Below are 244,485 nucleotides of genomic sequence, written 5' to 3' on the forward strand. Positions count from 1 at the left end.
TAAACTCTCCCTAAATGAGCAATGATATGGTGTTTTGTTGCATCAGGAAGTGTGTCATAGAAACTAACAGCTGGAGCTTGACTCTGTACTATTCTATCAGTTTTAGTGGCATTCCACTTCATTCCAACAGCATTACAAATGAGCCTTGCTCTAGGTGAAACTCAGTAGCACGCCAGTCATCCACAAGTTACTAACCTGATAATGTTAGCTGTATGGCATAGACATGAGGTTGAGAAATCAGGCCATAGAGATCTGACTTCAAATCGCAGCTCCATTATTTTCTAGGCATAAATCTTGGGATGCTTAGTTTCTCTAATCTTTCTTTGCCTCATCTGTCAATGAGGATAGTAAATAATCAGTCAAGGCATCTGACTGTTAATTATACTCATAAAAATTTGTATCGCTACAACTTTCCAAAAAGCTAGAAAGAAATAAGACAAATGTCTTTTAAACCATTAACATAGTTGGACACTAAAATTCATACATTCTGCTGAAAGATGATTGTGTATGTTGGGCCTTCAAAATGACTGTAAATCTTCTTTTCGTTGCCAGTCTATGGACAATACATGTCCCTTTTGAATGAACGTCACATAAGAAAGTAGAGACGTGTAATCAATTTGCAAATAAAATTCTTAAAAGGGCCCAAATTTCATGGGTTAAGTGTTTATGCTCCTCATCTTGTATAATAGATATCTTGCTTTAAGAAGGCTGTGGGATTTTGTGGAAAAAGTGTTCACAGGCTTAGGATACTGACAAACTTCACCACAAAACCACAGCACATGGGAAACCTGTACCAATGTTAATTCTGTTTTAGGACCTGTCAAATTGTCAATGACTCACCTCTCTGTCCCAGATCTTACCTTAATTCTGTTAATCCAAGTGAAGTTTCAGGACATCAAAAGATTGAGACAAGTCAGAGACCCCTCCTTCCCATCCAAGGCAAAACTAAGCAGCATTAAGATATTGCATACACTCTTTCGGGCCCTCTGCACAAAGTGGGTGTTTTAAAATGTAGGTTTTATTGTATTCTTCAGGGATGGTGAGGCCAATAGACCAGTAGATGGCTGCCATTGAAAAAGTAGTTTGTTACTCATAGTTCCCTGCAGGAGGGAGCATGCCACATCACTCAGGGTGGGCAAGCACCAAGAGGAGGGGTGTGCTACACTGCTCAGGGCCACATGGGGAAGCACCAAGAGGCAGGGGGAGCAGGAGGAAAATGTGGCAGGAGCCTTTGGTTTCTGCAGGAAGAAATGGTCAAGGTGGGGTAAGTAGGTTTTGGGTTGGTTAGTTTGAGTCATTTCTGAGATGTTCTGAGCTATCCACAGTGAAGGGACAGGAACTGGTAATGCATTTTGCTGTGCAGTGTGCCATAGAGCATTCTCAGTCTCTCCACATCTTCAGGAAAATATAGACCACTCATTAACGGGATTTTGTTGGGGATGCAGCTCAATGTTTGTTCTTTCTCTGAGGTGGGCACGGAATGGGGACAGAGGCTGCCCATGGGAGGCGAGACACGTTGAGTTCACATCTGTCTCATCCACAAGAACCGGCGGTGCCTTGGCAGTAAGATTGTTCTTATCTATCTCCAAACAGTGCTTGGCAGAAAGTGGGTACTCAAAATTAGTGTTTATTGCATGAAATTGTCTCTGCAGAATGTGCCATTTCTTTCCATCACTAGCATCCTAAGTCAAGGTTGTACCTGGATCATTCTGCTACTAGATGGAAAGTCTTCACTGTGAGTCACCCAGGTTCTTGGTGCATTGAACAAAGAATTGGATAAAATGCACAAACAAACCAACAAAAGAATGAAGCACTGAAAGAAGCAAGGAAAGCCCAGATTCATTGAAGCAAAAGTACACTCCACGGAGTGGGAGGAGGCTCTAGTAAGAGGCTTAAGAGCCATGATTACAATGTTCTTTAGGGCTTTTATTAAGCTAAAAAAAAAATTGGTAACACCCCTAAGTGCCCTTTAGAGGCCTCCAGTTGGCTACACCCTATGAAGGATTGGCCTGTGACCAATCAGAGGCTGAAGTGGAAGCTTCTGTCTCATTATCACAGGAGTAAGGATGGGGCCTGTATGCTGCCCAATTTTGCCTAGAACTGGCTGCACCTGCTATTCTTTTGCTTATGCCTTAATCCTTGGTTTCCTTAATTCCTTATTCTCCTGCCTCAATTGCATTATCTTTCCACAGCTCCCATGTTTTCAGATTCTCCCATTGCAAATGCATTCTGCATTCTTTCACCATTATCATTGATCTTCAACATCACTTTGATTATAGCTTTCATTGACTTATTGAACTTCAGCACTTCTATCTTTCCTTCCTCAGAAACCTTAAAGAACTCCCCCATTGATTAGAATCACATCTAATTTCTTCATCCTGAGATTTGAAATTTCACAGGGAGTTCTAAAGATGAAAAAGAACTCAGGTATGTAAAAAGCTCTTGCAAAACATTCAGAATAATACATGTGATCATTAATATTTTCAGTTTTCTCCCATCCAGATACATAGTTGTTGAGACCAGCTTGGTTGGGGAGACCCTAATCCAGTGGCGCTAGAGGAATTAAAGACATACACACAGAAATATAGAGGCGTAAAGTGGGAATCACGGGTCTCACAGCCTTCAGAGCTGAAAGCCCCAAACAGAGATTTACCCACATATTTATTAACAGCAAGCCAGTCATTAGCATTGTTTCTATAGATATTCGATTAACTAAAAGTATCCCTTATGGGAAACGAAGGGATGGGCTGAAATAAAGGGGTGAGTCTGGCTAGTTATCTGCAGCAGGAACATGCCTTTAAGGCACAGGTTGCTCATGCTATTGTTTGTGGTTTAAGAACGCCTTCAAGTGGTTTTCCGCCCTGGGCTGGCCAGGTGTTCCTTGCCCTCATTCCAGTAAACCCACAACCTTCCAGTGTGGGCGTTATGGCCATCATGAACATGTCACAGTGCTGCAGAGATTTTGTTTATGGCCAGTTTTGGGGCCAGTTTATGGCCAGAATTTGGGGGACCTGTTCCCAACACATAGTAATTGGGACTTGTCGACCCCCTTAAGCTTGAGTGTAGCCACTGGCTTGGCATTGGCCAAAGAAGTCGAAATGAGCATGTCACTGGGTGTAAGCTTCAGAAGCCATGTTGATTTGCCATGCTCCTTCTTTTCCACAGGTAAACTGACCCACAGCATTCCATCTGCCCAGGTCCTGGTGTGAGAACCCCACAGAGGAACACCCCCTTCCCCCGAGGCTGATCTGAGACAGGGCTAATCTGAGACAAGGCTGATCTGAAACAGGACTGATCTGAGATAGGCATATACAGCTGGCCCTTGAACTACACAGGTTTGAACCATCCAGGTCCACTTACATGTGGATTTTTTTCAATAAATATAATTTTCGGAGATTTGTGACAATTTGAAAAAATTTGCAGATGAAGCACGTATCCCAAAAATATAGAAAATTTAGAAAAAGTTAAGTATGTTGTGAATGTATAAAATACATGTGGATACTAGTCTATTTTATCATTTATTACCAGAAAATATACACAAACCTATAATAAAAATTTAAAATTTATCAAAACTTACACAAACACAGACCATACATGGTGCCATTCACAGTCAAGAGAAATGTAGATAAATGTAGGGATGCAGTATTGGATCATAACTGCATAAAATTAGCTGCAGCACATACTATATGTACTACTGTAATAATTTTGTAGCCACTGTTGGCTGCTATTACAGTGAGCTCAAATGTTGTGAGTATCCACTCTAAATGCCTTGTGATACTAATCAACTCCACATGAGCAGCTCATTTCTCCAGCAATTTGCTTATTGCAGTAAATAGTGATCGCGTGTGGTTCTCAAGTATTTTTCATGTTAAGTGCAATGCCCTAAATCTTGAATAACACCATGGGACCCCATACAAAGGCAGTGCCATTTAGTGATGCTAGAAGGCCTCCCAAGAAGCAAAGTCACAAGCTGACATACAAGAAAACGTCGAATTGCTAGATATAGACCATCAATTGAGGTCTGCAGTTGCAGTTGCTGCCATTTTAGATTGACTGTTCATCTTGTAAACTTACAGAATCAATAAATACAGTACAGTACTGTAAATGTATTTTCTCTTCCTTATGATTTTCTTATAACGTTTTCTTTTCTCTTGCTAACTTTATTTTAAGAATACAGTGTATAATACATATGACATACAAAACGTGTTAATTGACTGTTTAGGTTATTGGTAAAGCTTCTGGTCAACAGTGGGTTATTAAGTTTTGGAAAAGTCAAAAGTTTGACTGCCCTGGGGTTGGTTTGTTCCGCTAACCCCTGCATTATTCAAGGGTCAACTGTAGCAGGAACTGCTATTCCCATTGCATAATAGGAATTATTAATGCCCCATATTACAGAGGAGGGAAGGAGGGTGAGAGTGGCTAAATCACTTGCCCAGGTTCTCGCCTATTCAGAAGTAGAACCAGGATCTCCCAAGTTCCAGTGGGACATCTTGTCACCGATGAAGCCCCTTTCGCACCGTGCAAGAATATACCTAGGCAGAGTGAAAAGTACAAGAGTTTTGTTTTTAGACCTGGATCAAATTCCAGCTTTGCCATATCCCAAAGAGTCCTAGTTTTCCCGTCTTTAAAATGGCAACAACAACAAAATCTGTCTCACAAGTTTCTGGGAGGGGTGAAATGAACTAGGATAGAAAGCACTGGCAGGCATGCAACAGAGACTTGGTCAGGTAACCTTGGTTCTTTCCCACAGTCTGGCTCTCCTCTTTGTCCCCTGGATTGGCCACACCCACTCTCACCTCTGAGCCCTTGCTCATGCTGTTCTCTCTGGTTATAAATCCCTCCCTGTCTCCTCCTCTTATCTCACTCAAAACCCAGCTGAGATTTCAGCTCCTCCATGCAGCCTCCTCCCTTAGACCTGTTCTTCTTTCCCCACTTGGGACTCTGCCAGCACTTGACATTTAATCAGCCACAGTGGATTTAAGTGTTTCACTTGTGAGTGGCTTATCTCCCACATTACACTAGATATTCTTTGAGGGCACTGACCAGCCTCCTGCATCCCTCCCTCAGCTTGGCCCAGCCCCAGCTCTGTCTCTTCTTGGTGAGTGGCTCTGGGTACTTGCCCCTTCCCATCATTGTGCCTAATCCCTCTCTTGTACACATTGGGGACCACTGGAGGAGCTCTGGAGACTCCCTCTTGTGAACATTAGGTGAGTAAGTGAAACTGGGCTGAGTCTACAATAGGAAGTGACCAGTAGGAACTGGTTCTGTTTTCCAGTCACCTCTATGGACCAGACAATGCACCCAGTACATTGGAACTTCTCTAGGTGCCAGAAGGGCCCTAGGACACTGTGTGTTTATAGCTTAAGAATGTGAACTTTAAAGGGATACATAACTTAATTGGCAATAATTGGTTGAGAATGATTTCTTACTGATGATCACATATTTTTTATGCCATGCACTGTGCCAGGAATTCGGAGAGACACATAAGGCAGACATGGCTATCATAGGTGCAACTGGTTGGGGCTGACTTCGCAGGTGGTAAAAAAATTTACCAAGACAGTCACAAGTAAAGAAAGGCAGATTTATTAGAGAAAGTATGAAAATATGTTGCAAGGTTGCAACAGGCAGCAACAGCAGAGAAGGGGCTGTGTGTAAAGAGGCAGGGGCTGGAGGGAGCTAATTTCGGTGGGTTGTTTGTGATTTGCTATCTCTCAAATAACAATTGTTCATTTTTCTTCCCCACGTGAGGCCCTGCCCTACCTGGGGCCCCTTCCTAGTGACTGTTCACTTACCAGGACTCCAAAATGGTCCCCAGCTTGCTTCAGAGAGCTCACAGCCCAGATGACAAGTGAGACCATCAACCATCAGTCCACTACCACCCTCATATCATTGTTTTATATGTATGAGAACCACCATCATCATGGCAGTTACCTCCAATTCAGCACCTTTTACAGATCATCACCAGGTAATTCTACATGCACTACCTCATTTATTCCTCAAAACATCCTGAAGAAGGGGAATTATCTTTCACTGATATTCTCCAAGTGCCTGGAGCAGTGTGTGGCACATTACAGAGGGTAACTAAATTTTAATTGAATGACTTTGTTACAGGCAGTTAGACAGGCATAAGCCGGGCAGGAGAGGGCTCTCCCACCATCCACTAGGAATGTTGGGTGATGGTTTGGTAATGATCACATTCCCTCTCTAAAAGTTATAAACTGGCAGCCAACACCAGAGACAGATCATTTCCTGATGGTCCACACCTTTTGCACCAAAGTGTTAATTGCATGCAGGTGCCAGGGGGAGACCGAGCCAGAAGAATCGCTTGAACACAGAAGGTGGAGGTTGTGGTGAGCAGAGATCGCGCCACTGCCCTCCAGCCTGGGTGACAGAGTGAGACTCCGTCTCAAAAAAAAAAAAAAAAAAGAAAGAAAGAAAGAAAAGAGACAAAATGGCAGAGTCTGACCTTCGGACCTTCGGGGCACTCCGCTGGAAAAGCGATGATGGGCATGTGCACCACTTCCTAAACAAATTGCGCATGCTCACCTCCGGAGGGTAAGGAAGGCACGGTGGATGCGGGCAGCCCACCCCAAGGGAAGAATCATGGGAAAAGGGCCAGCCTATAAAATCCTAGGATCAAGGTTAAACATCGCACTTGACCTCGGTGCCCACTTGGGTCTCTTCCAAGTGTACATTCCTTTCCTTTCTTTCCTGTTCTAAAGCATTTAAATAAACTTTTACTCCTGCTCTGAAACTTGCCTTGGTCTCCTTTTCTGCCTTATGCCCCTCTGTCAAATTCTTTCTCCTGAAGAGGCAAGAATTGAGGTTGTTGCAGACCCGTACGGATTCACCACCTGGTACCCTCCAATGGATACCTTACGCTGGCAACATGTTCCCATTTCACAAATAAGGTTCATGGAGGTTTGCCCAAACTCATGGGAAATGTGAGGCTGGGACCCAAGGTGTGAGTGCATTTTGCTCCTTCAAGTTAGTGGTAACTTCGTTGGTAAAAGAAATTCCAATTCTTTGCTTTCCTCATTTACCCTCACTCCCTTCCCTAAGTTACTAAGTTCCTGGTTTTGCTTCCAGAAGCTTCTCACTCAGCTGCCATGCATTGACTTCCCTGTTGATCCAGCCTACTGTGGACCCAAATATTCCTGTTGCCAGATAGGAGGGATGAGTAGTGGAGACTCCAGTCCTCAGAGACCTTGATCAAGTAAAGCAAAAACCCCTTCCTCTGCTTTCTTTGCAAGTGGCTAAACCGTTAGTCACTCTGGGAAGAAAAGTAAACTGAAAACTTGAAAAAGTCTCAAGACAGAATCTAACTCCATCCCCTGCCCCAGATAAAAAGCGAGATAGCACAACTATAGCAACATTTTAAGCCAAATTAAATGAGCTAATAAAAATCAGTCCTATTCAAATGCCCAATTGATTTAAACATGAAGATTGTCAGTTTCCAGCATCACTGATTCTAATCCAACAACCCTCACCATAGAGATCTTAATTCAGCCTGCTGTGTTTGGAGGTTTTGCTTATTGGGTGTGTATCTGTAAGGTAAATCTTGATGATTTCATTACTACAGACAATTATCTGGCTGGAGATGTCATGTTCTAGACCTTCATCATCTTGTGCAAATTACTGAAGCTTTGCCAAAGACACTTTGCTTCTATCCGGGTTTATATCTCTGACCATCCACTCAACCATCACTTATCCATTCACTCAGCAAGTATGCCGTGGCTGTGTACCAGGCAACACTCTCAGCACAGCATATATGGAGCTCCCTGACTAGTAGAGGGATGTAGAGGATGGACAAGTGATCAGGCAATAAGAGCACAGAGAGAGCCTGGATCTGTGCTCTCTTGGCCCCTCCAGGTCTGGGCTTCATTAACAATCTTCCCTCTTCTGCAGCATCATCAGCTTCTCCCTCTCTACCTTCCCCTAATACCATAAAACTCATCCACTGGCCTGGCGGTCCCTTCTAGGTATCATCCCACTTTTCTCCTTCCTCATCCAGACTTCTAAACAGAGTAATCTACATCCTCAATGCCTACCTTACCTTCACTTCACACCTCAACCCCCAGTAATCCATCCACCAAGAGAGTCCCCCCAGCAATCCATCCAACAAGAGAGTCATAACTGCTCTTTCTAAAGTCACCTACAACCTCCTAAGTTCTGTGAACCCCCCAAATTTGACACAGGTCGCAGTTAATTTAGAAAGTTCCTTTTGGCAACTTTGAGGATGCATACCCATGTCACAGCCTCAGAAAGTCCTGATGACATGAACCCAAGGTGGTCAGGGCACAGCTTGGTTTTATACATTTTAGGGAGATTTGAGACATCAGTCAGTACATGTAAGAAATACATTGGTTCCATCCAGAAAGACAGGGACTACTCGAAGCAGGGAGGGGGCTTCCAGGTCACAGGTAGGTGACAGACAAATGGTTGCTTTCTTTTGGGTTTCTGATAAGCCTTTCCAAAGGAGGCCATCAGAATATGCATCTATCTCAGTGAGCAGAGGGATGAGTTTGAATAGAACGGGAGGCAGGTTTGACTGGAGCAGTTTCCAGCTTGAATTTTCCTTTTTAGCTTAGTGTTTTTGGGAGCCCAAGATATTTTCCTTTCACAGTCCTAAGCAGCAGATCCTCTTTTTCTCTTATTTACCACCATATTTAATGCTACTGATCACTCCAGCCTCTGCTCCCAGGAAGCTTCTTTCTTCTTGTCTTCTCAGATCTTTCATTCCCTGTCTATAGCTTTGTAGATTCTTCTTCCTTTCACTTCTCAGTGCTGGTGCTCCCCAAACAACCTGCCCACTTTTCTAGATGCTCTTTCTCCCTGGGACATCTCATTTACTCTCAGGGTTTTAACTAGAATTTACCACCTACTGGTGGCTTTATTTATTTATTTTTGAGACAGAGTTTCACTCTTGTCACCCAGGCTGGAGTGCAGTGGTGCAATCTTGGCTTACTGCAACCTCCACCTCCCAGGTTCAAGCGATTCTACTGCCTCAGCCTCCTGAGTAGCTGGGATTACAGGCATGCGCCATTTCTCCCAGCTCATGTTTGTATTTTTAGTAGAGACGGGGTTTCATCATGTTGGCCAGGCTAGTCTCAAACTCCTGACCTCAGGTGATCTGCCTGCCTCAGCCTCCTAAAGTGCTGGGATTACAGGAGTGATCCACTGTGCCTGGCCTACTGGTGGCTTTAATATCCAAATCTCCAGACAGAGAACACTCAATATTTGAACTCAAATTGAATGCCTGCTAGACATTTACACTTGGATGTCCTATAAACAACTTAAACTCAACTTGTCCCAAACAAAACTCATCAGTCACCATTCTTTAAACCTGTTTTTTTGCTACTTTGGTATTTTTATTTTAGTTTTTAAATTTTATTTTTATTTTTATTTATTTATCTTGAGACAAGCTCTGGCTCTGTTGCCCAGGCTCTGGAGTACAGTGACATGATCTTGACTGACTGCAACCTCTGCCTCCCAGGCTCAAGCCATCCTTCCACCTCAGCTTTGCAAGTAGCTGGGACTGCTGGCATGTGCCACCAACCCCGGCTAATTTGTGTGTGTGTGTGTGTGTGTGTGTGTATATATATATATAGTTTGTTTTGTTTTGTTTTTTTTCTTTGTAGAGACGCGGTTTCACCATGTTGCCCAGGCTGGTCTCAAACTTGTGAGCTGAAGAGATCTGCCTGTCTTGGCTTTCCAAAGTGCTGGAATTACAGGCGTAAGCCACCATGCTCGGCCCTGTATTTTTATTTTTAATCTCAGTTATTGGCACTAAAATTCAGTTGATCATCCAAATATGAAGCCTGGCTTTTGTCTTCACTATGACCTCTCAATTTTTCAAAAAAAATCAAAGTTTAATCTAATTTGTGTCCTTTCTGTTACTTCCTTTTCAGCTCCTTCTCATCTGTCACCTGGGTAAGTTCTATCTCCTTCCATCTCACACCCTTTTCAGCCTTACCATCTCCCACCTTGGCCCTTATTGCCCTGGTCCTGTTGGTCTCCCAGGCTCATCCCTCACGGCCCACAGCTCTGTCTACTGAATTGCTGCCAGGGAGATCTTTATTAAAATCCATATCTGACCATATTGCCTCCATACCTAAAACCCCTCAATGGAGCCTGGACACGGATGAGATAAAATATCAACTCCTTAACCACGTGTGCTGGGTATTCTCCACCTGCTTTTCTGGACTCACTCACCACCTTTCTCTTCCTTCTCCGACCTGGAAGGCCGACCTCCACCGACTGCCTCAGCTGAGCCTTCTTCCTTCTGGATGGGTCTGGCCATTGGGAGGCATGAGAAAGACGTCAGAATGCAGGAGAGAAAAATAGCTGGGATATTTACTCTCTTGCCTCCATTTCAACCGAGCTGCAGGTTTCTCTACCAGAAGCTCCAGCTCCAGTGGTGTGTGGTGGTGGTAGCAGGAGGGGGTTCCTAGTGTTAAAGCTACAGCCACTGTTCTTTCTTGAGTTCTGGTCTCCCTCTTTGCCTCTTTTAGTCTAGGGGAGGTGGTGGCTCCTGGACTTGTAGTTGCTAGCCCAGGTGTCTCATAACCCACTGTTGGTTTCCCTTAACTCTGCCCGCATCCTTGCTAACAGACCCCCCATTAACATTCCTCAGCCACTCTTATAAGTACCGCGCGCTAACCGATTGCGCCACTGGAGCCACCATTCCTCAGCCACTCTGTGTGTTGTGCCTGCTTCCTGCTAAGACTCTCATCTTTGTGCTCCCCCATTCTATCCTCAGGCATTGCAGCCCAGCAGCACCCCACTGCTTCTGCTTGGTTTCTCCACAGGAGCCTTGCTTTTCCTCACCTCCAAGCCTTTGCCCAGGCTAGCCCTCTGCCTACAGCACCCTTCCCATTCCTGCTTACATGGTCTAATGACCCTCTGAAGCGTCACCTCTTAGAAGGCTTCTGTCTGTCCCAGGCTAGGTGTAGGTCTCTGCCCACTTTCATTGCATTTGACACATTCCTGTTAAATCCTTCCCGTCTCTTATCCCTTAGGAGCACAAAATTTAATAATAGGTTGCCTGTGTTCAAACTCTAGTCCTGCCTCTGTTTTCCCCTCTGAAAAGGAAAAATCGCTACCTCAGAGGTTCATGGTAGTTCATAAATGAAACCATGTGTGCTGAGTACGTAACACAGTGCTGGACATATAGAAACACTTGGCAACTGTGAGCTTTCAGTCTCTGAAACACAATGGTTTTTTAATCTTTATTTATTTAGCTTAGATTTCTCTTAGAAATCATCCCAGCTAACTCATTCATGTTTTTCAGCCAGTACCTATGAGTGAGTACATCCATTGCTTCCAGTCTTTGGTACTGTAAATAATAAAAAAAAAAAAAAAGAAGAAAAGCAATGTCATCATGAACATCTTTACACACACATCTTTGTGATGTGCAAATATATGTAGCATAAATCTCTGGAAATGACTGTGATTTTATTTTTAAAATTTAATTAATTAACTAATAATTAATTTAAATTATTTCTTTATTTTTTGAGACAGGTTCTTGTGCTGCCACCCAGGCTGGAGTGCAGTGGCAGCACAGTCATAACTTACTGCAGCTTCTAACTCTTGGGCTCAAGCAATCCTCTTGCCTCACCCTCCCGAATAGACGGGACTACAGGTGTGTGCCACCATGCCTGGCTAATTTTTTGTACTTTTTGTAGAGATGAGGTTTCACCATGTTTCCCAGGATAGTCTTAAACTCCTGGGCTCAGAGCAATCCACCTGCCTCAGCTTCCCAAAGTGCTGAGATTACAGGCATGAGCCACCACTCCCGTCTTGGATTGTGATTTTAAACTTAGAGAGCTATTGACAGATTCTTCTGAAAATGGGTTGTCCTCATTGGCATTCTCCCCAATAGTGTGGCTTCTCTCTCTGTAGTCTACACTCATGCCTTCCCTCATGACTTAAAGAACATTTTGGTCCAGAAAAGATCATATTCATTAAAAAAGCTAAACTAAAGCAGCAATGCTCAGAGAGCCCATCACTGCCCTGCGGACTCTCAGATCCATCTCCCCATGCTCCCCACTGGTCTATATGGGGTTGGGGTGAGGCTGTGGATGCAAACTCATTTCCCAGGCTCTCCTGCTCATTGCTTCTGATCAGACGTGGCCAGTAGGAGCAGAGGGAGGGAAGAAGCCAAGACATTGCTTCTCTCTGTTTCTGGTGGCATTTTCAGCAGTCACTGTGACTCCAGTGCCCCTGGGGTGGTTGCTCCCTCCAGAGTTCCATTGCAGCAGCAGCCCAGCCAAGGTTTCCTGGCTCCAGCTGGGTGCCCTGGACCCTGGGCTTTGGCAACCCTGCCTCCTCCATTAGTCATTCCAGCCCTGGGGCTTCCCGTGGGAAGCTTCTGGCTGTTGGATTGCTCCATTGTGCCCAGGCTGCCCTTTTAGATTTTCCAATATCTTTGTAACTGGTTTTCCATTTTTATTTTTATTCAATTAATTTATTTATTTGAGATGGAGTTCCACTCTTGTCACCCAGGCTGGAGTGCAATGGCATGGTCTCGGCCCACTTAAACTCCACCTCTCGGGTTTAAGAGATTCTCCTGCCTCAGCTTCCCGAGTAGCTGGGATTACAGGTGCCTGCCACCATGCCCAGCTAATGTTTGTATTTTTAGTAGAGACGGGGTTTCACCATGTTGGCCAGGCTGATCTCGAAAACCTGACCTCAGGTGATCCATCCACCTTGGCCTCCCAAAGCTGGGATTACAGGGGGAGCCACCGCACCCAGCCTGGTTTCCCATTTTTAATCACCTCTGTTGAACTATCTGTTTCAGTTTTGCCTCATTCCCTCACCTCTTCTTAATTGGACACTGACCCGGGGTTGACAAGACAGAGGAGAAATGGCCACATTCTTATACTGTTGGTGGGAATGGAAATTGTTGCAGAATTTTTTGGCAGGCAGTTTGGCAGTCCATACCAAGAGTTTTAAACATGCATACTCTTGCCTTATCTTTGAGAGATACGTGTTAAATACTCATGAATGAAATGATATGCTGTCTGGAATTTGTTTCAAAACAATCCAGGGAGTGGGGATAAGTAGGACCTTGCATAGATGCAACAAGATGGACCACGAGCTGACAGTTGTTTGAGCTGGATGATGGATACGTTGGCACTCATTACTCTGGTCCTCTTTACTTATAAATGTTTGACTTTTTCAATAATAAAAACTGTTTTCTGGCCAGGTACAGTAGCTGATGCCTGTAATCCCAGCTCTTTGGGAGGCCTAGGCGGTAGGGTTGCTTGAGGCCAGGAGTTTGAGACCACACTGGGCAACACAGTGAGACCCCATCTCTACAAAAAATAAAAAAAAATTAACCAGATGTGGTGGTGCAGGCCTGTAGTCCTAGCTACTCAGGAGGCTGAGGCAGGAAGATCATCTGAGCCCAGGAGTTAGAAGCTGCAGTGAGCTATGATTGTGCCACAGCTGCACTCCAGCCTGGGTGACAGAGTGAGACCCTGTCTCAAAAAAATAAAATCCCAAAACCCCCTGATTTCCAAAAGCAAAATCTTGGACCTTGGAGAATGATTTTTTTTTAAAGATTTCTCTTCAAGGATGGGTTTTAACAGCGTTGTTTATAATAACAAACAATTGACAACATTCCAATTTTCCAGCAGTGGGATGGTCCTGTCATAACTTACAATATATCCACATACAAAACACGATTCAGACTTAAAAAGATGTTGCAGCAACAAGCTCACCAACAACGTTGTTCGTGATTTTTTTTTTTGGATTTGTCATATTTTAAGTGAAAGAAAAGATGTCAGCCTGTGATATTACCATCCAATTAAAAGATTTGTGTATGTGTCTAAGGAGGATTTGTGCCCAAGCCTGAAGGGTGGTGCCTTCGAATGGGCGGGCCTGTGCTCTTTCTTCCTTTGACTTGTTTGTGCTCTCTGGTTGGTTTGTTGTTAGGTACAATCATTACTTTCAAATTCTAAAAAAAAAAAAATGAATACATTCTTTCTTCCTTCCTCCCTTCCTTCTTTCAATGTCTCTTTTTTTTTTTTTGAGACAGAGTCTTGCTCTGTTGTCCAGGCTGGAGTGCAGTGGTGTGATCTCGGTTCACTGCAACCTCCGCCTCCCCAGTTCAAGTGATTCTCCTGCTTCAGCCTCCCGAGTAGCTAGGACTACAGGTGCCCACCACCATGCCCAGCTAACTTTTTGTATTTTTAGTAGAGATGGGGTTTCACTGTGTTAGCCAGGATGGTCTCGATCTCCTGACCTCGTGATCCACCCGGCTCTGCCTCCCAAAGTGCTGGGATTACAGGTGTGAGCCACCGTGCCTGGCCTCAATGTCTTTTTCCAAAGGGGCAGGGCCCTGGTTGAAGATGTGCATGTATTGGGGTAGGGAAGCCAGGGGGTCCCACCTTGGCTTCTTTTTAGTAAATGTCAGTTGTCTCCTCAACTTTTCCAGGCAGGGCTTAGGAGAAAATGGGCACAGGCTGGGGACAGAGGGAGGGAAGAGAAAAAGGAGTACTAAAGGAGATGGGGTGGCCACAACATCTTCCACACAACAAAGTGGCTAAACACAGATGCCACAATCAAGAGTGTGGGTGAGGGTGTGCAGTTGACAGTGGGAGGTGCTGCCTGGCATGGCCCCTTCCCGTGCCCCCAGCCATCCTGGCCTTGTCCCCTCTTGCATGTTTACGTCTATTGGACTACGTGGTCCTCCTTCCTGGACGCTGCCTGTGTTTTGCCTTTGCATTTGACTCCTGACACCTGACCCTCAGCATGTCAATCTCTCTCTCTCTCTTTTTTTTTTTTTTTTTTTTGAGACAGAGTCTCACTCTGTTGCCCAGGCTGGAGGGCAGTGGCACGATCTCAGCTCACTGCAACCTCCACCTCCCAAGTCTAAGTGATTCTCCTGCCTCAGCCCCCTGAGTAGCTGGGATTACAGGCACCCACCACCACCCCTGACTAAATTTTTTTTGTATTTTTAGTAGAGACAGGGTTTCACTATGTTGGACAGGCTGGTCTCAAACTCCTGACCTCTGCTTATCTGCCCGCCTCAGCCTTCCAAAGTGCTGGGATTATAGGCGTGAGCCACTGGGCCCGGCCCAGCATGTCAATGTCTCTTGATGATCCTTTTCAATATCTGCTTTTCCACCTGCTGACCAATTTTTGACAACGTGGTCTAATAATAAGGATAAATAACCGAGCACTGGGCTACGTCCCAGAAATGTTGTCAGGAGCTTCATAAACACCATCTCACTGAATCCTCCCTGCACTGTGCAGTGGTGATAACATTCCCCCAATGCACAGACAAGAAGGCTAAGACAATCAGAGAAATGAAATGACTGTCTGAGGCCTCCCCACACAGTGGGAGGCAGAATGGATTTCAAACCCAGGGCCCTGCTCATTCCACTGCCTGGGGCTGCCTCCCCGGCAGACTCTTCTGCTTCAGCACGAGTGCTTGAGAGCGCGGCTGCCTGGGGAGGTTCCAGGCTCTGCTCTTACTAACCCTGTGACCCTGGAAAGTGACAAAACTCGTTACACTCCCTGGACAGTCTTGACAATAGGCTGGTCATGAAGATGAAAGAGCTAATGCAGGGAAAGCAGTTTGAACAGTGCGCAGAGGAGTGGACCTCCACTTTGGGTGTCCATTGCGATAGCTCAGGGTGCTTTAAAAATTCCTAAGCTGTCCACCCCTACAATTCTGATAGGACTGCTCTGGGGTGCAGCCTGGGCATCAGGATTTTCTAAAGCTCCCCAGGTGATTCTAATCTGCAACCAGGGCTGGGAACCACTGCCTCTAGCATGCAGGAAGCACCTAATAAATGTTGGCTAGGACTCTTTTGTCCTGTCTGGCCCCCACACCTGCTTCTGCTCTGAAGCCATGACCACTCCCCTCCCCACCCTTGCCCTGCCTGGTTTCCCAGTGACCAAGGGGTTGGCTTTGGGCTTTTCCAACAACATGGGCACGTATGTCAGGATGGTCCATCTGGGTCCTTGGATCCCTGCCGTTGCAAAACCCCAGCCTACCCTGGGGCTACCAGTATTTGGCTTAGAGCAAACTTCATACTCAGTCCAGGAAAGACAATTCCAGGAACTGAATTCACAGTTGTGTTAATGGGAGTGAGTGTAGAAGGAGGTGGCACTTTCAGCTTTGAGGGGCCCTAGATAACTCTGGGACTCTCCTATGACATCACTCACCTTGGCTACTTTCAATGGGAGGGGGCTGTTGCTTTACTTTGGAAGCTAGTGCTGACAGCATTTGGTAGCAAATGTGCCACTACTAAATCACATTGTGCCTGGCAGTCAGGTTCTGGAAGCAGTGCTTATGTTTGTAAAATTTATTTTAGTCAAAATTACGTTTAACAACCTTTCTTTTGTTGGGTACCAGATAAAGGCATTGGTTTGCATTTAGAGCAAAAATAAAATACATATTTTTAAACACTGGAAGACCAGAGACAGACAGAAAAGCAGCAAACTCCCATTTGCTGTCTTAAGTACATCCCGGGCACATTTTCACTGCATCCAACGGTGAATTAAATTGCTTACAGTATTCATGTCTTTGCACTTCTCTCTTTCCCCCTCCACAGCAGGACACATATTGTTGAAGGAGCCTAAGTGAATTGTGAACGTACTGCAACGTCACCGTAGTCCAGTTGTTCTCCACTGTGGGTAACTTCATCTCCAGGAGGCATTTAGCAACTTCTGGACATATTTTTGGTTGTCATAACAGGGGGAAGGTTGCTACAGTCATCTAGGTACTAGGGCCAGGGATGCTACTCCACAGCCAAGCACGCACAGGGCTCTTCCCTACTCCAGGGAATTATCAGCCCAAACTCTCAACTTTGTCGAGGTTGAGAAACGCTTCGGTAACCTCTGAGGTTTATTGAGCAGCTGCCATGCACTGCGTGGGTGCTAAGAATAGAGTGGGAAGCGAAGCAGATCCACTCTCTGCTCACCCAGCGCCCACAGCAAGTGGCATCCTGATTCTTATCAGTGGCTCCCCTGAGCACCAAAATCTAAGAGCAGTGAAAGTAGGGGCTGCTGTACCCACAGGAGGGTCTCCAGGACAACCAGCCACCCAGGAGCCTGAGCAGGAGGAGCCTGTAGGAAGTGAGCTGGAAGTCAGGTTAAGAAAGTCGCAGAGGCTGCTCATAGGCACCAGCTTTGTCTCCGTCTTCCTCCTTCGTCATGCAAAGTGCTTCTGTGTAGTTCATGAGCGTGGGGTTCTTAAGGCCCATTGGGTAGAGGCTTTAGGAACCCCATGATCATGCTGCACACAGCCAGGCTCCATCTCACAGGCAGGTCCTTGGCATGGCCTATCTTGAGTCTGGTATAGCTTTTTTTCAAAAATTGCCTTCTTATCTCCTCTCTCAGCTAATTGGTTCCTTCGTTCACTTACTTATAACAAACATTTAATGAGAATACATATGTGTCAGGACCAAGATTTAGGTTTTAATTATGAATAGTTCTTATTGGATGCATATTCCAGACCCATTTTAGAAATGGAAAATGTGAGATGAAATAACTTGTTACAGGTCACTTTTCTTTTACTCTGGAGCCCATAATCATTGCCCCTGCAGTGATTTCTCTCCTTCTCTTTCATGTACTCAACCAACATTTATGGAGGATCCACTGCGTGCTGGGCATGCACTGAGCACCAGGGCTATGATGGTGGACAAGACAGATTTCATTTCTGCTGTGTTATTACCCACATTATATTAGTCTGTTCTCTTGCTGCTAATAAAGACATGCCTGAGGCTGGGTAATTTATAAAGGAAAGACATTTAATGGAATCACAGTTCCATATGGCTAGGGAGGCCTCCCAATCATGGCAGAAGGCAAATGAGGAGCAAAGCTATGTCTTACTTGACTGCAGGCAAGAGAGAGCTTGCGGAGGGGAACTACCCTTTATGAAATCATCAGATCTCATCAGACTTACTGTCATGAGAATGGCATGGGAAACACCTGCCCCTCATGATTCAATTACCTCCCACTGGGTCCCTCTCATGGCATGTGGGAATTATGGGAGCTACAATTCAAGATAAGATTTGGGTGGGGACACAGCCAAACCATATCACACATTTTCAACTACTTTATGGAAACTCACCCTGGAGAGCCCACCTCAAGCTCTCCAGGTCCCAAGCCAGCCTTCTTCTAGAATCTTCTCCCCATTCCTCCCATTCTTCAGAGGGAGTCTCATAAAGATTTTCTTGGATATTGCTGCATGAAATATTTTTGAATGAGACATTTCAAGGTGAGCATTGTACACAGCACATTATGCGAACCAACACATCAGAGGATGGCTGGTGTCATATCTGCTTGAAAGCTTTCAGCCCCAAACACTTTGGCATTCTTGCCATTTCTGCCAAAAACAACTTCAGAGAGAGGCTGGGGAAGGAGGCTAGGTGAGATATGTTGGATTCCAGAGATTCAGGTCAGCACTGGTGTGACTGTGAGTTACCATACAGAACTGGGGTGCCCGAAGGAAGAGACCCTCTTTCTGCCAAGATGTGGCTTTATAAGGGAAGAGAGACATTCCCACTTCTGAGTGGCTCTACGGGGTACAGACATGCCAATCTTCGGCACATCTTACCTACCTAAAAATTTCCCTTTTGCTGTCAAAACAAGTCATACCTTAAAGACCACACACAGAGAAAGTTGGCTTCTCTACTTCATATCCAGAAAGTTCTCAGGGAGAAAATATGTAGCACTAAGGTGAATAGAAGTCAATGTAGCCTGGCACAGTGGCTCATGCCTGTAATCTCAGCACTCTGGGAGGCCAAGACGGGTGGATCACCTGAGGTCAAGAGTTCGAGACCAGCCTGGCCAACATGTTGAACTCTTGTCTCTACTAAAAATACAAAAACTAGCTGTGCGTGCTGGTGGGCGCCTGTAATCCCAGCTACTTGGGAGGCTGAGGCAGGAGAATCGATTGAACCTGGGAGGCAGAGGTTGCAGTGAGCTGAGATCGCGCCACTGCACTCCAGCCTGGGTTACAAGAGTGAAACTCCATCTCAAAAAAAAAAAAAAAAAAAAAGAAAAGAAAAAGAAAAAAGAAAAAAAGATAAAAAAGAAAGTCAGTGTAAATCTGTGGAGCCTCTATTTAGATATTTCTTTTACTGTGTTCTTAAAATGTCCCCTCAGCATGTGACTATGTTCGGAGGCTGAGTGCAATGGAAGTGTTCAGTTCTAGAACTTTCTCTCTGTAAGGACAGGAAGAGGATATATATGTGGAATGGACTGATGAATATTGTTCATTATCAAGTTTGGCCTACAACCAGAGACCATAAATGTCACTTTTCTGTCACTGAGTGAAGAAAATCATGCACTTCAGAGGCAGAAAGGGCTTGGGACCTCCAGGCTAGGGATTCCTGTTATAGGCTCTGCCATTTCATAACTTCATAACCCCGGGCAGGTTCCTTAGCTTCTCTCAGCCTCACTTTCCTCATCTAGAAAATGAGGGTGAGACTCCTACCAGATGGAGTTGTGGGGTATTCATGAGACAATAGAGCAAAACCACTGGCACATAGTGGGTGATCCATAACGGTGGCTCCTGGCCACTTGTACTATAGAAACAAACAAACAAAACCAAAAACCTTCCACAGTTAGAGACTTTTCACTGGGAATTTTGACTTCCCTCTACAATTCAGTCTCCTGCTATGGACTTTAAATGGTCAGTGTTGTTGAACAACTCTTATCTAACCATTGGTATAGTATTAAGAGATTCAGAGATATTGACCAATGTCAGTGTTTCAGGACCCTTAATAGTGGGTGGGTGTCGTGATTCCATTGCCAAGATGAGCTCATTTCTGCTCGGAAGATTAAATAATTGGCCCTGAGACTGGTTTTCTATCAGCAGAAGCAAACTTTGTGCTGAGATCCAGGTCACTCTTCCTGGAGGAGTTTAACGAGGCTTTGGGTCTATTCTCCAATGTTCTTGCCAACCCATAACAAACCTGATGACTGTTGAATGACTCCTGGAGGAGATTATTAGTCTTTTTCTATCTCAGGGCTATGTTATATATGTGCAGGAAGGGACCACAGGGCTGAGAAACTGTGTAGATCTTAAGGGAAAATATCCTTTCTTTGCTGTGGCTTGAAGGAGCTTGGGGAGGGTCTGGAATGTTGCTTCAGTGCTCTTGGAGTTGGTGGTAAGGTCCACAGGTCAGGCCCCAGGCCCCATCCTACTATGACCCCACCCTCTTGGCCATTTCTCTAACATGCCAAGCATGATCCCTGTCATGGGAATGGAAGTGCCATGAAGACAGGGATTTTGTTTTCTCTTTTCTTCGTTGCTATTTCTCACCTATGGTAGAGTTCTTGGCAAAGAGAAGGGGCAAATAGGATTGAATAAATAGATTAACCATGATTTCAGGGCATGTGTTCTGACTGGTCCCTCTGTTTGGAACATTCTTACCCAGGAGATATTCCTGGCTAAAAAGAGATTCCTCTTTTTAGGTCTAAGCTCAAAAGTAACCTCCACAGAGGCTTTTCCTCTCCACCCCATCTAAAGCTCATTACCCTTGATCACTTTATCCCCTTCCCTTGCTTTAATCGTCTTCTCTATCGTGTATCATGTATCATGAGCTCATTCTCACTTTTCCCACTGTTCCATGAGGGCAGAGCACTCGTCTCTTGCACATCCATTGCTGTATCTCTGGCACCTGGAACACAACCTGGCATGAGTCAGTGCTCTGTAAGTTTTGTGTTGAGTGAGTGAGTGAAGGAATAAATCCACCACCCATGGGAAAATCTTGGAACAGTGCTTGCTCATAGCAGGTAAGAGATAAGTGTTCATTTTATTGATGATCATGATGACATCCAAATGTCACTCTGAGGCTGTGGCACTGTGGATTGGCCTCTGACATCCTCAGTGTGCATCCCAGTAGGTTGGTGAATGTAAAAGGCTTTCCTTCCACCCCACCTGCCATTCCTCCCTGCCACCATCAGACATGCTAAAGAACAGTGCTTTCATCAGCTTCTGCTCCTCTTTTCCCTGGTTGTGGAATTGTGACAAGGCATTGGAGACAGTTCATCCTCTCTCCCCAACTCTTAAAATACAACTTTCAGATCCTTCATACTAACATATAAAGGAATAGTGGCAGTCTCATCCCTGCATCCCATCTGATCCCAGACACCTGACCTCTCCCAGAATCTGAAACTTCCCATCTATCCACTTTCATTCATGTTATCAAATGCCTAAAGTGCCTCCACTTTGCCCCATTTTATTCCTACAGATACTCTTTCCAAAATCCAGCTCCACTGTTACCTCCCCTGTTACACTCAAGCCCAGATCTTACAGCAGTTTCTTCCTCCTCTCTCTGGTTTTCCTTGTAGCCCTCTCCCCCTTCCTTTACAGCCCTTATCATGGGCGACTGTACTTAACTAGGCCTTTCTTCTCCAAGAATGAAGAATGAAGAAATGAAACTCATTTCTTCTCCAGAAATGAGCTTTGCAAGGCCGGGGTCCTTCGGATGGGGGAGGGAATGGGCAGCTCTGACATGAATCAGTAGGGAAGATTCCTCAACCCTGTAGACTCAGCTGTCAGAGCTCCTGGGTTCCAATCTTACCACCCCTCTTACCGTCTATGAGTCCCTGACAAATGATTTAATCACACTATATACCACGTGTCCCACCTGAAAACAGGGATCCTAATTATTATACATCAATAAGCACCAAACACCACAGACCAATGGATACAATTATAAAGAAGGATTCTGGAAAGAGGTAACTTGGGAAGGGTGGGAAATTAGAAGTTCCTGTTTAGATTGTTTTTCCATTGATATATGGGGACTACTTTATGAGTTTACTTGGGACCAGACACAGGGAAACCAAGCAATGTTTGAATGTATTTCTGAAAAACACCCAGAGTTTTATTACCATTAATTCAGCAGAAAGTTCGTTGCACTGAAATTATCACTCTGGCTCATTCAGCTCAAAGACTCTTCACTGCTCAAACACATAGCTGTGTGGGCCATGGAAATACATGCTACAGGAAACAGCCTCTGAACATCACATCCAAGAAAAATAAAGCAAATTCCAAAACACAAAAGCAAAAATTACAAAACCTGTTTAAATATTTCGTTGCACTCACTTAGCACAAAAGTTCGTATTTTGGGGGGACTGTAGAGAGCTTTATAGTATACTGAGGGACTTACGACATGACATCTCTTAAGGGAACCCGTTCTCTTTTGACCTCATTAGCATGACGTGTCCTGCACTACTCTGAGGAAGAATGTGCAGAGAGAGCTCCAAGTCTCTCCACAGAACTCCAGGGCAGTCTTCCTCTGGTTTGCCATATCTGGGTCCTCCATACACTCAGGAGCTTTGGTGGCCATGGTCTGGGCCACTGCTAGGCTAGAGGGGGTGGTCTCTTTACCCTTGATGTGCTCCCTGGGGGACATCTCTGTTTTCTCCTTCCTGGGCTTTGTGTTCCCAAATAGAGTGGAGCTGACTAGCTTAAGACTGGATTCTGGAAAATCCTTTCTGCACACTCTGGTTTTCACGGCTGTCTTGGAATATCTACAGATGTCTTTCTGTGAGCGCAGATTCCGGGCAACTTGTTTCCAATAGACTCTCTCATCCTTGAGCTTTAGGCACGAGGTTGGATTGCCAGCAAAGACACAGGAAAATTCATGGTCCAATCGAGTGCACTCAACCTTGAGAGAGATGCCCTCCTCTTGCTCAGTCACAGCCCATCTGCAGTTGGCTTGGTCTTTGGTGACAAACTTGCCTTTGTTCCCGGGCCTGCTTTTCTGCTTAATCTGGGTGTTGCCCAGACTGTCCTTTTGTTCTGAGACCACTTTGCTGTGAAGTCCATTCTTCACTTTTTTTTTCCCCTCCACCAGGAGTACCTGAGCAGCCAGTAGGAGGAAGGAGAGCAGGGTGAGGCTACGGATCCTCATGGCTGCAGCTGGGCGGGCACCTGTTTGACAAAAGGCAGATGAGTCAGTGGCAGGCAGCAGTTCAGCTGTGCAGGACTACACACTGGCCTTCTCCTACCCTGACAGGTGCCTACCTGATTTCAGAGTAGACCAAGAACGCTTCCGGCTCCTGGAATCACTAGACAAACAGCCTGTCTACTCACATTTTCACTTGACTTGAGTCTTGAGTGTCACAAAACTACCACTCTTTGGAGCCTCACGAACTCTCATTTATCATTTATTCACTCATTAACTCCTGCATTTGCTCACTCCTCACTCTTTCATTCACTCATTCAACAAGCATTTACTGAGCACCTACTATATGCCCCCCACCAGACTAGGTGTTGAAGAAATCACCATGATTGAGAAAGCCTCAGATTTGAAAGAGCTTAGAGGCCACTCTTTGGGAGAGTTTAAATAGCATTGATCAGGGAATCTATCCCGTCATCTCTGTCTCTGATCTGAAACAAGTTACTTCTCCAAACTTTCTTTCAGCTCCAAAGGGCTGGATTTCTATCTCATGACTTCATATGGACACAGATGCCTAAAATGAGAAAAGACGTGACAGATGCCCAAAATGAGAAAGGACGTGGTAAGACTCATGAAAGGTGATGTTGACCCAGAGTTGAACATGCCTGGGGTTTGGGTGGGGTGGGTGGGGTTGTGGGGGTGGGGGAGCTTTTTGGGGGGAAGTAAGAGTTTAAGGAAAGGTGTGAGGTGGGGTGGTTGTCTGATTTGCCTGGGCAAAGTGAATCAGGGTGGAGAGAGGTGAATTTCAACCAGATAGTTCACACTACAAGATTGAAGACAAGGATCATGAGAAATCATTGAATCAATAGGATGAACACCAATATCACACTGAACTGCATGGATCTGATCATGTGTACAATAAAAACCCATGCTTAACAGAAGAAGAGACGTCAATTTCTGTATGACACCTCCTGTGTGCTAAGTACTGGTCTAGGGTTTGATTCCCACCTTGTTAAATCCACACAAGAGCCCTTCCAGGTAGCTATTAATATGTCATCCCAGGTGACAGCTCTGACTCTTAAGGCTCAGACAGGTAAATAAATTGCTCAGGATCTCATAGTGGGCAAGTGTAAACCTGGTATGGGTAGCCAGATCAGTTGCCTTATTCCTTTCTGTCACCCCTGGTTGATCACTTTTTGCTTTTCACATTTACTCTGCCCTTTAAAAACATTGCCAAAGAATAAGAAAAACAACTATGAACAATGAAAATTTAGTTTGATATAACACATAATGATAAGATGATTTGTATTATTTGTGCTCCATTTAAAATGAAATACAGAATTTTTAATAAAAAGAGGCCGACCCAGGAAATGGTCCTGATCTGATTTCTACCCTAGAAGTTGGCCATCTTCTAGGGTTAAGGAGGAGAAAGACAATCACAAAAGGGCAGAGAACAGCAATAAATGGTGAAGAGGAGACTGGATATGCCAGAAAAACACCCAGTCATTTCTCACAGCCCTGGGGCTCAGCCCCCACCTGCCCATGATGGAATGCAGGCCCAAAGAACTCCAGGCCCTTGGTGGAGTGAGAAGTGGCAGCAGGTAATAAAGCTGTTAAAGGAGCAAGGCTCTTACCTTGTTCTGAGCACAAAGATCCAGTGCAATCCCAGGCGGTAGGAGTGAATTGCAGGCTGCAGCTGTCTCAGGTAGAGTGCAAGGGGGGTAGACTATTCAACAGGAGCCAGACTGACTGGGTTTTTATAACACTCACTGGGTTTTTACAACACTATGGCACCTTACTCACAACTCCTCCCAGCCACACCCCTCCGAGGGAGCCGGTTCCTGCAGGGAAAGTGCTGGATGTAATCCAGTGAAAAGGGGGGTTACCTGCATGCCATCAAACGCTTCCTCTAGACCCTTCCCTGTCCACTCTGTGGCCAGGATAGGAGGACAACTCAGCCTCGCAATGACCCTCCTTGATGGGGAGAGGACCCCAGCAGTGATGTCTATGGAGGAGTAAAATAACAATAATGACATGATCCGAGCTGCCAAACTACTGAGCCCATTTTACCTGAGTTCTCCTTTTCCCTCATCACATCCGCTCTAGTAGGGAATGCAGTGATTCTTCCCCTTTTACAAAAGCAGAAATTTGTTCTGGAGATATGTAATAGCTTGTCCAAGTTCACAGAGGCAGGAAAAGGAAGATCTCAAAATTAAATATGAGATTCTGTACATCCGTGGTCTGATCTCTTTCTGCCTGCCACTCTCAGTAAATATTTGTTGAATGGGTGACTGAAGTTGCTGAAGTTTTCTTAGTGTCTGAGTTCCTTTTTCCATCTGAAGTTACTATATAAGCAGAGGATTCCCTAATTCTAGAGGTAGGGAAATTTACGTTAAAAATTCCCTCTTTTTAATCAGGGAATTCTACCAGGCTCTGAGAGGCTGGTAAAGAGGGAATTTTTAATATAAGATTACTGTTGTAAATACTTACCTTCAGGTCTCATTCAGAGAGCTCAGGCTGCCCTGCCTGCTACAGGCACAGTCTCACACCAGAATCACCCAGGTGGAATCCTGGCCACAGCATGTGTTTAGCTGAGTGCTATGCCCAAACCACTTAGCCTCTCCCATCATCCATTTGCAGTGTGCTAACAACAACAACGTCTCCTTTATAGCTGCATACTAAATTTTTACTAGGCTAAGCTGTTATCATAAAGTGGAGCAGAATCGTTTTGCCTCATGATAGAGTCTTAAGTTGTATTCTTTGAAAACAGACATTTGTTATTTACATATGAAGCATTTAAAAAGAAACTCACTTCTATAGGGAAGATGTGGCCCTCGTTATATGTTATCACCTCACCTTTCATAGATTTTCAGAATAAGAAATTGTTCTCTTTTCCTTAATTCAGCCATAAGAAAACTATTGTTTAAGTGTGACACTAAATGGCAACTGACTTTTGGGTTTGAGATAAGGCAGTAGGGAGCGATGGGGACTGTGGCAAACTAGAGAGTTTCTGCCTCTGTAGAGGTCAACACTCATCTCCAATTGACTGAGAAAATGCAAGGATTAGGCTCAGTATTGTCACACTTTCTGATTTTTAAAGTGACATCCCCAAATCCAGACGTGTTTATATGAAATTAGTTGGCACCTAATTAAAATTTTCTAAAAATAAAGCGGTAGCTCAACAATATGCAGGCCAAAACTTATAACCGTGTTTGGATTTTATGAACGATCCACCTGTTTGAGAATTCCGTGGTCATAGCTATAGATGTTGACTATTTACTCAGAGGCTCGGTCTCTGCATGACTCTGTCGGAAGCAGCCGTTTCTGAAGCTGTGTGTCTCTCTCGTAAATTTGCCTCACCCAGGGGTCCGTCCTTGCTATCCTCACAAACACCCCACTGAGGCCCTGACCTCCACGAACAGGCTCTCTCATGCGGTATTTTGGAGGATTATTTGGACATAGGCAAGGCAAAGCTGCGTCGCTCAACAAGGGGAGTCTCCCGCAAAATGGAAAATTCCACTTGATCCTTGGGAGGCAGGCAGATTCTTTCTGGAGGCAGATTGCAGTTGGAACACAAAACATATTTACAAGGAAACATGTGGACTCCGGGGTCTTTCTGGGAAGGGCTTCTCTGAGCTTTGCCAGGTGACACTGCACACTCCCCAATGGCTCCTTGCGGTCCTTCCCCTTCCTGTGACTCCCATCCCAGCGTCTGCTTTGCTCTTTCCCTTCTAGACTCAGCAGCACAGCATCAGAGCAGGCCGTGGGGCAGTCACCTCCTTGGCTCATCGTGCCATTCCAACCTCATTTCCAGGTACTCACACGCAGACACATAAATACACATACACACTGACATACACACAAAGACACACACAAACACACACTGACACACTCAAACACACACAAACACACTCAAAGACACCACACTCACAGACAGAGGTACACACATACTGACACATAGACACATGCACACACATACTCATAGGCACACACAAACACAGAATCACACACAGTGACACTGACACACACACAGAGACAGACACACACACACATGCACACACACACTGCAATCTGGCCACACTGAAACCCTGTCCCACCATTTGCAGATACTCCATGCATGCGCCCACTTCCTGCCTTTGGCTCTGATGTTCCCCACCCTTGGGATCCCCTTCCCTTCCCTGCCTGGCACACACTGCCTCATCCTTCAAGGCCAGGCTCCAATGAGAGCCCCTCTCTGTTGGTGTCATTGGCTCCTGATGCTCTGCATGCCACCCACGCCTTCATGGATGTCCACGGGGAGAAATGCACGCTTCCTCCAATGAGCTTACAGCGTGCCAGGCACTGTGCTAAGGCTGTTTCCCAAGCTTTCTTCACATCTCCATGAACTTAGGAAATGATGTCCTTTTCCAGTGGCCCTGGGGAGACTGCAGAGGTCAGGCAGCCCCAGCCCCGCAGTGCGTAGCAGGTTCCAGTAACTTCAGGCCCCTCCGCCTTGCAATGCTCCCAGCACCGAGGGGCTCTGTAACTCCTGGGGATGAGTACATAAAGGCCCATTTCACAAGAACCCCAGGAGGAAAGTGGGCCCAGGTCCTCATGGGACAGATGTGGAGCCAAGGCTTAGGGGGACCAAGCACAGTGTCTGACACACAATTAAAGAAGAATTATCTGGAGGCCACAGCTATTATTCTAAACACAAATGAGGCAATGTATACATACATTGACAAATTATGGAACTCTCTTCTCTTTGCACCTTCATACCTTCCCTTTAAATTTTTTTTTAAAGTTTTAGAATAATTTTAGATTTACAGAGAATTGCAAAGATAGTTATCATTCCACTTCTCACCTAGGTTCCCTATTTACCTGTTACATTACTATGGTACGTTTGTCACAACTAATTAACAAATATTGATACATTCACAACTAATTAACAAATATTGATACATTATTGTCAATTGAAGTCCATACTTTATTCAGACTTGCTTAGGATTTACCTATTTTTCTAGTTTTTATTATTATTATTATTATTATTATTGACAGACTTTATTTTTTAGAGTAGTTTTATGCTCATAGCACAATTGAGTGGAAAGTATCAAAAGTCCCATGTATCCCTCCCCACACGCAGGCACAGTCTCCCCCACCTTCAACATCATGAACCAGGGTAGTACATTTGCTGTAAGTAATAAACCTACATTAACATGTCCTTATCACCCAATGTCCATTGTTTCCATTAGGTTCACTCTAAGTGCTGTACATTCTTTGGGTTTGGAGAAATGTATAATGACATGCATAATATCAATTAACTAAGAAAGGCATAATGACAGTACCCACCACTATGGTATCATACAGAATAGTTTAGCTGCCCTAAAAATTCTCTGTGTTCTGCCTACTTACCACTCCATCCCCTACAACCCCAGACAACTGCTGATCCTTTACTATCTCCTCAGTTTTGTCTTTTTAAGAATTTCATATGGTTGGAATCACACAGTATGTAACCTTTTTATATTGACTTTTTTACCTAGTAATATGCACTTAAGGTTTCTCTATGTTTTTCATAACTTGATAGCACATTTCTTTTAAGTGCTGATAAAATTCCAATGATTGGATATATCCAAGTCCCTTCATTCATTCACCTACTACTAAAATTCCATTGATTGGATGTACCTGAGTTCATTTATTCATTCATCTAGGACATTTTGGATGCCTCTAAATTTTGACAATGTTGAATAGAGCTGCTATAAACATGCATATGCAAGTCTGGTGTAGACTTAAATTTTCAGCTCCTAATGTTCTTTTTCTGTCCAGGATCCCAACACGACACCAGGTTGCATTTAGTGATTGTGACTTTTTGGGTTCTTCTTGGCTATGGCTGTTTCTCAGATGTTGCTTGTTTTTGATGACTATGGCAGTTTGCAGAAGAATTGGTTAGGTGTTTCGAGAATGTCCCTAATTTGGAAATTGTCTGGCATGTTCTGGTTAGATTGGGATCATGTTATTCTTCTCATGATCACACAAAACTTAAATGATGAATGCTTTCTTTGGGAGTGTGAAAGGAAGTCTGAACACAATTGGTAAGAACACACTGGCTAAGGCTGGTAATTGAATGCATGTCTGGTCACCAGCTGCGGATTTGAAGTTCAAAAGCTGATTTTTCTCTCATGCCTGTTACTACCACGTAGTTTCTTGACCTAGAAGCCTGGCCCTACTTATGCAATCACCAGAGATTATTCATATAATGGGTGCAATTTGGTTCTGAGGTAAGTCTTAACTGTGCCAAACTTATTGCCAGGCCGAAGTTGTCAAAAATCAACCCTTCCTTCAAAGGTTACTTTACAAACAGACATAGCAAATGCTGAGCTGCTGCACTAAAGCAATATTAATTTGTTGGGTAAATAACGTGCATTAAAATACATTTATTATCAGAAAATAAGGAAATTGGGCTAAGCAAACATCAGTAAAATCTAATTCGTCTGGTAAAAAGCATTAATCTTAGACCTACTCAAGAATATTTGCATTCTGGGAGGCCAAGGCAGGCGGATCATGAGGTCAGGAGATCGAGACCATCCTGGCTAACATGGTGAAACCCTGTCTCTACTAAAAATAAAAAAAATAAAAAAATAAATAAATTAGCCGGGCATGGTGGCGGGTGCCTGTAGTCCCAACTACTCAGGAGGCTGAGGCAGGAGAATGGCGTGAACCCAGGAGGCGGAGGTTGCAGTGAGCCGAGATATGCCGCTGCACTACAGCCTGGGCAACAAAGCAAGACAAAAAAAAAAAAAAAAGAATATTTGCATTCCAAATTTAAAGTGCTCATTCATCATGAGATTTCAGGATTCCTGTTCAGGACAATGAAAGTTTTATTTCTTTAGAAAATGAACAGATAGCAGAGTGTGGATTCTATAGTATTACGTATGATTGCAAGGTGAAAACCTATTAAGTTTATTTACTTTAGAAAGAATGTTGCTATTAACCACATAATATTAACACATTTCTTAACTTTTATTTTAGGTTCAGAGGGTACATGTGTAGATTTGTTACGTAGGTAAATTGCATGTCACTGAGGTTTGCTGTACAAATGATCTTGTCCCTCAGGTAGTGAGCCTAGTAGCATAGTACCCAGTAGGTAGTTTTTCTAACCATGCCCCCCTCCCTTTCTCCCCACTCTAGTAGTCTCCAGCCCTATTATTGCCGTCTTTATGTCCACACTTACCTAATATTTAGCTCCTTCTCTTTTTTTTTTTTCTTTCCAAGACAAAGTCTTGCTCTGTCACCCAAGCTAGAGTGCAGTGGCATGATCTTGGCTCACTGCAACGTCCACCTTCTCGGTTCAAGCAATCCTCTTGCCTCAGCCTTCTGAGCAGTTGGGATTACAGGCACCTGCCACCATGCCTGGCTAATTTTTTTATTTTTAGTAAACACAGGGTTTCACCATGGTGGCCAGGCTGCTCTCGAACTCCAGACCTCATGATCCGCCTGCCTCGGCCTTCCAAAGTGCTGGGATTATAGTCATTAGCCACTGTGCCCGGCCTAGCTCCTTCTCTTATAAGTGAGAACATGCGGTATTTGGTTTTCTATTCCTGTGTTAATTTGCTTAGGATAATAGCCTCCAGCTGCATCCATGTTACTGCAAAGGACAGAATTCATTATTTTCCATGGCTGCGTAGATAGTATCCCATGATGTATATGTACCACATTTTCTTTTGTCATTTCACCATTGATGGGCATCCAGGTTGATTCCATGTTTTTGCTGTTGTGAATAGTACCACAATGAACATATGAGTGCATATTGTTTTTTCAAATTTTTATTTATTTATTTACTTTTTTGTAGAATGATTTTCATTTGGGTATATACCCAGCAGTGGAATCATATCAACATGTTTTTAGAAACAATGTTTAATGGTTGGTTCTGATTCTCAACACATTTGAAACCTAACTCCAATTTTTGTGTTAGGTTAAATCATATGAAACTACTATTTGTAGTAAGTCAAAAATGCTAGAATATCAGCCATTTGAATGAAACCACTTAATAATAATAGGTATTTTTTCTCAAGTAATAGGGCTATTTCAAAGCCTTTTACAGTGTTTTCTTTTTGTAAAAGTTTTTTTTTTTAGCTCTTCTATAATCAATTGTCCCTACAAATCAAGTTTTTTGATCACTTCTTTGCTTTTTGGATCTTTGTTTTTAAGTAAATCATTCTTAAACAGTCAAACACCCTTTAAAGAGGTCTGTGTCTCTTGGATAACATTTTTCAAGGTACTCCCACATACATGCACATAAGAAAGCACTCACATATACACACGCATTCCCACACACATGCTCACACATCACATAACCCCACACAAGTGCACATTTCCATACGCTACCTCCCTTCCTATCTTGGAGCAAAAGAAGGACCTAGAGAGTCTCCCTTTTGGATTTTCAGCCTCTAGACCACGTGTGCTACAAAAAGCACCAGTTTCTCCCTTGGAAAGCTGAAAAAGGGAGAAGGTAAGCTGCCCTTTCTTGGTGTTAAGGCTGAGAGTCACGAGGCACATTGGCTTATGACCACATCCCTTGCTTCACATGAAGAGGTGACAATATTTAGAAAAACCAAACCAGAAAAGCACCTCTGAAAAGACCTGTAAGGGCATTCAGCACTGAAGGATACCAAATTTGATTCCAAATTTGGAATCAAATGGGTGAGTATCTTCAGAGGGTCCTAATGCTCGGGGCCCAACAGTCAATGTCAACCCGTGATGGACTGTTCAAGGAGGACCTCACCTCACAGAAGGATACCCTTCTGTGCTGAATGCCCTTACACAAAGAGCAAAAAGACTCACACATGTGGCATGCTGCTTAGGAGAAGACAAGAATGAGTAGGGGAATGAGACTCTGCAAGGTTGGACCCTAATGCAACCTCATTTCTACTACCACTCAGTCATTTTTTCATTCATCCTAAAAGCACACAGGAAGCACCTACTATGTCCAGGTCCTCGGTGTTAATGATTGGCTGGAAATGCAGTCAAGAAAAATGGTCCTTACCCTTGACGGGTTAGCAGACAATAGGGGAAAAGTCAAGGATATCAGTCATGACCATACAGAGGTTAATGACTATGTTGGAGGGAAAGCTGTGGTGCTTTGAGTTGGGACATCTAGCCTACCAGAGTCAGACAAGAATTTCTCAAGGGCCTGCAATTATGCAAAGACAGCTCAACAGTGGGGGAAACGGGATGTTATCTCTTCAGTCATTATTCAGTGACCACTCTCAGCAAGGTGAAGTATCAGGCACTCAAGAGAAGATAAAATGAACATGGTTTGGCTCCTGTTCCTAGAACTGACCAGGTGAGTCTATGGCTCACACTCTGATGACTGCTGTAGTGGTGATACCTCATCACTCCGATGTTTTGACATCAAATTAAGAGGTGATGTTGTCTGGGGTGATGTTATTTTTGTGATAAACTTCTGAGTAAGGGCCATGTCCACTTGGAAGGCCATATCCTTTCCAACTAAGTACCCAATGGAGTTGATGCGAGTCTTACCATTGGCCATGTTTGGTTAAAGCAATGGCTTATTAGGAGGGTGTGAGTCATTGGATCATAAATTAATGAAAGAACCCAGATTGACTTCTTAGTACATTTTCTGTTGCTATAACTGAACACTTGAGACCAAGTAATTATGAAGAAAAGGAGTTTATTCAACTCACAGTTCTGGAGGGTGGGAAGTTCAAGATTGGGCAGCTGCATCTGGGAAGGGCTTCATGCTGCATCATAGCATGGTGGATACCATCACGTGGTGAGGATGCCTGTGAGAGCAGTGAACAGGCATGTGCAAACGAAACCAAACACAAATGGGACCTAGCCTTATAACAACCCACTCTTGTGTTAACTAATCTAGCTTCATGAGAGTGAGAACTCATTCCCACAAGACAACATTAATCTCCTAACGAGGACAGACCCCTCATGACCCAAATGCCTGTAATGGTCCCACCACCTCTCAACACCATTACACTGGGGACAATGCCTCTACATGAGTTTTTTGGGGAATGCACAGACCAAGAATAATAAAACCAAAGTCAACAGAATGGTGTGCAGGATGACACTACGTAGTCTCAATTTTAATAGAAGAAATCAGTCTCATATCTGCCTAGCCCTTGGGACAATTTATGGTAATTGATCCTTGTAGAGTTTGGGCCCTATATTTGGCCTCCTCCCCTTATGTGATGGAGGCAAGATGGAATTTTTATAAAGACACCTTAAGTCCTGGGCAAAAAAGAAACTCATTTAGGTGTGTATCTGATGGCCTGAAATTTTAAAAGAAGTTGTTTGAGGAGGCCATTATATATCTCAACAGCACCAGTTTTCTGAGACTTATAATCTCCTGTAGCACAATGACATCTACCAGGTGACTGAGAATGAACAAAGCTACAACCCTATAGAGATAGAATATGCCCAAGGACCCAGTATTGGCTCCATCCTGTCTAAGATGCCCTCAGTAGCTGTGTGAAGCTTGTGGGTACTGTACCTATGACCCAAAACATAATGAGTATAGAGGGTCATGGGCTTAGATCACAATAGCAGCAAGGCCAGTAACAACAAAGAGATTTGCCCATATAGCAATATTTAAGGTTTCTAGGAGTCACGGTATTCCATGGGGAGACACCCTACACCTCGCCACCAACCATTAGAGATGGGCCTGTCTAAATTTGGAATCAAATGGGTGAGTATCTTCACAGAGTCCCAGTGCTCAGGGGCCCAGCAGTCAATGTCAACCCATGATGGACTGTTCAAGGAGGACCTCACTTGTCCAGGACGTTGTCCACCAGAGTGAGAGAAGATTTGTTACAAGAAGGGAGTTGTGCCTGGGCCTGAATGCCCAGCTCCTGAATGGTCTGTGGTGAGCCCTGTCTACGGTCTTGGCAGGCAGGTCATCAGTCTCGGTGCCCTCAAAGCACCCGAGGGGCAGTCACTCCCTGCTCCTCCTGTCTCCAGGAAGCATTTACTGTGCTAATTACCCAAATTGCCTGCTTAACCTCACATCTGCCTGGTCACTTGGTCCAATAAGGTGTGCACTGGGGACCTCTTTCACTACCAATGGTACTACTACCTGTGCAAAGCAACATCTGCGGTCCTTCCCTTGCCACAGTTTAGACTAGAAAACTGTGAAAGGGCACAGCAGAGGTAGCACAAGGCAGTGGCAGCCAAAGCACAGGCACCCCACCGGCCGGCAGTGCCCTCCCGGGTAGAGCTTGCTGGTTGGCACAGTCAGTTAACGAGCCAAGAGCAGCGGGAAGCATGGTCCTTATGGAACACTGAGTCACCTTGCCGGCTGCTTAGCTGTCCCAAAATGTACCTGTGGGATTTTAACTCATGAATGTGACTGAATGATGACACAAAAAGGCTGGTGCCATTGAAAAAAGAATTTACTACAGTTCCCTCCTCCCCGCACCCCCATATATACACGTTTCACATTTGTGGATTCAATCAACTGCAGGTCAAAAATTTTTTTTAAAAACAATAAAAAATACAACAATGAAAAATAATGCAAATAAATAATACACTATAACAATGACTTACATAGCACTCATGTTGTATTAGGTATTGTAAGTAATCTAGAGATGACTTAAAGTATACAGGAAGATGTGCATAGGTTATATGCAAATACAACCTATGTATTTTATAGAGGGGACTTGAGCATCTGCAAATTTTAGTACTCATGGAGGTCCTGGAACTAATCCTCCTTAAATACCCAGGCATGACTGTACTCACCTTTCCAAAGAGAAGGAGCATGCCACAGCACACAGGACTTCAGCAGGAGAAATATGAGGTTTGGGTCAGGTGGTGAAAGCAGGAGTGAGGGAACACCTAGGCCAGAGCCCTTATCATCGTTTCCGAGGGAAAGTCGAGGCTGGATGGAGAACACGGTCTCGGATGTGCTGATTTGAATAATTCCAGCAGGCTCTGGGGCATGCGGTGTGGCTGTCTGGTCCTGTCTCTAGGTAGATTTAGGGTAAGGGTTAACACTGGCTTGGTGTGTGAGGTTTAGATGAAGGGAATGGTTGATTTACATGTGACAGGCGTGATCCCAAACATACTGTGTCATCTTTAGGAATTAGCTAACCCAGGGAGGGTCTGTCTCTCCCTGAATTTATAAGGCTCCCAAAGGTATCAAAACAGCATGAGTTGAAGAAATTAAAGCACATGATTAATACAACCACCCAGTCTCATAGATTAAGGAATCTGAATGTCACCATCATGCTTGGTTTTGTGTCACCTCAGCTTTTCTCCGCATTTGTACTTTGTTTTCTCAGACTAATTTTCTCTACTTTGTGGGAAACACGGGTGTCACCAGTTCCAAGCCAAGGAGAAGTGTGAACAATCCCAGGGAGAGATATGATAGGTTGGTCTTGAGTCGCATTCCTGCCACTGGACTTGTCAACCATGGCCAAAGAGCAGGATTCTATGATGAACGGCCCAGGCCTCTGAAACATGTAGTTGGGTTTGGAGGAGGAGAAACTATTCTCCCAGAAGGAGACTGCTGTTCCCAGAAGGGAGAGAATCTATAATGTAAATGCCTGGGCTGGAAGAAAGCTACGGATAAGGTCAACAAAGAGGTTTGCAGGGGAGCATTCAAGGTTTCACCTTAGGCTTCATCCAGACCAGGGGCTGCCAACCTTGCGAAGGATGAGGATGCTTTTACAACATCCTCACTCTGTGCAGAACTGCCCGTCGCAGCATTCAATCACAAACTGTGACTGAGAAACAACGTGATGGTAAGAGCAACAGTAGCTACCACTTGAGCTATTACTCCTTGGAATTTGTGTGGATAATCTCATGTAATCCTTGAATCATGCTTAGGAGACAGGTACTGTTATTATTCACATTATGGAGAGGAGAAAATAAAAGATCACTCAAGACCAGACAGCTAGTGAACGGTGGGCCAGAGTCCAAAACAGGTCATTGATTCAAAAAAATGTATTCACATAACCTATGTTATGTTATCAAAACATAATCTATGTTATCAAAAAGTGCCACACGGCCGGGCGCGGTGGCTCATGCCTGTAATCCCGACACTGGGAAGCTGAGGTATGTGGATTACCTGAAGTCAGGAGTTAGAAACCAGCCTGGCAAACATGGTGAAACCCCGTCTCTACCAAAAATACAAAAATTAGCCTGGCCTGGTGGTGGGCACCTGTATTCCCAGCTACTTGGGAGGCTGAGGCAGGAGAATCACTTGAACCCAGGAGACAGAGGTTGCAGTGAGCCGAGATTCTGCCACTGCACCCCAGCCTGGGCAGCAAAGCAAGACTCTATCTAAAAAATAAAAAATAAATAAATAAAAGTGCCACAATAGCATATGGACACTTGGTAATGTCTTTAAATACAGTTGCATTTTATTTACCACAATACTATCTACGGTCATTTGAAAATGAATTGTACATTTGTTTACAATAAATGTTACTAATTTTTATTTTTTCTTTTAAAATATTTTTTAGGCTTGGTACGGTGGCTTGTGCCTGTAATCCCTGCACTTTGGGAGGCTGAGGCGGGGAGATCACTTGAGGCCAGGAGTTTGAGACCAGCCTGGCCAACATGGAAAAACTTTCTCTTTAATAAAAATACAAAAATTAGTTGGTGGTGGTGGTGGTGAGCCCCTGTAACCCAGCTGCTCGGGAGTCTGGGTCATGAGAATCACTTAAACCTGGGAGGCAGAGATTGCAGTCAGCCGAGATCGCACTGCTGCACTCCAGCCTGGAAAGACTCTATCTCTAAATAAATAAATAAATAAATAAATAAATAAATAAAATATTTTTTAGAGACAGCATCTCACTCTGTCACCTAGGCCAGTGTGCAGTGGCACAGTTATAGCTCGCTGCAGCCTTGAATTCCTGGGCTTCTGTGATTCTTCCACCTCAGCCTCCCAAGTAGTTAGGACTGCAGGCACACACCACCATACTCAGCTAAGTTTTAAGTTTTTTTTTTTTTTTTTTTTGTAGAGACAGGGTCTCATTTTGTTGCCCAGACTTGTCTCGAACTCCTGGACTCAGATGATCCTCCTGCTTTGGCCTCCCAAAGCACTGAGATTATAGCCACTGTGCCTGGCAATATGTTGCTAATTTAATGGCCTCATGAATCCCTACATCTCCCCCTTCTAGCCCTATGTCCTCTATTCTCCCTACCCCAAGCCAGGCCCTGCTCTGGAGTCCTTTGGGGTCACCACTTGGAAAACCCTGAGATAACACAGGCTGCCACTCCCGAATGACCAAGGGGAAGAAATTCCAAGAAGAGGACCAAGAAGAGGAAAAACAGTATAGGCATCCCATAACCAGCTCATCCTGAAAACTTATACACCATTTCAAACGTGGCGGAGACAAACCCTACAGAGGGACGGTGTCATCCGAGTGTGACAAAGGGAGAGATAGAGAATTAGACTCCGGCCCCTGGAGCAGGTTTGATTTAGTAACATGGTCCCCCTTCTTTCAATTTAAATGATCTGAAAACAAAAAAGGGGCCAGAAACCTGTTTCACTCTCCCTTTAAAACAATTATCGGAATAAATTCAACAACTTAATTTGTCTTAGGCTTAGAACTTATACTAACAAAATGTTGTGACAAATTTTCATATTTAGCAGTAATGTGATTTCATATTTAGCAGTGATCAGGCTGATTTTGGCTCATGTCTTTCCCAAATTTGGTTGCAAGACTCGTATTTCCAGTTTTCAGAAACATCTGTGACTCCATTGAGATAGCATGTGGCAACCTTATCCAGGAAGACCAGTCTGATGTATGAAGAGTTTTTCCTTCCTGTTTCATCAAGTTTATCTCTGTCTACCTGATTTATAATCATGCTATGCATCTGCATAGCACAATATCATTGTCAAAGCCCTTCGCTTTGTATTATTACTATATTAGATCTTTTTTAGATTATTTTATTTATTTGTTTGTTTGTTTACTTTTGCAGAGACAGCATCTTGCTATTTTGCTCAGGCTGGTCCTGAACTCCTGGACTCAAGCAATCCTCCTGTGTTGGCCTCCCAAAGTCCTGGGATTACAGGCGTGAGCCACTGCTCCCAGCCCCATCTGATCTCTATAGTCCTCAATAAGGAGTAGCCATTATTATCACCTGAAATAAAGATGAGGAAACTGACTTCTTTAGTGACTTCCCTCAAGCTTGTTGAAGTGTTCCATTTCAACAAGTACTAGTTTGCTAAAGTTAGGCCCAGCTCTCCCATTCTAGTAGAGAAAATACAGTATTTTTTTCTCACTCTGCTGGAAAAAGATGAAAAGTGATACCACAATCCAAAACTAAATCTGGCAGTAACTGATGCTTGCTTCTAGGAAGAGTCCAGCAGAAAGCTGCACAGGGGAAATCTTGGTACCTCTTCAGTTCACAGCCTGACCTGGTTTGGCTTCGAGAAGCAGAGAGGACCACAGAAAAGGAGAGAAAGAAAGGGAACAGATACTTCCAGGGAGGTGTGAGACAAAGGGTGAGTAATTCAAAGGCTAGAGAGGGATAGTGAATATGTGCTCACATAAAACAGGTCACTCTCATTTAATAGGTCTAAAGACTTTCTCAGCTCTAATTTCTAGGGTGTCAATAGCTATTTAATGACTTCATGGTAAGGTAAGAAAGATGTTGTTTAAGGAACAGCTACAAAACCTCCCAGCTGCCTACAGAAGGGCATTAGGCTTGATCTAGAGGCAAAATATGTCCTTTAAGAGTTCCTCTGTGCTGATTATTAACTGTAATCATTGTGGGGCACAAAAATATGTTACATATTGTAGTTAGAAACACAACAAAGGATTTTTTTTAGTTTTTTTTTTTATTTCTATAGATTTTTGGAAAACCAGTGTTATTTGGTTACATGAATAAGTTTTTTAGTGGTGATTTGTGAGATTTTGGTGCACCCATCTCGCAAGCAGTGTACACTGAACCCAATTTGTACTCTTTTATCCCTCACCCCATCCCAACCCTTTCCCCCTGAGTCCCCAGAGTCCATTGTGTCATTCTTATGCCTGGTGTATTAGTTCGTTTTCATGCTGCTGATAAAGACATACCTGAGACTGGGAAGAAAAAGACGTTTAATTGGACTTACAGTTCCACATGGCTGGGGAGGCCTCAGAATCATGACAGGAGGCAAAAGGCACTTTTTACACGGTGGCGGTAAGAGAAAATGGGGAAGAAGCAAAAGCCAAAATCCCTGATAAACCCATCAGATCTCATGAAACTTATTAACTACCATGAGAATAGCATGGGAACGACCATCCTCCATGATTAAATTACCTTCCCCTGGGTCCCTCCCACAACACATGGGAATTCTGGGAGATACAATTCAAGTTGAGATTTCAGTGGGGACACAGCCAAATCTTATTATTCTGCCCCTACCTCCTCTAAATCTCATGTCCTTGAATTTCAAAACCAATCGTGCCTTCCAAACAGTCCCCCAAAGTCTTAACTCATTTCAGCATTAACCCATAAGTTGACAGTATGAAGTCTCATCTGAGACAAGGCAAGTCCCTTTTGCCTATGAGCCTGTAAAGGCAAGCTAGTTACTTCCTAGATACAATGGCAGTACAGGTATTTGGTAAATACAGCTGTTCCAAATGGGAGAAATTGACCAAAAGAAAGGGGTTACAGGGCCCATGCAAGTCCAAAATCCAGCTGGGCAGTCAAATTTTAAAGCTTCAAAATGATCTCCTTTGACTCCAGGTCTCACATCCAGGTCACACTGATACAAGAGGTGGGTTCTCATGGTCTTGGGCAGCCCTGTCCCTGTGGCTTTGTAGAGTACAGCCTCCCTCCTGACTGCTTTCATGGGCTGATTCTGAGTGTCTGCAGCTTTTCCAGGCACACAACAGAGCAAGCTGTTGGTGGATCTACCATTCTGGGGTCTGTAGGACAGTGGCCCTCTTCTCACAGCTCCACTAGGCAGTGCCCTAGTAGGGACTATGTGTGGGGGCTCCAACCCCACATTTCCCTTCTGCACTGCCCCAGCAAAAGTTTTCCAAGAAGGCCCCACTCCTACAGCAAACTTTTGCCTGGGCATCCAGGCGTTTCCATACATCTTCAGAAATGTAGGTGGAGGTTCCCAAACCTCAGCTCTTGACTTCTGTGCATCTGCAGGCTCAACACTGTAGGAGATCAGTCAGAGTGGTGGGAGAAATTATAGGGAAAGGGCACAAACCTTCTGAAAGGTCAGAAGGCTCTGCAAAGCTTCGGGGAGAATAAGATAAAGGCAGCTGTTCTCTTACCCTGAGGCAGAGGGTGAGAAGTAGGTACAAGGGAGTGCAGGGGAATTTATCTAAATAGGCTTATTTATTCATTTTGACCAGAAAACGACCTTTGATCATCCGAGTGTGTGACCCGTTCCTTAAAAGGAGAATAATAAATGTTAATTACCCACAGACAATGTTTGCTCCAGGCTTTCGGCATTATGCCTGTACTAAATAAAAGCAAGCAGCTCCAGCTTACCGAGGCTGCTCTTTTCTTTGGTCCCTAGTGCCAGCAGCCCCCTAGCTGCTCTTACACTGCATGCCTGTGTCTGAGTACTCCTTTCATCTTTCGCTTGGCCAGGGTCTGCGGGATGTACCCAGCAGCTGGTGCCCCTGTGAGACTCAAAGCTGCCAAGGCTTGAGGCTTTCACCCTCTGAAGCCACAGCCTGAGCTTTACACTGGCCCCTTTCAGCCATGGCTGGAGCAGCTGGAACACAGGTCACCAAGTCCCAAGGCTGCACACAGCATGAGGACCCTGGGCCTGGCCCCCTAAACCACTTTTTCCTTCTAGACCTCTGGGCCTGTGATGGGAGGGGCTGCCCTGAAGGTCTCTGACATGGCCTGGAGACATGTTCCCCATGGCCTTTGGAATTAACATTAGGCTCCTTGCTACTTATGCAAATTTCTGCAACTGGCTTGAATTTCTCCCCAGAAAATGGGTTTTTATTTTCTATCACATAGTCAGGCTGCAAACTTTCCAAACTTTCATGCTCTGCTTCTCTTTTAAAACTGAATGCCTTTAACAGTACCCAAGTCACCTCTTGAATGCTTTGCTGCTTAGAAATTTCTTCCACCAGATGCCGTAAATCATCTTTCTCAGGTTCAAAGTTCCACAAATTTCTAGGGCAGGGGCAAAATGCCACCAGTCTTTTTGCTAAAACATAACAAAAGTCACCTTTGCTCCAGTTCCCAACAAGTTCCTCATTTCCATCTGAGACCACCTCAGCCTGGATTTATTGTCCATATTGCTACCAGCATTTTGGACAAAGCCATTCAACAAGTCTCTAGGAAGTGATAAACTTTCCCACATTTCCCTGTCTTCTTCTGAGTCCTCCAAACTGTTCCAACCTCTTCCTGTTACCCAGTTCCAAAGTCACTTCCACATTTTTGGGTATCTTTTCAGCAACACCCCACTCTACTGGTACCAATTTACTGTATTAGTCTATTTTCACACTGCTGATAAAGACATACTTCAGACTGGGAAGAAAAAGAGGTTTAATTGAACTTACAGTTCCACATGACTGGGGAGGCCTTAGAATCATGGTGAGAGGTGAAAGGCACTTCTTACATGGTGGCGGCAAGAGAAAATGAGGAAGAAGCAAAAGGAGAAACCCCTGATAAACCCATCAGATTTCATGAGACTTATTAAATATCATGAGAATAGTATGGGAAACAGACTGGGCCCCATGATTCAATTACCTCCCCCTGGGTCCCTCCCGCAACACATTGGGAATTCTGGAAGATACAATTCAAGTTGAGATTTGGGTGGGGATAGGGCCAAACTGTATCACCTAGCAAAGGATTTTTATGCTCATATTTTTCTTAGCCATTTTATTCAAAGCAGTTAGATGCCATAATTTATGCATCATCTGGAATTACTTCAATTCTTTCTGCGGATGGTGTGATTGATAATTGTTAAAAATGTCAATAATTGTCCTAGTGTCCAAAATGCCCCCCAAATCAAATAACCTTTGAATTGCTGAATGTAAGTGCAGGAATGTATAGTGGAGATCATGTAGGTCAATGCCAACAGTTTAAATCCATCCATTTGATTAATTTGACAAATATTTGCCTTATTTGTAAAAAACTAAAGCCCCACCTGTCAGGTTCCCCTCAAGTACTAAGGGCAGAATTGAAAATGCACAGATTTCTCATATTAAATGGAAGTGGAACACTTCATAGGGCAAGTCTGGTCTCATAGATAATTCTCCTTACACAAGTAAGTTGAGACCTCACCTTTAGGGTCTTCTTGTCCCTCTCTTGATTACTCACAGGGACAGCTTTTGACTACCTGGAGACCACTCCCAGGAAGTCTGTGAGGAAGCTGGGGCTTGGTTTACCGAAGACTAAAAGTGCTGGTGTCCACCTGGTGGCAGCAGCCATCTAGCCCCAGAGACAACTCTGGGAGAGCTACTGCAGGAGGAGCCCATAGCCCAGTGAGCTATATGGAAAGCCATCACCTTTGCCTTATTCAGTGCTCATAAGAACCAGAGATGTCTTTTTCACCTACTCTTGGGTACAGCCAGCAAGCTGCCTGGTTGGTGACAACTGACTGGTGTATTAAGGACACTCCTCTATGGGGCTATAAGCTATTGATAGCCACTACTGCAGCCTCGGGAGACATTTTTGTAACCCTTGTGGATGCCATGGAAAGGATGCATATGAGGTGAGACAACATGAAACGAAGTGGGTGACTGGACCCTCCAGCCCTGGTGGCCAGCATCACTGCCTCAATCCATTATTGGACTGGAAATGGTAATCTTGCCACTAACACAATAGGCTCAAAAGTTAAACCTCATCTGAGTGCCACAGAGAATAAAATGGCCTACTGGGACTGTGGTTCCTCTGGTTCCTCTCCACAGTTGATCTCTCAGTCTAAAGGTGACAGGGATCCTTAGCTCTGGGGGTGGGGCCTGCCTTTGTCTGGCAAATACAATACATTGGTCCTCTGCTGTCACCTGGTGGCCATTACTGGTGTGCAGTGGTAATTGACAACTGTCATCATGGAGTTGCCATTCGGTGAAGCTGGCAGATTCTGGCCACACCATAGTGGCACTGGAGACTATTCTGTGCTTGGTTTAGTATCTGGTTCACTTGTAGTTAGATGATGCCATGCTGTTCACAGCAATGGTGCCCCCAGTAGTGGGCTAATGGACAAAACATTCAGCACATTTCATGTCCTTGGTCTCAGGTTGGCACCATTTTTAAGTGGTAAGATAGACTTTGGAAGACGTGACTGAGAAAATTGCTAGATAGATGATGCTATCTGCACTGTGGCCTACACGTCTTTAGCAGACAGCGTGAGCATTACATGCAGCTGCTCCTCAGAGGAAACATTCCCCTTGGAAGAGGTGTTTGGAGAAAATCAGGACAGAAGAGGCAGAGATTCAGGGAGATCGGTTCTCTATGTCCATGATTTCACCATAAAATCTCTCAACCACTGCTCTTTTTCTTTAAAAAAAAAAAAATTGACCCTACCACCTTGGAATCTTCACTGGTTTCATCATTATTTGACACCATCAGTGACAACACAAAGAGGGTGACTCCAATCTGTTGCTTCTACCACCCCCTGGTTTGGGTTATTGAATATGGAAGATCATACGATTAATTGCCAGAATCTGTGAACCGTAATGAACTCTTTCAGTGGCTGAGTTCTACTACCGTACCCAGCCCTCATGATTGGTGACCCATCGATGAGGAAGGACTGGGTGTGGGTGAGTACTTGATTAATAAAGATGGATGTAGCAGACCTTGAATTAGGACAAATAGATTATGTCACTGTCGAAGGAAAGGAGCACCCCCAGTATTAGGGAGAAACCACCCTTTACATTTCAGTATATAAACCAATTTCAGTTCATTTTTTTTGTATCAAGTAATAGTAGATATTCATATTTTTCTTATGGATATGCTGTTATTTCAGTACCTTTTGGTGAAAAGAATTTTCTTTTTTAAAATTTCTTTTTAAAATTCCAATAAAATATGTATATCATAAAATATGCCACCTTAACAATTTTAAGTGTATAATTTGGTAGTATTAATTACATTTGTTATGCAACCATCACTGCTGTCCACTTCAAGAACTCTTTTAATCCTATAAAACTAAAACTCTATAAACATTAAACTAACTTCCCATTCTCACCTCACCAGTCTCTGGCAGCCAACATTCTACTTTTGGTATCTGTGATTTTTGACTAGTTTAGGTACCTCATATCAGTGGAATCGTGCAGTATATGTCTTTTGTGACTGGCTTATTTTATCTAGCATAATGTACTCATGGTTCATCCATATTGTAGCCTATGTCAGAATTATCTGCTTTAAGGTTTAACAAAGCCTTTACTTTTAGGATGACTGAAATATTGCTTGGCCAATGTTACCCTGCATAGAACACATGGAAATGTTAAAATACACATTTCTGGGCCTCACTCAGATACTGTGGTTCAGTTTGTCTGTGGTGGGGCCTGAGAATTAGCTTTTTTTTTTTTTTTTTTTTTTTTTGAGATGGAGTCCCGCTGTGTTGCCCAGGCTGGAGTGCAGGGGCACGATTTTGGCTCACTGCAACCTCCACCTCCCTGGTTCAAGTGATTTTCCTGCTTCAGCCTCCTGAGTAGCTGGGATTACAGGTGCCTACCACCACACCCAGCTATTTTTTGTATTTTTTAGTAGAAATAGGGTTTCGCCATGTTGGCCAGGCTTGTCTCAAACTCTTTGCCTAAGGTCGTCTGCGCTCCTCGGCTTCCCAAAGTGCTGGGATTACAGGCATGAGCTACTACCCCCGGCCAAGAATTAGCATTTCTAAAGCTCCCCAGCAGAAGCAGATGCCTCTGGCCCACCTGTCACCCTTTGGGTAGCACAGATTTTCATCTTTAATATCACTGGTCAGATATATGGTGATGTTAGTTTAAAATGTTGCTGAAAAATGGTTTGTGACAAATCCCAGCCTATTCTGTGATGTTTATAAATTGAACGCCATGAGCGTTAGAATTGGGTGGACCTGGATTTCTCTGCTGTCCTGACTCTTGACAAGCTATGTACAACTCACCTCTCCAGGCTTTCAAGTCCCTTGGTTTATAATTGGGAATAAAACTACTTACCTCTTAGGGATGTAGTGAGAGTTATATGAGGGGGCGAGTGAAAGGCTCAGAGCCCTTATAAGAAATAGACTTGGTATGTCACAGCAGATGCTTGATGTATATATATTTTAGAAGCTCAACCCCAGCAAACACCCCCTGGCTGCCCCCACCCACAGCCTTCTGTGTCATCTCCTACACTCATCAATGTGTTGTCTTGGTTTCCACTACTTCACTGCACTTCTAATATGTGAAACCTAATTGGTTAGTTCATCTCTCCCCTATCCAATATCTTGCACAGTGCCTGGGACATAGTTGATGATGAATAAATATTTCTTAATTGTGTGAACTACACATAGAGGCCATATTAGTAGTCTTCAACTCAGGTTGCACATAGAATTGCCTGGAAATTACCTAGGATATACCCCAGAGATTCTAATTCAATTAATCAAGGGTGGTATTTCTTAAACTTGGCTGCATATTAGAGTCACCAGGGGAAATGTAAAATTGCACATGCTCAGGCCCCATCCCTGGCCAGTTACACCATAACCTCTGGTGCTGACGTCCAAGCACCAGTGTTTTTGAAAAGTTGCCCCAGGTGACTCCATCATGTAGCTAGGGTTGGGCACTGCTGGGCTAGATGGGGAAACAATTTAAGTACATCAAGAGTGGACTAGTGGGCCTGGTGCAGTGGCTCACGCCTGTAATCCCAGCACTTTGGGAGGCTGAGGGTGGATCACCTGAGGTCAGGAGTTCGAGACCAGCCTGGCCAACATGGTGAAACCTTGTCTCTACTAAAAATACAAAAATTAGCTGGGCATGGTGGCACACACCTGTAATCCCAGCTACTCGGGAGGCTAAGGCAGGAGAATCACTTGAACCCAGGAGGCGGAGGTTGCAGTGAGCCGAGATTGTACCACTGCACTCCAGCCTGGGTGACAGAGCGAGACCCCCATCTCAAATAAATAAATAGCCGTTAAAAAGAAAAAGAGAGTGGACTATTAATGTGTTCTTAGGTAAGACAAATACGAAATTAAGAAGAGAGTGAGTCCCTTTTTGCGTATGTCTAATAAAATCTAATTTTCTTCCTTTCCAACTCTGTTGATTAATTTAACTGCTGAGTGTACAGGGTTGTTCTCCTTCAGTTTCACTTCTCTATCTTTTTGGCTAGTTGCTATTGCTGCAGGGTGGCTGTGCTGGGTTGAATAGTGCCCACCAAAAATTTATGTCCATTCGGAATCTGTGAATATGATCTTATTTGGGAATAGGGTGTTTGCAGACATGATGGAGTTAAGATAAGGTCTTTCTTGATTAGGATGGACCCTAATCCAATGGCTGGTGCCCTTATCAGGAGAGGGAGATTTGACACACACGCAAGCGAAAATTCCACGTGAAGACAGAGGCAGGGATTAGAGTGATATGTCTATAAGCCAAGGAATGTCAAGGATTCCAACAACTTTAAGAAACTGAGAGAGAGGCACTGAACAGATTTTCCCTGAGACCCTACAAGAGAAACTAACTTTGGTGACATCTTGAGGCACTTCTTGCCTCCGTCACTGTGAGAGAACACATTTCTGTTGCTTTAAGCCACCTAGTCTGTGTAATGCATGATGGCACCCTGAATAAAATAATAGTGACTTAAGGGGTATACATGATCTCTATAGCATCTAGGTATCGCGTTCATTAAGAAGACTAAAGTCGTATTTCTGAAATCATTCTTTTATTTTGCACACACATAGCTGCTATTTATTGAACTTTCTCTAACTCCCAAGTCCATGTTACCATGCAATGAAATGTGACAAATTCATGTCCTGCTCAGAAGGCTAAACTGGAAATTCATGAATGTGTTACATATTTAAACTTTCATAGAAGGCTCCGATCAACAAAGCAAAACTTCTACAGATAAAAAGTAGATGTGTACGCTTGTCACTCTTGGGCCCATCAGCACCTGTTCCCTATCATATTGCTGAACTCTGCAAACTCCAGAAAGGAAGGTTTCTTTTCCAAACTTCAGAGAAGCTGCAGATCAAAAATTTGGGCAGTTGCATCTGATTAGAAACTCTCTTCTTCCAGTGTGAGAACGTTGGACTGAAAGCGGCGTAATATAAAAAGAGATGGTTCTCTGTCAGGGAGAGGTCAGCTCTAAAAAAAAAAAAAAAAAAAAAGAAGGGGATGAAAACTTCTTTGTTAGTTGTTATGGGCTGAATTGTGTGAATTGTGTCCCTCCCAAAACCTAAAAACCGTAGACTTCAGTCCTAACCTCCAGTACCTCAGGGAGTGTTTGTATTTAAAGATAGGGGCCATTAAAGAGGTGGTTAAGGTAAAATGGGGCTGTTTGGGTGGGACTTCACCCAGTGTGAATGGTATCCTAACAAAAAGAGACGAGGACACAGATCCACTCAGAGGAATGACAGCGAGAAGGCTGCCATCTAGGAGTCAAGGAGAGAGTCCTCAGAAGACACCGATCCTGCTGACACCTTGATCTTGGAATTTCAGTCTCCAGAATTGTGAGAAAATATATTTCTGCTGTTTAAGCCACCCATTTGGTGGTATTTTGCTATGGCGGCCCTAGCAAGCTAATACAGTAATCCTATGCAGCTTATCTGCAGGATCAAGATATTGTTTTAAGCTTTAGTGCCTGTATGCATCTGTATATAAGCTGTACATCTGTCTGTATAAATACGCATAGATGGATGTCTAAATGGGTACTCTTCTGTTAACATTGTTTATCTCTGTGTGGTGGGATTATGGATGAAGTTTTAAAATTCTTTGTATTTTTCTGTTGTGTTTGAATTTTTCAAATGATTTGTATGTCTTAATTGTGGAAAGACCAAAAAAATCAACTTTTAAAAGAAAAAAAAAAAAGGACCTCCCTTCAATAGTAATTTTTTTTGGCTTAAGTGGCCCCTTTTCTCATCTGGGACAGATCTGAAATATTGAACAAACAGAAAACCTCCAGCCCAGAACGGCAGACACCAAAACAACTTTGTTGTGACCCAACATTTCTTGCTGCCTGGGCGCTTTTAGAAAAAGCCTTATTTGTTTTGTGATATTAGTTATCAAAGTGCTATTTATCAGGAAATCTGCTTTGTTCCTATTTTTCTTACATAGATAATATGAAAAACCTCAGAAACTCTCCTTTTAAACTCAAAGCGCACAAATAAGACTAGAATCCCAGATAAATGAGCTCCTTGCTGGTGTGCAAAATTAATGAAAGCTGCTGCATTTAAGGATAGAGATCAGTAATAAGCCTTATTTCCACAAGAAAAAGTTTGGTCTTTTAAAAGCAATACTTGGAGTTGATTAAATCTGTTATTATTAATTAGATTTTCTCCTCTGTGATGAACAAAAAACAATCAAAGGCTTTGAGAGCTGTGAGAAAGACTTTGAAGATTATTTGACTCAAACTTTCCTCGGTGCACAACACCCCCCACCCTAACTCGACTGTAGGAGAAAAAACTGAGAACAAGACGAGGTGTGGCGACACCTCCACCATGACGTAGCACCTCGGCCACAAACAGCTGCAGCAAAGGCTTGGTTCAGTTGGAAACGTCACCCGGCAGAATTCCAAAGGCCTCAGTTTAACAGTGAGGTGGTCCCATCACAAGGAGATTCTCAACCTTGGCTGCAAATTCAAATCACCTGGGGGAGAGTTTTAAAAGTCCACATTCCTGCGCTACTATGTTGGAGACATAGATGGAACGAACGGTCTGGTGAGGGGCCTGGGCATCAGCATTTTTAGAGCTCCTTGTAGGTGATTCCTGTGCATCACCAGAGTCAAGTGCCACTCCGGATGAACCACCTCATCTACTCTGCTCTGCAACAGACAGCCTCAAACCCACCCCCAAACACACGCTGAGACTCTGATGTGGTCACAGCAGCTGTGAAAGTGCTAAGTGCCTCTCACGTAGTCTCTGCATATGAGTAAAGGAAAGGGTGTTGTTACCTGTAGGGGTCTTTCACCTGTCACCCTCGGAAGAAGCTGATGAGAAAGGCGCACAGGGCCTGGAAGGGTTTCCAACAGTGTTCCCAGGCCTTCTTCTTTGCCTCCTCATTCCCTCCGGGCCTGGGTCCAGGCTGGGTAGGTTTGGCTGTGGGTCGGGTGGTGGGTTTGGCTTTTCCCAGCTCTTCCATCGAGTCCTTTCCCAGCTGTGTAGCTTCTGTGAGTTTCACTGTGGCCTTGGGCCTCAGAGATGGCGTCCCAGCCTCAGGCTGTTGGTTGGGCGCTGGGCTGCCCTTGAGGCTGGAAGTCACCTGCTGCATGTGGGCCTGGGGCCCAGCCTCCCTGCACACAGATGGCCTCAGCACCGGGGCCCCCTGGCACGCATGGTGAAGGCGCCTCAGCTCCTGCAGGGCTTGATTCCAGTAAGGTTTGGGGTCAGCAGCGAAAGCCTGGCACATGCTGGGCTGCCCCCTGTACTCACACCAGTATGTCTCCTCTGTGTTGCGGCAGTCGACGCGAAGCCAGACTTCTCCAGCACCTTGCCCCAAGCTGCTGGGGCGCATAATGCAGGAATCTCTCCCTCCAGTCTGGAAATGGAATTCCTCCCCAGTGCTTCCTTGCTTTTGCCTCGGGGCCTGACCCAAAGTCCCCAGGCAGGACAAGGTCACCAGCAGGAGGCAGGGGATGAACTTCATGGCGATACTCTGATAAACTTGCCTGCAACCCTGCACCAGGAGCGAGAACCCAAGTGGGACGAGTCACCCTTTAAAGGGTGCTGTACAAAAGACTCTTTCTCTGCAAGGGTGGGGAGGGTGTTTTGCAGCAAATGAGAAACATGCCCACAGACCTTAGACGCGTAACACTTGGCAGGGGCAGAGCAGCCACCAGGGGCCGCCCACCACAAGCAAAGGGAATGGTTTTCCTGCGTGCCTCAGAGAGATCTGCCCCAGCCCTGTCACGCACAAAGCACTACACACAGCTTTGGGGCTGAGGGTTTTACAGTTTTCCAACCACAGGGAGCTTGCTCTAAAATTGGCCCTTGTACGGGGACAGCCTTCTTTGTCAACATTTGGTATATGCCAAGGTGTGGCAGTGGAATTCTGGAAAGAGAAGTTTGCAGCTGGGAGTCTGGGCTGCCTCAAGGCTCCCTCCTGCTCCCTGGAATCCCCATCTTGGGGGACCATGGGTTTAGTTAATCCAAAGGAAGCCAGAATTTTGTGAGCCTAGGTGTTATGAGATGGCCCAGCAAATGCAAGAAAAGACTATGTGAGGTTGTGTGAGGAAGCGTGTGCCAGAGGGACACAGAGACACTCCCCCTCCCACCCACTGAGCTGAGAGTCACCTGGTGTGGCCTCTGTGGGGCTGTCCCGCCGTCACCGTGGCCACAGGCCACAGTGCTGCAATGTTCACTTCCCTTCTTATTACATGTCTGACAATTGCACCAACTGAATGATGACGAGGAAGGCATGCAAATATATGTTCACACTGGGATTCAGTCTGTTTTAGACCATAAATTCTATTTCAAATTCAATTGAAATAACACAGTTTTAATTATATCACAGGAAAATATGATTTTAAATATTGTTATTATTGTTCTAAAAATAGAAAAAAACAAAATAAATTGAAAATAACTTTTGGTTCTGTGTCAAGAATCATAGTTTGGTATGGTCATAACTGTCCTTTGGTGACCCTTCCAGAGGGCACTGTGGAGTGGATCAAAGGTGGCAATTTGCTGTTAGGAATAGGGTTGACGGATATTGGGGGACTAGTTTGAATGTGAGGGATTTATCTTGGCTATCCCACGTGGGGTAGTTGGTACCTGGCACAGCCTTCCTTCCACCTGGATATCCTGGGTCCCGAGAAGACCTAGTAGGGCTGGAACTAAAGCCAGGCTGAGCTTTGGCAGCCACTGTGTGTGTAGCGGTGAGAGCCTTCCAGAAGAGGGCGTCACCCCAGGTGGGGAGCAAAGGAAGCTTCCAAGAAGTGGTGCCAAACCTTCAAGACAAGTCAGTCAATTTGTCAGGTTGAGAAAGGTTAAAAGGCAGGTGTTTTTTGTTTTTTTGGCCTCATTCTGTCACCTAGACCGGATTGCAGTGGTGTAATTATAGCTCACTGTAGCCTCCAACTCCTGGGCTCAATTACTTCTCCTGCCTCAGCCTCTCAAGTAACTGGGACTACAGGCATGGGCTGCCACACCCAGCTAAATTTTTAATTTTTAATTTTTAGGGACAGGGTCTCACTCTGTTGTCCAGGCCGATCTCAAACTCCTGGCCTCAAGCAATCCTCCTGCTTCCTTGTCCTCTGGAGTCACTGGAATTACAGATGTGAACCACCTCAACCAGCTAAAGGTAGGTTCCTTTTTTTTTTTTTTTTTAGACAGTCTTACTTTGCCACCCAGGCTGGAGTGCAGTGGCACAATCTTGGCTCACTGCAACCTCCACCTCCCAGGTTCAAGCGATTGTCCTGCCTCAGCTACCTGAGTAGTTGGGATTACAGGCGCCTACCACCATGCCAGGCTAATTTTTGTGTTTTTAGTAGAGATGGGGTTTCACGACGTTGGCCAGGCTGGCCTCAAACTCCTGACAAGTGATCCGTCCACTTCAGCCTCCCTAAGTGCTGAGATTACAGGCACGAGCCACTGCGCCTGGCCAAGGGCAGATTCTTAATGCAGGACAATGCTTCCTGCAAGGAGTGCTCCTGGAGTGCAGGTTTATGGACTGCTGAAATGTCAAGGGCAAGGAGGCAGTGGTGAGAATCAGGCTGGAGAGGTGACTCAGGGTGTGGTCCGCAGCCCCCGTACCAATCCACAGGGCCAGTTCTAAGACAGAGGCTTGCCCTTTGTGTGCTTCCAACTCAGGAGCCCCTGGAGTAAACAGCACTCCAAGCCAGGTTCCATGTCGTGGCCAGAGGAAGGCAGCTGTTCAGCTCCAACTTCCTTTCCCCCACTCGCCACAGTGTTGCAGGGAACAGCTTGCTAGACCCATCTAGCTGCCCTGAGGTTATGGCCAGCGCTTTTCAATGCCCTAGTGAGGCTGAGTTTACCCTGCAATGGGAACTTATCATAAGAGCTCTAATCACACTCTTCCTCTTTTCACTTTTGGGACAAGCCAAGCCTCAAGACCTTTGCACTAGTCGTGCCCACTGCCTGAAAATCTTTTCCTTGAACATTGCATGCCTGGCTTCTCCCTGCTACCTTCACAGAGGCCTTCTCTCGCTATACAATGTAAATGAGCTCTTCTGTTCCTCTATCACTTCATCCTGCTTTAATCCTCTTGAAGGCAGTGATTTCTCTCTCTTTTTTTGAGACGGAGTTTTGCTCTGCCACCCAGGCTGGAGTGCAATGGCGCGATCTCGGCTCACTGCAACCTCCGCCTCCTGGGTTCAAGCAATTCTCCTGTCTCAGCCTCCCAAGTAGCTGGGACTATAGGCACATGCCACCACACCTGGCTAATTTTTGTATTTTTAGTACAGACAAGTTTTCACCATATTGGTCAGGCTGGTCTTGAACTCCTGACCTCAGATCATCCACCCGCCTTGGCCTCCCAAAGTGCTGGGATTACAGGCATGAGCCACCATGCCCAGCCCAATTTCTCTTCTTTCTTATTTGCTTGTTAATCTTTTAAGTGTGGCGTGTCATGATCCGATTTGCACTGTAAGAGATGGCTGTGTTGAAAAAGGATTGGTGGACAGGGAGGCTGTGCACAGGGAGGGTAGTGGGCAAGCTGGCTCTGTATGGGCTGAGTTGCTGTAACAAAAAGACCTTCTCTATTATGAACCAGTCTTCCAGGTTCATGCCTGGAAGTTCTTCAAATTTAACACATGCCTTCCAAGGTTTGTTTGATTGCTGCCATTTCCACTGGAACAAGTCCAGGATCTGCAGTTTTGTCTTAGTAGACACTTCACTTACTTACTGCTGGCCTAAGCCTAGTCACTCAGCCACATCTAGCTGCAAGGGAGGCTGGGAAACATAGTCCCCACCAGGTAGCCTTTGTCTAGCCAAAACTCAGGGGGCTGGAAGCCTAAAAGAGGGGAATGCCTCACTAGCCAAGAGACATTATGAAAACCGTAAGAGGATCTCATCAGTGGGGATGGAGAGGAAGGCTTGGTGACCAAGGGTGGATGGAAGGGAGGGGGAAAGCAGACTTAAGAGATTCCTCCACCTCCAGTGATAGGGTGAAGGTGGAGAAATTCAAGAAAGGGAACATGGTGGGTAGAACCTGTGGGGATGTGCAGGTCAGGACAGTGGTTTAAGGCAGGGGCCATAAACTATGGCCCACGTGGCCTGCTTTTGTAATTGTTGGAGAACACGGCAATATCTATTCACTGACATATTGCCTATGGCTACTTTTGTGCTACAACAGAGTTGAGGAGACATAGGCCACATGGCCCAGAAAGTGAAATATATTCAGTCTGACCCTTTTCTTAGAAAGGTTGCCAACCTCTGGTTTAAGGTGCATCTGGGTGGAGACATGTCATGAACACAGGGTTGGCTGGAGCTCTGTGTGACGAGAGAACCAAAGGGAGCAGGTGAGGTGATGAGCGAATGAAATCACCCAAGGAGAGAGTGAGGGGCGGACCAGAAGAGAACCTGCGAATGCCACCTAAATTTAAGAACTGGAGAGATGAGTGTTGGAAGGAGACTGAGGAATAGACAGCCATGCCCCAAGAGGACACTGGAGAGGGCTCTTTTGGGAGCCTGAAGGGAGATCTTTGTAAAGGGGATGTGTTCACAAAAGTCAAGTCCTCGGTGACCCCGACAGGAGCCCTTCAGGAGTGGTGGGGACAGAAGGCAGGTCACGCGGGTTGAAGAAGCAATGGAAATGAGAAAGTGGACATAGAGATGTGTAGAGAGTTCTTTCAAGGAAATTATTTCCAAAGAGAGAGGGAAAAAAGAAAACATCTTGTACTACCAGGCTGAGTGTGCAATGGGGTTGAGGAAAGGCTGATTTTTTTTTTCTTTTTTGAGACAGAGTCTCGCTCTCTCAGCAGGCTGGAGTGCAGTGGCGCGATCTCAGCCCACTGCAACCTCTGCCTTCCAGGTTCAAGCAATTCTCCTGCCTCAGCCTCCCGAGTAGCTGGGACTACAGGTGCCCGTCACCACGCCCAGCTACTTTTTGTATTTTTAGTAGAGATGGGATTTCACTATGTTGGCCAGGATGGTCCCGATCTCCTGACCTCATGATCCACCCCCCTCGGCCTCCCAAAGTGTTGGGATTACAGGCATGAGCCACTGCGCCCGGACAGGCTGATTTTTTTTTTTTTTAGCAAAGATAAGAACTTTAGGACCATATCCTTCCACTGTGTTTGGTGATTTGAGATACTGAAAAATAAATAAATAAAAGTTGCAAGAGTGACACTAGGAGTATTAAGTTGGCTTGAATAACTTTAATTATTTAAATGGGTGATAGAAAAATCAGGTTTTCAAAAAATGGGAAGTTAAAAGATAATTTCCTCCAGAAGAATTATACACTATATAGTTTTATTTAAATTGCAAGCCTCTTGTGTGTTGTTTTAAAAAAATTCATTTTTACTGTTGTATGTTTAGGAGTACACCAGGCAAAGTAGAGTTTGCCTATAGTTGGTATCCAATTGTGTATATTGTGACCTGGACAGTTCCCTAAGAAATGATGACTTTAGATCTGAAGAAGATCTAAAAAAATAGCCCACTTTGACCTTGACCTTGAATTACTTCTGTATAATAGGCCCTTTAATAATAAGTAATGGAATAAATTCACAAATAACATATGCCCAAATTTCATCATCTAAGTTGTGAGTCGCTGGATCTACTCAAGGAAGTAACATACAGGCCATGTTTTCCAAGTTCCTTTTTATTGAAATGAATCAGAACTGCAATCTGCACATGAAAAGACCTGGGGGAATGCCTACATCTGGAATTTCATTACGTCAGTGTTAAATTTTGTCCGACCAGTTTTTCATTGCTGATCACTTTTGATAATGACAGATCCAACATGAAAATCCTAAAGCAAATGGATATTTACCTTGTGCTTTCATGTAAATTTAGGGACCAAACTCAAAGGTTTCATCCATGCTGGACACCAGATCTAAGAATTGTGACAGGATCTTCTCATATTTCATTTTAGAACACTTGATACTAGTCTGATGATATTCATGTTAGCTGCACTCCAAATAATGTTTATCCTAATGCAACAGAAAACTCTGTTAAACTGTATACCGTAATTGGCCTCTGTTAAAACAACTCCACTTTTGAATGAACAGCATTTCTTTCTCTCAAGATCTCTCTCTCTCTTTTGAATTTGCCAGATGGAGTTACACAGGTTTCCATGATTGCTTTTGCATGCCATTTCCAAGTGGAACATGGCCAATCTTTGATAAAGTATAATAGATCAAAATCTCTGCGCGAAGGATATGCTGTAGGTTTCACACACTTTTAGTGAAAATGGATTATTTTCAACAGCACCAAGAAGTCAATGGTGACTTATTTAGCTCATTTAGAAGAAAGTCCTATAATACTCATTTGTTTAAAAAACTCTGTGGTAACAAAAGGTATATACACCGTTTACTGTACACAAAATGCATCTTTCCTGTAAACTGGTGTGTGTTTAGCACACTCCACACATGGCAATATGTTAGAACCTAGCCATCACATTTGATAGAGTTTTGACAGAAATGCATCCAATGGGAACAAACACCCCATATGTTGTAGTGTCTAAATAGAAACTCAGTGTAAACAAGTAAAAAACAAAAATAGACAGGAAGGGAGGGAGTCATCCTTGAATAGTGATGGACCATGGACTATAATGTGATTGTGTTCATTCTTAAAGCACTACCCAGAGACCAATGGTGCGGTTTCCTTGGTGCCCGCCTGAGTCACTACGTTGCCACTGGCGTTGCTCTGGATTTGGAAAGTCCTTGTAGACCCAGAAACTACCAAAAATCTGTGATCCTTTCCACTTTGAGTATCCTGATGCTGAAATGAAAGTTAAACACAATTTTAGAAATTGCTTTTGAATTAATAAAGAGAAAACCAGGAATGCATAATCCTAAAATGGTCCCCACCAGGAGCCTAAGAACTAAGGAAATATAAACTCGTTCAAGAGGCACAGCAATATGTTTGTTGCAAAACAATTTGTTAAACTATAGCAATATAGAAAAAAACTTTGTGGTTTTTGTTTATTTATTTTATTTTATTTTATTTTATTTTATTTTATTTTTTTTGAGAGGGAATCTCACTCTGTCACCCAGGCTGGAGTGCAATGGCACGATCTCAGCTCACTGCAACCTCCACCTCCCGGGTTCAAGCCTCAGCCTCCCAAGTAGCTGGGACTACAGGCACCTGCCACCACGCCTGGCTAATTTTTATATTTTTTAGTAGAGATGGGGTTTCACCATGTTGGCCAGGCTGGTCTCGAACTCCTAACTCCAAGTGATCTGCCCACCTCAGCTTCCCAAAGTGCTGGGATTACAGGAATGAGCCACCACGCCCAGCCAGAAAAAAATTTTAAGTCCATAATACTCAAGGTACATGGTTGGTACACAGATTTCCAGATTTTTGTTTGTTTGTTTTTTTAGAGATAGGGTCTCACTACATTTTCCAAGTTGGAGTGCATGAGTGTGTTGGCTATTCACAGGTATAATCATGGTTCACTGCATCTTTGAACTCCTGGGCTCAAGCAATCCTTCTACCACAGCCTCCCACCCCAGTAGCTGGGACTACAGGCAGGTACTACCACACCTGGCTTATTTTTTTACTCTAAAAAAACACTTTCTTTTTTTTTTTTTTTTTTTTTTTGTGATGGAGTCTCACTCTGTTGCCCAGGCTGGAGTGCAGTGGTGTGATCTCGGCTCACTGCAACCTCTGCCTCCCAGGTTGAGTAGCTGAGATTACAGGCAGGATTACGGGGGTCCCCCACCACACCCGGCTAGCTTTTTTTAGTAGAGACAGGGTTTCACCATGTTGGCCAGGCTGGTTTTGAACTCCTGACCTCAACCGATCTGCCCACCTCAGCCTCCCATAGTGCTGGGATTACAGGCGTGAGCCACTGCACCAGCCCTTATTTTTTTACTTAAAAAAAAAAAATCTTATTTTTTTACTTAAAAAAAAAAATCTTATTTTTTTACTTAAAAAAAAAATCTTATTTTTTTACTTAAAAAAATCTTATTTTTTTAATATACACACACATTTATGTAGCAATGCATGTATATACAGAGAGGGTCATTGTAATGTATGTATACATACAGTTGTCCCTCTGGATCCATGTGGGATTGGTTCCAGGACCCCAACACACATCCTCCTACATACTGTATATCATCTCTAGATTACTCAAAATACCTAATACAATGTAAGTGTCACATAAGTAGCTGTTATACTCTATTGTTTTTATTATTTTTATTTTTGTACTGTTATTTAAAAAAATTTTTTTAGAGTATTTTTGATCCACAGTTGGTTGAATCTGTGGATGTGGAACCTGCAGGTACAGACGGTGGACTGGATATATAAAATATCATGTCTAACATACTGACCTAGATTTCCCACTTAATGTATTAGGAATAGCTATGTTTTGATGTTCTAAAAACTAAAAACTATAGTCCTGTAGATTCTCTTCAATGAAAGCATCAAACTTACCTCAAGCAATTTCAACATCAGCTATCAATGTTGTGATGGGCTAAAAAACAAAAAAATACAGAAATATAATACCCCCAGCAAAGCTGTGGGTGGTTTCATCAACTCTGTGCTAAGAAGCAGGCACGTGACTAAAGGTACAGATGAATATAAACCACATCTCATAAAGTTTATCAAGAAGAATGTGTCAGACAAAACACTGGTTACTCTAGCTTCTGTTTGTATTGCTTTTAAAAACAGCATAGAAGGTAAAGAGAATAAACAGACTATGACAAGTAGAATTGTGAATATTCACAATCTAAGGTTAAAAGTGTTAAGAGTCACTAAGAACACGTGTTGAAGACATTAGGCCAGCAGCAACACAGCAGTACACATGTCTACCACAAGAGTCTTTCTAAAGTCCGCTTCTAGGACAGAAGACAGAAGCAAATGGAAGTCCCGCAAGGACCTTGTTACAACTACAAATTCCTGGGTGTAAGATGAGGCAGTGCACATGGCCTCTAAGTGGCTCTCTGGGTGAACCATCAACAGTAGCCCCAGTGTCCTCTAAAGTGACTCTGTGATAATGGCCTTGACAACCGAAAAGGTATATGCCAGGGGGAGACTAGTGAACTCTATCTGGAAGGTCGGCAGTTTCAACTCTGGCACACCCTGCCCGACTGTGACTTCAGGTGGATCACAACCCCTCTGAACCTGCAGGATCCACCCTGCCTCACTGCAGTGCTGCATGAGACACATGAGGTTGGGGGAGGACATGCACGGAGGACGTCAGGGCACCTGCCAGGCAAGACATTCCTTCTAAAGTTTTTCACTTTAGAAAGTGCACAAGCTTGGTTCTGTGTGCCTCTTCTTGCACTACCCTTTATGCTTTCGGTAAAGAAACAAACTCTTTATTGAAAGGGCTCAAAGGGCCCCTGGAAAAGGGTGCAAGCAGGGGCTGGCTCAATCTCTTGTTACTGTCCACCTCACCAGGGCCTGGAGCTGAACATTATGAAGGACTGTAGCCTCTGGCAATCATTTCTAAAGAACATCTACATTTGCCTTATTGAGCAGAGGGATGCTGGGCACACTAACGGGATCACTGGTTCTTCTCCTCCTGCCTAGCATTGCCTCTCCTCCAGACAGTATATCCATCCTATCCTGGAAGAGAGGGAACTCTGGAGACCTCAGAAGCAGGAAATGAGCAAAACAAACCAATTTAAGCAGTGTCTTAGTATGTTTTCTGCTGCTATAACAGAATATCAGAGACTGGGTAACTTACAAAGAAAAAAAATTGTTTTTCACAGTTCTGAAGGCCACGAAGTCCAAGAGCCTGGTGCTGGTATCTGGTGAAGGCTTTCATGATGCATCATCCCATAATGGAAGGGCAAACGAGTGCAAGAGACAGACAGGGAATGGGGGTCAAGCTTCCTCCTTTTATCAGGAGCCCACTCCCATGATAATGGCATTAATCCATTTATGAAGGCAGAGCTCTCATGACCTAACCACCTGTCCAAGGTCTCGCCTGTTAATATAGTTACAATGGTAATTAAATCTCAACATGAGTTTTGGAGGGGACAATGAAACTATAGCAAGTAAGTAAAACTAATTCTGGAAGCTCCTGATGTAAGAGAAACAAAGGGCCTTAGGTGAGACCATAACTGGCGGATATATTTCTTCAGGCAATTAGGATTTGGGCTCTGAATGATAACTTCCTGGGTGCCCAACACAATAAAGTAATAAAATAAAGAAGGCAAATACATGACATCTGAGACTCCCCTGTCCCCAGAGTAGACATCACATACTGATGACAGCACTTTTGAGTCAGTCTGGATTAAACCTCCAGATTTCAATCAACACAGGGCTCTGGGCAACCTGACAACAGAAAGAAGTTGGCCCAGGAGGTGGAATCTGTTTGTCACTGATGCACTATCCCCTTCACAGAAAAAGGAAGGTCCTGGCCCCCGAAGAACCTGAAACATCACACAAGGGAAGGGGCTCCAAGCACCCTCTACAAGACCTATGCAGCCAGAACCTACACAGGTGAGGGTCAGCTGCTGTTTATGTAGCACCTGCTTCCTCCTCCAGGCTGCAGAGATGCAGCCATGCGGACCTCTCCTACTTTTACTTCTATGGCTGTTTGCCACATACGTCAGCACTATGCTGTTTATGTAGCATTCCCTGGGAAGCAGGTGGATCCCACAGAAGTTAATAGACTTCATAGAAGTCTACGTAAAAAGCCACAGACTTACGTATGTGGCAAACAGCCACAGACTGTATAATGGACTAATTACAGTGTGTGTGTGTTTAAGAAATAAATTGAAATAAAAGAAAAAGAGACAAAAAAACTAGTTTATGAAACTGAGTTTGCCACTCAGTTTATTTAAGAGAATTCTCCTGGGAAACGCTCCATGAAGCAGTATTAGTTGTCAAACTGCTCCTCACTTGGTAAGTACTAGTGTCCCGGTTTGCAGGCTTTTCTTTCGTTCTTACATTAAAAAAATTTTTTTTTCATTTATAAACACAGGGTCTTGCTGTGTTGCCCAGGCTGGTTTTGAACTCCTGGGCTCAAGTGATCCTCCATCCTCAGCCTCCCAAAGTGCTGGGATTAAAGGCGTGAGCCACCCCATCAGCCAGAAGGCTTTTCTAAAATAGCCAAGCACTTTCTCTGTGCACTGATCATTTTCCTCTTAAACCTAGCTTTGTCGTGAAATGCAGGCAACACCTGAAAACTGTTGGCGGTAAACACTGGGGGAAATCACAGTCTCAAGCTGTGTGAAGGAGGCACCAATTCGGGCTCATTTGTACAGAAGGTATCACGAGGTGTTGGCTAATATCCAGAGCCCAGTTGGTGTCATCAATGGAAGCTAAGTGGAGCTGCTGGCTCAGCTAACAGATTAGAGCCACACTTAGTTATCTTCTGAGTCACCTTTGGGTTCCTTCCATTGGAAATGTCAAGGTAATAAGAAAAGATTATGGTTATTATAGTGAACCACAAACCCTTAAATAAGGGCTTACAGTTTTGCCTTGTTACCTCATTGAACCCTCACAACCCTATGCAAACAAGGCTCTTATTTTTATTTATTTATTTATTTATTGAGACGGAGTCTCATTCTGTTGTCCTGGATGGAGTGCAGTGGTGCAATCTCAGCTCACTGCAACCTCCGCCTCCCGGGTTCAAGCGATTCTCCTGCCTCAGCCTCCCAAGTAGCTGGGATTACAGGTGCCCGCCACTACGCCCAGCTAATTTTTTGTATTTTTAGTAGAGATGAGGTTTCACCATGTTGGCCAGGCTGGTCTCAAACTCCTGACCTTGTGATTTGCCTGCCTTGGCCTCCCAAAGTGCTGGGATTACAGGCGTGAGCCACCGCACCCAGCCTCAAAGCTCTTATTATTCCCTCCTTTTAGAAGTGAGAAAACTGAGGCTCAAGGACATTAAATAGCACTTCCACAATGACACATGGAGGCAGAGCAAGGATCCTCTCCAACTCAGACCCCTGGGACCTCTAGGAGGGTCTGGTTGGAAAAGAAAGGTGTCCCAATGTCCCTTGAGTTTCTGGGATGTCATTTCCTAACCTTCTGCAAATAAACCAAATCAAAACTATGATTCTTCACTGACTGCCTGTAGATGGGCTGAACATCCAGGAGACTTGCCAGGGTTCCCACTGGAGGTGGGTGTGCAGGAACGAAAACAAGTCTCGATTTAATTGTTACCATGAAAGATGCTTCAGCAAAACTCACATAGGGTGTCACTCAGTCTTTGGAATTTTTCTCTTACTGAAACAAAACACTTCAACCCACCCTTGGAGCTCTACTATAGAACACAGAATATAGAAAGTAGAAAAAAATTCAAATGTGCTGTGGACCGTTAAGGAAGGACGTCCAACCTCGACTTCTCCCCCTTTCTTTCACAACCGTGGCTCCTCGTAAACATCCTGCACTCCAAACTCCATTTGAGCACTGCTTCCAGAAAACCTGCCTGTGGCAGCCTCCACCCAGGCTTGCGTCTCTCTCTCTAGCATCTTCCAGGCAGCCTGGATGACTCTTCTTAGAACAGAGAGTACTTTCAGTGGCTTCACAACCAACAGGCAAACACCAGGAAGCAATTCTACAAATTCAAAGCAGTCCTAGAAGATCCGATGTTAGGGCAACATAGGTAATTGAGAACAGCTGTCCTCTGATCTTGAAAATTTCAATCCATATATATAAGATACCCTCCAAGCATGCTACACCACAAAAAGGAAGGCCAGGACATTATGCAGGCAGCTGTACTGTCTACTCTCCCCAGAGCACACCTGGCTAATTGATACCTAAATCGATCTTCAACTCTTTCACAGCACTCTAGCCACCAAGCCTTGCATACCGGAAGTATCAAATCAGATGAAGTCAATTTGCCATTTCAAGACTTTATTTATTTATTTAGAGATGGAGTCTCCCTCTGTCTCTGTCACCCAGGCTGGAATGCAGTGGCGCAATCTCGGCTCACTGCAACCTCTGCCTCCCGGGTTCAAGTGATTCTCCTGCCTCAGCCTCCGGAGTAGCAGGGACTACAGGCGTGTGCCACCATACCTGGCTAATCTTTTGTATTTTTAGTAGAGACAAGGTTTCACCATGTTAGCCAGGATGGTCTTGATCTCCTGACCTCGTGATCCACCCGCCTCGGCTTCCCAATGTGCTGGGATTACAGGCATGAGCCACCGCGCCTGGCCGAGAACTTGATTTTTTTTATTATCACCATTTCTGCTCTGATCTGAATGTTTGTGCACTCCTAAAATTCATACGTTGACATCGTAATCACAGTGATGCTTTAGGTCATGAAGGCAAAGCCCTCATTAGTCTCTCATTAACGCCCTTAGAAAAGAGACCCCAAGGAGCCAGTTTGCCCTTTCCGCCATGTGAGGATTTGGCAAGACAACGCCACCTATGAGAAAGTGGTCCTTTACCGGACACCAAATCTGATGGCACCTTGATCTTGTATTCCCAGCCTCCAGAACTGTGAGAAATAAATCCTGGTGTTTATAAGCTACCCAGTTTAAGGCATTTCGTTATAGCAGCTGGAATGCACTCAGATAACTTCTCTTCCCCTAAATGGAAAATTATAATGAAAAGTTCTGATTTTTTCACAATGTTCAAAGTTTTAAGTTCAGGAAGCCATTTACCTCCTGAAAGGACAAATTTTAATGACTTTCTGGTTCTGTTCATCTTGAAATCTGACCAAGGTGGAGCATCAACTGTTATTAGGTAATATTGCTTAAGATAAGGATGTGCCTGACTGGTAAGCAGGTTCTGGCCTGGGAGGCTCTAAATATAAATACCTGGTGTGAAGCCAAAGCTGTGGGCTTCCCTGAGTGTGGGCACTTTCAACTGGATGCCTCCCACATGGAGCGTGGCCCTTCTAAGGTGGATCCCCACCATGCACTAACGTTAGACTCACCCTTTTGCATCTGAGACATCACTGTGGGGAGCAGGGCTCGGGGGAGCACTGGGGGGCCAGCTGCATGGGCGTGGGAAGGGCCACACCCACTGAAGAGGACAGCCCACTGCTGCCCTGCTGCCCTGCACACTATGGCTCCACCTCTTATGAGCAGATAGGTCCCTGGCTGACATGTGGGTCTGAATTCTTAGTAGAGCCTCAGAAGAGGACTGACCTCTGGCAAGCAAAGCTCTTACCTGACACATGATATATCCAGAACCACAGAAGCTCCTTAATTCTAGAGAATGTAAATTCATAAAGATTTTGGAGGAATAATTGAGATTCTTTTTCTGGTTGGTTACAGTTAATTTATTGGAAGGAAGGAAAAAAAGGAAGGAAGGAAGGGAAGGAAGGAAGGAAGGAAGGGAAGGAAGGAAGGAAGGAAGGAAGGAAGGAAGGAAGGAAGGAAGGAAGGAAGGGAAGGAAGGAAGGAAGGAAAGGAAAGGAAGGAAGGAAGGAAGGAAAGAAGGAAGGAAGGAAAAGCTTTGAAAACTGTAACTACTCAGTTTATTTGGTGCAGAGAAATTCTAAATGCAAGGTATGCGTGCATTTAATCTGTAATGATCTACAGCCATACATAGCATTTTAAGATGACACTAAATTTGAGTTGCAGAATAGTTCCATTGTTTAGAAATCGACTGAACATTTAAACTCATGGCATCATGGAACACTATGTAGAGCATGATTGGAGACTAGCACTGATAAAGTATCATACAGAGAGAAGTGAGGGCATCAGCAGCATGCAGAAAATTCAGTGCTGATCTATAGGAGATGAGACGGTTTATCATAGGACGGGCATGCACTTATAGACTTTGCTTTACCTTGTCATAATAGGATTGTGAATACCATATACATGATCTTTATGATAACCATTATTACCATTTTCCATACTGTAACAGAAATAAATACACCAAAACACCATGTTATCTCTAAGATGAAGTATTTACATCATGGATTACAAAGACAATGTAATGGTCATGAAAAGTATGTTAACAATTTGTTAAATCTAAAAAAAAGACAAATGAGTAATTGACATTTTTGCTCCTTTTAAACTTCAAAGACCAAATGACTACTTTATAGATTAATACACTTAACATATAAAATTTCATTAATTCATCAAGTATTTCTTGAGCACCTTCTATGTGCCAACCCTCTTTTTAAGAGGCATTGCAATTTATTTTTGCCCGGACAGATGCTTTTTCTACATAATTTTAAGATGTTAATAACTTAATTTTTAAAGTCCATTACATAATAATATCAACCTCCCCCATCCCATCTAGGAATATAGTTTTTTTAAAAAAGGCTTACTTTTTCATGGGTATAGTTTCAACACTATAAAATACAAAAAAGGGAGATAAAATTAATTTTTTAAATTATTACGAAAGCTCAGCAACTACTTCCCCCAAATATTTACTCTAACACGGATACTGACAGTGCAAATTCAGGAGAGACCCATGTTGAAAGATGAGTGAAGTGAAAAACGAGGCATACACATTCACCAGAAACAGAATGAGGGGCAGACTACAGAGCCAAAATGGAAAGTGTAAAAACAGTTATCATAAAGTGAAATGCCAGGTCCCCGAGAGAGAGGAACTGCAAACAAGAAATAAAAAGCCTGGTTAGGGAAGCTGAGAGGATTAAGCAGGAGGAAAAAAGTAGTTAAAACAAGTATAGAAAAATCAGTACCAAGAAAAAAAAAAATTCACCTGAACAGAAGTGACCTAACTACTACTAAAAAAAAAAAAAAAAAAAAAAAAAAAATCAAGTTTAACCTCATCAGAACTCATCTTTAGCAACTCTTTGAAGACAGCATCACCTAGAAAATGACCCCCACATCTGTGGAAGCCCACATACTTACTCATCGTACACGTCCTCCGAATCCATTCGACGATAGTACTTAGCCAGTTTTACCGCAAAAATTAGAGCCGGAAGTAAAAATACAGTAGCTTTTCCTATGCCAAACCAAAACAAATTCTAGGAAAAAAAATCAGAAGAATTAAATGTTTGAAGATAAGAAATGGGAAAAACAGTTGTTCGGGGGAATTTTTTTTTTTTTTTGGAATTTTTAAAAACGAGTTGTCATTTTGTTCTTTAAAACAATTTGAGAATGTCATGTGGACGAGGCACTGTGTGAAGTGCTACTCACATTGTTAGGATTCATTTCATCTTTCTAAAAACCTTCAGTAGATCCTATTATTATGTTTATTTTACAAAGGAGGAGCAGAAACAGCAAGTGGTAAAGCCAGGATGCGAATCTAGGCCACTCCAACCCAACTTCTAACCACCCCAAACAGATTCTCTTTGTTGACCGACTGTCCAGTAATCAGAGCATGGATGGCTAGCTCTGATTACTTTTTGAGTTTCAATCCCTCTTATGAGTTGTTTGTTATTTATTTATTTATTTATTATTTTAGACAGAATCTCACTCTGTTCCCCAGGCTGGAGTGCAGTGGCGCCATCTCGGCTCACTGCAAGCTCTGCCTCCTGGGTTCACGCCATTCTCCTGCCTCAGCCTTCCGAGTAGCTGGGACTACAGGCGTCCGCCACCACGCCTGGCTAATTTTTTGTATTTTTAGTAGAGACGGGGTTTCACCGTGCTAGCCAGGATGGTCTCGATCTCCTGACCTCGTGATCTGCCCGCCTAGGCCTCCCAAAGTGCTGAGATTACAGGCGTGAGCCACCACACCCAGCCGAGTTGTTTGTTATTAAGATGACAAATTAGCCGGGCGAGGTGGCTCATGCCTGTAATCTCAGCACTTTGGGAGGCCGAGGTGGGCAGATCACGAGGTCAGGAGTTCGAGACCAGTCTGGCCAACATAGTGAAACCCCACCTCTATTAAAAATACACAAAAAATTAGCCAGGCGTGGTGGTGTGCGCCTGTAATCCCAGCTACTCGGGAGGCTGAGGCAGAAGAATTGGGTGAACCCAGGAGGCAGAGGTTGCAGTGAACCAAGATCGTGCCACTGCACTCCAGCCTGGGCGACAGAACGAGACTCCATCCCAAAAAAAAGAAAAAAAAAAAAGATGACAAATTAACCCTTCTGGCTTCATTCTGCATCTGAGCAGTTGAGATGCCTGCATCTTCATTCCATAACATTACTGTGTCAAGAAGTCAGAAGCAATGTTCACCATACGCTAGGGTCTCAATCAATGTTCCACGTTTAATTTAACCGATCTTGAAGGTACATAGAAGGTAGATGACCATGTTTTGTCTAAAGAGCAATGTTAAAGTATCCTTTTTTAAATAGCTGCCAACATTCGTAAGTCACATTTCACACGTAAACGTGGATTTACATCTTTTCTTCAAAGATCTAAAAGTTCCATCTCTTAACGTTGAACCCTTGTTCCCACAAAGCAACACTCTGGAAGTGGTTCTTCCTTCAAGGGGACATTTGTCCTCAGTGGTGACACAGTCTACACCACTCACATCTGCAAGGTGATATTCCAAATGATGTAACCTTATGGACCAATCAGGACAAACACACAATGCACAGATGTCATGAGCTGAATGCCACTCTGGCCAGCATCCTACACTTGGCCTGCTACGTAAATCTACAACCTGCCAAGTTCCTATGTAAGTTCGAGTCTGACGATATCCCTGCCTTAGGATAATGCTGTCAGTAACACTAGAACGACTCTCTCCAGCCCACCATGAGGCCAAATGCCACTTGGAAATAACACCTGCTTCACCCTCACAGCTTGACCCTGCATTTCTGCTTTGCTCCTGGCTGAGTTCAGAATTACAGAAGTGGCACCATCTCTTGGCTCCTAACTTCCTGTCGATTTGTTCCCCCTTCCCTCTATGTTCTGTTAGATTTCTGTTTTCAACCTTGTCTTGAGAAGCTTTACAACTTTGTAACAACCTTATCCTTTTTCTGGAAGCTGCCTCAATCCTTTTGGGGACAATTGAGATACAAAATAAACATATTAGCTAGCCCACAGTCTATCTTATTGACTAAATGGATGCCCAGAGCTCTTCCTTACGATGTAAACCCCCTGCTATACAGCTCCAGCCTATGATCTTCCTGAGCAGCCTCTAGGCCTCCCCTCTGTCCCTGGTGATCTGTGGAGAGGCATCTGGTGGCTATGTGGTTCGACTGAATGGGGTGGGTGGTGGAGGCTCGACATAGAGAGAGGTCAATTCAGAATCAGGCAGGTTGGCTCTGGACTCCCCTAATGAAGGCTTCAGCCAAAGCTGGCGGCAGGGGCCACCAAGCACAGGACAAGAAAAGTAGTTGCAAGAGGAAGGAAGCATCCAGGAAGCAGGGCCTAGAGTCTGTGTGGTTGGGTCGGTGGCAGAATCCTTTTCACTCAGGCATGAAAGACCCTCCAGCAGACAGATAGACAAGTGAACCAGGGAGATGGACAGACAGGGCAATAGGGATGAACTGTGACAGAGAACCTGACAATGCATCAGTGATACTCTGTGCCAGGTATTATGCCAGACAACAGGGACACAGCCTTGAATGCACTGGTGACTCATGGAATGGAGAGTCTAGAGTGTGCTGGAGGGACATATAAATATGTAATTGAAACAGCAATAACATCTCTAAAGGAAAAGCATAGAGTTCTACAGGAACGAGGAAAAGGGAGCCCAGCCTGGTTTGGGGGATCAGAAAAGGCTTCCTGGAAAAAAGACATGTTTGAGCTAAGACCTGAAGGCGGAACAACAGTAGTGAATATTCATTGAGTGCTGATGTTCCAACAGCGTGAAGGGCTTCACATGTGACTTCTCATTGAATCATCAAAACAGCCCCATATAGGCAAGGAACTCAGAAAATTTCAGTAATTTTTCAAAGTCACAGAGTTCTGAAAATGTAGAAGTGGAATTTTCATTCAGAGTTCATGTTCTCCACCATTGTGTTACCAGACCTGGAGGAGTTAGGTCTTAACAGTGGGGAGTCGGTAGGTGGGAAGGGGAAGAGGAAAGAGAAAGAGAAAAGCGCTGTGTGCTGTGCCCATCTCCAATCCAGGCAGAAGAAACGGTATGTGCGTGGGCCCTAAGGTGGGGAAATTGAGATGTATTTGATGAAGTGAAAGAAGATGAGTATGTCTGGAGCACAGAAAGAAAGGCGGGCAGGCAGAGAGCACACAGTGAGATCTGGAATGGGGAGGCTCTGCCATGCAGAGCCTAGTATAACCTATCAGGGATCCTGATCTTTAGATAGCAACGGGAAGCCACTGAGGTGCTTTCAGCAGAGGGAGAGGATCCACTCACAGAGAGAGTCAGCGTCTGTTGAGGAGGGAACAGAGCTGAGGATTAAGCCTGATTAAGTGGAACTTACCATCCCAATAGTAACATTTCCAAGGACTTTTTAGTGACAAATGAAGTTTGGTGCAGCTTTGGGGTTGTATATGTAGTTGTACTGAGTATTCTTTTGAAGATGAGAAATCTGCACACTCATGACTGTCTTTCCGATTATTCTGAACTAATAGGAGTTTTCTCCCTGCAGGTCTCCTGACTCATAAATATAATCCTAGTGAGGGAAGAAGATAACCGCCCAGAACTTTGACTTTTCTAGTCTATTAGCATCTTAATACACTGATCAAAATGTTACATTTTAGGTTTTAGATTCTCTGAAGCAGAAAACAGATATTATAATGTATATCATAATCCAGAAAAACAACCAAAGATGATGGATTCATTGTGTCTTCTTTTGAAAGATGAAATCTTACCAGGGGGTCGATAATGTAGCTACACAGAAAGACATCAACAGCAGTATCTAGAGCGGTGGCCACAGGTTTGCAGGATGCCACTTTCTCACTGATCTAGCGGGGTGGAAACACAGGGAAACTTTGAGCCGCATCCACAAAAATCCACAGGAATGAGACATGCCATTTACTTCTGACTTGGTGTCACAAAAAGGATCTCCATGTCCTCTAAGACAGGGGTCCCCAACTCCCGGGTCACAGATGGATACCAGCTAGTACCGGTCCATGGCCTGTTAGGAACTGGGCTCCACAGCAGGAAGTGAGTGGGCGGGTGAGCAAGCAAAGCTTCACCTATATTTATAGCTGCTCCTCATCCCTTATGTTACTGCCTGAGCTCCGCCTCCTGTCAGAGCAGCAGCAGCATTAGATTCTCATAGGAGCATGAACCCTATTGTGGAACTGCACATGCGAGGAATCTAGATTGTGCTCCTTATGAGAATCTAATGCCTGATGATCTGTCACTGTCTCCCATCACTCCCAGATAGGACCATCTAGTTGCAGGAAAACAAGCACAGGGCTCTCACTGATTCTTCACTATGGTGAGTTGCATAATTATTTCATTATATATTACAATTTATTAATAATAGAAATAAAGTACACTATAAATGTAATGCCCTTGAATCATCCTGAAACTACCTCCACCCCCGGTCTGTGGAAAAACTGTCTTCCACTAAACCAGTCCCTGGTGCCAAAAAGGTTGAGGACCACTGCTCTAAGACATGGAACTGATGGCTGATGTGCATGAATGAGTTCTGTATATACAGTTACAGTCGGCCCTCCATATCCCTGAATTCTGCATCCATGGATTCAACCAATCATAGATTAAAACATATTCAGAAAACAATGGATAGTTGCATCTTTACTGAACATGTACAGACTTTTTTTAAATCATTGTTCCCGAACCAATAGAGTGTACCAACTACTTACATAGCACATACATTGTATTAGGTATTATAAGTAATCTAGAGAGATTTAAAGCATACAGGAGGTTGTGCATAGGTTATGTGCAAATAACTATATCTTTTATATAAGGGACTTGAGCACCCAAGGATTTTGGTATCTGCAGGGGACCCTGGAGCAAATAACCCACGGATACTGGGGGACAATTGTATATATTTTAAAGCAAGATCCTTATTCTCTCTGAGCCTTGGTTTCCAGTTTCCTCATTTGTTTTGGAACAGTGAGACCCAACCTACAGGACTCTGAGAGAATTAAAAAGTTATCGTGCCCAGCATAGTGTTTTAGTTCAAATTTGTTATCTGGCCCCTTTGTTACCTGAAAAAGGGGGTGGGAGGCAAATGGAAGAACTGCATATGGCAAAGGTGAGCAAAGGGGACCAGGAGGTGGCTGTCCTCTGACCTGGTGGGAAGCCCCAGAAGTCTTGGTCCTGCACATCAATGTCCTTTCACTTACTTCCTACCAAATTATGGGAAATTTAATTTTATTTCTTCCAGATTTTACCCTAGAAAATGACTATCCTAAAACTTGACCCCCCTTAACATTCATAAAAGATAAACTACTTACAGAGAACTCGATCCACTGCAGATAATGTTCAAAATATCCTATTATTGTTCTCCCATACTTCTTAGTTTCCTGGAAAGAAACAAAAGATGAGTAGAAGCATTAAAATGATGACAGCATACTTAAACATTATAAATATTTAATCTGTAACATTCAAGTGCCCACTTATGGACATGCTTACTTTAAAAAAGAAGGCTCACCTCAATAATAACAGAGGAAGTATTGTTTGTGATGAAGTTCTGAGCAAAATCCAGAGAAGCTAGAATCCTAGTTACTCTCTCCTGAAAGACACAGCCACAGTTATCAGGGTATCAAGTCACAGAAAGATTTAATTAGACAATTTGCATATTGATTCAAGTACTGTAACTTGGCTCCGCAACACCATGACCTGGACCTGCTAGTTAAGAGGAAGACAGAACCCGCCCAGCCCCCTGAGGGCAGGGAAGGAGATGAGCTGAGAGTGAGCATTTACTCTAGCCCAGACACTGGGCTAGTCCTTGATAGGAATGGCCTTGCTGGACTTGCTGGAAACTCACAACGAGGCAGGAAGGAAGGTACTGTTTGCTAGGTTCCCTTCACAGATGAGGCAGCTCAGCCTCTTCAAGATCACCATGCTGGGGAAGCATACGACAATGCTGGGATTTGCACCGAACTTTTTTTTCCACCGCAAAGCCCATAGTCTTTGCACCACCACACAAGCAAAGACGAGTCCTCTGCCAACCCACATGGCAGCTTGGTGCAAATTGGAAATGGGGACTTTTCTGCCCAGGGACCTCAGGGCACAGAGCCTGGCGAGTGAGTCAATGGCCAGTTTCTGCCCCCAACTAACCCCCTTGGCTGGGCCCCTCATGAAAGGCCTTGCACCACTGCACACCCTCGCCCTGTTCACAGAGGTAGCAAAGCACCTGCACGTAGTCACTGGCGTGTTTCCAGGTTCCCCTGGCATGAGACACACACCCATAAAATGGCAACTGTGATCAGAGGCATAGCGAGGGACCTGGAGCAGAGTAAATCTAAACATCTTCAAAGGAGCTGAGCCATGATGTTGGTCTCACTAAGAAAAGTGGAAGGAGGAACATTTAGTTTTATCCCGTGGGGCTGATACCCAAAACCTCTCACGGACAGTCTATTCTGTTCAATGAAAAAATATCTTCTGAGTTGCCGGTTGGTACTGTGGATACAAGATGAATACAACCCAGCCTTGCAGCTCTGTGTCTGCTGAGGGAACGCTTGCAGCCCGCACGTGGCCCCTGTGGTAGATTGCATTAGCTGTTCAGGATTATTGATATGCTCCTTGGATGGCTTCCCAGAGCGTGGAATATACTTCCCCAGCCAGATGACGATGGGTGTGACCATGTGACTTGCTTTGGCCAATGGAATGCTGGTGAAGGGGCAGGGTGCCCATTCTGAGCTTAAAGGACAACCTGTGCCTCCACTCATCCCCTGAACTCCTATCCTCCACTATGAGGACATGAGGTGCCCCAGACAGGAGCTGCTCCTTGAGGCCGGGTCTCTCAATGGGAAGATGTGTAGAGAAGCCTGCTGTCAAACCAGCAGGGAAAATGAACATTTATACTTAGAAGGCACTGAGGTTTGGGATTGTGTGTTAGGCAGCACTATCTCTGTGAAAGGGACCAATGTACCTTCTAAGCTTGCATCCTACACATCAAAACATAGATTTCACCTATGTATCTAATAGCCTGCTAAGATGAGGTCTGCACTTAGAGAAGTACTTGTAGAAATGAAATAGTAGGAAAACCCAATTTGCTATTTAAAATAGGTAGATAACTGAGGCTTTTTTTTTTTTAACTTAAAGTACCTACAAAAATCCACATTTCTAGCATTCTTTGTGTGGTATTTTATAACAAAACCCCATGACAGAAAACAAAGTAAATCCTTACCAACAATCCATTCCCTGTGCGTTGAAGTATCTTGACACTTTGGTACAGAGTGCTCTGGCAAAAAACATAGATAATATTTCCAAAATTATTACATGAAGCAGCAAGATCACATACCTTGTGTCCTCCTTTCCCACAAGACAGCCATCTAATCTGTCTTTACACTGTAATGGTTTCATTCTAGAAAAAATAACCAACACAATGAACAATATGTACCTTCTATGCCTCTGGTGTAAGAAAACCTGAAGAAAAAAATTGGATACATATCCTAAAGCTGTGAAGAACAGCAAATCACATGTGAGACATCCAAGAAATTCCTTTGAATTAGGTTTGATCAAAATGGAAGGCATTATTTAAAACAGAGCCTGCCCCACAGGAGTGGTTAACCTGAATGGTTTAGACTGGAGGTTGGCAAACTTTATCTGTAAAAGGCCAGAGTAAACACTTTAGGTTTTATCTGCCATCGTCCCAACTACTCTTTTTGCCCTTGTAGTCAAAAGTAGCCACAGAGAGTTTGCAAATGAGTGGGTGTAGCCATATTCCAATAAAACTTTATTTACCGAAACTGGTGGTGGGCTGAATTTAGCCTGCAGGCTGTAGTTTGCAGGGTCCCTAGTTTGCCAACCCCTGGTTTAGATCATAGGTCACAGGTAGGAAGCACTTTGCCTATTTGTGGACAGGTTGCCCGAGCTCTGAAAAGGCCAAAGGGTCCTGTGTACTTGGAAAAAAAGCATTTAAAAAAATGCAAAACCAGCTTAAAATGTTAACAAATTTGTGTTAGGCATAAACCAGTTACAGAAAATTGTAAATAGCACTGGACACAAATTACGAAAATTCAGTGACAGGACTTTGTGAATAATCTAATAAATTAGGAAATCAAGAGAGAAAAAAAGAGTATTGGAAACTAGTTCTGGAAAGTTTAGTGGTTGGGATGTTCGGATGTTTGGATGTTGGAGCTAAGTGGATTTACTTGCTTGTCCAAACCTGAGCAAGCTGATTCAGTAACCCAGTTTCCACACAGCTCTCTCCTTGATGGCTACAAATACGGCCCACACACAAGCATAATATAATAATTCCTCCTCTTTACTGAGATCCTCTGAGGTCAGGTCCTTCATTTCCATGAACAGGTAAGAACCATTTTTAGATGAGGAAACTGAGAAGCTACAATAGTTTGGAGAGCCAGAAGCAGAATTTAAAACCAGGTCTGTCTAACTCCAAAGCCCACATTCTTTCTTTGTTAGAAACTGCCTTTATTGCATTAAGAAAAGAAGCCAGAAGGTGGTGAGAAGCAAATGGAAAGGATGGAAGAGAGGAGAGACGAAGCAACGCCCATCGAGACAGCAGACAGGGCTAAGTGGATCTACACAGAGAAGCACTTAACCTCACCTTCACATATTTCTAGACAAAGCTCGGAGAAAAAGAATCAAGTGAGTCCACAGCATTGTCGCTAAATGCGGGGCATAGGAGGGCCTGCTCACAGCAATGGAAACGACAGCAAGGTGGAAGAGACAGCCACAGATTTTATCTAACTATTCACACTCAAATGAAAAACGTAAGGGAATAAGCAGAAGAGGGAGGTGCAATTATTTTGTCTAAAGGCCAGCTCAACTTCTGGGGCTGAGGCCAGTCAGCTGGGACCTATGAGGGATAAGCATGTTTCGTGAGGCTAAATGAAAGCCAACTAGCTGCAGTAGATTTTGCTCAGGTCACAGTGAAATACAATACGTTGTTGACCGTTACCAGTGATTGTTCTATAGGAAGGACTCGTTGCTGGTGAATCGTTTTAATAGTTTGTGCATCTCTTTTCAGGGAGTTCCTCAAATTTCCTGGGGGCTACAAAAAGAATAAAAAACAAAGATTAATACCATCTTTCCAGACTCAAAGCACTCTCGCTATCCTCAGGGGCCCTGTGTAGCCAGGAGGGCTGCCATGACATAAGCACGCAGCCCTCGTTGTGCAATGATGGCTGTGAGTGGGCATGGGGGCTGGTGTGAGGGACAGTGCCAAGACACCCTCCTTCAAAGCACAGAACCATGGACTCTCAGCAATAACCCACACCCAAGAGCCCTTCCTGAGTGCCAGAGGCTGTGTTCTCTCCACCTCACCATGATACAGCCACTCTCAGTTTCCCATTTTACAGGTGAGAAAACCAAGGATCCATGGAGAAATTGTTATTTAACCCACACTCAATGAGTGTTTAATTCATTAATGAATAACAATCCTATAAGGTAGATACCATTACCCCATTTTACAGATGAGAAAACTAAGGCAGAAGGGAGAAATAACTTGCCTGAGCTCCTATCCCAAGTCAAGACTTAGACCCAGGTCTTCTTCAAGAGCCCAGGTTCCTTGTCACCATGGCGTGCTGCTTCTTGGATGGGGCCAGTTAAGGCCAAGTAGTCACCAACCAGCAGAGGAGTTGAAAGGGGAAGCTTATGGGGCTGGGGTGGTACCTCTGCCTTCCCTCATCACTTACTATTGGTAATTCAAAGCAACACATGAAATCTTCCTCCCACAGCCCCAGGTACTATTCCCTACACGGCAGGAAAACAACCTGTGTGCATGGGTTGGTGTGTTTAGAAGTGGAGGGGTTAACAGGGGTGGAAACAGATCCAGAGCTAAAGTAGTGAGGGTGCCCGCACTCAGGGCAGAGGGTGGAAGGCTGCAGTCATCTTGAGATAGAAGGCAGGTGGGACTCTGGACCAGATCGAAGACTGGCGGAAACCAGAAAGAGGAGCCCAAAGCACCTTTCCCTGTCCATCACCATAAGGCATGCCCACCAGCGCCATGACAGCTAACCATTGCCATGGCGACACTGGGAAGTTACCACTCATTTTCTAGCTATTTCTGAACAACCCACCACTTAATTAGCATTCCATATAACCACTTTTGGTTATAAATAAGACTACAAAACTGTCCCTAGGCTGCTACTTTCTGCACACTGCCTATGGGGTAGCCCCGCTCCAGAAGAGCAATCTCTGAGCTGTAACCCTGCCACTGCCTCAATAAAGCAGGTTTCACCTGCCCTGCATCAGCCTGACACCATCCTGGCAACATTCAAGGCTCAGAGAGGTTTAAGCCACATGGCAATGGCTGTGGACAGAAACGTAATGACACGCACAAGAGAGGTGTTTATGAACAAGGGATTACTCATAGCATGAGGAACCTCTTCAGCAGCTTCCCTAAGAATGGTACTGACATTTGACATCTACAACTACTACAGTATTTAACCGGACGATTCGAACTCACCAAACTATTTGCTTTTGCTTCTAGATCATATGCAAATGATAAAAGATTCACTCCTGCGGGGGATTTACCAGTCTACAATAGAAGTGAAAAAAATTGTCTTATGTTTATGGGATCTTTGAGCCTTAACACAACATCTAGTAGGCAACAGATTAAACATGGATTCATAACCATAAAGTAATCATGTGAGGTCAGAAACTCTTAAACAGGTGGCAACATTTGCATTCTTATTTATACATATAAAGCCATATTTTTATTCAATCATATTTTCAACTATGAAAAGGAATGAAGTGCTGATAATGTTATAACATGGATGAACAAAAAAACATGCTCAGTGAAAGAAGCCAGACACAAAAGGTTATTTTTTTTTTTTAATACCCAGACTAGGTAAATCCATCTAAAGAGACCACAGATGGGCCGGGCATGGAGGCTCACGCCTGTAATCCCAGCACTTTGGGAGGCCGAGGTGGACGGATCACGAGGTCAAGGGATCGAGACTACCCTGGCCAACATGGTGAAACCCTGTCTCTACTAAAATACAAAAAAAGTTAGCTGGGTGCGGTGGCGGGAGCCTGTAGTCTCAGCTACTCGGGAGGCTGAGGCAGGAGAATCACTTGAACCCAGGAGGTGGAGGTTGCAATGAGCCGAGATTGCACCACTGCACTCCAGCCTGGTGACAGAGCGAGACTCCGTCTCAAAAAAAAAAAAAAAAAAAAAAAAAAAAAGAGACCACAGATGGGTGGTTGCCAAGGGTTTGGGGAGAAGGAAATGGGGGCAACTGCTTTGGGGTTTGCTTTAGGGTGATGAAAATGTTTTGGAACTACAGGAACTACAGAGGTAGTTGTACAACACTGTGAATGTACTAAATGCCACTGAATTGCTCACTTTAAAATGATTAGTCTTACATTATGTGAATCTCATCTTAATAAAAAATCAAAAGCAAAACAGAAATACACATCTGATGCCTTAATTTCTCCTAAAGGATCAAGCATGAACACATGCGTCATACCTGAGCCAAGTAGCTGTCATAATTCATTCTGTCTATTCCACAAGCAGCAAAATCCTCAAGGTTTTTTCTTCCTGCTGCACCCAACAGAAAGATATTGAGATTTACCTGCAGACTTTCCAATTCACTGCTTATGCTTCCAGTATGCTGCAAAAAAAGAAAGTTACAAATCAGTCCCTTATTCTCCAAGAATGTCACAAACCAAATGCTTTAAAAGAGCAATAAAAGCTGGATGTGGTGGCTCATGCCTGCAATCCTAGCACTTTGGGAGGCTGAGGTGGGAGGATCGCTTGAGCTCAGGAGTTCAAAACCAGCCAGGGCAACGTAAAGAGACTTTGTATCTATTTTAAAAAAAAATTTAAACATAAATTTAAAAAATAAATAAAAAATAAAGAACAATCAAACCACAAAAGACAAAAAAAATGTGCAAGCACTTGACTGGCATCTCTTCCTGGTACTTCCCATCCCGTTCCTTTCCCATCTCTTTCTCTATGGGTCCCATGGCTTCTAAGCCTCCAGCTTTGACAAACAGAGAAGCTGAAAGGGACAGGGTAGGCTGGTATTCCAGGGAAGGGACCAGTACACACAAGAGCTGGGAGTAGGAAGAAATGGGAGATATCATTTGGGGAACAGTGTTTAGTTACTTGGGCAAAGATTATGGAAATGTGGTCGTTGATTCAGGGTTGTACTAATAGCAGTTTCCAGCAGCATGGAGTGCCTGCATGTCCCAGGCAATTTCTCCAACTGCTACCCACCACAGCACACAGAGAAGTGACCCACAGCATGATGGGCATCTATTTAGGGTTTGGTTACAAAATAATGTCTGTTTAATGTATATGTGTGGACTATTTAGGGAAGATAATAAACATTTCATATACAGCTTTCAAATACAGCTTTTCACAGTCAAGCCATCATGGCCTCATGGTAACTCCAGCAGCAGTGAGCAAGCTGTGGGGGCTTGGGAATAGCCCCTTCCCTTGGGATCACTTTGTTTCTGTTCTCATTCTGGAAACCCAAAAGAGAGATGACGCTCTAGATTCTTTCTGGCAGAAAGTCAGAAGAGGCCTCCAGGTACGGGGAGTGGGGTTGGTCTAGGTTAACGGCACCCTAAGCCTGGGCAGCTGAAACTCTTGCTCTTTCTTCAGGCCAGTGTGCTCTGGAATGGCCTTTCCTCCAAATCTTAAGACCCAAGACTGGGGTGTGGTCTCTGGCAAAAGAAAAGAGGAGGTTCTGTCGGCTTCCGTCCTTTGCTTTAGTTCACACTGGAGTCCTGGGGCCACCGTGTGAATCGTAAGGAAGGAGGACGGTGTGGACCATGCTCCTCCACACTGAGTGCCCAATTTCAGGGACTGGCAGAAAGAGAGGCTGGTCTTGGAGTGAGAGCCTTCCTGAGGAACAAGTAGGGATTGTTCCCACAAAAACGCCTATACTCAGCAAAATGACATCTTTCCCTGTGAAGTGTCCATAGTGAGGCCCCTCTAGAGGCTCTTGCATAATCCACTAGAAAAACTCAAACCACAAGAAAGACAACTGGTCGGGCAGTGAGAAAACGTTTTGGAACCAGAGGTGAAGGTTACACAGCCATGTAAATATACCAAACGTCACTTTTAAATAGTTAATTTTATCTTATGCAAATTTCATCTCAATTTCCAGAAAAGAAAGAAAGACACCTAGATTTGGTGAAGGAATGTGTTATTCCAATTCCATGACGAGTTCTAATTACCTCATTAATGTTGAGACGTTCACTGATATTGAAGCTGTTCTGCAGGTGAAGAGTGCCGTAAGTGCCTCTATTTTTTTTGCAGTCACTGTGGGAATGAACAGAGAAATTAGGACCTAGAAAAGCTGTTGCAGCTACCTCTGTTCACCGCTGAAGATGAGGAGAAAAGCTCACTGTTTCTCCTTGTTTAATCTGTGAAGACAGAAGTGGGGCTGGGTGTCCCCAGTGGCCACACAAATCCCCCAGCACCCACCACTTCTGACTTCTTGCCTTGCTTTACTAACAGTCCTGTTCTTGGAAGAGATGCAATAGGATTGATAAATATATCTTTCCATCTGTCTCCTACATGCTCTAGTTCTGCTGTGGACCACAAGTTTACAGATTGGGAAGAAATAAATTCTCATTAAAAAGAAAAACAATACTTGCTAGAAAGAGATACACTGCAGAGTAGATTATGAACTTCATTAAATGATTCTATGAAGCTCCTGCCAAGAACATTTCTCCTCTGTATTTCCAGGGCCGAGCTGCACTGACTAAATATACTCTTAGACGTATATCCTCATGGTGAGGACAGAGATAGGGAGGAGACGCAGACATCTTGATGGTCAGCACAGTTTGGCTGTAACCTAAGTCAGCCCCCTGGGTGAAATGGCCTCACCGCACCATGCCTCAATCATATCTCTAAAATAGGAAAATTTGACTTTTTTAGACTTGACTGAGCTAAGAAGGGTAGGCCTCATTGGATGTGTATTCCTGCCACAAAAATGGCGGCATCCAGGAATGTGGCATCTCTTCCTTGCCACAGCAGCCAGGGCCCTCTAGGCCTGAGGGATGCCTGGAAGAAGCAACTTTCCCACATCCCTAGGAGGTGTAATCCTTCCCTCCAGAGAACAAGCGCGTTGGTGTTGTTGGAACTTAGAGCCTGATGCATGAACAACCAGAGGTAAAACTGGAGGGCTCTGCAGGAGCCAGAATCACAAGGAGCTAGCATGCCAGGCTGAGACACTTGGCTTTGTCCTCTCAGCCTAGGAGTGGTGAACGGGTTTAATTGTGCAGAGAAAAGCCAATGGATTGCTAATGTATGCCTAGAGCACGCTGTCCAGAAGGAGCCTGAGGCTCCCTGGGCTAAGCAGAAGACCTCAGTTGACTATCAATGTCTACCCTGAGTATGGGGGATGGGCACTGGACACTTAGCTGCCTCTGCCAGAGGCAATGGAGAAACTTAGGTAGGAAGTGACACATGTGGTTGGGTCACATCACATCATGCTCGGAGGTTTGGAGGATGGAATGGGAACAAGGAGACCGGTTGGAAGGAGACAGAGAGAGAGAGAGAGGGGAAGAAGAAGAAGAAGGAGAAAAAGAAGAAGAAAAAGGAGGAGGGGGAGGAGAATGAGGAGGAGGAGGAGGAGGAGGAGGAGGAGGAGAAGAAGAAGGCGGGGGAGGAGGAGGAGAAGAAGAAGAAGAAGAGGAAGAGGAAGAAGAAGAGGAAGAGGAAGAAGAAGATTTAAGAAAGATTTAGAAGACAAAGCCTACAAGTAACATTTATAAGTTCATTCTGAGTGTTGTCTCAGGGCTCCAGAAGCTCAGTTTTCACTGCCATGGGCTGAATAATGGAAACGAGGACTTTTCTCTGTCCTTTAACTTTGTATTTGGCCCCAAAGTGGTAGTGGCTCCCAAAGCTCCCAAAGAGTAGCCTACTGCCCCTACCTCCCTGCCTTTGTCTGTGTCCCTCAGCCTCGGTACCTTTTTCCTTCTTGGCCCAGCCAATCCCCACTAACCTACTAAGATGAGCTTAGGTGCCATTTCCCTCAGGAAGTCCTTCCTAATCCCTCCATTCCCACACTGCATAAGACAGCCTCCTTGGGGCTTCTAGAGTAGCCTTAATACATTTCTATCACCTGTAAGTATCACTGTATTCTAGAACACTTCTTTACAGATCTAACTCCCTACCAGGTTTTCCTTGACAGTAGGACCAGAGTCTAATTCAATTTTGTATAATATCTTGGGTATACCGTTACCACAGGTGCTCATATAATAATAAAAGCAGTTGTTAGTATGGTACTTAGCTCCCGTTACACCAGGTGCTCATAAAATAATAAAAGTAGTTAGTATGGTACCTAGCTCACAGAGTGTTGTGGATATTAAAGAAGTTTATACATCTGAGGTGTTTCCATCAGTCTTGGCATACAGAAAGCACCATGCAGGTGCTGGCTCTTAGAATTTTGTTAAATTACCACTATTACCACTTAGCATAATATTTATTAGGTAATAGAAATAAACAGTAATGGCCAGGCTTGGGGCTCACGCCTGTAATTCCAACACTTTGGGAGGCTGAGGCGGGTGGATCACCTGAGGTCAAGAGTTCGAGACCAGCCTGACCAACATGGTGAAACCTCATCTCTACTAAAAATACAAAAATTAGCCAGGCGTGGTGACAGACCCCTGTAATCCCAGCTACTCAGGAGGCTGAGGCAGGAGAATCGCTTGAACCCAGGAGGCAGAGGTTGCAACGAGCTGAGATGGTGCCATTACACTCCAGCCCGGGTGATAGAGCGAGACTCCATCGCAGAAAATAAATAAATACATAAATAAATACTTAGTAATGACACAGCTATATTTGTTTTAAAATAACTTGCGTGGTTTGGCTAGAGGAAATAATGACCATTGATTAATTAAAAGTGTGCATATTTCAAAATGTTTTTTAAAAGTACAAAAAGAACCTTGCAATACCTAAAAATATAACAAATTCACAAAATGCTTAAGAAGTCCCTTGAATATCAAATGATGGCTAATACTACTAAGCTATATAATAATGCTAGGCATAGAGTCAATACTTGCTTAAAATTGCATAAAGGAACTCAGAGAGAGTAAAAAGAACACTAAGAATGGTGGTTCACATGCAGGGCATGGAAGGGCTTCTGTGTCTATGACTTATGAAGTGTTCTGCTCTCAATGTGAGTCACTATCGCCCTGTGTATTTTTGGTTTCATTCATTACGAACACACCATGTTAACACACACATACTTCGGCCCTTCGGTCTCACAGTGGGAGAAGTAAGTGTCACCAGTGTTTAAAAAGCATCCTGTGAATTGATTTCAAACACTCTTAAAGTGACTCCCTTCCCTATGGCTCATAGCAGAGAGCTGCCCATGGGTTCACACCTAAGATCAGACACCTAAGACTACCAGCCATCAGACTAGGAGCCCATTTCACCACTGGGCAAAAGCAGACACTACACAGTGAGCTAAGAGAAATGCATTTCAATGAAACATATATATACATCACCTGAGGTCAGGAGTTGTTATATATATATATATATATATATATATATGTATATATACAGTTTTTTTGTTTTCTTTTTTCCTGAGAGAAAGTCTCACTCTTTTGCCCAGGCTGGAGTGCAGTGGCACGATCTCAGCTCACTGCCACCTGCGCCTCCTGGGTTCAAGCAATTCTCTCGTCTCAGCCTTCTGAGTAGCTGAGTCTACAGGCGCATGCCACCACGACCGGCTCATTTTTGTATTTCATTTTTAGTAGAGATGGGGTTTCACCATATTGGTCAGTCTGGTCTCGAACTCCTGACCTCAGGTGATCCACCTGCCTCGGCCTCCCAAAGTGCTGGGATTACAGGCATGAGCCACTGTGGCCAGCCTAGATGAACGATATTAAGAACAGGTATTGTTTATCAAGTCCAAATGATGTGTCAGGCACCGTTCGAATCTCATGTATCTTACTTAACCCTAAAACAACCTTAGGGTCAGATTCCTATGGCCATGACCCCCATGGAACAGAGAAGATGTGGAATTGCGCAGGGCACAGAGCCTCCAGGAGGGGCCGGGGTCAGAACCCAGGAGGCCTGACAGCAGACAGCTCTCCAACTGCATTGCCTTCCTCCTATCAGTGATCCAAATCACTGAATCACCTGCTCACTATTCTTGCTGGATGGCTTTTACTTAGAGCAATGTGGTTTTTGAACAAGATCTCTCATGGGGTCCCATTAGTGCATCGTAGGTTCACCTTAACTAGTGAGTTCCAGAGATTATTGGAGAGCGAGACCTTAAAACATCACCATTCCAAGGCCTCAAAGGCTTTCAGTAGAAGGAATATATTTTTGATCTAATTTCTACTGTGTCTTTAAAATACTACAGGACAGCTTATTTCTGAAACAGGAAAGTCATATAATTAAGATTTAAAAACACTTCAAATGCAAAATTCTAATTCCGGAAAAAGGACATTTTAAATAGCAAAATGTATAATGCAAATATTGATACCTGTAAACTTGTTCAAAAGTGAGCTTCATTTTTGATTTATTAAATAGCTTCCCAGAGAGATAGTATTCCCAGTCTTCATTTAGTAAGTAGGGTGTATCCAAAACCTAGAAGACATTAGGAAGTATTTTTGAAAAATCAGTTTTACACTAATATACATACTAATATAATAAAATTAATATTCTGTTGAATATATTTTTGAAATTTTTCATAACATTATTTTTCTGGTTGATTTCCAACTTATAACTAAAAAATAACAGTATAATTGGAATAAATCAATTTATTATATTTGTTGATGGGTAGCATCAATCAAAATTATTAAAATTACTTTTTTTGAGAACTTTTTTTTTTTTGAGACAGAGTCTTGCTCTGTTGCCCAGGCTGGAGCGCAGTGGCACTGTCTCGGCTCACTGCAACTGCCACCTTCTGGGTTAAAATGATTCTCCCGTCTCAGCCTCCCGAGTAGTTAGGACTACAGGCGCCACCACTGCCTGGCTAGTTTTGTATTTTTAGTGCAAACGGCATTTCTAGTAGAAACGGCATTTCACCATGTTGGCCAGGCTGGTCTTGAATTCCTGACCTCAGGTGATCCACCCACCTCAGCATCCCAAAGTGCTGAGATTACAGGCGTGAGCCACCATGCCTGGCCGAGAACTCTTTAGTCTTTATCTTAATAAAACAAACATACTATAAATAGAAGCAGAGTAGACCATTTGATCAGAATAGCTAATATACAGCCATGAAGTGGTGTACCCAGTGCTGCGCTATTTCTCTCTCTGGACAAAATGTATTAAAATTCACATACTCGGCCGGGTGCGGTGGCTCACGCCTGTAATCCCAGCATTTTGGGAGGCCGAGGTGGGCAGATCACGAGGGCAGGAGATCGAGACCATCCTGGCTAACATGGTGAAACCCCGTCTCTACTAAAAATACAAAAAATTAGCCGCGCGTGGTGGCGGGCACCTGTAGTTCCAGCTACTCGGGAGGCTGAGGCAGGAGAATGGCATGAAACCGAGAGGTGGAGCTGGCAGTGAGCCTTGATAGCACCACTGCACTCCAGCCTGGGTGACAGAGTGAGACTCCATCTTAAAAAAAAAAAAAATTTACACACTCTCTGCCTCTGCACCATACATATTTAAGATGGGCAAATCAGTGCATGACTGTGTATGCGCTTGAGAAGCAGAAATGGTTTTGAAATATCCCGTACTTAAGAAAAATTATCTTTGAATGATTCAACACTCTACAGGAGATAATGATGCCTGGCTTGATGTCTTTCTTTTATCAAAAGGCCAAATGGAGATCATTTGACCTGCTGGTGATCTCAACTTAATCTCCCTCGACCAATGAAATAACTAAAATACTGTGACAACAGTATTCACGGGGTTTCATAACAGATCTTAGGCAGAAAAATGTATATACAATGAAAGAGTGAAATAGAAATATATTTTAAAAATCAGAATCTGGAGAAAAAAAAAACACAGAAAAGCCAAAATTAGAAGCCAGACACTTAGAACAAAATTTCCTCATTAATGAAGAAAGTAAAACTGCCAACTGGCCCCCCGGAGTCTGTGGGAGTTGGACTGAGAGGGAGAAAGCGAAGCTTGAATTCATTTCCCGGTGGCACCACTAGACGTCTGCCAGGTCAGCCCTCTGCCACAAGTCATCCGCTTATCAATCTCTTTCCCTTCAAATTTAGGGCTCATCTGTGTGGACACCTCTGTCATCTGGGAATCTCCCAGGGTGTGTGGGAGGAACCTGAGAACTGATCTTCTGATGTTCCCAGCCACATTTGGAAACTGCTGCTGAGGAAAATTCTTTTCTCCCCAAATACTGCAATCCACATGGAGCGGCAGGACTTTAACTCCTGGCCCTGATTTCGCTTATGATCAGAAAATAAGGACGCTCCCATATTTTTTTTTCTCTTACAAATAGAAAGGAGCTATTGAATTTATTGAATATTTGAAAATTTACTGAATTTAATAATTTCAAGAAATTTACTGAATTTAAATCAAACTGCTTATATGTTTGCACTGCTCTTAAAGTAACACACAATATATGGAGAAATCCAAGTTTCTGTTCAAGTCTTTTCATAATGGGTAGAAAATCATATTTACCCGGAATAATTCCTTGCTCGTGTAAGGTTCACAGATCAATTTTTCCACATTTGCACCAAAGACAAAGGTAAGAACCACAATGATCATCAATATCCAGCAAAAGAGGAAACTTAATCCAACTCCACTGGAAAAAAATATAAAGTTAGTAATTCAACAAAGAATGATTTCAATATTACCTATTGATACTTACTAAATCTACCTATACTCTATAAAATAGACCTGGGGGTCTTCAGTGTTATTCAGGTGAAACAGATCAGCCCACCTAGGAGTGACACAGGGCTTGGGGACCCGGGGAGGGGCAGCTCCAGGACAGGTGAGGGTGCACTGGATAGGCCTGGGGACCTGGGGAGGGGCAGCTCCAGGGCAGGCGGGGGATCACTGGATAGGTGCCTGGGGACCTGGGGAGGGACAGCTCCAGGGCAGGCAGAGATGTACTGTATAGGGGCCTGGGGACCCATGAGGGGTGGCCAATAAGGGGCTGAAAGCACAGAAGGAGCACAACCCGACTTCTCTCTGAACAAGAGCACTCTTGGCACAGTGTAAAGGATGGACTGGACAGGTGCCAACGTGGATGGGACATCATTGCAGAGGCTGTTATCATGGCCCATGAGGGTGGCCTAAGGGGGCAGGATTAGTGGAGAGTTGGTGGATGATGGAGACGTAATATAGGACACACAGGAGGCATAATATAGGAGGCAGCAGGACTCGGAAAGCGCTGGACACGAGAGGTAGAGGCAAGGAAGGGCTCCAAGGGCAGTGCCAGGGAGCGCTGATGCTCTGGAAGGAAAGAGAAGATGGGCTGGATGTTGGTCTTGTTGCCAGAGAGACATTGAGTGGAAAGACTGTGTAGGAGTCAGTATGTTTGGAGCTCAGATATCTGGATTTCGGATGTACGTTAGGGAGCCAGCAGCTTAGCCATGGTCATTTATCCGCAGGGCTGGCTTGGAGAGAGAAGCAGCCTAGGGCTGGGTCTGGAAGACTTCAACAAAGACAGGTGGTGGAAGGAGGGCCAGCAAACCAGACCAAGATGATGAGGCAGAGAAGTAGGAAGGCAACTATGTGGGTGTGCTGCCACCTAGGGGACAAAAGGAGTGTTTGCAGGAGGAAGGAATGGTCGGCTGTCACCAACCGATGTGCTGTCTGCATTGCACAGAGAGGTCACTGCCAACTTGAAACAAGTGCAGTGATGGGGGAGGAAACAAATTGGAGTGGATCGGGGAGTCAGCAGGAGAGGAGGGCACAGGCAGCAAGCACAGATCACTCCTCTGAGAGCCTGTGTGGGGGAAGGAGAGCTATAGGGAAGAGGCAATGTGGATAAAGCGTTTCTGCTTTTATTTCTGAAGAAGGGAGAGAACGGAGCCTGGTTAAGTGTTGAGTGAAAGTCAAGGACACAGGAAGAGAATAAAGACATGGAAAAGAAAGGGGATGATCCATTTTATCAGGATCAGGGAAAGGAATGGGATTGAGAATACAGCTGGCGGGATCAGCTTGAGAGGGGAGGAATCCCTCTGCTTCTGGCACGGCAGAGAAGGGACAGATGTGTTCGACAGCAGGTGTGTTTGGAAGTTTGATGATGGGAAGTTGCATGATGGCTTCTGTCTTCTCTGAGAAGGAGGTAAAGCCATCTGCTGAGAGAGGGGTGAAGTAGAGGAAGATGGATGTAACAGAGTGAAAAGACTGTTGCAGGAAAGTGTGGGGGGTGTCCAAAAAGAAAAAAAAAGAGAAAGGGAAGGAAGAAAACAAAAGAAATGAAAGAAAAGATTTGTCAGACTATGGCAGGTCCATTTGAGACAGGAGATCCTAAGTTTGTAGGGATACCCAATGTACCCGGTGTGTAGCTTTTCTCTAGCAGTGCTTAGCTGTCTAGGTGTAGACACAGAAAGAGAACAAACTCTTAAATTCATCTAGGTGCAGTTGCCAAATCAAATACCATCACTGTGCACACTAGGAAGGAGCCTCAGAAGGGTGTGGTCTGATGCTCGCAATCACCACAGCATCCCCTCCTAAGGGCACGATTCTCCACTTTGGCTGCAGATGCCAAAGCCATAATTACAATATTTGTGTATCTTCACTAAAATAAATAGCAAGTAATGTTCACTGGAAAGGCCTAGGTCAGCCTTTCTCTGACCTACAAGGCTTCTGAGTCTGGGAGAGCACAAAGAAGACGTGAGTGAGGGCCACGCCAGGATCCCTGACTGAGCATGTGTGTCTGTGTGTTGGAGTTAAACAACTCATAAAAACCAAGACAGTTGTCTAAAAGGAGCACCATGACTCTTACTCTAAATCGCATACAGTCACTATCTCCAGCCTTTCTTTTCTAAATATGCACATTCCTAGATCAGGGGCAGGGGAACCACTGCCCAAGGTCTGTTTTTCTAAGGTTAGTGAGATAATGGCTAATGTGTACTGAAAATATTGAAAACGAGGAAGAGGAGGAGGAGAATAAGAGTAAGATGAAAGAGCAAAAGAAGGTGAAAAAGAACAAGAATATGCAACAAAGACTGTGTGTGGCCAGCAGAAACTAAAATATTTATTACTTGGCCCTTCTTGGGAAAAGCTTGCTGACTAACCCCTGATTTGCACAGTTAGGATAATACATGCATCATTTTCTGACCCCCTTTCAAATGCATTATCTTAGAAACTTTTGTCAACAAATCAGGACAGTCACCTAGTTATCACTTCAGGGGCCAAGTGATCTTCCACGCGTGATATTTCATAACTCACTTGGCCACTCTTCTACAGCTGGACATGTAGGCTGTTTCCAGCGCTTCACTATCATAACTAATACTGCACAAACACCTTCCTCTTCATGGTGACTTCTTCACAGTTTGGCCTACTTCCTTCACCTAGATTCCCCAAAATGGAAATTATTGGGCAAAGAGCATCATGGTCTTTTTACAGCCCTTGCTATATAGCCTGATAAACTGCTTTCCGTAACCTCAGAAACTGCCACCAGCCATAGGAATGTGCCCAGTTTGTGATACCTGTGGCTGCTCCTGGCATTGTTGTCAATACCTAAAATGGGAAGTTTTATGATGGGCTTCAAATCAAGAGATGCTTGTGCCTCTGTTAGATCTCCTTATCTCTGGAGAGGCCTCCTACGCCCCCTGCAACAGATAATACATTCACCACTGCATCCTATTCAGCTGCTAAAATGCTCCTGGGGCCAGGGGTAGCCGCTCACACCTGTAATCCCAACACATTGGGAGGCTGAGGCCGGAGGATCTCTTGAGACCAGGAATTCAAAACCAGTCTGGGCAACAAAGCGAGACTGTCTCCAAGGAAATAAAATTAAAATAAAATGCTTCTGGGACCCTCTGAAGATAAAAGATCAAAGCAGAGCCAGGGCTCTCTGAATTTCCTCCTTCCAGATCTTTCACTGGTATCCTTTTGGGAGGTAAGAATTCCTGCTTGCTTTTGAAAGAGACCATACTCTTGATGGGATGGTGTCACCATTTTTAAAGAGCAGGTGGTGTTTTGGTTGCAGCAAAACTACACATACTCTTTCTGGTTTCTACAAGCAAGTAAACAGTTTTAAAAAAAGAAACTGCATTCTTCTAATTAGTCTGATTAGACTGATGACGCTTGTATCATCTCCTCCTTTTGCAATTATCCAGTTGTTTACCAGATACCTCAAGAAGTAGAGAATTCTGCCAAGCACAGCAAAGCGTGCCATGCTGACTGGTGGCATTTAACAATAAAGAAATCATAGCCACCCTAAGTCTGCAGACTCCTTGAAATGAATCGAACAACATCTGACCGTTACCAGCCTTCTTCCTGCTGCTGAGATGAATCTGATGGCCTCCATACCACAGGTCTCCATGTCTATAGAATTAGTATATCTAAACTAAGGTAGCTTTTAGCCTCCATTAATTTGTTGATGATTTCTCTGTTTTATTTTTTCTTTCTTTGAAGCTAGATATCACATTTTTGGTTGTATCCCTTTAAAAAGTGTGAATAAAATTTCGATGAGGGGTGCACCATTTTTCAGAGCAATTTACCCTACCTTTCAAGTAGTTAAAAAAGATGGAAATATATGTATATACACACACCCCACCAAAACACTGACAAACAACCAAGTATCAGGGTTGTTAAATTTGTAACATTAAACTTGAAATCAATTAAACATTAAAAGTAATGGCAAAAACTGCAATTACTTTTACACCAACCTAATAATCTTCTGTTTAATGTATTTTTGTGTATCTGTGTATATTTGAACAAGAAGGGAAGACAAATTCATTTTTCCTTATGGATGTGATTTCTCCTTTTTTTCTTCTCTGTCCAGAGGTACCTGCAGCTAATTTCTTTCTCTTTCTTTCTTTCCTTCCTTCCTTTCTTTCTCTTTCTTTTTTTTTTTTTTTTTTTGACAGAGACTCACTCTGTCACCCAGGTTGGAGTACAGTTGGCACGATCTCGGCTCACTGTAACCTTTGCCTCCTGGGTTCAGGCGATTCTCGTGCCTCAGCCTCCCAAGTAGCTGGGATTACAGGTGTGCACCACCATGCCCAGCTAATTTTTGTATTTTTAGTAGACATGGGGTTTCGCCATGTTGGTCAGGCTGGTCTCGAACTCCTGGCCTCAAGTGATCTGCCTGTCTCGGCCTCCCAAAGTGTTGGGATTACAGGCGTGAGCCATCGTGCCTGGACAAATATAATTTCTTAAGCTTTGGCCTGCGAGCATCTAGGCTTCTCTTTGTGTGGAGTTCTTTGTCCAGACCTGGTAGACCTCAGGTCATTAGCTCTAAGGTGATTTTAAGACTCTTGTTAGTAAAGGCCTATACCATACTGGAGCCTAATTATTGTAGGGAAAGGATTTAGAATCATAGCTTATAAAAAGCCTGATTTATTGTTCCAGTGACCCAAAGTTTTTTGTTTGTTTGTTTGTTGTGTGTGTGTGTGTGTGTGTGTGAAAATTTGGTTTGAAGACCCGAAGTTTTAAAAAACAAATTAATCAAATTAACGCACAGCACCTGCTCTCCAGCACGCTCACTCACAGCCCCATGCTAGTGACTTAAGTCGATAAATGAGAGAACACGACTCAAGTTTTGGTTCTTCGCTCCCCAAAGGAACTGTTTCAAACCTTAACCACTGATCTCGAGCCCCATCTCACTCCCTACTGCTGATTCTTCATGATCTTATCAAAAAGAGAATATTGATTTAGAACCCACACAGGTCTGTCTCTGCAGAGCATTCAAAGCCATTACACCACATCCTAGCTTACATTTCTGGCTCTGGCTCCAGTTGCACCTGGCTCATGCCTGCTATGCTTTGTTGTACCCATAGAGTCAAAGGTTTTTCAAAGACACGAACTTGGAGGTGAATGTCTTTAAAGCAGGGACAGTCACTCCAGTCTTCTGCCGCAGGCATACCTCTCCCTGCTGCCTCACACCTGTTCTCATGCCTAATCTAGGCTACTTGTCTAAATCCTAAGGGTTCTGCCTTGGCAGCCTTAGTTCTAAATCAAGTTTCTAGAGTTTCAAGCTAGCAATACTGCTGACCAATACTGCTATCCCACAAGAGATTGGCTCAGCCTCTGGTGAGTGAACAAATGAATGAATGAATGAATGAATAAAAAGAAGGAACAATTGAAATCAAGAAAGCAAGCCTAGCTGCTTTTAAAAGGAGCCTGCCATATATAAATAGTGTGCTTAAGCTGGTCTATCGAAATGCAACTAATTTAGTTTTGTTGTTGTTGTTGTTGTTGTTTGTTTTTTAAATGTTTATACTTGACAAAAGTACCCAAATCAAGGAAGGTCCAATCACAGCAAGCTCTCTCTTCCTCGCGACTTGGGAGCTGCAACCCCGCGTACGTGGCCCAGAGGGCACCGGGTTCGTGTAACACCAGAGTCAGCACCCAGTCTCTCTCCTGCATTCCCACCCCCACGTGACAGAGAGGAGCAGACACTCACACCATGAGGAAGACACCTCCAGTGTTGGAGACACAGCCTCGGGTGGTCGGGGTGGCATGCCTGTCATAGCCGCACACGCCACACAGTAAGCCCAGGTAGTAAAAAATCACGATGAGGGTCAGCAGAGAGCAGATAACCAGGCCACCCAGCCACCTGGAGAGGCAAGCACACTGTTAGTATACATGACACAGGTGAGGCCACCGTAACACAAAAACTGCTGGACTAAGGCTGGAGCAGATGAGTTATTCTTGGCTTCTAAAATCAGAGTCTTCTATCAATTCATCAGAGGACAATAATGTTGAGTGAAAAGATCCCTTCACACCTTTTGTCTTCCAATTCAACCAGCGGAGAAACTTTTATTTTGATTCTAGGTTTGCATTGTTCTTGGTGGTCACGGGTCATTGGTCATGCTTCCTTCCTTTGCCTTGATTCCCACGGTTGTCACACAGGGTTCATAAGCACGGCACGCTGAGCTTCTCCAAGGCTACTGATGAAAACACCCTTAAGATTTTTATGTTCTTTTAAGGTCTCTGATGTTCTAAGTGCCTATTATAATAATGAAGGCATATGGCTAGATCATGATTAGACTACAGATAAAGAAATACTGGATTCTTTTCCCTGGCCTTTTTCTAAAATATTTTGTGGTTGCAGAAATATTTGGGGCCACTGTGTTCTTTACTGAACCAGATTACGTGGCAGATGCATGGGGTATTTAGAATTTTATGAGCATCCTAAATCAAATGCCTGCAGAATGCAAATCTCAATTTCATAATGGTCCTGCGAGACATTTTAGGATAATGGATCCTCAATTAGGCCTTACTGGCATTCCCAGAAGGTAGAACAACCTTTCCCGGCAGCAAGAGGCATTCAAGGGTAGTAATGCTTCCCAACATTTAAGACACTAAAAAACAAAGAATTTACTTCTGCTTGGTGCCTCTTGACAAGAGTCACCACTGAAGCTTTTCATTCAATTAAGAGCAATCTCAGTAATTATAGTAATAGCCACAGGCAGCCATTCTGGGGAGGTTTGTTCCAGACAGTGAGGGCACAAAATTAAATAAGCCATGGAGGCTGGCCTCAGAAAACTTTTAGAGTTAAAGGAGCATCTGCTTAGTTAATTTTCTTTTTAAGATAAGCTCATGGTGTCAGGGCAGGGGGAAAAGGAAGGGAGATGGATAGCAGTCAGGTAGACAGGTAATGGTACTATTCTTTCTCGTTGGTGAAGCTCTGATCTCTAATGAGATTATAAGTTCACTGAGAAAGGGTCTGCCTTCTGTTTATTCTGAGACTTGCTGGGGTGGCCTAGCCCCACAAGGGAATCATGGCAGGTGCTCCCTGGAGCTTGTTGTTTGTGGGGCGATGATAAAAAGCAGAGCCAGATGGAGCTTCAAAACCTACCTCTGCCGTATGCTAGCTGGCCTTAAGGAAGTCACTTCACTTCCCTGAGCCCATCTCCTTGTCTATAAAACAGGGTTGTAAATGGAACACAGGCCAGGGGATTTTTGTGAGTATTAAAAGAAATGTGCAGAAAGTGCTTGGTGGGCACACTGAAACTGTCCCTTAAAAGGCAGCAACTGCTATAATTTTAATTACGTATCTTGTGATCTTGTATAAGAAATAATCCACATGAGAATGAGTCTCCGGACTCCCCATGGGCTTGGGAGATATGAAGGGTGGCCGAGCTCTTCAGAGAGAGAAGTGCATCTTACATAATAGATGATCCTCTAAATTTCTTGAGCCTCCAAGTCCTTCCCTCCCCAGGGCTCTGGCTGGGATGTCCACCACCCTCACCCCAGGCCAAACCCCACCACTCACATTTTCTAATGGGACAACCAGTGGGCACCACAGCCACTCACCTAAGCTCTAGGAGCAATTCACTGGTTTCAAGGCACAGCTATGAAAAGGATGCTCTTTCAGTAAGAACCAACCTCTGCATATTTATTTTATAAACCAGCGTTTATATTGGTTTATAAAATAGAAAAGAATATTTCCCAGATATCCTTCTTAATTACTTTTAAGCTTTAAAATCTCATTACATGCCTGGTTTGATCATTATAACTAGTATTCCAGAAACCACTAATGACATCAAAGTTGCAAATTACCAAGTATTTGGCTTACGAAGGTCCAGTCGTCAACTTAAAAATAAACGTGGACTGCTTTACAAATTTGCATATCATCTGTACACAGGAGTCATGCGAACCTTCTCTGCATTGTTCCAATTTTAGTATATGTGCTGCCTGGTCTAAGCAAGCACTTCAACTTTTTTAACGAACATAAACTGGGGTTAACATATATCAGGTCATGGCCTCCTTGTACAATTTGTACTCATAAGATTATCCTGGTGCTAATGTCAGATTTTTATCTCGTTCTCTACAAAGTTCACTCTCGTAGTTCACCAGCTCCAAGGAGACACTCACCAGTATGAATCATACTCTTCCAATGTAGGTAAATTTCTGTGGATGTAACTTTCAGTGTTATTAACATAAAGAGAGAATTCTGAGAGTATATCCTGAATAGGAAGACGCTGAGTTACATTGTCGATATCTGAACCAATGGAATTCAAGACCCTTTTGATACCTGAAAACAAAGATACCTTTGTTATGCATTTGCAAACATGGAGGAAATAGAAACTTTGTTTTGGAACCAAACAGAAAAGCCTGAACCACCTTTAGTTTTTCTCATGTTATATATGTGTTTAAAATATGATAAGATTTGACAATAAGCATGAATATAGCCAAGAGCATCGAAAAGCAATTACTTAACACAACAGCAAGCTGTGAGCACTGACTTTAATGAGATGGTACTGAAGTCAAGCCAGTTTCCTTCTTCCACTTACTTTACTTAAAATAGATCAAGTGATTCAAATGCATGGTGTGCAGACTATGTGCCAGGAACTTTTATAAATAGTAACTCATCTATTTCACTGAGGTAGAGATTCTCATTCCCCATTTTACTAACAGCCACCCGGAGGCCCACAGAGATTCAATTAATTGCCCATGGGTCTTTTAAAGAAAGCTCTGGTAATGGGATTGAAATTCGGGTGTATCTGACTCTAAAGTCCCCCTTACATGCTTTTGGGAAAATAATTAAATAATAATAATAATTTCTCCCTCTAAGAAATGGTATTCAGGGCCGGGCACAGTGGCTCACACCTGTAATCCCAGCACTTTGGGAGTCTGAGGTGGGAAGATCACCTGAGGTCAGAAGTTCAAGACCAGCCTGACCAACATGGAAAACCCCATCTCTACTAAAAATACAAAAATTACCCAGTTGTGGTGGTGCATGCCTGTAACTCGGGAGACTGAGGCAGAAGAATCACTTGAACCTGGGAGGCAGAGGTTTCAGTGAGCCAAGATTGTGCCATTGTACTCCAGCCTGGGTGACACAGCAAGACTCGCTCTCAAAAAAAAAAAAAAAAAAAAAAAAAAAAAGTCTTCAGGAATAGAGTAATTCTCAAGGCCCATTTAAAAATACAAACAAACAAACAAACAGAAAAACACAAGTGACTCTGGGTGATATTTTTGTTAAAATTTTACCTGACTGATACAAATTGAGACGTCTTAGGAAGTACGTCTGTGTCTTTTCCATGCAAAAACCAATAGTAGTCTCAGTGGCCAGTTTCTTTTGCTCAGTCGTAATTTCTCAGACAGGAGTTAAGTTCAAAGAAAACCAGTTTTCTGGAGAGTGTCTGTCACAACAGGTCCTAAAATCAACTCACCTGGGGTGCAGGATTTCACCTGAACCAATGCTCACATGAGCTCTGAAGGTGGCTGTATCCAAGTGATCCTTGACACGGACATACTAAGAACATACTAATCAGTTAAAAGTCCACTGATCCTGCAAGAGAGGTAAATCTCTTTCCAGCAGCAGAGAGACAAGATTAGCAGTTCTCAAAATATTATCCTGAGGCTCCCGGTGAACTTCAGGTAGAGAATAGAATGGTAGCTTGGTCCAAAACGTAATCACATAAAAATGGCGAGAAACTTTTTGTTTTCTTTTTGAGACAGGATCTCTCTGTATTGCCCAGGCTGGAGTGCAGTGGCACGATCATGGCTCACTGCAGCCTCAACTTCCTGGGCTCAAGGATCCTCCCACCTCAGCCTCCCAATTAGCTAGGACTACAGGTGTGTACCACCATGTTCAGCTAATTTTTTATGATTTTACTTTTTGTAGAGATGGGGAGATGGAATCTCACCATGTTGCTCCTGGGCTCAAGATATCCTCCTGCCTCAGCCTCCCAAAGTGCTGGGATTATAGCAGTGAGCCACCACACCCGGCCCTGGAAACTTTCTTAAAGTTTGTTTTTCACATAGCTATGACATCTAGAAATCAAAGACACAGAAGCAAGCAACAGAGTGTCAGGTGTTTGGATGTGACTCGTTAAGAAAGGACTGTTACTCCTTGGGGGCTCATTGCCTTCTCCAAATGGCTCGCGTGTGAAAATACCTGAGGATCCTTGGCCAAAAATGACTCAGTGGGTCTCTTGGTTACTTCTGAGATTTAGAGAGATGGGGAATGCAGCCTTCCCAAGTTCTAGGAGCAGCTCCTAGGGCCCCTGCCTGCTTCTCAGCCTGGCTTGCCCTCACACTCAACATGGCTCTGTGACTTTGCTGCTCTGGTGACTCTCTATGTGGCTGGTGTCCTCTCTTGGCATATACCCTCTTCAAACCTCTCTCGATGTTCCCTTTTCCAGGCAGCCTCCCACTAGCCTCTCCTCACCTTGTTTCCCTGACACAAACCTGGTCATGGTGCCAGAGTGTGACAACAAGTTTGTGTACACATGGCTGGCTAAAGGACAAGCAGAACTCATGGCTTATGCATCTCACAGCCCATTGCCTGGCAGAGCCTGGCACAGAGTTGGCACTAAATAATTTGTTCAGGTTGGGATGAGACAACCTAAACACGAGAGCAAAGGACATGAAACTAAACACCTGCTGTCCAGGCTGACAGAGCAGCACTGGCCTGGCTCTAGGAAAACACTGGCTTGTGCTCAGGCAATGGTACCACGCCCCATGGGCCGCACTCAATGCACGCAGCACAATTTGCTGTGTCAGACTTACAAGGAAGGGCTGCATGTACGGGCAGGAGAGGTCCAGAGAGGGGAAACCAAAAAATTAAACACAGAGATTAATGAGCTGGTGGCTGTCAGACGTACAGCATGCATCAGCCTTCACAGGTTAGCACATGAAAGTCTGAACCCTGTCGGTAATATCGTAATATTTTAAAGTAGAATCTTATATTATGCAAAAGCAAACCCACAAAACATCTAAAGTGTTATGTAGCAAGATAAAACACTTTTTTACTCAAACTCTTCATGGGTCAAAAAAACACTATTAGGGAAAAATAATCAAGTATCTCTAACATAATATTTTAAAACCACTTACTCAACAGTTTAAAGCAGCACTAAAATGATTTTTAAAAGAAATAGAAGATAGCTTTACATAGCCTCAGGGATTTCTTTTCTTTTCTGTTCTTTTTTGTTTGTTTTTGTTTTTTTTTGAGAGAGAGTCACCCAGGCTGGAGTGCAGTGGCGCGATCTCGGCTCACTGCAACCTCCTCCTCCTGGGTTCAAGTGATTCTCCTGCCTCAGCCTCCCGAGTAGCTGGGGTTATAGGGGTGCACCACCATACCTGGCTAATTTTTGTATTTTTAGTAGAAATGGGATTTCACCATGTTGGCCAGGCTGATCTCGGACTCCTGACCTCAGGTGACCTACCCGCCTTGGCCTCCCAAAGTGCTGGGATTGCAGGCGTGAGCCACTGCGCCCAGCCCAGAGATTTCTTCTCCAAGCAAACTAATCCAGGTTTGTCTCTATCCTTGCACAAAGAACTGCTTCCACTGCATTCTCTCCCTCTGTACGTTCACCCCAAATCCCATAATCCAAATACAGCATGATTCAGTAATTTGGGTAGAATCCTCTCTACATTGATTCTGTCTCTCCAAAATTGTAAGCAACCTTAGGAGCCTAAAATACTATTGCCTCAGCATCAGTGGACAGATTAAAATCTTCCTAATAGACAAAATAAAAACTTTTACACAGTATTCCTTTAAAAAGTTTTATTTTGGCCAGGCACGGTGGCTCACGCCTATAATCCCAGCACTTTGGGAGGCCGAGGCGGGCGGATCACGAGGTCAGGAGATCGAGACCATCCTGGCTAACACAGTGAAACCCCATCTCTACTAAAAATACAAAAAAATTAACCGGGTGTGGTGGTGGGCACCTGTAGCCCCAGCTACTCGGGAGGCTGAGGCAAGAGAATGGCGTGAACCCGGGAGGCAGAGCTTGCAGTGAGCCGAGATTGCGCCACTGCACTCCAGCCTGGGCGACAGATCGAGACTCCATTTCAAAAAAAAAAAAAAAAGAAAAAAGTTTGATTTTAAGTTTGTTTATAAAATACAATAATCTACAGTTTTTCTCTTCAGTGAAAATCAGAATGAGTTTCCAAACTGTGGCTGCTGTAAGATCTGAAGGCGCACACTCTGGGGACCTGGATCACACTGTGGCTGTCAACCGTGTGGCAGCTGCCGGCTGGGCTGGATGATGTTTATCAGTGTTCAATAACAGGTTTGTTCTTATTTTTAAATCTCCGAATGACACAATTGTAAAGCTCTGATATTCATTTAGTTTTGACGGTTTTAATGAGAAACTGTTTTTTTAAGAGGAAAAGAACAACGCAATACTTGGCAACACATTTCTCTGTACTGACCTTCCAAGCACAAAATCACCTCAAACTGTGAATCTCACCTGCTACGACAGTTGTGGTTTGGCGTTGTACTCTGTCAGGTATATCATTAAGGGATTGATAGCCCTGAAAAATATTTCAAAATAAAAGGAGGTACACAGTTAACTTGAAGACTAGTTGATTAGTCACTCATTTTGCAACTTAGTACGAGTAGAGAGGCAAAATAAAAATATAACATTCATCTTAAGAGTGAAATGATCATTATATGGTCATTAAGAGTCTAAAAAAATCCCCTTTAGAGAGCATTGTCTTTAAGTTATCTCAATCAAAGATCGTGTTAGAAGTTTTTCATATAGGGGGTCCCCATAATTTTAAAATCAACATATTTACACAGAGCCTAGGTACTATTATGAGTACATACATCTATACCAGTGGTTCTCAACTGGGAGAAATTTTGTTCTCAACTGGGGTATGTTTGGCAAAGTCTGGAGACATTTTGGTTATCATAGTTGTGGGGTGCTGCTGGGATTGTGTGGGGAGAGGCCAAGGATGCTAATAAATACCCTACCACGCACAGGAGAGCCCCCACCGCTAACAGCCATGCACAGTGTCAGCAGTGCTGCAGTTAAGAGACCCTGATCGGTACAATATCCCACGGGCAGACAGAAAGTGAATTTCTAAAAACAGAATCTTACTTTCTAATTAAAAATAAAATTAGAGATATAGTCTAACCGAAAAAAAAAAAATGTCCTAAAGCATGGCTTACAGAGGATACAACTATGGTGAGGATAAAACAAAAACAAAAAACAACCGTGCCAAGCGATAGGGCTTTGGGGCTAAAACCCCCATGAGAGGGAAATATCATTATTTCCAAATAATTCAACTAAACATCCAGCCTTTCCTCTGGAAGAGGTTTAGTGGGTGTTTCTTCACTGTCTGCTGGTGTGCTTAGCCGTCTGCCAGGGAAAAGTACAGCACTTTCAACCTTCATAAGATTTATGGTGCCAGCCAGTTTCCACCTTAGCCTAGCTACATCAGATGTCACAAAATGAACATCCATGACTTCCATTTCCTCCAAGGAGACTAAGCTACTCAGCACACCAGTGCTTGTGTTGGTTTTCTATGTGCCTGACTCCTTGACATTCATCTGTGTCTGGACTTGCAGACGTCATGGGGGGTTTCACAGCTAGAAGGTGTCTTACAGATCTCCCGGTTCAATGCCTTCTTTAACAAATGAAGTAACACCAGAGTGCAAAGACCAAGAAATTTTGAATAACTTGTTTAAGGGACCACTTACTTTGTCAGTAAGTGTCTGGTAAACACATGTAGACAGGTGTTTAATCCATTTATGCTGAAGGTTGCAAATATTTTTTGTGAAAAATCAGAACCTGATGATGACATTTGGCAGTAGGATATAAATAACTCCCACAAGCTTAGCATTCCAGTGATGGAACACTAGGCATAAATGGGTTAATAGAGATTTGAGACTTTTTACATCCATACTAAAAGACAGAGTCAAGAATAAAATTACTCTCTCATTTTTCCATAGGCCCAGGCACTCTACTGAACCATAATCCAAAAAGAAATATTTATTGCATACTCAGTATCTACTGGTTGAATAAACAGCAAGATTTGGCAAGCTACTGGGGAAATCAGGGAATTCCAGACCAATGCTGTCCCTGCCTTTTTGGGGGTTTACAGTCCAGTGGTGGGAAGGGAGACATTAAAGAAATAATTACAGTTATGAGGAAATTAACAGAGAATATTTCCAATGCTGCAAGAATGTATTAAAAAGGGTTTGACCTAGTCAAGAAGCCCAGGAAAGGCCTGTTAAGAAGGTGATATATGGACTGGGCGTGATGGCTCATGCCTGTAATTCCAGCACTTTGGGAGGCCGAGGCGGGTGGATCACCTGAGGTCAGGAATTCGAGACTAGCCTGGCCAACACGGCAAAACCCTATCTCTACTAAAAATACAAAAATTAGCAGGTGTGGTGGCACGTGCCTGTAATCCCAGCTACTCGGGATGCTGAGGCATGAGAATCGCTTGAACTTGGGAGGCAGAGGTTGCAGTGACCTAAGATCATGCCACTGCACTCCAGCCTGGGCAATAGGGCAAGACTCCATCTCCAAAAAAAAAAAAAAAAAAGAAGAAGAAGAAGAAGGTGATATATGAAGGTTAAAAAACTAAATAGCGGCCGGGTGCGGTGGCTCATGCCTGTAATCCCAGCACTTTGTAAGGCCAAGGGGGGCAGATCACTTGAGGTCAGAAGTTCGAGGCCAGCCTGGCCAACATGGTGAAACCTCATCTCCACTAAAAATACAAAACTCAGCCAGGCATGGTGGCGCACAGCTGTAATCCCAGATACTCAACAGGCTGAGGCAGGAGAATCGCTTGAACCCGGGAGGCAGAGGTTGTGGTGAGCCAAGATCGCACCACTGTACTCCATCCTGGGCGACAGAGGGGGATTCGATCTCAAAAAACAAAACAAAACAAAACAAAAACTTAAGTAGTTAGGCTACTAAGAGGGGGGAAAAGAAGAGAGTGCCAAGCAGAGGGAAGAGCATGTGCAAATGCGTGAAGGTGGGTAACAGCAAAAAGAAAACCAGTATAGCTGACTCACTGGCAGAGGGGGACAGCATTTTGTATTAGAATCATTGTGGTGTTCAGTGTTACACCCACTAAATTCTGAGGCCTAGGAAAGCAGAGTTCATGTTCTTCTTGATCTCTCATGGTCTTAGCATGCCACTTTACACATCATAGATGCTTAACAAAAATTCTGGGAACTAGAATGATGAACACAATTGCCTGGAAGATAATAGTTATCACCCTTCTTGGCAACCTTTCTCTAGAATTTCACTGCTTTTTTGCTGTTTCCTATTTTCTTATGTACTAGTCCACCCTTTAAAATGATATAAAATCAGTGATTGTATTTTTTCCAAAAGCATACCTGTTGGACCAGGCCATCCAAATCTGTCCTAAGAACTTTATTAACGTTGTCAAGTTCTGCATCCACAGGTGGAAGCTGAAAATTTATAAAACAAAATATAAGACAAGGTTGTTATCTTCAAAACAATTCCTCATGAAGAAAGAAGTCATTGTATATCCAAGTCCCAAAGCGTCTATACTATAGGGTACAATCGCAGTTTCTTTTGAACAATAGAGTTTTATTTGGGAAAAACACAGCTCAGACCCTCCTTGACAAGCACTAATTTTTTGATGTCTGGAGGTCTCTTGCTGTAATCAGCTAAAAAAAAGAGGCAAAGAAATGTAACACAAATGTAATATATATGACTTCACAATTTCAAATACTAAAGATGGTTCAATAAAATTGTAAACAACATTTTTAAAGTCACTTTTTAAAAGCAATGTAGTCAGTGGTTATATTAGTGAGTAATCTGGAATAGTTTTTCCACTTACAGCATTATACACGGATTTGAAGTGCTCCAGCTCCTACCAATACTGGGACAAACATCATATGCGTCTCACATGATGTCCAAGAACATAATATCACTACCGCGATATTTCCCTGGCAAATATGAGTAACTTTAATCCCAAGAAAACATCAAACAACCCTAAACTGAAGACATTTTACAAAGTAAATGGCCTGTTCAAAAATGTCTGTGTCACAAAAGAAAAGACACACTTAGAAACTGTTCCAGATTAACAGGAATGAAAGAGACATGACAATAAATGACAACGTGTGATCCTGGCCTGGACCCGGGACTGGAAAAAGAGAAGATAGTTATAAAAGGCATTTTTGGAAAGATCAACATTTGAATGGACACTGTGGATTAAATGGTAGTGTCTGGGTCAATATTATCCTAATTTTGATCATTATATAATGATTATGTAAAGTTAGGAAGGACAATAAAATATTTAGGGGTAAAAAGTCATGATGATGTCTACAACTTATCCCCAACTTACCTTTTGAGAAAAGAACAAAATGCATATTATTTTATGCATGTATATATTAAATGATATGAACAGACAGACAAACGGATAAAATATGATAAAGCAAATGGTGCAAAATGGTGACCCTTGAAGAATGTGGCCAAAGGGTGTAAACAAGGATCCATGCATTCATCTTGCAAGTTTTCCACATGTTTGATACATATTAAAAATAAATAGTGCCCCCCCAAAAGGATCTATCTCAAACAACTCAGCTGCAACTAAGCTCTAAAAAACTGTTCAATCAAAAATGATTATAGTGATATCCAGACACAGATGTTGCAGGTGAAATGTCTGAAAAACAATGGAATGAAATGTAAAAGTGAGAAAAATGTATCTATACTAAAATGTTATTTTATACAAAATGTGAGGTGTCCGGGCGTGGTGGCTCATGCCTGTAATCCCAGCACTTCGGGAGGCTGAGGCAGGCAGATCACTTGAGGTCGGGAGTTTGAGACCAGCCTGGCCAACATGGCGTAACCCCGTCTCTACTAAAAATACGAAAATTAGCCAGGCATGGTGGCGGGTGCCTGTAATCTCAGCTACTCAGGAGGCTGAGGCAAGAGAATCACTTGAACACGAGAGGTTGGAGGTTGCAGTGAGCTGAGATCGTGCCACTGCACTCCAGCCTGGGCAACAGAGTGACACTCCATCTCAAAAAAAGTGAGGAGTGTATGTAACTAAATAAGTTAGACATCATTAATAGACATGGTCATTTAACCTATATCTCAGAACTTCACGTAATCCAAGTTGTTCACGTAATCCAAGTTGTTCCAAATTCTTTTTAAAAAATCTTTTCTTTGGGAAAATGGGATTTTCTTCTATTGCAGCATACATGGCTAACAGACTAGGCACATCATTTAAAATTTTTTTAATTCTTAAAGGTCTACATGAATATATTCTGTTTCCTTTTTTCTTTGTAAAGCTGAATTAATTCTGATATGTTTCATTCAATGGCAGAGAACTCTCATGAAGCGGTTCCCTTTTACTCCTTTGCTCCTGCTGTGGTCATTCCAATATGGTGATCAAATGACTCAAGAAGGCTGACAGAGGCCAGGGGCTAACTGTTCTCCAAGTCAGGCCACCATGCACTGGATAGGTCACCCACGCTTAGCCCTGCCCGGCAGTCCCCAGCATGCAGCCCTTGACCATGGCAAGCTCAAGCCTGCTCACCTGCCTCAGTTCGGGGTTGCTATTCAGCTGGCTTAGAGACAATCTGATGCTGTTGCAGGTTTCACTTGATGGACGCACCGAGCACAGAGGGTCATTGAGAGATGCCCGCAGGCTAGTTTTCACGCTGGTCAGACTGCTGCTAAGCTGTGTACTTTGTTGATGCAAGCTCTTCAAGGTGCTGTTCATGTTCTCCAATGCCTCTTTGGTCTCCTTGATTGCTATGGAAACACAGCTCACTTCAGAACACACATGCCAAGTCCCTCCTCATCTCCAAAAGTGTGTCCAAAGGGACTTGGGATGGACTGGTAAATGACTTTAGATGGCAGTGAGAGGGACACACTGCAAGGGGCAGTCTGAGAGGGGAATACAGGAGCATCGCTAGGCTGCTCTAACAGCTGCTCCAACTAGCTCCACTCTTCGGCTTGGGGTCCCTTTCCAACAAGAAGCAGGGGGCAAGCACCAACCCAGGAGCATGATGGGGACACCTTGATGCAGCATTAACTGGCCAGCAGTGGTCAGCAAAGTTGTCACCACCCAGCCTCGAAGAGCTCAGTCCAAACAAGTCAATCCCAGCAGTTTAAATGCACATCAAAATGGATTACGCCCAGATATATTTTAGCTCTATTCTAAGAGTTGGAATCAAAACTAGCACAGTAGTTAAGAGCACAGTTTTAGATACAGGCAGGTCTAGGCATGGATCTCAGCTTTGCTCTTTGCTGTGTGACTAAAAACAGGCTCCTGAACCACTCTGAGCCAATTTCTTCATCTTCAAGTACTGAAACACCACCACATTCATCATGCAACATGGGGGTTAGATCAGTCAGATGAAAATGCCTCAAAGGCAGTGGTCTGTTTAATTTTGGAAGCCCTACCCCCTAGGACACATTCTCATATAGAGAGTACCCAACTAACAATAGTTCAATTTATGATTTCTCAACTTTATGATAGTGGAAAGCTATATGCATTCAGTTAAAATCGTGCTGCGAATTTTGAATTTTGAACTTTCCCAGGCTAGTGATACGTGGTAGGATACTCTCTTGCAGTGGCAGCGAGCCACAGCTCCCAGTCAGCCATGCAATCAAGAGGGCAAACAACGCATATTCTACCGTGTATTAAACGCATTTTCAACTTACAATGTTTTCAGTTCACCATGGGTTTATTGGGATGTGACCCCCATCATGTATGTAGAGGGGCATCTAGTACTAGGAAACCCAGAATAATTGTTTGCTATCCTGATTTATCTGGATGGTGGAGCTACCTATACATGACTAGGGAGGTAGGGAATTACAACTTTTTTCCACAGTGGCTTAAAGCCACAGCAGTAAAAGATGTGAAATTTAAATTAGAGGGCATTGCTCTTCGTCTAAGCAAATAAATCTTCTTGGTCAGGTCTTTTCTCTGTGGCTCACAGAACAGATGGTGGAGGATCAAGCTGCAATCGGGTGTTTCAAGGAAAAGTATGAATGCCCTTAAAAACTGGCTTCCCCACCCTTTCCTGGCAGCCACATAACAGAAAATACTTGAGTGTTAAAACCACACACAAACACATACACACACACACACACACACACACACATACATTTTAAAAATGTTTCCGTGTTGAGTCTAGCCAAAAGTAGCCCGAGGTTGCATCCCAGTTCTGCTTCTACCCTGCTACAGCACATCTGGCACACTCTCACTTCTCAGGACCTCGGTCTCATCTATAAATTAGGGAGTGTGTTGGGTCACCTCCTGGTTACTAGAAGAGTCTGATTCCAGGTTGTGCCCTAATAGCTTGTGGGGCTGAGCTCTTAGGAGATGGTCTCCACCATGCTCACTAGGTCTGGTTAGATACTGCAATCTAGCTTTGAGGATGTACCCAGAGACCTGGGGAGGCTTCCAGAATTGAACTGTATCCTCCTTGGTCTCAAATTTCTATCACTTTACCTGAATAGAAAACCTTAAACTCTGCTTCAAACAGTATTTTCTCTTGAATTTCAGTCTAATCATAGCTTAACAATATTTAAGATTGTAATAATACTTAGGACTATCAAAGAGCACCCTGGGTATCAGCTTTTCACCTCTCCCACCTATCATCCAGTATTGTCGGTGAAGCATGAAGTCTGGTATCTGGCTCATAGCAGAAGCTCAATAAATATTAACCACAGCAACACAAAAAAGAACTCAGCTGCAACCGGAAATACACAGAAGTACACCAGAAATACACAGAAATACACCAGAAATACACAGAAGAACACAAAAGAGCAGGCTAAAACACACTTCATGTTTTAATGTTCTGTGGTTTACTCCTCACAGCCCTTTTCACTTCAACTTCAAGATAAGTTATCTTAAGGCAAGAACCAGCACCACCACCACCACCACCACCACCACCACCAACAACGGAGAACGACAGGTGATAAAATAAATGCATGGCCCAGGAAATGTGTATTAAGCACTGTTCATAGCCATTCTAGCCTGTGGATAATATTCTGTCATGTCACAGGGAGGACTCAGAAGTAATAAATACACGTTTTCCAAAAGCTTCAAAGTATTTTATGTCTATGAACTATTAACTGGGTTGTAACTCTGGGAGTCAGTCCAGGCCCACCAGGATCATATATGTTATGTATCTGAAATAAGTGGAAAAGATATCTAAAGTTCTCAATTTTAGTTAATTACCATTTTACCAGCCCATAGTATATCTCCTTTATAGGTCCTGATCTGCAGTCCAAATATGATTTGGACACCAAAACAATTGCATGTTTCTGCTCTCTCCAAAACCCACTAAACACATAGGGCTGCAAATCATTTTTAGCAAAAAAAAAAAAAAAAAAAAAAAAAAATTGCTGGAGTAGTTTATTAAGCATGTTTTAAGAAGTTCTGGCAACACCAGAGGCTAAATTTTAACTTATTCCGGCTGAATTAAAAAAACAAAAAAAAGAACTTTAATAATAACACAGGAGGCACTGAAGAGAAAAAGAGAATCTTTGAATTATCTTTTACCTAAAAAGTACTACAATTCAGTTACTAAAAATTGCAAGAACATTGGGCAAAAAGTAAAGGTATGCATCAACCACAGTCCATCATTCATATACTTTGCCCAGCCTTCACTGTTACTTAATTTGGGGCTGGAAGAGACCTTGGATCTCTTCAATATTGCAAACATAATATATGTGATCTCTTCAACATTGCAGTCACATAATATATGTGATCTTGGTGGGCCTGGAATGACTCCCAGAGTTACAACCCAGTTAATATGTTGTAGACATAAAATACTTTGAAGCTTTTGGAAAACAAAAAGATCTTGTTCAATACTGCAAACGCACTGACGCACGAGGGATCCGGGCTGCAGGGTTGCCTGGCATCATCTGGGGCCATGTGTGCACTGGAATCCCAGATTTCCAATTCTCCCTCCAGAGGTGCATGTGTTGCCTCCTTGTGGATGTCACCACAGCACCTTCCATCTTAATACTCTTCAAGGTACTAAGTCCCATCTAGGGTGGTCCAGGTAACACGGGCTCTTGCTAGAACGGGGTCTGAATCCCAACTCCACCACTTCCCAGCTACCCAATTGCTATGGACTGAAGTATGTCTCCCCCAGATTTGTATTTTGAAGCCCTAACCACTGATGTGAAGTTTAGGGAGGTAACTAAGGTTAAATAAGGTCATAAGGGTGGGTCCCTAATCCAACAGAACTGATGTTCTTACAAGAAGAGAAAGGTGCATCAGAGATGAGTGTCCTAGACAGGAAATGAGACTGGAATGATGGACAGGGGCCAGGTGTGCAAGGAAGAAAGGAGTAGGGGAGGGAAGAAGGAGAAAGGAAGGAAGGAGAGAAGAAGGGAAGGAGTGAAAGAAAGAGAGGGAGGGAGGGAGGGTGGAAGGAAAGAAAGAAGGAATGGAGAAGCCATGTGGAAAAAGCCAGGACACGAAGGCAGGAGGCAATGGTCTCTGAGGTCATATCCCTTCTCTGGGCCTCCATTTCCTTGCCTGGAAAGAAAATGGTTGGTAATGAAGAGAATAGATGTCTAGAGAAATCTAAGCCGTCAACAACAGAGGATGTCGTTCACGATGTTATTGTCGATGTTGAGAATGTTGTTGTTGGCCGGACCCTTTGCAGGCTCAAGGAGAAAGGGAAGGAAAGGCCTTTCAATTAGTTAGGACTCATCTTAACAACTCCTGTTCTGCACGTCCTCCTGTTTCTGCACATTTGTCTCAGTTGTTGAACTATAAGGCATGCCAAAAGGAATGGGAATAATTTTCCAATTTCCATGCAATTTTCTTCTTTATGGACTATGTTCTCAGGGATGCCAGCTCATGAAAGTAAAATTTGTATTGGCAAAATGAGTGTTTTACATAGATGTAATTGTCCTCTCTATCAAGTACCTACCAAGGACATGTTTCTCAACATTGGGAAGGGCCTAGGAGGTCCTTTTTCATTACAGTGGAGCATGCAGTTTATTAAAATCAGTATATCTGTCACTTATACCATTGACCATGGAGGCTTAAGATATATATGTATATTTCTTGCTTCTAAGTTTCTCTTTCAGGAAGGAAAAAGGAATCAATTTCCCTCTGATTGACCTAAATGTCTATAGGTTCCTCGTCTTCTGTATCACGGTCAACAAATTTTTCTGTAAAAGGCCAGATAGATGGTAAATATTTTAGGCTTTGTGGGTTACACTATGTCTCTTCCAACGACTCAACTCTGCCATCATAGCACGAAAACAGCCACAGATGATATCTAAACAAATGCGTATGGCTGTGTTCCAATAAAACTGTGTTTAAAAAACAGGTGGTGGACCCCTAACAAATTCTGCCCCTATCATCTGAAATGGCAACAGCTTTGGCACAAGCTTTAATAAAGAGCACAACCAAGCTATTGCAACACAGTGTCTCGACCTGAACTGTCTGTGTGGCCACGGATGGTGGCTCTCCCCAAGCCAGCTCTCAGGGAACAAGAAAAGAGTGAGTGAGCCTGCCAAGTCCAGGGACTCCTAGATGGAACTTTCTTTGGTCATTTTTGCCCACTACTTACCTGTCGCCATGGACTTAATCTCATCAAGAACAGGGATGACGTTGGGTCTCAGTCGGTCAAGAATTCCACCTCCTAGCACTGAATTGATACCTACGTGCAAATAAGCACAAAGATGGTGAGGGTGGCCTCTGTTCATCTCTCCACGCCTCCCTCATTCTCTCCACACTGCCTCAGCCCCTCCTGCTGCAAAACCCATTTGCATCCTGGACCCCGTCTAGGGGTCGACTCGTGTATGGAGATTTCTCTTCAGGGTCTCCACACCAACTGTTCCCCAGTGAAAAATTAATCACTACAGACTCACAGACCTGGTATTTACTTATACCAGGAGCATGGTGTTATCATCTTGACCTGTGTGTGACTCCCTGTGTGTCTAATCTCTTCGGCTAGACCGGAGTTCGCACCCGGACTGCACTCTGGTGGGGGCTGTTGTGAGCATTATGGGATGCTTAGAGGCATCCCTGGCTTTGACACGCTAGATGTTGGTAGTGCTGTCCCCACCCCACCTTCACCTCATTGTGACAACCCAAAATGTCTCCAGGTGTCACCAAATGTGCCAAACATCACCCCCCGGTTGAGAAACACTAAGCTAAACTGTGGTGTGCAGGGTTGAGCCCTCTCCATCCAGCCATTTCTGAAGCCACCGGTTTCTCTGAGGAGCCAGCTGTGTCTGTGCAGGGCACCTGGCAGGAAAACAATCTTTCCCTCACGAAGGAAATGGAGAATGAGCGCTTGTGACTGCAAGAATGCTAAAGCTTTCCAGTAAGTGTAAAATGAAAAAACAAAAGGTCCTGCTGCTTGTGAAATAGATGCCTTCGATGAGGGCTAGATTCTAATCACTGAGTAACAAATGACACATTGGCAATAAGGCTAGGGAATCATCTTTCTGTCTTCCCCCAACTTTCACGTATGTCACTTCTTAGTCCTTGTTTTATGGGAGATGAGTCAAAACAAAGAAAAAAAATGTGAAGCAACTTTAAATTTTACTCACTGTTCAGATCTGTGAACGCCTTGTCCTTGGTAGTGTTATACTGGGCCAATATATATTTGATTTGCTGAAAAAAGAACATTCTGTGAAACCTCCCCTTCTAAGGTCCAAAGGCAATAAAAGGGCAAAAAGAGATTTAATATACAAAAGTTTTCCTGAATCAGGACATTTTCAGGTAACCAGCAAGTTCCTAGAAACCTTTCTACTTTCTGACAAGTTGGAACCCATGAGCATCACACATTTAGGCTGCTTCCTGCCCAGACACTTTTTAAAACGATGTTCTGAATAGGTAATTCATCAACATACTTCTGGAATACAGAAGAAAGGGGACCTCCTCTCCCATCCCCACCCTTCAACCATCCCATTGCCCTTCTCTAAAGACAATTTGTGTGTCCCTGAGTATTTGTACATGTGTGTATGTGTGTATGTGAGTGTGTGTGTGTGTGTGTGACAGAGACTGTGCGTGTGTGTCTTTCCCAAGGAATCTGACATACCTATGCAGACATTAGCAAATGGATGTTTATAAAGCTGGATGGTTTCATTACAAGAGTAACTTTGTGCAAGTGATGGAAAGTTAACTATATCGCCAAAAAGAAACGATAATAAGGCCCAAAAACTTTTCTTTTTAAAAAAAATCATAAGAGCCTTAAAAGTGTTAAGTCCTTTTATAATACGTACTGTAATGCTAAGTTACATCTTCATAAAATAAAAACACCAATTTTGAAATTCGGCTTTTGTACTCTTGAAAATCACTTTCTGGGGCTTTATTTATTCATCCAGGACATCAACAGATAACACCAGTCTACGCTGATTCACTGTGTTTCTAGAACGTTTGAATGAGATTCCAAATATACACAGGAACTCCAAAAAACCAAAAATATAAAGCATCGCAGTACATAGAGATGATGGTTTTTACCTCTGGAGTTTCATTCAAGAGAGTTCGCAAGTCCTTGAAATTGCTGTCTGCCAGTTTCTGACTCCTTTTGATCCGGGTTCTTACCTGGTGATTTGCCACAAAACCATAGAAGATGCCAATGCTGCAGGAAAAGGCAGAGAGAAGAAAGAGCATTTACTGCGTGGACCACGGTTCTTTGTCCAGGTCCAGGCAGCAGAGCAGGAGTCAGGGAGGAGCCCGCAGAAGGACTGGCCTTTCCTCTCCCGCTGCCCTCTCCTCCCGCATCCTTCCCACTGCCATCCCACAGTCAAACCACCACCCACATAGGGGCTACAAAACAGGACTCAGTCCTCCCAGAGGAGGCAAATTTCCATTCTGTTCAAAATGACTCTTGTCAATGGAACAATGTTCACAACAAATTGTGGAGGAAATAGATGCAAAAATGTTATAAGGCAGCATGCATGATCCAGTCCCATTCCTGTCCTCATGTGAATGTGTGTACACATCCTCCTGTGTGAACATATGCATGTGTGTGAACACACACACACACACACACACACTTCTGCTCCCTGACCCCCCAAAGAAGGCTATAGAAAAAAACATCAAAATGATAAGAGTACTTGAGGCTTCTAAGGCTTTTGGTTTCTCTAATTGTCTGCTAGTGCCTGTATTGTCCAGGTTGGAAAGAAACATGAGTTACTTTAGCATTAAAATGCTATGTGAGAAGCCACATACAACAGAGCACCTATGTGTTATTTCATCTACAGAAAGTGCAAAAACAAGTGAAACGGTGGTGCTCGAAGTCAGTGGTTATGCCCAGAGCAGGAGTGGAATGGCAGAGTACTCTATTCATGGGTGGATTCACTTCATGGACACTTATGCATATGTACTTGGGAAAAGGACACTTTCCTCCATGTGAAATATGCTTCAAAAAAGGCTTCAAAAAACGTCATATGAAAGGCATCTTACAGGAAAGCCTTCTCTATGTGAAAAAAACCAAAACGTCTTTTTCCAAGCCATCTAAAATGTCTAATGTGATAATTTTAAGGGTTCTTACTGTTGACTAGTTACTAATAATCCTTTGACTTAAAATAATTTGACCAATTGGCCTGTTTTTGTGGCAAAGCCTTTGAATATTGAAACATTAAATTAGAAGGTGCTAATTGCCAAGGTTCTGTTGATTTGGCCACTAGGTGGCAGTAAGGAATTACATAAACATAGCCGAACTTTTTTTTTTTTTTTTTTTTTTTTACCTGCAGAAGCAAGTAACAAACTTGTTAGCTTGTAATCAACCAGTGGAAGATGTAGATATGGTTTTGGAACTAAGTTTTGCAAATAATAGGCAAACTTCAAAAACATATCAGATGCCGAAAATCAATACACTGCCTCTCCAGCAAAAGCAATGTCTTGAGGCTTTATCTGTGCATATAATTACAGGTAGGATGACTAAACATCCCATTTTTTGCACCTAAAATCCCATGTCCCCAGGAAACTTCTCCATCCTGGGTAAATGGGGACAGTTATCCACCCCACTTATAGTATAAATACATTCCAAGGAGCACTGGTTCATTACTGGTTTCAAAACATACTTTTCCATTGCAGTATAACTTTTCCATTGCAGTATAGGTCCATTAGGTTTCCCAAAATGCTCCAAAAAAAGTCTATATAATACAACGTTGAGGAATATTTCTTATGGTTAACAAGTTGCAGTGTACTGAGTACTAGACTGGGGGCACAGGATTTGAGTTCTGGGTCCTGTCCTGCCACCACCGTACTGTATAAGCCAGAGAAAATCACTTTCTTTCTGTGGACTCCAGTTGGTACCTCCAAACTGAAAGTTTAGATCTTTAGGTGTAATTAGATAAATTAGATCCAATCTAATTTGGATTAGATAAGTGCTTCTCAAGCTGTAAAGGAGAGTAGTACTGGATGTACACATTCTCTAAGGTTTTTAAGTTTGGGTTAATTCTGATGGTAACCTTTTAAAATAAATATTAACAATATTCTGTCCCATTTGGAATGACCGCCTTATAATTTGTCCTAAATTTGCATTGGTATTTTAGGAGTCAATGCACTATAGCAATAAGAGTTATGAAATCAGGCACTCATGCCAAAGAGGTCAAATGACTCAAAATAATGATTTTGGAGTTTTGTGAAGAAGAAACACACACACACACACAAAAGTTGAGTCAGCAATGCACCTGGAGCTTGCTACCATGCCAAATCCAAAACATTCTAGACCATGACGAGTCAGGATCACCACCTGAACATACTTGATATTCACAATGGGGATTCTTGCTCTCTCTTGCCAGCATGTCCAGATTATTTTATTCACTCGTCAGATTGCAGATATAAGAAGTCAAAGTGAACTTGGGAGAAAAGCACCAGTCCAAGTCCACCTTCACCTGACCCTCACTGACCCCTCCACCCATCCCCAGGAGGGAGAAGAACCTCCTTGCCTTGAACTCCCAGAGGCTCTCCCTTCAATTCTGATGGGGTATGTCTCACTTCACACTCTAATTTGTCTTTATTCTTATCTATGTTTAATTTTCCTAAAAAGAGGTGGAAACTACTTCTTTGTTAACTTTGTATAATGCAGTCTTGTCTACACTGGGTGCTCCATGAAGGTTAGTTTAGGGGTCCAGCTTTGTTTTCATTTGGTCTATTTAGAAGACTGGCCGTACGTCTAAGTGTGAGTCAGAAACTGTCTTTGTGCCTTTATTGAATAAATGTCCTTACTCACAAGATCATCAGTCAGTGAAATGAACTGCAATACAACATTTCACTACAACACTCGATTTCAATGCTACATATTTTAGATCTACATTTCTACTAATCGATAATAGATCTAATTAAAATTAAAGCATTGATAATTTTTTTTAAAAACTGTACTAAGCTGGGTGTGGTGGCACACGCCTGTAATCCTAGCTACTTGGGACACCAAGATGGGATAATCACTTGAGCCCAGGAGTTCCAAGTCCAGCATGGGCAATATAGCAAGACCCCATTATTAAAGAGAAAAAGAAAAAAAAACTGTACTAAGCATAATTATAGAGTAGAAGTTAGTGGTTTTCAAAGCTGATTTTCAAACTAAAGCACAAAGTAAATTTTGTATTTAAATTCTAATGCCTGTGTAAGCAGGCAGAAAGCATTAAGGAAAAATTGGGTAGCATGGGGTCACGGGAGCTGGGAGATCAAAAATGGGCTGGAGGAGCAGCTAATCTGTAGGTCTCAAAAGCACCATCATGATGGCAGATAAATATTACCGTATCTTCCCATTATCCACAAAAATCTGGGAATCTGGATTCTTATGTGAAATCTCCCAATTTTTAAATATTAGCAACTAACAAAAAAAATGTAAATACTATGCAGACCAACTGATGGTCTCCATTTGCAATCTCAAATTTAAACCTTCTATTCAAACACAAATAGAGAACAAAGAAATTATGCTTTGAGGTATTGATTTAGACACTCCCTGTTGTTCAATGTATTTTTTGAGCAAAAAAAAAGTATGTGAATAAATATTTTTATTTGAACAACCTCCAGTCAATTATTAGAACATAAGGATACTAAGAGACATTTACCTAACACAAAAAGGAAATCATATTTCAGTGAATATCGGTTCTCTGGCATTTGACATAAATGCCTTTAAACAATCTAAAACATATGCTTTTAAGCAGTACAACAAAATCTCTTGGAATTTTTGGCAGAAGATAAGAATTTTTATTTTTACGGCCTTACATCTTCTATATTTTATTATGGAAAAACCAATTTTCTCACATACACACTTACAAGTAAATAAGCTTTTTACAGAGTAAGGCTAAACCTTACTTTTAAACCTTTACTTTAAAACTTGTAACTGTATTGTTCTTACCAATTTCTACTGATTTAATAAAATTAGCCAAAGAAAGCCAAACAAATGCTTTCAGTCTATAACTGAGCTCTTATTAAAAAACAAAAAAATTACATTTAAACTGTAAGTAACCAGACCTCATTCACATGAAGAAAGTTTCATGATTTTCAGGACTGCTATATCTAGCTCAATCTTTTTTCCACAACCTTGTAGCCTCCCATTCAGGAATTGGCAATCACGTCCTAGTACAAAATGAACTTTGAAAATAGCCAGCTTCCTGAAAATGACTGGGATTCAATTCACCATGGGAATTATTAGCAAAGCTGGCTTATCATACTGAGAAACTTAGAAACATACAGAGGAAGTCAAGGCATGGTTGTTTTTTTTCTTCCATAACCTTTATGAGAAATGCAGCGGTGACAAGCAAAAAGAAAGAAAGGGGAAGAAACTTGGCTTTTTCTGGAGTAAGACACATCTGCTTAACAGTCTACAGTGAGAGGTGGAAATTCGATCTTGTGCTGATGGTCAAACAGACTGCATAAACATATGTCAGTGTCTACGGAATTCTCACATTCCACAGCTGCCTCTGGGAACCCTCAGAGAAAGAACATGCCCACGTAGATTGCACATCTGCTAGAGCATCTTTCTCCTTAACACCTATGTCTTCCCTTCACCCCCTAAAGAAAAGATTCACATTTTTTAAAATAAAAAAGGATGCTCAAAACTAACTTGAAAACCAACTGCATTTAATTGTAACATTTTGAGACACAAAATGAAATTGAGTCCAATAAAAGGCAGGTGGACTGCTCTGGGTTTCTGAAAGAATTTTTTAAAAATCGTACGCAAAGATTATTTCTCAATAGTGTCCCATTTCCGCTGAAGTCAATGTCAGCTAGAGGCCCTGCATTAAACAAGAGAGAGTCCACACTCCTATCTTTCCCTCCACTTCCTTTCTTTCCCTTTCTGCCTTCCAATTTTGTTGACATTCTTTTCCTTCTTATTTTTATCTAATCTTCTGATTTTGTTGACATTCTTTCTTCTCCTGTCTAGCTACTCATAATAGAGAAATCTTAACTTTCCCCAGGTCTTTAATCCTCCTGGCTAGCTTGGATTACTTGCAAACAATATGTAGGTATTATGCAACTCATGATGTTTAAGGTATTTGCAAAGCAGTGGGGGTTTCAAAAGGAAGCCATCAAAATAGTTACCGTAAATCAAAAAGTTCAAGGCAAAGAAGCTTAAATTCTCCTCAGAATTTAAAGTGAGAAAAAAAAATTCACATACTACTCTTATTTAAGCCTATTTATAATTTATATATACATTCAATGTGCTATACGAAATCAAATTAGTTTTAGTTTTGTCACAATCTCAAACAGTCGATCAATTTTGGTTTAATTATATTGAAATCTAAAATTACAATTTTCACATTAATGTTTTACTTGGGTGGGGAAAAAATTGTTTTAACTGAATGTGTAGGAGGGTATAGAATCACAGCATGCATTTTTAAAAAGAATTTTCCAAATTAAAATATACTTAAAAAAACATATATTGATTTGATAGGTCTGAGTTCTCAAGAATTAACAAAATGGTAGCTTTCATTTTATATATAAATGGAAGCCAAGTTTGTTTTTCACTTTGTAGCTTTGTTGTTGATATATTTTGGCATTTTCAACATAATGTAAATAACTCAATCAGCTGAGAGTGAACTATAACATGCATAACACATAATTATATGTAATGCAAATAAAAGTTCAGTTTTGAAAAGAAACCCATTGTAGTGGCTAGGCACGGTGGCTCACGCCTGTAATCCTAGCACTTTGGGAGGTCAAGGAGGGCAGATCATTTGAGGCCAGGAGTTTGAGACCAGCCTGGCCAACATGGTGAAACCCCGTCTCTACTAAAAATACAAAAATTTGCTGGGCCTGGTGGCGCATGCTTGTAATCCCAGCTACTAGGAAGGCTGAGGCACAAGAATCACTTGAACCTGGGAGGCAGAGGTTGGAGTGAGCCGTGATAGCGCCACTGCACACTCTAGCCTGGGTGACACAGTGAGACTCTGTCTCAAAAAAAGAAAGAAACCCAACATATTGGAAACCCATTATTTCACGTGTAAACACTTATTCAGGTAAATAAATAACTACATTCAATAAAGAATTTTCCTGAAATTATACTACATGTATTGACATCAAGTGAAAATTATTAACTTGTTAAGTAAGTAATCACTCTAACAAGAAGCCCTAAGGGCAATATTTTCAGATGACGCTTTCACATCCGAGTCTCATCTTTGAGGTCCAGGGTGTATGGAGCGGGTAAACATGGCTGTGCAAGTGTCCAGACAAATGTAGCGTGTAAGTTTCAGGCTTACAGGAAACACACCAAGGATCCCTGGTGGGTTTGACAGGTTTCAGGGCTGTAACTGAGATTCTTCTGGTAGCTGAAAAGGAGGTAACTACCCCTATAACTAGGAGTCTGTGCATTCCTTAGAGTATATCAAATACAAAGCAGAGAGAGACAGGGACATCTGGAGTGACCACTACTGACCTGATTCCAAACTGCCTCTCAAAATCAAATGTGAAAAAAACAGTAAAGATCAAATGATTTTTGGAGACACAGAGAAAGAGACAGACAGTGACAGAAAAATACAAAGAGGCAAGGAGAGACAGAAAAGAGAAAAGAGAAAAAAAGAAAGAGAGAGGGAGAGAGAGATTGACAGGCAGAGATGCCCACACCCCAATGTCATGGAGAAAAAACAAGTAACTCTCTGGCTAACCAACAATGCATGAAGTCAGCTAACACATTCACTTGGATCTTGTTGACACACATATGTAGTTAAGGTCGATTATTCCACTATTATGAGCAAAAGTATGTCTTTGCTTAAATAGTCACTGCCCTGGAGTAAGTGGTAATGCATTGGCCTTTGTCGGTTGTGAAGATTTTTTTTGTCATTGTTCAAGTTTTAGTTAAGTTAATTCAATAGGTAATACCCAAGCCTGGTACATAATCAAAAGAGACAAAAAGCCCAGCTACAGCAAGAAATGAGTTTCCTTCCTTCCCCTCCACAACCCTCAATTTCCTTTCCAGAGGCAACCACTGTTGCCAGTTTCTTGTCAACCCTTTCACATCCCATCTGCTCTATAAAAATATGACCAAGTGCTTGTGTCTCCTTCCTGATTTTTTTTTTTTTTAACATAGTTACCATGTTCTACACATGGTCTGCAACCTGCTTTTTTCACTTCATCTGTCATGGTGACTGTTTGGTATCAACAAATCCAGAGCTGCCCAGTCCTCTCCAATGGGTACACTGCATTCCAATGAGTGGTCACCCTAAGCCATACACATCTTATCAGACACCTGCTGGTGGCCACACTTAAAGGCTTTCCTTCTTGGGTTTACAGCTAGAACTCCAATTCACAGGACTTACTGTTTTCTGCTAAAATTCCTGAATATCACTTCCTTAGTAAAACTTGAAAAAAATCTTACGGCTACTGAGCACATGTGGTGTTTGGAGAAACAACAAAGAGAATGCTGTTGGCCAACCCTTGCTGTGCCTTCATATCATAGGCACATTTATTTCTGTTGCTGCGTGAAACAGTGGCGGAATGAATGAGGAAATGTGGAACAATAACCAAGCATCATAACAAGGGAACACTGTTGTGGCGCATGTTCTTCAGATGAGCAATCTAATTTGGACTTGAAAAAACGTCATCTTAAAAGCAATGTATTTCTGATCTGCCAGTCAACTGGAAAACTTTTGAAAGCAGCAGACGCTGCAGCAGAAACACCCTAAATCATGAAGTGTGTTCCAGACTTCAAGAGAGGGTAGCGGATTAACAGCACATAAAAGAAAAATGGGCTTATTATTAGAAAGTCAACTGCATTCTACAATATTTTCAAATTTCCAAATTCAGGGACTGCATCTGTCCATCAAGATTCCTTTGGACTCAACTAGCAAATTAACTTGCAGATCCATCTCTCTTTTCTGCATTCTGCCTGTCTGCAAATAGCTAATTAAGAGGAGTCTGCTGTGCTGGGAGGTAAATCCTTTCTGCAGTCCAAGATTTCTCAGGATACCTTCAAGAGGAAAAAAATACCAAAGGGCTGGCTCATCAGCTCAGCTGAGGCAGCTTCATTACAACGCTAATGTCTGGTGATAATGAGATCCTTTCAAATCACTCTAGACAAGCACTTGTGTTCTCCCTTTTCTGTTTTGTGTTTTTTTTTTTTCACTGTTGCTATTTTGTTTAGTTTTAAACTCATGGTTTAACCATTAAAATATGAGACACTCTTCATCAGCCTAAAACACAATCAGTTGTTGTCCAAGATTGTACTTGCCTTATTATTATACAAATCACCAAAAGGGAGATTGCAAAGCATTTCCTCAGGAAGGGCCCATTTTCCTTCTGTCGCTGGTGCATTTCTCCACCACATTTGTTACAGCAACGACACATACAAAAGAAATACCCCACCAGAGGCATCAGAATAATAAACAGCAGCCCCAGGACACAGCATAGAATAATCCCTGCTTCATAGTAGAAAATCTGCAATTCAAACAAAAGAAACAGCACATATTGTAACACAAAATAATAAGTAGAACATTCCATGGTGTACAAAGTTCTTTTTTTTTGTTTTGTTTTGTTTTTTTGAGACAGGGTCTCGCTCTGTTGCCCAGGCTGGAGTGCAGTGGCACGATCTCGGCTCACTGCAACCTCCACCTCCTGGGTTCAAGCGATGCTTGGGCCTCAGCCTCCCGAGTACTGTATTTTTAGTAGAGACAGGGTTTCACCAAGTTGTCCAGGCTGGTCTTGAACTTCTGGCCTCAAGCAATCTACCTGCCTCAGCCTCCCAAAGTGCTGGGATTACAGGTGTAAGCCACCACATCTGGCCATGTTTCATTTATTTAACCAATCTGCCATCATTAGTGGAATCTGAATGTGCATATATATATGTATTTTTTTCCATTTTGAAGCTCCTTTTTGAAACAGAGGAAGCAGAGAATTGAGTTATTAAATATATGGCCAAGTGGTTACTGAAAGATGTCTTTCAACCCCTAGGAAGATGTCTAAATGCTAGTTCGAGCTGCAAATGGTTTAATTTTAACCCCAAAGGTATTCTGTTTGTTTTTAAATGGATCAATAAATCTTGGCAGGAGTACTTGCATAACAAATAATCTACATATAAGGTGCTTTACACCAGGAAAACTGCACAAATAGAAGTTAAAGATTCAAAGCACTTTGGATTGGCTGGCAAACAATTACTCAAGAATCTGGAATGTATCTTAATTTAGAAAAAAGGCTCAGACTCTAAGTCAGGCACGTTAAACACAGGCCAGTCACAGGGTTCCTCCACTGATACACTGGAAATAATAATACGTACCTTGTCAAGTCATTGTGAAAATTAGCGATAATGCATGATTAGAAATAATGTGACAAAGGACCAAGCACTGAGTAGACACTTAATAAAGGTGCCTCTCATGCCATGCCCAGGAGCCAGATCCACAGTGAAGGACCGACCTTGGCAGTCCGTGTCTCAGACAGTTCCTGAGTTCCTAGGAACAGCACAATTTCTAGATACAATCATGTGACCTAAACATATTTTCATAATCACTGCTGACTTTATTCCGGGATAAACGAAAATTAATGCAACTAGATGATGAAACTTGATGTCATTCCAATTCATGCATGTAGCTGCTTATATTTCTAAAGAATGGCAGAAAATTGCAAGTTGGCAGTTTGCAACTAAATGGACAATCTAGACAGCTGCGAATTCTGAAGCCAAGCTGAGCAAAGGAAAATAAAACACAAGTCTTGTTCCTGGGAGCAAATGTGATGTCTTGGAGGAGAGACCTGCTTTACATCCCAGCAGGGGGCTTCCGGGTCCCTAAAGTGGATGGTGTCACATTAGCATTAACTTCATAAACATATTGTGAGGGACAAATAACTAAATGACTGAATGTGAAAACAACTAGCCAAGTGCCCAGCACACAGTAGATATTCAATAAATGGTAGTTAACTCTATGAGCAAATGCTCAAGACTAGTAAATCTGGTGCATCTGGCACTTAAATATTATCTACTTCCATATTAAGATTAAATTGCTAAAAAAAAAAAAAGTGGCTGAATCTTGCTGCGTTCATCAAGTATGTGCTCATGCTTAAGCTAACCCCCATCCCCTGTCCACGAAGATGCATTATTAGGGGACTTAACCCTTCCTTGAGGACCAATATCACTTGTCAGTTAAGAAACCAGCCCAGACATTCCAAACTCTTACTTAAGTATTTTTCCATCATTTCTCAGCAAATATTCTAAATTGTTAACTATTTTAAAGAAATGTAAATTCTATCTGAATTCCAGGAGACACTGAACCAAAACCCAGGAGAGAAGATATATTGAAATGTTTTAAATGCACTAATTTTAGCTTTAAATACAAATTGTACATTTGATAACACAGCCTTTCTAATGTTACTGACTAAATATCAGGCAGTATCAGGAACAAGACAGGGCATTTCAAGAGTTCACTTCTAGGCTGACTAGACGAAGGCCTGTCACTACTTAAACTGTTTTTTGATACACCAAGATCTTCCAGTGCTTTGTTGATTGTGTTGAAGATCAACATCTAAATATTACAGAGATATCTTTCTTAAAAGAGAAGGTTAAAAGTGATGGTAAAAACAGAAATGAAACGGATCATTTAAAAATCTTCACAGTGAGGATGACAGTGAAGAACAGAAAGGTTTTCAAAGAGCAACTTGAAACAGCAGACAAGGACTTTACCTTTAGACCTAAGATTACAGTTTCTGGCTGTAGAAGTCAATGCAGGTGAGGAATTTTGGCAGAGGCAGCATGCATCAAGAAAACAGACAGAAAAAGTTATGAGTGATCAACCATAACCAAGAACATTCATATCGCACAAGGAGAAAATCGGGTGATAGAAGGATAAACACGAGAAAGGAATATAAAACTTGAGTGTGAATTCAAGAAACAGTGTTTTCAGTTGCTTCGAGTTCTGAAATTTACATCTACATTTACATTTGGATTTCCCAAAAGGTTCTTAATCCGTATGCTAATCGGTTACACAAAGGAGAATTAGAGAGGAAGTTACAAACGCTTAACGCACTAACCATGTGATCTTCATAAAATAGAGAATCAGATCTGAGAACTCCAGAACCAATGGCAGCATCTTCCCAAGTGCCCTTTTCTAAAATAAAAATCTGATGGTGTTATTCCCATGCTTAAAGCGATCAACGGATTCCCACCATTTTTATTCCAAACATCTCAATGTTTGATTTTAAATGTCCTTTCATGGCAAAATAAAATTAGCTGGCTCTATGTCATTTTCTAGATCACTTTTTTGAAATATTCTGGTCCGGGAAATCTAAAAGTTTAGAAACTATTGCCTCAGCTGGCAGATCTTCACAGATCTGAGGGAACACCGTTTGTGATGGGAATCACTTTTAAATGAGGCATCCAAAATACTGGGACTGCGGGGCAGTTCAGATATACCTGCCTCTGGGGTCACACAGGGCATTTTAAATGATCCCAGTCTCTCTTTCTTGGGGAAGGGGCACGCAGGCTTGTTACCAACCAGGGCACAAGCTCCCAAGCTCACCAGACATAAAGAAGCACCTCACAGTGTGTGTTAAAGAAAAACGTTGACTCCCGGGCTTCTCTGCTAGAGCACATGAGTCAGAAGATATGAGTAAGACCAGGAATCTGTGTTCCCTGAGCCTCCCAGACAAACGACTTGCCCTGGAGTCATTGGTGTAGGGTCTGCTTCAGGGGGAACCAACCCAACACACCCAGCCCTTATCAGACTAAACCTAGTCAGAAAGCCCTCCTCTAGATGTGGCCTGGCTCCTTTGGTGCTTTTGTTTAATTAACCTCTTTCTTTGGATAATGGTAGAAAGCATGGTCCAGTTCCACATCTAGAGTAAGATTCAGCTCATTCATGTGGGCTTAGTTCTGCATCTTCTCTCCACTGCACCCCCACCCAGAGTTTTTATTCATTTGCAAAGGCAAGGAAAGAGAACAGGAGCTAGGGTATAAACCAAGGTTATGGGAGCGCCAAATCTAATACCAAGTCAAGCACAAAGACCCTGCCAGGGACAGTGGCAGCCCAGCTCCAGCTCAGACTCGCAGGTTCCTCAAGGCACCTAAGGGTCTCAGGACCTCGTTCTCCAAGTCCCGGATCCCACTGAAGCAGTGCCCCTACTCCCGTTCCTTGGTTGGCATTCGGGCTGGCTAAGCATGTTATGCTAATTTTGAATATAAATATAAAAGCAACAGTCATTTTCTTCCCCCTAGAGATGCAGGCCAATGTGGCAACCTCGTTTGGGAGATACAAATGAAGCCTGTGGCACTGAGGAATGAAATGCTTTCCACGGTGCTGGGGAAGGCTGTGAGCCCTGGGAACAGCTCAGTTCATCTTCCACACAGTCTTCCCTTGCTGAATGTAAACGGCCTCTAGATAAGGCTTTCCTCTTCAGCTTCTGCATTTACTTTTCTCTTGAGTATAATTTTCTTGCAAATTAAGAATATGATGAGGCCATTTGTAACTACCGTATCTGAGGTAACGATTCACTGGGCAAAAGGGAACTGCCCTCTCCCGTGCCGGAAACACTAGCATTCAGATTTGTTGTGCAGGCCAGTAAAAAACGTCCACTTATACACATCTGCTTACTGGTAGCCTGATAACCACCTTCAAACCAGGAAAGGAAGGAACAAAGTGCTTTACTTACCGAGAAGGACTGAGAACCTGGCAAACATATTTAACTAATTTTTATTATCTTACATTCAGCGCTACACACTTTTGTCTGTTTGCTTCATGGGCAACCTACACTCATAACACACCAAAATCAAAAGACCATTCTTCTGTTTAGGTAGGCAGTCGCAGAGGAGTGCATTGGCAGCACCTTGGGTAATAAGCAGAAAAATGCAAGGAGCCTTGATACTTTCTGAAAATACTATGGACTCACTCGAGGGAGGCGTTCAAGGCCCTCCCAGGATCAGGCCCCAACTTACCTTTTTTTCTCTCCCTCTGGCCAGGGGCCTGCTTCTTTCATACCTTGACCTCTTTGCTCACGTGGTTCTGAAGCCTGGAATGTGAGCAGAGCGCCCACCCATCCCACCAGCTCTGCCCTTGTATGATCCTTGTTACATTAACTAGATAAGGTCCCTGCTATCTGTCTTCTAGCCTCTTGAGACCAAAGGCTATCATCCTTATCTCCACCTTCCTTCAATTCTAGCCGTGCACTCACACAGCAGGAGCTTCATAAACCTTATACAAATGCAAAGCTACTTTTTAACAAACGATGTTTTATAACAGAGTACACAGTCACCATCTCTAGGAATTTTCAAACAATTCTACTTAATGAGGGAGTTATCCCTCAGCTAAAAGAAAGGGAGCGTAATATTTCTTTTTGAAGAAATTTTAGTTTTTATTTAATTAATTAATTAATTAATTTATTTATTTATTTATTTTGAGACGGAGTCTCACTCTGTCACCCAGGCTGGAGTACGATGGCACCATCTTGGCTCACTGCAACCTCTGCCTCCTGGGTTCAAGCAATTCTCCTGCCTCAGCCTCCCGAGTACCTGGGACTACAGGTGAGTGCCACTACGCCCGGCTAATTTTTGTATTTTTAGTAGAGACAGAGTTTCACCATATTGGCCAGGCTGGTCTCGAGCTCCTGACCTCGTGATCTGCCCACCTCGGTCTACCAAAGTGCTGGGATTACAGGCGTGAGCCACCGCACCCGGCCTTAGTTTTTAATTTTTACATAACATACAACTTGAAAGGTTTTCTTCAAATGCTACTTTTGAAATTTCCGCTGTGGTTCAAATGGGATTTATAAGGTGGTTCAATATTCCATGAAAGTTCTTAGTCAAAAAAGGTTACTAAAATTGCAGATTAAATAACTGGTTGTTTATAAAGATTTACTTTCAAGTCAGCCAAAATTTTTCTCATACTTCATATTTTTAATAATAAATACACCAATGAAAAATTTACCTTCTCATAATCAATTTTGGACTCACGTGCCTTCTGTATGACTTTTCTCAAAGTATCTGGAAAAAAAGCCACAAAATAGCAAAATTATTTTTTCAGTAAAAATATAAAATGCACATTTAGAAAAAGATCTTTATATGCTTACAAATTATTATACCTAAATTTCTATTATTCTTATAATTTTACTCCTATTTCTTAATGTAGGTAAATAATTAATGACCTCTAGCCAGAAGCCAAGAATAGAAGACAAATACTTCTGATTTACTATTTTATCAGTGACAGAATTAGAGAGTTGTCACTTTTAAGTTAGTAATTTATCATAGTACACCTTAATATTTACCAGCAAACCACATACAGCTTATTAATAATCATTTATAAAAATGATGCTGAAATTGCTAATTCTTAATTATCTGGAAACACAAATGAAATTTATTTTTCAATAATTCCACATTTGCCTGATATTAATATTTTACAAAGAAATGGATGAAAGGAATCTTAAAATTAACCCAGCTCGGCAGGGCGCCGCGATTCACGCCTGTAATCCCAGCACTTTGGGACACAGAGGCAGGCGGATCACCTGAGGCCAGGAGTTCGAGACCAGCCTGGTCAACATGGTGAAACTCCGTCTCTACTAAAAATACAAAAATTAGCCAGGTGTGGTAGCGCATGCCTGTAATCCCAGCTACTTGGGAGGCTGAGGCGGGAGGATCACTTGAACCTGGGAAGTGGAGGTTGCAGTGAGCCAAAATCGCGCCACTGCACTCCAGACTCCGTCAAAAAAAAAAAAAAAAAATTAACCCAACTCGAGTCCTTAACATGGGAAATCCTTCTCTTCCTGTCTCCAAGCAGTGCACAAAAACCTATGCAATGCGAACTTTAACTTTTCCATAAATATTCATTTAGAGTATTTTCAAATTCTCACATAGGCCTGGGACCAAAAAAAGTTAAGAGCCACCTCTTAACCCTGAGCTGCCATCTAAGAATGATATGAGACAACTGAGGCATGGACAGAAAGGGTGACATAGTGATTCGTGAGGAGGCCAGACGAAGGCCCAGGTCTTCCTTCTCCTGTGCGGGTGCCTTCCCACCACCCTGTACACTGTCTCTCACCCCAGGAAGGAGCTTCTGCAGTGCTATCGCTATATCCATCACACCTGAAATGTACTAATGGGGGGGCAAACGAAACCCTACATCAACTCCTTTTTTGATGCCAAAAAGTTCAGATTAACATACAGGAAAACAAAGCAAGCCACTTTCCCACAAGGCTTTCTGCAAAACAACTTTTCTCCTCTACAACTCAGAGATATGGGCTGATGTTTAAAGATTATGCTGCAGGAACAGAGATTTTCAAACTGATATGTACCCAGGGAACCCCAATAGTTTCTTCACAGCACCTCGGGGGCTGCACAAGGACCAGAGGGACACTGAGGCTGTCTAATCCCCTTCAGACAACACAGGCTATCTCCCCCTTCAACCAGTCAGCATTGCTTTGGTCTGTTTTACAGGTCAGGCTTCTGTTTAAAATTTCATTGAATGAAAGAGTCTACTGTTGATTTAAAAACTGAGAAATCATCTATTTATTAAAATATATTTAGCTGCACAGCATAATATGTCGCAATTTGGGATCTTGATCTAGTAACGAGTTAGAAGGGAATCCAAGCTCCACCACTTAACTGGATGTCTAATCTTAGGTGAACAACTGCTACAAACATCCTCATCTGCAAAATAAGATGTCCCTAGTCTCAAAGGACCACTTAGGGTGAAGTGAGTAAACATTTATAAATAAAACAGCACCAGGCCTGGCACACAGTGGGCACATGGTATATACCTGCTATTATTATATGAAGGAATTTACAGAATGCAGATTACAGAACAGTATCCACGGTAAGTGCAGCGTGGAAGATTGTTATTTTGGCCATTCAATATCCATTCACTTTTTTTTTCCCTTACAAAACAAAGCAAACAAAAACAAAATGAAAAACTTTGGATTTCTTTTGGGGAACTGCTCCTTCCATCCTCTCAGGCCACGTGGACCGGGGAAGCCGTGAGCCCAGCACCACAAAGGTAGATCCTCACGGGTCTAAACCAGCAGGTCTCCAAGCGTGGGCTGTGGGAATCCGCAAGATATGTTCAGGGTCTCCATGAGGTCAAAACACAAGATGTTAATTGCTTCTTTGTTGTGTTGACATTTGCACTGGGGTGCAAAGGCAGTGGTAGATAAGAATGCAGGTGATTTGGCACAAATCAAGATTGCAGCTGATACTCATTATATTCTTGGCCATCAGGCATTCATGTTCAATAGTCAGTTACACTTAAGAAGGCTCTTGATAAAGCATTAAAAATTATTTTTATTAAATTTCAACCTGCGAGTACAGCTCTTTTTATTATCCTGTGTAAAAAAATGGTAACTACGCATAAAGCTCTTTCATATACATCAAAGTATAATGTGCAAAAAGCATTTGTGCAAGTGTTTTAAGTTGTGAGCTCAACTAGCCACAGTTTTCATGGAACACCATCTTTACTTGGAAGAAAAGTTGATGGCCAGGCACGGTGGCTCACACCTGTCATCCTAGCACTGTGGGAGGCCAAGGACAGAGGATTGCTTGAGCCCAGGAGTTTGAGACCAGCCTGGGCAACTGGGTAACATAGTGAGACCCCACATTAGTCAAGTGTGGGGGCATGCACCTGTAGTGGGAGGCTGAAGTAGGAGATCATTTGAGCCCAGGAGTTCAACTAAGCCACAGTTATGCCACTGCACTCCAGCTCGGGTGACAGATCGAGACCCTGCCTCAAATAAATAAATAAATAAATAAATAAATCTAAATAAGAAAGGCTGAGAGACAAATTGTGACTATTCAGACTTAGATATACCCAATCTCAGCCCTTAATCGTGGTTCACTGCAGTCTCAAACTCCTGGGCTCAAGTTATCCTCCCCTCTCCCCTCAGCCTCCTGCATAGCTAGGACTACAAGTGCATGCCACCATGCACAGATAACTTTTTAATTTGCTTTTTTGTAGAGATGGTGTCTCACTATGTTGCCCAGGCTAGTCTTAAACCCCTGGCTTCAAACGATCCTCTCACCTTGGCCTCCCAAAGCACTGGGGTTACAGGCGTGAGCCACCATGCCTGGCCAGCATTTTCTCTGAAATGAAAGAAGTGGAGCTTGTAAGTTTATGAAGCCACTGACAGGATTTGTTGCCAATGATAAAATTAGAGCTTTCAAGCAAAAATTAGAATTTTGCAAAATGCGTATCCACCACCATGAGCTTGACAGCATTCCAGTACTTATGCCTTTCTAACGTGATCAGAAAGGATATTAAAGAATTTTTGATACTATAAAATGAAATATGTCCACATTTGGGAGATGTGCAAAACTCAGTGAACGAATATTTTCCAAAAGATTCATGCGTCATGTCACAAAAACCTGCATGGAAAAAGATCCATTCAAAGTGGAAGACAAGGAGGTGGGAGCAGGGTAGATGATGAAAAATTACTTAATGGATACGGTGTACGTTATTCAGGTGATGGATACTCTAAAAGCCCTGACTTCACGACTATGTGCTCTATCCATGTCACAAAATTACACTTGTACCCCATAGATTTACACAAATTTAAATTTTTTTAATAAATAAATACAGTGGAAGACAGACCAGTGGCTGTTAATAGATCAAAATATTAAAAACTAATTCATATGGCTCCAGATTCCACATTGCAAATAACCTTTAAAAACTAGCACTTGTACAGTTTTAGTGTAGTATTAAAGAAAAATATCCACAATTATCTGAAGAGACTACTAAAGTACTGCTCTCTTTTACAACTACCTATCTCAGTGAGAGCAGACGTTCACCCTATACATCAACCGAGCTAACACCCAGTACCTCAAAAGGACCAACCCAGATACAGATATGAAAATCCAGCTGACTTGCACTAAGCCAGATGTTCAAGAGATTTGCAAAAATGCAAAAACCAATGCCACTCTTCTCATGATTTTTGCTTTTGGAAACTAGTTATTTTTAACAAAATTAAGTTATTTATGGAAAGGGTTTATTATCGTTCTTTTAAAATGAATTGACAAATATATGTTAAGGTGTTCTCCATTTTATCTTCAAATATGATAAATATTGATAAACAAAATCTCTCTGGGGCCCTGAATAATTTTTAAGAGTTAAAGCGGATCTGAGACCCACAGTGTGTGAGTGAGACCTTCTGGTCTGAGCCAAGTAACATACCCACCCAACCCCTATAACTTGGTTTAAGGAGTCAACAGATAATCCAGCATCAGCCAGCGAGAGATGGACTCAACAGACTCAAGTCTTGGCTTTTCTTGTTTTTTGTTTGTTTTGTTTGTTTCATAGAGATGGGATCTCATTCTGTCACCCAGGCTGGAGTGCAGTGGTGCCATCATAGCTCACTGCAGCCTCAAACTCCTGGCCTCAGCCTCCAGAGTAGCTGGGACCACAGGCATGCACACCACACCCAGCTAAGCCTTGGCTTTTTCGGGGGAGAAATGCTCACTAACACCGCCCTTCACCAGGCCCCTGCTGGAAAGGACGTTGGTCTGGAGTCACTGCCACAGTCCTCCAAGTGCAAGGCAAGAGACTGAGAATTGAAGCCCCACATGAGACCAGCCCTGGCAGCATCACGGGAGCCCCACTCCGAATGGATATTTTTCTGGACTGCACGTGCTGAGAAGGTGGCAGGGATGCGTACTGTAGCCCGAAAGAACAGAAAACAAGGGGAGCCTGCTCTTGAGGGCACACGGGTTGCCCCATGACGCTGTCTGGGATGTGGTTCTGCGCCTCTCCATACATTGCTCTGTCCATAGCTCTGACTGCCAGCCTCTCCAGGGTGTGTGGCCTGGGAGTGAGCAGCCCTGTGAGCTTCAGGATGGACCTTCTGTGGCCAGCAGCCAAGTCTGCAGAAACGAGTTCTGGAACTCAGGGCCTCTCTGTCTGTCTCCCTCTCACACACCCCCCAGGTCAGGGGACAGCGCTGGCAGGATGTCTTAGCTTCGTGGGATTCTCTTGCACCTTCTCACTACACTTCAACAGGACATGCAGCAGGAGCTTCTCCAACAGGCTGCGTGTGTATGTGTGCAATTTATGAGTTTTGTGATGTCTGAGCCACGGAAGTAAGCTAAAATAAGAAACGTGCCTTGTGCAGGACCCATATATTAGAACAGATCCGTCTTCTTTATGTGAGTCAAAACTCATCTTTGACTAAGATATTTCTGTTCCCAAACTGGCTTCTCTGAATACATATGTAGATTCTGGCCCAAGCTGGGCCTAGTGAAATTCCATCCCCGTAATGTTCTCTTGTAAAATGAACAGAGAACTTAAAATCCCCTGTTGTTTGCAGTAGATTTATCAGACTTGTGCCAAGCTTAAGTGCTCTTGGAAAAATTTTGCTGATAGTATCTGTAAGTCAGCTTGCTTGGGCACTTGTGTTTACTTAGAAATGTGATTAATTAAGAGCATAAATAGTGTTAAGTGCCTCTCTGCAGAGAGACCACACGGTCCCTCTTTTGCCTTTGGTGGCCCCATCTTAAACACACATAGTTCAGGGGGTCTCGCACGTGGCTCTGTGCTAAGAAGGATTTAACATGTTAACCCATACATTAAAACAACACTGTTCAAGTGAAAGAGATTATTCATATTTTCCAAAAAGACACAGAATAAAATAATACTCAAGTTCAATTTAGAGACTTGCAGAAACTAGGTTTGTACATGCATAATTTTTGTAAATTAAATACTAATTAAAATGCAACTATAATTGTTTCTTTCCAGGCACATAAGACTTTCTGCAGGCACTTCCAAATAAATTTCACAACTTGCCCCCATCTAGACAAAATTCCTGAGGGGACAGGGGGAAGCAGGCAAACCAAGTAGAACTGACAAGCCCAGGAAAAACACAAATCTACACAGTTCAGAAAGTGGTAAGTCTCTGGCTGTGCTGGCATTACACAGGCTGTGGAAGATCGAGAGGCATCTTGCCCCAAGAAAAGTGTCCAGCGCAGAGCCTGGTATATAATAATATACGGAGCACTACAGATGCTAAGAGACATGTTAGCCTCTCCCACCTCTACTCTGGGATCCCACGGCCTTCAACACTCCACTCTTCCCTGCTGGCCCTCAGCAAGAGGCACAGAATGAAAGTACCCCATGCCATCTGTGTATCGCCTCTTCCTCCTTGACGCACAGCCTGACTCTATTCCCCAGCTCTTTTGCAGCTAAGAGGGACCAGGGGACTTGAGTTCTGGCCAGCAGAACACAGATGGACATACACAAACACCACTTCCAGGCCTGGCCTCTGAAACCTCCCAAAAGACCCTGCATGTTTGCCCTCTTTACTCTCTCAGCCAAATACAGAGGATCCAGTGGAGAATTCCGAAGCCCAAGCGGCTGGCAGAACCATTAGGTAGAGCGAGCCGGAGTCCCCAGACCACACCACCCAACTCACGACAGCCTCTATGTTGAACTGAGCAGTGAACCACAAACATTTTGTACTGAGATTTGGGCTTGTTTCTCTTAGCAAAGGGTGTTACTTACCCTAATGAAACACACCTTACCGAATTAAGACCCCCAACATTTTCTAGCTACGTGCCTCCTCTAACAGTAGCCTATCCTGTCAGCTTTGACTAAACAAAGAATGAGAAAAAACAAAACAAAACTTTTTTTCAGCAGAAAGTAAACATACACATGACACATGCAGAGACTTACTGAAGCTTATAGACCAGCACCCACATACACTGAGATTTTTAAGACATCTTCACTGAAATATATGAATTCCTGTATTCATAAAACAGAATGCATGAAAAGGTACTTGCACTCACAAAAATCATGACCAAATACAGTGGAGTATAGCTCAGATGAATCACTCTTCCCACCTGCTTCTCATTCATGGTCTACAAAGCTTGGAGAGTCATCCCAGGCCTGAGACACATCCAATAAGCCTACCAACTGAATTGTCCTGATCTACAAAACACATGTTCATAACCAGTTTAAGCCACCAATTCAAACAAGTCTCTACTGCCAAAATACTTAAGGAAAATGTTCTCAGGTAACAGTGTTATCCTGGGAATAGTGCATCAGATAGGGGTCAAGGCTAAGTTGGCTTAAGATCTCGGTAGAATCTCCAAGAGTTATGAGTACAAATGGCTGGTAAAATGAGCTGGGAGCACCAGCTTCTGGGTCCAGGCTGCCCTTTCTGGAGGGGAACGCAGATTTAACTCAAGAGGCAGAGCCGGTTGGTGAAAATATAAACATTTACATGGTTTATATGTGGCCACCAGCACTTTATCCAGGGCTCCCATATGGAAGGGATCTTAAATTACAAACAGAGGTAACACTGCCTCTGAGTCTTGTCTTCCCTCATTGGGCTAGGCCTCCTGGGTTTTGTTTTTATGCTTTAGAACTTCCTGATTCCATTTTCTAAAATGAAAAATTTGTCTCCTTTTGGTAGGAAAATACCTTATGACTTTAAACAAATTCAGAAATGTCTAGTTATTTGCATAGCTTGACTCAATTTACCTTTCATCAAGGAAAACAATGTTTAAGGAGCCAATTCATTGCCTGAAAATGTTTAAATCTACATTGAATCAACGTAGGAGATATAATCACTTCTGTTATGTTGATTGGAAAAGAAAAAGAAGGAAAACAACCCTTAGATATTTTATTTTAACTTATTTAAGACATACAAATACACATGCGTTTGCCTCTCATCTGGTGCAAAGCCAGTCACTTCAGCTCCAAATCACAAGCTCGAGGGAGACGAGAATGACCCCATTGACTCACGGAGTCACACTGTCTACACAGAGTGGGTACTTCAGAAACAGCACTCAGTCATCACAGACTCTGCCTCAAGATACAGGTGACCTTGCTCATTTGATTCTTCAGTGACTAGAATAGGCAGAGGGCTAGGCCTTCCTCCAACCACGCACTCCTTCCCACCCTCATTCCCAAACACTGGGAATAACTGCCTGTGTCTGTCATGGTTCCCTAGAGAGACAGAGCCGATAAGAGACAGCAATATAGATATTCAGAGACTTATTCTAAGGAATTGTGGGAACTAGCAAGTCTGAGATCTGCAGAACAGGCTGGCAGGCTGTAAACTCAGGTAGGAGCGGACACTACAGTCTTGAGGCAGGATTTCTTCTTCCTCAGGAAACCTGTTTTTCCTCTTAAGGCCTTTCAACTGATTGGATGAGGCCCACACACTTTATCAAGGGTACTGCCTTTCTTTTTTTGAGAGAGAGAGTCTCTGTCGCCCAGGCTGGAGTACAGTGGTGCAATCGCAGCTCACTGCAACCTCTGCCTCCTGGATTCAAGTGATTCTCCTGCCTCAGCCTCCCAAGTAACTGGGATTACAGGTGCATGCCACCACATCTGGCTAATTTTTGTATTTTCAGTAGGGATGGGATTTCACCATGTTAGCCAGGCTAGTCTAGAACTCCTGACTTCAAGTGATCTGCCTGCCTCGGCCTCCCAAAGTGCTGGGATTACAGGTATGAGCCACCACGCCCGGCAGGTACTTACAGTGTCCGGCTGGTACTGCCTTCCATTTAAAGGTTGCAATTAGTTTCATCACAATTAGTTTTGTCACAATTAGTTTCGTTAAACTAGTTGTAGATGGTAACAACATCTATAAAATACTTTTAGCAGCAACAGTAGATTAATGTTTGTTTATGTCATCATCTACTATAGCCTGGCCTAACTCTACCCCAGCCAGCTATTGCTCCTGCTGGATGGTTATACCTCATAGGTGCTGGAGCAGAACGTCTCTGAGCAGCTGTGTTTCAGAGCAGGTAGAGGAGCCATCATTAATGACAACTGCCAACAACCTGAGCCCCCTACCAAGCAAAGGGCAGCAATCGGGGCCCAGTGAGCACAAGGGCAAGAGGCCACACATAGTCTCTGAGGACAAGGATCTTGAATGCGGATCCTTAACCATCCCCCCTAAAGAGCTGATTTATATTTGGTGTGCACTCAATTCAAAGGCCTGAGTTCAAATAAATGCCTTTTGAAAAGATTTCCATGGAAAATACTAGAGCTAAAGAAGTTTGTCACTTGAAGGGTTACATGTGGCTTCTCTGAAAAATATACTTATCAACTCCACCTTCCAGCATTCCCATTTGGTTAAATGTGTTCATTATTTACAATGAAGTGAACACAATCTGTCCACTCCTGGGCTCACATTTTCCTGTGGCTGGTATGGGTGAAACTGAGACCAAAGAAGTGATTCTGGGGGAACCCAAACAGCACGACGGCCTCGGGTCCTGGAGTTCACCAAATTTCCTGACTGAGCCTATTTCCTTATGCTGTGGCTGAGCTGCGCCTGTCTGAATTTAGTACCTGAGTGATATGCATTGAAAAACCATTTTCTGCTACAACAGGGCTGTACTTTTCAGTTTCTCAGAGCATTTTCATTAAACCCTTCAAATCCTCACATCCACATGACTAAACTGTTCAGTTTGGTTTTTGATAAAAGGATTGAAGCTTCAGACTTTTAGAAGCCAAGCCGTATTTATTAGACGTATCAAATGTATCCCTGCTGCCTCCACAAATATAACAAAGTACTCTGGAGAGGGAGGTCTCTCTTTTGTTTATTTAAAATGCAAGTTGAACACCTTTAGGGTGCTTTTTTCCTACATCAATTCCTCTCCTTTAGCTGACTGGAGTGGGTTCTCCCTGCAGGACTGACACATTGGCTTTTACTAGAATTAATGGTGGCACGAACTCACTCTGCAAGTAAGGAGCTCAGAAAACATGCTGCCCGGGAAGCTATTCCTGTGAAAACATCTGGACCAGTCGGGCCTGTTTAGCTCCCTGGCAGCCATGTGCTCACAGCCATGTATGGACTGTGATTTTACTTCACCTGGATGTAGCATGTGGTACAGCCCAGCCTGTAACTGGGATGATTATCATTTCCAGTTCCTTTAGAGGAAGCGAGTACTCAGGTTGCAAAGGGTGAAGAGACGCTCCAGAGATCTCCTGGAGCCTGATATCCTGACCATTGCGGTGCAGCCACCCTGATGATGGGGCGGCTGGGCTGGGGCTCCCCTACCGTGCGATGGGCCATGGGCCGGGGTCCTGTGCTGCCACCCCTGGCGAATCCAGAGAGTGGGGGTTAAGGACCACTGCCAATATATTTGTAGATTCCGACGGCATTTCTTTCCCTAAGACATTCCTGGAAAGCATAATTCCATTTACAGCCTTTGTCCCCACTGTTCCTGGGGGAAGGATTACTGGGAGGACCTTTGAAAGGAATGTTATTTGAATCACATTTTCTGGTCTGTGTGGAGGTCCATGTGAGATCACAAACACTGCTGTGAGAATGTGAATCAGCCAAACCCTATTTGGCTCTACATGGAAAAAGGCTCAGCTGTCAACAATGGCTTCCCCAGGACAGGCAGTATGATTAGAAGCAGTTGTGAAGGGGAAATTATTTTCCTTATATATAGTTTGAGCTCACGTAAATTTGTTTTAATTAAATTAAATGTTTAAAATAAAATAATTTTATTAATCTGGTACTCTATCTCCCTCTTCCCCCACCCACAAATAAGAAATACACACTTCTTGACAAAACAAAGTTAAAAATGCTGGTTCCTGTAAATCAGATCTCACCATATTCTTATGTAGGATACATGACCTAGAACCATTTTTACAGTACTTCAGCATGTAGTGTTTGTCATAAGAAACTTACCAACTACCAGTCATAATTGTACTGAATTAAGAGGGCTCTGATCTCCTTAAATTTATATATATATATGTATATATAGTTTATTATTATATTCAATAGGATATGAACAAGATGATGAATTTTTTCTTGTAAATTGATGTGGATGGTCTGCCACTGCAGGCTTCAGATTCAGCATTGTCTCATTCCTTCTTAAAATGAGTTACCCATTTGCAAACTGTGATTTCTTTGAGGCATTGTCCCCACACGATATGTGTAAAGCATCCATTATTTCACTATTCTTCCACCCAAGCTTCACCATAAATTTGATGTTTGGGCAGGGCGCGGTGGCTCACACTTGTAATCCCAGCACTTTGAGAGGCCAAGGTGGGCAGATCACTAGGTCAGGAGTTTGAGACCAGCCTGGCCAACATGGTTAAACCCGTCTCTACTAAAAATACAAAAATTAGCCGGGTGCGGTGGCGGGCACCTATAATCCCAGCTACTCGGGAGGCTGAGGCAGGACAATCCCTTGAACCCGGGAGTCAGAGGTTACAGTGAGCCGAGATCATGCCACTGAACTCCAGCCTGGGTGAGAGAGCAAGACTCCGTCTAAAAAAAAAAAAAAACCACACACACACACACACACAAAAACTGATGTTTGTTCTTCCTTCGGTTTTAGAAGTCATGTTGCACTGATACAGGGTGTTTGTTTGGTTTTTGTTTTCTTTCAGACAGGGTCTCAGTCTGTTGCCCGTGCTGGAGTGCAGTGGCACGATCATGGCTCACTGCAGCCTCGATCTCCTGGGCTCAGGTGATTCTCCCGCTTCAACCTCCTGAGTAGCTGGGACTACAGTCATGTGCCACCACATCCAGCTAATTTTTGTATTTTCTGAAGAGATGAGATTTCGTCATGTTGCCCAGGGTGGTCTCGAACCTCAGGGCTCAAGTGATCTCCCCACCTCGGCCTCCCAAAGTGCTGAGATTATAGGTGTAAGCCACCACGCCCAGCCTAATCCAGGCTATTTTAAAACTGATGTCTTATCCTTCTTAGTGAATCAAACTAGTACCTATTCAGATATCTTAGAAGAAGTTAATATAAGTTTATTTTGATGCAAAAAAATTTTGAAATCCATGCATATTTTTTTCCATATACACATTTTCCATGAACGTTTTGAAATCCCTTCATATATTTAATGGCATGGTCAGACTATATTCCCAAAAATGCTTAATAGGCACAAATACATTTCAGAGTCTGTACTGCATTCTAAGGATACAAGGATGAAAAGATGCAATCCATGCTGTTAATAGGCTCACTGCCTACTGGGAAGACAGATCAGTAAACAAAATAAAGTAGGTGTGCTGTGTGGGGAGATGCAGGCATATAAGGCTCAGCATCAGCTGGCTAGGTTGGGAGAGTTATGAGGAGTAAAGACTTACTAGAGCAGATAATATTTGAGCTGTGTCTTAAAAGAAGAGTAGAAATATCCAACTACTAAGTGAAGGGAAAAAACTCCAGGGACAGGGAACGGTATGTTCAAAGTTATTCAGACATGAGACAACATGAAAGGCTGAAGGAACTGCAAGTAACTGGCACTCCTTAAATAAAAATGCCAGGATGGGAGATGAGGAAAGACAGGCAATTACCATAGCAGTTAGGAGCAGACAACTCCAGCCCTGGTATTTAATGGCTGTGTGGCCTTGGTCAGGTGGCTTAGCCACTCTGTGCCTTCGTTTCCGCTTCTATAAATGTTATGCCATTATTATCACTAACAACCTTTTGAGTGCTGGGAAACATCAACAAATGATCAGCTGTGAACTCTCTAACCACTCTAAATATCCATCATCCTGTGAGGTGAAGAAGGCACCTATTGTGTGCCAAGCCCTCTCTGAGCACGGAATGAGTTGATTTTACGCTACAAGATGCTGAATGTGGGGTTTTGGCCACAGGTTGAGTGGGACACGTAAGGCCTCATCAGGATGTGCTTTGTGAGTTCAGACTGTAAAGTCTCTTCCCCTTTGTGCCCAACAGCAGAGCCACTGTGGCTGCCTGGTCAGGTAGTCAAGACCCAGACTGTCTTTGGACACGGAATGGTTTTTCTCCCAGCTGAGCAAACTGGGACCAGGTTTCTGACCCTGGTTTAACAAGCCCGGCATTTTAACAGTCTTCCAATTATTCATCGCAGCTGAGAGCAGAGTCAGACACTCCAAATGAGACTGGGATTTGTAAGAACTCAATAGCCCTCCAAGAAACTTCCTAGAATCCAATACAAACATGACACCTTCTAATTTGCTTTGAATCTCTCCTACATAAAGTTCTATATAATGTCTGAAAACAAAACCCCAAATGAAAAGGGAGGGAATGAAATGCCCAAAGGCTACCTTCTTTCAATCTAAACACAAAACAAACCAGCTTCTCTGTTGCATCTATATCTATGCCTGTTGATGAGCTATGGGATTGGAAACCTGCAGCCAGCGTGGAGATGAAAAGGAATGCTTTGTGAGAGCTGAGCCTGAACGCTTGTGAACCCCCACTGAGAATGCCAGGCTAAATCAAGCCTCCTTGGCAACTGAAGAAGCACCCAGCCTTTCCGACTGTTTCTACACCTCCACGTCTCCAGCTTTACTCACTGCACTCCCACAGAATCCACAGCCCTGAGCTCTGTTCTGGCCACTCACAAAATCGCCATCAAGTCCTTGGGAAATACTGAAACAAGCAGATTTCCCCATTTCTATAACATGGTATCAGAATGCTCCCGATACAGCAGAATGCCCCCTAATAAATGGAAAAGAAGCGACAGAACACCACCACTTTACAGCACTATAGTAAACGGTTTATTTTTTTTTATTTTTTGAGACAGAGTCTTACTTGGTCACTCAGGCTGGAGTGCAGTGGTGTGATCTCGGCTCACTGCAGCCTCAACCTCCCTGGGCTCAGGTGATCCTCCCACCTCAGTCTCCCAAGTAGCTGGGACTACAGGTGCACAACACCAACATGCCTGCCTCGTTTCTAGAAACGAGGTTTTATCATGTTGCCTAGGTTGGTGTCGAACTCTGGGGCTCAAGTGATCCGCCCACTTCAGCCTCCCAAAGTGCTGGGATTGCAGGTGTGAGCCACTGGGCCTGGCGGTAAATGATTTATTAAGGCAGGAATAACCTATGAATGCTAAAAGCCCTAGGCAAATGATTGTTGGGGAACAGGATAGTATATGGAAAAATCTGGAAGACACTCTCTTAACCACATTGTTAATTTCACCAACAATGGGACAAATTGACATCATGAGCCTCCTGCTCTGATAACAGTGAGAGGACATGTCATTTATGTAGTACCACAGATGAAATATTTAATTTGAATAAAAACTATAAAAAATTAATGTAAATATTTGAGAAATGTAAATATGAACTGTTTAGGAGACAAAAGTGTCATAATAATGCGAAATGTCCTGCATGTCATATTTGCATGTGGTTATGTAGGAAAATGACCTGAGGTGCATGCTGAAGTATTTCACTGTGTGGCAAAATATTAACAACTGATGAATCCAGGTAGAGAATAAACAGGTGTTCATCTCTACTACTCTTGCAATGTTTTTAAGGTTTGAGGTTATTCAAAATAAAAGTCTGAAATGAAAAAAGTTGTTGGACCTCTTTCTGTTTTTCTCTGCAATCACTTTCCCTTTTCCAAACTCCACTTGCCAGTTAACCAGCTAACTGATTTTCCTCGTTTATCAAGCTCAAAACTTTTTGACTCAGTTTTGGAGAAAAACCACAATGTTTAAGAGTTTCTTTCTCCCTTGTTGTGATTCCGATTCAAGGGAAGGAAAGAAACAGTAAAAAAGATAACCGAGAAAATATGGGCACTAAACTTAATGATGATATTTAAGAGTAAAATAATTAGAATTCTTATTAACTTTGGTAATTTGGTAATGACACTATGGATAGTCAATATTCTTTAGAAATGCACGCTGTGGTGGGAGGGAAAATGACGTTATGTTTGGGTTTGCTTTAAATGCTTCAGCAAAGAAAAATGGAAAGAAAAGACAAGAAAAAGATAAATAAAGCAAACATGATAAAACCAAATAATTTTTTATCTGGGCCACTGGCATATAGGGATTCACTGTATTCTTTCTGGTTTTGAGCAGGTGTGGAATTTTTCATTATAGACAATTTATAAGGCCGGGCACAGTGGCTCACACCTGTAATCCCAGCACTCTGGGAGGCCAACGCTGGTAGATCACTTGAGGTCAGGAGATCGAGACCAGTGTGGCCAACATGATGACTCTACTAAAAATACAAAGTTAGCCAGGTGTGGTGGCGAGCACTTGTCATCCCAGTTACTTGGGAGGCCAAGGCAGGAGAATCGCTTGAACCTGGGAGGTGGAGGTTGCAGTGAGCCAAGATTGTGCCACTGCACTCCAGCCTAGGTGACAGTGCAAGACTCTGTCTCGAACAAAACAAAACAAAATAGTTTATAAGACGTCTTACCTCCCTTGCATTCCATCATCCAGTTCAGATCTCCATCACATCTACCCTACTTTTAATAAAATCACCCACTAATTATTCTTTTGGCCTCTCATCTCTCTTCTACTCCATTCCATTCTATACAGTGCTATCAAGTTAATCAGTCTATCTAACCCCTTTTACGTGGCCTCCATCAATTGTCTTTAAAGCTACCCACAATGTAACCCTACCCTTCCAATTCAAATCAAAGTGAAATCAGGCTTTGGAGTCAGAGTGACCAAACATATATCTTGATTTGCCCAGACAGCCCTGGTTTACATCTGCTGTTCTAGCGTAATCATTACCAGCGCTCTCTTTTATTCTCAAAACGTGCCAGTTTAGATGACAAATATATGGTCACCATAAATCAAGTGATCCTGAGTTCAAATTCCAGGTCAGAAACTTAATGCTGTGTAACTTTAGCAAATTATTTAAATTCCCTGGGCCTCAATTTTCTCACCTGTAAAATGAAGGTAATAATACTCATCATTAAAAAATATGTGTGAAAATCTTAGCAAGATGCCCAATACATATTGAGCAATTAATAGAGTTGCTATAATTATGTCTCCCTTCAAATGAGACCCCTTCAATCCAGCCAGATTCCTGACCTCCCAAAGCATGCCTTGTTCATGCCCCATCTGAGGTCTGCTGATGCTATTTCCCCACCTATCAAAAGCCTCCCTATCATGGTCAGTACTCAAGTTCCAGGGGGAAAAAAAATCCTCCCTATCTTCAAAGTCAAAATGTGAGGTCCTCAGCTGATTTCCCTCATCACTAAATCCCTGCAACTCATAACTCACTTGTGACATTTAATGATCCACCGGCTTACATGTTCCCTGGACTATTTATTCTATGTAAATACATTTGTCTCCTCCGCTAGAGAGACTGTTCATTCCTTAAAGTAGAAAATGTTCTCTCTGCCACACAAATCCTGTAACCCCTAACCCAGTGCTGTCCACCTGCAGCAATTGCTCAGTAAAACTTGCATGCCCCAAATAAGACATCTAAATGAGACCTAAGAACCTAGGCTTCTCCTAGGCAAGACTATTTTCCTTGGAGAAACAAAATGTGGATTCATAATCACAGTGCCATTCTTGATCAATTATGCTGCTCACGGTGGCTTACATCTACAGTTCCAGCTACTCAGGAGGCTGAGGCAGGAGGATCACTTGTGTGCTGAGACAACCTCCCAGGCAAAAATTCCCCTTGTCCTCTTTCTGGCTTAGTTATCCTACCAGCTCTCATTTGGTGCAGGGTCTTCAATGAGCAGGCTTCTTCCGTCTGGGCCTTCGTGTTCTCATCCACAAAACGGAAGTAGGGAATTGAATAATTATTTCTGATCGGAAGATCTCCCCTAACTCACAGATTCCCTAAAACCAAATAGCCTAATACCAATTCACGGTAAACAGCCTAGGGAAAGGGTTTTCGTCGGAAGAGAGGCTGTCATGGAATCAATAATAAAAAGACTAAGACTCTGCTACATAGCTAGGCAGAGGCATTTCACAGACAAACCCCTTAGAAAGGAAACAGATGTGAAAACGGTCAATCTCGATGGTAATGAGAAATATATATTTTAAAAAATGCAATGTCATAGCCTTTACAATTCCATTTTCTAAATACCCAACACATTACTAGTGGTGGCATAAACATCACAGACCTTCTGGTGGATTGATAATTCTTTCAAAAACTTGGAAATTAATCATATCTTTTGGCTAAGAATGTTCTGAGAAAAGAATCCTAAACGCAAACAAACAAAAACATTTCCTGCATATCTAACCCTAGTAAAAACCTGGAAGTCAAAACAGGGAGGGGTGAGTGAGTCTGCAAGTGACTCCATCCATATTCTCCATTAAGAGTAAGGTGTCTAGCTGGCAGGAGAGTCCAGAGATCTGAGAAGAGAAGAGGACGTGTGCAAGCAGGGGGTTAGGAAAGAGGATTGACTGAGAAACAAGTCAGAGCTGTCAGGAATACGAGCACCCTCGTGGGGGCTGTGGATATTCATTTAAGCGAGTCCAGCTGGCACGGTCGCAATTGTTTCTAGGAGCAGTCGGCCGCTTGGGTGTAGGCCTGAGAAAGTGGAGCAACCAGAAAACGCTGCAACCAGATTTAGGATTCCACAAACAACAACCATCGTGGGAGAGAAGGGCAAGAGGATCTTTATAACACAGGACTGTGGGTGCTCACAAAGGGAAGAGCAGGGGGCCCTGAGAGGGTACACAAGAGTGTATCCGCTCATGCACACAACAATTATGGGGTACTTGCTGCGTTGTGGGCACCGCTCCAGATTCTGGGGCTACTGTATAGAGGAGTGAACAAAATCAATAGTGTTCCCCTCTTCAAGATGTTTAGAGTCTATCAAGTGAGATAAACAAATATTTACTGTAATACCAGAATAAATGCTATAAAGAAAAATGAAGCAAGGTGAGGGGTGTTGGGGTGGAAGATGATCTGTCCCTCTGAGATGACATTTGAGCAAAGGCTGGAAAGAAACAAGCCATGCAAAAAAAAAGAAAGAAAGAAGAAAAAAAAGAAACGAGCCATTCAGAAGAGTCGTCCAGGCAAAGGGAATAGGCAGAGAAGCAAAGGGTCTGAGGCTGAGGAGCGTTTGGCATGTTCCAGGGAGTCGGGTGGCCTAGCTGTTACAGGGGTTTGGGGCTACTACTGCAAGCTGCTGCCCATTCTCTCTGCCCATTAGGAGGCCCTGGCCATGGTCCAGGTGACTGGCAGCCTCAGCTGGGAGAGGGCAGTCCTGGTGGTCAGAAGGGGACGGATTTGAAACACACTCTCACACAAGAGCATGTGATTTCCATGCGAGCAAATTAGTCTTCAGGAAGACTGGCCTGCTCCTGTTTTTGCAATACAACACTTAGGAAGCTGTTATTTCTGAAGTCAGGGAGCTATTTACTTGAATTTCAGAAGGAGATACTCATTTCTTCTCAGTTTTATTTCTATGCACAAGTTATATTTGGAATGGCTCTTTAAAGAAACACAATTCCTCGCCAGGCAGGCATCCGGGTAGTCAGTCATTTATACACATATCTGGCACATAAAACGCAGCATGTCACAATCAATCACCCTTCTGGAAGCCTGCTGTCCAAATCTCATTAGGCTGAGCTTCTGGGTCAGCCAGTTTCCAAGAGGATATAAAAACGTATACAACCTCCTCTTTCCCAGGATGCAGTCAGGTTCGAAGAGAGCCTTCATCTCAATTAGTAAACATGTCCTAATTTCATCAGTGACAGCATCAGATTGAAACATTTCAAATCATAATTCGGGAACTTAGAGATTCCTACATGAAGTAATCAACGCTAAGGAAAAACCATATGTGAATAGTCACATCACCACCTTCTGGCTCCCAGGGTGGACTAAGAAGCTTCTTCTCCACAGGCTTCTTAAACAGAATCTTTCTCTCTCCAGCCATTTTCTGTAAACTAATCACCACTCTCCTTACAAGGCTAAAGAAACTTCTTTCATCCAGGCTGATGGGAAAACAGATCTTCTCTATTTCCCTTCTCTAGTTTTAAATTATCGACTCTTCTTATTTTAATCCCACTCAGAAAGATTAGGATTTTTACTTTTATTTATATCTACCTAGGTTTACAGAGATACATATAGAATTATGATAACATAAATAAGAAGAAAGAAAAAGAAAGAAAAGCAAGCCCGGAGACCTAAGAGGAAACAGGAGCTTCATAGAGTCAGATGCTCTCTGACTGATGGTTCCATCCCCCACAGCATTCATGTCTTACCTGTTTGCTGAACAAGGAACATACGAAGCAAAAGGTACAGCAGAGTCCTATACCTGTGGCGAAGAGTGATTCACTGTTTCAAAACTTCCCAGTAGCAGCCACCTGAAACTGTCCAGGCCAATTGTTCAGGAAAAAAAAGACTAGAAAGAAGGTTTTTTTCCAAGGGCTCTCACAAAGAGGAAACTGGGACATAATCAACAAATGCCTCAACAACTGTAATGGAAGGAACAGGTTTCATCGTGCAGTTCCAGAAAACAATGAGGAGACAGTGAAGGGGCCTTATGAATCGCTCTAGGCACGCGGCTCACAGCTCAGGACAAAGCCCAGTGGACTTCAGAACACAACCACTGAAAGCTTTAACATTTTTTACTGAACTAACTATAACAACTCATACTTTTTAAAAAAATCACTGCTTTTCAAAAAGATAAAATTCATTCAATATTATTAGCCAAATGAGTAAAGAGGGGAATCAAAACTCAAATGATAAACTATTAGAAATAAAAAATGATGCCAACGCAGGTGGATCACCTGAGGTCAGGAGTTCAAGACCAGCCTGGACAACATGGTAAAACCCCATCTCTACAAAAATACAAAAATCAGCCAGGCGTGGTGGTGCATGCCTGTAATCCCAGCTACTGAGGAGGCTGAGGCAGGAGAATTGCTTGAACCCGGGAGGCAGAGGTTGCAGCGAGCCAAGATCGCGCCACTGCAGTCTAGCCTAGGCGACAGAATGAGACTCCATCTCAGGGAAAAAAAAAAAAATGAGAACACCGCATTTAAAAACTTACAGGAGGAAGCCAAAACTGTCCTCAGGAGTAATTTTACAGACTTAAATGCATTTATTAGAAAATAAGCATAAAAATAAAATAATTTACCTCAAAAGGCTAAAAAAAAAGTAAATAAGCTTCCAAAAATAGAAGAATTACTAAAAATAAACTAAACAAAACAAAGATAATTTTTCAGTTAAAAGGCACATTAGAAGGCAATAAAGCCCAGCTCTTAACTCTGGAGCCTAGTCATGTTGCAGCAGGGAAGACACACCTGGAAAACAAGCAGTACAATATCCAAAAAGGTACCTTGGGAACGGGCTAAAATCCACTGAGTAATACCTGGACAGAACCTTTATATCAAATGTTCAAAATCACTCCACTTGTTTTTCCTTTCTAGACATCTAGGAAGTACTGGAACTTACACAGCATTTTCCATGGAATGCATTGTTCAACCCCCCAAATGTATTATGTAATAGCCTAGTCTAAGAAGATAATGAAAAAAACAAGATTCTGAAATCAGTCAGATATGAGTTCAAATTCCTGCTCTGCCCACTCACAAGCTATGTGACCCTTGGCTAAGTGAGTTACCCTCTCTGAGCCTCCATTTCCATGTACATAAAATAGAAACGATGTCCACCCCACAAGACAGTAGACAAAATTCAGTGAGCTGTTTCTGCATTTTTCTGATATATAAGTAAACTGGTTCAACACTTATGGAGTGCCATTAGGTGATATCTATCAAAAGTGCAAACTGGCCAGGCTCAGAAGCTCACATCTATAATCCCAGCACTTTGGGAGGCCAAGGCAGAAGGATGGCTTGAGCCCAGGAGTTCAAGACCAGCCTGGGCAACATGAGGAGATCCCATCTCTATAAAAAATAAAAAAATTAGTCGGGTGGGGTGGTGCATGCCTGTGTTCCAGCTACTGGGGAGGCCAAGGTGGGAGGATCGCTTAAGCCCAGGAGGTGGAGGCTGCAGTGAGCTACGACTGTGTCACTGCAGTCCAGCCTCAGTGAAAAGTCACTCAGTACAAATTCATGAAATTGTAAACTGACCTGGCAATTCTATTTCTAGGAATTTACCCCATATATATACTTGCATATTTGTGAAATAACTAAAATAATTTATAACAATGTATATAACAGCAAAATGGTTGAAATTAATTGACAAATAACAAACTACCTCACAGCAATTAAAAAAATGGTAGTAAGACTGTTAGGGGTAGATCTAAAAAAATAAGGATGAGTGGGCTGTTTATGTGCTAATATAAAATAATAATCAAGCTGTATGTTTAAAAAGAAAGCAAGGTGCCAAGTAATATATACAGTATCTTTTCACCGATGGAGACAAGACCATATACACATGTTGGCTTCTACATGCATAAAACAGGTCTGAAGAGACAGACACACACAAACACTGATAACAACGGTTGCCTCTAAAGGGAGGCGGGTGGCTGAGAATCAGGAATAGGACCGAAGCTTCACACTGCATATCCTTTTGTACTTTTGAATTTTCAATCATATAAATAGGTTATCCCTGCATTTTTTTTCCAAATTAAAGAGAAACACATGACTAGAATTATCTACCAGATATATTAAGTTTGAAAAGCAAGGGGCAGAAGAGCATGTCAAATAATTCCTTTCTTTCTTTTTTTTTTTTTTCCTTTGGGATAGGGTCTCACTCTGTTGCCCAGGCCAAAGTGCAGTGGTGCAATCTCAGCTCGCCGCAACCTCCACCTACCTCCTGGGCTCAAGCAGTCCTCCCACTTCAGCCTCCCAAGTAGCTGAGACTACAGGCGTGTGCTACCATATCCGGCTAACTTTTGCATTTTTTTGTAGAGATGGGGTTTCGCCATGTTGCCCAGCTGGTCTCAAACTTCTGGGCTCTCAAACAATTCCTTTTGAAAAAAAAATGTGTGTGTGTGTGCCTGTGTGTCTAAAACATTTTGTGGATGTTTATTTCCCAGAGACTAAAACAGGGCCTGGCACTCAATAAGCATCTACCAAATGAATGAATGAATGAATGGTTGCATACAAAACTTGGTGATCATTAATTACCTCTGGAGAGTGAAGTGGGGTTATTTTACTTTTCCTTTTTCATCCTTTAAGTGATATTTGCATTTTTCCCAACATATATATACACATTGTTTTAAAATTTAGAATAAACTTAGTTTGAAATTATTTTAGCAAATATTGAACACGAAAGCAACATATATAATTGAGTCCATTCGATGATTCGAATTTAATTCAACACTATGTCTTCTCATTTCGGGTATCCCCAGGAGTCCTTGTCACCTTTGGTCTGCAACACACAAAGTGCTCCTCACATCACAGTTGTCCCTTGCCCCTGAGCTCTTCGCAGATATTTAATTACTATTAAATAGTTACTATTAAGCTGGGGACTCCTGTTGGCTTAAGTGTTATAAACTTGAATTTTCCCACGGAAGTAACAAGCAGTTATCTTGGAAATAAATTGTTAAGTCCCTGAAATAGAAATAGCCATCACAAAACCCAGGCACTTTGAATTCTACAGGAAAAATGGAGCCACCCACTGGAACTCACCCAGAGACTTAAATGAATCATTAGAATTTTAAGAAAGGAGAGATGCATTATCAGCTGACTACAGAGAAACAACAATAACAGAATGTCAACCCTGAGAGTAAGGACTTCTTCAGCTGAATACTATGTGATCTAGCTGTAGAACAATAGGAAGAATCATGTGTACTATTTAAGCTATTTCATTTTTTCCTTTTCAGCACATAGAGTTGAATCTTCATGATTAAATAGATAATGTGATTCAAATGTATGCATAGAGAATAGAATATGTAGAATAGAGACCCCAGGAGCTATAAAGCCCACTTTCTCAGCTGACCAGATGACATGGACATCAGTTCCATCCCTCAGAACACATGGCTGTGCTCTGTCCCTCCCTGTGAGGTGACCACTCTGTCGGGTGCTCTTGGCCCTCTGCGAATACCAGCTCATTTATCCACTTACAGGGTGAATTAGTTTTCTGGTGCTGTTGTAACAAAGTACCACAACGGAGTGGCTAATGTATTGTCTCCATAGTTCTGGAGGCTAGAAATCCAAGATCGAGGTGTCAACAGGGCCATGGTCCCTCTGAAGCCTCTAAAGAAGGATCTGTTAGAGATCTCTCCTGGCTTCTGGTGGTTCCTTGAGTTGTAGCAGTGTGATCATCCCTTGGCATTCTCCCTGTGGGTGTGTGTTTACAAATTTCCCTTTTAAAAAGACACCAGTCATATTGGATTAAGGACCCAGCCTACCCCAGTATGACCTAAAAGTAACTAATTTCATCTGCAACAACCCTGTTTCCAAATAAGGTCACATCCTGAGGTACTTTGGGTTAGGATTTCCACATAATTTTCGGGGCACACAATTCAACCCATAACATTGGGTTTGCTCCCAGCCCCTTTCTGTGTAATAAGCACAATTGTTAATGAACAATAAATAAACACTACACAAACTAAAGAAGCATGAACATAAAGAGAAAGAGCATTAAAAATCTAAGTCAAATGTTCTATAAAGACTTATCAACCTAAGTCATTTGAATGAAAATACATGTGAGTAAATTTTAAAAGTCTGAGGAGAAAAACAACAAACTAAAAATCTAGAACTCTGAACTCTTAAGTGTTTTAGTTTTTGCTATACTTCAAAGAAACCAAAACAAAGAAACCACAAATTACAAAGGATGCATTTTGAGTATGATTTATATGAGAAACATTAAATTTGAAACTTCTAACAATTAATGCCTAACAAAAACAAATTTTAAGCCTTGGCTCTACATCAAAAGATTGGTGAATGTTTTAAGTTCTTTGCTTAAAAAACTTTCTTAATTTAGGCAACACCCTATTAGGAACAGACATGGAAAGATGCCCGTGATATAATGTTAAGTAAAAAGTTTAAGTTACAAAATACGCAAAGTATCCCCTCTTTTCCCCTAAAAGTTGCAATATATTTGAAAGCATGTTTGTGAATGATTTTGAAAGAATTGGGCCCATTATGAACGAATAAATCTAGACAGTGATCATCATCGCTGCCAACGTCACAAAAGATACAACCAGAAATTATCCATCTCCTGATGTAAATGTACGACACTATCTATAAAGGTGTTTTTCCCCCAAAATGAACTTGAATCTGATCTCTGTAAGTACTAGTTTACAGGAAATGCAGAAGACAGAGGAACATGATAAAGAACACCATAAAGGTGCAACTGGCAAAATGCAGCCTAAGGGAAATACTGTAGGAAAAGTAACTTGGTTCTTCAACAAATAAATTGCAAGAGGGAAAAAGACATAAAGGTGCACCTTATAAATCAAAAATAGATGTAAGGAGGCTGGGTGCATTGGCTCATGACTATAATCCCCCACTCTGGGAGGCCGAGGCAGGGGATCACTTGAGGTCAGGAGTTCGAGACCAGCCTGGCCAACATAGTGAAACCCTGCTTCTACCAAAAATACAAAAATTAGCCAGGCCTGGTGGCACATGCCTGTAGTCCCAGCTACTCGGGAGGCTGAAGCAGAATTGCTTGAACCTGGGAGGCAGAGGTTGCACTGAGTCCACATCTCGCCACTGCATCCCAGCCTGGGTGACAGAGTGGGACTCCATTTCAAAAAAAATAATAATAATAAATAGATGTAAGGAGATATATCAACCAATTGCAATGTATGGACATTATTTATATCCTGATTCAAACAAAAAAACTTTTAAAAATGCATCTATGAGAAAACCAATAAACCTGAACATTTCCTGAATGTTTGATTATAATGAAGATATACTGTTAACTTCCACAGCATGATAATAGTATTGTTCTTATTTTTGGAGACGCATACTGAAATACTTACAGATGAAATGACAGAACAACTGGGATTTCCTTAGAAGTAAAAGAAGGGGGTAGGAGGAGTGAATAGAGGTAGAACCAGAGTAACACTGGTAATGAGCTGAAAGTTGTTGGAGCTGAGTGATGGATAAATAAGGACTCATTAGACTTTCCTCCTACTTTTATACATATTTGAAATTCTCCATAATAATGTTTTTTAAAAATTTGCTTGGCATATGCACTTGGGAAAACTTTTTGGCAGTATTACTAGAGATGAAAAAAATGCATACCCCATCGTGCAGCAATTCATTCCTAGATATATGCCCAGCAGAAATGTGTACATATAGTCACTAAAACACATAGGAAAAATCTTCATAGCAGGACTAAGCATAATGGCCCCAACCAAAAACCTCTCAAATGCCAATGCAGTAGGGGGATCAACAAACAATGGTATATTCACATAATAGAATAGTATACAACAATGAGAATGAAGATTTACGACTACACATAACAATATGGATAAATTTCACAAAATGTTCAGCAAAAGAAGCCGGAAACCAAAGAGTATATATTGTGTGATCCCACTAGGAATAATTAATCTATACTACGGAAAGTCAGGTGGGCGTTACCGTTGGGAGAAAGCAGGAGACAGTGCCCAGGTAACAGGAGGCAGTTCTTCCGTGGGATGGTTCTTTTTCACGATCTGAGTACTAATTACACGGATGTGATTTGTGAAAAGTCATCAAGTTGTAAGCTTACGTGTACTTTTTCTGTATGCATATTATACTTTAACACTAATATTTTAAATATTTTTTAAATTAAAAAAACAGAAAATTAGCACTTTGGGAGGCCAAGGGGGGCAGATCACCTGAGGTCAGGAGTTCGAGACCAGCCTGGCCAACATGGTGAAACCCTGTCTCTACTAAAAATACAAAAATTATCCGGGCGTGGTGGCGGGTGCCTGTAATCCCTGCTGTTCTGGAGGCAGAGGCAAGAGAATCACTTGAACCTGGGAGGCAGAGGTTGCAGTGAGCTGAGACTATGCCACTGCACTCCAGCCTGGGCGACAAGAGAGAAACTCCATCTCAAAAAAAAAAAAAAAAAAAGAAAGGAAAAGAAAATTCTGATTTAGTTAAGTGTGGGATGGGTCCCAAGAACCTGCATTTATAAAAAGCTCCCTGGTGATGCTGATGCTGTTGGCACCAAAGGCCACACTTTGAATAAGACTGAGCTAAGCCACTAGTGTCCAAATACACACAAGAATTTCCAGAAACAAACTCAGTGGCCAATCCATGCTCCCCATGGCCTCCTTCATGTTGCTTTGGCAGCGTTAGAGGTTTTCTTCTGAATGATGCTCAGTCTCCACTGCCTGCAGCACCCTGACGGCATGACATTCCAGAGCCTGCATGCCATATGCCTCCAAGCTACTCCCCAGCCCATGTCCTCACAACCTTCCAGATACGCAGGGAACCAGCCTCACTGCTCCCCAGGCCATGTCCTATGAGCCCGTCTCAACTTGCATCATTCAGGCCTCAGTTCCCTCCACCTGGAATGTTCTCTATGTCTTGAACTCTTCCACACACTCATAGCTTAGTTTGAATGCTACTTCCTCCGGGAAGCCTTCTCTGATTGCCCCCACCATGACCAATCCCTCCTCTAGACAGCTGTGAACACTATTCATACCTCATAGTAAGCACGGACCAGCCTGCCCTGTGCCACAGCTGACTGTGGAGGTGGAGGTCTCCTCAGCTGAATGTCAGCTTTTTGAGAGCAAGGGAACGCAGTCAACACCATCTGCCAAACAGCGTCAGGCTTGGTGCCCAGTAGATACTTGCTACACATCTGCAGAAGTGAAATAAGCACTTGGAATCAGACAGTCAGGTTTCAATCTGATTCTGTCTTTCTCAAGAAATATGACCGTGGGTGCATTGCTTAGTATCTCTGAGCAGCACAAAGTTACTTGGAAAACGAAATAAGAATATAGCAGGAGTAGCAGGCTGAATGGTGTTCCCCAAAATGACAGATCCAAGTCCTAACCCCAAGACCTGTGAACATGACTTTACCTGGAAAAAACTTATTTGCAGACATAATTAAGTATTTTGAGATGAGATCATCCTGGACTTGGGGTATGTCCTAAATCCAGTGCCAGGTGTCCTTAGAAAGGAAGAGACTCAGAGATGGTCCTGTGAAGACAGGCAGAGATGAGAGTGATCCTGGCCAGGCCAAGGAAACACCTGGAGCCATCAGAAGCTAGAAGAGGCAAGGAAGATTGTCCTCCAGGGCCTTCAGATGGAGCGTGGCCCTGCCCACACCTAGATTTTAGACTTCCTGCCTACAGAACCACAAAAGAATACACTTCTGTCATTTTAAGCTACCTGGTTCGTGATAATGTGTTATAGTTGCCCTAGGAAACCAATAAAGCGAAGGTCAAATAAATACTTCTTTTTTTGTCCATGTCATCACCAAGACCTGAGATTAATTTCAAAGCTTTTAATAAATATGGATTTTATACATTCATATTTTGACAAACACATATATAACACTTAGTATCTACCAAGCGCTATTCTAAATGCTTTATAAATATAATTTACCTAAACAAATATTAAGATGACCTGAAAAGCAGGTACTATTATTATCATTTCCACTTTAGAGAGGGAAAACTAATGAATAGAGATTATTAAGTAACTTGTGCAATGCAGAGCTAGTGGATGTCAGAGTTGGGATTCAAATCCAGGCAGTGACTCCAGGGCCACTGAGTATGGGCTCCTTTCAGAATCTTGATCCCAGGCACAGGCCATCTGTGCCATCTCTCCTGGAAAAGTCATCCTGCTCTAGGATCTGACCTGGCACCACCCTGCAGACCACACTTTCCCGCCACTTCTCTAAGGGTAAATCTCAAGACTTCATTTCTGCTCAAGCCCAGTGGACAAATGCTATTTAATACCATGGTGGTTTCATGCAGCAGCTGCTGGGCGGCCTCTCTGTATTTACATTCACGCTTCATCTCCCCTTTCCTGCACGTATTGAAGGCCTCCTGAAAGGATGTCATCGCTGAAGATCAGCAGAGCAGGAAGCTTTTCTTCTGGTGTCTTTTGCCGGACATTTCCCAGCTGTGCATAGCCTGCCTCGATTATTTATGTAGGGCAAGATAGGACCCTATTTCAGAGGGACTTTGTAGGCTAGATAATAGGCTAAAAGTCTACAGGACGAGTTTTTCAGTTTGGTTACAAAAGGCTATCCTATGAAAGTGAAGACACACAAGGAAGATTAGGAGTATCTATTATAATCTGCAGACACGTCACCTCCCACTCAAACCCACCCACTCACAGGTCACTGGGGACGTCAAATGAAATCTGTACAACAGATCTCCTCCTCCATGGAGGCAACAGGGTGCAGCACCGAGGGAAGAGCCTACGCTTGGAGGGCACAGGGTCCCAGGTCTAACCCTGGCTGGGCCTCTTAGTCATCAGGATGTGTGGTCCCTAAACACTCCTTAGCCTCTGAGTCTCACTTTCCTCATCAGCGAAAGCAAAGTGGCAATTATGACTTGCCTCTGAAGCCTGCCTGGATTCAAACCCTGCCTCTGCCACTGACCAGCTGTAGCACCCGGGGCAAGTTATTTGATCTCTGAGCCTCGACTTCCTCTTATGTAAAATGAGATAACAGCACTTAGCTCCTGGTGCTGTTGACTCGCCTAAATCCCTGAAAGCGGGCACACGGGGGTGCTTGCCATTCTGACTGTTAGGATGGCAGCTGTAGGTTGCCCAGCAGAGTGACTGACATGGAGGAGGAAGGATCAATAGATATCAGTTCTCTCCTCTGTGTGTGACCTAATTTGTGGCTAGGTCCATTGCCAGCATGAGTCACATGTTCTAAAGGCGACAATGCTGGCTTTGTCTGAATTAAGTAAGGACACGCAGATGTTGGAGCCTGATTCTACATGGACATGGGCATAGACACGTCGATTTGGCTATTTGCTCAGCCGCGCCTTTCCTGGGTACTGCTTCTCTCTGCCTCAGAGGCCATGGTGACAGTGAGGGCCCACAGCAGCCAGGCTCACACAGACGACCCCGGCCACGTGACTCAGTGGCTCCACGGTTTATGATTGGTTCGGGTGAGCCAGAAGCCCTCCATGGGAATTGAGAATTGGGATAGAAAAAGAAAGAACTCCCAGCCACTCTCCAAGAAGCTGGCCTGAAACCTATGATGCTGACAAGCTGGTTCTCCACCATGAGGACTGCAGGGGTGCAGGAAGCCAGAGGGAGAGGGTAGGGGAGGAGGCACAGAGTAGATGTGCAGAGAAGCCAAGATGGGAGGCAGAGAGAATCCAAGTGAGGTCTGGTCCCTGGTGGCTCATATGTCACTGAGTGCCCTGAGACAACCCGGAGTCCTGATGAGAAACTCCATGTTTTTGGTTACCTTGGCTATGTTAAATAAAAATGATAGGAGGCCACTGTTCAGGACTAAGCTCCTGTACTAGGCCCCAACAGAGCAGAATAAAAATCAAAATGGAGTCACCCATGCTAAAGTTCCACGTCACCAAATGGAAACTGAGTTGTTATCTGGCTTTCCAAGAAATCAGGAGAGACAGATAGCAGCCTATTTCCCAAACAAGCCAGTTGCTATTGGCATGATAATGAAGCTCCCTCCATTTCAATCCTTAACCTGAAGTCACTTGATGTAACCAGTTATTTCTCTATTGCTCTGTCTCCATGTCCCTGTCTTACAAGGAAAGTAACTTTGAAGTGACCAATTCACTTTGTGTTCTTTGTTTCTGCTTTCTTCAGCCCTCTTTCTGAATATTAAGCTAGGCTCTGGGGACTCACTGCAACATTTATTCAATTTTATGGAATAAAGTGTTGCTCGATTCTAGAATTGCAAATATAGCCAGTTGAGATCTTTCAACTAAATTTGTTATAATTTTGTCCTTACAGCTAATAGGATTCTGTTACCTGTAATGGAGGGAGCTCTTATACTCACTATAACATCCTAATGGCCTCTCAAATTCCACGGAAACAAGGCTTAACTCTCCAACTTCCCCACTTCTACCAACTCACCCAACTCTACTCCCACACACACCAAATCCCATAAGCAAAGCAGAATCACCTAAAAGGTTTTTACAAATAGGCCAACCATCCTAAAATCTAAATTTAAAAACATACCAATGCTGGGCATGGTGGCTCACGCCTGTAATCCTAGCACTTTGGGAGGCCAAGGCATGCAGATCACCTGAGGTTAGGAGTTCGAGACCAGCCTAGCCAACATGGCAAAACTCCATCTCAACTAAAAATACAAAAATTAGCTAAGTGTGGTGGCGCATGCCTGTAATCCCAGCTACTCGGGAGGCTGAGGCAGGAGAATCACTTGAACCCGGGAGGAAGAGGTTGCAGTGAGCCGAGATCGTGCCACTGCACTCCAGTATGAGCAACAAAGCAAGACTCTGCCTCGAAAAAAACAAAAAACAAAAACCAAAACAAAACAGGGCAGAGAATAATTTTAGAGAATTTATAGGAAACTAACAACAGAGGAGATGTATTTCCTTGTTTGTTCCATTAGAATAGCTCAGATCTGGGTCAGAACTTATGCCAAGTTCATCATGGCCACATAAAATTGGAAGTGGCACTACTCATCATCCACATCAGACAATCTTTTACAATGCACACTTTTAACGTGCAAAAATTACTATTTTCCATACTAACCCATGGTCATTTTAAAAGCATCATAGTAAAATAAAAGAAAAATACACACAAGGCAGCTGTGTTTTATAGGAGATAAAACTAGTCCTAGAGATGGGAGTTTCTCAATATGCCACAAGCTAGTGTGTGCCTTGAACATGTAATCTCTTTCTGACTTAGTTTTCCAATCTGTCGAGGAGAATGTAAGAAATAATATCACCACCTACCACCATCATCTACCTTCCAAAGTTATTGGAAGTATTCAGGGAAAAACTTTAGACAAATTAGATTTAATAGCATTTAACTGAGCAAAGAATGATTCATGAATCAGGCAGCCCTCGGAATCAGAATACATTCAGAACAACTCTGGGTCATTTAACATTTATGGACAGAAAAAGGAAAGTGATATGCAGAAAACAGAACTGAGGTACAGGAACAGCTAGATGGGATACAGCTGGGTGTTTGCTTTATTTGAACAGGATTTGAACTAGTGGCCACCTGCAACTGGCTGAAACTCAGCTAATGTGATTGGGTGAGACTCAGCTACTTGTTAAAAGAGTAGGTCGCAAGTCTGTTCACACATGCATTTAGGTCACAGTTTACTATGTATGGAGAAACATTTAGGCCAAACTTAAAATATGTAAGGAGGCAGCTTTAGGCTACACTTAATTTTTTAACAATTTCTCCCCTTTAGATCAATCTCTCAAGATTGAGAGGTTGGTAAATCTGGCAATTTTGAGAGGCTGACCAAAACTTTAGGCATTGAAGTCACTCTGTCTCCATCGTTAACAGACCCATTTCATCTCAAATCCCACTGGAAAACAGCAGAACGGTGGGTTTTGTAAGGTGGAAACAAGGACGCAGAAATAGAAAAAAAAAACCTGACTGATTATTTCAGGTTACTTGTTTTTCAGTGGAATTTAGAGCAGAGGAGACTTCATTATTATGATGCAATCTCCTGTTTTCAAGAGTTTAAAAAAAAATTTGGTCTGTTTTGGGATCTCTCTGCTTCCTTAAAGTTTCAGTTTGATTACATCGCAGTTAGCATGATTGCGTCCATTTTGGTTTGGACTGGTCTGTTGGGGCCAGTCTAGAACAAAGACCTCCCATAATTTTGTTTAACAAAAGAATCAAATGAGCAAACACTTAGCAAAGTAAGTCTTACAGCAGATACTGAGAACTGCAGAAAAGAACAAAGAAACCGAGAAAAACAAGAGCCTGTCACGTCCTGAATGTCTGTGTCCCCCGACATTTCTGTGTTGAAGCCCTAACCGCTGACATGATGGTGTTTGGAGGTGGGGATTCCGGAAGAGGTAATTAGGTTTAAATTAGGTCATAAGGGTGAGACCCTCATGATGGAATTAGTGCCTGATGGGATTAGAGAAAGAGAAGATCTCTTTTCACCCTCTCTCCAGGAGCCTGCACCCAGGAAAGAGCATGTGAGCACACAGCGAGAAGGTGGCTGTTTACAAGCCAGAAAGTGAGCCCTCCCTGGACAGCAAATCTGCCAGCACCTTGATCTTAGACATCCCAGCCTCCAGCACTCTGAGAAATAAATGCCTGTCGTTTAAGTCACCTAGTCTATGGTATTATTCCAAGAAACTGAATGGAGTAGGACACTCATATTGGAACCATGGTCTCCTACATGACCTAGACATGCCCTACTCTCTACCTGGAACACCCTGTCCCTAACTTCCTCTGATCACCCTGCCACCAGTATCCTTTCAGGTTTGAATGAATGAACAAGAGACTCTTCTCAAAGGTAAGGCACAGCTCTCTTCTTAATGAGCCTAAGCCCCCTGTGTAGAGTATTCCTTTTGCAGCTTCAGGCCAGGGCAAGCATTTATGAAATACCCACAGCAGGTTCTAGAATACGTTCTGCCATGTCAACACAGGGGTGGTTACCCGTGTTCCTTGTCTAATTTAAACTAATCTCTTCTGCCCAGGAAGTAAGGCTTTGTCTCAAGTCCCAGCTGAATAAGACCTTTCCATTTTATGTTTATTAAGCTGGGACTTGAGACAAAGCCTTACTTCCTGGGGATACAAGAAGGGTTTCTCTTAGAGTTTCAAATGCAAAATTTGGCAAACCAATTGATCGGACACAGAATATAAAAGTGAAAAACTTTCCAGTCAGATGGTAAGAAAAGAGGAAGCCCAGGCTCCAGGGCTGTCCCCATCTCTTCTATTCCTTGACCTGTACTGGAACTTTGCATTCAAAGCACCACTACTCTTGAAATCACCTTTGCAAAAATTATAACTGAGAAAATTATTACAGTGAAAGAGATCTGACCTAACCAACTCCATCTTGCTTCTAACCTCCAACCTATCCTTATTCATTCCTGGGCATAGGCCCAACTAACTTTGGGAAGAACTTAGTTTATAGTTTAACTTTGAAACAAAGACAGTAACAGACCTTTCCCAAGACAAACCCCTTCTTGCTGGGTGACTACCCTGCTCTTGCAGGACTAAAAAATTAGCCACAAGATTAGAAATTAAGGTTTAGGAGTTATACAGCTAGAGGTCACAAAGTTCTAAACCTCTCAGTTGCTCCTAGGGATAACATCACTGTTGTAAAGGCTAAAATCAGTGCTCGAGATACTTTGCAGATACTTTGCGGAGTACTTTGCAGACCCTGTGTTTTGAGGCATCAGCTGATGCCACCCAGATAGATAAACTGGCTCATCTGGTCTTGTGGCCCCCACCCAGGAACTGACAGTGCAAGAGGACAGCTTCTATTCCCTATGATTTTATCTTCTACCTGACCAATCAGCACTCCCCACTTTCTAATCCCCAACCCACCAAATTATACTTAAAAACCCCAATCCCTGAATTTTGGGGGAGACTGCTTTGAGTAATAAAACTCCAGCCTCCCATTCAGCTGGCTCTGCTTGAATTAAACTCTTTCTCCCCTGCAATTCCTCTAAATTGATATATCGGCTGTATCTGGCCAGCAGGCACGAAGAGCCCACTGGGCAGTCACACGCTTTCAAAAGAAAGGATATATCTATGGGAGAATAGCTTCTATGAAGATATTACTCCAAGAGGATCTGCCCTGAAGTCTTGTGTTTGGTTAATGTACTAAGGTATTAAACTAATAAACAATATATAGGAATCAATCATGCACATGGCTCTCACTCTCTGTTTTGTTTTTTGCATCTTCAATTATGAGGGCATCTATTTATGATTTGGTGCTTTTGAAATGCACTGGCCCCAAATGGAAAAATCATGATTATCTTATGTGTGTCCTCTACATTGCAAAGCACCCAGTGGGCACTTTAAGACCACTAGGAAATGTAGTAACTAGGTGAAAGAATACAAACAAATGGGATGATGGAAGAAAACCAACACCCCAAGATTCATCTGTTAAACTCAATATTATATTATTTAAGCAACCTAATGATTTTTCCTCCCAAAGAGGTAATGCTGGTCTGCCCTGGTCTACTGTTGACAGTTGAGAATTTCCTTCTCCAAGGTAATAAGTATTGATGAAGGTCAAGAGACAAACTAGGCTAATACCCTCAGATTACATCAGGATTACAATTCTTCAGTTCCTCCTTCGGTCTAACAATGTTGTTGCAGTTCAAAACCTTGTAATGCATTGGAAGTTGTGTAAGCTAAAAGACATCTTCTAACTTGATCACCAGAATGAAGACCTTAAAATATATTGCTTTTCCTTATTAAAAAAAAAGTATGAGGAAACCTTCCAATCAAATCTAAAGGGACCAAAATAGAGCAACATATGGAAAGAGATTATGGGATTAACTAATTACATGATATGCCTTAGAATGAGATACGGGAAGCTTTCCAGTCTTTTTGAGGAAATGATTGTAAATTCATATTCGACAACTGAATTCTATGCCTTTTATATTAAAACAAAACCAAGAAGCAAAGACTAAAAACATTAGTAGGAAACTAGTTTAAAAGAATGAATAAGACCTAGTATCTGATAGCACAACAGGATGACTATAGTCAATAATAATGTAATTGTACATTTTGAAATAACTAAAAGAGTAATTGGATTGTTTGTAACACAAAGAATAAATGTTTGAGGAGACAGATACGCCATTTTATATGATGCGATTATTACACATTGCATGTCTGTATCAAAATATCTCTTGTAACCCATGAATATATACCCCTACTATGTACCAACAAAAATTAAAAATTTTTTTAAATAAAAATGTTAGTAGGTTATTTTATTCAGTAACACATATTAAGTCTCCAAATAAGCCAAGAGATGTCTTTTCAGAAGAGTGAATTTGCATCCAATGTTAATAAATAAACTCAGCTAATTTTCTACTTCTGTCTTTGGGATTTCCAAAGCTAGTATTTTAACAGCAACATAAACAGTAAGTAGCATTCGTTCAGGATTCCTTTCAATGACAATAACCATTCAAAGAGATTCGTTTTGACGAACTGAAATTTAAATTAGCAAAAATTGACAACTATACTTCAAGCTGTTTTAATTGCCCAAACTAAGACAAATAAGTCTTAAAAAATCAATACAAATGTATTTTAATGAAAATACATAAACTCCCCATAATATAAACAAGCGATGAGATTCACTAAATACATCCTCTCTCTCTTCCTCCCTCTCTCTCACACACAGGCACGTACACACACCAGTAGGACTCTTACAAACAGTAGCTGAACAGCTAAGGAAAATGATAAGAAAGATTACAGCGAATTCTATAATCAATGATTGTAATCAAATCTTTGTAACTAAAAGAACAGGCTTAGGATGGACTTACTATTAAGCCAATCAAAAATTTAGGTGCCAAACCCTAGTAGCAGATATTTCCCACAGGCTATTTTTACTTTCATAATCCCTTTTCTATGAACACATACCCTGAATTCAGAGGAGTATGGAAAACAACAAACATTAAGAAGGCGAAAATGACAAACAGCACTGTGTGTGATGAATAACAGCACTATGGCATGACAGTTCTGGCAAGTGCCAATCCTCTTCCTCACACCCAAGCTCTTAGAAATGAAGAAAACAGCTGATCAGGTAAACATGTTTGTCCTTACCCTAAGCAATGTCAAAATTTGCATATTGTGGTGGGCAGAAGAGAGTTAAATTTTTAAGCGCTGAGGTGGCCATCAGATGCTAGATAGTTATTCGTTTCTCCTTTGATGATACACAATTTGCATTTTTACCCTAACTTTACTCTAACTTTTACCTTTGGTAAGTGCCTTAGAATAATTCATTGCTCTAACCCAAACGAAGCAAAACCAAGCAAAACAAAAGGTAAAGAAGTGGAAAACCAACAGAGCAACATCGTTTGCTTCCATTTCTTATAATAACATTCCTCGCAACCTATATAACCTGGTACAAGTCTTCTTAACTTCTGTCTAAATGCTTTCTGCTTCTGTGCAAAGCAATCACTAAAATACTGAATATATTATATATTGATTGCATTGACATTAAAAAACAATACTGTGGATGTGTTTGGAGATAAATCCTATCTTTCCCTGCCATCGGCACTTACCTTCTGGGAAATCACGCGGCTGTACCACATAGAGAAAGATATGCACTAGTTCAAAGAGAATGCCAATGGGTCCAGCTTTATGGGAGTCTTGGGTCTCATAATTTGTTGCAGGCAATTCATAATTCCAAGCCTTAGGAGCATCTGTGGATGAAGGCTGCCCTCCTGAAAAGGAGTTCCTGCACAGTCCCAGCAGCAACAGGGAGCCGAGTACGAGGGCCATAGCTAGCAAGATCCTCCAAACATGAGGTAGAACTGGGTGCCTCCTGCCTCAGAGCTTCTAGAAGCCTTGGGGAAGGCAAGCGTGTTCCTGAGTAGAAGAGGAGCAGGAAGCACTGGATCTGCTGAATCTTCAGTTTTCTGTCTGAGGCTGGCTTGAGGCGAGGGATGCAGAAGAATGTTCTCCAAGGGGGAGAACTTGGGGTCATTCACTCAAGGCACCATCCCTGGCAGGGAGAGAAACAGCAGCAGAGTCATCAATGCATGTAACCTGCCTGCACCTGGAGCTGCCCGGAGAGGAGGCTGCAAAGCTTTAGAGCAAGGCCTCCAGCCTAATCCGGATGGGTGGGTGGAAACCAAGCACACAACCTGCTCCAGAGCCACAGGGCAGGCTCTGGTATCAAAGCCATGACTCAGAGGAGGTCCCTCCTCAGGAGGGCCAGACTCAGAACACAGACCCTTTATGGGTTCGGGAAATACTAGGTATTGTACAGAAAGCTTGGGATCTTGGAAACTAACATTTATTGAGCACTTACTATTTTCCAGGCACTGTTCGCCATGCTTCATAGATAGAAACAAGGTCCTCCTTGTTTAAGGCATTATTCCATTTTGCAGATGAGGAAACTGACACAGAGAGGATTCTGGTGACTTGCCCAAGGTCACAGGTGATTAACCATGCGGCCAAGAGTCAAACCCACTAGTTTGCCTTCAAAGTCCAAGATCTAACTATGACATCAAGACACTGTCCCTACAGTGCCCTCCCTCTCAGGCTCTAGTATGAGCCACTGGGGTCCCAGCAATCCAGTATATGCTTATATGCTTATTTCTTCTCCAAGTGTGTGTTGTTCTCTTTGCCGCTGGAGATATATCTTACTCTGCCTTATATTCTACTTATTTACTCACTAATCTCATTTCAAGCATCCCCTTCTCCACCTCACCGCGAATCCAAAGTAGCAGGGCATGTCCTCAAGTCTAGGGACCACACTGTTTGAGGCTGGACACATTTGCGACACTGGAACTTGTCTTTCTAATAAGCTTACCAAGTAATCCTGGTGGAAATCTTCACCCTAAGTCACCACCTCGACAACTAGGGGTCTCAGAGATGAAAGCCAGGGCAGAGGGAGACTCTTACCTACCCCTTGGGAGAAGGAGAAAAACACAAGAATCCTAAAAGTAGCTGTGGCTCCAGCATCTGGGAAGGGAATGGGACAGAAAGTGCCTCCAAGATGGACCCTGTCCTACTCTTCTTTCAATCCCCAGACCTTAACACTGGGCATGGCATGTAGTTGGTGTTTAGTAAGTGCCTGCTGAGCAGCTTGTTTCACTCATGGCACCATCCCTAGCAGGGAAAGAAATAGCAGCAGAGTCACCAATGCATGTAACCTGCCTGCAGCAAGAACTGCCCTGGAAAGGAGGCTGCAAAGCTTTAGAGCAGGGCCTTCAGCCTAATCCAGGTAGGTGGGTGGAAACCAAACACAGCCTGCTCCAGAGCTACAGGGCAGGTGCTGGCGTAGAAGCCAAAATATGTTATTTCCTTGTGTGGTTTCAGGAGACTAGGCAAATCAGCACATCACCTGGAAGGATCCCCGACGTACCACTCTTCTTCTCTGTATTAAGTGTTCTGGAGCAAGAGCAAGCTGCTGTCATTTTGTGAGCTAGATACATACTTACTAACTTTCAAGATAAGTACAGGGTGCTTCTGAAACACATACTGTAAGAAAGGGAAGGCTCCTGAAACACATACTGTAAGAAAAGGAAGCCTCCTGAAACACATACTGTAACAAAGGGAAGGGGGATGATGAAGAAGGTGACATACTTTGCAAGAGGCCAGAGTACCCACTACCAATATTCCAAGTCAAAGAAAGCTTTGGACAAGAGATGGAATTTCTTGAGCTATTTGAACAAAGATGTTAATTCATATCTAATCCCTCCATTGCCTCATCTTCTAAGTCCTGTCCCACTCCAATTACTCCTGCACAAAGCTACCAATACAAGGGCCCCACATTCTTCCTTTGTCAAATCATGGGCTGCTCAGATCCCAAGTGGCTGCCAGTACTAACCTCGGGCCCACGCTTCAGGTTACGTCCTCCGTCACATCCACAATAGACACCTTGACCCTGGTGTTTCCAAAGGGCTCCCTTCGAACATCTACTGCAAACACAATGCACCACATGTACACTTTATCTTGGTTTTTTTTGCTAAAGGACAGGCAGAGAGCTAAGCCTTCAGCACAGCAGCTGGAAGGATTAAAGGCTCAGATGCTGAGAAGGGCCACTTTCTGGTAATTCCACCAAGCCTCAGCCCAGGACAGAGAGAAACTGCCCAGGGAAGAACTATGAACAAACAGGCTCTCCAACTCCCTCAGTGACAAAGCCGGGGAAGGGAAATTCCCAGTGAAGTGAAACACAACTGCTCATTGCAGCAAAGATGGGAAACAATGGTTTGAGATAGACAGCAACTGGAGTTGCACTTCCAGATTTCTTTACATCTTGCTCCAAAATGTAGGTCCCTCTGAAGTTTTAAAGTACATTTTAAGAAAGTATTAAAATCTCACTAACTATGAAATACTAGAAACTGATTAAAGTCAAGTCAAAGAGGAAGAGTTTTTCATCTCGGGTTTAATAGGTTGTGCCAAAAAGAGAAGCTCTGAGTATTTACCAGCTAAACCCCACTAGGTCCGAGAGCCACTGAGAGCAGCATCTGTCTCAGGATAAAATGGGGTGTTTAGTTGAAATGCAGACTATTAATGGACCTAATTTATGGGATGAAGCCCATTAATCTGTATTTTTAACAAACTTTCCTGGGGACTGATCCTTCAAACAAAGTTTGAGAACAGTTCTGTTCCTGGAGTACTCTGATCCTGGAGTACCCGCCTAGTCAATTCATGTCACTTTCCAAGGACACTTCAGGCTTCCCAAACACTTTGGAAAATAACAGATGTAAGGTGAAAGCTCCCCAAATGCCCTTTTCATATTGCTTTGAACTGATCTATCCCAGCTGCTGTGCAGGTCCCTGGCTTATTTCTGTATCCCCAGAGCCTGGAACACAGTTGGTACTCAATGAAGAATTGCTACCAGCCTGGGCAACATAGAGAGGCCCTGTCTCTACAAAAAAAAAAAAAAAAAAAATTTAAATTAGCAAACATAGTGGTGCACAACTGTAGTCCCAGCTACTCGGAAGTCTGAAGCAGGAGGATTACTTGAGTCCAGGAAGCTGAGCCTGTAGTGAGCCATAATCATACCACTGCACTCCAGCCTGGGCGACCTTACATGATTTTGAGCCTAGAGTCCAGAGAACTGCATTTCAATACTGGTTTAAAAGCAAATATGGCCTGGGCGTGGTGGCTCAAGCCTGTAATCCCAGCATTTTGGGAGGCTGAGGCGGGCGGATCACGAGGTCAGGAGATCGAGACCACCCTGGCTAACATGGTGAAACCCCGTCTTTACTAAAAATACAAAAAAAATTAGCCAGGTGTGGTGGTGCACACCTGTAGTCCCAGCTACTCGGGAGGCTGAGGCAGGAGAATCACTTGAACCCCAGAGGCAGAGGTTGCAGTGACCTGAGATCACGCCACTGCACTCCAGCCTGGGTGACAGAGACTCCATCTCAAAAAAAAAATAAAAAATGAAAAAGCAAATGTGGTGATCAATCACCTTCATTTCTTCTTTTCTTCTTTTGATGGAACTTCTCAGAATCTTTCTTTTTAAAAAAGAGCTTTGTGGTGGATTTTTGTCATCTGGAGTGCTTTTGGCGGGGGCATGGGGGATACCCAACTTCTGAGACCACGTTTGTGAGCTGGGTGGGAGGCAGCCCTGCCTTGCATTGTGAGGTCAGCTGAGGTGCCCAAACTGTGTCCTGGTGGAGTTGAGCCATGCTGGGCCAATCAGAAGCTTTCTTCTGGGCCTGGGCCTGTGCACTCTGAAGCAGGACAGTGTCTAATTCATTCCAGCAATGATGGCAGCAATGCCAGCAGCCACATCCAGGGTCTTGTTCTGGCAGCCACAGCCACCCACCCATCAGGGGTCCTGTGGCATGTCCTGGATTCCTAAGCCTGGCTAGCCAGCCTTGCTGCCACTTACCTAAGCCACCCAGGGTCCATCCTTCCAAGAAGTCCTTTTATATATATATATATGTATATATATATATATATACACACATACACATATGTGTATATATATATGTGTGTATACATATTTTTTATTATACTTTAAGTTCTAGGGTACATGTGCACAATGTGCATGTTTGTTACATATGTATACATGTGCCATGTTGGTATGCTGCACCTATTAACTTGTCATTTACATTAGGTATATCTCCTAATGCTATCCCTCCCCCCTCCAGCCACCCCACAACAGTCCCCGGAGTGTGATGTTCCCCTTCCTGTGTCCAAGTGTTTTCATTGTTCAATTCTCAACAAATGGTGCTGGGAAAACTGGCTAGCCATATGTAGAAAGCTGAAACTGGATCCCTTCCTTACACCTTATACAAAAATTAATTCAAGATGGATTAAAAACTTAAATGTTAGACCTAAAACCATAAAAACCCTAGAAGAAAACCTAGGCAATACCATTCAGGACATAGGCATGGGCAAGGACTTCACGTCCAAAACACCAAAAGCAATGGCAACAAAAGCCAAAATTGACAAATGGGATCTAATCAAACTAAAGAGCTTCTGCAGAGCAAAAGAAACTACCATCAGAGTGAACAGGCAACTTACAGAATCCAAGAAGTCCTTTATCTGATAAAAATTACCCCCGACTCAGCTTCCACTGTTTTAACAAAGTATCCTGACCCTTAACGAATCTCAGAAATAGCTCTTTGCTCCCTGAAAAACCTATTTCCTTTATATTTTAAGCAGTACCAACTTGGTTTAAAGTTTTCAGCTTGTCCTCTGATGCATTTGTTTACTTCATTGTACTAAAACACAAAGAAACTGTCTCGTATAAAAATCAGAAGGAAGTTTAGAAATCAGAAAGAAGTTTAGAAAAGTTTAGAAATCAGAAGTTTAGAAATCAGAAGGAAGTTTACAAAAAAATTATGGGACACATAAAAAAACAAGAATAAACTAAAGGGCACTGCTGAATAGACAGACAACAGCAACAGTAAGGGGGCTCTGGTCCCCCTTACTAACTCTGCCAAGATGACAGTTGTTTGCATGCTCCAACCCTTCTTCTGCTCCCCTGTCAAAGGAGGATTTCGCACAGGGTTGGCAGGCTAGCGATCTAATAGGTAAAGCACCTGGCACGCAGCTGGAAGGCTATCTGGGGTCTGTCTGCTTCTGCTAGCATCAATACTCTGAGCTCAACTCCACCCGGGCTCCTAGGATAACCGGGACAGAGAGGACGGTGAGAAAAGAAAAATGAGTAACATCACACAACTTGAATCATATGAGGTTGACGATATTCACATCTTCCATCCAAAAAAACGACAATTTCTTATGATTCAACCCAACATATCGCAGCGGTTGTTCGTGTCGCGTGAGTCTCGGGGGGCACTCAAGAACTACGATCGTGCACTTGCTTTCTTAACAAAGAACAGCTGCCGCCCTCAGGAACTCCAGCAAACCTCTCTCCAGAAAGGTCAGTCGCCTTAGCGGGCTCCAGGAGCAACCTGTTGCAGAATGAAGCCTGGGGCGCCGGCTTCCCCGCCCTTTACCTCCAAACCACCTCCAGGCCAAGCCCCCTCCTGGCGTAGCTTCCTTCTGGGCGGAAGCCTCTCGCGAGCTGCGGCACACAAAAGAATGAGCGGCGGGGCGGGCGCGGGAAGCCAGGAGACTCCAGGAATTCGCAGCCGCGCAGGGGAGGGGGGTGCCGGAGTAACTTGGCTGCTCCAAGCGCGTCGGCGCCAGTTCCCCGCCGCGGCCCCTGTTGGGCACCGATCGGGGGCGATCTTGCCAGAGAGAAGGGGTTCCGGAGCTAGTTCCTCCCTCCGATCCGACTCCCTGCCCCTCCAGACGCGGACTCTCGGGGAAACTGATCCCGAGCCTCTGACTTTTTACAGCCGTGAAGCTCCTGGTCTGTCCACGCTCCTCTTTGTTGTCCGGTCGGCGCTTTCTGGCAGGGTGCGCCTTGAGCACCCCAGTTCTCCATCTAGCGATAGCCGCGGGTCCCCTCGCATGCAAGCAGAAGGGCCGTGGAGCGGGAGGCTGGGAGGGTGCTTCAAGTCAGGGGTGCAAGCGTTCTCCCACGGACGCGGGGAGATGGCCCCCATATCCCTCCTCCGGCTGTGGTCGGCTGCACAGTGTTGGCCCATTTCCGCACTCAGCCAGGGAAGCTCAGCGCCTCATGTCCCCGGGGCCATCCCTAGAGCTTCCTTTACCGCAGACTCGTTCCCAAGACCCTGGCGAGTCTCACCTCGGTCACCGTTCTCCCCGAGAACGACTCCGAAGTCTCTGGGGCCCCGGTCCGGTTCGCACACTCACCTCCGACTCCCGCTCAGGAACCACAGCCGCCGGCTACCCCCACCCCCGCCCCCATCCCCAGTGGATGGAAAGAAGACCCAAGCGGGGCGTCGCGGGCCACCACTCAGCCGAAAAAGTTTGGGTTGGCCGGGCACCGGGACCACCACGCTCTCCCCGCAGTCCCTCTGGCCCCCAGCCGCTGTCCGGGCCCGCACCACCTGCTGAGGGGCCAGGGAGGCGGCGCAGATGGCTAGGGTAAGGGGGGCGCAGAGCGAACTCGTCCACTCCTCACTGTACACCCCCAGTACAGTGGAAGGAGTGCGCTCAGCCCCGCGCCTGGTCAGCAGATGCCTCTCTCGCTCCGGGATAAGGACCCAGCTACTCACCGTGCACCCGGCTCCCGCTCCTGCTCCCTCCCTAGTCACCGCTGCCGCCGCCCTTCCCTTAGCTCGCCAGGCCCTGGCTCGTGAATTATTTATGACCCGGCTTCGGGGACCACCGCGACGGCTTTCGGAGAGCCCGCCCCCCACCGCCGGCCGGGGAGGGGCTCAGGCGGCGCTGCGGCCGGACCCTCGGACGTGGCGGGAGGCAGGAGAAAGGCCCGGGTGCCCGGGGGTACCTGTTGCGGCTTCCTCTGTCCCGGACGGGGACCTAGGTATGGAGCCGCCGTAATGGTAAGGATTCCTTAAACATACTCACCGCGGCGGGAGAGCTGAGCTCATGGCCAGGTGCCGCGTGGGGATCTGCCTCAGTCACTTAAAGATCGCGAAACCCGAGCCCTGGACGCACTCTGATTGGACCGGCTGAGCTGCTTCGCCACGTAGCCCCGGGGCGCCCACCAGCACCTGGACAGCATCCATTTCCTGTAGAGGTGCCTGCTCAACCCCCGCACTCCCTTCTTGCAACGCTCGCGCCTTTTTTACCCCAGCAGAGTCCCTTACTTAGAATGCAGCTACCCTCCTAAAAACTCTCCTCTCTCATCCCGGCCGCATTAGACCCTTCTGTTGCCTAATCCCAATGCAATTAAAAAAAAAAAAAAACGAAAAACAAAAAAACAAAATCATTTGGATCCTTAGTGTGCAGCAGTACCAATGCTAGTGGCTGAAGCAGTTGAAAAACAGCATAAAGCCATATTCGCTCCCATGTGTACACACAGGCATCTGCTATAACGTGAAGCCACTGCAACTTCTTTTCTCACTGCCTATTGGTCTTCCCGCTCTGTGAGTTACAGCTCACCCTCGGAGTCTTCACCTTGCTACTTAGCTGAGTGGTGGAAACCTGTCAGAAGTAATCACTCGGTGTCTAAGTGTCCTCACCAATTTGCACTTCACTCTTATTCACCACTTCTTATCTTGAATTGAGAATACTGTACTCTCCGGCAGGCAAAAAAAGACTTAGGGAAGAAAAGCACCTTCACGATGGTGTCTAGCATACATACAGTAGGTGTTTAATACATGTTTGTGATATGGATAGACAGATGAAAGGATGGATGCACAAGCTACAAATGAATGATAGACGGGAGCATTAAGTCAGTACCTTTTTCATTTACCCCAGAATCTAACATAAAACAGGTACTGGAAAATAAGCATTTTTTGTTTTTAATAGTTAGATTGATCTTGCGTGTGTAGATTTCTAGACAAGAAATGTTAGTTCAGAAAACTTCCAAAAATTACACTAGGACATGGCAAGTTTAGATGGTTTGGCTCTGTGTCCCCATCCAAATCTCATATGGAATTATAATTCATTGGGAGAGGGACCTAGCGGGAGGTGATTGGATTATGAGGATGGATTTCCCCCTTGCTGTTCTCATGATAGTGAGTGAGTTCTTACGATATCTGATGGTTTAAAAGTGTGTGGCACTTCCCCTTTGCTCGCTCTGTCTCTCCTGCTGCCATGTGAAGATGTGCTTGCTTTCCCTTCTCCTTCCACAATAATTGTAAGTTTCCTGAAGCCTCTCTGGCCATGCCTACGGTACAGCCTCTGAAACCCAGTCTCAGGTAGTTCATTATAGCAATGTGAGATCAAACTAATATGGGTGGAAAACAAATCTTCTAATCAGGGCAGCTTTCCCCTCTGCAGCCCCTGCAGGTCAGAAGCCTCTGGTTGAACATCTCCTGGGGTCCCATAAACCTGTTCCTAGTTAGCACTCTTAGGGTGGAGCTAGCAAAAGAGGTGAGTTCTCAGAGGAGTGATCCTGATCTCTGTCAAACTTTGGTCCTGCCTTTTTTAATCGCTGTGACTTTGGCTGCTTAATATTTCTCTGAACCTCGGTTTCCTGGTATGTAAAATGAAGACAATTATAACTCACAGGGCTCATTTTCATTCCTAATAATATCAACAACAATAGTATCAGTAGAAAGGGATGAAGCAAGATGGTCAAATAGAAGGTTTAACCACCCACCCCCTACCCCAGCCAGGAACACAATTTAACAACTATCTACACAAACAAAAGCACCTTCATAAGAAAGAAAAATCAGGTGAGTAACCACAATACCTGGTTTTAACTTCATATTACTGAAAGAGGCACTGAAGAAGACAGGAAAGACAGTTTTGATTTGCCACTGCCACCAGTCCTCCATCCCCCAGCAGCAGCAGCCCTGTGGCTTGGGAAAGGGAGAGTACAGTGATTGTGAGACTTTAAATTGAACTCAGTGCTGCTCTGTCATAGCAGAAAGCAAAACTAGGCTGAACTCAACCAATTTCCCTCAGAGGGAATAGCCCATACCAGTGGTGAAAACTTGAGTTTCAGTAAAGTGCTCTGGGGCCCTAAATAACCTTAAAGGCAGCCTAGGCCACAAGGACAGCAACTCCTAAGCAAGCCCAAATGCTGAGCTCAGAGCCAGTAGACTTGGAGGGCATGCGACTTACTGAGACACCAGACAGGGGAGCTAAAGGAGTGCTTGTGACATCCCTACCCCAACCCCAGGCAGTGCTGTTAGTGGCTCTTCACCACTGCACTCATGCCTCTTTCACCCCAGCAGAGCTCTCTACTTGGAATGCAGCTACCCTTCTAAAAATGCTCCTCTCTCAAAAACTCTCAGCCACATTAGACCCTTCTGTTGCCTAATCCCAATGCAATTAAAAAAACAAAACAAAAATAATCATTTGGATCCTTAGTGTCTGTATCAGTCCCAATGCTAGTGGCTGGAGTGATTAAAAACAGCACGAAGAGACCCATTCCTTCTGCTTGAAGAGGGGGAAGAGTAAAGAGGGCTTTGTTATCTTGAATATCAGTTTAGCCACAGTAGGACAGGGCATCAGTCAGAGTCATCAGACCCCCATCCCAGGTCCTAACTTGTGGATAACATTTCTAGACACATCCTGGGCCAGAAGGGAAACTGCTGCCTTGAAGGGAAAGAAACAGTCTGGGCAGGACCCATCACCTGTTGGCTAAAAAGCCCTTGGGTTCTCAATAGCCAGAAGCAATACCCAGGTAGTACACTGTGGTTCTTGGGTGTGACTCTGAGATCTGCTGGTTTCAGGTGAGACCCAGTATATTCCCAACTGTGGTGGCTAATGTGAGAGACTCCTTCTGCTTGAGAAAAGCAGAAGGAAAAGTAAAGAGGATGTTTTCCTTTCCCTTAGGTACCAGCTCAGCCACAGGGAGGGAGAGTACTAAGCAGGCTCTTGGGGTAGTCTGCAATGCCCAAACACCAATGAATATCCAAAAGCTTCCAGACCACCCAGGAAAACATGACCTCACCAAACAAACTAAATAAGTCCCCAGGAAACAACCCTGGAGAAATAGAGATATGTGATCTTTCAGACAGAGAATTCAAAATCAGTATCTTGAAGAAACTCAGAGACGATTAAGATAACACAGAGAAAGAATTCAGAATTCTATCAGATAAATTTAATAAAGATATTGAAATAATTTTAAAGAATCAAGCAGAAATTCTCAAGTTAAAAAATACAACTGACATACTGAAGAATGCATCAGAGTCTTTCAATAGCAGAATTGATTAAGGAGAAGAAATAGTGCACTTAAAGACAGGCTATTCGAAAATACACAGTCAGAGAAGACAAAGAAAAAAGAATAAAAAATAATGAAGCATGCCTACAAGATCTAGAAAATTACCTAAAAAAGCAAATCTAAGAGTTACTGGCCTTAAAGACAAGGTCGAGAAAGAGATGGGGTAGAAAGATTATTCAAAGGGATAATATCAGAGAACCACTCAAACCTATAGAAAAGTATGAATACCCAAATACAAGAATTGTATAGAACACCTAGCAGATAAACCCAAAGACGACTACTCCAAGGCATGCAATAATCAAATTCCCAGAGGTCTAGGATAAAGGATCCTAACAGCAGCAAAAGAAAAGAAAGAATTAACAAACAGTGGAGCTACAATACATCTGGCAGCAGACTATTCAGTGGAAACCTGACAGCCCAGGAGAGAGTGGCGTGACATATTTAAGTTGCTGGAGGAAAAAAACTTTTACCCTAGAATAATACATATAGCAAAAATATTCTTCAAACATGAAGGAGAAATAAAGACTCTCAGACAAACAAAAGCAGAGGGATTTCATCAACACCAGACCTGTCCTACAATAAATGCTATAAGGAGTTATTCAATCTGAAAGAAAAGGATGTTAATAAGCAATAAGAAATTATCTGAAGATATAAAACTCCCTGGTAATCGTAAGTACACAGAAAAACACAGAATGTTATAACACTGTAACTGTGGTGTGTAAACTACTCTTAAGTAGAAAGACTAAATGATGAACCAATCAAAAATAATAACTACGACAACTTGTCAAGACATAGACGGCACAATAAAATATAAGGAGAAACAACAAAGAGTTTAGAAGCAAGGGGAGGAAGTTAAGGTGTAGAGCTCTTATTAGTTTTCTTTGTTTATGTAATCAGTGTTAAGTAATTACTAACATAAAATAGTGGGTTATAAGAAGATAGTATTTGCAAGGCTCACAAGAACTTCAAGTCAAAGAAACACAATGAATACACAAAAATAAAAAGCAAGTGTTAAATCATACCACCAGAGAAAATTACCTTTGCTAAAAGGAAGACAGGAAGAAATGAAAGAAGGAAGAGAAGACCCCAAAACAACCAAAAAGCAAATAATTAAAGAGCAGGAGTAAGTCCTTACTTCTCAATAATAATATTGAATGTAAATGGACTAAACTCTGCAATCAAAAGACATAGAGTGGGCGAATGGATTAAAAAATAAGACCCATTGGTCTATTGCCTACAATAAACATATGTGACCTGTAATGACACAAATAGACTGAAAATAAGGAACATAAAAAGATATTCCAAGCCAATACAAACCAAAAAAAGAGCAGGAGTAGCTATATTTATATCAGACAAAACAGACTTCAAAACAAAAACTATAAGAAGAGACAAAGGTCATTATATAATGAGAAAAGGCTCAATTCAGTAAGAGGATCTAACAATTGTAAATGTATATGCACCAAATCCTTGAGCATCTAGATATATAAGGCAAATATTATTAGAGCTAAAGAGACTGATAGACCTCAATACAATAACAGCTGGAGACTTCAACATCCCACTTTCAGCTTTGGACAGATCTTCTAGACAGAAAATCAACAAAGAAACATCAGACTTAATCTGCACTGTAGAATGAGCCTCATAGATATTTACAGAACATTTCATCCGATGCCTGCAGAATAGACATTCTTTTCTGCAACACATGGATCATTCTCAAGGATAAACCATATGTTAGGTCAAATCAAGTCTTAAGACATTTTTTAAAAACCTGAAATAGCATCAAGCATCTTCCCTGACTACAATGGAATAAAACTAGAAATCAATAACAAGAATGATTTTGGGGACAGATACCCCATTTACCCTTATGCCTTATTACACATTGCATGCCTGTACCAAAATATCTCACATAACCCATAAATATATGCACCTATTCCATATTCACAAAAATTTTAAATTAAAAAAAAAAAAAACAGAAGTAGTGAGAGTAACACCCACACTTAACGAGCACTTACTATGAATGAGGCGCTGGGCCCAGTGCTTTAAATGAATTATTTTATGTAACCTTAGCAACAACAGCAGTTTGAGATCATATTATTTCTATCATAAAGATAAGGCTAAAATAGGTTCAGTAACCTGAGCTCACCCAGGTAGTAAGTCAAGCACTAAATTTGAACTCAGATCTGGCCCATGATCACCAATGCACCTGAAGATAACATAAAACCTTTTCAGGCCACTGCCACATTGGATTGAAATGGGTGGCTATCTGCCTTATGGTAGGGCACTGAACGCTTCAACTGTTTTCACCCATTTCCATACCATATCCCAACATCTCCACCTGGACCATTGTGGTTGTTCAATAAGTGAGTGAATTAATAATAAACACAGACCACAATATTATGGCCTAGTCTGGGCAGCCTTTTGCAGGCAGTGACAAGACCTAATGATTTGTTCCATTCAATTCCACTTGGAACTCTCATTCCACAATCCAGCAATTTAGCTCAACTGAATGCCCATGTCATTTGTTACATGCAAGGCTAGAGGGTGAGATGTTTATTCCAATACACACACTCAGAGTCATTAGATGCAAAAGCTTAGATGTCCCTTTCTGAAATTACTGCACACTTTTCCTGCCCAGTGAAATCTAATCATGAAATAGCATGATGTTCTAGAAAGAGAACTGGACTGAGAGCCAGGAGATTCATTCAGGCTCCATCAGCTGCCAACATGGGCCCTGGTCAGTCAGTAACCTTCCTGAGCCTTACACTCCTCGTCAGCACAATAGCCATGCTCAGTGACCACATGGGCTAGTGGCTGAGGAAGGGTTTTAGTTATTTTTCTCTGAGTCACTAAGACTAAAACAAAATACGTTTGTGCTCAAATTATTCCAATTAACCTAATAATTTCTACCATGAACAACCATGCTTTAAAAAAAAATTATGTGTTTGTATAACCAACAAACATGGCAGCATATGACCCTGAAAGAAAGAGAGCTGTGTCATCTCATCACATGCTGCTCTGTTCTCTTAAGACTGAAATTTGTGTACGAGATAGTCAAGGAGAGAGGGAGAAGGAAGGAGAAGAGGAAGGAGAAAGAGAGAGAGGGGGATTGAATAGCTTCATGCAAGCCACAGTTGTCCTGTAAATATTTAACTTCATGAGTTCCTGTTCCTCTGGTCTTTTTGGTTTTTTTTTCCTCCCTTGCTCTGCACTTGGATACCAAAATAGCATTGCTGGTGTTTAATAACCAGAAGCCAGGAAAACATTCTTCTTGTACTTCGAGCACCTTCAGGTATGATTTGTAACTTGTCATCAAGCCCATTCCACACTAACTCAAAGGCAGAGGAAGAAAACTTCAATCCAGCTTGAACAAAGGGGAGGAAAGGGCAAGATGGAGATGGGCAAGGGCAGTGCCTCAGAGCTTGGATTCGGAATGTGAAAGCTGGGGAGCAGTTGGAAAACTCAGTCACATGTTGATGGGGGCTGTGAGGAGTAGTTTTATCTTTCACGAGTCAAAATCTGGTTTTCAATGATCATTTCAAATAAAGTTCTCATCTCTAGAGCCAGCTTGCATCTGTGCGTTTCCCTCTGACATCATTTTTAATATGCGCCAACTCCAATGGGGCTTTGTAACTTACCTTTAGTAACCATGTGGAAAAAAGGAGAGCAGCACAAAAAGCATCCGGGTACTTTCTCTCACTTGCTCCAGGAAGGGGAGGTTCCATCCACCGAAGTGCTATGGAGAGATTGCTGAAGGGGGCAGCCAAGAGAATTCCATAATTTCTGATTCTATAGTTGTCAGTTTTTATCATAATCCATAAAAGGTTCACCCAACAACTTACAATTTATAGAAGAGCGAAACATATGTCAATGATAAGCAGTGTTTTACCTTTCTGGGAATAATTACTATGACTAGCTTTCTCTAAAGACTTACTAATTTGCCCTTATTCCCGTCATCATCTGAAAGCACTTATTAAGCATCTGTTAGTCAGTCATTCCATCAGTAATATTCACTCTGCACCTACTATAGGTCAGAGTTAGGGACTCTAGTTACTGAAATGACCTCTGGCCCAGAACATATATACGAAAATAAACTTTTTGTCAAATGTTGTCCTTTTTTCATTCTGACCCCTTGCATATTTACCCCATGTGAAACATTTTTCTTAAAAGCAGTCTCTGCAAAATTCTCTTCTGCTTCATATGTTATCTGCTACCTAAGCTACAATCAGATAATTATTTTAAACACAGAAAACTTCATGCTAATTCAAGCACTCTTCCTTTTTGCCAGAGCAATCAAAGTGTTAAATTATAGTGCCAGCCAGCCACTTACATAGAGAAGGGAAAAAGAATAGCAATTTTTATATAGTGGGAAAACCATGGGATGTGAAGGTCAAACAGACCTGGGAATGGGTCCTAGCTCTGCTATTTCATTCATTCTCTCATTCATTCACTTACTCATGCATTCAACAGATGTTGATTGTGTCGTTTCTGCAGGACAGACTGAGCAAAGAGATATGGCAGAGAAGAAAACAAAGCCCCCATCTCCCAGAGATTATCGTCTTACAGAGGAGAACACTAAACCAGCCACCAAATCTATAGGCATGTCACTGTGTAGCCTTAAATAAGTTCACCTTAAATACTTCACCTCTCTGAATTGCAGTCTTCTCACCTATAAAATAGAGGTCTTGCAAAGATTAAATGAGGCTATATATGTGTAATACCTGGCAATAAACAGTAGCTATTATTTCTGCTCTATTTCTTTGTCAAATTCTCTCTCACTCCCACCACATCCCCTTTTTAAAAATTTTTCCAGTTTCCTAAATTAAGATTACAGGGCTATTGAGTCCACAAACTAAATCTTCATTTCACAAATATTTACATATTACATCTTGAGGATTTGGAAGGTTCCAGGCCAGAAAGATCTAAGGAGCTAGAAATATGCTGACCTGTAAGCAGGACCATCTAAGGGAATTACTCTCTATAATTACCCTCTAGGAATTACTGGAGTCTCAAAAGGTGAGTGGTGAGTGCCTTGATTGTATTTCGATTGGCTAGGCTATATTGCAATTGGCTAGGCTATATTACAATTCTGCAAGAGTAGGAGTTAAATTTTAGAAGACCGACAGCAATGCTAATAAATGTTCTCCAGGAGGTATCAATTCATCTCTACCCTGTAGAAAAGATCCCAAACATAGCATTTTATTGCCCTATAGGATATTGAAAAGTTTTACATCTATTAGAAAATATTCATTTCAGGGGACAGAGCAAGATGATCACATAGAAACCTCCACTGATCACTCCACCACAGGAACACCACATTTTAACAACTATCTGCACATAGAAAAGCACCTTCATGAGAACCAAAAATCAGGTAAGCAATCACAGTGCCTGGTTTTAACTACCTATCACTGAAAGAGGCACTGAAGAGGGTAGTAAAGACATCTTGAATCACCTGTGCCACCCCCCAACATCCCCCTGAAGCAGCCATGTAGCATGGAGAGAGAATCGGCACATGGGGGAGAGAGAGCACAGTGGCTAGGGGCTTTGCATTGAACTCAGTGCTGCAAAGAGCAAGAGCAGAGAGGAAAACCATACTGAATTCAGCCTGTACCTACCCACAGAGGGAGCATTTGGATCAGACCTAGTCAGAGGGGAAGTGCCCATCCCAGCAGTTGGAAATTGAGTTTCTAGGAGAGCATTGCTACTGCAGGCTAAAGTGCTGTGGGGTTCCACGTGAACATGAAAGGCAGTCTAGGGCACAAGGACTGCAATTTTTAGGCAAGTCCTGATGCTGTGCTGGACTTAGAGACAGTGGACTAGGGTAGAGCATGACCTAGTGAGACACCAGATCAGGTGGCAGGGGGAGTGCTTGCTCCACCCCTCTCTCAATCCCAGGCAGCGTAGCTCACAGCAACAAAAGTGACTCTCCTTCTGTTTGAGGACAGGAGAGTGAAGAGTAAAGAGGATTTTGTCTTGGATCTTGGATACCAACTCAGCCACAGTAGGACAGGGCAGTGGGCAGAGTTGTGAGGCCCCCATATCAGGCTCTAGCTCCCACAGGACATTTCTAGAAACACCCTGAGACAGGAGGGAACGTGCTGCCTTGAGGGGAGGAATCCAGTCCTGGCAGGATTCATCACCTGTTGATTAAAGAACTCATAGGCCCTTAATAACCAACAGTGATATACAGGTAGAAAACTTGCTTCTTGTGTGAGACTCTGAGATGTCCTGGCTTCAGGTATCAGCTAGGTCACAGTGGAGGAGAGCACCAAACAGGCTCTTTGGGTACCTGAGTCCAGGCCTAGGCACTTGGACAGCATTTATAGACCTGCCATGGGCCAGATGAAAGCCCACTGCCCTAATGGAAAGTATTCACCACAAGCTGAATGAAGAGCCCTGGGCCTTAAGTGAACATCACTGGTGGCCTGGCAGAGCTCCTTATGGGCCAGTGGTGGTGGCCACAAGGAGAGGTTGCTCCGCCTCTGAAAACAGGAAGGAAGAGGGAGAAGGACTTTGTCTCATGGTTTGAGTACCAGTTTAGCTATAGTAGAATAGAACACCAGATAGATTACTAAGGTTTTTGATCCAATCCCTGGCTCCAAGACAGTATCTGTGGACCCACCCAGGGCCTGAAGGAGCTCGTTGCCCTGAAGTAAAGGACACAAACAAGGCTAACTTCACCAGCTCCTGATTGTAGAGCCCTACAGCCTTGATTAAACATAGATGGTAGCCAGGTAGTGGTTACATTAGGCAGTGGACAAGACCCAGTGCAGTCTCAGTGGTAGTGGCCACAGGAGTGTTTGTGTCACACCATCCCCAATATCCAGGCAGGTCAGCACAGAGAGAGACATAGAGAGACTCCCTTTGATTGGGAAAAAGTAAGGAAAGAGAACAAGGGTCCCTGCATGGTAATCCAGAGAATTCGTCCAGATCTTATACAAGACTACCAAGGTGGTACCTCTACAAGTCTGCAAGAACCATAACATTACTGGGCATGAGACCCAAGTCACTTTGAATATCTGGAAAGCATTCCCAAGAAGGATGGGCACAAACAAGCCCAGAATATGAGGACTACAATAAACACTTAACTCTTTGATGCTCAGACACCAATGAACATCCACAAGCATCCAGACCATCTAGGAAAACACGACCTCATTAAACAAACTAAATAAGGCCCCAGGGAACAGCCCTGGAGATATAGAGATATGTGACCTTTCAGACAGAGAATTCAAAATAACTGTCTTGAGGAAACTCAAAGAAAATTAAGATAACACGGAGAAGGAGTTCAGAATTCTATCAGATAAATTTAAGAAAGATATTGAAATAATTTAAAAGAATCAAGCAGAAATTTTCAAGTTTAAAAATGCAATTGTCATAATGAAGAATGCATCAGAGTCTTTCTACAGCAGAATTATCAAGGAGAAGAAAGAAATAGTGAACTTGAAGACAGGCTATTTGAAAACACACAGTCAGAGGAGACAAAAGAATAAAGAATAAAAAACAATGTGTAACTGCCCAAATTTGTAACCACCCAAGGGGTTCACCTTGCCTGCTACCTAGACAGAACTGATTTATTAAGACAGGGGAATTGCAATAAATAGTAATTCACACAGAGCTGGCTGTGCCAGAGACTGGAGTTTTATTACTACTCAAATTAGTCTGTCCAAGCACCTGAGGATCCGAATTTTTAAGGATAATTTCATGAGTAGGGGCCAGTGAGTTGAGAGTGCTGATTGATCTGGTCAGATATGAAATCATAGACACTCAAAGCTGTCCTCTTGTGTTGAGTCAGTTCCTGGGTGGGGATCACAAGATCAGATGAGCAGCACTTCTATTGATCTGGCTGGGTGGTACCAGCTGATCCATCAAGTGCAGGGTCTGTAAAATATCTCAAACACTGATCTTCAGTTTTACAACAGTAACATTATCCCCAGAAGCAATCTGAGGAGAGTCAGAATCTTTTTTTTTTTTTTGAGACAGTCTCGCTCTCTCTCCCAGGCTGGAGTGCAGTGGTGCGATCTCAGCTCACTACAACTTCCGCCTCCTGGATTCAAGCAATTCTCCTTCCTCAGCCTCCTGAGTAGCTGGGATTACAGGTGCGTGCCACCATGCCAGGCTAATTTTTGTATTTTTAGTAGAGACGGGGTTTCACCATGTTGGTCAGGCAGGAGGCTCAGAATCTTTTAGCCTCCAGCTGCATGACTCCTAAACCATAATTTCTAAACTTTTGGCTAATTTGTTAGTCCTACAAGGTCAGTATAGTCCCCAGGCAAGAAGGGTTTGGTTTTGGGAAAGGGTTGTTATTGTCTTTGTTTCAAACTATAAGTTTCTCCGAAAGTTAGTTCGGCCTATGCCCAAGAATGGACAAAGACAACTTGGAGGTTAAAAGCAAGATGGACACACCAGCCTGGGCAACAGAGCGAGACTCTGTCTCTGAAAAAAAAAAAAAAAAAAAAAGCAAGATGGAGTTAGTTAGGTCAGATCTTTCACTGTCTCAGTTATAATTTTGCAATGGTGGTTTTAAATGAAGTATGCCTGCAAGATCTAGAAAATTACCTTAAAAAGACACTCTAAGAGTTATTGGCCTTAAAGAGGAGGTAGAGAAAGAGATAGGGGTAGAAAGATTATTCAGAGGGATAATATCAGAGAACTACCCAAACCTATAAAAAGTATCGATATCACAGTGTAAGAATATTAGAGAACACCAAGCAGAATTAACCCTGAGAAGAGTCCCTCAAGGCATAATCAAACTCCCAAAGGCCAAGGACAAAGAATCCTAAAAGCAGTAAGAGAAAAGAAACAAATAACAGACAATGAAGTTCCAATACATCTGGCAGCAAGCTTTTCAGTGGAAACCTGACAGGCCAGGAGACAGCGGCATGACATATTTAAAGTGGTGAAAGAAAAAAACTTCTACTCTAGAATAGTATACACAGCAGAAATATTCTTACAGCATAAAGGAGGAATAAAGACTTTCCCAGACAAACAAGGGCTGAGGAATTTCATCAACATCAGATCTGTCCTACAATAAATGCTAAAGAAAAAACTTCAATCTGAAAGAAAAGGACATTAATGAGCAATAAGAAAAATCATCTGAAGATACAAAACTCACTGGTAATAGTAAGTGCACAAATAACACAGAATATTATAACACTGTAACTGTGGTATATTAACTACTTTCAAGTAGAAAGACTAAATGATGAATAAATCAAAAATAATAACTACCACAACTTTTCAAGACATAGACAGACAATGAGATATAAAGAGAAACAAAACTTATAAAGCAGGAGGATGAAGTTAAGGTGTAGAGTTTTTATTAATTTTCTTTCTGCCTGTTTGTTTGTTTATACAATCAGTGTTAAATTGTCACTAGTTTAAAATAATGGGTAATAAGGCAGTATTTGCAAGCCTCATGGTAACTTCAAATCAAAAAACATACAACAGATACACAAAAAATAAAAAGAAAGGAATTAAATCACTAGAGAAAATTGTCTTCACTAAAAGGAAGACAGAAAGGAAGGAAAGAAGGAAGAACGACCGAAAAAACAAAAACAAAAACAAAAAAACAAAAAAACAGACAGCAAATAAGAAAATTGCAGGAGTAAGTCCTTACTTATCAATAATAATGTTGAATGTAAATTGAGTAAATCTCCAATAAAAAGTCATGGAATGGCTAAATGGATTTTTTTAAAAAGATCCAAGAGTCTGTTACCTATGAGAAACACACTTGACTTATAAAGATACTCATAGACTGAAAATAAAGGGATAGAAAAAGGTATTCCATGCCAATGCAAACCAAAAAAGAGCAAGAGTAGCTATACTCATATCAGACAAAATAGGTTTCAAGACAAATACTATAAGAAGAGACCAAGAAGGTCACTATATAATGATAAAGGAATCAATTCAGCAAAGGATAAGACAATTGTAAATATATCTGTATGTACCCAACACTGGAGCACTGAGATATATAAAGTGACTATTATTACAGCCAAAGAGAGAGATAGACCTCAATACTATAATAGCTGGAGACTACAACATCCCACTTTCAGCATTGGACAGATCTGCCAGACAGAAAATCAACAAAAAAACCATTGTACTTAATCTGCACTATAGAACAAATGAACTTCATAGATATTTACAGAACATTTCATGCAATGGCTGAAGAATATACATTTTTTCCTCAGCACATGGATCATTCTCAAGGATAAATCATATGTTAGATAACAAAACAAATCTTAAAACACTAAAAAAAAAAAAAAACGCTTGAAATAATGTCAAGCATCATCTCTGACCACAGTGGAATAAAACTAGAAATCAATAACAAAAAGACTTTTGGAAACTATACAAACACATGGAAATTAAACAATATGCTCTGGAATGACCAGTGGGTCCATGAAGAAATTAAGAAGGAAGTTGAAAATTTTTTTGAAACAAATGACAGTGGAAACACAACATACCAAAACCTATAGGATACAGTGAAAGCAGTACTAAGAGGGAAATTTATTGCCATAACTGTCTATATCAAAAAAAGAAGAAAAACTTAAAATAACCTAACAATGCCTCTTAACTAGAAAAGCAAGAGCAAACCAAACCCAACATTAGCAGAAGAAAATCAGTAATAAAGATTACAGCAGAAATAAATATAATTGAAATGAAGAAAACAATACAAAAGATCAACAAAAATAAAAAGTTGGTTTTTTGAAAAGATAATCAAAATGAACAAATCTTTAGCCAGACTAAGAAAAAAAAAGAGAAGACCCAAATACATAAAATCAGAGACGAAAAAGGAGACATTACAACTGATACTGCAGAAATTCTAAAGATCATTATTTGCTGCTATAAGCAACTATATGCCAATAAACTGGAAAACCTAGAGGAAATGAACAAATTCCTAGACATATAAAACTTATCAACATTAAGCCAGGAAGAAATCCAAAGCCTGAAAAGACCAATAACAAGTAACAAGACAGAAGCTGTAATAAAAACTCTCCCAGTAAAGAAAAGCCCAGGACCCAATGACTTCACTGCTAAACATTTAAAGAACTAATACTAATCCCACTCAGGCTATTCTGAAAAGTAGATGAGGAGGGAATACTTTCAAACTCATTCTATGAGGCCAGTATTATTCTGATACCAAAACCAGACAAAGACACACCAAAAAAAGAAAACTGCAGGCCAATATTATTGGCAAATATTGATGCAAAAATTCTCAACAAAATACTAACAAACCAAATTCAACAATACATTAAAAAGATCACTTATCACAACCAAGTGTGATTTATCCCAGGGTTGGAAGAATAATTCAACATACACAAATCATTCAATGTGATACATCATCATATCGACAGAATGAAAGACAAAAACCACATGATCATTTCAATTGCTGATGAAAATCATTTGATAAAATTCAACACTGTTTTGTGATTTAAAAAAAAAAAAACTTTAAAAAACTGGAAATAGAAGGAGCATACCTTAACATAATAAAAGCCATATACAACAGACCCACAACTAGTATCAGACTGAATGGGGATAAACTGAAAGCCTTTCCTCTAACATCTGGAACAAAAGAAGGATGTATATTTTCACCACTGTTATTCAACATAGTACTGGAAGTCCTAGCTAGATTAATCAGACAATAGAAAGAAATAAAGGGCATCCAAATTGGAAAGGAAGAAGTCAAGTTATCTGATTTTCAGATGATAGGATCTTTGGAAAAACCTAAAGACTCCACTAAAAAACTATTAGAACTGATAAACAAATTCAGTAAAGTTGCAAAACACAAAATCAACATACAAAAATTAGTCACATTTCTATATACTAATACTGAACAATCTGAAAAAGAAATTTAAAAAATGATTCTATTCACAACAGCCAGAAACAAAAATTAAATTCCTAGGAATTAACAAAAGAAGTAAAGGCTCCCTACAATGAAAACTATAAAACACTGATGTAAGAAGTGGAAAATAGCACACAAAAAATGGAAGATAATCCACGTTCATGGATTGAAAGAATCAATATTGTTAAAATGTTCATACTACCCAAAGCGATCTACAGATCCAATGCAATCTCATTAAAATACGAATTACATTCTTCAAAGAAATAGAAAAAAAATCCTAAAATTTATATGGAACCACAAAAGACTCAGAATAGCCAAAACTAGCCTGAGCAAAAAGAACAAAACTGGAGGCATTACATTACCTGATTTCAAATTATACTACAGAGATATAGTAACCAAAATGGCACAGTACTGGCATAAAAACGGACACGCAGACCACTGAAACAGAAGGGAGAACCTAGAAACAAGCCCATATATCTAAAGTGAACTTGTTTTTAACAAAGATTCCAAGAACAGACACTGCAGAAAGGACAGTCTCTTCAATAAATGGTGCTGAAAAAACTAGATATCCATATGCGGAAGACTGAAACTAAACCCATATCTCTGGCCATATACAAAAATCAAATAAAAATAAATTAAATACTTAAATCTAAGACCTCAAGCTATTAAATTACTATAAGAAAACATTGGAGAAACTCTCCAGGATATGGGATTAGGCAAAGATTTCCTTTTTTTTGTTTTTTTTTTTTCTGAGACAGTGTCTTGCTCTGTCACCCAGGCTGGAGTGCAGTGGCACGATCTCGGCTCACTGCAAGCTCCGCCTCCCGGGTTAGCTGGGAGGTCATTCTGCCTCAGCCTCCGGAGTAGCTGGGACTACAGGCGCCCGCCACGACACCCGGCTAATGTTTTGTATTTTTAGTAGAGACGAGGTTTCACCGTGTTAACCAGGATGGTCTCGATCTCCTGACCTCGTGATCCACCCACCTTGGCCTCCCAGAGTGCTGGGATTACAGGCGTGAGCCACCGCGCCCAGCCGTAAAGATGTCTTGAGGAATATCCCACAAACATAGACAACCAAAGCAAAAATGGACAAATGGGATCACATCAAGTTAAAAAGCTTCTGCATAGCAACGGAAGCAATCTACAAAGTGAAAAGACAACCCACAGAATGGGAGAAAATATTTGCAAAGTATCCATCTGACAAAGAATTAATAACCAGAATATATAAGGAGCTCGAACCAGTTTATAGTAAAAATATCTAATTGTCCAATTAAAAAATGGGCAAAAGATCTGAATAGTGTGGGTGTGGAGGCTCATGCCTGTAATCCCAGCACTTTGGGAGGCCGAGGCAGGTGGATCACTTGAGCTCAGGAGTTTGAGACCAGCCTCAGCAACATAGTGAAACCCTGTCTTTATTTCTAAATAATAATAAAATACAAAGATCTGAATAGACATTTTTCAAAAGAAGACATACAAATGGCAAACAGGGATATGAAAAAGTGCTCAGCATTGCTGATCATCAGAGAAACGTGAATCAAAATTACAATGAAGTATCATCTCATTCAAGTTAAAATGGCTTTTATCTGAAAGACAAACAATAACCATTGATGGTGAAGATGTGGTGAAAAGGGAACCCTCATACACTGTTGGTGGGAATGTAAATCAGTACAACCACTATGGAAAACAGTTTGGAGGTTCCTCAAAACACTAAAAATAAAGCTACCGCATGATCCAGCAATCCCACTGCTAGATATATACCGAAAAGAAAGGAAATCTGTCTATCAAAGAGATTTCTGCACTCCCACATTTGCTGCAGCACTGTTCACAATACCCAAGATTTGGAAGCAACGTTAAGTATCCATCAAGAGATGAATGGATAAAGAAAATGTGGTTCATATATACAATGGAATACTATTTAGCCATAAAATAAATGAGATCCTGTCATTTGTAGTAACATGAATGGAACTGGAGGTCATTATGTTAAATGAAATAAGCCAGGCACAGAAAGGCAAACTTCACATGTTCTCACTTATTTGTGAGTGCTAAAAATGAAAACAATTGAACTCATGGAGAAGGAGATTAGAATGACAGTTACCAGAGGCTGAACAGGGTAGTGGAGCAGGGAGAGGGTGGTAAGTAGGGATGGTTAATGGGTACAAAAATTAGAAAGAATGAATAAAATCTAGTATTTGCTAGCACAACAGGGTGCCTATCATCAAAAATAATTTAATTGTACATTTTAAAATAACTAAGAGTATAATTGGATTGTTTGTAACGCAAAAGGATAAATGCTTGAGGGGATGGATAGCCGATTTACTCTATGTGATTACCACACATTGCATGCCTATATCAAAGTATCTCATGTACCCTATCAATATAGACACCTATGACATAACCACAAAAATTAAAAATTAAAAAATTTACATATTCATTTCAGAATCCCCAATTGCTTGTATAAATGTTTGTTCTTCAAATTTCCCTTTGAACCAGTCTGGTCACAACATCTTACTGGTTCCTTCATTCATTAATGCGTTGAGTAAAATCTTTGACTTGTGTTCAGTGTATATTTGCATGAAAGTCTTGTTTGTAATTCCTTGAAAATAACAATTTAGAAGCCTTAATGGGGCTTATCATCTCTAGGGATGCAAATGGCAAATTGTAAACATTTTGCAGTTAATTTGTAGTTAAAATTTGAATAAACACTGGAAAGGTGAAATGCACAGCTACCTCTAAACCTTTCAAGAGACTCTCATGTTGATCTGGGATTATAATAGCCCTTTAGCTTGGACACAGGTGCTGCCAGCCTCACACCAAAGATTCCTGTTAAGTTTTCTTCTGATCTCCCAACAGCAATCCCATTTAGAGCAAGCTTTGACTCAAGGCTCCAAGGAACTGCTAGAGACAAAGGGAAATATTAAAAGAGCTAGATTCTAATAAATTCCTTTTGACCGCTGAGAACACAGAATGATTTGTTGCTTTTTCGTTAACAGGGACGAGGTTCTTGAAGATCAAGGAAAGTGGGAAGTAAGTTCAAATGTTGACAAAATATCCATCCTCAGAATTTAAATAGAACTCCCCTGCCCATGAAGATCAAGACCAGAGAGCATTAAGGCAGGTTTGGCTGGATGGAGGGTATTTGCAGAAGCTGTGCTTGGAGAGTGAATAAAATAGTGAGACTGCCTAATGCTTTCCAACCTGGGTTAAATTTGAGGGAGATTTTCAGAACACTTTTCATATAGAAGGAAGAAGAATCACAAGTTAAATCAGAAAATTGTTCTAGCTTGGAGTTTTTAAATCTCAGTACTCTCAACACTGGGGGCTGAATAATTCCCTGCTGTGGAGGGAGGTTGTCCTGTGCATTCTAGGATGTTTATAGCATCCCTAGATTCAACCCCACGAGTGGCAACATCTCTCACTTCTGACTGTGACAACCAAATATGTTCAAAACCTAGGGTTTGATTTTTTTTAAAGTTAACAGGTGAAATGATAGAGTTCAGGCAGAATATTATCAGATATATTAAGCAAGGGGTCCCTGGCGGCAGTTTTGGCAAATGCTAAGGACTGTGGTCATGAGCTGAAGTAGGCTTACCTGTGCATCCACCCTACTTGACCCAGTTATGGTACCTACCTGGCCCTGTGGGCAGGTGACTTTCTTCTGGTTACAGGATTTTTGCAGTTGATAGATACTTGTTTTCTTAAGTAATCTTCAAAACAAGCCAACTGGGTAGCTATTATTAGCCCATCAGGCAGATGGAAGAGTTGAGGTGAGGAGAATATGTGATTTGCCCAGAGTCACAGAAGGGGCAGACCAGTGCTCAAAGCTCTCAGAATCCTCATCAGGACCCTTCCTACTACGACACAGAAGAGAAGGTTTGTACTGCCCAAGCGTGAGAGAAAGAAAAGGCTATTGTGGGAAACTTGGACTTCACTATGGTGGGTATTTAAGCTTCTAATCACACAGACCTCTTAATTGTACACCCTGACAGCCAAGACAGCAAGAGTAAGAAGTTCATAAGGACGAAGCTGGGGAGTTCTCACATTTATGCCGTATCACCCCCAGTGACAGCTTGCCCCAGAACAATTACAAAGTGAACTGTTTCAGGGATTGTATTCACCTCCTTGTATTCCTCACTTGGACGTTTGCAGCACACGGGGCTGGATGCTTGTTACAAATGTAGCCCAGCACTTGCCAAAACTCCAAATTTTACTCATAAGTTTGATTGAGCATAGAAGCACTTAGAAAAAAGAATAGAAGAACTATTAATAAAATATGCTATGGACTGAATGAGAAATTGCTTAGCAGATGATAGCCTTCAATAAACCCCAGAGGAAAGCAGAGGCAATAAAGTGAAATTATAAGCTCTTTAAGCAGACAAATAAATGTAGCAACAGCAAAAGTTGTCTAAAAATGAAATATATCCACGGGGCAGTTTTATGTCCTTGTTGCTGCCATTTGTCGACTATCTACCATTTCTCAGGCATGGAGTGAAGTAGTTTCCATACATTCTGTTATTTAATTAAACCCTCATAGGGGGCTGTTTTTATCCCCATTTTCCAGAGAAAGAAATTGAAGTTTGCAGAGCCAGGCTCTACACTGTTATTTCTATAGTAAGAGAAGCAGTAGAGCAGTTACCCTTTGTCCAGGAAACCATTGCTCTAATCACCTTACACACATACTTCATTTAATGTTTAAGATAATCCTAGGAAGTAGGTATTATCCAGCAAACTAAATAGAAGCACACTGAGTAACTGTTATGCACCAGGATGGTGCAAGGTGGTGGGAATACACCAGTAAACAGTCCCTGCCCTCACAGAACTCACAGTTTAGAAAGAAAAGTAGGTGTTAACAAACACTTTCAGATGCGGTGAGGGTTACCTATGCGGGCATATCCATAGATATTATGAAACTATATAAAATGATGTCTGTACTCATTTCCTGGGGCTGCCATAACAAAGTACCACAGACTGGGGGGTTTAAACAACAGAAATGTATTGTCTCACAGTCTGGAGGCCAAAATCAAAGTGTTAGCAGTGCTGACTCATCCTTAAAGTGGTGAGGGAGAATCTGCTCCAGGATTCTCTCCTAGCTTTTCATAGCCCCAGATGTTCCTTGGTTTTTAGATGGAATTCTCCCTATGTCTGGCCATCGTCTCCCTTGTGTACATATCTGTCTGTGTATCCATGTTTCCCTCTTTATAAAAGGACACCAGTCAGAATAGATTAGGGTCCACCCTCATGACCTCATCTTAACTTGATCATCTGCAATGACCCTATTTCCAAATAAAGTCACATTCACAGGTACTGGCATTAGGACTCTAATATCTTTTAGGGATACATAATTCAACCAGTAACAGTGTCATTATTATAGATGGAGTAACTGATGCTCAGAGAAATTGACCTGCCTAAGGTCACCCAGCTGACAAGTGGTAGAAGTGCGATTCTGACTTGGGTCTGACCAGTCCTGGAGGCCAAACCTTTAACAACTATGCTAAACCAGCTATCAAGGAGATAAGTCTTAAAGTGCTTCAGAAATTCTTGCTCAGTGATTACCTCTGTGAGACACAAAATCATTCATTCTTTCATTCATCCAACAGTTATTGAGCATCTACAGTGTGCCCATGCCAGGCTTGGTGCTAGCATTTGGGACCTATCCATGAAAAAAACAATAATCCCTGACCTCAACATTTACACACAGTCGCTAGAAGTTGATAAGTGCTCTAAAAATAGAGAAGAAAAGAATGAAGGAGAGAGCCTTGGAAGCATTACAGCAGGGCTCACTGAGAACGGGTTTTGGGTTGAGTCCTGCACGGGGTGAGGAGTGAGCCAGGTGCTGAGGACAGAGGACAACCAAAGCCAGGCCCTAAGTCAGGAGCAGGCCTGGCTTGTTCAAAGAGCTCCCAAGAGGCCAGATGAAGTAACTGAGTGTGGATAACCGGCAGAAAAGACCTGCTTGCCCAAAGTCAAAGCCAATCAATGGCTAATGTGTTTTCAAATCCCACCTCCTGCTTCCAAGATGGAAGGCCTTACCGTGAAAATACAGATGGTGATGTTCAGACCTAGGGCTGGAAGTAAAGACGTTTTCTCGATGAGCTTTCAGTGAGCATTTGGTCTGTGACAGCCAGGCTCTCTCCTTGACACTTACGGACATAGAGGTGACTTCAACCCCAGCCCCAGAAACTTTTTGTTTGGACCTGGCTGCGTACACACTGTAGGTACTCAATTAAACTCTATTAAATGGCAAATAATGATAGTGGTCAGCAAAATGCAAAAGGAACAACAACAAAAAAAACCTGGATCTATCTGAATGTGACAAAGTGATGATCATAAGCCTAAGGAAACAAGGCGTCGGAAAACTGAGCTGAGGTTAGAGGATTTTAGAGATTAACTGAGTTACAAATTTGCAGAAGGTTAACATTTATATGCATGTCATTCTGCATGTTTCAGGAGCCATTTAATACTGTCAAGAAGTCCTAGAATGCATAGACCTAAAAAAAGGATTTGTTGCTTTCAGAGATACCTAATTTGAAGACGGGTTAAAAAAAAGAAAACAAAGTAAGTAAAATTAACATTGAATTCTAAGGAAAAAATTCCCTGGTAAGGAGAACTAGAGATGGAAGGAATGCTAATGAACATTGTTAGGGTACACTGAAGTCAAATTTAAGTCAGTAAAATTATTAAAGCTGGGTAATATGTATCAGGGGTCTGTTTGGTGCAGGTTTGAAGTTTCCCATCATAAAAAGGTAAAAAGAAAAGGGAAGAAAAAAGGTTAATGGCTGGAATGCTGGAAAATGGAGGTGGCACCAGAGCCCCTTGTATTAGTTCATTTTCATACTGCTATGAAGAAATACCTAAGACTGCGCAATTTATAAAGAAAAAGAGGTTTAGTGGACTCCCAGTTCCACATGGCTAGGGAGGCAAAGGTATGTCTTACATGGCGGCAGGCAAGAAAGCATGTTCAGAACTGGCCTGCATAAAACCATCAGATCTCATGAGACTCATTTACTATCATGAGAACAGCACAGGAAAAACCCATCCCCATGATTCAATTATCTCCCTTCGGAACCCTCTTATGACAAGAGGGAATTATGGGATCTACAATTCAAGATGATATTTGGGTGGGGACACAGCCAAACCATATCACCCCTCAACAAGCTGCAGGGAGGGTGTGCTGGAAGCAGGGTGCAAACCCAAGGGCTGGGTGAATCCAGAGTAAAGACCAGAGTCAGCAAGCAAGCAGAGTGCTGTCATTGATATGCTCAGCCATTTTCATCACATGAAGTCTTATGGAAGGAAAATGCCAAATGCTCAAAGGCTTAATAAATAAGGGACGGCCAGGCAGCAACAGGGTCTCTGGGGTAGACCAACTTGGGTTCAGATCTGATTCTGACACATCTAACTCCATATGTCATCTTGAGCTTCTTATACTTAACCTTCTATGAGCCTCCATTTCCTCACCTGTAAAGTAGAACTAATAATGGTAGCACTGCTGGGTGTCATGAGCCTCACATGAGACAAGGCATGCATGGCACCTGCACAGCAGAGGGTTCCAGTAAGAGTTGGTGCTCTCCTCCTGACCATTCAACCTCTGATTGTATTTAGGGCAGCACAAGGATCCTTCCTTAGAAGGATCCTTGCTCCCTGCCATCCTACAGGTCTATAACTGGTTAGATAAGCCAGATAATGTAATGTTAGAAAGATGCTAGAGGCACGGATTATAGCACAGCTCTGACTCCACCCCAATCCCACCCCTGAGAGAGGCAGCTCTTTGGTAAAATTGTGCAGGGAAGCACAAAAGGGCCTCAATCTCCCCACAGCTTGTCCTCACAATAAAACACAGTCCAAATGCATCCTAGATGGGGCCAAATACATTCCTAAAAGTGAAACCAATTTAGTATTTTCCTTCTGCCATTTAAAAAAAAATACAAGTTTGTTCCTTCTCCAGAGTTCTCTATTTTAATTAATAACTTCAGTCTCCCAAGAGGAAAATTCAGCCTCATCTATGTTATTCGTCATGTGGATCCAACCATGCAACCCCTTTTCTTGCTGGGGACCCCCCATTTGTGGATAGTAGCAGTGGGACACAGCTACTCACTTTTCACCACAAAAACCTAACAATCGTTGTTCCATGCACCTGTCACACACCCAAGCATGACCCTTTCAAGGCCTGGCTCGTTGGCCACTCCTGCCCAGGACTTTGTCCCTGGAGTGTGTGATGCAGGACATGAGGCCAATCAGACATCAGAGTAGCGGCAGGGGTGGTGGTGTGGGTGGTGCCAGGTGCCAGCAGTGGTGTCCTAATCAGGCTGTACCTGACCCAGAGTGCTGATTCCGAACTGCAGCCTCCTGACAGGGCCAGGAGCCATCCAATACCCTGTGGATATATTCTTCTTCTGAGTATGATTAGCCAGAGTTGGCTGCTGGTGATCCCTGATTGATTAACACACCACCTTCAACATTGTCCTCATGTTCCTTTTGTAATCCATTCCCTACTCGACAGTCTCATGGTGGCAGTGCTAACTCAGCCACTCATGTACTGTGTGGACTCATCATACTCCATGTACTGTGTAAAGTCCCCCAAAGTCCCAGCTCATTGCTCACTCATCGGGATTAAGGGGAGGCAAGTGATTTGCCATGCAAGTACAGGTTCAGATCTTGTCTGTACGTTACATTCTGAGGCATGTGTATCATGGAGTTTGGGGCATAAATATGGATTCTTAAAATATTGCATTAAGTATTATTTACTATAATTAATGAGCTGTTTGGGAATGCCCTTAAATTTTGTGCTGGCCCTTGAGTGACTATGCAATACTGACCAAGACCATAGCTCATCCACACGCTTCCCTTCCTTCACTAAACAAACTCTTCAGAGCATTGCTCTGCATCCAACTGTACTAGGCTCTAAGGATGCAGAGGTAATTAACACCAAGTCAGGCCTTCAAGAATGTCATTTGTCTAGTGGAGGGAACAAATCAATGCCACTTTGAATTCTACATGCACCAATAAAGAGAGAGTACAAGATAAGCATGCCCATAGGGCAGGAAGTCTCAGTTCAACCCCATATGAAACCTTCCAGAAAAGGTTTCCCAGGGCTGTGATGCTCCAGCTAACTCATTAGAATGAAAAGTTTGTCAGATGAAGAACAAGGCTAAGAGGAGAGGAGCCCTGGGCAGAGGAGTCAGCACACACAGGCATGTCCAGATTCAGTCAGTGGTATGGTGGGGCTGGATCATGTGGGCTGGGACATAATGTTGGTAAAAAATGAATAATGATAGAGGAATCTAGAGCAGTAAGTTGGAGGGGCTTGGGATGTGGAGGCGCTCACATGCCATGCTGAAGAATTGGGACCATCTGAAGGCAATGGGGAGACATTGAGGATTGTAGAGGAAGAAATGCTTGACATTAGCTCTAAGAAGATTACCCCAGAAGGAGGGTTGGGGAGAAGAAAAGTGTGGCAAGAGGGGAGCCTGACAGGAGTCACCCAGATGGGTACTCAGGGCTGGTTTATGGGCTTGGCATTTTGGAATAATCCATTAGGTTTAACCTCTCCTTGTGCTGCTTCTTTCTCCCTAGTTGCTGGCAAGCAAAGTGCAACTATTATATGTAGCAACTGTCCGCTGGCCTCAACACCCTGGGTCTACAAAATAAGGTCTCGTTTACACTGACATCCCAGCTAGAAAGACTCCATGTCCTGCCCCGCCTCCTCTTGCCTCAGCAGGAAATCAAGTGCCTCTTACAGCACCTATGCAGCATTTCTGGGGATCCCCCACCGCTCAGGGCCTGACATGTTCTTAGGCTCTAGCTCTGATGGTCACAGCCAAAAAAGTCACCTGATGAGGCCCTTCCACTGCCCCTGCTGACCGAGCCCATCCTGAGACACCAACCTCCCTGCCACTGCTATCTCCAGATTCTTCCAGAGCCCTCAAAACTTGGAGCTCCAGGGACTGCTGCATAGATCTTGGGAGAACGACCTTCTCCCCCAAGTGGGGCTATAATTTGGACTTCAAAATGGCTATGCACATTCCTAGAAATTCCTAAGAGTCCCAGGAAGTGTTTCATTGGCTTCAAGATCTTACCCCTCAGATGAGAAGGATGCTAATATTCTCATCTCCCACGGGAGTGGCGGGGCAAAGCCTCTGCCCTGCCTCCCCCATTGTCTTCCAGGACCCATGCCCAAGTTTTCGTCTCCGTCCAACTGACAGCTAGACTTTCCCAACAGTGTTCAGAGCATGTTTGCTTCTTGGAGCCATGGTCTCAAATGCTTCCACCTCAGAAGACCTTTAGTGTTCATTTGCATAGCTGCAGGCTCATTGGGGTGGGCAAGTTTTTCAGAAAAACAATGGGACAATCTGAATATATCCAAATGTCCACTTCTTCCAGAGACGTGCTCAGCTTTAAGTTGCTCTCCCCACTAGGTTTCCAAGAGCCAGGCCCAGCGTGGGTGAAGACTGTGTGTTTCCCCAATGCCCTGAATGTTGTCTGCCCGAGGGAAGCTTCCATGAAGCCTGAGACAGACATGCTAGGAAGCTCAGCCCAAGGTGGTGGCCCCAAAAGGTCCATCTCCTGTGTGTTTCATTTCGGGGCTGTTGCCCTTTCCCCTGATCCATATCACTGAAATTTTAGATTCCCATGAAATTTAAGTTCTGCAAGGGCAGGGGTCTTGATCTGTTTTGTTCATTAAAATCCAGGAGCCTAGAACTGTGCCTGGCACAGGGTTGGAGCACAATAAATATGCATTGAATGGGTGAGTGCTTATTCTCAGTAAGCAGGTTGTGTAGTGAAAAGAATATGGGATAAGCATCTAAACCTGGATTCAAATCCAGCTCTGCTATATGTTAGTTGAGTAGTCACTTTAAACGCATCACTTTACCTCTCTGCACCTAAGTTTCCTCGTCGGAAATGGGGACTATAGCTGTATTTTAGAAAGAAGTCAGGTATAGGCTGGGCTTGATGGCTCATACCCGTAATTCTAGCACTTTGGGAGGCTGAAGAAGGCGGGTTTCTTGAGTTCAGGAGTTCAAGGCCAGCCTGGGCAACATGCCAAAACCCTGACTCTACCAAAAACACAAAAATTAGCTGGGCATAGTGATATGCTCCTGAAGTCCCACTCACTCGAAAGCCTGAAGTGAGAGGATCACCTGAGCCCAGGAGGTCAAGGCTGCAGTGAGCCATGATGGCACCACTGCACTCCAGCCTGGGTGACAGAGCCAGACTCTGTCAAGGAAGGAAGGAAGGAAGAAGGAGGAAGGAGGAAAGAGGAAGAAGGAGGGAAGGAAGGAAGGAAGGAGGGAGGGAGGGAGGAAGGAAGGATGGAAGGAGGGAAGGAGGGAGGGAGGAAGGAAGGAAGGAAGGGAAAGGAAAGGAGGGAAATAAAAGTGAGACATATATTAACACACAAAGAAAATGAAATGTGACTGTAGTGTGCAGTATATTGTAGGCGCTAACAGATATTTCTGCCCCTCTTTCCTCCTTCTCTTTCTTCTACAAATATTATTGAACACCCTCTATGTGTGTAGGCATCACGCCAAGTGTTCAGGACACAGCAAGATCAAGATAGTGGAGGGAAAAGTTTACTGCCCAGTTTGAGAGATGGATAAAAAAATCTGGAAACAAATAAACCAAACAAATCATTTCAAAAAGTGCTCAGAACTATCTGCCTATATCCAGATTTTAATAGAAGTGGAAATCTCTTTTGTTCCTGACCCATGGGCCAATGCTAGGTGCTAACTGGGGTCAGCAGCTGGAGGTTCTAGGCCTGACTCAGCCCTTGACCAGGATACATAGACTTGGGGAACTACCTAATACTTCCAGGCCTCAGCTTCCTCATCCAAGAGCAGAATCTCTGAGATTCTTCTCATGGTCCAGTGGTCTGTGATTCATTTTTTTTCCCTAAGGTCAGCACTATATTGGAGCAAGTTTGTGATTTGTAGGGAGCTTAATATTTTAATTTAGGAAAGGACCATTAAATTCCTTGCTAATAAACACTGTCATGCTGCTCAGCAGCTTCGTTAGCCAATCTATCCTGAGTCTTAAAGCCAGGAAACCCCAGGGTGTCACTCAGTGTTAATGTCTTGATAGCATTAAGAGGTTTATAGGAGCTTATATTAAGCTTCCCAGCCACCTTTCTTCTTGGGTCGGCTTCCATTCTGCTGCAGCTTTCTAGATGCCACTCAGAGCAGCCCATGTTGGCAATGACTTTGATGGTGGTGTTTCAAAGACATTTTAAGTACCATCATGTGTTGCTAAATGATGGGGATATGTTCTGAGAAATGCATTGAAGGCTATTTTGTTGTGCAAACATCACAGAGTGCACTTACTCAAACGTAGATGGTCTAGCTTGCTACACACCTATGCGTAGGGTATAGGCTATTGCTCCTAGACTACAAACTTGGACCACATGTCACTGTACTGAATACTGTAGGCCACTGCAACACATGGGTAATATTTGTGTATCTAAACATAGAAAAGGTATGGTAAAAATATGATATTATAATCTTATGGGATGACCAAGGTGTGTATATGTGGCCTGTTGTTGACTAAAACACTGTTATGTGGCACATGACCATAACTGTGCACTGTAGAAGGCATATCTCTGCAACAGCACATCCTAGATGTTTTCGTGACACGACAAGTATGTTATCTGCAGGCTCAGCTCTAGACAAAAATGTGGAGTATGCACAGGAGGAAGAACTGGACTTTGGAGCCAAACAGACGTTAAGTTGAAGCCTGTGTCCGCAGTATCTTGTGCGATCTTGGACATGTTTTCTCATCATTTAGAATTCCAATTTCATCATTGACAAAGTGGGAATAACAGCACCTATTTTACATTGTCATTGTAAGGACTTTGTGGAAAGGACATAGTTGGTGCTCAGTAGATTGGGGGCCTCTTAGAAGCTGCACCTCCGTGTCACTCTCTGGAGTCTCTGCTCCCATCTTCTTTCCCCATTGTCCACCCTGGGTATGCAATCTCTGCCTCTTCCTCATTTTTCTGTGTCAGACATGCCTTTGAGGTATTCCTCATTTTCCTGTCAGACATGAGCCTTTGAGGGATTCAGAGATTTGGGGGAACATTTCTCTCTCCTTAGCCCCAGTCCTAGCACTGGAAATGACTTAGGCTCAAGCATCGCCCCATCCCACAAGCCACTTGCACATGAGAAAAAGGAGACTCCAGGAGGTTGTGTGCATGGAGTGTTTTATATCAGAGGAGTTAAAAGCATGTGTTCTGGAGGTAGATTGGCTGTGATTTACGGTCTATGTCCCCTTGATGAGTTATCTGACCTCTCTGTATTTCTGTTCCTCATCTGTATATTGTGGTTAGCACCTAATACAACATAACACTGTGAGGATCAAATGAGTTAATACACACAGAGCTTTGCCCAGCAACCAACATGTATTATTTCCAACAAGTATTTATTGAGTGTCTGCCCCATGATGGCTGGTGCCTTTTCTAATGTCACCGTGTCAGTCAGTGGGGAACAAGTGATTAAATCCCAGGTCTCTGACTCAAAAGTGCCCCTCTTCCCAGAATATGCACCTTTCCTTTCTTCCCTCCCCGTCTTTCAAGCAGGAAAATGGGAAGGAAGGGAGGGAGGGAGGGAGGGAGGGAGGGAGGGAGGGAGGGAGGCAGGGAGGGAGGAAAGGAAGAGGTATAAGATTTAAACCTGCCAAGCATGCTCTCCCTCCTCCTCTGGGGTCAACTGAGCCTGAGCTCACTTCCATTGAGTGGAAGACGATGGATTCTGTGGGGGTTTCTATATTTGATGTTCATGTCTACCTTTATCACATAGTGTGTGTAGACTCACACTCTCCCCTCAACCACAGATTCTTCATTCAGAAGGGTCCAGTTCCAGTTACTGCACAGCTGATAGAGACAGTGAGGCTGAGAGGAAACAGGACAGATTTCACATCCAGGGCAGAGCAAATGATTTCCTCCCTCTCATTCATTTGCCCATACTTTCATTTAACAAATACTGACTGACTCTGTGTCAGATACTGTGTAGTATCTCATCTAACCCTCACGAACCACACATTGATGGAGGCATCGTCCCATTTTCCAGATGAGAAAGCTGAGGTTCTAGAGGTAAGGAAATGGCAGAATGAGAATAAGTCTGTCTCCCTTGGTCTAGCACTGGATCATTATTGATCAAGCACTGATTATTATTATTGTTATTATTTTAAGAAACAGGGTTTTGCACTGTCACCTAGGCCGGAGTGCAGTGGTATAATCATAGCTCACTGCAGCCTCAAACCCTTGGGCTCAAGCGGTCTTCCCTCCTCAGCCTCTCAAGTAACTGGGACTACAGCAATGCACCACCACATCCAGCAAATTTTTTAAAATTTTGTTAAGATGGGGGGCTTATTTTGTTGCCCAAGCTGGTCTTGAATTCCTGGCCTTAAGTGATCTTCCCACCTTGGCCTGCCAAAGTGCTGGGAGTACAGGCATGAGCCACTGCACCCAGCTCACTGATTATTTTTTAAGTCATCAAACATATTTTCACTTGACTGGTGGGAAATTGTCTAATGTATTCCATAAATTTACCCCAACAAGGCAGAGAATGAAAAAGTCTGAAAAGTGCCCTATTCCTAGATCATAGTGATAAGAAGGTGGGGTTAGTCGATCAGTTACCCCTATCTGAGGGTGCCAACTCCCTGCCACGCACTATTCTTGGGGCGGGTCATCACTCATGTGGTGTTCTTGGAGCACCTTTGGCTCCAAAGTGTGGGCACCACAGTTTTCTATGCAGAAGCAACATTGCCCTGATGCACTCTTGTGTTTCAGAAGGAAAAATACCAGCCAGGGATGCAGAGAGCTGGATCTGGTTCCACCTCTACCACCTACCAGATGTGTGACTTCAGATAAGCTGATTAACCTCTCTGAGCTTCTGCCTCTCCTTTCAGGAGCTCTGAGAGTGTCCTCATCTCTGCTTGTGCTCCTTTCGAGTGTTCCTTAATTTGCACTTGGTCAAAGTTTGTCAGGGCAGAGCTATTTACAGTTGTCCAGGAAGCTGAACTTTCAGTGAAAGTTCTGGAGACTTCCATTCATCCCTCAAAATAATTCGCATAAATAAATATCAGGCTCAGATGCAAAGTTTCCTTTTATAATAGAGAGGAGACATTTGAGAAGGAACTGTTGCTGTGCTGAAATAGCCACTGCAATCATGTTTTTGCCTCCTCTTTGACCTTTCTGTTCTGGGAAACTCCTTTGGGAAGGAGTCCCTTAGAAATGTATTTCCAAAACTTATTTGGTGATAAGTTTCACCTGGGACACTTGAATAAACAAACAAATAAACAGAACGAGAATCCAAAGTCCATCTTCTGGAGCTGTGATTCTGCAGGTTCAGGTGAGTATTCTTACAAGTGTCCCCAGGCCTGGGTAATTCTTGTGGTCAGACAGACTGGGGGAGCACTTTCTGATCCTGGAGCCCTGGAAATGAACTCAGCATCCAACCCTGTCATTTAATAGTTGGGGAAACCAAGACCCAGAAAAACTGAATGTCTTACTCACCAGCTGTCACCAGCTGAGGCTAAACTGAGACTTCAGTTAAGGTCCTGGGGCCAGGAAGAAGTTGGAATCAGGAGTTTGATCCTTGATCTGCCCGCTTAGTAGCTGTGTGATGTTGGCAAGTATTCTGTTCACCTCACAAAGTATTCCTTGTCAAGGGTCCAAATATTCAGGACGGTCGTGGTGCCATCAGGTTTTTGGGATTGTGCACTTGGCTTAAGTGCTGACGGGTGAACAAGAGAGAAGTTGACCTGGCCTTGGTGACTGGAGCCCAAAGAAGGAGGCCAAAAGGAGCAAGTACTCCCAAAAGTGAGCAGTGTGGCCAAAGTAGAGGGGGAAACCCTAGGCTGTATGGAGCCCTACCCAGGCTGGTGTGCGAGAGGCAGGAGCAGCTTCCCTGAGAAACAGAAGGTTGAAGATAGTTAAGGTGACCAGTTCTTAGCCAGATAAAGAAGTGGAGGAGAACACCGCAGGCACCAGGGAAATGCACACAGGCCAGGTAAGCACCAGAAACATGGTCTCGGGTGGAATCACCAAGTAAGAGAGAGAGAGAGAACAGAAGGCAACTCCTTGGTAGCAAGGCAATGCAGAGGGAGGCTGGTGCAGATCATGCAGGATCTCGTGGGTGCCCGTGTATATGTTCCATTTTAAAGGCAGAGCAAAGTCACCCAAGGATCCAGGACAGGGTCACGGTGCCATCAGAATTTGGAGGCACATTTGTGAGCTGAGAATCATCATCTGAATATGGCGGGGGGTGGGGAGTTCCTGATTTGCCTCCTGCTTTCTCTCTGACCCCTCTGTGGTCTAATTCTCCACCCAGCAGCCCTAGCAATGCTTTCATAATGGAAGCCAAATCCTGTCACGTCTTTGCTCAACTGCCCTGATGGTTCCCATCTGCTATAGTTTGGATGTTTGTCCCCTCCAAATCTCATGTTGAAATGTGATTCCCAGTGTTGAAGGTGGTGCCTACTGGGAGGTGTTTGGGTCATGGGGTGGATCATTCGTGCATAGTTTGCTGCCCTCCCAGCAGTAAGGAATTCATGTGAGATCTGGTTGTTAGAAAGAGTCTGGGACCTCTCTACTTCTCTCTTGCTTCCTCTCTCACCTTGTGACATGCTTGCTCTCCCTTCTTCCACCATTATTTTAAGCTCCTGAGTCCTCACCAGAAGCAGTTACTGGTGCCATGCTTCCTGTACAGCCTGCAGAACTATGAACCAAATAAACCTCTTTTCTTTATAAGTTACCCAGTCTCAGGTATTTCTTTAGAGCAACACAATACAGATTAACACACTATCTCATTCCTCACTCAGCACAATGTGCAAAGTGCCCAGTGTGGCCTATAACTATCTGTCCTAAGCCCCAACACCCACACCTTCCCCGTTCTAACTGGGCACCAGTCGTGCTGGCCTCCCTCAACATCAGGCAGCCTGCCTCTCGAGAACTTTGCACTGACTGCTCCCCATGCCTGGGGGCAGAGGGGTAAGCCCCAGACACCCCCACAGCTCCCTCACTCCCCAGGCCTTTCTCGACTGCCTGCCACTCGCTGACCCGGCAGCTCAGCTTTCCTTTGGTGCACTCACACCTGTCATCACTTATACGCATTTGCCCAATTCTTTCCTGAATGCTTGCCCATTAGAAGGTAAACTTCACGGCAGCAGGAACTTGGGTCAGTTTGCTTCTGCTCTCCCCATGGTCTGGCACAGAGCCACCAGCCAATAATATTGTTGGGTCAATGGCTGAACAATACCTATCTTGAATGTTTATTGAAAAGCTTGAAGAATAGAATTACTATACACATAGCACTAGTTGCAGTACGTGGTCAGTGAGTAGAAGCTTCCTCATTTCTTTCTATTGCATCCTCCCTTCCAGACTTACAATCAGAAGTTATTTCCAGGACATCAGTCACCCCTGGGTCCCCAGCTGCCTGCACTAAACCTTCTTCCTTGCCTGCCAGCACCTGGCTCTGTCCTTGCCTGAGCTTGTTGTTTGCATTTCTCTGGTGTTAGCTTAGCTGTGTCCCTAGGGAAGGAGATGGCGGGGGTTGGGGGGGGGGATGGGGGAGTGGCGGGGCGGGGGGTGTGCAGTTACCATACAGTGCGTTGGGTTGGTTGGGAAGCTGGTGCCTCTCAGATCCAGTCATTGCTCTGGTTCCTCTGGACCCTGTGTGATCAGAATCTAGAGGTGGTCATCACACCCATGTGACACCAACTGCATGCCAGGGCATGTAATGAATCAGGACCATTGTGCAGGGACAGAAAAAACAAAGCCTTCCTTGAGCCTTGACTAATAGGTTCTTCTCCACTGACCCCAGCACAAATAGACTGTGCTAATCTGGATGGCAGTGTGGACTTGGGATCATGTGCAGAAGCCTACTTTCCTCCCCACTTCCTAGAGCATGGCTTGAGAGTCCCAGAGTTAGCAAGGCTGTTTGTAGTAGAAAGGCCCAGATGACCATCTGAGAGGGCTTTCTCCTCATTCTTTCTTTACTTACAACTCACATTGACTCAAATAATAAATGGAGACATTTGCAAGCTTCTTTGAGAAGGCAGCATTGCAAACTGTCAAGGAGTCTGATACCTAGTTCAGGATGTTTAACCTGAGAGGCTCCTGGATCGCTAAAGGATTTGGCTGTGGGCCCTGAACTTGTATGCAAAGCATGGGTCTATTGTGGATATTTGTGGAAAGAGGGTCCGCTGCTTTTCTCAGATTCTGAGAACCAACCTGTGAAAATGTCTGGCCTAGAGATGAGAAATGACTCACCTGACTTACAGCATCACTGGCCACCCAGCCTCCATCTCCATGTCTGCTGCTATCCACAACCTGCGTCTGCAAGGTCATTGGCACTGTTTAGAACAAATGATGAGCAAATCAATAACAGCAAAGCCAAGGACTATGAAAACCAAGCTTAGGGAAAAGAAAATACATCAACACATTAACCACGATTGCCTGTACGAGCAGTGGGGCAAAAATCTTTTTCTTTTTTCTTCTCTATTTAATTGTTGTGTATTTTCCAGATTTTCTATGAAAACAACATTTAAATTTAATTATCATCAAGAGGAAAACTTTAAGAAAAACAAATAACTGTAAATATATAAATGTAGCTCCATCCAGCCCTTCTTTATATAGTTTTTTAGGTTTTTTTAAAGGGTTGCTATTGTTCAAAGTTTATAGGTTAGATATTTTGGGAATCAGCTTTTCTGGGGAAAAAAGCATGAAAGTTTTAGAATGCATTCATTTTCACTCTGGAAGCATTTAGTTGAAGAAGGAGTTAGTGGACATGCTTTAAAGGACAATTTTCATGCTCTGATACGTTCTATTAAATGGCAAGCTGCGTCCATTGGAAAGATGCCTTTTTACGATTAGTTTTGATATGGCAAAGATTTTGGTTCACTTAACTATTGTAAAGTTTTACTTCTTTAGGGACCAAGCTAAATTCAGTGAGCTACGTTTGCCCTAAGATACCACGCCAGGGTAGCCCTCTATTTTTCTACACTTTAGCTTCAATGGAGGTTTTCAAATATGAATTCTAAACTGTTGCTTCAGCTGATGAACTCGAAGTGACAGCTATTAAACTCAGTATTTATAAGATTTCCTAGAATAAATTTAATCGTCATAGGAATACTTGCAGTCAGCTGTCACTGTTGCTATAAATACCTCTCTTGCCTTCTCAAGTCCCAAGTGAGCCAACACTAGCTCTGGCCTCAAGAAAAAAAGTTAACTAGGTATCACCAATTTATGTGACCTCACCGTAGTCAATTGTTTTGATTCACCTGGGGCAGTTCTCTGCGTAGTTTAGACTCTCTCCACAGAAAAAGACTATATAAAAGTATTCTCATCCTCATGGAGAAAGGACACATGGCTTTTATTTACGCTTTGGCATGTTAAAACCAGGCTTCCAAATCTATGCCTGATGTGTAGCTATGCTGTCTACTAGAATCCCATCCTGAATCTGTAGGGATAAAAATAATTTTAATGAGTATAAGCCATTTTGTCTTTAAATATATAAATCTCACTTCAAACCCTGGTTCTGCTTCTCAGTAGCCGTGTAACCCTGGGCAGCTCACATAACTTCTCTGACCATCCTCTACAAAACAGGGATAGTAATACACTTCAGTAAGACTGCTGGGAGGGTTTTTGGAAATAAAGTATATTATCGCATTATTACCCCAGTGTGTAGCATACAGCACACATTCAAATTCATTTCATTTTCCCCACCTAATTCTCACAGAATAATGTCAATTTTATTCAATTAAGCAAACATTAATTGGGCATTTATTATGTGCAAATTACTAGAGATACCAGCACTTCATTCATGCCTTTAAGAATCCTAACCGGGTGCCGTGGCTTGAGCCTGTAATCCCAGGGAGGCTGAGGTGGGAGGCTCATTTGAGGCCAGGAGTTCAAGACAGGCCTGGGCAACATATGGAGACCTTGTCTCTGTTAAAAAAAATAAGAAAAAACTTAGACAGGCTTGTGCCTGTAGTCCCAGCTACTCAGGAGGCTGAGTAGGGATGATGCTGGAGCCCATAATTTGAGACTGCAGTGAGCTATGATTATGCCACTTTACTCCAGCCTGGGTGACAGAGTGACAGAGTGAGACCCTGTCTCAAAAAAAGAAAACAAAAGCAAAAACAAACAAACAAACAAACAAACCAAAAAACCTCCCTATCTTCCAGGGAGGATAGAGCCTTTGTCCTTTTTTATGTCTTAATTACATCAGATTGTAAAAATGCCTTCATCAAAGTATCAATAAAAGGTTCTGGGATCCAAGGAAAAGGAATATTAGTTTCACCTGGTATGATTTTACAAAAAAAGGGTTACAGAGCCTCCAGTTAGTCCTTGAAGGATGAATAAGTTCTGGCCTTAAAGAGGAGTAAGATTTTGGAAAGCTGAGAACGAAGAGGGAACAGTAAGATGCAACAGCAAGAGCACAGGCAAGGAAGAATAAATGTATGGAGTGGAGTCAAAGAATCCTCTGAAAGGACAGATCTTGGGAGAAATGACCAAGTAACAGAAAGATAGCGGGACAGATAGGAGAAAGGGCCAGGTGGAAATAATTGTGGCTTTTCACCATTGCCTCTGGAGTGTTCCCACTTCTTGAAACAAAAGTCTTAGAACTGTAGTAGAAGCTAAGTTGACACCTGTTGTCTTCATTCACTCAACAAATATTGACTGAGACTTCTATGTGACAGGTCCTATTTGAGGTGCTTGGAAGTCAACAGTGGTCAAGACACAGTTCCTGTCGTCATGGTGCTTACACTCTACTGTGGCAAACAGACAATAAAGAGAGAAACAAATAAACATACTGTAGAATAGAATTGTAGGAAATTAGTGTTGTGTAGTAAGAGAATGTGTAAGGGATAGATAAGAGTTGTTCTTTTCCGTGGGGTGGTCAGAGACCTCTCTCTCAGATATTTGAGAGGACTTGAGTAAAGTGAATACCCGAGGGAAGCACATTCCAGGCAAAGTACAGTGCAAAGGCTGGGAAAAAGGGGTCGGCTTCATGTGCTCCGGGAACAGCAAAGAGGCCTGAATGGGTCCAGTGCAGGGCTAGGAAATGAGATCAAAGAGATATGGAAGAGCACTGATAAGGTTTCCCAACCCCAAGTTCTGTAACCCACTCTCTGCTCCTGCTCTGACTCTTGGAGTCTGGAGTTTAAACCTAGGCTTTCTGGGACAGATTCTCTTGGCTCCCTGCTGGCTCCCTCTGTCCTTACAAACACCCCTGACCCTCGGCACACAATCCTTGACCAGTCTTTGGGCAGAAAACCCACTGAGAAGGGCTTCAGTCACTGGGGTGGCTCTGCCTCCCTCACTGGCATCCTGATCAAATGCTCCCCTCGATTCTCCAAGGTTGGCAGCAGCCAGGGAGATTCTCCACCACAGGAGGGCCGTGGAAGTCTTGCCACTGAGGCCCCCCTTTCCCTCGGGGACCTCACTATCCCTGGATATGTCATCATATCCCTGGCGAGGCTTGCCGGTTCTTTAAACTCTGATCTATACCTGAACAAAGACTCTTCCCTCAGTTTGCCCAATCCAAATGAGATCAAAGCCGATTGTTTAGCGAGATTTTAGAGAAGACCTAAACATAAACAGAGTAACTGACAACTGCCCACTGCTGCCTATGGCTGCTCTCAGAACCCTCAAGGCTGCCCACAGCTGTCCCCTGCCTGGCTTAGCCTCCTCCAGGGCAGTGGCCACCACCTCCATCACCCCCATCACCTGGCACCCCTCCTCTCTATGCCTGGGAATTCCTGGCGTCCAGATCCAGGAGAAAGGAGCCCACAGAGAAGAAAGCAGCAACTTCTACCAGCCTAAGGCCCACCTCCAAGCTACTTCCTGTCCCAGCATCCTCCCCTTCCTGCCTGATTGACATTGGGAACAGCCACTCTCTGGGGAAACACTGCCCAGCACCCTGGAAGCTTGGAACTCCCCTCAGTCCCATCAGAGCATTAGAGCAGTGTCCTCTCAGGATCATTCCTGAGATCACAGATATCCTCCCAGGAGGGTTTCTCATGGCCCCATTTGGTGCACTTGGATTTGGTCTGTCCCTGCCCTGAGCTGCTTAGGGTGGGAATTGCCACCCGGTCTGTCCCCTCAAAGGTCAGCTCAGCTCACCAGCACCACGCAGCACTGGGAGTCAGGAGCCTGGCAAGGCAGCCTTCCTGCCCACACTCTGCCAGGACAGATGCTGCATCTTTGGGAGGCAGCTTGGGGGCAGAGCGGGCTCACAGAGGGTTTCTCGAAAACCCGCTCGACTCAGGGTGGGGACGTGGTTCCTTTTACCCATCGGAATCTGGCTGAGGAACTCTGACCCTATTTACAAGGCAGATACTAAAGACAGTGGTACAGAGTAGTTGTGCAAATTCAAGTGGGATGTGAAGGGAATGGAGCCTGAATGAGCTGCCAGGGGAACAGAGACAGAGAGCGGTCATACCACATTACGTAGTTGTACACACCAATATTGAGTATATGTAAATTTGGTAAAGAAGATACAAGAGCAAACTTTAATCCAGACATAGAGGCTGTGATTAATTCTGATTTCCAAGATGAAGGGCCATTGCTGAGGAATGGAGGTGGGGGGTTGAAATGCAGATTGGCTGACTCTGGGCCTAGGAGTTAGGCTACTTCAACAGACTGCTTGTGAAGTGAAGAGGTCTGAAGCATGAGGAAAAGAAAACAGGGTCTGGAAGAATTCACCCAGCCGGGGTGCCCTATGACATTTCATGCTGAGTTGGGACCACTATGACATTTTATGCTGAGTTTATGGCACGTGTCCCTCACAGAGTGTACAGTGGAATCATCTGCAGTAGGGTAGGGAGTCACCCAGCAAAAATCCTATGTGAGTTGCTTCTATAACCCAGGCAAGATGAGGACAAAAAATGTCCCCGAAAGGAAGCCTCCCTTTCCTCTAGGAGAGTGACATTTATGAATGCTTACCCATCCCCGATTTCCTGTCATCACTGCAGCTACCCTGTTACGGGCTAAATGGTGTGCCCCAAAAAACTCATACGTTGAAGTCCCAATCCCCAGTACCACAGAATGTGACCTTATTTGGAGACAGGGTGTTTGTAGAGGTAATTTGTTTAGTTAAAATGAACTCATTATGGTGAACTCTAATCCTTTACGGCTAGTGTCTTTTTAAAAAGGGAAAATTTGGACATAGAGACAGACATGCAAAGAAGGAAGACAATGTGAAGAGACACAGGGAGAAGGCCACCTACGAGCCAAGGAGAGAGGCCTGGGACACATCCTCCCTCAGAGCCCTCAGAAGGAACTGTTGCAATCTAATCACTCCTTAGTTCAGCTAGGTCCAAGTTCTTGACATGCAACCAGAAGAATAAGGCACATGGCCACCACAAAGGGAGTACAGCAGAACAGAGTTTTATCAAGCCACAGAAAATATCTCCGCAATGAGAGGGAATCCAAGGAGAGTTAACAAAAATGGAGATGAGTTCCAGGTCTTTATGTGGCAAAGACAAGGAAGTCTTCTGTGGGTGCTGCCCACGTGGGAGGGGTAAAGTTCCCTCTTGGGGATGTTACATCTGTGCAGGCCAAGATGAGGACATTTTTATTGTCCTCATCTTTCCTGGATGGTAGAAGCAACTCATGAAGGACTTTTGCTGGGTGGCTTCCTACCCTATTGCAGGTTATTCCATCATACACTCTATGAGGGGTTGGCCATAGTGACTCCATCTTGGTTATCACTCATGAGTGCCTAAGCGAAACCTACATCAGGGGAGGGGGGAGCGGGAGGGCTAAAACACAATGCTAATGGAATGTTAATGACATTATAATGAGCTGGGTTAAGTTAAGGACATTTAGGTTGATTAATTGCGCCTGCACCTAGGTTGGCACAGTCCCTTCTGAGCAACATCCTGGCATTAGAGGAAATTCTTAACCACATTTCTTTCCGCTAGCAACAGGGGTAGTGCAGGTGCTGTCCCATGGGTATTTTTCCACTCCTGAGACCCGCCCTCTCTATCTGGCTAACCAGCCTCTAACTGCCTTCTCTCTCAGAACCAACCCTGCAACATCTTGATCTCAGACCTCTGGGACAATACGTATCTTGTTTAAGCCACTTGGTCTGTGGTACTTTGTTACAGCAGCCCTCAAAAACGAATCCACACTCCATAAGAGAGGAGTTATTATCTGTTTTGCGGATGAGGACGCTGAGGCTGAGATAGGTTGGATGTTCCCCTCAAAGGCCCTCATATCCAGTAAGAGGCAGTGATTTTGGCTTCCATGAAATTTTCCACTGCATTGAGCTGCTCCTCTCGAGGCAGTCAGAGGTTTGGGGTCCCTGGGATTTTCCCACACCTGGCACAGGCTGCACTCTCATGCTGTAAACAGAGAAGGCTCTGTAATTATGATTATTCTCCACTCTTCTGTGGTTAGGTAACAAAGCTTCCAATTACCTCCCTGGTGCTTACATGGGTCAGAGCACCTGCCTCTCTGAGGGGGTGCAGGATCCCATTCCTGGCAGCCAAGAGGATGAAAGGCCCAGCAGTGTGTTTCCTTGTTTACACTGCAAAGCTGAAGAAAGCCTTGGTTGTGAGGCACCAGCTCTTCCAACCCAAGGAGCCCTGCACCCACCTCAGCCTCTCACACCTCTGGGAGCCAGAGGCTGGGCTTTTATTTCCCTCTTTCACAGATAATGAAACCCAAGCTAAAGGAAGCAGAAAAACTCAACCAAAGTCACCCAGCTAGCTACTGGCAGAGCTGAGAGGCAAACACAACCTTTTGTTGTCTCTCCATAGCATTCATCTAGTAACCATTACTGAGCACTTGCTGTTTGCCCTGAGGAAGGCGTGGAAGAATGAAATCATGAACCAGCCTTTCTACACCATCTGGAGGTGTCTCCTCTGAGTGTCCTTAAGGCTGCCTTACCAATTTGGTTTCCCAAAAGTGTTGAAACGGAATCAGGGTGCTCCTATGTCAGATGCCCCAAGACCCACATGCCCTGAGGCTACAAGGCAGGTCTGATGCAACCACAGTACCTTGCCAGCTTGTGCGGAACAGGCTTTTCCCAAGAGGCAGCAAAGCAGGCAGAAAATTCCAGGTCAGAAGATTGCTCCGGACATCCAGGTTCTACTCCCCATTTCAATTTCAATAATGCTGTGAGAGCAGCTTTCCAATTTTTTGCTCAGTGGGGGTCGGGGGTGGCAGGTTTGAAAGACGGAGGGGGTTTAAGGGGAAAATGATTCACCTTTTATGTCCACATTACAGGTAAAGAATTTAATGATTCTGTTCAGAAACAGGCACATTTATTCATTTCCCCATCCTGCTGGGCCCTGAAGGGACTGTTGCCGGGATGAAGACAGGATTCTGGGCCCTGAGCCATCGGTCGAGTGGAGGATGGAGGTAAAAGGCAGGCCCAAGAAAAGGCCCGCAAGGCGCCAAGGGACCTGATGAGCGCCTCCTCCTCCTCAGGCGTTGTGGGACGACAAACTGAGGGTCCGGCCCCTCCCAGAGGGTCAGGGAAAGCTTCAGCAGGGGAAGTTCTCAAATGAACCTTCTCCCTGGAGGAGGATGAAAAGGAAAGGTAGTTCCAGTGCATCAAGTCACTGAATAGGAATTAGCTACCCGCATGACCCCACCCCCCTCTCTTTTTATTTTTATTATTTTTTTACATTGAGGTTAAATTCACATAACAAAAAATTAACCATTTAGAAGTGAACAGTTCAGCGGCATTTAGCATATTCACAGTGTTGTGCAACCACCACCAGTATCTAGTTGCAAAACCTTTCAACCTCCCAAAAGGAAACTTCCTGTTCCCATCAAGCAGTTGCTTCCCATTCCCCCGCCAACTCCTTGACAATCACCAGTCCGCCTTCTGTCTCTGTGGATTTACCTCTCCTGGGTATCTCAAATAAATGGAATCATTCAACACCCTCTTCTTAACAGCATGCAGAGCATCAGGCTAAGGGCTGGATTGGGGTTTCCGTTTTTGTATATTTTAACCACTGTTGAGACCATTTTGTGTGTGATAATCAAAGTTACACATTCTGCGGTAGAAAACCTGGAAATCGAGAAAAGTCCAAAGATGAAACTTAAAATGACAAATTTTCACTCCTTTATTATTTATTTACAGATAGATAGATAGATAGAGCATATTAACTATGCTAATACTTAAGAGGCACACCTTCCATTTTCCCCCTTGTGCAAAGGTGGATGGGCAAATAGGCTGCTGTGTGCCCTGGACTGGTTTCTTAAACTCTCTGTATCTCATTCCCTCACCTGTAAAATGAAGATGTGAACTGTACCCACTTCATAGGTTTATTGGGAGGATAGAATGGGTGAAAATGGTGTGAGCCCCAGAGCAGTGCAGCACACATCAGTTATCATGTTTTTCTGTGCAACTCAGTGACACGAGGCTTGTTATATCTCCAGAGGAAGAAACTGAGGGGTCAGGCAGGTGTCAAGTAACTTGCCAAATGACAAAAGGAAGCAAAAATTCTTTTCTGAGTACCTCTATGTGCTAGGTCATTATTGTTGACCCATTTACCAGAGAGGGAAATTGAGGCACTGAGAGGTTGAGAGTGTCCCAAGTCACTCAGCTGTTTCAGGGCAGAGCTAATTGATATGGCAGGCTTTGTATGTTCCTCCATCCTGCCCCACTGCCTTTTCCTGTGTGACAATGCCCCTTGTCTGTGACTAAGAGTCACCCAGCCAGGGCCCCTCAGCTCTGGGTGGTTCTAAGCATCTGCTTCTGCCTTCCTGCTTGCCCAAGGTTGCTGTTTACCTCTTCTCTGGCTTCTCGCTGTGGTCATCTCCTGGCTATAACTGCAGGCACTCTTGTAGTGCTTCCAGGAAGCAGAGGCAGGGGCCAGCTCTGTGGAAACAGGTGTGTTGGTCCCTGAGTTTCTGTCCTCAGAGTGTCTCAGGCACTGCTCTGAAGCTTCACAGGGCCCTCAGGCGATCCCAGACCAAGAGACACTGTCAGTGTCAGATACTGAGCCTGCCCTTAAAGAAACCTCTTATATAAGCCTCCCAACTCTGCCCTGGGAGAAGGGTTAGGCCCTCAGAAATACAGGAAAAAAGCCTGGAGGCCTTGTTGAGCAAGGAAGACACTGTCTATCTCAGGTCTGGCTTCTCATCCAGAGATGCCAAGAGCTCAGGGTGGTTGGTATTTGGTCCTGTAACCAAAACAATGTGATCAGCCTGTAGGGCATTCCCCGAGATTCCACAGGAGGGCCACGAGACTGCAGCATTTTCCCAGGATGCTAATTAAAACACTATGAGACCAATACAGCATCATAAATAATTCAACTTGGAGAGCCCCAGGGACCCAGGGTCCATGCTGTTGCTGAAATACCTCCAGAGCAGGCTGGTTCTTGCAGTTCTTCATCTTTCTAAAGAGCTTTTAGAGATGAGGGCACTTCCTGGTAGGCAGCTGCTCCCCAGTCCCTGGGAACCCCAGGACTAGAGGCCCATATAGCTGCCTGGGTCCCGGCATCCCCAGGGACATGGGAACGTTCACTGACTAAGCCCACCCTGGTGGCACCGCCAGGTTGGCCTGTAGCTTGTCAAGTGGGAGTTGAGTCTGGAAGCAAAATTCTCTCTCCTCAATGAAATTTCACAGCATCCACTTGGCATGATATTGGGCAGGCCATCTGCTTTCTGAGCTCCCAGCAGGTCCACAGGTAAATCCTGTATGAGACCAGCTTCCTGTTGTCACCTATGATCTTCTGGGACTCAGCTGGCATTGCTGGTGGGCTGCACGCCCTGTTACCCCCATCAGCTGAAACTGTTAAGTTGCCATTGCATCCCCCTGAGATCATGGTTTTGAGAGGCAGTGGAAACAGGTGTCAAGAAAGACCTTAGCACTGTTTGTTCTGCATTCTCTAGCATCATCATCTTCACCTTTGTCCAAGGTAAACATTTATTGAGTACCATTCTGCTCAATAAGCTGAGCCCTTTATAAGCAAAGTAGCATTTCATCCTCCCCCACACTCATGAGGTATATGCTGTCATGATCCCCATCTCACAGAGACCCACTGGGGTTCACAGAGCTTACATGCATCGCCCAAGGTCACACCTGGTTGGTTAGTAGTGGGCCAGGGGTCAAGATCAGGCAGGGTGACTCCAAAGCCCACAGTCCTGACAAAGGCTGCTAAGATCTACCAGTCATGGGATGGTCTGTGGGATTAATAATCTGTGGTAGGAAGAAGAAGATATATACAGACTGTGAGGATGAGACAGGATGTTTAGTTCCAAAGCAAAAACCTTATCAACTAAAAAGAAGAATGTGAAGGAGAAACGGCAGATAACAGCAAAAACCATGGGTAGACTGACAACAGGGCTCAGCTTCCCAGTGTGAGAGCTTCTTAACTGTAGACGGGTCAAGGGGTGACCTTGATGCACACTTGATATACTCACCTGGGTCCCCTCTTCTGCCTCTTCCTCCCCTCAAACTAGATATAAGGTAGATCCCTGGTATCTATAAATTTAACAATCCATGTATTAACCTGCCATTTTTCTGAGCTAAGAATTTGAATGACAAACAATGATGGTTGAAATCAGCCTCCCAATCAAAATAGTTTTATGTCATATAACCTAAAAGTTAAACAGTACACAAATACTGACTCCTTTGCTTTTCAGATGCTTGCCTAAACCTTTCTTTCCCTTCTTTATTGTTTATCTCTCTTTATTTTCAAAATGTATGTTTACATCTCTTTTCTGATGTACACTTTACCCTGTTTACTATTATTCCATCTGTTTTCAATGTATATACTTACGATGCTTGTCAAACGTGCATTGCATGCTTATTTACTTGTAAGCACCAGGACCTGCCTCCAGATGTATCTCAAAACACAAAACAAGAAACTTTCTGGAAAGGTGCATGTGTAGGGTGGGTGGAATCCTGGGTTTCATTCATGTATAAAACAGAACCTACAACCTGAGAGGACCAATCACTTGCCTTTTGGCTGCTGGATAAAAAGCCCACACTTCTTCCAGCATGCACAATTTTTGTAAGACAGCTAAAGTATTATCTCAAAACATTTTATGTCAGTGAATGTTCCACAATAACTCCATGGGGCTATTGTACAGAATCATTGACAAGTGAGTGTGCTGAGCTGCCTGCCCAGCACCCACATCTCGACTTAGGTGCTTATTCCTTATCATACTTGTTGTCACTGATGTGAAATATACTTGGTGCATTTTGGAGGGAATGTACATGCTATAGTGGTATTCATGAATTTAGGAATTACAGATACCTCAGAACCTATCCCTTGAGATGTCAGGTATCCACTAGGTGATGAGATAACTGGCATGTGTAGAACTACTGTTCTGTGCCAAACTGATAAGGAAACCCTGTTGGTATTATGGGTATGGCCTTGACAATGGAGAGGATTTGGAGCTTCCACACCAGGTAGACCTGTGAAGCATGTGATGTTTCTTGTGGCCTCTGAGAGGAGTGAACCCCTGCCCACCCAATCCCTTTCCTAGGCCTTTCTGAGCCAACAAAAAAACTCACCTGAAGCACCTTGAAACATCTCTGTTATTCGTGACCCATGACGCTGATGCTGGTCCAGGCCTCAAACTTTGAGTAGCTGTGGCTCAAATTAATTTTAGTTGCATGCTTTATTACTTGCGTCCAAAAGCATCCTATCCAATCAATGCTTTTGGTGGGTATGTGACAAAGAATATTTTTACTTTATATTTACAAAGCTCTGATACAAATATTAGTTCACTTGATCCTCACAACAGAACTAGGAGGTAGCCTATTTTGCCGAAGAGCAAACTAAGACTTAGAGAATTGCATTTGTCAGAACACTTCTTCTTGCAAGTGACAGATAACTACAAAGAAATTTAAACACAAAAGAGAAGCTGACTTAGGTAACCAGAAAGACTAGGGGCAAGCCTCTGGCACAGCTGCAACCAGTGACTCAAGTTATTTTTCTAGGGCTTTGTTAATTTTATTCTTCTCTACTGCCGACCAGCTTTCTTCAAGAAGTAGAGAACCTGACCATTAGCAACCCAAGGCTGCTATCTCGTCCCATAGGATTCAGACTCCAGAGGAGAGTATTTTCACCTGCCCAGTGTCCACATACAAAACCCCTTGAACCACTTACAGAGGGTAAGAATGGATTGGACACAGGGTGAATGATTTGGAAAGGCCCTTGATAGACAGGCATGAGATTATGCGGCTTACATTAAGGTGGGAGAGGAGGAGGTTATAGAAAGCAGTTGGATGTGCGTAAGTTGGGATATTTTCATGTAAATATATTTTAAAATCAGAAGAAAAATACTTTATCAGAATTCTTATTGCAGGGTCTGATCCAGAAAATGGGATCCCTGTGGCTGTAGCACTTATTAGATCCTACAGCTTATAAATGTACATTATTACCTCCTCCACCAGATTACAGGGACAGTGACAACAGGAAACATTTCTTTCATGTATTCATTTACTGAACAAATATTTGTTGCCCTGCTGTGGGCCTGGCTCAGGGAATGTCACTGATAAGCCTGAGTCTGTTTTGATTAGGAGGTCTTATCTGAACAGCTGGCCTTTCTGTGTGCCTGGTGTCCTAGGAGAGGCAGCCTCGTAGCCGAAAGAACCACTTCATCAAATTCTCCTAAAATAGAAATGTATGTGATCACAGTTTTGGTAAATTCACACAAACACACACACACGCACACACACATCAGTTAAACAGTTTGACTGCAAATACCTTAAACAGATATTGAGAAGGAAAGAAGGGGAGAAAAGATGCTGAGAAGGCCACTAGCTGTGTCTGCCATGATATATATTTGTAATAAGATGTTCTGATATTGAACTTAATTTTTTTGAAACCTCAATACAGAGAAGTGGAAACACATTAGTATTTTTACATACAGGCAGATAAGGCAGACTTTATCTTTGGGCAAAGACTATACACTGATTTTTGTTGTTGTTGCTGTTGTTGTTTTTGAGACAGGGTCTCTGTCTCCCAGGCTGGAGTGCAGTGGCATGATCACAGCTCACTGCAGCCTCAATCTCCCAGGCTCAACCGATCTATCCATCTCAGCCTCCTGAATAGCTGGGACCACAGCTACTGTCAGCGTGTTGTCAAGCCCAGCTAATATTTTTAACTTTTTTGTAGAAACAGGATCTTGCCATCTTGCCCAGGCTGATCTCAAACTTCTGGGCTCAAGTGATCCTCCTGTCTCAGCCTCCCAAAGTACTGGGATTACAAGCGTGAGCCACCATGCCCAGCTGACACACTGATTATGTGAAGACACCATAAAAAGACTCCTATAATCCAACAAAAAGACCAAGACCTCTTCTGAACTGAAGAAATTCTGAATGAAGTTTTGCTAACCATGGGCTGCAAAATGATACAGGTGGATGTGTTCATTGATGGCAGAGTTGCATTGCTTTGAGGATCAGGTTTGATCTGTCTCTTTGGGGTCCAGGACTAAAAATATCTGAATCTGGCAAGGAGAAACGGAAAAAGACTGTCATCTTGTTTGGAGACCAAGTAGGTCAGAGGTAGTGTGGGGCTAAGGAGAGCCCATCCGAGAGGGATTGGTCCCTCAAGGCGGGACTGAGCCTCTGGATCTGGGAGCCATGATACTTTGTGTCCTGTTTAAGTGGTTTGTTTTCTTTTTCTATTTTTAATTACCTTCTGAGGAGGATATTGCCTACAGGGATATTTTATTAACTCTTCCAGTCTTGAGTCAGCTGTGGTCTGAGGATTAGGGAGGCAGGATCCATGCATGGGAAAGCTTCTGCTGTGAAGTATTGAGAGAACATCTGCAGGGAGTGAGCAAGGCCTGGAGGGAGGTTGTTATTGAGGTGACAAGTAACGTGAAAGACATATTTTGGAACATGTTGGTGTCACCCCTTGGAGAGACTCTGTTAAAACTCTGTATTTTCTGCTAATCAAGTAAATGATCTAGGGCTTGGGCCTACACTGGTTGGTTTTTTGTTTTGTTTTGTTCCCTTTTGTTTTGTTTTTGAGACAGTCTCGCTCTGTCACCCAGGCTGGAGTACAGTGGCTTACTGCAACTTCCACCGAGTGGAGTACTTGGCTTACTGCAACCTCTGCCTCCTGGGTTCAAGCAATTCTCCTGCCTCAGCTTCTCAAGTAGCTGGGCGCTACCACGCCCAGCTAAATTTTTTTGTATTTTTAGTAGAGATGTGGTTTCACCATATTGGTCAGGCTGGTCTCAAACCCTTGACCTCAAATGATCCGCCCATCTCGGCCTCCCAAAGTGCTAGGGTTATAGGCATGAACCACCATGCCAGGCCCACTGGTTGTTTACGGGAAGGGTTTCTTACAGGTTAGAGAACTTGGGAATAGCCAGGCATATACTAGGGGTTCATAGAAGTTTGACTTTGGTCTCAGTGTTTTTCCAGATATACAGTTGGATTTAACCTTGGCCTTTGGAAGGCTTAATAGCCAAATGCCCAACCTCAATGTCATATCTGGCACCTCTGAGCTATTATAAACATTCCTCTTATACTTCTACTCCAGGGAAAGGCTGAAATTTGTGTGCATGCGATGAAAACTGAGATGCACTAGAAATTTCGGTGGGATCTTACTGTCTTGAAAACCAATTATCTGGCTTTATTACCACATTTCTAGATCCAAAATTTAAGGACACATTTGTTTCAAAGCATCATATAAAGGATCAAGTCCATGCAAAAGCATAGGAAATTTAAAACTGCAAGAAAGGGCAACAATCTTAACAGCACATTTTTTTTGTTTGTTTTTCTTTTTCTTTCTTTTTTTTTTTTTTTTGTTGTGACAGAGTCTCACTTTGTCACCCAGGCTGGAACGTAATGGCGCGATCTTGGCTTACTGCAACCTCTGACTCCCAGGTTCAAGCGATTCTTGTGCCTCAGCTTCCCGAGTAGCTGGGATTATAGGTGCCAGCCACCACACCTGGCTAATTTTTGTATTTTTATTAGAGATGGGGTTTCACCATGTTGGCCAGGCTGGTCTCAAACTCCTGACCTCAAGTGATCTGCTCGCCTCGGCCTCCCAAATTGTTGGGATTACAGGCATGAGCCATCACGCCTGGCACTTTATAAAATATTCAAGAAGTATTTTCTTTCTTCCTTTCCAATCTGTATGCCTTTTCTTTCCTTTTCTTGTCCCATTGCTAGGCCTTCCAGTACGACACAGGAGTGAAGAGAAGGTGTCTTTGTCTTATTTTCAAACTTAAAGAGAAACCGTTCAGTCTTTTACCATAGTATGCTATTAGCTATAGGATTTTTAAAGAAAATATTACTTTTATTGTGTTAAGGAAGTTCTTTTCTAATCCTAAATATTTGAGAATTCCCATCATGATGTGACTATATGGGTTTTCTTATTCCATCTGCTAAAAATTGCATCCATTTATTTTTAAATGTTGAACTAGCCTTGCATTTCTGTAGCCATATATATATTTATGCATATATGGTTTTGATTTTGCCCATATTTCGTTAAGGGTTTCTGCATCTATATTCATGGAGAAATATTTGGTCTGCAGTTGTTATTTCTTGTACTGTTTTTATCTGGTTTTGACAGTAGGGTAATATAGCCCTCTTAAAATGAGTTAGGGAGCATTTCCTCTGTTTTCTGGAAGATATTGTGGAGAACTGGTATTTTTTTCTTCAAATGTTTTGCAGAATTCACCACTGAAATTCTAGTGCTTTACTTTTTTTAAATTTTAATTATCCGTTTGATTTTTTAATAATTATAGGTCTATTGAGATTATCTATTTCTCCCATGTTAGTTCTTATAGTCTCTTTCAATGAATTAGTTTATTTTATCTAAGTTATCAAAGTTGTGTGGAAGTATCTTCTTCAAGTTCTCAAAACATTAGTTTATGAAATTGCTTCCATGAAATTGCATCAGCATCATGAACCAAATTCTCCTGTCAAGGAGGCGAGGAGGGAGTAAGTCATGACTGTATTTGCTTACTAAAAACAAAAGGAGTTTGAGGAAAGCCTGATAACTCATTGACAACATTACCATCAGCCACACCTTCTCATTCGTAGCAGAGCTGGCCAAACGGATCTTCCTCTATCAATAGCGGGAAGTGGGTATCTATTTGGTATTAACAAACATGCAAATTAGTGATTTAGGAGCCACCCAGCCCCTGACGGTGAAGACACATGATTCCTACACTATAATTTCAAGATGTAACATTGAATACTGAGTTGTTTCAACAATAACAATTTTTAAATTAATATATTTTGGATAAAATATCAGGTTTATTTTTTCTTTTTCTTTTTTTTTTTTTATGAAGTATTTATTGATGATTCTTGGGTGTTTCTGGGAGAGGGGGATATGGGAGGGTCATAGTATGATAGTGGAGAGAAGGTCAGGAGATAAACACATGAACAAAGGTCTCTGGTTTTCCTAGGCAGAGGTCCCTGCGGCCTTCTGCAGTGTTTGTGCCCCTGGGTACTTGAGATTAGGGAGTGGTGATGACTCTTAAAGAGCATGCTGCCTTCAAGCATGTGTTTAACAAAGCACATCTTGCACCGCCCTTAATCCATTTAACCCTGACACAGCACATGTTTCAGAGAGCACCGGGCTGGGGGAAAGGCCATAGATCAACAGCATCCCAAGGCAGAAGAATTTCTCCTAGTCAGAACAAAATGGAGTCTCCTATGCCTACCTCTTTCTACACAGACACAGCAACAATCTGATCTCTCCTTCCTTTCCCCACACTTCCCCCCCTTCTTTTCAACAAAACCGCCATCATCCTCATGGCCCGCTCCCGATGGTCGCTGTCTCTTCGGAGCTGTTGGGTACACCTCCCAGACAGGGCGGCCGGGCAGAGGCGCTCCTCACCTCCCAGACAGGGCGGCCCGGCAGAGGTGCTCCTCACCTCCCAGACGGGGCCGCTGGGCAGAGGCGCTCCTCACCTCCCAGACAGGGCGGCCGGGCAGAGGTGCTCCTCACCTCCCAGACGGGGCCGCTGGGCAGAGGCGCTCCTCACTTCCCAGACGGGGCGGCCGGGCAGAGACGCTCCTCACCTCCCAGACCGGGCGGCCGGGCAGAGGCGCTCCTCACTTCCTCCCAGACGGGGTGGCAGCCAGGCAGAGGTGCTCCTCACCTCCCAGACGGGGCGGCCGGGCAGAGGCACTCCTCACTTCCTCCCAGACGGGGTGGCGGCCAGGCAGAGGCGCTCCTCACCTCCCAGACAGGGCGGCCAGGCAGAGGCGCTCCTCACTTCCCAGACCGGGTGGCCAGGCAGAGGCACTCCTCACTTCCCAGACGGGGTGGCCGGGCAGAGGTGCTCCTCACCTCACAGACGGGGCGGCCGGGCAGAGGTGCTCCTCATCTCCCAGACGGGGCGGCCGGGCAGAGGCGCTCCTCACCTCCCAGACGGGGTGGCCAGGCAGAGGCGCTCCTCACTTCCCATATGGGGTGGCGGCCGGGCAGAGGCGCTCCTCACTTCTCAGATGGGGCAGCCGGGCAGAGGCGCTCCTCACTTCCTCCCAGACGGGGTGGCGGCCAGGCAGAGGCGCTCCTCACCTCCCAGACGGGGCGGCCGGGCAGAGGTGCTCCTCATCTCCCAGACGGGGCGGCGGCCAGGCAGAGGCGCTCCTCACCTCCCAGACGGGGCGGCCGGGCAGAGGTGCTCCTCATCTCCCAGACGGGGCAGCCGGGCAGAGGTGCTCCTCACTTCCTCCCAGATGGGGTGGCAGCCGGGCAGAGGCACTCCTCACCTCCCAGACAGGGTGGCCGGGCAGAGGTGCTCCTCACTTCCCAGATGGGGCAGCCGGGCAGAGGCGCTCCTCACTTCCTCCCAGACGGGGTGGCGGCCAGGCAGAGGCGCTCCTCACTTCCTCCCAGACGGGGCGGCCGGGCAGAGGTGCTCCTCACCTCCCAGACGGGGCGGCTGGGCAGAGGTGCTCCTCACTTCCTCCCAGACGGGGCAGCCGGGCAGAGGCGCTCCTCACCTCCCAGACGGGGTGGCCAGGCAGAGGCGCTCCTCACTTCCCATATGGGGTGGCGGCCGGGCAGAGGCACTCCTCACCTCCCAGACGGGGCGGCCAGGCAGAGGTGCTCCTCACTTCCCAGATGGGGCAGCCGGGCAGAGGCGCTCCTCACTTCCTCCCAGACGGGGTGGCGGCCAGGCAGAGGCGCTCCTCACTTCCTCCCAGACGGGGCGGCCGCCGGGCAGAGGCGCTCCTCATCTCCCAGACAGGGCGGCCGGGCAGAGGCGCTCCTCACTTCCCAGACGTTGGGCGACTGGGCAGAGGCGCTCCTCACTTCCCAGACGGGGCAGCCGGGCAGAGGAGCTCCTCACATCCCAGACGATGGGCGGCCGGGCAGAGACGTTCCTCACTTCCTATACGGGATGGCGGCCGGGCAGAGGCGCTCCTCACTTCCCAGATGGGGCAGCCAGGCAAAGGGGCTCCTCACATTCCAGAGGATGGGCGGCCAGGCAGAGACGCTCCTCACTTCCTAGACGGGGTGGCGGCGGGGCAGAGGCTGTAATCTTAGCACTTTAAGAGGCCAAGGCAGGAGGCTGGTAGGTGGAGGTTGTAGCGAGCCGAGATCACGCCACTGCACTCCAGCCTGAGCAACATTGAGCACTGAGTGAGCGAGACTCCGTCTGCAATCCCAGCACCTCGGGAGGCCGAGGCAGGCAGATCACTCGAGGCCAGGAGCTGGAGACCAGCCCGGTCAACACGGTGAAACCCCGTCTCCACCAAAAATACAAAAACCATTCAGGCGTGGCGGCGCGCGCCTGCAATCCCAGGCACTTGGCAGGCCGAGGCAGGAGAGTCGCAGGAGCCCGAGGCAGGGAGGTTGCAGTGAGCCGAGATCACGGCAGCACAGTCCAGCTTCGGCAACAGAGGGAGACCGAAAAAAGAAGGAGAGGGAGACCGAAGAGGGGAGAGGGAGAGAGGGAGAGAGGGAGAGAGGGAGAGACGAGAGGGAGAGAGGGAGAGAGGGAGAGAGGGAGAGAGGGAGAGAGGGAGAGAGGGAGAGAGGGAGAGAGGGAGAGAGGGAGAGAGGGAGAGCAGGAGAGAGGGAGAGGGAGAGGGAGATTTATTTTTTCATTGCATAACATCAATCTATGATTATAATATTCACTTTTTGCCTTGGCTTTCACCAGAGACAGATTTTACCATTTGCCAATTTGGAATCTGGTCAAATGCATATTTACCGGGCACCTCTAGAATATACATGCATGGACACACAAGTACTCCTCATTATCTCAATGTCTCCAAGCCTCACCAGGCTGTATTTATAATCACATTGAGAATAATGCCTGTGGCTTGCAAGTAGTTCTCCTGTTTATATACCAGGCCCTTTTCATCCCAACGTGCATGTTAGTTGGGTCACAATGGATTTATAAACACAACCTCACAGAGCATTTTCTGATCCCCAGTGCTCCTGTGTGGTCCCCAAGTCTTGAATCTGACTTGTTTTGTCAAAATCCCACTTCTCTTTTGAATTCTCTTGCAGGGTGCCCACAGCACTCTTGGTAGCTATGTAAATTCATTCATCTCTCAGTTCGTAGAAAGACAAGAGAATCACAGTTGAAGTTTGTCTGCAATTTCACATCTGTATCATTCAGGGCTTATAATTAGCTTTCTTGCATCTAAGCAAACACTAAACAGTGGCTTAAACAAGATCGATGTTTATCTTTATCTTATGTAAATGGAGTCTGGATGCAGACTGCTCAGGGCGGAATGATGACTCCACAGCCATTGTGGCTTTCGTTTCTATTTGTTTGCTTCCTCATTCTGTTGTATCCTCAAGGTCACTACCACATCCAAGAAGGCTGTTGGGGCTTCACAATATCTGCATTGGGGGTCCTGCTACTGTCTGAATGTTAGTGTCCCCTCCAAACTACCTGTTGAAATTCTAGCTCTGAAGGTAATGGACCTCCTAAAGGCTCCACCTCCTAACACCATTACCCTGGGGGTTAGGAGCCATCATGAATGGGATTAGTACCCTGATTAGGTCATGGGGGGCAGGGCTACCATAAACGGGATTAATGCCCTGATAAGAGAGACCCCAGGGAACTTGCTCACCCCTTCCACCATGTGAGACACAGCTAGAAGGCACCACATGATAGCAATATGGAGGCAGAAAAGAAGTTAAGACCCATTAAGACGGAAGGCTGATGGTCACATAGGTAGAATCAGGAGGTCCATGGCGTAGATAGATGTGGCCCTGCTGATGACAGTAGGTGTGGACTTGCTGCGATATCCATGTGGTGCGGCCACAGCTGGTCAGAACAGCCACCTTAGAAGCCTCAGCTGAAAAGTACTGCTTGAAGGCACAAGAGAAATCCGGCATGTCTAGAGAGGAGAAAAGACACAGAAGAAAACTCTCCCTGGGGGTACATCCAGGTTTGAAGGGCAGAGGGGAAGTATAGCAAATGGAACCAGTGAAGAAGACAAAGAAACAGCAGCTGGAGAAATAGGAGCAAAGCAGGGCAGTGCAGAATGGCCAAGATCCAGGGAAGAGCATGGCTGGAGGGAAAGGGAGAGAGAAATGGAGCGGAAGCACTGAGAGCTCGAAGTCAAATGGAGCAGACAACGGCAGAGCAGGCCAGTGGCTCTAGTGTTTAGAAAGCCACTGGCGCCTAAAGAGGGTGTTGTTTTTTGAGGTATTACCAGTGGGACAGATGGTAGTGTCTTTAAGTCTAAGTCAAAATGAGTAATTAAAACAAAAAAGAGTCAGCTGTGAAAATAATTTTGAAGGTTATAGCCAGCCCTTGCGTTTGCATGATGCTTGGTGCTTTCCCAGCAGGACAAGCTCCATAATTTGCAGGGCCCAATACAAATCAAAATGTGGGTCTCTTACTGAAAAATTAAGTATTTCAAGACAGTAACAGAACATTAAAATAAGGGCAGAGTCATTCTGAGTCTGGGGCCCCGTGCAACTGCATAGATTCCACACACCCATGAAACCCACCTGCTTCCAAGCAGTTTTCCTCTACTCTTTAATTTCAGAGATGAGTTCTGCAGATGGAAAAATCCATATGATTCATTTGGGATAAATATCTTTCTTGACTTCTCAGCATGGAACACCCTTCTTACTTGGGGGATAGAGGGATTTCCCATTGTGTTCATCCAGGTGAGAAGCATGGTTCCCTCTACCAGGCAAATCCTCTCCCAACCCCAAGCAACCAGGCTTAGCTAATTAGGTGCTCCTTCCCAGGATTTTGAGTCTTGAGAGAGAAGTGCAAAGATGCAGGATTATTAGAGACAATTTCCTGTGGCGGTGGCAGAATGGAGATGCCATGGCAGAGGTGAGGGTAGGGCAGGAACAGCAGTGAGTGTCCAGTGGAACCCAGGGGTAGTGTCCCATCCCATATTTCCCCGGGACCTGCTTGGGCATTCTCTGCTGCTGAGCCTTTCTTGACTGTTTCCCATTCTCCACATACAAGTTTATTTTGGGGAAAGGGTCCCTAAGACCACCCTTGGGCTTAGTAATTCACTAGAAGGATCATAGAACTCAGCAAAGCTGTCATGCTTACAGTTTTGATTATTACAGTGAAAGGACACAGATTAAAATCAGCAGTAAGAAGAGGCACGCAAGGCAGGGTCCAGGGATAAGCCTCCAATTGTGCTCTCCCAGTGGCATACGTGGACAGTGATTACCTCTTTCAACAATGATGTGTGGTAACACAAATATTGGCAATGCTGATGTGTAGCAACACAAGTATTGCCAACCAGTGAAGCTCACCAGAGCCTTGGTGTCCAGAGTTTTTGCTGGAGGTCAGCCATGTAGACACAGCTGACAACCCACATGGCTGAGATTAGTATCCAGTCTCTCCAGAGGTTGAACTGTGGTCCCAGGGCCCCACCATAAATCACAATTCTAGCATAGTCTATATGACATAGTCCAAGACCCCCAAATAAACAAAGACACTCCAATTCAGCAAAACATTTCAAGGGCTTAGGGTTTACCCCTCAGAAGTAGGGATAGAAGCCACACCTTTCTTTGGGCAAGATAAATCCTTCACTGCACGCCAAGCCCTCTTCACCTGCTTTCTCATCCAAGCCCTGGGTTCTCCAAGCCCTTTCTTAGGAAGCCCCTCCAAAGAGTACCTGGATACTCTCAATACCTCCTGAGGTGGGCACAGCAGATACTGTGGTCTCTATTTTTCCAATGAGCCAACAGAGGCCCAGAGAGATCTAGGAACTTTCCTGAAGTCACATAAGTTGCTGTAGGGCTCGCATGTTCTGAAACCTACCCCAATGTCCTTTTGATTCCACCCAGCTGTCAGGGATGTAATTGCTGTAACAGGCTAGCAGCTGCCCAGGAGGAATTGGAGTCCCTGGAAAGGTCAGAAGACTGAGTTTGGCTGAACTTCATCTCAAATATTTGGGGATCTGAATTTTTTAAATTCCTCATAAGTCTGATGAAATTAACCCAGGGTTTGCCCTCCAACAGTATTCTAAGGAGTTTTGTGGATAAATAGGGCTTTCTGTAGATTTTTTCAAACATCCAACGTTAAGACATTTCTCTATGTCAGGAAGCTGGCCAGACTTACCAGGAAACATGGCAAAACCAAAGAGCATCCCTACATCCATGGAATGGAAAACAAGTCTTTATAATCAATAGGTGACATCCCTAAGCGATTATCCCCCACAGTGACCCAGAAGTAAAAGTCCTTTGTGGTGGGCAAGCCTTGTCTCCTAGCCAGGGGACAACTTACCCCAGCCCTACCGCCAGCTGGTCCCATCTGCTGCCGGGAGCCCTGGGAAAGAGATGGTCACTAAGGTAACTGCAAGACACTGAAGGTTGGGCAGACACAGACACACAGCAGCTGCCACTGCTGGGCACACAGCCCGTGCCCTGCTCTGGAGGGACCCCAGGGTCCTTCTGCCAGCTGAGACCTCAGACCTGGGGCACACAGGGCTGCCTAGAGAGAGGTGCTTTGAGAACCTTCTTGGTCTCCGTAGTGTTCCTGCAGATCATAGATCATGGAGACATCTCTTCCAACTGGAGAGACTGAGGCCAGGAGCAGGAACTGACATTTAATAGCAGAGCTCAGACTTAAACTCAATGGTCCTGACACCAACTTGAGAGCTCCCCACTTTAGAGGTGACCTCCTGATGCAATGAGCTCTCCAGGATCCCAAAGAAAGGGGTTGAATACGGCTGCAAGGGATGATGCAGAAATACCTCATTCACTCACTCAGCAAACATTTACCAACCAAAATCAGTGTGTTGACAAGGACAGGACTGTGGCCCCTGTATTGAGAGGATCTAGTGGGAATCCCTTCTTGCCTCTTCTGGCTTCTGGCAGCTTCAGGCAGCTCCAGGCATCCTTAGTTTGTGGCTGTGTAACTCCAAACTGCCTCTGTCTTCACATAGTCTTCTCCTCTGTGTCTCCCACATTCTCTTCTCTCAGGAGGACACTTGCCATTAGATTTAGGACCCAGCTTAATCCAGAATAATCTCAACTCAAGATCCTTAACTTCACTATATCTTCAAAGACTCTTTCCCCAAATAAAGTCAGATGCACAGATTTTAATGGATGTATATTTTGGTGAAGAGGCACCATCCAACCCACTGCCCCCACCCTGTGTTAGGCTGTTTTAAACCCTGGATGCTACAGAAAACACAGCAGACAGGGCCTGGTTCTCTGAAGGTTATAATCCAATGAAAATCTACAGATGGTCACCAACTTATGATGGTTCAATTTAGATTTTTTTTTACCTATAAGAGGATCCAAAAGCAATATGCATTTAGTAGAAACAGTACTTCAAGTACCCACACAACCATTCTGTTTTCACTTTCAGTACAGCATTCAATACATTACAGAAGATATTTAGCACTTGATTACTAAATAAGCTTTGTGTTAGATGATTTGCCTAACTGTAGGCTAGTGTAAGTGTTCTGAGCATATTTAACACAGGCTAGGCTAAGCTATGATATTTGGTGGGTTAGGTGTATTAAATGCATTTTCAGTTTACAATATTTTTAACTTATGATGGGTTTATGGAGATGTAACTGTGGGCATCTGTATAATTTAATGTAGTTTCAGGTAATAACAACTGCTCAGAAGAACAGTTACAAAGGGAAAAGGAAGACTGGGCGCGGAGTGGGTTCTCTTTTGGATGAAGTGGTCACAAAAGCTCTCTTGGAAGGGGTTTCGGATGGCTCAGCTCACTTGCACATGTGCCAGTTTCCACCTATCCAAGTTCAGGGGCCTGGGAGACAACAGTATAGTACCAAGGAAAGAGCAGAAACTTGGTAGCTTGTCTTTCATTGCACTTGCATTGGAGGGGCACGACATTTCCTGCAGTCCTTGTGGCTGTAAGCTGAAAATGCATTTACTACACATAACCCACCAGATACCATAGCTTAGCCTCGCCTACCCACGCTCAGAACACTTACATTAGCCCACAGGGGGGCAAATCATCTAACACAAAGCCTATTTTGTAATCAAGTGCCAAGTATCTTATGTAATGTATTGAATGTTATAATTGAAAGTGAAAACAGAATGGTTGTACGGGTACTTGAAGTACTGTTTCTACTAAATGCATACGGCTTTTGCATCATCTTAAAGGTGAAAAATCCTAATATCTGCCAGTAGCACACATGAAAGGAAATGGCAGCACTTTGGAACTGCAGTCATTGGAACCTGGACTTTCAAGACTGCCATTTACTAAGGGTTTTCTATGAACCTGGCACCTCATCTACCAACCAGGATGCTGAATAGAACTTCTCCATTGAGATTTCCTGAGTCCCCAGAAGTGAAGACCATGGGTTCTCACACATTTTAAAAGGAGGTGTTAGACACATGCCCACAGAAATGCCCAAATGTGCAAAAACCTGTGACCCTTGCTCACCACTCACTTCCAACCTACATAAGAGATGAGAAATTCAGAGAAGATTGATCACAGAAAGCTATCCCTTAAAGCAAATGCACAGATGTGGAGCTTCTGATAGTATTTGTCCTCCTCTTCTTTTTATTATTTTTAGAGACAGAGTCTCGCTGTGTCACCCAGGCTGGAATGCAGTGGCACAATCATAGCTCACTGCAGCCTTGAGCTCCTGGGCCCAAGGGATCCTTGCAGTTCAGCCTCTTGAGTAGCTGGGGCTACAGACGCACACCATTTTGCCTAACTTGTTTCTCCTTTTCTGAGAGGAAAGAGAAAAGCCAGGGCTCCTCGTCCTAAATGAGGGGAAGGGGCAGGAGAATCTCTGGGGGAGGGGAAGAGGTGTCCATGGGCCAGTCTGGTTTCTGACTACGTGCTGAATGTCTCCTAAGCTGCTGAACTGTGCACCCAGGGCCACTACAAGGCCAGAGCAGAGTGCAGTGACAATGCTGGCTGACATCTTGGCCTCCTGAACTTTGGAGGTCACATGCTAGAGTCAGCTTTTTTCCTGAAGATGTCCAGGATGCATGAGGAGGATGGTCAGGCAGCCTGGGGAGCAGCCTGCACCCCCAGAGACTGGCTGGGCTGAGGGAACACCAAGTAAGGGGCCAGACTAGAGCCACCCTGGAAACAACCCTCCCCAAGCAGGCTGCCTGCCAGAACTCCAGGGCGGGCCCCTGGGGCGGGAGATGAAGAGATGAGAAAGAGCTGGGAGAGGTCAGACCATAGGGTGCGTCTTCCATGCCAGCAGGCCCCAGGTGGGGGCAGGGGTGGAAGTGAGGCTAGTGGGTATCTCCGAAGAACCCACAAAAGGTACCTCATGGGAGACAGAAAAGAAAGAGGGCTGTTATCAGTTGAATTGTGTCCCTCAAAAAGATGTGTTGAATGAATTCCTCACCCCTAGAACCTGTGAAGGTGACCTTATTTGGGAATGGGGTTGGAGCTGATGTAATCAGTTAGAATGAGGTTGTAGTGGACCAGGGTGGGCCCTTAATCCAATATGACTGTTGTACTTATCAGAAAAGGGAAATTTGGAAACAGACACAGAGAAGAGAGCACCATTGGAAGAGATGCAAAGATTGGAGTCACGGTATCACTATCTAAGGATAGTGCTTCGGGGGCTGCCAGAAGCTGGAAAAGGCAAAACAGGACCCTGCCCCAGGGGTTTCAGAGGGAGGCTGGTCCTGCCAACACCTTGATTTTGGACTTCTAGCTTTCAGAACTGTGAGAGAATAAATTTCTGTTGATGTAAGACACCCAGTTTGAGGTATGCTGCTATGGCAACCCTAGCAAACTAATATAAGGGCCAAACTCTTGGTCATCTGCCACATAGAAGACTTATGGCCAGATACTCCAAGAGTCAGGTGAGGCAGCCTTGAGTTCACATCTCCCCTCCGCCACCCACCCCCTCCCCCAGCTCCAGGTGCAACAGGGCATATGAGGGACACACCGGGTCCTATTCCTGGGGCTGTCCTTGCCTAAGCTGGGGAAAAGGCAACTGCTTTGAATGGGATGTGAGATGGAAAAAAAAAAAAAAAAGCAAAACGGAAGATCTGAGTGGCTTAGATTGGACTTCAATATTTTTACTACTAGAACATGCTATAGGATCTACCTATAGTGTGAGAAGTTTCCCCAAAGAGTCCACAGGAAACATACAGGTAGGAATATCTGATGGGCTGTGGCCCAAAACTTTCCCCAAAGCCTCAAGGAGAGCCAAAGCACTACTCCAAAAATGTTGGAGGCAGAAGAAAGTTTTCTCAGATTCCCTGCCATCTCCTGGGCTTCTCCATAAATGGAAAGAAGGCTCAGTTCAGCTTCACTGAAGTCTTGGATTCTTGTTCCCCAGGGATTGAAACCTAACCTGGAGCCCAGGTCACTACAGGGAAATGATCCAGACCTCAAGAATTTCAAAACACTTACTCAGGCAACAGCTTTACCTGGAGGCTGGCCAACAAAGGTCATATAATGGACAGAGCAACATTCTGTGGTTGGGGCAATGCTTTCAGAGAGGCAAGCCTTTGGGACTGTAGATTAGGATCCAAATACCAGTGTAAATAAAGTAGAGCTTCCTGGTTGAGGGCTTGGTTGCTCAAGGTGAACAGTGTGTGTCTTTGTCCATGGTCAGCTCCATAGTCCTGAGTAAGTTACTCTATCATCAGAGTTAATGGCAGGAAACAGAAAGTCCCCTAGTGGGTTTTAGGTATACAGAGAATTAATACAGTTAATTAGGTGCTTCCAGAAATCATCTGAAAGCTTTCAGGAAGTTGGGTGGCTCTAGACTGGGTCTCTAGGAGTGTTTAAAAGGCATCCCAAATTTGTTTTAAGCTGGTATGGTGAGACATGAAAGTGACTGTCATAAAGAATTTTGCTACTCACAGGTCCCTAGAAGCAGGGCGTGCAGGGCCACATGGAGAAGCACCCATGTGAGTCCTTTACTGAGGTTTCCACAGGGAGGAACAGGTGAGGTAGTGTCAGCAGCTTTAGGATTGTCTAATTTGAATAATCTTAGCAGGCTCTTGGGCACAGGGGCTGCCCCTGGTTGTCTGTCCCTAATTGTCTTTCCCTAGGGCTGACCCCACTTGTCTGGCCCTGGGGTGACTAGAGCAGGTGGATAGTGGCCTGGAGTATGAGAACAGATATAGGAGGTGGTTGGGGTATGGCTCTGGATTGGTTGGTTTTCATATGAAAGGCACATTGGCTCACACACCAGACGTTTGCTATTGCTAGGAATTCACTAGTCCAGTAAGGGGTGGTCCCTCCAGGGTCAGCAAAGCCCCAAGATGTCAAAACATCAAAAATACAGAATAAAAACACAAACTGGGCAAGGAATTGCTTCTGCAACATTTGAGAAGGCAAGGAAATGGGGCTACAAGGAAGCTCATGAGTGCCAGAGGATTAAGATAGTATCTGTAAACCACTAGAAGAGTTAAAGGCATTAAATCCTCAATTAACAGCGACTGCTACAATTCTTAGCATTGTTTTCAGTTCTGTAACTTGGGCTGCACAGACAATGATCATATTATTAGGTTTGCACTTAAAAAGAAAAAAAAGTCCCCTGTCATTTGACTATCTCTGAGACATCTGGAGTTTGAGACTCTCCAGGAGCATAGTACTAATCACACATACACTCCAGCAATACTGGATGCACTAAGTTAAAACTGGTGACCTGGAGCATATTTGAGGTGTGTAGTTCTGAACCTCACCTTTTCATAAAGGTTTGGTCCTTGCTGGGGGTTGACATTGCCTATAAGAGGACCTAACAAAGCTCAGTGCTCTTTCCAGCATCTTCCTGTAATACCCTTAGAGGTCTTCTAATCGTGTAGTGCTTTCTGTTGCCCACTAGCCAAGGAGCAGAGTGAAGTGAGACCCAAACCAGAAAGTAAACCTGAAATGCAGGCAGAGAGGGCCAATCCCCACATGCACATAGCAGAAGTGCAGAAAAGGGGGGCAGAGGACACAACTCTTGTGAGCACTCTGGACAGCTGTTTTGCATTTAGCCATGGGCAACGCCGTGAGGCTGAGATGTGTCTCAGTTTTACAGAGGATGGCAAAGCTCAAGAGGTTATGCGCTAGTAGAGGTCCCACAGCAGGGTTCACACCCAGGTCTGCCTAACTCTGCAGGCCAGGAGGCTTCCAACCACTCTACACAGCCTGGAGAAAGAACTGCACGTGAAGAATGAACTGTGGAGGAGGCTGCCATTGCCATGCCCACAGAGGGCAGCCAGGTGGGGTTGGGGAAACTGTGGAGTGAGGTCAGGGCCTCAGAGAACAGCAATAGAGGCAGGCTGCAAAGACTTCCCCCCATGTCCCTGTTCTCCCACAGATGCCCACCCAACTTCCCAAACTGGAACTGCATTTCTGTGCACTTTTGCTAATGGAAATCCCAGCAGAGGACTTTGTGACTTTTATGGTTCGTTTTAATAACACACCCCTCACAATTACTAAAGTAATACACATCATTGTAAAACAGAGAAATGGACCTTGTATGAAAACAAGCCACCACACCCACTAGGATAGCTGTCATAAAAAAGATAGATAATAGCAGGGTTGGTAAGGGTGGGAGATATTGGAACCCTCATAGTCTGCTGGCTTCTGGTACAGCTACTTTGCAAAACAGATCGGCAGGTCCTTAGAAAGTTAGACAGAGTTACCATGTGACTCAGCAATTCCACTCCTGGGGATATGCCCAAGAGAAATGAAATTATAGGTCTACAGAAGAGTGTGTACATGAATGTTCACAACAGCATCTAAAGGTGGAAGCAATCTAAATGTCCACTAAATAATGTGTAGGTAAAGAAAATATGGTGTATCTACACAATAAAGTTATTCAGCAATACAAAGGAATGAAGTGCTGATATGTGCTGTGACATGGATGAACCTTAAAAATGTTATGCTAAGTAAAAGCAGCCAGTCACAAAAGACCACCTGTTGTATGATTCCACTTTCGTGAAATGTCCAGTTTGTAAATCTATAGATAGACAGTAGGTTAGTGATTTCCTAAGGCTGGGGTGGGTGGGTGGCTACTAGTGAGTATACAGTTTCTTTGGAGGGTTACAAAAGTGTTCTAACATTGATCATGGTGATGGTTGTACAACTCTGTGAATATACTAGAAATTATTGAATTGTACACTTTAAATGGGTGAATTTTATGACATATGAATTATATGTCAATAAAGATGCTATAAAAATTATAAAAACTTGCATGTGGACATTTATAGCAGCTTTATTCATAATCGCCAAGATTTAAAAGCACCAAGATGTCCTTCAACAGATGAATGAGTAAATACACTGTGGGACATCCAGAATATGAAATATTATTCAATGCTTAAATGAGCTGCCAATCCATGAAAAGATGTGAAGGAAGCTTAAATGCATATTTCTATGTGAAGGAAGCCGGTGTGAAAACCTACACACTGTATAATTCCAAATGCTGTATATGACATTCTGAAAAAGGTAAAATTATAGAGACAGTAAAAAGTTCAGTTGTTGCTAGGGATTGTGGGGAGGGAAGGATGAAGAGGCAGAGCACAGAGGGTTATTTAGTGCAGTGAAACTATTTCATATGATACTATGATGGTGGATCCATGTCATTACTCATTTGTCAAAGCTCAAAGAATGTGCAGCACCAAGAGTGAACCCTAACGAAAACTATGAACTTTGGGTGATAATGATGTGTCAATGTAGAATTGTCATCAATTCTAACAAATGCGCCACCCTGGTGGGGGACGTTGATAGTGGGGGTGGCTGCGAGTGTGGTGGGTGGAGAACATATGGGAACTCAGTACATTACACTCAGTACATTACACTCAATTTTTATGTGAATCGAAAACTGGTTTAAAAAATAAATGCATGCAAAAATACAGTTAGGTTCAGAGAATAAGTCCTATGATTTTATAGTATAGTAGGGAAATTATAGCTAACAATAATTTATAGTACATTTCAATACAGCTGGAAGAATTGTAATGTTCCCAATACAAAGAAAAGATAAATGTTTGAGGTGATGGATGTACCAGTTGCTCTGATTTGATCATTATACCTTTTATACATGTGTCAAAATATCACCTGTGTTGTGGGAAGTCAGGGACCCTGAATGGAGGGACCGGCTGGAGCCGCAGCAGAGGAACATAAATTTTGAAGATTTCATGGACATTTATCAGTTCCCAAATAATACTTTTATAATTTCTTATGCCTGTCTTTACTTTAATCTCTTAATCCTGTTATCTTCGTAAGCTAAGGATGTACATCACCTCAGGACCACTGTGATAATTGTGTTAACTATACAAATTGATTGTAAAACATGTGTGTTTGAACAACATGGAATCAGTGCACCTTGAAAAAGAACAGAATAACAGCAATTTTTAGGGAACAAGGGAAGACAACCATAAGGTCTGACTGCCTGCGGGGTCGGGCAAAAAGAGCCATATTTTTATTCTTGCAGACAGCCTATAAACAGACATGCAAGCGGGAGAGATATCACTAAATTCTTTTCCTAGCAAGGAATATTAATACTAATACCCTGGGAAAGGAATGCATTTCTGGGGGGAGAGCTATAAATGGCTGCTCTGGGAGTGTCTGTCTTATGTGGTTGAGATAAGGACTGAGATACACCCTTGTCTCCTGCGGTACCCTCAGGCTTACTAGGGTGGGGAAAAAACTCTGCCCTGGTAAATTTGTGGTCAGACCTATTCTCTGCTCTCAAACCCTGTTTTCTGTTGTTTAAGATGTTTATCAAGACAATACATGCACCGCTGAACATAGACCCTTATCAGTGGTTCTACTTTTGCCCTTTGCCTTGTGATCTTTGTTGGACCCTTAGTAGTATTTCTGCTTTTTGCCCTTTGAAGCATGTGATCTATTCCCTGTTCTTACACCCCTCCCCTTTTGAAATCCTTAATAAAAAACTTGCTGATTTGAGGCTCAGGTGGGCATCACGGTCCTACTGATATGTGATGTCACCACCCCCAGTGGCCCAGCTGTAAAATTCCTCTCTTTGTACTCTTTCTCTTTATTTCTCAGCCGGCTGACACTTATGGAAAATAGAAAGAACCTACATCGAAATGTTGGGGGGTGGGTTCCCCCAAAAACATGTACCTACCAAATATGTACAACTATGATGTATCAATAAAAAAACACAAGAGCCTATTTTTTAAAAATCGCATAATGAAAAAAAACACGTGGGAGTCTGACCACACACACAAATATGATAATCACTCAACAGTTCAACCAATGTTCTTGGCTCTTTGTAAAGACTTAAAAATATACTTTCCTATTATAGTGTTTCGCCTGTTTCTCCTTTGCTAGGGTGAAAGGAAAATAAATCTTGGGGCCCCAAAATCACTAAGCTAAAGGGAAAAGTCAAGCTGGGAACTGCTTAGGGCCAACCTGCCTCCCATTCCATTCAAAATCATCCCTCTGTTCACCAAGATAAATGCATATCTGATTGCTTCCTTTGGAAAGGCTTATCAGAAACTCAAAAGAATGCAACCATTTGTCTCTTATCTACCTATGACCTGGAAGCCTTCCTCGTTGTTTTGAGTTGTCACGCTTTTGCTTCAAGTTGTCCTGCTTTTCCGGACGGAACCAACGTTCAACTTACATATGTTGATTGATGTCCATGTCTCCCTAAAATGTATTAAACCAAGCTGTTCTCCAACCACCTTGGGCACATGTCGTCAGGCCCTCCTGAGGCTGTCATAGGCACACATGCTTAACCTTGGCAAAATAGACTTTCTAAATTGACTGGATCTGTCTCAGATATTCAGGGTTCACACTAGCGATATGATATAAGCATTTTTCTATGTCAATAAAGATGTTATATTTTAAAATATCTCCATGGAAATGTATCATGTGGATGAACTATAATTAATTTAAACATCACATTTTTTAGACATCATCATAACTTGTGTTATTATAAAGAACATTGTGAACAAATCACATGTTCCTAAAAGAGATTCTTAATGACAATAAAACAGTGAATATTTGTTAAGCGCTTACTAAAAGTCAGTGACTAAGTGAAGTGCCTTGCAAATGTTGCCACAATTAATATTCAGAGAAACTCATGGTGGCAAGTGCCTGTAGTCCTAGCTACTTGAGAGGCTGAGGCAGGAGAATGGCGTGAACCCAGGAGGCGGAGTTTGCAGTGAGCTGAGATCATGCCACTGCACTACAGACTGGGTGAGAGAGCGAGATGCCATCTAAAAAAAGAAAAAAAAAATTCAGAGAAACTTAGGAAGCGGACACTAAAATTAATCCCATTTTACAGATAAAGTAACTGAGACTTGGAGATTCAGTGACTTGCCTAAAGTTAAGCAGCTATAAACAGCAAATATTGTGATCAAACTTGGGTTATCTGAATCTAGAACTTAAGCTGTTAATCATTCTGAAACCCAAAATATACTGAGTTTATGTATCTTTTAATTCTTTTGATACCTTCTGTCAAATAGCTCTGGGCCCAGAAAAGTCATATTAATTTATAATGTCTACCAAAAATGCAGAAAAGTGCTCATGATCCCCATCAGCATTGGTTTTATAGTTCTTCATTATCTTGTATTAATTTAATACGCAAAAACTAGTCTCTTGTTCTTGTTTCAATTTGTAATTTTTAAGTTACTTGAGAGATTGAATATTTTTATGCTTACTGGCTGTATGTATTTATTTTTTTCTGGAATCAATTTTGTATATCCCTTTCTTCTCTTCTATTGAGCTCTCTTTTTTCTTATTGATTTTTTATGGCAATATCCCCTTTGTCATATAATTTCCAAATATGTTTCATGCTTTACGATTTTTTGGGGCAGGGGTGAGGATGGGGTCTCGCTCTGTTGCCCAGGTTGGAGTGCAGTGGTGCAATCTCGGCTCACTGCAACCTCCACCTCCTGAGTTCAAGCAATTCTCCTGCCTCAGCCTCCCGAGTAGCTGGGACTACAGGTGCATGCCACCACACCTGGCTAATTTTTTTTGTATTTTAGTAGAGACAGGGTTTCACCATGTTGCTCAGGCTGGTCTTGAACTCCTGAGCTCAGGCAATCCACCTGCCTCGGCCTCCCAAAGTGCTAGGATTACAGGTGTGAGCCACCGTGCCCAGCCACGATTTTTTCTTGTAACTTGACATTCTATTATTTTTTATTGATTATTGATTTTAGACTAAAATCAAGTGTGGGCTCCAGTTAGAAATCTTGGACACAGAGAGGGGTGGCAAAGCACAGGAGAATGGTTTTCAATTGTTTTAAAGCAGTAGAAAACTTTTTGTCTGATAAAATTTTATTCAGAACCTAGCATGAGATATAAAATATTTTGCAACCCAAAGGCATAGGCACCAATTGGAATAGACTCAGGCCTTAGCCATGCCAGGTGTTGTCCTTTGAATGGGGAGAATCTTGGGACATAGCAAGTGTGCAGGTGTCCTCCAGGAGTGGGCCTCTGAGAACTTGCTCTTTCAGGGGTCTGCCTTATTACTCCAAGGTGGAGTGGGAAAAGGGATATTTAGGGAACTTGGCTTCCTGGGCTGTCCTGCCAGCTTCGGTAGCTCTCCTGGCCTCCAGCCCCAGAGGCTGTCTCCTGAGCAGGGAGACATGTAATGCTCATCTCCCCAAATGGATCTCATCTTTTCATGTAGGTCTTGGCAGTTCTTCCACTGAAGAAGGGTGGGTCAGAGGTTCCTACAGTGGGGAAGAGGGCAGGTGTGGGTAAGGGCAGCAGGGGAGACATGACCTGTCCTCCTTATTCCCTGGACCTCACAGGTAGAGGTAGCCTCGCAGAAGAGACTGTGTCTGAATGAAGAGGGTGGGGAACTCACCTTTCCCTAGCCACTTCTCACCCTGTCCTTTCAGTTGCTCTGGGAACTACACCCTCCCTCTACCATCTTGCTTTGTGTGTTTTGTCATCTTGCTACCACTGGATGCCCAGATATCATGAAGGGGAGACCGCAGGGTCTTCTGAATGTGGGTCAGTCTGAGAACTGGCTGAATTCCGCATTATATAGAAGGAAGCAGGATGTGTCAACGTGAGTCTTGATTTTTCTAGGAAACAACTGAGTCTGGCTCCCCTAAGGAAAGCATGTTCCATCTGTAATGTGTCTTGGATCTTGATCCTTGAGAAACAGAAGCCGTGGAATTATTGAGGTTTTAACTAAGGAGCCTTTGACACTGCCTGAGCCTGGTTTATACTGCCAGTTACAACATTTAGCTGCCAATGGCTCTTTCTTAATCCTCTTTGATGACTGGCACCAGTTGCACCTGGGATTGTTTCCTCTGATTCTGAAAGGGATAATGTTGCCACCCTTCCATCTGCCACAGCGGAATGGTCTTTTGCATCAGACAGACTGGGTTTAATTCTCATCTCCCCACCTGCTGCATGATTTTAGGGGTTTCACTTGGCCTGCCTAGATCTCAGGCTCCTCAGCTATAGGCCTGAGATATTACCCTCCTTGCTGTGAGGATTAAGACAGGATATGGCAAGTACCCACCCCTCTTTCCTCTGTACCCTTTGGTCCCTGTGTGGAATCAGCTGATGTGCATGTCATCTGGAGGGGCCCATAGAAGAGGACAGTTCTAGCACCCTTCGCTGCTCTGCTGGTCTTGCTCCTTCTATGGGCTGGACCTGGTCCAGCTATCAAACACAGACCCTCGTGCCACAGAAAAGCTGCAGAGGGAGCAGACCAGACAAGGGTTCAAGTAGAGTCTGAAGCCAGCCTGCTTGGATTTAAATCCTGCCTCTGCCACTTACTGTATTACTTTGAGTTTGCAGCTTCTCTCTAAATCGCAGGGTTGATGAGTTGTAAATGGCTATTTAAACGTAAAAGCTTGGTGTCATTTGATCATAACAGTAGCACGGGAAAATGAACTGCTCTAGGACGAAACCCAGGGGTAAGGAGGCTGCCTTTGTGTTTGTAGACAGACTTCATGGACACATAGCAGACTCTAATTCCCAGCTAGGATGCTGCTTCTGCAACGAGATAAGACCTCAGCTTTTCAAATGGGGTCAAGAGCTTGCTAGGGGGATTATCTTGTGGCCTAATTAAGTAGTGGGAAGCAAAAGGACTTTTGCAAGTGAAGGAAAAGACTACATTGATATCAGTGATCTACGTTAAAATGACAGATCTAATTACTGCCATTTTAATTAGGAAATCATAGGAATGCAATTTATCATGGCAGTAGGGTGCTCTCCTCAGGCAGTGGAGTGGGACAAACCCACAGCTGTGGGTCAGAGACTTGCATTTGGGTGGGTCTTGACTTCATGGCTAGTGTGTGATCTGTGACCTAGGCCAGGCTGTCTAGCCTTTGCAGGCCTTTCCTGCTCTGAAAAATGAAGATAATTAAACCGATTTCATCTAGTAGAGAAGACAGTTGATGAGAACACAGTACAGACAGTTCCAGGCTCTACAATATGCAAAGATTTATTATCATCACATCTTGATCATTTCTCTCATCTCTCAGAGCAGGGGAGCCCTATCTTATTGGAAAATGGAGATTTTGTTTCCTTGCTCATTAGTTATTTGTCCACGGCCTTTACCCACAAAAACTCAATGTATAGAAGTGTATGTACCTATTTTTAAAATTACATATAAGACACAGCCATCTGAAACTCTCTGTGGTATTTATGGCCATCAGTATTTTAATAAATATGATAATGAGTTTCAGATGGCTATTTCTCTTTTTCTTTCTTTTTTTTTTTTGGAGACAGAGTCTTGCTGTGTCACCCAGGTTGGAGTGCCAAGGCGCAATCTTGGCTCACTGCAACCTCCACCTCCCAGGTTCAAGTGATTCTTGTGCCTCAGCCTCCAGAGTAGCTGGGATTACAGGAGTGCATCACCATGCCCGGCTAATTTTGTTTTGTATTTTTAGTAGAGACAGGGTTTCGCCATGTTGCCCAGGCTGGTCTTGAACTCCTAAGCTCAGGCAATCTGCCTTCTTCAGCCTCCCAAAGTGCTAGGATTATAGGCGTGAGCCACAGTGTCCAGCCTACTATGGCTATTTCTTATATGGAATGCAGAGCAGTAAAAGTGACCCTCTGAGACTCTTCTTCCCACTTAGTTTGTTGAGTGAATGAATGAGTGAATGGAAGATGATGAGTTAAGGTTCCCTTTAAATAAGATCCCTCTTCATTCCCTGAAGACTACTTTATACTTTTGCAGTACCCATGATAAGCTATTAGACATCCCCTCCCTTATAAGCATAATCCGGTCATAAAGGCATCGTGGTCAAAGGACCTCTTCCCTATCCACCACCCTCTGACCATCACTGACTGTCACCTTTATGACAAAGGAAGCTGATGCTGCAAATGGTCAGGAGCCAGTGTCAGGACTTTCACTAATATCAGGATGTGACACATCAAAGGTTTGGTGGCACACTCATCCAAAGGAATGGAAAAGAACCACTAGTAAAGACAAAATGCTTTCTTTCTGAACACAAAGGAGACTGAGCAAAGCCCTCCTTTGGGGGAGAAAAGGGATCATTTCATACCCAGTTGCTGTGTCCTCAGCCTATGGGGCAACAATGGTGGAGAGAAACAAGGGGATGCAGAGTGCTGAGTCCCACAGGCTGGGTTCAATCCATCAGATGCCCTATGTACCCTGGCTCCAATGATGTGAGCCCCATCAAAAAATGACTCATATTCTGCATGACACAGTTGTCCAAAGTCATTTGGGGAAATATCCAGATGAGTTTAAACAAAACCTTAGGAAGCATTTGTGACAACCGTGAGCTTAAAAAGACATGAGGACAGTTTATCTATCTGATATGAGAAAAAGAATGCCAAGAAATAGTTGTAACTAGAGCACACCTGGAGAATATCCCCGGGTTGGGGTAGCCTGTGTTAGAGAAGTGAACCCTGGGAAGAAAGGCACTGAGGAGCTGAGAACCCTGCCTAGGGCTAACTCTTCCAGGAGGGTTCATCTGCAGCCTGGCAGCCAAGGTCTTCTGTGGCAGGCAGACCTCAAACAACTCTTCCAGCCATACCTCTTTCCACACATCCCAGAGCTCCGCTGACCTGGTGCTCTTAAAGCTGCTGGAGTTGGGTTTACTGTCACTTGCAGTTGATCCTTGCCTAATAGAAATCCAGTTCAAATGCCTTCTTTCCCATAGAACTTAGCTAGCCTCCCCTCCCTCTGACCCACCCTGGGAATGATCTCCGTATGCCCAGTGGTTCTTACTGCATCTGTTCTGCAGTACAGTGATGGTGACTTGTTTGATTCACCTTGGGTTTAGCCATCAGTACCTAGCACCACGTTTTGAATACTGCAGGTACATGTTTGTTTGTTGGATGAATTGGACAAAATGGCCAAAATGTGAAACCATTCACCTCTTAGATTAGAAAGCGAGGGAGAAAAGAAGTGTGACTTGCTGAGATACTTACATACATTATTTCACTTAAACATGCAGCCATCCTGGGAGGTTTGTATTATTATTTCTATTTTACTCAGAGGGGAGAGCCTCTGAGAGGTAAGATTGTTTCACCAAAGTTACTTGTTAAGATAGAGGTAATGCCTTGATTCAGACTCAGGTCTTTCTGATTCCAAAGTGGAAAGCTTTTTCCACTTTTTCCAGCACTCTTCCAGAAAAGAGGTTGCTTTTGTGAAAAAGAGACTGAGTTTCCCAATGTCTGGGTTGCTCCTTAGCAAATTGCTTTAAAGATTTCTGAAATTTCCCAATAGAATATGGGCTAGAGGACAACTCCCTCAGGCCCACACACTCAGCAATCCCCAGGAAGGGGACTAGACTATGGTTTACAGAGCACTAGGGATGAGAAGGCAACCAAGGGTCACCTAAATCTTCTGTCCAAGGAGAGTACAATTCAGTTCCTTTGGTTTGTGCCATCTTTCCACCTTATTCCATCTTCTCTAAAACATCTACCCATGGAAATTCTTGGTCCTTTGAGCTCACTGGAGTGACTCCTAAAAACAGAGAAGTCTCCAGTAGCTGCCTCTGAAGTCCCAAGTCCAGCACCGGCTCAACTGACCAGAGAGGTTATTAAATGGAAGAGAGAGAAAAAGCGATCAAAGTGTACGTGACCATAGAATGACAGGATGGAAAATCCTTCAGTAAATTCATTGGTGAATGCATCCAAACATCAATTCACTTTACAAGCAGACAAAATGAAGGCCTGAAATAGTTAGGGAATCCTTCCAATACTTCCCAGTGGAGCTTCGCTACAATCCGTTTTTTTCTGAGTCCCAATCCAGTGACTTTGAATATACATTATTTTTCTATCCATGGCAGTTTTTTCTCATAGACACATCACATAAGAGATGCTTCATGCATCCCCTTTTTGGCTTCTTACCAAAGGTCTTGTAAGTATGAAGACATTAACATTTCCTTTCTTTCTTCCTTCTTTGTAGGTAGCATATTTCAACAGTAAAAATTGATTTCCAAGTCTCACTGAGGACCTGGCCTGATTCCTTGGGTGGGGCAAGGAATTTCCACCTTTTAACGGATGCATTCAGATCCCCTAAACAAGTGGATGACCTTTAATTCATTAACTTTATTAAATCATTAAGAAAAACATTGACATCAAAAAGATACAAACATGTCACTAAAAATGTACTGAAAATATCTAATTAATATGTTAATAATATGTTTAATATAATTAAACATATTACTATGTCAATAATTAATGTTAATAATTAATGTTTAAATATTTAATTACATTCTTAAATATTTAATTACATTCTTAAAACTGGGTACCTTTTTTAAAACATCTGTAAGCTTGGCAAGACCTAGGAGGCCACTCATTCAACCCAGTGCTGGTGAAAGTGTGGAGACTTCAGGCACGCTTCTACACTCGGTGCCTCTGGAAAGCAATTTGGCAACAGACATCAAGACTTTGTCCAACTAATTCCGCTCTCAGAATGTATCCTAAGGAAATAATCAGAGAATGGTCCAGCACAGAGGAAGCGATTAAACAAATGAGGACATGGCCATACATGGGAAGTCTACATAGCCATTGAAAACATTTTAAATTATTGACATAGAAAAATGCCCACTACATGTAAAGGGAATGAAGCACGTTACAAGCCACCATGTATGGTAGAGTCTCACTGAGGTATATTTACATGTGGAAACCTATATCTATTATATATTATCAGAAAGAGTTGAAGAAATATGCACCAAATTAGACGGTGAAATTATAGGTATGCTGGAGTACATGTGCAGGTTTGTTATATAGGTAAACTCGTGTCACGGGGTTTTTTTTGTATGGATTATTTCATCACCCAGGTATTAAGCTTACTGCCTAGTAGTTATTTGTTCTGCTCCTCTCCCTCCTCCCACCCTCCACCCTTAAGTAGGCCCTAGTGTCTGTTGTTCCCCTCTTTGTGTTTGTGAGTTCTTATCATTTAGCTCCCATTTATAAGTGAGAACATGTGATATTTGGTTTTCTGTTCCTGCATTAGTTTGCCAAGGACAGTGGCCACTTATTACTTATGGAATGAAACAATAAAAGCTCTAAAAATGTGTGTTAATTGCCATTGCTTGAGCCAGGAAGCAGGCTACTCTCCCCACTGTCCCCTCCTTAGTGCAGAACAGCAGCGCCGGAAGTCCTGTGCTGGCCTACGGTGGGAAGTCCCACTTCCCAGCCCAGGCACTGCATATGGACTCTCGGAAAACCAGGGCCTTGGTTTCCTGGTTGGCACATGGATATCCCCATTCATACTACGCCCACCTTGCAGGGTGGAATCAGAAGTGAAGGAGAGAAAAGAATTATCTGTACATGGTAGCACATGCCTGTAGTCCCTGATACTTGAGAGGCTGAGGTGGGAGGATCCCCTGAGACCAGGAGTTCAAGGCTACAGTGGAGCTATGGTTGAGCCACAGAACTCCAGCCTGGGTGACAGTGAGACCACATCTCTGAAAAACAAAAGAAAAAAAAGTGCCAGGCATCACATAAATACACCTCACGCTGTCATGATTCCTTAGTGAGAAAACAGGTCATTCAACAATAAAAAATATAAACAGGATAACCAGAACAACCTATTCATAATCCAAATGCTAAAAATAACACTCAGCAAAGCCAATCTATGGAGAATTAGAATCACATGAAAGTCTGGAAAATGTGAACTGAAAGGAGGGCAGAAGGAATGGAAATTCTGTTAAGTATGCATGCTTTTGTTAGAAAATGATTTAAGAAAAAGAATTTTGTAAGAGCTCTTGTGGAAGGCTGTCCTGAGGCCTATAGGCTGCATGTTGGTTACAGGCCGGCACTCTGGGATCAGAAGGACCAGGGTTGAAATCCTGGCCCTGTTCCTCCCTAGCTGGGTGACTTTGTTGAGAAAAGAGCCTCCCAAGTCTCAGTTTCCACATGTGTAAAATGAGGACTTTTCGGGGACATTGTGCAAATTAAATAAGTTAATGAATTAAAAGGGCCTTGTAGGATGATTTGTAGATGTTTAATAAGTATTGGTTTTAGACTGGGTGCAGTGGCTCACGCCTGTTATCCCAGTATGTTCGGAGGCTGAGGAGGTGGATCACTTGAGGTCAGGCGTTCAAGACAAGCCTGGCCAACATGGTGAAACCCCGTCTCTACTAAAAATACAAAAATTAGCCAGGTGTGGTGGCACGTGCCTATAGTCCCAGCTACTTGATAGGCTGAGGAAGGAGAATTGCTTGAACTCGGGAGGCAGAGGTTGCAGCGAGCCGAGATTGTACCACTGTACTCCAGCCTGGGTGACAGAGTGAGACTTCTCCTCAAAAAAAAAAAAAAAAGTATTGGTTTTAAAATTATTATTAACACTACAGCGCTTATTTCAAGACAAAATTATTTGATAACTTCTCAGGAGTACAGGACAACAGAAGCCCTGGAATAGGTGTCAGATGCTTTGTTAGAGCTGCTTTAATGCTGAGATCCCATCATCCTAGGACCTAAGTCATCTTTGAACTCATCTTTGAAAGAGAAATGAACAGTGTATTTATATCCAGAATAATTGCAAGGGAAAGTCATCTTATTCTCTACTGTGTTTTGGATAGAATCTGAACTTCAAAAAAATTTCATCTTGTCAACTGGAAACAACGTTTCCAGTTCTCAGCACAACTCCCTCACTGGGACAGCGGAACTGTTTCCTGCTGCTCGGTGGGGAGCTTACAGATGCTTCCCTCTGTTTCCCCCGGGCATCATTTCAGAGAGTAGCAGAACTGGAGGCCATCCATCACCATGATCATCCAATGAGAAACACAATTAGATACAAGTTGACTTTGCCTACTAGGTGGTGTCAGCATTGAAGAAACAAGTGGGTAAAGCTAGGTTCAGAATCCTCTGTCCTGCGTCTGTGTCGCCAAAGGAAGTGTTAAGGTTCCTGCAAGAGGCTACTGCTGCTTTGCCCTTCTGAGGTGGAGACAGAGCCAGGCCAGGCTGGGGGCTCCTGGCTCTGCCCTGGCATGACTCCAGGCCTGCCTGAGCCTGGTTTATATCACAGAAACAGCCCTTCGCTAGCATCTCTGATTTTATGCTACTTGCCCTGCAACCCGTTTTTCGGACAGCAGAAGACAGTAATATCCTAACTCTTAACCTCATCCTTGGACCAGTAGTAACCTAACTCCTCCAGTCCTGGGGCTTGGATGACCTGGACTTCCACTCCCATCCCATTTCAAGCTGCAACCCATTCCCACCCGCATGTCCTCATTCCCCAGCCCTGATGAACTTCTTTCTGCTCCTAGGATACACTCTGTTCCCTCTCACTTCAGTAGCTTTGAACTTGAGGGCCTCTGCCACATGACGTTCCTTCCCTTAGTTCAGGTCTGTGCTCGTATGCCACCTTTAGAGGCTTTCCCTGACCATGTGGTTTCAAGAAAGCATCATGTCCCTGTCACCTTACCTTGTTACCTCTGTAGCACAGGTCGCCTTCTGAAATGCCCCGTTCACATTTTTATGATCTGTTTTCTCTGGAATATAAGCTTCTAAAGAGATGGGCCGTGCCTGCCTTGCTGGCTGCACCAGCAACTCCTAGATCAGCGGAGATGCTTGGTGAAAACAGACTGAATCCCCTACAAGGTGCTTTGGTGCTGAATCACGCCACTTAGTGGATTGTATATCCTTTCTCCCTTCCCCAACTCTTGGTGATTAAAGCTTTGGTACCTTGAGTGCTCTATGACTTCTGCGGGACTCGTCTGAAAGGTACTATTGCCAGAGGATGGGGTGGAGCCCTGAGGATGCGGCAGAAGGAGCGCGGGGGTTTCAGGAAGATCTAGAAACCCCTGGTCCTAGCCTGCTCTGCCTCTGTCCAGCTGCCTGGCCTTGAGTGAGTGACAGCAATCATGGATTTTAAACAGAATGTAGTCATATGCTAGAGAACTTCTGGCCCCCAAATCGTGTTTTAGTCTCTCCAATCTTTACTTTGGAAAAAGTAGAGGTGAGTTTTTGGACCCATCACCCTGAAATCCAGATCCTAGAGGATGATGACTTTTCAGGGTTCTCACACTTTAGTAGGGAGACTCGCCCAGGGGCCTGTTAAAACAGATTGTCTTGGCCGGGCGCAGTGGCTCACACTTGTAAGCCCACCACTCTGAGAGGCCTAGGTGGGTGGATCACTTGAGGTCAGGAGTTTGAGACCAGCCTGGCCAACATGGTGAAACCCCATCTCTACTAAAAATACAAAAATTAGCCCGGCATGGTGGCGCACGCCTGTAACCCCAGCTACTCGGGAGGCTGAGGCAGGAGAATTGCTTGAACCTGGGAGGCAGAGGTTGCAGTGAGCTGAGATCGTGCCACTGCACTCTAGCCTGGGCGACAGAGCGAGACCCCGTCTCAAAAAACAAAGGCTCTGTCTAAACAAACAAACAAACATTGTCCAGCTCCACCCCTGAAGTTTCTGATTCAGCACATCTGGGCAGGGCCCAAGGATCTGCATTTCTGGTCTGTTCCCACGTGATGTGATGCCACTGGCCCGGGGACCACACTGTGGGGATCACTGATGTGGGCTGAGTCAGCGTAGCTTAGACATGTGTGTTGCCTTCACAAACTGAGTTTCAGATGCATTATCTGATTTGCTCTTCACAACCCTGAGAAGTGGATATTCTCAACCCTGATTTGCAGATGAGGAGATAGGTTTGCTGTGTTGCATAGAGCAAGGGTCTTGACTGCAACATCACACGGCAGGCTAGCCCTCCAGAGTATCTCAGAGGGGTAAATATCCCAGAGCTCAGTACACCCTACATCCCTGAAGTCAATGCATTCTGCTGTGAGTGGCTGCAGGCACCTCCCTCAAGGTGTTTCCTTGCCTGGCTTCTCCCTTCTCCGTAAATAGCAGAAGGCAGAGAGCTTGAGAGCTCCAGTTTTCCAGTTCAGGAAGGTGGTTTAACTTTCTGCTGTGCTCCTTGCTCTCTGTGTGACCCTGAACAAGTTACTTAACCTTTCTAAGCCACAGTTTTCTACTTATAAAGTGGGGTAACAGTGTCTGCTTTAGAGAGACATAAAGGTTCAATGAGAAGAATGTAGAAAATGAGCTCAGCTTGCTTTCACAGGAAGACAAAAGCGATTACACAATAATCCTTTACAAGGACACCAGCCTGACTTTTCTAAAACATTGATCTGATCATAGCACTTCAGAGTTTACCAAGTAGTTTTTTTTCATTTTTCATTAGATAATTACAACAACTTAAAATTCCACTTAAGCTCCTCCATCCTTTGTCTATAGGATTAACAGTCTAAGATTCTTAGCAAGGCATTAAGAGCGCTCTTGAGATCTAGCCCCTGCCTCCATCCTCCATCTCCAGTTTCCCCAGGGATGGGACGGAAGCTTCCCTCCTCATGTTCCCAGCAAGACGGCTGGCACTTAATAGGGAGTGAAGGAAACCTGCACTGCAGCTTCCACTGTGCTCTTTCCTCTTTTGTTCATTCGTGCCTTGCCCTTCCTCTCCCTTCTTATCCATCTAATTCCTACTTTTTTCAAGGCGGCCCAAGTGCACACCTTCTGCAATGACCCCTATGTTTTCCTCATCCAATAAACGTTTATTGCCCACCTGTGTGTGCCAGGAACGAGGTGCAAGGGCTACAGCAGTGAATGTGGTTGAATGTTCTGCTGCAGCCAGAGCCATGGTTTATGGTGGTACTTATCACACAGGGCTGTAATTGCCAGGTCAGTTTAACCATCAGCCCCCCAGTCTTTAGTGCCTTGCTAAGAATCCTGGACTTTTCACTGTCAGACTACAGTTAAGCTCTGTGGGCAGAAAGCACAGCTCCTTCATTTCTGTGCTCTGCTCAGTGAGTGCAATTAATATCTGTGAAAGTAAGTCTAACAAGCTTTTTATGCCTTTTCCTTGTTATACATTTCACTTATCTGGTTAAACCTGACATTATGGCGATTTCTAATCTTCCCAGTATTTACATTCTTATGTTGACATATTAAAAATGGAGTGAGAATGTGCTTATTGAAAATAATTGCAGTTTCAAAATTAACTATCCACTTTGAAGATTATTCACACTGCAAGAGCTCATTCCTTCTGTACTTCCTGAGCTAATACCTTTAAAAAGAGGCCAAATGGGCCCTCAAGACCTCCCTTGGTTTCCTTACAAGCCAAAAACAAAAAACAAACAAGAAAACCCAAAAAACAAAACATATAAAAAAGCAAAACATATTGTATTGATACCTACCTTGTCATTAAATATCAAAAACCTCAAATACAACTTTACTACACTATGCACAACTGTGCCTTTTGCCAACTTGCTGATACATTTACTCTCTTAATAAAATTTAGAACAGCAATGCCTTGTTTGCTCAGCACTGCTAAGCAACAGTTCCTCCCTATAAGCAAACTTTTCAGATAACTCAACGTCCCTGAGAATGCCATTTTTTTCTGAACAACTTCCCCTCTCAATTGTACGAACCTTAATTTGTATCAAACACAATCCTTAATTGTATGTAATGAACACAATCTAAATCATCCTAGATCTCAGACACTTACTGCATACCACACATCACACTGACCTGTAATACAGTTTATCGGCAATCACAGGCATGGCATCATTGACCTCAGGTATATTTTTATTGCTCTCTTGATTAACTCCTCTTGCTTCTACTTCTTGCTGTTAAGCTGTACTTACACTTTACTCTTTTACTATACACACTTTTCTGAGATAAAGGGCAAGAAACATCTATCTGATAGAGTATATGGACAAATAGAACTTTGCCACTTATGGGCAAGTTTAATGTTCAGTTCAAGACAGCCAAGGGTGCTGAGAGTCTGACCTCTGAAAAAGTGGAGTGGAGTGGAGTAATCTTTATCTTTTTCCATATAA

At 43.5% G+C, this 244,485-nt stretch overlaps 3 protein-coding genes, 1 long non-coding RNA gene and 1 other non-coding gene across 41 annotated transcripts; 1 reads left to right on the forward strand and 4 right to left on the reverse strand.

The window, feature by feature from the left end:
- Positions 1–21,833: 21,833 nt before the first annotated feature.
- Positions 21,834–25,001, reverse strand: FGFBP1 (fibroblast growth factor binding protein 1). Its single transcript, XM_002832849.5, has 3 exons — positions 24,948–25,001; positions 24,512–24,732; positions 21,834–22,909 (listed from the first exon to the last, which is right to left on the reverse strand). Exon 3 carries the CDS (start codon positions 22,887–22,889, stop codon positions 22,185–22,187), a length of 705 nt encoding a protein of 234 aa, XP_002832895.2. The 5' UTR covers positions 22,890–22,909; positions 24,512–24,732; positions 24,948–25,001; the 3' UTR covers positions 21,834–22,184.
- Positions 25,002–43,340: 18,339 nt separating this feature from the next.
- Positions 43,341–104,531, forward strand: LOC129058919 (uncharacterized). 5 transcript variants are annotated; one of them, XR_008524362.2, is made up of 6 exons: positions 43,341–43,558; positions 51,081–51,202; positions 59,380–59,478; positions 73,282–73,467; positions 96,726–96,867; positions 104,405–104,531. It is a non-coding gene; the product is annotated as an uncharacterized LOC129058919 (long non-coding RNA). The 5 variants fall into 5 exon arrangements; XR_008524364.2 differs by lacking the exon at positions 104,405–104,531 and adding an exon at positions 100,408–100,704; XR_008524363.2 differs by lacking the exons at positions 96,726–96,867; positions 104,405–104,531 and adding an exon at positions 83,977–84,342.
- Positions 46,624–49,580, reverse strand: FGFBP2 (fibroblast growth factor binding protein 2). Its single transcript, XM_002814616.5, has 2 exons — positions 48,858–49,580; positions 46,624–47,053 (listed from the first exon to the last, which is right to left on the reverse strand). The coding sequence occupies exon 1, from the start codon at positions 49,547–49,549 to the stop codon at positions 48,878–48,880; it is 672 nt and encodes a 223-aa protein (XP_002814662.4). The 5' UTR covers positions 49,550–49,580; the 3' UTR covers positions 46,624–47,053; positions 48,858–48,877.
- Positions 54,665–166,001, reverse strand: PROM1 (prominin 1). Of its 33 annotated transcripts, XM_054553728.2 has the most exons (29): positions 162,422–162,858; positions 161,642–161,872; positions 158,553–158,995; positions 122,863–122,918; positions 119,628–119,654; positions 117,192–117,397; positions 109,028–109,148; positions 108,115–108,178; positions 107,127–107,216; positions 102,110–102,327; positions 99,936–100,010; positions 97,048–97,111; positions 92,720–92,879; positions 90,303–90,455; positions 84,395–84,518; positions 82,284–82,387; positions 78,016–78,100; positions 76,296–76,439; positions 75,290–75,361; positions 73,781–73,873; positions 72,044–72,097; positions 70,343–70,423; positions 70,146–70,214; positions 68,586–68,678; positions 64,767–64,882; positions 64,217–64,240; positions 63,730–63,798; positions 57,460–57,499; positions 54,665–55,803 (listed from the first exon to the last, which is right to left on the reverse strand). In XM_054553728.2, exons 3-28 carry the CDS (start codon positions 158,770–158,772, stop codon positions 57,484–57,486), a joined length of 2,598 nt encoding a protein of 865 aa, XP_054409703.2. In that variant the 5' UTR covers positions 158,773–158,995; positions 161,642–161,872; positions 162,422–162,858; the 3' UTR covers positions 54,665–55,803; positions 57,460–57,483. The 33 variants fall into 33 exon arrangements, with proteins under 33 accessions (XP_054409703.2, XP_054409702.2, XP_054409707.2 ...); XM_054553727.2 differs by lacking the exons at positions 161,642–161,872; positions 162,422–162,858 and adding an exon at positions 165,868–166,001; XM_054553732.2 differs by lacking the exons at positions 161,642–161,872; positions 162,422–162,858 and adding an exon at positions 165,555–165,741.
- Positions 92,445–92,556, reverse strand: LOC112133226 (U6 spliceosomal RNA). The gene has a single exon (XR_002914908.3). It is a non-coding gene; the product is annotated as a U6 spliceosomal RNA (small nuclear RNA).
- Positions 166,002–244,485: the final 78,484 nt, after the last annotated feature.

The sequence above is a fragment of the Pongo abelii genome, chromosome 3 (genome assembly GCF_028885655.2).
Source record: "Pongo abelii isolate AG06213 chromosome 3, NHGRI_mPonAbe1-v2.0_pri, whole genome shotgun sequence".
NCBI classification, from domain to species: domain Eukaryota; kingdom Metazoa; phylum Chordata; class Mammalia; order Primates; family Hominidae; genus Pongo; species Pongo abelii.

Coding starts and splice junctions, on each gene's coding strand:
- FGFBP2 (XM_002814616.5), bottom strand. CDS start 49,549: ATGAAGTTCATCCCCTGCCTCCTGCTGGTGACCTTGTCCTGCCTGGGG.
- FGFBP1 (XM_002832849.5), bottom strand. CDS start 22,889: ATGAGGATCCGTAGCCTCACCCTGCTCTCCTTCCTCCTACTGGCTGCT.
- PROM1 (XM_054553727.2), bottom strand. CDS start 158,772: ATGGCCCTCGTACTCGGCTCCCTGTTGCTGCTGGGACTGTGCAGGAAC. Junction 70,215..70,342: donor CTTCCTCTGTTATTATTGAG/GTGAGCCTTCTT, acceptor GTTTCTTTCCAG/GAAACTAAGAAGTATGGGAG. Junction 64,883..68,585: donor GCTACATTATCGACCCCCTG/GTAAGATTTCAT, acceptor TTTTTTTCCTAG/AATTTGTTTTGGTTTGGCAT.